The following is a 274,617-nucleotide window of genomic DNA, read 5'->3' on the forward strand; positions in this document are numbered from 1 at the left end:
GGTTGCATGCATTTATGGTGAAAGATTGCAAAAAAATAAAAATAAAATTGTCATGTTGAATGGTCAATGTGAAAATAGAAATACATCAATCATTCTAAGTTTATATACTGACAGCATGCACCTATGGTGAAAGATTTGCAAAAGAGTAGTAGTATAGGAGGCAATCCTAAGGGTGATTTAGGAAACTAATATTTTACAGGATGTGGCCACAGTCGTATTGCAGGTGGAAATAGTAAGTTCTGGAAAACATACGGTTAATTGTAATCATTCACTAATCAGGAGGAAAAAGAGCAATTAAGAATTAATAGAAATTATTTATTTTATTATTATTTTTTTTTTTTAAAAAGGGAGGTCTGCAAGTGCAAGTGAAGGTGGTGGGCGGGTTGAAGAGAATATGCGATGGCTATGTTCGAGTCAGACATTCTAAGATGCCAAGTCGGTTTAAGCAATCTCTCCATTAAATTAGCTTTTACACATATCCAAATTCTTTTCCTATTTCTCTTTCTCTCCTCGCGCCTCTGCTTTTTATCTCTATCTGGTATGTATCTATCCATTTCCCTCTCTTTTTTCATAAATCTATGACACAAGATGAATTCACTGGAGATGCTCTGTTCCTTCAATTTTATAGCAGCTATCTTTTTCTTTTTCTTTTTTCTTTTACTTTTGCTTGTGGTTTCTTTTTTTGTTTGAGGTGAACCCTAAATGCTCTGTTTTCATGCTGATAAAAGTTTAGCAAATCAGAAATTTTCGGTCAAAAGGTCACGCTTTACTTCATTATCCAAACATAATTTATATTCTTTGTTTGTCTTGTGAAGTTTCCTTCCCAGTGTCTAGCATTTATATTCACCAGAAAACATGAATCATTTCTCGATTCAATTTCCTTTTTTTTTTTTTTTTTTTTTTTTTCAAGTTATTTGCATTTTACTTACTGTTAAGATTTTTAGCACTTCTTTAACACTTCTATTATTTTAAATTGGTTTGAACAGGATCCTGGAGCTGGTCTTTGTGTTGGTTTTGGTTATTGCTAAATTCTGGTCTTGATTAGCTAAACTCTGAATTCATTGATTATCATTATTATAAGATTCAACTAATTTTGGTTCATGGGTTCTGATAGGCTATTAGACAATCTCAGAATGGAGAGGGTGAGGACTATTTTGACACATACTTATCCTTACCCGCATGAACATTCTCGTCATGCCATCATTGCTGTGGTTGTGGGTTGTCTGTTCTTTATATCTTCAGATAATATGCATACTCTAGTAGAAAAGCTCGACAACAATGTTAAGTGGTGGTCAATGTATGCCTGCCTACTTGGTTTCTTTTATTTCTTTTCTTCACCGTTTCTAGAGAAGACTATCAAACCCAGCTATTCAAATTTCAGCCGGTGGTAAGTTCTCTACGTTATGCATTTCTTCATGTGGTATATAGTACTACTGAGGAGCTATTTTGTACTAATAATTTTTGAAAATTTATTCATGCAGGTACATAGCTTGGATTTTAATTGCAGCTCTGTATCATCTCCCCAGTTTTCAGTCAATGGGACTTGATTTAAGGATGAATTTATCCTTATTTTTGACTATATATGTCTCTTCCATTCTGTTTCTTCTTGTCTTCCACATTATTTTTGTCGGCCTCTGGTATGTTGGTCTTGTTTCTCGTGTTGCTGCAAAGAAGCCAGAGATTTTGACCATTTTACAAAATTGTGCAGTAAGTGCTTGAACCACGTTCTTCTGCTCCTATAAACATTTTTGTTGCCTTCAATGAGCCCATCATTGTTTTTATGACCTTATCTTTGAACAGGTTCTTAGCGTAGCTTGCTGTGTATTTTATAGTCACTGCGGTAATCGTGCTATCTTGAGAGATAGACCACTTGCAAGGAAGAATTCTAGTTGGTTTACATTTTGGAAAAAGGAAGAGAGAAACACATGGCTCGCAAACCTCATTCGCATGAATGAATTAAAAGATCAATTCTGTTCATCTTGGTTTGCTCCTGTTGGGTCAGCCAGTGATTATCCACTTTTATCCAAGTGGGTTATTTATGGGGAGGTAAGTCTATATGGCACCACCAGTAAACTTTGTTTCACTTGATCTCTTCCTGTGAGTAATTTTGAGCACATTGTGTTCTCTGGTCCTTATCCTTTTAGGTTTTGTGTTGTAATATGATGAAAATTGCAGTTAGGTTGCAACGGCAGTGGATGTGCAGGTTCATCTGATGAGATCTCTCCTATATACTCATTATGGGCCACTTTTATTGGACTCTACATCGCCAATTATGTCGTAGAAAGATCGACGGGGTGAGTAGCTTTGTGACTTAAGATGCATTGAATACCATATATTGTTCCTTGGCATGGAGGATTATTTGAAAAATTTGTTTGACTGCACTTTTTTGGTTAGAATAGTTGGACTTACTCTTTTGATTTAGCTTTGCGTTGATTTGCTTGGATTTATTATTGGCGTCTTTTTAATTTTCCATTGATGCTGTTTGAGGGTTGATGTTTCATTCCAATTATGTTTTCTCTTTTATTGTATTGACTTCTTTCTTGGCTGGTTTATTGATGTCCTACATTTATGAGTAATTATTAAGACCCTTTGGTTCCTTGTTTTTCTACTTTCTCCAGTGTTCTTGTTCCATAAGTTTTGCCGTTTGATTTTCTTATATATTGGAAAAAAGAAGGGGATACAAGGGTGGTTTGATTGTTCAATTATTTCTCTCATTATCTTTTTATATGCTTTCTTATCTTTTGATTACTATTTGATTTTGGCAACTATTTTTATGCTTCTACTCATTCATGTCTGGCAATCAACAGGTGGGCTCTTTCTCACCCATTGTCGGTGCAGGAGTATGAGAAGTTGAAGGCCAAGCAGATGAAGCCTGATTTTCTGGATATGGTTCCTTGGTACTCAGGGTAAGCTTTTGTTAATTCTTTGCTTGCTCCTTTTCTCTTTTTCTAATTATCTGTTTGGGTGTGGTAATTGGGAATTGGCTGAGACTCTGTAATGCATTCTTACTTTGCTAGTGGCTACATGTTGCAGAACTTCGGCTGATTTATTCAAGACAGTCTTTGACCTCTTGGTATCAGTAACAGTATTTGTAGGTCGCTTTGACATGCGAATGATGCAGGTGTAGTTCATGTTGCAGCCTTTATTCATTACCATTATTGCTCTCTGGTATATCCTTCCATAACTTACTATATTAGCTCTAATTCAGTTGCTTATGATACTTCCACAAAAAGACAAATGGTATTTCTCTAGGACTTGAGATTTTTTGAGGAATGTCGCCCATCTATAGTTTCCTTAAAGCAGAAAAAGTGTAATGCTTGTACAGTATGTCTAGAATATTTTGAGAAAGATTGCTCTTCTTTTTTTATATTTTTTTTTGTTTTATTTTTCAAAATATTGTATAAGCATATTTGAAATTTTCCTTTAACATCAATCCTTCTGTTGATTTTCTTGTAATTTAATTCCAGTTTTATTAATCTCTAACATTATTTTTATATTGATTTTTCTTTCTGTGGATTTCTGATGTTATATATTATTTATCCACCTTCTAATGACTTTTGGTTCATTATAACAGAATATTTTGTTCCTTTGTTCTTTATTCAGGCCAATTTCCATTTTATTTTACATATTATTCGTTCTTATAATGATGTTAACTCTGTCCCTTTTTTCGTCATCAGGCAGCAATGACCAAAGTTGAAGATGGAGCAGAGCAAAGAGATCTTTTGTACGATCATTTTAGTGAGAAGGAAGATCTATGGTTTGACTTCATGGCTGATACTGGTGATGGTGGGAACTCATCTTATACGGTAGCACGACTACTTGCTCAACCTTCTATTCTCACTAGAGGTGAATCTGTGCGTTCCCTACCACGTGGAAAATTACTTCTTATAGGAGGGGATCTTGCGTAAGTTTGATAATTTTTCTTGTCTATGCTACTTATTTTTCTTGTATTATGACATGATTATTTGTTTTTCAATCTGATTTATATCTGTTTGATAGAAGGCGGATAAATAATATATAACAGTATATTATTTATACTAGTTGTCGATTATATGTTTGGACTAACTTTATGCCGATTGTATGTGTAGCAGTATTTACATCAGTGTCAAACTTTTGATAGTCAAACTGATAATTAATAGCTTCATGTTGGCCGACTGTCCTGTGTGAAATACTAGTTGCAAGTTTAATATGGTTTTTGCTCCTTTAAGAAAGCTTTTATTTGGTTCAAATCTTGCTCTTTTGTGGTAAGGGCTCTTTTAGATTGAGTGTACCATGGAGCTTTTTTTTTTTCTTCTGAGGTGGGCATTTGAGCGGTGAAGCAATGTTATTTGCTGATCTGCTCTTGGGAGTTAGTTTGTAATAGTAGAATCCAGCTTTAGAAGCAAAACTTCCACAAATTAAGGAATCCAATTTATTATTAAGATGATAAATTTTGTTTCAGACTTCATTTATAGTATTTTGGCCTTCCTAGTAAAACAGGGATGTAACGGGTGCCTTTATCATAACCCTTTGTTTTGCATTAAAACCATCTTTTTCCTACTTGATTAACTTCCACTTACTGTACTGGCTCCAATGTGGACATTAATAAGCTTGTTTTAATTTGTCGCAGCTTTTGTAAGTAGACTTCCACTCTCTAGCGAGTAATTCCTTTCTAAGCTCTTCGTCAGGATGAAGCATGAAATTTTGTTTTAGGTACTGTAGGTCATTAATAAGAATGTTCCCTGTTTAATCTCTACTTCTAATATTTTAAATTTCAGTCTGTTTTTCCTTGAAACATGTTTCATATATGTATATGTTCCATGTTTTGGCTGGATTGTTTCCTTCAAGACTATACCAATCTTTATGATTTAAGATTTCTGGTTTACAGTTGACATTATAAAAAAGCATTTTCCAAATCATTTGTCTGCAATGAATGCTTACATGCATACCTCTCTGTGTGAGATTAAGTTATTTATTTGCTTTTTGTGCGTTCTTCTATGTTAGCTTAATTATAAATTTCTGGTTTTGCTGTAGATATCCGAATCCGTCAGCATTTACATATGAGAAGCGCCTCTTTTGCCCTTTTGAGTATGCTCTTCAGCCTCCACCATGGTATAAACAAGAGCATATAGCTACAAACAAGCCTGAATTACCTGTTGGGGTGTCTGAATTGAAGCAATATGATGGACCTCAGTGCTTTATCATTCCTGGAAACCATGGTTGGTTCACATTGTTAGCATGAACCTCCCAAATGTACTTGTTCCCTGTATAGAAAAGGCTCTTGGTCCTGCAGATTGTTTTCAGTTTTGCATTGAATTGTCACATTTACTGAATCAGCATTATGTATTTTCTCTTGATATACTCTACTTTCTTGCCATCAGAAGGCTTTGAAAGCTTGTTGGTTTAATAACATTTTGTTTCAAATTTTACAGATTGGTTTGATGGACTTCATACTTTCATGAGGTACATATGTCACAAGAGCTGGTTGGGCGGGTGGTTTATGCCTCAGAAGAAGAGTTATTTTGCCTTGCAACTACCTAACCGATGGTGGGTTTTCGGTCTTGATCTAGCACTCCATAATGATATTGATGTGTACCAGTTCAAATTCTTTTCAGAACTAATAAAGGAGAAGGTACTTTCTTCTTTTTTTTTTTTTTTTTTCTCACCGTGCTGATATGTTTGCAGCTAAAATAACAGGAGCAGATACAATTGGTGGTATACTGCTTTCAGTCTTATGTTGTTATATATTAAACTTTTGGTGTATTACTGTCAATGATTAAGCAGAGAGCACTGTTTAAAAGATCATGTCGTTGCTGTTATTTATTTTATCTTAGTCTAAAATGCTATTCTCAGTATGAATAAACAGATTCTGGCCACCAAAAACTTGTCATACACTATAGATGGTTGATTGTCAGATAATCACTCCACCTTTGCTCATTTGTCATGGTTTGAATGAGCCTTGTTAATTTCATATTTGAAACAGCCATATCTTGTGTGCATTAGGGACATTTAGGCTACTTCTCGTAGCCTATCTGTCCTTTCATTTCTGTTGATTGATGACATCATTTTCTTGTTACATCCAATGTAGGTTGGAGAAAATGACTCAGTGATCATCATGACTCATGAACCAAATTGGTTGCTCGATTGGTACTGGGATGGTGTTTCAGGAAAGAATGTCTCACACCTGATATGCACTTATTTAAAAGGAAGGTGTAAACTTCGTATAGCTGGGGACTTGCATCATTATATGCGTCATTCATATGTTCCATCGGATGGGCCTGTTCATGTGCAACATTTACTTGTAAATGGCTGCGGCGGTGCATTTTTACATCCTACTCATGTCTTTAGTAATTTCAAAGAACTATATGGAACTAAGTATGAGACCAAGGCTGCGTATCCTTCTTTAGAAGATTCAAGCAGGGTAAATTTTTTTTTTTGTTCTTTTTGTTCTTTATGATTTCTTTATATGCATTTATTTGTTAATGCTATGCCTTTCGATCATATATTGCAGATAGCATTGGGAAATATTTTGAAGTTTAGAAAGAAGAACTGGCAATTTGACTTCATTGGGGGCATTATATACTTTATATTGAGCTTTTCTATGTTTCCACAGGTGAGCATCTCTTCTGTCCTATTTCTTAGATCTGTGCTACTCATCCAACCTCAGGCTTGTTTAGACCTCAATGCCCTTTCATTTTTCACACCTTGCTGTCTGTATTGAGCTCACCATTAGGATGCTTTTCATTTCTCTTCCCTTTGGCTATGAATTAGCATCCACCTCTAGAAGACCATAACTAGTTGCTCCCATTGCCTTACTGTTCTGCCATAGTTAACCAAAGGGTTATGCTATTATCTTACATGATAAGACTTATATTTTATGTAGTCGATGGTTGACTGAGATTTCCCCCTTCATTTCTAGTGTAAGCTCAACCACATCTTGCAAGCTGATACATTTTCTGGCCAGTTGAGGAGTTTCTTTGGCACAGCGTGGAATTCGTTTATGTATGTGCTGGAACACTCTTATGTATCCTTGGCAGGTGTTGTGGTATTGCTCATTGTGGCAATTGCATTTGTCCCACCTAAAGTATCTCGGAAGAAACAGGCTATTATTGGGATTCTTCATGTTTCTGCACACCTGGCATCAGCTTTAATTCTTATGTTGCTCTTAGAACTGGGTGTTGAGATGTGTATTAGGCATAATCTACTAGCAACTTCAGGTAAGCTGCATCTTTTTGCTCTCAACTAGTGCTTTCTTATTAATATGGTTTTGTAGGACAGCTTATGCATATCTTGTTTTTGTTACTTCTGTCAATAATTGCAGAGAGTGATAGGAAAAAGTGTGCTGATCAAGTAGGCTGATCGATTCATATTTTTCAAACTTTCAATTATTATTGCAATACTCCCAGCTTGATTTACTTATGATTATGGTGGTCATTTTACAACCATATAAGAATTTTGCCTGCTTCAAATTTTCGAAAAATGATTATTTCTTTCTTGATTAGTGATTCTGTAGTGCTTAAATGTCTTTTTTTTTTCAGGATATCACACTTTATATCAGTGGTACCGATCAGTGGAAAGTGAGCACTTTCCAGATCCTACTGGCCTTCGATCTCGCATAGAACAGTGGACGTTTGGCCTTTATCCAGCATGCATAAAATATCTCATGTCTGCATTTGATGTCCCTGAGGTAATAAAGTCGTAATTGTTACAGAACTACGATATTTCCTCTTTCTAGTGTTACAGTATTCATGGGAGAACTTATCAGGTCATGGCTGTCACACGGAGTAATATTTGCAAGAAAGGGATTGAGTCGCTTTCTAGAGGGGGTGCTGTCATCTATTATGCTTCTGTCTTCCTCTACTTCTGGGTCTTTTCAACGCCTGTTGTTTCTTTGGTTTTTGGAAGTTACTTGTACATCTGCATTAACTGGTTTCACTTACACTTTGATGAAGCCTTTTCTTCACTCCGAATTGCTAATTACAAATCTTTCACACGGTTCCACATTAATAAGGATGGTGATCTTGAAGTTTTCACCCTTGCAGTTGATAAGGTAAGAGATCAACCTATATTGACCTCTATTGGCAATTCAAGGGAAACGCAATATATTGGTCTGATGGCTTTTCATTATTTACTTGTGATTTGTTCAAAGTTAAAATAAAGGCCAATTTCACTAATGTGCTATTGTGTGGATTGATTGTCAACGCGTCAACTTTCTTTTCTGTTCAATTTTTTTGATTTACATTTAATGGTAACAAACGCTGTGTGCTTGTTCAATACCAAGGTTTAGATGAGTGCTGATATCTCTCTTAGAAGATAACAAGATTACGGATCTTGTGAGACTTCATTCTTTTCATCAGGGCCAATCTTTACTTCTGCTTCATTTCCTTCAATGGATAATAATATATGAAAAGGAGCAATATTTTCTGTTAAATGACATAAATTCTTGCTTTTGATAAGAGAGGGGAAAAAAGAATAGAATGCCTTTTGCTGTTAGATATTGGGGTTTTCAAAATTTTTATTGTTTTTTCTAGTGAATCAGTTACTTATTTTACATTTCATGCAAATAAGAGACGTTATATCATTTTCAACCAGTGTGCTTCGATAGTAGCCAATATTCAATATTTTATGAATGTGCAGATACCGAAGGACTGGAAATTGGATTCAAAATGGGATGGGGAAGAGAAGCAGCCGCAGCAGTTGAGCCACCAGCGACGTTATCCTAGTAAATGGCGGGCAGCTACTTCTCAGCAGGACCCACTAAATACTGTTAAAATAGTTGATAGCTTTGTTATTAGACGGACAGAGAATCCGAACACTGGAGCAAGTAATGGTTCAGTCATTCACTGATCCGGTCGCACATTTTTGTAACATAGTTATAGTTTGTTAATTTAGGAAGCAATAATGGGAGAAAAAGATGAAAAAAGAGAAGGAAAGAAAGAAAAGAAAATTAGTGCTGAAAATGATACTTGTTTTCAATTTCATTTCCTCATAAAATAGTGGGCTCTAATAACAAGTAGTCTAGTCTCAAAGATTTGGCTCTTTGATTGGGGAGTCCGATGAACCTGTGTCTACCGTGGGAGGAGCTCAATATCCCTTTAGATTGTCTGCATAACAAAATGGGGTCTGGTTTGTGATTTTAGAAAAGTGGCCATATTGGCCTTCTATAAAGTGCAATTATGCCTTGGGAATGGCTGAAGAAAGCACTGTACTCTACTGATGTATCTTTGTTTTCATATTAGCCTACTACTCCTTCACGTGTCACCTTGGCATTATATTCTTGGGGACAGATTGAGTGAAGAATCATATTTAAACAAAAGTGACGAACATGGGATGGATGGTGTATGACTTGCCGTCTAACATATTCTGTTAAACAAATAAATTTGCTATTTTATCAGCATTGTTCTCTGCAAGTCGTGGGTGTGTTTCCAATGATGAAATTTTAGACATCCCGAACAATTAACTATAAGGTTTTTTGATATGTTGGAATCAAAGAATCACTCTTTTCTAGGTTTTTAATGTCTGCAGTTCCAATCATAAGAAGTTGTATCCTTTGTCCAGGAGGTTAATGAAGATAACAAAAAGGAAAAAAAAAAATGGAAGAGAAAGAGAAAGGCAGACCCATGTCCTGCTGCAGCCAAAATTGTTGAAAGCTTCTTTGTGGCAAAGATTGACGTAAAAAGGAGGAAAAATGGAAAAACTTGTTTAAATAAATTTTCTATGTACTGCTGAAATACTACATTTGATAGTCTGATTGAAGAAAACTCTCATAAGATGTTCCTTTGAGTACTTGCTGGACCTCACCCGAGTTCTGAATTTGATCCAACAAGTTGCCGCTATGTATCTTAACTTGACGGCTGGTTAGCTCTCTATAAGGCAACCTCATAAACTCCTGAACTTCTTTTAGTTTCTGCACAATACGTTCCACTAAGCTTGTCTCTGATACCAGACCCAAAAAACATAATTAATAGAAGAGACGAACTAGAATATAGAAAGCCTTACCGTGCTGTTACCTACGACATCTTCATAGTAAACCACAATATGGCGAGTGCTCTTGAAGTATCCTATTGCCCTCGCAGCTCTGTCGTCTACATGCTTCAGGTCAGCTATTAATGTGGTCGTATTTATTTTTGGCTTGTACTTTGCAAGTACCTTGGCCTGCAAATATCAATGTTCTTAGTTCATTGGTTATAGGCAAGGAAGATCCAATGATGGTGAACTGCAATAAAGAAAGAAAGAAAGAGAGACAGAGGGCACCTCTGCTGCTGAGTGAACATGGGATTTGTGGGTTCCATTGAGTGGTTTATTACTTTTGTCATAGGAATTTGCAATCACAGATACCATTCTCCTGAGCAAATTCCTTCTGAATAGAAATATTGCATGAACTCCTTTCTCATTGAAGTATTCCACTATACCTTTGTGATGTTCCAACACGCCCTATAGTAATATATCATACATCAATGAAAAGCAAGGACAAATTGCAATTTAGCAGTTAAATTATCTTGCAGAATTTATTGCAAAAGCTTGCCTGATTAAGCATCCATTTGAACCCAACAGCAGCATTGCACTCGTTCTTCGCAGCACTACTAAACCAGTCAAGATTATATACTTTATCCAATGTTTTCACAATTGCAGAAACATTAGCTCTCCTTTCTTTTTTCCCAAAGATTTCTCCATTAGAGCTAACATTCATGTGACTGTTCAACAATGTCTCGAACCATCCACTTCCGGATCTCTGCATCGTCAATATGGCAAAGTATCTTACAGGATTGCAAGCACATTCTTCCCTGTACATTTAATACATACGCATCAGAGTCGTGAACTTCAAGAAACAGAAACATTATTTTCCATCAGATAGGAAATTTATCCAGGTACCTGCTAAATGTATTGGGTTTTGGGTAATGCACATAAGGAAGTTCCCATGGCTCTATGTCTGATTTATTGCATTGCTGATCGAATATCTCGAAGTTTAAGATTTTGGCTGTTGTGTGTGGCCCTATTTGCTTTAAACATATGGAACAAATGTAAACTCCGCAGATCATAGCAAAGGCTAACACCACCAATCTCAAAACTAATGGAGATTTCTTAGGAGCCTTTATCACCAATGAATCCTGAAAAATTAAGAGTCAACCAATTGTAATGGGAAGACAACATTGAAAGCACCCGTTAGAAAATAAAAGAAAAAGACAACAAAACGGAAAAACTAGAAAGTAAAGATGAAATCATACTGTGGATTCCATGTATAATTCTCCATGAAAATAGACAGACAGACAGAACAAAAAAGAAGAAACTAGAAAGTAGGGAAGGACTTGGGTTTTTTATTCTGTTAAATCATATTGAGAAAAATAAGGCAGTAGAAATGGTCAAGCGTCTATAGGATCACTTGGAAAGATTAGATCAAATCATGCATTTCATAAGCCATAACTCTTGAGAAAACATAAAAGAGAAAAAAGAAGTAGCACTATTCTTGCACTGACTCCCACGTTATATAAAACTTGTTGGTCATAAAAATTAAACTTTATTTTGTAAATGAAATGAAAATATATATGTTAGCTTCAGCATACCTTTTTGTAGAAGAAACATAAATCTTCAGCCATCTCAGAAGAAATAAAAGAAACAAAGACATTTACAGCTTCTTCTTCTTTCTCATCCTCTTCCTATTCATAAGTCCAAAATCCTCTTTATTCTTGAGGATCTTTCCAAGAAAGTTGTTTTTTCTAACATTATTTTAAAACTCCATGCTCTCTTGGCCAAGTCTTTTATTTTATACGTTGTCTTTAACGCGTTTCTCATGCCTTTTTTCTTTTAGGGACATTTGCCAGCAATATCTTCAAACAAGAGACTTTTGTTTATTTTCAACCAATAATGGTGTCTTTATCTTCTAAATGGACTCTCACTTTCTAATGGCAAAACTGCCTTTTCTAAGCAAAAAAATAAAAATAAAAAATTTTATATATATATAGTCACTACCCTATATCAAATAAACTAGCTGTTGCCATTTTGCATTGCGTGGAATTTCTTGCTGTTGTCTCAATCATTTTGAGAAAACAGAGATTAAGCTTTAATTTGAAGGGATATTTATTTTTGTGTGCCTAACCTACTTGGAGAATTCTATGGACCAAGCATGTCAAATACATTATAACATTTTTGATGATCCAAACAAGGTATGCTATTTATACTCTTTGGACGAGCAACTGAAAAATGTTAAATATTCTCACCTACCACCACAGTAGCAGAAAGATCTAAAGATAAACCTACTTTTAACAGAGACGTGCTTCCCACTAGTCCATGCCCATGAATAAAATGATCCGCCAGAATTACCATCCAGTTCCTTTCCTGGACATCATTATTTAACTAGGCATTGGGTTTATTTCAATTTATTTGTTTTATTATGGCTATCATTATTTAACTGGACATCATTACTTTTAACGAGGCATGTTGCCAAGGCTGTTCTTCATGGAACCTGAGTGTTATGTGTTAAACGCATGGGTGCAGTGAAGATTCACAGTCATCAACGCAGCTCAAATTCCACTTGGCTGAGCTGGTCAGGGGGGTGATACATGTAGCTAGGGTGAGCAAAATTTCAAAAAAACTAAAAATTGAACCGAATCGATCGGTTATTTTTTTATAAATCCAATTTATTCGATTTGATTTTTTAAAAACCGAAATAATATCGGTTCAGTTTAATTTTATATTAAGTAATTCGAAATAACTAATTTTTTTTTAATTATTTATTAAATTTTATTTTTGTTTTTAATATAAAATTTAATTTTTAAGATGATTTTAGGTTCAGTTCAAATATTATAATTTATACTCAATTTGATTCATATTTATATATAATTCAGTTATTTCGGCTAAGTAATTTCAGTTTATTTAAAAAGCCAGTTTCAATTTGGTTTTATTTTCGAACTAATTCAGTTTATTTGGTAGACCTGGTTCGGTTCGGTTTTGAACTGACCCCTACATGTGACGATGGTGAATGTAATTGAAAAGATACAAGTCATGCTGCCGTAACGTAAATATATACATATAACATAGTTATTTTACAAACTACTTTTAAAAGTTCAACATTGTTCCGTTAAGCATGTCGTGTACCCTGTCACCTCCCTTGGAGGAACAGAACAAATCAACCCCAACATATTGAGCATTGTAAACAATACTTAGGATCTGAAGGGGTGTTATCCGCCAGTACAACATGGTCACTTGTACTGGACAAATCAGTCACCATAAACTAGAAACAAAAGTTCTCTCCTTGATAATCTGCCATTCCGTTTGTTTCAAAGTTGACCGCCTAGAGACAGGCAGGTGTTAAGTTGGCCACAACTGGAAGAATGAAACCTGGTAAATATAACATAACCCAATCATTAACAATCCTTGAAAAATAAGATGAATGTAAGTGATGGTAAATCGGGTGAAAAAAATTTGTTACCAATGAACTATGAATTATCACAAAGCTACAAGTTACTGGCCTCGTTGACACAACAATACTATTAGGGACTCAATATCGTAGGCATCAAAAGTTTCTGAACCCATGACTATACTGTGATGCTTTTTTTTATTGTAATAGCATCTTTAAAGTGATCAAGAAGGTACCTAATGTTTTCCATTCTGTGTCAGCTGTTTGATGGCTATTCAACTTCTAAAGCATATTTAAATAGATAAAAAATTTTTAAAAAAAAAAAAAAAGCCTTGAGAGAATGTTAAAATCTCTCCAAACATATTAAGCCAAGTGGATGGACTCATAGGCAGTAACGCCACAATGTTAATACTTATGGTTAAAGAGAAGACAAGGGTAACCGAAATGTGTTTTAGTGAAAGAGCAAACTCACCACTTTCAAAACTGTTGAATCTGAAAAGAAAAAAAAAAGATGACTTTGCTTCATGAGATGATCAACCGGACTATCTGCCCCAAATATCTGAATGACTTTGTTGCCTCTTTCAGACATTTGTTTTTAACGTCTCGAGACCAATGCTGCATTGGTTAAAAAAGATCCAGTTAAAAGCCCCAATAAAAGTTAATGCAAATCGAACCATATATACTAGTCTCAAGCAATGGACCTCTCCAAGCATATTGAGGTTGTCACGTACACCCTTCAGCAATTCTTGGGCATCCCCCTCCCATCGATAGAATTCCAGTTCTCTCCCTTCTAAGAGCTCCTCAGAGACCTTAAATCAATGAAAACTAAATCAACTGCATCAAAGGAATTTAAGACTGTACAGAAGATACTGACTTTTCAAGAAATGTTTTCTAAAGCAGTTATAAGGTCCCAAAGATTAACATAAATTCCTCAAGGCCTATAAGCTCAAATATAGAGAATTTATAGTTATTTTGAAATCAAAAGCATGAGAAACAGCCCAGACATATGTATAGACGACATGAACATACCTGTCTTCCAATCACTTGACCACCTGCTAAATGTGAGAAATATATATTATAAAAATGGCAGAGGAACAAGGGAGCATTCTTCTCAGCAAGCTCTTCCAAATACTTGGCGTAAGAGACTCCCGGAGTACTAGGTTCAGGGATCATAATATCCTGTTGACTAAGCCACTCAAGGTCTTGCGCAAGACCCGCTGATCGTTCCATCCCAGTTCTTCTGAAATAGGTATCTGAAGGGGGGAAAGCGAAAGTCATTTAATTCTTGCAAATTTAGCAAACAGCTTTGCAACAGAAACATAAAACTATTAGCCAAAATAATCTCCTGTGCTCAAATTTGAGTATCGCAATATACCACAATTAGTGATGTTGGTCAATTAAAAAGAAATTTAAGAAAGCTCCCCAATATAAGATGAATTTACATGAGTTCGATGCTAGAAGCCTATGGTATAAGATGAAATCAAAGCCAAACAAAAGAAAAGAAATTTAACGTATAGAAAGCAAGACAGGAGATCATGAAAAAGAAAAACTCACAAGAAACATCGTCGGATTTATCAACAATACGTTCCACAGTGTCGAAAACGAGTTTACTGTTAACTAGGTACTTAACAAACCCTTCCATATTGGCTACCCATCTCTCACCTTCACCCTCACCCTCACCCTCACCCTCACTCTCTTCTTTTTCTTCTTTATTCGAAACGACATCGTTTTCGTCATCGCTACTGATGGACTTGTGAGTGTATTTGCCTTTAACATTACGAAGCCTCATGGCAACGAATCTCATCTCTTCAGTGATACCCTTTTTCTCTCCTGGGTATGGCTTCCTGTACCTCTTTCTCTTCTTAATGACCGGAGGACCCATGTTCGTTGCTGCTGCTGTTGAAATTGAAGAACTGGAATTTGAGCAGCACACAATTCCTCTTCTTCTTGAAAGCTTGCTGGGAAGCTGTAATTGAGACAATGGGAGTTTTAATAATAAAGGATTCCGCACAAGAGGCTCCATGAAGCCCCATTTACACGGTGCCGATGCCGATGCCGATGCCGATGAAGGTATCCAAGAGAACGACCACATTGCTCGCTTTATCTGTTGCACTAGTTGTTTAAAAGTTCTTCCAATCTATTCTGCTCTTCCTGATATATGCTGATAATAAGAGGGAAAGAGTATTTTCTGATGTAATTAAGGGAAAGAAATGGCAGACTAATTGAACTCTGGCCTTTTAGGCCTTGGTGGGATGGGGTCAGAGGAAGGGGTAATCTAAGGAAGGTAAAAAGAATAATTCAGTCCTATGCTATCACTCTCATCTCCTTCTTTACACCCTTATGAATTTATTTTAATAATTTATAAACTTTTGAATAAAACTTATAAATCTCAAATATATATATGTGATAAATTTATAATTTAATAGTGACAAATCTTTAGTTTATGAATGATTAAGAACTTAAATAAATACTGATAGTGTTTGAAATAAATATAATATATATTAAGAAAAATAATATACATTAAGGATATAAAATTGAAAAAAACAGTATAATAATTACATATTGCAGCAAAGAAATGGGACATAGTAAACAATAAAAGTATTGTTATTAGCATCTAAATTTTTCTTTTTTAGAAAAAAAAAAAAAAGAACTTGCACGAGGAGTGATCGACAATCAGAACAATGATATAACAGTTCATATGAGCACAGAAACTGCTGTGTAACATTTCCGAGTATATATTTATATTTGATTTTCTTCCATGTAATAGTATGTACAACAACACCTTGGAATCAAATTCTGAACTGTACGCTTATTTACAGATGTGACTATACAGGAATCAATTGATACAGAGAAGTAATGTACACAAAACAGAATATTCTTGTATGATAATTGATAAAGAATGGGTTTGTCCCCATGCTTCCTTTCATGAGGTTGGTAATCCAATTTTACAGGCTGCCCAAGTCGCACATGGATGCAGACTCTACGTGATGCCTAAATTTGTCTCAGTTTCCACTCAAATCTAAGCATCACCAACCAAAAGCTTCATCCAAAATATTTCCATGATTATCACCAACTGTGTTCACGCATAATGATCATGATGAAGCAGAGTCTCTTTTTGAATTATGAGCTTTTAGCTTTCGCAGAAATTCTAACGTCTCCGTATAGGAAGGATCATTGCGGTTGATCGGCTTGCAAGAATTTATATGATCTGTTGACTCTAACACCTGTTTCAAACCAATGGAAAAGAAGTGAGGAACTGGAAACCTAATATATGTTCACACTTTTGACTGCATCTTGGTCTCAAAAAGACTATAGAGCCAATCCAATATCTAGAAGGGGCTTGTATCATAACTGGAAAATAAAAAGAAAAATAAAATTCAACTGAGGATAAAAAAGCTTTAATCTCGAAAGCGCAGTGTATGCATTATGTCATAAATCTTGTCATGACAAGCACACTTACAACAAGTTCACCAAATCCAGGGTATGCTGATTCAATTGGTACAATTTCCATTCTGAAGGCCCATCCCCCGTACCCTTCAACAATTGGAGTTACCTTGGTCTGAAAAGCAATAACAGCTAGCTCTCAGACTCATAAGACAAAAAACACAGAAACACAATTATTGTGAGAGAGATTTCAAAGGCATCTAATTTCAGGTTCACATATATTACCTCACAAAAACTGAGGACTTCAACCAGTCTTTTCTTGTGAAGGTGGCGGATGTAGTCATTGAGCTCAACTAATCTAGGAGCCCCGCTTCTTAGCTCCCCTATCTGTGGAATAACAAAATACTAACTGCTATCAGCATGAATCAGTTCGTATTTACTATCTTACCTTTATAAGACTCTGAAACCAACAATTATATTTTCAGTTGTAGACTAACAGTTGGAGCAGGGCGAAACACGAGCCCCATTCGCCAAGGCATGTCTGCTAGTTTACTTCCGAAGTGTGGGCAGCTGTAAAACACCTGAATTCAGAGTACAGACTAATATTAAACAACCTGACAGTAAAAACCAACAAATTTAGTGACTTAATAAACTGAAATATTGCAATTTAAGTTAAGAATCTTCAAGTGAAGCTTACAATTCCAACAGTGTTGTTCACTAGGTTTTTGATATTTTCTGTCTTTGCTTTATACAGCATCTGCTTCACAACCAAGCCCCCCATGCTGCAGACAACAGGAAAACATTACTATCAAAAGCAGGATGCTATCATGCACACCCCAGAAGGACTATATTAACCAAGAAACATGGATGAGCCAACAAAAAGAACTTGAAAATCTTGTTTTTTTTTTTTTTAATCATAGCGTTATAGCATTTATCAATGCAGAAACTGGCTATAATTTTCGCAGAACTGTACCATACATGTTAAGTTTCCAGTTCTTGGTGTCTATTATCCATAAACTGAATAATTCTTGATCAAACTTCAACACTTAAAAAGTTTTGTTATAATGATAATATGCTATGTAAATATCATAGACTAGGAAAATTAATACCCAATAATACTTCAGTACCATGCCAACATTATTGATCTTTAGTTCCCAAGAAACATGAATAATTGCTCACCTGTGAGTCACAAACACAACAGGTCGATTTCCAATGCCTGCAGCAACAAGCTTCTCTAACATCATGGAGCTAACTTCCTGCACATTTCAATGACAAGAATAATGATGCTGCAGCAGAAAGAAACTGACATCTATAAGAAACAAAGGGATCCTCTTTTTTCTTTTTCTTTTTTTGTGTGGGTGTGGGTGTGGGTTTGTGGGGAGTGGATGGGACAGTTTGCACCAAATGGGACACTTAATTAAAGCATAAGGATCAGAAAATGTCGATTTTATGTTATCATATTTTCGTGGCACATAGCTTTGGTAAGACCATACCGGAACATATTCTTAGGAAAATGAATTAAGTTGACAAGCATTTCAAGCTCTTAATCCTGGGTAATAAGCTCACAAATAGTAAGGTGTGAGTGACATGATGGAGAGTGATAAGCTAAAAAGTTGGAACCCAATAATTGCTGCATCTATTTTTAAGTCAGAAGCCTCTGATACAGAGCTTAAGTTAGGCACTTGCTGATCATGTTGAACCTGAAATCTAGATATTTAATAATTGAATTTTTAGCATGGAGACATAGCACAGCCAAACCAAATAAATTAAATTGGGCAATCTCGCCACTATATTGTCAAAGGAGAAGTACCTGAAGAGGTAGTGTAGCCCCAGACCATTGTGTAAGATTTGTCTACATCAAACATTCAATAAGGAGTTAGACAGGGACAAAGGGACCGAACCAAGAGATAGCCAAAAAAAATACATAAATATCATTTTTGCTCCAAAACTTATTGGTATCAAATTTCATGAGGTAACCAATGCTAGGAACAAGTTGCTAGCAAATCAGGATTTCCTTACACAACCATCAAGATAGAGACAAACCTTGTATTTGAGGGTAAACATGCGCACTTGAGGCAAGTCGGTTGATAGCCATTCAGCGGGCCAAAACGTTCCTAGTTTTCCAGCTTCCTCATCAATCTTCTCAACCAATCCAGATTTAGTTGATACTTTGTCTTCGGATAAACGCCAAGTCTTATAAGGCCCACCACGCAATCCATGAATAAAGACTACATCTAACTGAGGAGCTTCTGATTCAGAGCTATGAAGGGATTCATTGGCAGAGATAGAATATTCACTAACATTTGAAGCTCTGGTTACAGATGAATTGTCGCCTTTGATAAAATCAGTCTTAAGCAAAGACAGCTTGTTCCATTCAACTGTCTTATCATCCATATTTTCACAACGCTTCCAGTGAGGCAACTCAGGATTAATTAAAAATATCATGTCATCATAATGAGGACAACCACCTTTGCTGTTAACACCTTCACCCTCTGAAATATTACTGTTCAGAGATTCTCTACCACTGGATTGACAGCAGAAGACATTTAACAGTGTTGCCCTTGAGTAACTCTGTATTTTGCAATCACTGCAACCTGGGATCTTATTATTAGCACAATCTTCAAGCCATTTACACAAAGTTGTATCTTCTAGAATGGCCTTCTGGACTTTAGGTAGGTGTGAAAGGACAGTTAAAAGCCTAGCTGCATGCCTTCGGATATGCGCCGTAGGTGGAACTCGAACACTAGAAGGATAATTTGCAGCTGCATTAGGTGTCTCGCCAGTGACCTTTGGGACCCGCTCCTGGGCCTCAAGGGATCTTGACGCATCATAAGCTTCCATTGCAGATAGTCTCTCGTAATCATCACATAACAAAAAGCGCCTCAATAAACAGAAGACCCCAAGTTCAGTTATTTTGTTTTGACATACAGAGTCCTCGGAACAAAGTTCAGTCAGTGCTTTGATCCCCTTAAGGGTTGCCACCGCAGAATCTGCCACATTAAATTTAGATGTAGCATCTTTCTTGAAATTCTGGAACGGTCCAGCAAAGGGTTCCAGGGAAAGAAGATCTGCCAGTGGGAATGTGTCAACAGAATTAGCAGCTGCTCCCAGCTGATTCCCTGCTAGATTTACAACAGCGCCTGCCAACTGATTAGCAGTCTGTGCAGCAAACAGAGTGTTGGACTTATCAATTTGTGTCTGCAAAGAAACCAATTACCCTTATAAATACATGTATATATCTTCAGAGAATAAGTACATTCTGGTTAAACTTTGAAAAGAACATCACCTTAGTATTAAGTGAAAAAAGCAAAATATGTACGAACCTTCACTTTATCACTTCTAGGCTGAGTACCTCCCTTACTAAATGAAGCCTTGCTGGAAGCAAGAACTTCATTTAACAAAATGGTTAACCATCCTTGAGAAATTGGTACAGAAGATGGTCCATGATCTTCGAGAATGCATGAGAGGATTTTTGTGGCTGAAGATCGTAAAGTGTCTGAAGCAACTTTTCCAAAAACCCATGGAAGCAGAATTCCAGACCACTTTTGGCTCTCTTGAAGAGATAAATGCATATCCCCAGCATAAAGTAACTCCAAAACCCTTGCTAATGCTTCTTGCACTTGCCTGTATTTTGTTGTCTGCTTAGCTGTGTTTCTCATCAGTTCAAGACCTTTATCCATCACTATCTTCCTTGCCCCTGGGCATCTCTCAACAGAAAGCAAAAAAGCAGATAAAGCCACCTGAGCCAAAGGGATATCATCATTTTTACTTGCCTGAGAAACAGTTGTAAGAAGGCTAGAACTCCAATCAGAAACAGAATCGTTTAGAGGCAGATTACGATCCTCTAACAGCAAGCGGGCTACCAAGCTTCCATGCCATTTCACAGATCTCTCAGGTGCCATCAGTGCAGTCATGACAGCTTGCCCATCTTGATCCAGTTCCTGAATATGAGATCTATTGACATCAGATGCCATTGCCCAATTGGCTAACGCCCATGCTGCAAAAGGTACAGCAACATGTTGACAGTGCAGATCATCCCAAAGTCCAGGAACAACAGCGGATGACAAATTTTGTGCTAGCCCACCATCTTGCTTCAGTAGCATGCTAAGGGTTTTAGGAGTCTGACTAAATGATTCTACATTAGAATTCTCAAACTCTGCAAGCTCACTATTTCTTGCAAGCCCTAAAACTGTTGTACCTTCAAGGATCTTGATTCCAATACCCTTCATTCCACTTCCACCATTATCATCAGTGTCTTTATCCTGTGGCTCATCAATATGCAAGCCGCCTTCCTCAATAACTTCAATGGCTGCAGCAATATCCCTTGTTTCAGCATTCCCTGGCAAGGTTGACTTGAAAGAAACCTTTTCTAAAATAGTATCAGAGTGGGATGTGACAATATCCATGATGGCAGCCACGAGCATGCTCCTACCTTTCAAAGAATCAGAAATATCGAATGAACTACGTCCTGAATGCTGTTCCCACAGAAATGCAATATATCAATGTAAAAAGAAACAGACAGAAGTCATTTTCGTCAATAGGAGCATAATTCCAAATGATCTAGTGCATTACCAAATAAAACGATAGAAGTGATCAAGCTTCAGAATTACAAATTCTGTAACAAGTTTGACCTTATTCATCCATTTTAAGCTTAGTTTTCAGCCCTAATATTTACCAGCAACACTGTATTAATTTACTCACATCAATATGCATACAGTTAACTTATAAATTATACTCTGTCAAGCCTCATTTACAAGTAGAGTAAATGCAAATTGTTCTAACAAACTAGCAAATTAGAACTGACCTTCTTTTTTGGCTGGCAAGTAAAGATAAAACGCAACAAATAGGGAACAGCGTGAGGTCTCCCGAGCACATCACCACAAACATTGGGGTCAGCAATTAAGTAAGCAAGAGCCCTCGCAGCCTCAGCCTGAGTCCCGCCACCAACAGCCACAGTTTCCAACAACCAATCGACAACCTTCCCGCCGCCAGCCCCAACCAGTGCAGCTCTGCGGGCCCCATTAGCAGCTGCAATGTCAGCCAACAAGGCCGCCACGCGAAGCTCAAATCCGACCCTAACTTCATGATTTGCCGAAGATAGTACGGACCTCAATGACTGCCATAAAACCGATGCCGCAACGCCCGTTTGCCTCACGTGATAACAGAGTCTTCTAAATGACTCGTTTGATTTTGAAATTGTGCGTTCAATTGCAGAGTGAAGAGGATTGGAGGAGTGGCTAGGGTTAGTTTGGTCATTTGAGGAATAGAGAGCGACGGAAGCGATTATAGCAGATACGAGGGAGATGCCGAGTACGGAGTAACGAGAAGAAGTATTGGCGGTAGTTGTGACGACAGAATTGTTGTGGTGGTGGTGGGGGACGATTGGGGGCTGAGGAAGGGTAATATGGGAATTTATGACATTATGTGGAGGTTCGGCGGGATTTTCAGAAGAGGAGGAAGAGAAAGAGCGAGGGACAGGGAGGTGACGGTAGCGACGGGGTCTGAAACATAGACGAAGCATTATGTTCACAAGAAGGAAAATGCGAAATTGAATTTCCTGGTCATTTCTTTTCTTGGTCTTGTGTTGTCTTAAATGGAGGACGACTAAAGCGGCAGATGGAGAAGATGGCGGGAGGCCGCGTTTCCAGAAATGGTATTGTATTGGCAGAGAATTTTCTCCGACAAGATGCCGCATCTTTTTCTCTTTTTCGGCAGGTCGTGGGCCTAAAACCAACAACGCAATCCGAGCCAAGGCCCAATTTATTTCTAATGGACAATATATTGTATGAACCTCAAAAGAAGCACAAGATTATATATGAAGAAATTTCACGGCGAACCACTTGTTTTAAATGCTTTTTCTATTTTTACGACTTTGTTTTTATTTTTTTATGATTTTTTTTATTTCTTTATTTATACGATTTTCATTTTAGAATTTTATCAAAGAATATTCAAAGTAGGTTCTGAAATAATATTATTTTAATTTATATTATTATATAAAATTAATTTTTATTTTATATTTTTTCAAATTATGTGAAAAAAAATCAGAAATTTAAAAGATATTAAAAGAATATTATTTTAATTTATGTTATTGTAAAATCAGCCAAATGAAATAGATTTATCATTTTTATTTTGTATTTTTATGTTTCATGAATTGAATGATACTATATTTTTTATAATAATTATATTTTGACGATATAAAAATAGGTGTTTTAAAAAATACATCATATGAATAAAAGATAATATTAAAATAAAATTAAAAATATATAAAAAATATAATTAAAATAAAACTAAAGAAAGTCATTTAAGAATACTAAAAATATATTAATAAAATATTAAAATGATATTGTAGTCTCAAAAAGAAATTGTATAAATAAAATTCTATCAAATCTTAAACTATAAAAAGAAAAAGAAAATTTAAACCGTTACATCTCATTTTCAGTATATTTGTGAGAAACCCATTATATATATGAAAAATTGATAATAGTTTGAGAGGACAAGGACTAAAATGCGAGATAGGTACAAAATTGCAATAATCTTGTAATTTTAAGCGGTCCATGGAATTGTATACTGAGGTTAGGCAAAATGTAGAAGATAAAGCTTATTACGTCCTATTAGGATTTCCAGCCCAACCTTTTCGGCGATCTAAGTTCCCTCCCACGTCTCTTTTTTTTGGTTTTTGAGGATGATAGTAATATATAATATCATTTTAATTGTTCAAAAAGAAGATAGGGGCAGCCCTCTTACATTCTGCAGAGACGAAAAGAGAGAAAAATGTCAGAAAATTTGGGGACAAAAGGGCATGTAAATCATCCTCCCAGATTGCAAATTCACTTGATAGAGTTACAGTCATTTTGTCCCAACATATTAGTAAGATTTTTTATTATATTCTTTTGGCGATGATTTACGGTTCTTTCTTAGAATTGAGGAGCTTTTAGCTATACTAATTAACAACTAAACACCACGATTAACACTTAGAATATGAATTTATCTTAATTTGGTAGCAGGCGCTGTGCAAAAGTCCCACAAGCAAGAAACTTTAGATCTGAAACGACCATCTAAAGGATAAGATTTGAAAAAACTCCGTACAATATTTCCAGGAAGAACACTTTGAACTTGGGGGCAAGAAATGGTCATCTAAAGATAAGATTTTTAAGACTGCATATGCAAGTTGCCGGAGAACACTCTCTACATAACATATCTTTTTTTTTTTTTTTTTTTATTACCATTAAATTTTAAAATTATTAAAATTAAATGGCAATATTAAGTACTTAGTAAAGTAAAATATAGCTAAATATAATTATTTTTTTATAACAATAATATATTTATAAATAAAATAAGATATTTTAAATTAAGAATTTAAATCATAAGATTCTCAATAATTATACATTCGAACAAGTAAATAAAATTATATCAATATTTATTAAAGTAAAAGAGTAATTAAATATAATAAAAAATTAGTGATTACATAATGACAATAATTTACTATATACCTATTATGAGTTTTTTAATTATTTATATAAGTAAAATGATAATATTAAATGCTATTAAAATAAAATAACAACTAATAAGATTATGTTTTCTATTGTAATATTTTTTATTAAAATAAGATATTTCAAATTAAAAATTTATATGATAAATTTAACAATAATTTTGCATTAACCCATATTGCGAGTTATATAAAATCTGCTGTAGTTAATGAATAAAAGTGGTTGGTGGAGCCTCCACCTCCTGTTCTTCAAATGTTGCTGTCAGATGCCATTGGTGTCTCTTGGCCATGAATGGTCCCTGGCTAGTTTTTCCTTTTTTTTTTTTCTTTTGTTTGTCGTTGAGTTTTTCCCTCCTCTTGTATAAAAAAAAAAAGTGGTTTGATTGGTATTTTGTTACTGTAAAAATTGCAGAATTTTACCATGCATTAATGTTGGTAAAAAAATGTAATATTTACAGTGCTATTTAATTCAATAATTATGCATAAATTGATGTGATCTTATTCTATTTATTATTATTTTGAAAAAAATGACTTGACTATGAAAAATAATTATATAACATCAACAAACGTTAAAATGAATTAATAAGCATGTTGGATTATATAATATTAAACCTACTTTATTTGAATAAAATTAAAATAATGGAAATCTTGTTTGTGTCGTTGAACGAACTGTGAGTATATGAAGCATAATGCTGGCATCTTTTTGTTTCGTTATTTTCCATTACGGAATCCTGAAATATTAATTTTCTATTCAGGTATTTGAATTAATAAATAATCAACGCCGATTCATATTTAAATAGGTAGATTAGTTATTATCATTATCGTAATCATCGTCAATGATCTTGACGACTGACGTGCATCTTCTCAAAATGATCATCGATTATATATATATATATATATGTACGTGTAAATGGCTTGCGCCTCAAAATAATATTAATGCATATCCCTGTTTTATGAAGACCTGGTCCAAGGCCAACGCCATCAGAGAAATCAGAAGACATCTAAGAATATTTAGCATTTTCTTTATAGAAAATCTAAGGTTACATTTGATAATAGAATTGGACTGGTGAAATTTCAAGTCAACAAACTGTAAACATATATGAACTGTGTTTGTAAAATTGGATAAGGTGTATCGTAATCATATTTTGGCTGCTTGTCGCTGCAATTAAATCACAACAAGTTTTTAATTCTCTTGGCTTTCTTTTATTTTTTTTCTATCAATTTTTCGATATTATTTACATTTATAAATACAAATTCAAACATTAATTTTGAGAATATTTAAATTATATCTTCATTAATGTTTTTCATCTACATAAAATATCACGAGATTATTAATTTAAAAGGAATTCTAGAGTGCCGTAATTTATAACGACGCAATCTTTATTTATTGTCTTTATATATTTATTTAATAAAAAATTATAAAATTTTGATAAAAAAACTTTCATGTAAAATTTGCGTACTCAAAATATTTTTTTATGTAATTTTTTTAAAGAAAAAATAACTTATATAAATTTAATCTAAATTTTATAAATTTTTATTAATAAACACATAAAAATATTAAAATAATTAAAATGAATAAATTAGGAATTCACCTTTCTTAAAGTTAAATTTAAAGAATATCATCTTTTCTTTTTATACATGGGATGCTAAAATGTGAAGTACACAATAAAACTAGACATACCATAAAGACAGAAATTAGTTAATGCAGGAGTGAAAAATGAAAAATATCATCCTTTTGGGGGGATTAATATGAAGCTAATATGCAGGCTCATTAACTCCATCCATAAAAAGAATAAGCTAATAGTTCACTTGCATGCAACCTTACGTGCTTGTATGTGCTATTGTTTGATGTGAAAATGTTCAACTTTTCAACTTTTCCTTGAGTAACAAATGCAAGAAAGCACAAGTCTGGTCAAACTTGAGAGGATTTAATATAATCGGCCACTGGCATAGCTTTGGAATTTAAAATGAAAATCATATATGATGAAGGCTCTATAAATAACCATCTCCAAAACAACGTCAAATCACAAATTAAGCCATATTCAAATATATCTTTATATTATTATCCGTTTTTATTTCATATTGAATATATCTTATATTATTACCCGTCATAAACATCAAAATTTCATAGATTTTACTGTTTCAAGTACTCTTTATTTATTTGTGGTATATTAAATCGATTGTATATTCATGATGGAAGGAACAAATGGAACCCTTCAAGCACCAACTTATGGAAACCTGGTCACCATCCTCAGCATTGATGGGGGTGGAATAAGAGGCATTATCCCTGGGATCATCCTTAGTTTCCTGGAATCTGAACTTCAGGTACAATAATTTGCCTGTATAATGTGTCATGTTCAAACGTACCCAATTACTTGTTATGCCTCCCTGTAGTCTATTGCATTACTTAACCATGCAAGCATGCACATATATAAAGTGTCAAGTCCCTTGTGCAATTTACGTATGCAGGGCTGTAAATTTACATCGATCCTTAGTTTTTATTTATTTTGATTATATTAATCGTTAACCTTATGTTTGTTCTGTCGATGGTCTAGAAACTGGATGGCGAGGATGCGAGAATTGCAGACTATTTTGACGTGATTGCAGGAACAAGCACAGGTGGTCTAGTTACTGCCATGCTTGCTTGCCCAAATGAGAAGAATCGTCCAGTATTTGCTGCAAAGGATATCAAGGACTTCTATCTTAATGAATGCCCTAAGATCTTCCCGCAGCATAGTTGGAAATTATTTCCACATGTATCAAGGGTGATTAGAGCTCTATCAGGACCAAAATACAATGGGAAATATTTACATAACCTCGTTAAGGAAAAACTAGGAAATACCAAATTGAACCAGACATTAACTAATGTTGTCATCCCAACATTTGATATCAAAAGACTCCAACCTACTGTCTTTTCCAGCTTTCAGGTATATTTATTACCTTCTTCTCTTTATTTAGATAGCACAAAAACAGAAATAAAAAGCAAAAAATAGAGATATGAAATTTTAAAATTAAAATAATAATAATAATAATAATAATATTATATATTTTTGTATTTATAGATATAAAATATAGCACAAGTATTATTTTTAAAAATTCTTTTATTGATATCATAACGCAATTGATAAGTTAATTATTTTAAATCGGTAATAATATAGTTTAATAAAACTAAAATAAAAAATGATCATTTATTGGAAACTAAAATATAAAATTATATAAAAAAAATACTTTCTGTATCTATATAAAAACTAGAAAGTACTTATATATGCTCTTCTGTATCTTAAATAAATTTTAAGGTTTTATAAAAATCACTTAAAAGTTAAAAGAACAAACCAATAAATAATCGAAAGTACTTTCTATAAAGTATTTGAAACATTCGTAAGAGCTTCTAAGGAGATTCAGCATTCGATATGTATCCAACATCAATATATTGCTCTTCTAGAGATTTTTGTGCAACCTAAAATCTTAAACTTAAGTATTTAAATTAAATACTATGATGAGATAAATATATATTATTCGAAAAATTGACTTTTCATGCGTTTTTACTGGCTAGGTTAAGAAAGATTCATCCTTAAATGCTCTACTCTCGGACGTATGCATTTCAACCTCAGCTGCACCAACTTATCTTCCAGCTCATTATTTTGAAACCAACGAAGACGAGACTGGAAAAGTGAGAGAATTCAACCTTATAGATGGTGGTGTTGCTGCAAATAATCCGGTATATATTAATTCTCTATAACTCCAATGTTATATAGCGAAATCAATTTGGTTAATCTTTATAATATTTTTTTTATCAGACTCTGGTTGCTATAGGAGAGGTGACAAAGGAAATCATCAAAGGAAGCCGAGACTTCTTCCCAATAAAGCCGATGGACTATGGTAGATTCTTAGTTATATCCTTAGGAACTGGAGCATCAAAAGCCGAAAAGAAATGCAGAGCTGACGAGGCTGCAAAATGGGGTGTATTGGGCTGGTTAACAGCCAATGGTGCCACACCTTTAGTCGATGTATTTACTCATGCAAGTGCTGACATGGTGGATTTGCATATTTCTGAGGTTTTTCAAGCCCTTCGATCTGAAAGTAACTACCTCAGGATTCAGGTATGCGTTTTGCTCAAGGGGAAAAACTTATTTAGAAGAAATTAACTAATAAACACAAGGCTTACTATTTGTTTTACGTAAATATGTGCAGGACGAAACATTAAGTAAGATAGTTTCTTCTGTAGACGTGGCCACAAAAAAGAATTTGAATGATCTTGTGAAAGTTGGTGAAGGGCTATTAAAAAAACCAGTTTCAAGGGTGAACTTGGAAGGTGGAATCTTTGCGCCTTGTAACAAGGAGACAAATGAAGAAGCTCTTATAAGGTTCGCCAAGTTGCTCTCCGAGGAAAGGCGGCTTCGCCATATAAACTCGCCATACGAAGAATCAAACTGATGATACTAATTAATATAAGGATTTGGATTCCTTAGATGGTGAATAATGTGCAGGGAGTTGAAAGTTAAACATGTTTCATTCTTTAATATTCAGATTGTGCTTGAATAAGTTCCCAAAAGTGGGACAGGTGTAAGATTTCTTCCTTTCTTAATTGTAACATTTAAATTCTTTTGGGTTTGTAAATCAATCAATGTATGTAAATACTGTATGAATAATTTAATTTCTATTTAACAATATTTATTTGTGTCCTTTGAACTTTAAGTTCTAAAGTTTGTTTCTAATTTAAACCGGCGGCCTATTGATTGATGACCTAGAAAAAGAAAAAGAGAAATGTTTGGTTAGTTTCTAGGAATAAAGTAAAAGAAAAAGAAAAAAAGAAAAGAAAAAGTTTTTAGGAATGTGGTTTAACTTGTCCTCTAAATTTATCACATAAGTTTAATGTGACTTTTTTAAATCAATTTAATCCAGAATTTTACTTTTTATAATTCAAATTACCCTTTGAATGGGATCGTGTCGGTTATTGCCCCTGAGGGAATAAAATATAATCTCTTTTTCAAAATAAAATAAGAGATAATTTAGTAATTCTTAAAACACTTTTTGCGTAAAATTAAGTATTTTATTATAATATTATTAATATTTAATTATGTTGCAGACATATTATAAGAAATATTTAATTTCATTAATGGAAAAATGGATAAGTATATAAAAATATTATGAGGTTTCATCAATTGACAATTTTCAGTATGTATTTTTTATGAGACAAAAATAGACATGTGGTTATAAATCATAATAAAAAAAACTATCTCGCCATAAAGAAATTTTAATTAGCAAGGATTATAATTAGCCACGATCAACCCTCATTATCATACTTCTCGTGTTTGATAATATGAATTTAGAACTTAACAATTTGAAAACGTTATTGTTTGACCGTTGAATTAATACCATCGAATAATCACTTCTTAAATCTCAATTTAACATGATAATAATGGCTAGTCGGCATAGAAGTGATTGGATTCTTACAAATCTAGTTCTTTCCTGATGCAGCATGTGCCCATTTTCTTATCACGATTATAACCATATGCCTCATTTTATTGGAAAACAATCATGTACTAAAAATTGTTAAAAGATTAAATCATACGGTACTTTTATCTACTTATTTCTACAAAAAACATATAAACTTTTATTGAAAAAGATACCTTAAAACTAAAATGGGAAAACGCAAGATGTGTTTTTTTTTTTTTCTTTTTCTATTGATACACAAATCTTTGATGCATAACATGTAACTAGGATCTACGTTTAGCCCATTGATATTTCAGTCAGAATAACTCATTGGTAGAATGATTATTTTATAAAAACATAAATGTGTCTGCTATCGGCTTCCTTTAACTCAGATAGTTCGATCCAGTCAACATATTGAAATCATTAACACGTACGTATATACCACTTTTCATGGCTGCAAATTATCAGCTTTCCTTGCCTAATTTAACCGAACAGTGTATATATATTAAGAATAAAAGCTTCCATGTTTATGTCATTTACAAATTTGAGTGTTCGGCGGGTCAATGCTTCAACTATCAAAAGTGCATTGTTTTTGCATGTTTATGTCATTTTACAAATATGTCGTCACATACTATTATGCTCTTTTCACTTTTGCTTTCCGTGCTTAGAATGTCTTAATACAGTTTAAGCATCGATTTAATCATATAATAATACAGCAACCTAAATGGCTTTATTATCCGTATCCCTGTTTAATTATAAACTCCAAAGCCAATGGGCACATGCTGCATCAGGAAAGCCAATAAAGTTTTACATTTTATACCTAGAATTTAAAAATTATTTGAAACTAAATAAGGAGCTCTAAACCAAATAAAATTTAAAATAACAAAATCCTTGATTTAATTCATTAAAATTTGAGAATGCAAAATCCCCTATCTCTTGTAATTATGTAACTAAAGAAGAGATTAATTCATCATGAATAAATGCATTAAGTTTTATCTTACTTTATTTCTTCTACTCAACGTTCATGTACATGTGTGAAGAAAAATCGTTTGTGAGCATTACTCGGAATAATTTTTATATATTTTATTACTTGATTTAATTTCTACGAAATGTTATAATTTTGCCGCCGGTATGAATATAAAAATTTATGATTGGGACATTTTATATTTTGATAATTTAAATATGTCTTTGTCTTTATCCATACAAAAAATGGTGAATTATCTAAATTGAAAAGAAAAACCCTGGATGCGGATTCTTATGGAATCAACAGACTTTGTCAATTAATTCCATTAACATGATAAGGTTATTGGTTTCATTCCCATATTTGTATTCCATCTAATTATATTCTAACCTACAATTCAAGCGCACGGATGCAGTCATACCTACTAGTATTAGTATTCTTTGACATGAAAGGTAAAGCCACACGGTTCAAACGTTTATGTTTTCAACTTTTTTGCAAGTAATGAACTTTCATGCAATCCAAATTTGAAACAAACCTAAGGACGTACAAGTTTGGTCAAATTTGATAATATTCAGATCATTAACTCACATTGCTAGAACATGGAATTAAGATGAGAAGTACTTACGATGAATGGTCTATAAATACCCATATCTAAATGGATACCAAACCATCACAAATTAAGCTATTTCCAAAGGCTCTAATTCAAGTTTCTCTCTGAAAACCAAACACTTAGTACATTTCTGCCATTGTCTCAAAAACCTCAAGGTCTTACAAGTTTAAAATTCTCGCCCCAGGACTGTCAATCATTTCCTCATTTATATATCAAACCACATATATACCTCATGGAAGGAACGTATGCCCCACTTCAAGCTCCAACTTATGGAAATCTGGTTACTATCCTCAGCATTGACGGGGGTGGAATAAGAGGCATTATCCCCGGAACCATCCTTAGCTTTCTTGAATCTGAACTTCAGGTATAATAGATTGTAAAATGTCTAGTTCAATATATCGTTCTTCTTGACACAACTTGCCAACGTTATGTGTATTTACATCTAATTTAATAATAAATGAATGCAACATCAAGTTTATTACATTCATATAACATCTAAAATGCCACACCAGTATTAGATGTACTACGCTTCTGTATATATAATACAGGTATATAATGCATGAAAGTCTTATGTATATATATAAGGTCTTCGTGGTTTAATTTTAACTATATTATCTTACAGGAAATAAATATATGCTTTCTTCTTTTAAACTTTCATGTTTATGGTTTAGAAACTGGACGGTGAGGATGCAAGAATCGCAGACTATTTCGACGTGATCACAGGGACAAGCACAGGTGGTCTAGTGACCGCCATGCTTGCTAGCCCAAATGAGAAGAATCGTCCGGTTTTTGCTGCAAAGGATATCAAGGACTTTTACCTTAATGAGTGCCCTAAGATCTTCCCTCAACACTGTTGGCAACCTCAAGTGTCAAAAGTGATAAAAGCTATAGCAGGACCAAAATACGATGGGAAATATCTGCATAACCTTGTTAAGGAAAAACTAGGAAATACAAGATTGAACCAGACATTGACTAATATTGTCATCCCAACTTTTGATGTCAAAAAACTCCAACCTACTATCTTTTCCAGCTTTCAGGTTTTATTACCTTCTTCCTTAAATAAATTATTATCAAGGTTAATGATTGCGATTTTATACTATATTGTTCAAGTCTAATTGTTTTGCCCTTTTATTTGTCAGGTTAAGAATAATCCATCTATAAATGCTCTGCTTTCGGATATATGCATTTCAACTTCAGCTGCACCAACTTATCTTCCAGCTCATTATTTTGAAATCAAAGAAGAGAAGACAGAAAAAGTGAGAAAGTTCAACCTTATTGATGGTGGTGTTGCTGCAAATAATCCGGTATACAATTAACTTCAAACCGATTCTTAAATATACTAACTCTCTTTTACCTCCTTCGATAATTCAAATTAATAAAAACCAATAAATTTGTCATCAGACTTTGGTTGCTATGGGAGAAGTGACAAAGGAAATAATCAAGGGAAGCCAAGACTTCTTTCCTATAAAGCCGATGGACTATGGTAGATTTCTAGTCATATCCTTAGGTACTGGGGCACCAAAAGCTGAAGAAAAATATAGTGCTGACGATGCTGCAAAATGGGGTGTATTGGGTTGGTTAACAGCCAGCGGTTCCACACCTTTAGTCGATGTATTTACTCATGCTAGTGCTGACATGGTAGATTTGCACATTTCTGTACTTTTTCAAGCCCTTCACTCTGAAAGAAACTATCTCAGAATTCAGGTATACATTTAATTTGTTAAATTATTACTGTTTTGAAATAGTACTCTTTGTTATTTCCTTCTTTCATTTCTTTGGTCAAAGCAAATATATTTTAATGCAAATCAATGTACATGCAGGATGATACATTAAGTGAGACAGTTGCCTCTGTGGATGTAGCTACAAAAAAGAACTTAAATGATCTTGCGAAAATTGGTGAAGGGCTATTAAAGAAACCAGTTTCAAGGGTAAATCTAGAGACTGGAATATTTGAGCTTGTGAATGAGGAGACAAATGAAGAAGCTCTTATAAGGTTTGCCAAACAGCTCTCTGAAGAAAGGCGACTTCGCCATGCTAAGTCACCTCATGGACAAGCTCCAAAACCAAAATGATGATAATGATACAAGGGATTTGGATTCTTTAAAGTGGAATAATATTGTATTTCGCAAGTTAAAGAACCTTAAATTATATGATTCTGTATTGTTCATGCTGTGCTTGAATAAGTGTCTAAAGGGATACAAGTTGTAATGTTTTCTCCTTAATTTTATTTTAATTTTTTTTATTTAAGTTCTTTGGATTTGTAAGTGTGAATCCGTTTATGCAATAAAATTTATTTAAGACAGGTTAATTTTTATTTTCCTCTTTTAATTTCTTTTTTCCTCTCAAAGGCTAAACATTAGAGAGAGTAACCTTTTCTATATATCCTTATAAATCCCTTCTTACATAAAAGCTAATTTTTGGACGTATATTTTATGTTTTAGCGGTGAATGAGAATGCTAAATTAATGATTATCAGTTGTAGAAATTTATGTAATGGGAAGAGCCAAATATGCATTTACAAATATATACGCCAAATTAGGTATATAAATAACTTGGATAAAATAATTCACTAGCAAACACGATTTGAAAGAGGGTGGCTTGACTGTTTCAGCTTTTGGAGACTTGAAGGAGTTTATTCATTCAAACAAGTCAACTTGGACTGTGATGGGCACCAACCAGAATTTGTACATGTACGATATATAGATTAATTGCATGCATATAGTTTCTTTTTCTCTTTATAAGATAAGATAAGATATATGTATGTCATGTATTTGACCTTTCATTTATAGCAAATTCCAAGTTTCAAATGCATCTTGTTGCTTCGTCAGTCCCGTCACCATGCATTTTGCAGCAGCCATATTTCTTGTTTCTCGTTGTAAAGTTTCTTTCATTTAATACTAATTTCTTATTTTACATCAGATTAAATACTTAGCTACACACTTTAGTTTGTATGTACAGTCTCGTGTTGGGATGGCCTCTACCATGAAATATAGAGAAACCACTTTTATATGTATAAGTGATGATCCATCCATGTATATTAACTACAGAAAAAGCAATTTCCTGCAGTCCGCAGTAAATAGAAAAGCTTGTGCATGCAAGTACGCATTGATCAAATTAAGATGCTAAATATATTAGGGAATTCAAACTCATTTCTTCTAATGTTGTGCAGAGAGATAACATCACATAATTAAAATTATTTTTTTAAAACCAGTTTTTCAGTTTATTTAAGTGGAGAATAGAAATTTGTCTATATATCAGAAGTGGAAAGGATTTATACTTCAAAATATTTTTTTTATGCTACAGGAGTTTACGATAAGTGGAAAAGGTTTACCAAAATATAATTCAAAATTCGATGGGCCTCTAATTTTTTTCTTTTTGAAAACAAAGGTGGGGATATCTGCACTTCAGAATATATTAATAATTTCTGTACATATATTCATGGTAATGAGCAAACAAGATGGAAAATCACATATACAAAAGAAGCAGACATCTGTTCACTTAATTTAGAAGCGTAGTTTCTTTCTTTTGTCCGTACATATCTCGAGTTAATTTGAATGTGTCTGACGGAATCTTTACAAATAGTAAAATATTATTTCAATAATTTTAGTACAGTTGTATATTTAAGATTTGAACTCAAAATCTTAATTAAACTAAAAAAAAAAAATTTATCATCTCATCCATATATTCTTAGATAGAAAAATAATTAAAAGTAATATGTTTGAACTTTTACTAGGTCAATACAATTTTCATTGGTATAAACTCACTTTTTAATAGCTTCTAAAAGAGAAAGAACCGAACACTTTCCTTTCCTGAAGGAAAAAAAATAATGGAAGGAAATGATAAAAAGATATATGAAGTAATTGAGATTGATATTATAATTTTTTTTTTTGGATATAACGACATTAATATGCACTATTAGTAAAAAAAAATATTTTATATATTATTTTAGATATAAACATTACATATTTTAAATTTCCATCATTTGATATAACATGTTAGTTAAAGTTAATTCTCATTGATATTATTAAATTTATCCACCATAATAAATAAAAAGATGATACATATATACATAAGTATTTTATATTTTAAATGATTGATACATATTTAATTATTAAAAATTAATAAATATTTTTTAATTATTGATCAATTTGATATATATATGAGAACAATACATCTAAATTAAATTAAAAAAACTTCTTACTTAATAAAATATTTACGTTGTTCCATAATGATAATCATGATATCAACCTTTATATATATATATATATAGTTGACATCATTGATCGTACATCTTTTTCTAAAAGAGGATACAATCGTACATCGTATAAATTTTTATTTTAGAAAATTTAATGATATTTCAACGCGTTTTAAAATTATAGTTATTATAATTAATATTAATATTTTGACGAGCCACCTTTTGCGAATTAAAATTAATCTCAAAATGCCTTTTTCTTTTCCACGTAGCATCTAGTCTCAATACGCAGAAAAAAACATTCGCATCTTGTGTACAACAATCAATGGGAGACTAACTTAGTTCTCAAATTATATGGCTAGGTTGGCCTGTCTCCTCGTTCTCAACTACATTTCAGGATACTCAAGTCTCAACTACAATTCTTCATAGAGTTGAATTACGCGTTCTACATTTTAAAATATAATAGATTTATAAGTTTGATTGGTAAACCTGCAGTCTGCAGCCAATGTGAAACGTATCCAATCAAAACTTCAATGTATATAGTCAAAATTCATGTCCAATTCTCATGCTTTTTTTTATAAAAAAATATTAAATGTTATTACTCTTGTTGAAGCTAAAAATATGCGTTTTTCTGTATCACATTAGCCTTACATGGCAAGTATGAAAAGAAAAGGAGAGGAGTATATATATATACCCCCATATGCATGTTCCATTTGAAATATTGCACTGAAGACAAGATCATAAAACTCTCTCAAGCACCTCCAAAAGCCTCAACAAAAAACTACAACGTATCTCTTTCCATCTTCTTTCCTCTTAGATAATTTCTCATATGGAAGGAACACAACAAATTCTCCCACCCTTGCAACCTCCAACTTATGGAAACGTAGTCACCATTCTCAGCATTGATGGAGGCGGAATAAGAGGTCTTATCCCTACAACGATCTTAAGTTTTTTAGAATCTGAACTTCAGGTAGGTTATACGCATAACTAATATTAACTTGAATCTTCAAAGTAAGTCTTCAATTTTCAATATAAAAAAGTGGATAAAAGAGAGTTCTGTAATGAAAATTTGGAGTTTTTGTTTATCTTCTAAATGAACACGACTATCTATTATATGCAGTCATTACTTCTCTCTTTTTTCTTTTTTATTTACTCTTTTTTTTTTTTTTTTTTTTTTTTTTGCGAAGAGGTTGCCTAAACTTGAATTTTGTGATCCGTTTGGTCACAAATGAGGCGTTCTTATATACAAAGTCCTTCTCATTCTATAAAAAAGGTGGTGTTTAAATATAGAAAATGTCCTTTAATGTACTAACTTTTGATATGGGTTGCAACAATGCAGAAGCTAGATGGTGAGGAAGCAAGAATTGCGGATTACTTTGATGTGATTGCAGGAACAAGTACAGGCGGTCTTGTGACTGCCATGCTAACTGCCCCCGATGAAAATAATCGACCCCTTTTTGCTGCCAAGGATATCAAAGACTTCTACTTAAATCACTGCCCTAAAATATTCCCACAACCCAAGTAATTCAAGTGCACATGCACAAGTAATTTGTTAGTTAATTAACTTAAGTGTTTGTTTGGTTTGAAGCTGATCATTTTTATACAATTCCTTTTTCTGGAACAGATGGCCATTATTTAGTCAAGTTAAAAAGGTGGTGAAAGGAATATCAGGACCAAAATACAACGGTAAGTATCTGCATGGTCTTGTTAGGGAAAAACTAGGAAAGAGAAGATTACATGAGACACTGACAAACATTGTCATTCCGACATTCGACATCAAGCAACTCCAGCCAACTATCTTTTCTAGCTACGAGGTTCAGATTCCATCCAGTTAACTCATTTTCCCATTGTCAATGGTATATACACACCTGAATAAGTTAAACCTAATAATCACTTTTTAAAAAAAAATCTCTTGATGGTTACAGGTTAAGAAACAGCCTAGCTTAGATGCTCTACTCTCCGATATATGCATTTCAACATCGGCAGCGCCAACTTATCTCCCAGCCCATTATTTTGAAACCAAAGAAAAGCAAACAGGGAAAGTTAGAGAATTCAATCTTATAGACGGTGGTGTTGCTGCAAATAATCCGGTATCATATATATGTTTTGATATTGTTGTCAATTGTTTTCCTATTCTTTTTTATTGAAATTCTAGCTAATTAATCTTTAAATTTGTGAATTACCGCAGGCTTTAGTTGCTATAGGTGAAGTGACAAAGGAAATACTTGGAGGAAATTCCGACTTCTTTCCTATAAAGCCAATGGATTATGGGCGGTTTCTGGTTATATCGATAGGAACTGGCTCACCAAAAGCTGCTAGGAAATATAATGCAATTAAAGCATCAAAATGGGGTGTTCTTGGTTGGCTAAACAGTGGTGGTTCTACACCATTGGTTGACGTGTTCACTCAAGCAAGTTCAGATATGGTTGACTATCACCTGTCTGCAGTTTTTCAAGCCCTGCACTCTGAACAGCACTACCTTCGCATTCAGGTATTTTTATCCTTCTTATACAGTCTTCGTTGATAATAATTTGATCGTACCTGAAATCACCTGACTGTAATAAAAACTTTATTGAGAAAGAATAAATAACACTGACATTTGTAATTGGAACATATATATGCAGGATGATACATTAAATGGAAAAGAATCTTCTGTTGATATTGCGACGAAGTCAAATTTGAAAAATCTTGTGAAGATTGGCGAAAGACTATTAAAAAAGCCCGTTTCCAGAGTTAACTTGGAGACCGGCAGGTTCGAGCCAATTGATCAAGGGACTAATGAAGAAGCTCTTGAAAGGTAAGAAAAATTAATTATTTCTATTTCTTTGAAGGTGAGATTTACAACTATCACTTAGCAATAAAAAAAAATTTATCTTGTAGGTTTGCAAGAATACTTTCTGAAGAAAAGCGGCTTCGCCATGTTAGATCACCCCATGGACGACTTTTCGTAAATTCCAAATAATGATGCCATTAAATTGGAGAACTGGTTATTATTCTTTGTTGGTTTAGGATTTAGCTCGATACCCAGAAAAGGGTGTCCAATTGTAAATTTCTTTATTCGTTCACAAACTGTAATTAAAAAATCAATCTTTGCTATGAGATTATTTAAATAAAATTTCATTACCACTTGTGTCTTCTATTTTGCAGTAGATTTTGATTATATCTAATTTGAAAAGCAAAATACTAAGAAAAATAATGACTTGGTTAAAGAAAAAAAAAATTATACATACCTATGCCATACAGAAAAAGTATCTTAAAATATAAATATGTCAAAAAAAAGAAATAGTTAAACTACTTATTAATGGTTCAGTCTAGCCTTATAATATTTAATTCTTATTAAATTAAATTTTTATTAATAAATTATATATAAGATAGGCTATATACTCTTTCCATTTATCTAAAAAAAATCTTTCCAAAGTAATATTTTTAATCTAAAAATCAGTTTTTATTTATATTTCATTTTCATGAAACATTTTATTTTCAAGGCATACTATACGAATGCAATGCCTCGTGTGAAAAGGGATGATTAATTGGTTATCCTTGAGTACAGTGTGGTGTGGGGCAGACATCTTTATCTCCTCCCAAGGTTCATCAAACACCTAACTTTCATCTTCTCGTCTTCCTAGCTAGGGTTAACAAGACCGTTAGATATTGATATAATTTGTCCTTATGAAGTGTGGAGGCTTGTCCTTTTGAATATCATCTCTCTCTGGTTCATTCATCCACCTGTTTGAATCCTATCTTATCTAAATCAAGAGACCGGCTCACGAGTCTTTTTCTTAAATTGTTATTTTTTTAGATTAGCTAAGGGAATTACAATCTTGAGCAGATGAATGCAGATAAAAAGAATGGAAAAACTAAAAGGAGGAATAGTTAATGTTCATCCTTGGTAATGGACCGTTGCTATTGGTATTCATGGCACTGTTAGCGGCGGTATTTGAGGTACCGATAAATATTCGCAACTAATTATTTATGCTAAACGAGAAGCGAGGTTTCCCTAATTTTAACAAAATGCTTAATGATCGTTTAGCATGGTCAAAAATTATATTAAGCTAATGTTATAATTTTTCATATTTCTAGTACTGTATAATGAGTTTTTAATTGATGGGTGATAATCTAAATCTAAATCTAAATCAACTTGAAATATATATGAACCCCAAATAGTATTTGAATTAGAATCATCAAAAGATTAAAAGTCTCAATAAAAAGTATTTTCTAAATAATTTGTCAAAATATTTTTATTGAAAACTTAGACGATATTATTTCACGAATTCCATCCACTATGTATCCAATTATATTACAAGGACAAGGTCATAAGTTATAATTAATTTTTATTGAAAACGTAGGAAAACTCAAAGATTACGCAACACCAGAGCGGAGTATGACACTCCGCTTACATCATGAATCAACCATTATAAAATAAAATCTATTGCCTCCTGAACCTGAGACAGTCTAAAGGAAACCTGTTAGCGTTGAGAGCTTGTCTGTTATAAACATAGTTGATACAAATACATTCCAGTCCTTGCTCAATACATGCTTCGTGCAATCCACAACGTCACCATTAGGAGCAGTGAAACCTTCTTCTTTTATTACTAGTTAAATTTTTTTCAGAGTAACTACTTTTCCATGTGGTGACCTAGTTTCACGGAGTTGCTTCTCCCTTGACAGTAATTTTGCCAACCTACGCAGATCAAATTAGCAAAATCCCATTAGGAAAACAATGTCAAAAATGAAGTTTAAAATGTAGACAAATAATATTATTTTTATCCCTGTTTTTAAACTTACTTTACGAGCGCCTCTTCATTCGTAGCCTTATAAGCAGGCTCAAAGACACCACTGTCCAAATTGACCCGTGCTACTCGTTTCTTAAGCAATTCTTGGCCCACTTTCACAAGATTATTCAAGTTGTCTTCTGTGGCAATATCCACAGAAGACAGATTTCCAGTTAGTGTATCCTCTTGAATTCGGATATAATTTTCTTCAGAGTGAAGAGCTTGGAAAGCAGTGGAGATGTGATAATCAACCATGTCGCTGCTTGCTTGCATAAACACATCCACTAATGGAGTGGAGTGTTCACTAGTTAACCATCCCAACAGACCCCATTTTGCTGCTTCAGTAGCATGATACTTTTCTTCGGATTTTGCTGAACCAGTCCCCAAGGATAACACCAAAAATCGGCTATAGTCTGTTGGCTTTATGGGGAAGAAGTCAAGATTATCCCGGTTAATTTCTTTCATTACAGCATTCATAGCTACCAACGCCTGAAAATAGCAAAGGGTCGAAAAATAAGAATTTTACTGCAGGAGGTCAGGAGTTCGGTTATATCTATTCGATTTGAAAAACTTTTAAAGGTCGAAAGAGAAATATGTTAATTCACACTTGATCTTATAATATTACCGGATTATTAGCAGCTACGCCACCATCAATAAGATCGAATTTTCTCACTTTGCCTGTGGAATCTGTGGTTTCGAAAGTATGAGCAGGAAGATAAGTTGGGGCGGCTGAAGTTGCAATACATATATCCGATAAAAGGGCATTCATGCTTGGATTCTTCTTCACCTGAAATGTAAGGACACAATTACAATCAGAAATCTTGGATTGACAAGAATGGAAGAACCAAATTAGAAAAACTGCTAATTAGTTATACATATGTATATGAACTAGAACCTCGTAGCTGGAGAAGACAGTGGGCTGGAGGCGCTTGATATCAAACGTTGGAATAATAACATGTGCCAATGTCTGATCTAATCGTGTTTCTCCTAATTTTTCCCTGACGACTTCATGTAAATATGCTCCATCATACTTTGGTCCTCTCAGAGACCTGACGAGATTCGTGGCAGGAGCAAAAGCAGACCTGTTTTAACAGAGACCTAACATTAGAAATTCAAAACTAACAAAATTTATAGTGATGTAATGAAACTAACGATAATTAATTATTACGTGTCCTGGGGGAATATTTTAGGACAGTGCTCAAGGTAGAAATCATTGATATCTTTGGCAGCGAATAATGGGCGATTTTGCTCATTTGGTGTTGTTAGCATAGCAGTCACCAGGCCGCCAGTGCTAGTTCCTGCAATAACATCGAAATAATCTGCCAATCTTGCATCCTCTCCATCCAGTTTCTGCACAAGTCGCATAAAAAAAATAACGTACTATAATAAAGTTCTGAGGAACGCAAAAAATTCCATTATCTATAAGTGGTGCTTATCAAATCTGCAGAGAGGTTTGTTTGTACCTGAAGCTCAGACTCTAAAAAGGCAAGCATAGTTCCAGGTATAAGTCCTCTAATTCCACCGCCATCGATGCTAAGAATGGTGACTAAGTTTCCAAAAGTTGGAGGCTGTAGTGGTGACCTTGGAGTGGGTAGGGGCGATGTTGGAGGATCCATAAAAATTAGCTAGATATTATTATTTGAGAAAGAGGTGCTAAAGGTTATATGATGTAACAAAAGAGACGAGATGGGTCCTAATTAAAGTAAGAGACGCAGATAAATCAATTATAATGCTCTGAGAAACTGAGAGCCTTAATTAGGAGAGATGTGAAACGAAAAGAAAGTGTCGAAAACCTTGAAATGTCCAAGGAACTATGGAGCTATATTTATAGACTTCTTGTTTTTTCTTCACTGTAAGTCTTTTGAATTTTTAGCAGTCAATATTGAACTTCTTCAAAGTTGGACCCTTTTGAAATTTAGCACTCGTGCTGCAGCCTACTTCTGGGAATTGCGATTATTATTATTTCTGGTACGTCTTCAAAGTGGATTAGTCGGTAGTTATGTTCTTAGCATGATTCCAATTCACATCTTCTCAGCAACTACAGAGCATGTTGACAAGATCAACGTAATTTCAGAAAAATATTTCTCCGAATTGAAGTTCATGAACAAAAACCACAGTTTTATTAAAAGGGCTATTATTATTTTCAGGCTTTTCCTCACACAATCCAAATAATTATTAGGAGAATTAGAAAGCAATTGTTATCTTCATTAGTTAGTTCATTCCTGTGCCATTTGCATATCTTTCAAAGTTCATATTTAATGTCACGAATTTATTATTGATTCTAATCATACCTATAAATTGATGGAATTAATGATTCCATTATTTTTCTGAGGAAAAAGAAGAAGCTATTACTCCTATTGATAACTCGTAATGGATTGTCAATTGTTTGTTGCTTCCATTCAATTAATCGCTCTTGTTGATGTTATCCAGTTTTATTAACGACATGCAAATACTAAAATGGTCAAAGTTCTACTTTTACAAGTAATCTAACTTTCAACCCGGGTCTTGTTTTAGATATTTTTTATAATTTATTCATGCCAGATACCCACAAAAGTTCATAAATTGTTTAATAATTTTGCTCGATCGTATGTATATTTTTCTTCTTATCTAGAAAGCTTTTCATTTATTTAAAAATTGTTTTTGGTGAATGTAGAAAAGGTTAAATGTATTGCGACGGATACCTGCCAACCTATTCTGTATTTATTCATGCACGTACTTATCATTGCGCAATTTCTTTTTAATCACATACCTTCTAGATAACTCAGATTCGAAACATAATTCTTTCAAACAATTAAACTCTTAAATTAATCAACAATTTAGTAATTCCAAGCCGCCTCTCCTTTCACTTAAATATTGTTTTCCCAGTCCTTGGTTTTTATCTTTTTAAGCTAATAAGAAAAGCATAAATCCCTAAATATAACTATATTTAGAAAATATAAAAGAAAACCTGCTAAATTAAATAAGAAGAAATCGATTCACTACCTTTTAATCATATTACAAATATTTATAATCTATATTCTCTATACTATAAAAGGCCTAAAATACCTTGCTTATGTATCATTGGAAAGTGATTTAATATAAATACGATAATAAGAAAAAATAATATAAAAGTGTGTAAACTATAAAAATAAATCAAAGTGAATTGTCCTACTCTAGTGCTTCTTCATACTACCTCTGCCAAAAGCGATCCTATTATAGGAATAGCTTCCGGCACCCTTATTACAATTTTTAAAGCCCAGTAACCAATTTAATCTCAAAATAAGAAATAATTAAAAGATGTGGTCAATGTAGCAAAAATCACACACTAAATACAGAATGATCATTAAAGACTATCATACTTGCCAACCATCGATGAACTGATCAAATTAACCAACCAAAGTAAGCATGAAAAATGACTCTATTTCGTTATTGTTTGATAATTATCAGTAATTTTTTTATCAAAATCTTATTACAGAATATTAATAAAATAATATTCTTCTTTAATTAGGACGAAAAGCATTTTTATAAGGAAAGAGTACTATATTTCTACCTAAAATAACTATTAAGCAGATACTAAATATAAAAAATGAAATAGATCAACAGAAAACTAAAGTTGATGATCTCTATATCCTGTAGTTCATGTTCTCATGCTTATTTCTGAGGCTATACTTGGTTCAAGTTTATTATTCCCAGATGTATTACTAGCTCATGATGGCTGTTTATTTTTCCAAGAAAAGTCAGCAGGAAAAGAATGTTTCTTATCTCCTTGCTGCTCATTTTAATGATGAAGAACCGGGGCCTCTTATTACATGCTGCGGGTATAATATGTTCAATTTTCTGAATTCTGAGATAGTTTTTTTCACCCATTTATCTTTTTACTTGTTTAATTCTTTTCCTTTTTCTGTAATTTAAAGTTCTGGGACTTTTTCACAGAGTTGTAAATTGCTTAGAAATCTTATTATGGGTGTATAAAGGTTAGGTAGGTCATCTGGCTTGGATAGTTACTAATATGGTAAAATTTGAGAAAAAAGCTGAAGAAAAAGAAAAACTCGAAAACGAGTTTTTATTATGGGTGTAACAGTTATCTCATTGTTCTTTTCCATTTGAAACGCCATGGGGGTGCCAATGAGAATTGACACCAAAATGCTTCCGGATGGAATAATAATTTCTCGGCTTTGGATATGTTCTTTTCAAAGCTTGTTCATAGCATTAATAATATCAACTTGGAGTTCACGGCCTAACCTACTTTATCAGGTCCATTATTGGTTCCGTACTGTGGATCTCATTTATTCATCACCTAACATCTCATGGAAAAATCAGTTAACTACAATTCTCGGTGGACTGTATCCACATCCCTGCCTTGATACAAGCCTCTCCAATAATATTATTTTAACATTGTAAGTTGCCAAATGCTGTTGGGACTCGGGAGCTGTATATCACTCCAGGACAATGAAAAGTCATTGCTTTAAGTAACCTGTTCGTAGTGATATATATTACCATAGATGACGATTTTGGTGGTCGAAGGATGTATGAAATTAACGGTGTCATCAGTTCTGAGTGGCATTTCTACCAGTCAACTCATGTACTTGCAGAGCGTAGAATAAAGATAAAGAATGTGAATATTGGCTTTAGTGCCCATCTCATGATTACTAATTTCCAATTATCAACCAATTAAATCTTTTTATATGACCACTTGATGATTTAGATATTCAGGTATCAACAAATGTAGGTTCACATTATGACAAAACTAATTAAATCTGATACACTTATAATTAAGTTATCAACCAACTTATGACAAAATCTTCATCCACTTGTGTTTAAGCTGTTAAGTAAGCAGCCACCGAGCCGGGAGGATGAGTTGCTAACTTTTCAAAATTTTAGTTGTACTTTTATAATTTTGTTAAAATTATTAATTTAGTTTTTTTTATTTAATTTTATCTTTAGAATTTCTAATTTATTTTTTTAAATTCAATTTAACCCTTTTTAAATTTCGTTTTGATTTTGTCACTATAATTAAGTGCAGTTTTCAAGTATCATAGAGAAGGTTGAATCTTAGTTATTGATTATCGAAACTTATATACCAGTCATGTAGATATGTAATTTGAAACATATCCGTCAATTAAATAAATTTTAACTTACATACTGAATTGATTTAAAAAAAATGGTAATCTAATCAAATACTGCTATAGAGTCTTTCATATTTTTTGTTAAATAATTATATTATATGGTATCTCAAACTTTTAATTTCTGTTATTTTGGTGTTCAAATATTTTTTATAAGTTAAATATTTAAATTTGAAAACGTATTTCATTTTTTTCTCTCTCTTTCTCCATATTTATTTTTTTATATATCTACAAGTGCAACTCTTCTTCAAATGTAATAGTTTTAATAACTATATTATTAAATAGTTAATTTTAAAATTTTAAATCACTAGTTCCTCAACACCCAATATCAACCCATCAAAAATACATTCACCATGTTCTTTTTTTATTTAAATTAATCTTGAACTTGGAGATGGCTTGTATATGAAGTGAGATTATATAATGTGGCTAGTTTATTTAATAAATGTGGGTCCAAATCTTTCTCAATCAGTACTTCAATGACCTTAGATCAGCTAAAAAAGCTCTCAAATGTCTTAAAATTTAACTACTTAATTAAATAAAAATAATATCAAATATTAAAGTAGCAAAAATTAAAACACTCGAAACGCTACTTACGTAATGTTTCTTTTCCTTATAGCTTAAAAAAAATAGCAGCGTATTTAAAGAAAGGAAAAAGAAATCTTTTAAATTTTAACTAAACTTTAATTATATAACTTAATATATGTGATTAGCTTGCCTAATTGATTATTGAACGAATTCTTAATACAAGTTCTCATGGACCGCCTGTGCATGAAACAAGTTATAAGTAATTACAAGTCATTGGGAAAATGACTGTTGATCGGACCGAGTTAAGGCCTAAGCCCGAGTTTCATGATTAATCCACTTTAAAGCCTTTGAATTTAGCACAGTAACAACCGATTTAACCAAGGCAAATTTTCAAAGACACTCTAAGATTAATAAAAAAAAATCGGTAAGTAAATATTTCCTTTTTAAAAAAATATTAAATTTTATAGTGTAATTATTTTTTAATTATTTTTGTTGTTTTTTAAGAATTAAAAAAAAATACTCAAAACTGTTGTCTAAAAAAACTATATTTTTTATATTTTAATATAATAAAAATAAAAAAATAATTTAAATTTGAGAAAATAGTAAAAAGAATTAATATTTCTATGATATTTTCCCTTTAATCAAATACTCTTAAATAAATCCTTTATCTAAATACTCAATTCTTATTTATCAGAGAAAAACGTGTTGAATCAATGTTATCAAAGATTACTTGGATATGCGGTGCCATTTTTAATTAGGCTTAATTTATCCAAAACTATCGAGTCAATATATTGAATCATTGCTATATACGTCACTTTAATTGCTGCAAATTCTCTGCTTCCTTCCCTAATTTAACCGAGCAGTATATGTTAGGCCTTCTGGTAGAAAAATCTAAACTTTATCACGTTTTAATTATTATGTTCATTTTCTTTTATTTTAGTAAATAAATTAAAAATATAAATATTTTGACAATTTTAACTAAATACAAAGCTCATCAAAATGTGACGTGATAACACATTAATCTTTAAAATACAAAGAGTTTATATAATACCTCATTTACCATCTTGAAAACTAAAGTTATAATCTTTAATAATAGTAAAATAAAAATTTAAATTTATACGTCGGATATTAGTAAAATTAAAGTTTATCCATGCATAATCTATTTGTAAAATATTATTTTTCAATTGGGAAAGGTGCATTGTTGCTCCTATCATCTAGTGTGAGGAGCGGATTAGACCCTAAATTATTTTTCAGCATCAATAAGTCCTTAAACTCTGTAATTTATGCCCCTCCCTTGACAGAAGGTTGAATTGCCGTTAAATTCAAGTGACATGGCAATCCTCTTTATCAAAAAAAAAAACAAAAACTCACCGTAAATAATGTGCCAATATACTATAATTGATGTGTCAATATATAACTGGTTAGAAATGTCCATCCGCGGATTAAAAAAATAAAATTAATAATGTTTATTAAAAATTAAAAGAAAGCATAGTTACATATTTTCAACCTTCACCTTCGCCACTACACTACCACCACCACCATCATCATAGTCTTTCCAACATCCACAACAAGCACAACTTTCCTTCACTTCACCACCTTCAATGGCAAACCAAAACTCAATCTTCCCAATAAAACCAAAACCGATATCCAAAATCCCCACAATGCAAATAATGATATTCCTTCAAATCCCTAAATTGATCTCTTCAAATCTCTAACTTGATCTTTTGAACTCCCTCTTCTCTTACTCCATCTCCAACATTGTTTTCTCAAGTGCCACTAAAGCTTTCATTTTGGCTATACTAGTTGCAGCAATAGGACCTATGCCATTACCTTTCCAAAGAGTGTTTGTGGTTTGCAATTTTACTGACTCCATAAAAGGGCTTCGTGCTCTCTTTTTTAAAATCAGAGAGGTTTGGAACTGAGTGTGCAAGAGGATTCTCTGATTGCATTCTCCTCGCAGAACTGGGGTTCTTCTCTTCTTGTTCTTCGTGTTCTTCGCAGAAGTGATTCTGTAGTTCATTTCTTGTTTTTCTTTAATGGATCGAATTCAAGACCTGAGCTTTGACTGTTTTTAGTTGGAAGAACGTAAGTTTTATGACTGGGGATCTGCTGAGTTTGGAATTTGAAGATGGCTGGGTTTAGGATCCTTTAATGGATCAGATTCAAGACCTGTACAAATTACAGAGTTTGCGGGTTTGGGATTTTCATTTTTGTATAGTTGGGGACGACGCTGACAAAGTGGTGTGAAATGGGATAGGAATGGGAAGGTTAGGTGTTTTAGAGAAAGCTTGTTATTGATATGGCGGTAGTGGTGGTTGTTGTGGATGGTATATAAACGATGAAGGTGGTGGTGGAGTCAGTAGCAGCAGTGATAGTCAATAGTCAATAAGGGTGAAAATAATTATTGTAATTTCTTTTATTCTAATGAAAATTATTTAATGTTATATTCCACATCATTATTTTTTTATATTTTTTTATATTTAATTTTTAACGGACTTAGTCTCTATTAGATTTTAAGATGGAAGAGGCCCATAGATTACATGATTTTGATAGTTTAAGGGCTTATTTGCAATGAAAAATAGTTTAAGGGCTAATTCGCTCTTCGCATCAAATGTTAGGTGAAAAAATGCACCTCATCCTTTTCCAATTTAGTTATTTATTGTATCAATACAATTATTTAATTTTGACTAAAAAATAACTAATTTAATTTGGTTAGATCTTATTAAATAGTGAATGAAGTGTCATATGGGTTCATGTATTTTAACAACGAAAACTAACAAGTGTTTTAATTTGTATAATATAGATATATCAGTAATTTTTAACTGACTTAATAAGTCAGTCATGATTACTAAAATGTTTATACTTTTAAATAAATTTACCAAAGTTAGAAAAATTGGATATAATCATTAAAACTCTATAAGACTTATATTTTTTTTTTTATATACACAATAATTCAGTTATGAATATATTGATAATTGTATGTGTTTGATTTGGAAATCTCCTAGATATCTGCAATGAAACAAATTAAAAATTCAGGTATTGTATATGGAAAACTACTATGATACTTGGGTTAGCATAAGAGCGAAGGCTGAGGTAAAATGTATAAAATGTGATAATTGCATTATCTGGCAAATGAGACTAGAATGAATATTTAAAGTGTGGGTGTAAGTAAAACCAGACAGGAATAGCAGTCTCCGAAATAGGCGGAATGGAGCACGTTAGTCCTATTTCTTCAAGTGTCGTGGGTGTACGCTTATTGACCGAGAACGCAATCTTTTTAGGGATGGTATCGAGATGAATAGGCTATCCGATGATATAATAGACGAACTAGTATGCGGCTTTAGAAAATCCCCTTGGTGTATTGTATATGGAAAACTACTATGATACTTGGGTTAGCATAAGAGCGAAGGCCGAGGTAAAATGTATAAAATGTGATAATTGCATTATCCGGCAAATGAGACTAGAATGAATATTTAAAGTGTGGGTGTAAGTAAAACCAAACAGGGAATAGCAGTCCTCCGAAATAGGCGGAATGGAGCACGTTAGTCCTATTTCTTCAAGTGTCGTGGGTGTACGCTTATTGACCGAGAACGCAATCTTTTTAGGGATGGTATCGAGATGAATAGGCTATCCGATGATATAATAGACGAACTACCGTATACGGCTTTAGAAAATCCCCGCCAGGTATTGTATATGGAAAACTACTATGATACTTGGGTTAGCATAAGAGCGAAGATTGAGGTAAAATGTATAAAATGTGATAATTGCATTATCTGGCAAATAAGACTAGAATGAATATTTAAAGTGTGGGTGTAAGTAAAACCAGACAGGAATAGCAGTCTCCGAAATAGGCGGAATGGAGCACGTTAGTCCTATTTCTTCAAGTGTCGTGGGTGTACGCTTATTGACCGAGAACGCAATCTTTTTAGGGATGGTATCGAGATGAATAGGCTATCCGATGATATAATAGACGAACTAGTCGTATCCGGCTTTAGAAAATCCCCTTGGTGTATTGTATATGGAAAACTACTATGATACTTGGGTTAGCATAAGAGCGAAGGCTGAGGTAAAATGTATAAAATGTGATAATTGCATTATCTGGCAAATGAGACTAGAATGAATATTTAAAGTGTGGGTGTAAGTAAAACCAGACAGGAATAGCAGTCTCCGAAATAGGCGGAATGGAGCACGTTAGTCCTATTTCTTCAAGTGTCGTGGGTGTACGCTTATTGACCGAGAACGCAATCTTTTTAGGGATGGTATCGAGATGAATAGGCTATCCGATGATATAATAGACGAACTAGCTGTGTCTGGCTTTAGAAAATCCCCTTGGTGTATTGTATATGGAAAACTACTATGATACTTGGGTTAGCATAAGAGCGAAGATTGAGGTAAAATGTATAAAATGTGATAATTGCATTATCTGGCAAATGAGACTAGAATGAATATTTAAAGTGTGGGTGTAAGTAAAACCAGACAGGAATAGCAGTCTCCGAAATAGGCGGAATGGAGCACGTTAGTCCTATTTCTTCAAGTGTCGTGGGTGTACGCTTATTGACCGAGAACGCAATCTTTTTAGGGATAGTATCGAGATGAATAGGCTATCCGATGATATAATAGACGAACTAGCTGTGTCTGGCTTTAGAAAATCCCCGCCAGGTATTGTATATGGAAAACTACTATGATACTTGGGTTAGCATAAGAGCGAAGATTGAGGTAAAATGTATAAAATGTGATAATTGCATTATCTGGCAAATGAGACTAGAATGAATATTTAAAGTGTGGGTGTAAGTAAAACCAGACAGGAATAGCAGTCTCGGAGCACGTTAGTCCTATTTCTTCAAGTGTCGTGGGGTGTACGCTTATTGATATAATAGACGAACTCGCTGTGTCTGGCTTTAGAAAATCCCTGCCTGGTATGTATCAAATAGATTTATATATTAAAATAAATGGTTGCACGTTTCTGAGTGTTTTGGCCAATGCTCCAACTCCAAGTTTAAATAATGCATTGTTTTCTTCATCCGAGAGATGTCCTGTGGTCACATCACGTACAATGCTTTTCCACTTCTGCTTTCCGTGACTGGAATGTCTTATACATTTAAAGCATTAATCTTGAATAACTAAATCATCAACTCAGCATCGGATTGGCGTACGATAATTCGATGTTATCATCAATTCTAATAATATAATAGTATAGTAACCAAATGGCTCTGTTCTAAATATTGATATACATATACGTACGTACCCTTTTATAATAATGTCCAACACCAATGAGCACATACTGAGGCAGGAAAGTTTTACATTGCACACAACAAAGTCTCTAAATACTAGAATTTGTAATCTAGGGAATTAAATTGAAACTAATTAATTAATTAATTTTAGTATCCATCAAAACAATAACCTAATTTTGGTATCATTCCCATCTTAATTCTTCTTTTTTGTCTTTTTCTTTTTTGGGTTCACTTTTTTTCTTTAATCTTTTCTTTTAGTTTTAGTTTTTTGGTTTACTTTATTCCCATCTTAATGCTTCTCGGATCATCCAATCACATTCTAACCTACAATTCATGTGCATGCATGGGTTGCAGTCGTACCTACTAGTATTAGTATTCTTTGATGTCAAAGATGAAAGCCACACGGTTCAAAACGTTTACATTTTCAATTCATTGTTTAAGTTATAAACTTTCATGAAATCCAAATTTGAACCACATCCAAGAACATAAACTTCTGGTCAAATTCGATGACGATTCATATCATTAACTCACATTGCTAGGACATGGAATTAAAATGAAAGTACAAGGTCTATAAATACCCATCTTCAGAAGAATCTCAATTCATCACGAATTAAGCTATTTTCCAAGGCTCTAGCTCAAGTTTCTCTCCGGAATCAAACACGTTTTATATTTCTGCCTCCATCTCAAGACTTTAAAATCTTACAAGTCTAGAATTTTCACCCCAAGACTATTCCATTTCTTTCTTAGACATACTTCCTATCCTTATTTAGTACATCAAACCTATTAATATTCCTCATGGAAGGAACAAATGCCCACCTTCAAGCTCCAACTTATGGAAATCTGGTTACCATCCTCAGCATTGACGGGGGTGGAATAAGAGGCATAATTCCTGGAACCATCCTTAGCTTTCTCGAATCTGAATTTCAGGTATAATAAATTGCAAAGTTTCTTGTTCAGTACTATGTACATGTGTCTCAGCTTTCCTCTTGGCAAAACTTGCCTACAATATATGTATTACATTTCATTAATAAATGAAAGCTACATGTATTAGTATTATATCCATCCGACACAAAAAATGCCACCTGTGCTAGATGTATTGACCCTCCTATATATAGGGGTTGGTATAATACAATAAATATAATGAGTACGTATGGCCTCTAGCCAAAGTCAAATGCATGAAAGTGTTATGCATACACAAAGGGCTTTACGTAGTTTAATTCTGATTACTTTATCTGACGAGAACTAAAAGATATGTTTTCCTTTTTCAAATTTTAATGTGTATGATTTAGAAATTGGATGGTGAGGATGCAAGAATTGCAGACTATTTCGACGTGATCACGGGAACGAGTACAGGTGGTCTAGTGACTGCAATGCTTGCTAGCCCAAATGAGAAGAATCGCCCCATTTTTGCTGCAAAGGATATCAACGAATTCTACCTCAATGAGTGTCCTAAGATCTTCCCACAACACCGTTTCCAATTATTTGCTCAGGTATCCAAGGTGATAAAAGCTATAGCAGGACCGAAATATGATGGGAAATATCTGCATAACCTTGTGAAGGAGAAACTAGGAAATACAAGATTGAACCAGACATTGACCAATGTCATCATCCCAACATTTGATATAAAAAAACTTCAGCCTACCATCTTCTCCAGCTTTCAGGTTTACTGTGTTCTTCACTTAATTAAATTACCATCAGGTTTATTGTGGTTCTACCCTATAATTATGTTCAAGCCTAATTTTATCGACTTGTCTTGCCATTTATTTTTGACTAGGTTAAGAATAATTCATCCTTAAATGCTCGACTCTCAGACATATGCATTTCAACTTCCGCTGCACCAACTTATCTTCCAGCTCATTATTTTAAAACCAAAGAAGAGAAGACAGGAAAAGTGAGAGATTTCAACCTTATTGATGGTGGTGTTGCTGCAAATAATCCGGTATACAAAACATCAAACCCATTCTTAATTATACTAACTCTCTCTTTTCCTTTGATGGCAATTCAACTTAATTAATACTAATAATCTTGTCATCAGACTTTGGTTGCTTTGGGAGAAGTGACAAAGGAAATAATCAAGGGAAGCCAAGATTTCTTTCCTATAAAGCCGATGGACTATGGTAGATTTCTAGTCATATCCTTAGGTACTGGGGCACCAAAAGCTGAAGAAAAATATACTGCTGATAAGGCTGCTAAATGGGGCGTATTGGGTTGGTTAACAGCCAACGGTTCCACACCTTTAGTCGATGTGTTTACTCATGCCAGTGCTGACATGGTAGATTTGCACATTTCTGAACTTTTTCAAGCCCTTCACTGCGAAAAAAACTATCTCAGAATTCAGGTATACATTTAAATCATTTGATACTTTGGATTGCTCTTTTTTTTTTCGCTTCTTTCACTTTTTGGTCAAAGCAAATATATATCAATGCAAATCAATGTACGTGCAGGACGATACATTAAACAAGACAGTTTCTTCTGTAGATATCGCCACAAAATCGAACCTGGATGAACTTGTGAAAACTGGTGAAAGGCTGTTGAAGAAACCAGTTTCAAGAATAAACTTAGAGAATGGAATATTTGAGCCTTGTAGTAAGGAGACTAACGAAGAAGCTCTTATAAGATTTGCTAAACTGCTATCTGAAGAGAGGCGACTTCGCCATGCTAAGTCACCTCATGGACAAGCTGCAAATTTTAAATAATGATACCAGGATTTGGATTCTCCAATTTGGGGAATCATGTACAGGACGTTACAAGCTAAACAACCTTAAAATATATGATTCTGTATTGGTCACACTATGCTAGAATAAGTGTCTAAAGGGATACAAGTTGTATAATGTTTCCTCTCTTTTCTTTTAATTTTCTTTTATTTAAATTCTTTGGATTTGTAAGTCAAATAATCAATCCATTTATACAAATGTGGTTCTAATAAAATTCTTTTACTACAGGATTAGGGTTTCTCTCTCTCTCTCTCTCTCTCTCTCTCTCTCTGAGCTAGTATTAGATCATTATTTAGGTTTAGATGATCACTAATCCTGGAGTTCATATATTATATCTCTTTATTTCTCGGATGGACAAAATGTTGCTATTCGATATCCTTAAACATCAAAAGGTTTGTAATGTAAGTCTTCCTACAAAATAAAGTGTAGACAATTGCACTCCATGTGTTATTGTTTTTATGTATAAATTCATGATAATGGCAAAAGAAAAAAAGAAAAAAGAAATCGAATTACAAAGGTGAATGCGTGATAGACGTGGAAAATTACTCATATAAAAAGAATAACTTCATTTGTTTGTTTGATTTTGTCTCAGAATCCAGAAAGCCAATCCAAAGATGTGTAATTAGGCTGGTGATATTTTGATTTATTACTTTTACTTCGTAATAGCTTTCATAACACTTCCCCTTTCCTAACACTACGTACGGATAAGGGAAATGGAGGGGAAGGAAGGAGAAATTACTAGTTCTTGTTTGACATTTATTTTTATTTTTTTTTGAAAATGAAAAAGCAAGGAGAGGAATAAAGCAATTCACTCACATTCTCTTTTTCATATGAATTGAAATAAATTACATTTTAAATTCGAGTGTAAATGATGAAAAAGGAAGAAGAAATCAAGATTGAAATGGTTGAACCACACCATATTTTCATCTACTCAACCGTTTCTTATAGTATAGCTAGAGTCCAAGAATGATATGTAACGGGTCGACTTGGTTCAACTGATCCATGCAGCTTGTAGCTGGTGGTTGATAGTTGATAGCTGGTGGCTGATAAATTAAACCGTTTGGTAGAATTTTATTAGCGGTTGCTATTAATATTGTTAAATGATAATTGAATGTATAATTTATCGTTAAATATATTTTAGTTGTTCAGTAAGAAACAGCTATCACTTGTATTAAACCTCTGAACTAAACACCCTCAACATGTAACTTTCTTTTCATGAAATTGAAAAAGTAAAATAAAAGGGCTGGGAGAAGTGTTACATACCTAAACGTATATAATTAAATGATTTTATATCTTTGGTTAATCCATTATCTGGGTATATTTTTATCATTCAATCCGTTTATATTACCATTGTTATATTTATTATCATTTACAGTACTTCGTTTTTATTTGAAGGGCAGCTATGTTTGATAAATATGCATTTAGTTCAATCGAATGGCAATCACATATTAACTCTACATGTATAAGTTGACATACTTTATTTTTATTTTTTTGTCTTTTAAATTACTGTACATTTTTTATAATTCTTAATCTCAAAAAATTTTAACACACTTCAAGACGATTGTAAATTATAATGACTTTAATTAAATATTATTTCGCCGCCTTTTCTGAAATAAAATTAATCTCAAATGCCACTGAATTTCGATGCAACATCTGAGAATGTAATATAAGACCATTCGAATATTGAGCACATCATTATATACTGGACTAACTCGGTGCTCAAATAAAAGGGTAGGATTGGTCAGTAGTCTCATTCGGGGGGCCTTCGTTCTCAACTATAATTCAGAACACTCAAGTCTCAACTGCAATTCTTCATTGCCTAATTTTATCGCTTGATTGGTGAACCTGCAGGCTGCAGCCAATCTGAAACGTATCCAAGCAAAACTTCAATATATATAGTCAAGATTTCTGTCGAACATCTCATGCTATATATATAACAGACTAACTAAAGTTTATTAATCTTATTTAAGCTTAAAGGAGTTAGAGATCTCATGTTAGTATATCCAATTTGGTCTTTCTATTTTGGGAAGCAGCATGTTATCTGTATTTGATATAATTAATGCACTGAAGACAAGATCAGAGAATTCTCTGTAGCAGCTTTATCTCCTAGATTATTTCCTAAACCGGTTATGCCTCAGTACAGTATGGGTCAGGCATCTCTGTCCCCTTCCAAGTTCCATCAAACACCTAAGGCCTAATTTTCTTTCCCTCTCCTTGTTAGGTTTAAAGAGGACCATTAGCTAGCTACAGGATTGGATAGACATTTTCATCTTAAAAGCAGGAGGGGAAAGGCGAGTTACAGATATAATAAAATTTGTCGTTTTGAAAATGATCTCTCTCTCTCCTTTAAAAAAAGAAAAAAGAAAATAATCTATATAAATAAGTAAGGAAATGATTCATTCTCAATATGTAGTTTTTTTTTTCTTTCTAATAATTGTTTTAGATTGGGTGAGGAGATAGAATCTTGAGTAAATGAATGCAGAAAAAAAAGGACAAAATAATTATAAAAAAATATTTAAATTTGGTATACATATTTTTACCTATACACTAAATAATAGATGATTAATATATATTTACATATCAATCATTTTTAATATCAAAATGTAAAACTTTCTTACATACGTGTAACTTTTCTATTAATTATATTATATATACCAAATTTAGGTAAATTTTTTTTATAATTATAAGAGGAGGAATATGAGATATTTTAAAATCTCTTATTAAAATTTTAAATTTATATTTTAAAAATTGTATCTTTTTTTTTTAAAATTATATTTAGGATAATAGCTCTATATAAAACTGAAAATACTTTTTAGTTTTGGTATATGGAAATAACTTTAAATATCAGAATTTTTATCCTCATTAAACCTATTTTAAATTGTTATCAATTTCTACATGATTTTCATAGTATTATTTTATACGGGTGAATATTTCAATAGAGAACTTAAATTTAATTTTTTTAAATTAAGAGAATATTTATTATAGTTATTGTAGTAACAATAACCGCACAACATATTGATAATGGACTAACTAATATTAGAGACATTGTAAATACTGAAATAAAACTTCATCATTATGTTTATGTATCAAAATTATTGACATATGTAATCTATTTTTTAAAGTTCAGTTATCGATTTCAAAATTAATAAAACGTACAAATATAACCTACCAGATAAAAAACAACATGAAGGCATCTCTATCCTTATTAAAGTATCAGCAAATCCAACTTAATAATTAAGTATATCAATTATATCTTTCTAAGAGCAATAAATTTTCCATGTGGTGACCTAGCTTCACGAAGCTCCTTCTCCCTTGCCAGTACTTATCAAATTACCAAAATCTGATTAGGAAAAGAACGTCAACAATGAACATAATTAAAGAATTAAGCATTCGTTTGAGAGATGGAGAACAAATGGAGGCATAACCATTTAGTCCTTTTATAAACTTACTTCACGAGTGCCTCTTCATTCGTAGCCTTATAAGCAGGCTCAAAGACACCACTGTCCAAATTAACCCTTGCAACTCGTTTCTTAAGCAATTCTTCCCCTACTTTTATAAGATTATTCAAATTTTCTTCTGTGGCAATATCCACTGAAGCCAGATTTCCAGTTGGTGTATCATCTTCAATCCGAATATTATTTTCTTGAGAGTGAAGAGCCTGAAAAGCAGTGGAGATGTGATAATCAACCATGTCGCTGCTTGCTTGCATAAACACATCCACTAATGGAGTAGAGTGTTCACTGGTTAACCATCCCAACGGACCCCATTTTGCCGCTTCAGTAGCATGATACTTTTCTTCAGATTTTGCTGAACCAGTCCCCAAGGACAGGACCAAAAATCGGTTATACTTTTCTTCAGATTTTGCCGGCTCTCTCTATTCTTATCTCAGTTTTTAGTTTTTTTTTTTTCTTTTTAAAGAATAAGAAGATGCTTTAGGAAATAATATAGACATGCAATATAAATATTTATAAGCTTTTCTATCGTAACGTTGATTGTACGTTGAAATAATAGAAAGGCTTCAAGCATAATTAAATTCAAGAAACTAAAAAGGGATTGCTCCTTCTATTTTCTTGATCATGCTCCTGACAAGTTGTCTTCTATTCTTTCAGCTCTTTTTGTGTACCAAAAAAATATAATAAAGAAACAAATGCATCTGTTATTCTCCCATCATGGATAGAGCAGAGCACTTAAAAATTTGCAGTTCGAGTCTATTTAAAACTAGCAGATCCCAACAAAAATATCGGATTATTACTTTGGATCAACATGTTCTTTTCTCAGCATCTCTTCTTCATGTGTACAACAGAATTTAAATAAAGATCAACTTGGAGACCACGGCACTCCTCAACCTACTTGATCAGGTTCCTTCATTATTGCCCAGGCACGTACTGTACTTCTATCTGAAAAAACAAATAATAAGTAAGCAAACTGGCGGCAAAACCATAATATATTACGTAGTCATATGCATAGTTTTTATCATATATATTTAGATACAGAATATGACAATCTCATAGGTGCAATCTAGTCTGATTCTCATTGCAATGTAATAATAGTAATACCACATCATCGTGAAATGTAAAACCCGTTTAGACTCTTGATTGGGGCCTAATCCGCATATGCTTATGGACTTTAAATTGTTGGACTTCCAATTCAATCGGTTCCAGCCGAAGCTACAAGGCCCACAATTGCTTTTGTTGTGGCACTTTAGGCTCAAAATAAAATTTTAGTGAGCTTCTTACAGAAATTTAAGAAGGCCCCAGTTTTTAATGATTTGTCCAGTTTAGAACCTTTAAGTTTAGGAGAGAACAACCCAATCTGGATATGCTCATTTTTTATTTAGTAGACGAAAACATATTTAAAATTTATCCTTTCAAGGTTGTCATTTTTAAATTTCAAAGAAACAACAAACTCATTGTTACTAAATTATAAGCAAATTAAATGTGATAATTATAGATATGACAATTAAAACTTTAAAATAATTATTTGTTTATCATATTTAAAATTTAATCATGATAATATTCATAGATCTTTTTCTTAATATTAAATATTGGAATTGCTCTTGGATTCTAATAATTATAACAATACTGCAGAATTAGTAATTAATTTAGTTACTTAAATCATACAAGAAAAAAGAATAAATTGGAAAAAACTAATTGCTTTAAGGGGAAAAAGGAAGAAAAGATTTGTGGGCCGTTTTGTAACTTTGTTAACGATAATAAAAGCTAACTGTCAATAAAATTAAATTTCTAAGGGCAGGAAAGGAAAATATTGGAAAAAGTATCTGCAACTCGTATAAATACCAGAAAAGCAGAACTCTTTATTTCAAGTCTTGTCTTGTTACCAAAGAAAAACCCCTCCCCAAATAAATCTTGTGTGTTTGTTAACCGAGAAAGTACGAGAAAGTGAAAGAGAAATGTCAGGCATGGAGCGATTGCAAAGAATGTTTGCAGGTGCAGGAGGCGCTTTAGGTCACCCACCTCCCGATTCTCCCACTCTTGATTCATCGGAGCAAGTATATATATCCTCTCTCGCCCTCCTCAAAATGCTCAAGCACGGTACCATTATCAGCTTTTTTTATCTATTTGCTTCATTAATTGTTAGGGTCTTGTTGAAAGATTTGTGTTATTTGCAACTGTAGCTAAAGTTGCGGTTTGTTTTTATGGATTTGATGTAATTTAGGGTTTGCTTTTATAGATTTGATATGATTTAGGGTCTTTGTAATTGTAGATTTCTATTTTGTGAAATTGTGCGTTTTATCGAATAAACAGGAAGAGCTGGGGTTCCTATGGAAGTGATGGGATTGATGCTTGGAGAGTTTGTGGATGAATATACTGTTCGTGTTGTTGATGTTTTTGCAATGCCACAAAGTGGTACTGGTGTTAGTGTTGAAGCTGTTGATCATGTTTTCCAGACTAATATGCTTGATATGCTCAAACAGACTGGAAGGTATTCTTCAACGATGTCGCCCTGATTGTCAGATAATTTTGTTATAGTTTGGCTGTCCTTTGTCACTTGGTCAAACCAGCATTTTATTTGCTTTCTTGCATGGTATTGTTTTGGAAGGGGATTATGGTTCCATATACAGTGGTCTAAAAGTGTTTCTGTTACTGATTGGGGCTTAAACACAGAAGAGATGTCAATTGAGAATATGTTAATGATAAATCTCTTACTTGGATAAGTATCAGAGGTGTAAAAGGTGAGAAATCTGATGGATGTGAGGGTCGAAGGCTTGTTCTTCCGATTGAGATTTGTTCAAGCATAATTATTGGTACTCTTAGATGCTTTATACAATTAGAACAGATGGGATTGATTATTGATGCCGTAATACTCTGCAATACATTGTGTATTGGTTTGTAGCTGCTGTTTTGTAGCTCTGAGAATTTTGATGTGACATGTTGATGTTAAAAGGAGCACCATTTAAAATTTTCTATAATTGTATGCGTTCACTTAATGAAATTTTTTGGCTACTTACTAAAGCATTTGAGGTTTATACATCTTCTGGAAAATATGTTGATAGTCAATCTTTCTTTCTCTTGAGTTCTTTTCCTCGCTATGTTTGCAAGCTCCCTTGGAAAGTAGCTTATTTCATTTCTTTGGTTTTGCAGGCCAGAGATGGTTGTTGGATGGTACCACTCTCATCCTGGATTTGGCTGTTGGCTCTCTGGTGTTGATATAAACACCCAACAGGTATTGTATAGTATTTACTTAGTTCTGATGATTTTAATTTACATTGACCTTGATTTATATACTATCGCACCCTTTTATTACTTTTGAGGTTGCTGTCATTTGCTGGAATTTTTTTTCTAAATATATATAGAAGGTTGAAAAATAACATTATGACATTTCATACATCATCTCCTCTCCCAATTACACAGATGAAATAAAGTACTTAGGTGTAAGTTGCATCAGAAGAAATTCCTAGCTCACTTTCAGGATATAGGTACAGCTGCTGATCTAAACTGGTACTGAAGTGGGGTTGTAAATTGAATGTTTTCTACTTTCTAGGAGTTCTGCAAATGACCTGGAATTGATTAGCTTAGATTAGGTCTATTCTTCAGCATGACAACTTCCCTTTGTGTTGCTCTTTTCGAGATTATTACCTCTTTGGTTCTTTTGATCTGGCACCACCTTTATGATGTTAATATTGTGTTCAGAGTTTTGAAGCTCTAAATCAACGAGCTGTGGCAGTTGTGGTGGATCCAATTCAGAGTGTTAAAGGGAAAGTGGTGATTGATGCTTTTCGTTTGATTAACCCGCAAACAATGATGCTTGGCCAAGAACCGCGGCAGACAACTTCTAACCTTGGGCATCTGAATAAACCATCCATTCAGGTGAATGCATGACCAATAAGTACCTTGTTTTTCGTTCCTTTTCTTTTGATGGCTATTACCCTGTTCCATTATAACCTTTCCTCGACAATTTCAGGCGTTGATCCATGGACTGAACAGGCACTATTATTCGATAGCTATTAATTACAGAAAGAATGAACTTGAGGAAAAAATGCTTCTTAACCTGCACAAAAAGAAGTGGACAGATGGATTGACACTAAAGCGGTTTGATACTCATTCTAAAACCAATGAGCAGACTGTTCAGGTGAGTGATTAATACAAAATTAGACATGACTGTTTCTTTGGTGTGTTTTCATTATGTAATTGAAAACCCAAGGCAAAGGTGCTGAAATTTTGAACTGGTTAATAATTTGATTTCTTAGGTAGTCACAAGATGGTTTTGCACCATCCGACATTTATGAGCCCAAGCCTTATAGTTGTATGGGTTATTATTATGGTGGACCTAGCGAACATCCCTAATGTCTTTTGGATTATTCAGGACATCAGCCAGTTTAATTTCATTATTCATGCATGGTTATTTGTAGGCAAACATGGTTATGCTTTTCGGTATTTTAACTGATGTGACCTTGGTGCATTTTGCAATGAGCAGGAGATGCTGAACTTGGCTATTAAATACAATAAGGCAGTGCAAGAGGAAGATGAGCTACCACCTGAGAAGCTAGCAATTGCAAATGTGGGAAGGCAAGATGCGAAGAAGCATCTTGAAGAGCATGTTTCTAATCTGATGTCTTCCAACATAGTTCAAACTTTGGGTACCATGCTCGACACAGTTGTTTTCTAGTGTCATGTCTGTATTCTCTCTAGAGTCCTCACCTTTCTTCATTGATTCAGGTAGAATCCTTTTCCTTTCCTGAACTCGAAGTAGAACATTGAATATGTACTTTATATTGGATTTATTTAGTTGTTTCTGGTCGTGTTGCATTGGACTTGTATGTCGTGACTTCGTGATTGCATATCGGTAGTTGGGTTGTTGGAATGACAAGAATGTCTCATCTCTTCCTCAATGTGAGCTGCCCGTAACATAGATGTTTAATTTAGGAATAAGGTTCAATTTAGCCTGCGAATTTTACAGTCAGGTTCAATTTGACCTTTTTTCACTTTTATGTTCAATTTAACTCCCTGAACTTTTCGAATAGGTCCAATGTAGCCATTTTCTAAAGGAGCTTGTTACACGTTATAACAAGAGTGAAAAAACGGCCAAATTGAGTTTGGCTGAAAAGTTTGAGGACCAAATTGAACTCTCGTGATAAGCCAAAGAGCCAAATTAAATTTTATTTTTTTCTAAGTTAAAATTAAAAATAAATATTATTTTTTATTAAATTACCACAAATCAATAAAACATTGAAATCAACTCACCATCCACAAATCAATAAAGAATTTAGCACTTTATTAGTTTTTATATGAATTTTATCAATTAATTTAAAATTTAAAATATATGAAAAAAAACTAATATATAAATTTAATTATATAATTAAATCAATTACAATATAAGTTATTTTTAAGGGTCAAATTAAGCTGCATAAAAAGTTAAGTGGCTAAATTGAGTTATATTAAAAGTAATTAGATTTCTATAGCATTTTCTGAAATTCTAGATTTTGTTTTATTAAGTGAAATACCAGTTTTTTTGTTTGATTCATCATTTATAATATTTTAAACTAGTCTTAGTCTGTATAAGAAGTTGAATATCTCTGGAAGTCCTTCAGTTACGACCTAATAGCCATCATCCTATAGGCGGCCTGGAAGTTTCAGCGAATCAGTAGAATATGGTGATCGATTTTATGGCTTCATTATTTTGACAAAACTCAATTCTACATGGACCACTCATATGCTCAATAATGTGTGGAAAGAGGGTTGGTTTTCTTTTTCAATTTCCTCCTATCCTCGTGCGCTTATCCGCTTGTGAATTTTTATCTTTTATTTGAACTGTATCATTAAGAAGATTTGTTTGAAAATAATGATAACTAAAATAAACTAAATGCCTCAAAAGCAAAAGCTAGCAATGGAAATCAACCTCATAAACCACCACTTGCAGATTAGCTTTCTTTTTATTTGCCCCCATAAAATGACACTTCAAAGGAACTTAATCAAACTCAAAATCCTCACATGGATCAGTATCTCACAATAGAAATAAGGCACTGTTTATGAAGGTCATGCTTGGCTGAAGAAAGAATCCAGACGCTTGAACAAGCTCTTAGCATTGTCACAATTTGGATCAAATATATGGAAGACATGATCCACTCCTTTTATTTCCATAATCTCTGCAGTCCCTTGCCATCTACTGCTCACTAACTTTCCATAGTAAAGCCTTCCTCTATCACTCAGTATGTCTTTTTCTGCAACAACAACCAGCACTTTGTTGCAAGCCAAGCCTTCAAGACTAGGGGATCCTTCTGTAAATGGGTTAATGAGTGGATCATCACACCCTTTCGCAGATGGACAGGTGAACGTCCACCAGTTGTCCACCATTGATTTCCTGAACTGGTCCGTTATTTCTATTCCAATCGGATCTTTTCCCCAAAAGTAAGGAAAGATCATGGCAATCCCTTGAATCTTCAGTTCTCTACCCAATTCTGATCCCTTAAGCTTCAACGCCAAATGATGCGCCATATTAGCACCGCAACTATCACCTGCCAAGAATACTTTCCCGATGTCAGCGTAATCCTTGAGCCATGCATCAGTTTTTGCATGAGTAGCCACCCACTTCAGTGCAGCCCAAGAGTCTTCATATCCTGCTGGGAGAGGGTTCTCGGGGGCTAACCTATAGTCAATCGAGACAAGAATGATTTTAGCCTCAGCTACTATCTTGTTAAGACACTGATGGTACTTGGGATCGGCAGTAGATGATATGAAAAAGCCTCCACCGTGATATTATATTGCAAGAGGAAGCTTTTGGCCAACTTTTGTTGATCTGGGTCTGTAGAATCTAGCTGAAACGCCAGTTTCTTGTATGATAACAGTGTCTACAGACAAAACATCAGATTCAGGATCCAATCCTGCAGGAGCAACTTCTGTTCCCGCAAGTCTTTCAATACTTCCATCATTGTACTGTCGAAGGTAAGGAAAAACATCATGAGATACTTCTGCTTTGATGGAATCCATCTGGAAGCAAAGAGAGAGAGAATGAAAAGATTCTGAATTCTATGAGCAGTGAATGATGTGTTTCTATGTTATAGACACATATATATACGACAAAAGGATGGACCATTCTTGCCTCCATGATGAGCAGATCTGTATCAGAACATAATTTCTTTTCTTCAGAGTAACAATATTGTTTTTGTTTCTTCTGTTTACTTCTATCCTGGATAAAATCGTCACTTCGATTCATTTGAATTGTGTAGTTCCGTTGACTAAATTGGTTGCCTGTTTTCTTGGTGGAATTCCATATTTAGACACTTTAATTTTGATTGTTTAATCTCTTCTCAATTATATTTTTATAATTTATTAAATATTTCTATATTTATATAAATTATATATGTATGCGTAATATAAATAAATATGTTAAATAAAAATATATATTTAAAATTATTTAACTAATATGGAAAATAAATAAATTATTTTAAATTATATAAAAAACTAAAATATTAATGTAGTGAAATAATTAAAATTCAAGTATCTAACTATATATATTTTTAAAAGATATGTGGATTTTGCAGCTCACACTTTTGTAATAGCTGTAATTTCTCAGACTTTGAAGAATGATTTATTACTTTTCATATTATTGATGTAATTGTTTTTTATAATCGTTAATATGAGTTTTCATTTTTCAGAAAAGAAAAGTGTCTGAGTATTCATTTAGCTTTTTGTTTAGTGCTGTTTTTTATGGTCAATTTTTTGTAGTCCATTTATTTCAAAGTATTTTATAGATCACAGGATTTTAACATTAAGTTGCTATAATTAAAAATGCAGGATATGAAAAAGTGATCACATTTGTGAGGTGGATGAAAACTTTCTGGCACTTTTAGATAAATTCAAAAACTTCATCCTGGAATGTAAGATTTTCTACATATTACGAGAAAAGGACAATGTGTGTATGCCACTGTATATATGAACAATTATCCATGAATTTACACATGAACAACAGTCCACGCATAGACATAATCCTGTTTCAGTGGAGGAGTTGTTCCTCTAACGAACAAACTTGTCATATCAATGGGATTTTAGCCCCGTTTTCCCCGGACCAAAATCTTCGATCTCAAAGTCTTTTTGAATTATTAGTTTTAGAATTATTCTGTTTTATTTTTTTTTAATTTAATAAAATTAAAATTTATATTTAAGAAGACATTAACTTATTTGAGTTTGATTTACTTTTTAGAAAAATAATAATTTAGAAGACTATATATCTCAAATGGGTTTTTAGGAAACTTTTATTGAGGTCTTGAAATCCTAATTAATTGATAAAGATGGCGATGGCAATGGCAATAAATAATAGACATAGCTTATTAAAATATAGTGAAGGTTTACTTGGACAGAACAGAAGCATGGAGCTTGAGTTGTGACCAGCGAAATAGATTTGTTTTTGTTTCTTTCATATTACGAAAAGAATTTGTTTGGTTTATATCATCATTTGGTTTTATTCGGATACTTTATTTATGCAAGTCAATTTGAAGCTTCCTCTAATATATATATATATATATTTGGTATTTAGTTAATTGTTTTTTTTTCTTTTTCTATTTTGCTTATTACATCACCGTTCTAAGTTGAAATGATTAACAAGTTACAATGGAAATTCATGCTTATAGTTAATTAATTTATTAGGTGCCATTAATACTGAAATGTTATCTTTTGAAGGAGAGAAGGGTTATCTGTTGAAGTTCTTGCGGAGGGAAGTTAAAGAAGTCATAGCCATTCATTCAGATATTAGCCGAGTTATGAAGGTTGGTGGAAGTTTAACTGTTAGTTTCTCTAATTTCTTTGCTATAAAATGAGTTAGGTTTTGCTTTGAATTGAATTCATTAATTGAAAGCGTCAGCAATACCTTTACATATCAAATCAATGGTTAAACAGATCAACACGACCCTCCCACATCCATTATTATCTATACTTTAGTGCTCAAATTATATTTTGGAATTTTCTTTTTCCTACATCAAAATTGGAGTCCGTATTATCAGAAAAGTCAAGAGTTTTGATTTGTCTGCCATTTCATATTATTACTCAAATAATTAAATATAATACTATTCATATTAGTGACGCATTACTCTAATAATTACTTATTTGCGTGTAAATTATCGTAACCTTAATCCTCTTATAGATAATGTATTTACACGTTGTAACAGGAAAAGAAAAAAAAAATTGTCCAATGTACTAAAAGTGATTCCAATTATACACTTCTCGCAAGGGGGCTGAACATACAGCATTATTGAAGAAATCGGTAATTTTCATTTGAATTGCCATTGCCACCATTGAACCATCTAAAGGAACTCCATAATGTGGTGTGGGTCTACTGGATATATATATATTCTGTTTCTTTTCTGATAATGACTCAGTCATGAACATCTTTAATATAATAGTGGTAAAAAAGTGTAATAAGACTGTAAAGAAAAGAAGAAAAGAATAAATAATCGTTGAGTGGATGTCCCGCGTGAAATTAGAATCTTACTGAAAAAGACGGTTACAATAGAGAAGGTAATAGATTTTAATCTTTTCATGTAAAAACAAATGTCGATAGTATTGGCATTGGAAAATCTACTTGTAAAGAAAAGAAACACTTAAACTTTTACTTCCCCACATAAACTGATACAAAGCCAACTGCAAATATATATATATATGATTAACAAGACCCTATAGCTATGCTTGGTTGATGTAAGAAGCCCAGCGCTTGATCAAGACACGAGCATTGTCACAGTCAGGATTAAAGATATGAAAGACATGATCTTCGCCTTTTGTCTCCACAATCTCTGCCTTTCCTTTCCACCCACTTTTTACCAAATTTTCATAATAAAACTGCCCTCTTTCGCACAGTATATCTTTCTCAGCAGTAAAAACAAGAACACTTTCACAGCCCAAACCTTTAACACTCGGAGCTCCATCAGCAAAAGGATTAATCAACGGATCATCACACCCTTTATCAGAGGGACAGACAAACATCCACCAAGTATCGACCATTGATTTTCTAAGACTATCGTTCACCTCTTTCCCGATAGGATCTTTTCCCCAAAAGTAAGGATGAATCATAACAATCCCTTTAATCTTCATATTCGGATTAACCCGCAAGCCTAAATGGTGTACAATGTTAGCACCAGCACTATCACCAGCTAAAAACAACCGTCCAAAATCTGCATAATCCTCGAGCCACGGCTCGCCGCGTCCGCCACTTCCTACCCACTGAAGGGCAGTCCCGGAGTCCCCATAAGCAGCAGGAAGCGGATTTTCTGGGGCTAACCTGTAGTCAACAGAGACAACAATGACGTTAGCTTGTGAAACTAGCTGGTTCATGCAGTGATGGTACTTGGGTTCTGCCGCTGATGCTATGCAAAAGGCTCCACCATGAAAATATATTAACACGGGAAGCTTTTGACTAATTTTAACGGAATCTGGACGGTAGAGTCTTGCAGAGAGAGTGGCTTGTTGTGAGATAGTGATAAAAATGTCTTTGGATAAAACACGTGTTTGAGAATCGAAACCTGCAGGTGCAACTTCTGTTCCTGCATATCTCTGGATGGTTCCGTCAGCGTATACACGAAGATAAGGGAAAACATCCTTGGATACTTCCTTGCTCGGAGACATTTTGGGGGATAAGAAGAGAGAGAGAGAAAGAGAAAGAAAGAGTTATTAGGGAAGACTCAAAGAAGATACATATTAGCTAACGGATGGGATTGAAAAGAGACGAAAAAGTTGGGCCTCTTATGGACAGAAAAGAAGCTAAGAAGAAGAAAAAAGAAAGGGTGTAGCTTTCACTTCCGTAGTAACGAGGGTGGACGGTGAAGGTAAAATCAAAGAGTGTAGTTTTGTTGGGAGGTATTAGGTGTACAATAATGTGAGAAACTAACTTGGAGGTTTAACACTTAGGGTACGGACTATTCTGGACATTTTTTATATAAATATTCTGAAAGATACTTAATTATTTTAAGCATATTATTACATATACACATCATAATATTAATAAATAAGTAGTACTTAATTTATGCAAGTTTTGCTTGTAGGAGTCCAACTATTTAGGTCGAAATTTATTGCAAAGCCATCCAATGGGAAGAGATGTGTTGCAGTTGGCATTCTTTTGTACTTCTTGTAAGCGAAGGAAGATATACACACGCGTGTCTTGTCAGATGATTGCTGCTTAGAAGTCATTTCAAACTTTTAAACAAAAACAAATAGAGCCATGCTTGAAGAAATCTTTCATTATTAGCTTGTACCGTATCTTGTAATAAGACCGTACTCTAACTTTTAGGTTCCTGTATTATTTTCTTGAAAGCAAAGCAATAGAGTTTGTCTTGGGGAAGAACCTTTCTTTTGTTATTGAAATTTTGTTTTACTATTTTATGGGGTTAATGTTAAATTTCTTTGGTTTTAGCAGATAAAATTGCGTTTTTCTTTTATTCCAAGACGACATGCCCTGATATTTAACTATAACTTTTTTGACATATTCCAGATTTATAAGAAACTGATTTGAAATACGAAATCTTAGATAAAAGACAAAGAATAGTGCATACATTATCCTATCAAAGGAAAGGCATATCTCTGTTGAAGAAAGCAGCCAAGCCTTTGATCAAATCCTTCGCTTTGTCACATTCCAGATCATACAGATGGAAGCCATGGCCCTCTCCTTCTGTCTCATCAATCTCAACCACACCCATCCATCCACTCCTACTCAGTGCCTGGTAATACAGCCACCCTCTCTCTTTCAACACATCTTTCTCAGCCACACTCACTAATACCCTCTTACACCCTAGACCAACTAGGCTCGGCCCATCATTCGCCACTGGATTGACCCGCGGGTCATCATTATCTGGGTTGGACGGACAAATAAAAGGCCATAATCTGTCCACTGATGCTTTACTTTCCGGATCAATTCCCTCCGACCCAATCGGATCGGAACCCCAAAAATATGGGTGGACCAAAGCAATCCCAAGAAGCCCAATACCAAGGCCAGACTCAGAATCCCCAGCAGCTATGGCCATGTTATGAGCAATGTTGGCGCCGGCGCTTTCCCCAGCCAAAAACATTCTTCCAAAATCTGCATGGTCATTTAACCAAGGCTCAGGTCCATTACTATCACAATGAGAAACTATCCAATTAAGTGCAGCCCATGAATCTTCATAAGCAACAGGAATGGGATGCTCAGGAGCTTTCCTATAGTTAAACAGAAACAGCGACAACATTAGCCTCAGCTACTAGTTTGGTCAGATAGCTATGGTACTTGACAGTGAATGGGGAAGAGATGCAGAAGGCACCGCCGTGGAAGAAGACAAGGAGAGGGAACTTCTGTTTAGGGTGATTGAGTTTAGGGAGGTAAAGGCGAGCAGAGATGTTAATGTCGGGTCCAAGAGTTGTAGCAACATCTTTGGAAGAGAGACCAGGCAAAAGATTGGATGATGGAGGGACGTAGTCTGTGTCGCGGAGTCTTTCGACATGGCCGTCTTTGTAGAGTCGGACAATGCCTGGGAGCTCACGGGCTACATCTTGGTTGCTCGAGTCCATTGTGGAAGATGGAGATGGATATATTGGGGCTTTTCTCATCCTTTCATTTATATTTATACAAGCCAGTGGATGATTGAATGGGTCGTGTTTATCCATATTGATCACTGCAGAGCTACGGGTTTTGATAGACGTGGCTGCTCCATGTTCTTGAATTGCACGGGATTAATCAAATTGTAACAGAACAATTTGTAATTTTCACTCATCTTCCTTTATTTATATTTTTCTTTTGGCGACATTTCTCAGCATGAAAGATTTGACTTCATAATTAAAAAAAGGTGATTTCTGATTCTAATTAATCGGGATTGGTATTGCGCTGTTTATCATAAAACGTCAAAAGGAGATCCGCGTTTCAATTATTTTCACCTCCTAAATTAATTTGTCAGTTTTACATATTTTTCTTGCACATGAATTCATGAAGCACACAGGAGACATCTTCTTGAATGGAAGCAGATTTCGGCGCGTCTCTTGAAATCCCACAGTAGTCAATTGACCCTCGCGATGCATAAATACTGCTCTATAAATCAAACTACATTCAATAATATTTTATAGTTTTGACAAATACATTATTATATTGTTTAGATTTTATTTTACCAAAAGAGAAAAAGAAAAAAGAAACCACTTCTCTTAAGAATTAAGGAATATTCCTATATTTTTTTTGAAGAATATCAAGAGAAATCTTTCAAAATTAACCTTAAAATTTGATATTATTTTCTCACATGTATAATATTAATATAACTAATAAGTCCCTGTAATTCTAAACTTAAAACTAAATTTTTTAAATACTTTTATCACTAAATAAATTAGTCAAATATTTATACAAGATTAATAACAAATAAATAAATTTAACAAAACTTTCTATGTAAAATTGTTTAGAAATAATATATGATAAAAATAAAATGACATGATTTTTTTTTTTTAAGGAAAAATGGTAGAGCTTTGTAGTTTATAAATAAGCAATTAATATTTTAAAAAAATTTATATACAAATAAAATTTAAAATGTAAATAAAATCATAAGGGAATTTTATAATTTGTATAGATAAAATTAAGGCAAAGCTAAACAACGGAAAGAAATATAGTAATCTATAAAAAAAATAAAAATAAATAAATAACATTTTATTTTACTATACTGATTGATATTATTTCCTTGCATATAAGAGCACTTGTAACTATGGCATAAAATTCCTTTTTCAAAAAAGAAAAAGACTGTGACATAAAATTCAAAACGGCCAGAAACCCAAAACAAAAAGGCTCTTCAAGATCCATTGGTCTCAATTCAGCCCACAATTTACCATTCTGGGCCGCCGAAACATAAAATGATTTGTCTTTAGAGTCTGCATGTGACGTGCCGATCCTACGTCACTTTTCTCAAACATGCGTCCTCTTTGCTGAATTCTTTGATAATCACCACCACCGTCATTTTTTAACCAAATTTGCTTTCTGCTCAGTCGTGACTGCTTTCTGTTCACCTATCAGACAACGAATACAGACACACAATGGAAAAGAAGATGGTCTTACTTAGATCCATATGCCGCGCTGCCTGTTTCCGGTCTTCACGTATCGCCGATGCTTTTACCCAGCACCACCTCCTCCCCCACCACTTGTCTTCTTCTCGATCTATCTTCTCTCTCGCCTCCTCTTCCAATCGCGTCTCTTCTGGTACTCTTTCTCTTTTTCACCTCTGTTTTTAAATATCCTTCTGTATCTTTCTTTTCTCGCCTCTATGCTGTCCTTTCCTAATTCAATCAAGACTTTACAAGAGTATATAGGCCTTGTCTTTTAATACACTTATATTATTTCCCATTCTTCTATCATAAAATTAGGGTTTTTCTTCGATTAAGAATCTCTCTTTATGATTAAAGAAATGTTAATTTCACACGGGCTTCTTAATTATGTATGTTCCAATCGAAGTCGATTATTAAGTTGAGCAACAGTCCTAAATAACTTGCGATGAATGATAGATAGCTCTCATGTCTTATACAGATTTCGGATATCGTTTTTCAATGGGGGTTGGAAATAGACGATGTTTTAGTGAGGATGTAACTCGCTTGCCTGCTATACAAGATCCTCAAGTTAAAAAGGCGTTCAAGAACTTGATGGCTGCAAGTTGGGATGAGCTCCCCGACCCACTACTTTATGATGTGAAGATCGCCTTGTCTAAAAATACTGATGATAAATCTGGCCAAGATATCTTGAAGAATGTGTTCCGTGCAGCTGAAGCTGTTGAGGAATTCGGTGGCATTCTTATGTCTCTTAAAATGGAACTTGATGATAACATTGGATTGAGTGGCGAGGTATTAGATTTCAGTTACTGTTTGTTTATTTGTCTGTATTCTGTTTAGGAATTCTTATACTTTGATGGTTGTAACTTCTTTTTCCCTTTTTCTTTTTCTTGTAGAATGTAAAACCTTTATCAGATGAGTATGCAAATGCGCTTCACACAGCGTTTCAACGATATTCTGCTTATCTGGATGCATTTGGACCTGATGAGGGTTTTCTGCGAAAGAAAGTAGAGATGGAATTAGGATCAAAGATGATATACTTGAAGATGAGGTGCAGTGGGCTTGATTCAGCATGGGGGAAGGTACTAAAATTTGAACGACTCTTTTTAATTGCAGTCTACTGCTTGATTTTAGCTAGACCACATGTGTAGCACTTATGTCAAAACTTCATAGCTCTTGTTTTGTATCGAGAAGCATCATGATTAGGACCTTCTAGTAGTACAGCCTATATGTGGAGAAATCAATATTAAGCAAATTATGTTTTGTTAAGTCACAAGTTAACAGACTGTTCTTGTAGTGGACAAATAGAACAGAGATTCTGTTAGGATAGACCTGCGTGAAATGTTTGATGACTGCTTGTGGAATGTCCTTCAGCCTCAAGCTTTTCTTTGATTTTTTCACTTGCAGTATCCTACTAGCAAACGGAAAGGTAATTATTCAACTGCTAAGATAGTTTGATCTTTCTATTGCAGGTTACCGTCCTTGGAACTTCTGGACTTGCTGGCTCTTATATTGAACAAAGAGCATAAAGCCTATGATGTAATCATGAGCTTTCTGTGTTTGGAATCGTGTTTTTGAATAGTTGGAGGCAAGGTCATTGTATTTTCCTGCCCTCATAGTTGGAATTGATGGCTGTTTAATAAGAGGTTATCTATGCCAGCAGTTTAATATAACTTCTTCATCATCCCTGTTGAAAATTTCTTTCATCCTGCCATTTATAATGAATGACAATTTTTTTGCGCATGTGTTCTTGTACCCCATAGCTGATGAAATAAGGTATGACTATAATGATATGGTCAATGTCTTTGGGAATTTTTTTCTCTCGAGGATTAAAGCGGTCTATTTATGTCTTCTGGGAAGCGGTTTCTTTTGCTATTTGTTAATTTTGTATGAAGCTTAGAAGTGTAAGTTAGTTACTAGATCGTTTCTCCAGTTGCTACTAAATAAATGTTACTGATGGGTTGAGAGCTTGGAAGTGATTGGATGAATAATCTATTGTAGTTTTGATGTGTTACTAGGTGAACTAATGCGTGCTAATTCTCAGATGATCATTTGAATGGATCATGTACAGAGGTGTCTGCAATTTCAGTTGTCTTCGTGAAGAATGTTGAATATGGTTCCAAATTGGTTAAATTGATACATTCGGTTTCTAATGCAGTTCTTTTTCCGACATTGGCTTGGCAAGTTCTTATTTTACAAAGGCTGCAATCACATCTCTTCTAAATATTCAGAAATCCTACGCTTTCATGGACGATAGCCACTACTAGATTTGCTTCTGTGGTTACGGGGTGTACATGGTTTGATTTGAGGGTATATAATATATATCGACCAATTAAATATGGTAGTTTAAAAACAAGTCAAACTGAAAAGTAACTAATAACTGTCCTAGTACACGGTTTGAGCTTTCTTCTTACGCCTAAAATTTTAAAGCTTGTTGCCACTGTCCTATCAAAGAATGAGAGAGAGAGTTCAGTTCCCAGGTAACCTTCTTCAGTTCCAACTTCCGACCTCACACACTTGGTTGGAAGGATATGAGCAAGTGTCAAATTTAATTTTATGTGGTTTTCTATAGTGACCTTGTGGTTTAAACTCTATAAGAATTGTCAAATCACAAATAATTATTTAAAAATTTTTGATATAACAATTTCTTTTTGTAAATTATCTATTTTTGAAAAGATCAATTATACCACAAATTCCAACAGAGATTCTATATAAATAAAGATTAATCGTACTTTAACATCAAATAAATAAGTTATTTTTCGTGAAACAAGCGGAGCTTTAGTTTGACGCTTTTAAAGGCAAAGTCATAAAACCAGCTGAATATTCAATTTAAAGATATATATTAAAACTGAACCAAACTGCCACAAGCATTAGTTATGGTTGAGTTGGACTTAATTAGGTTCCTCAGGGCAGTTCTACCTGTTGTCTAACATTGCGAAAAATCAAGAAATGGTGGAGAGAAAATATCCTTTTCTTGTTTCATGGCATATGGCATAGGGTTTCATGAAATAGGGAAAAATCATAACAATCCGGAGAGAGGGAGAGATCAATTTTTCTAATAACATAGTCTTTTAGTCTCTATTCTTTATTTTGTGATTGCCAAGGCCAGTAGGAAAGGTACTAACTCGAGCCATCTTAACTATTTTACTGCCTTTACTCCAAGACCAAGATTCAGAAGGAGATTTAGGCAAAGGTGGAAGCAGCACAGCCTTCCTGCAGAGACCAAATGGCCATCCCTCACAGTGACAGAACTCCTCAAGTATGGAACGCCTTGGAAAATCTTTTATCTCAAGAACATCACTTAAACTTGAGCAGCGGGAGAAGTTCGTCTTCATAGAAACAAAGGCTTCCTTGCTTAAAGCACTCGAACAACAGGAAAAACAACTTCCGACGGACAGAAATTCCTCTCTTTCATCGTCTTCATCATCGTTGTTTTCATCATCGCCATCATCATCCTTCTGTTGAAAAATCTTTGGAGCCAAGTACAATTCCCCAGTCCTCGGAGAAAACACCCAGGAAAAGCTATCTGTCAGAACAAAAGATCTGTTCCTAGACTTTTCCATTGCACGGCTTCGGATCGCTGAAACAATCAACTGAAGAAACAATCAAACAAAGCAACGCACCCAGAAAACACTCATAGACTGACAAGGAAAGAATGAAAGTAGAACATTAGATAGATGAAGAAGAGTGAGTACTTCCTGCTCATCATCTATGTCACTTGTTGGGTGCTCCTCCTCAGGGCTTGAAATCGAAAGCCGCCTACAGGTACTGCAATTAGAAAAGGCATCCTTGAGAGCTGCAGCAAGGAACTTGCATTTCTTAGGCGGAGTTGGTGGATCTTCATGATGAAAGACACCCATACTGGAGAAGAACAAAATTCGATGGAATTTGCAAATTTAACTGGCTTGATGCACAAATAAATACAGAACCAACATATACAAGTCATACTTTGAGTTGATGTCCAAGTTGACCTGCCTTTGTGATAGTGGCCTTGCAGCTTATTGAATATACAGGCATTTCTCCTTTGGGGTAAAGACAAAGTATTTAAGGAAAAAGAAAGGGGAAGTCGGAGAAGCAATAATAATTGGGTTCTCAAATTCCACCACGGCTTTTCAGTGCTGTCTGATGCTAATTTGCTGGTGAAATTCCCCTTAAATTTGCACATCTGATTCAAATTATAGATTTCGTCGGTTTCACGTATCACTTCAAGCTGAAGTTACGGAGTATTTGGACGTGATACCAAACTGTGAATGCTATTTATCTGAAAAGAAACAACAACAGTGCACCGTCCTAGAAATTTATTACAGGGTAAAAGAATCCTCTTGAAAGTTAATTTAGATTAAAAGAAACAAACAACAAGATCAGGATAGTTCCCTTTTTTTTTTTTACACAGGATGTATATACTAATTGGTCCATCACTCTTTAGCTCTTTCAGATAGTCCTGAAACTCCGAATGCAGATAATAAAGTAGGTATTGGTGCTCTCTCGGACTCGGAGGGAATTAACCTTAAAAACGCAAGATTGGTTGGGATGATTATCCACCTCAATCTGAGTTTTTATATTTTTTTCTAATTTCCTTTTCATTATATTGTGTGGATTATTCAGAGCATGTAACCAAGATATGATGGCAACATTAACTCCTGAACCGTTCCGAAATTAATTGAAAGAGTTCGAAACAGGAAACTATAAAGCTGCAATAAATGTGAGCGAAGGCATTAGATACCAGCTTTAGGTACATCATTTAATGTTCTGTTGTAATTTCCAAACCACAACCATAATTCCTGTCTGCACCCAAAAAGCCCAAAATTCACATTTTTTAGACGATAAATTCAGTGTCGTCCTGAAGAAAGAAAAATAGGGGTTAATATAAGAGCAAAGCAGTTGCGTTACAGCAATGATCCAGAGATTATCAACATAATTCATCCTCTCAAGCTTTACCCTTTTAGGAAAACATAAACTCCGTTTTAAGAAACATAAGCTTCCTTTTAGAGAATATACTTTTGCCAACAGGTTTCACCAATCAGTAAGGAATAGACATTGTCAATGCTGAGAGTCTACAACATCATATTAGCTACATCTGAAAGCTCTGTCATTCATCAAATTGCTCTTTTTAAAGGAAAACTGCCAAATAAAATCCTAGAAAATAGACAATGAAAATGAACATTTGTGGAAAATGAAGGTGCAAGTTCATTATCATTGGTGATAACCATTACTTGACAACCATCAAGTTGAAAGCAATCCTTAATAATATAATTTGACCATGACAAGAAACAAGAAAAGAAAAACATATTGCACAGATAATCCTAAACCAAAAGCAAAAGAGAAGTATGTAAAAACTTTACAACAGACAGCTATAGGAATTAGTCTGTGACAGCAAACATCAGAAAATGTAAAATGTATTTTCATAACCATCGTGTTAATGTTACAAATTTATACACCTTTATGATTCTATACTTCATTCAATTGCTTCCTATAATTGGAACAGTAACTCAGCCTTCAGTGTCTGATCCTGATGCCTAAACCACCAAGCAAAAAGTAAGTGAGCAAACCATGTCACAGGCCGCACCACCAATAACTTCTGAAAAGATTGCTGCACCATCCACTTTCCCTTTTGACTCCTACACAGTACTTTCTTTTTTCTTCTTTTTCTTTTTCTGTCAAAATCCGTCCTACTATTATTACACTCACCCCTCTTACCGAACACCAACCCAGCCATTAAGAGACAAAAACAGGTAGGACAAAAATGTTTGCACCATCATTTGTACGACAGAACATCTGATATTAATTACAAAATGCAGGATGCTTTATACCAAATGATTAAGCAATGCTAGGATAGTCGGTTCTTTAGAGATTATTTGAAACTAGAGTGAAAGCCGACCTCAATCTAAACTAGAAGCATTGATGTTCTCAGAGAACTCTTTTGCAACAACTTTGGCTCACTCATACCTCAGGAAAATGCCATGTTAACTCAGCATTTTGACATATAAACCACAGAAAAATCCAGCATTACAAAATGAAAAAATAATGCCTTAAGCACAAAATCTTAATCTGAGTTTTGTATCAACGACAAAGACAAAATTTTGAATGCAAATAAACCATCTAAAGAAAGATTAACAGGAAAAATGTCACCAAGATGTAGTTGTGAAGCAGCAGATGTAGGCATTTCTATTCTCCTTTTATTCTCTCTTGCCAATATACCATTTGCATCAAAGCATCCCCGATTTTTCTCTTTTTATTCTATCTTGCCAAGATACCATTTGTATCAAAGCATCCCCGATCTTTTTTTTTATGCTCCGAACCTTTCAACTTAGGAACCAGATAAAAGAACAATCATAAGAGTCTACCAATTACAATTTGCATCACTTTGAGAAGTTTACAGCAGCAATTAATTAATCTTGGATTCCACAAAGGTCCGGGATCTAATTTGACAAAAGTGCAAGAACCAGTTGATAACAGCAACAAACCTCTTAATTGAAGAGACATGTATAACCTGAATTTCCTTGTTATACAAATTCGCATGCAACAGTCTATGCATGGTGCAATTTCAATATAAATGAACAAATACTGGTGAAGAGACAATCATGTGGTTGTCCTACTCTTTACAGAGGAAATCCCTTCCTCGACCAGAGCAAGAAGCAGGCATACCAAAATATTTTTGAATCAAGGACATGAGAATCAGCATTATAAATTAAATTAGAGACTAAAGAGTTAAAAAAACAAAGGCTATTAATTACGTACAGTATTTACAGTTTAAAGAAACATGTTTACTGCATTAAGTAATCATCAATTAAAGCTAAGATGTGCAAGTACACCACAAAAAGGATTAAACATACCACTTCCACTACCAAGTCAACCGGGCAATTTCTGGAGTTGCTGTGCTGTTAGAGAAATAAGAGACTGAAGCTTGGCAACAGCAGAGGTCTTATCAGGAGGACATTTCGAAAGTGAAATATTCAAAGACTGAAAAGCCTCATCAAGCTTCCCTGCAGCTAACGCTGCACATCCTGCTCTGTAAGCCTCATCTGCCATCCGCGCATCATATCGAGAAGCTGAACTCCCATTGAGACTTTTAGTCCTTGAGTGGGTTGGAGATTGAGATTGAGGGTCAAGGAGCGCAGTGGCACGGGCGTATTCCAAATTAGTAATGGCTGTGTCAATCTCTGCCATGAGAGCTTCCGGAGTTGGTGGGATTTTCTTGATTCCATCAAATACACTCCACGCGGTTTTCCCTTCCTCGGAGCTCATCTTCCCCACAAGCTACAGACCGCCAGTGTGCCCTAAAAGTAAAGTCTGTGGCAAAGATAAATTGAGAACTATACTATCAGTCAACTACAAGCTTAAAGTACGATCGGTAATAACTGCCTACTTTAGATCCATTCAGATTCAATTATCTGATTACAGTTAAACCTTCTTCTATTAATTACTTGTCATTGCAAATAAATATAATTTTTCAAGGAGCATAACTATCCCACTAAATTAGGACTAAACCAAAATTAATCTTAGCTTTTTAATTAGCATTTATTAGGTTTATATGAGTGATAAGGTCTCGACTGACTTCGTTTCTCCTTTCCCATGCTTGATCAAGAATTATTTAAAAATAAAATTAAAACTAAATCTTTTTCTAAAAAAGAGCTTACCTTAAATTGCGTTTCTTGATTTCGTAGCCTAAGCTTTTGCAATTAGAAAAATCTTTAGCAGCTCAGTGATTAAATACGAATCAACCACAAATGCACCCAAGATAATAAACGCTGTATAGGATAAAAAATTGATCAAAGCTGCAAGCTTTCCCGGATTTTATGCTTCCATCTGTTTTTTCACTTTGAGTAGTTTTGTAATTATTGCTAGCAGTCAAGACGAAAGGGCCTTTCGCTTGTCCTAGTAAAGCCCAGCCCGTCAAATGAATATTTATCAGTCTGCTTAAATTACAGAGTTCATAGTGATTGTTCGGCTGCTATATACTTTGATTTGTCATGAATTAAGAAGGTTGCCAAGGTCAAAATCAAATTGTAATCTTGTAGCAGTTATGCGAAAGCAATATCATTAGCCCAAATTGCCAAAACATAATGAAAATGAAAAAATTACAGATTGTCATCAATTTGAAGCTTCATATCAGCATTAATTAACAGACGAACTTGTAAAGAACAAGAACCGCAAGGAAGAAGAACTGAAGCTGGGGAAACATCTGTTGTTTCAAATGATATCTTATTTTCATCCCTCAACAATATATACCCCATTTTCCCCAACTCTAAAGAATCAACAGAGAAATAGTCGCCACAGCGACACTGGTAAAAGAGCTCCAATGCTTCTCCTCCATCTTCAATCATCATATCCTCTAAGCTGACATCTTCAGCAACTCCTGAATCTTTTCTCAAAGCTCGCAGCTCGTTATCATAAATTGCGCGTGATCTTGCATCGCCAAGGACTTTCCAAGCTTTCTGCACTTTCAAAAATCTATCTCCTAACTCATCTTGAGGATCAGATGTCCGATGCGCGCTCTGCAGTTTATCAGGATGATGATTAAGAAGGGATAATCTGTAGCTTGTACGGATTTCTTCATAGCTCGCATCTTCTTTTACAGATAGAATGTCATAGTGAGTTTCTTGGACGGAGATCTTGCAATGAAGCATAATTTGGATACTGCTTTTTATTAGAAAAGATTCTCTGCAAAATGCACGAATTAGATCTTATTAAATATTATTCATTTAAATTGCAAAGATTATATTCAATTGAATTCTATTGGGTAAATTCCAATGTTCGGAAATATCATAATTTCTAGAATTCAATTATTTCAATTTATAAAAATTTAAAAAGAAAAAAAGGGAAGTATTTTGAAAGAAATGAAATCAAACCACCAATGACATGAATTTGCAAAAATTCAATTTAATTGCAAGAATTCTTGCAAATCCTAATAAGAAAGCTTTGGTTTTTAACGCTCTAATCAGTCTTAGATGACGATAATGATAATAAGAGCAAGAAAATTGCAGCTGCCGCACTATCATCTCCGTGACAAATACTTAAATACTGCAGAAGTTAAAACTGATACGTAAGGGTTCTGTGCCAAGATGAAATTCTGCCCAAGTAATTTACTAATTGTGCAAGTAAACGAAAGACTGGAAGCAAAAGAACAAAATGAAAATATAATTCATATAACTTTAATTCAAAACCCTAATATATACACAACCAAGTAAAAAAAGAGTAAAATGGGAATAAAAACTGCACCAGTTCTTTTGCTTGAGCTTGCTGCCGACTTTGAAAGAACAGTGCTTCTTCTTAATTGCCTATTTTGATACCAGGCTACCGAATGATGCCGTTTTTTTCTTTTTTCCAAAGGCAGAGAGATATTAGAAAGAGCCAAAAGAGGCTAAGGAACATTTTAAAGCCTTCCCAACAATACTCATGTTCCGAACGATGTCGTTGAATAATAGAATGGTAAGACTCATGTTCTGACGTTGCCGTGCTGGTGGTGGCCGGGGGATTTCACTATTCTTCGTTAGACTGAGAGTGGACCAACAACTAGGGTCGAGGCCCAAATCTTTAACATACTGGACCCTGCTTTTATTTATTTATATATATATATATATATATATATATATATATATATTCTTCTGTATATATGGCATTCATGTGAATTACACTTCATGAATACTGAAATTTTCAAACTGAAAAATTCAAATTTAAACTGACCTCACTGCATTATAGAGACAACTTCACTATCACAACCAAAACTTGTCATTTGAGGCAATTTACCCTCCAATTCTCAAGAGAGAGGGAGGAAGAGGATTAATTGCAATGGGAGAGAATGAATTTGCAACGTGCAGTTCTTAATTGTTCATAAATTTTCAATTCATTACAAGAAATCAATTATCTCATCCCTCGCATGACCAATAGATCTTCTCATGCTAATACGTAATGAAAGTCCTTCATGTTAACTGTAAAAGTGATGACCTTGCCAAGGCACCGGGTTTTTCCCAACTCTAGGATCACCAGTGCCAAGACTGCCACACCAATTGTTACAAAAATGCTTCTGAAAAATCCTCAACTATTCTCTTTCCCCAGAACCCTAATGAGAAAAGGAAAAGAAATGGCGAATGGATTTCAAAATCCGCCATATCCAGATGTAAGCAATGCCTAATCAGAGATATCAGTACAGCCAGCTTCACATCTTTGTAAAACCTCCAGATGGTGGACCTTGCAGCTCAAGTTACTTCAACATTAACCATCATTTGGGTTGGTAAAATCCAATCATGCGCTAACAACCCCAGAGACCCAGGGAACAACCAGTGGTGCATTTGGGTGGGAGTTTCTATATGATTCAGAATACTTGTCCTTGAAATTCAATCTTGGTGTTTCAGCCTGCACTTCGAAAAATTAAAAATCAATGTAGGTTTGGTTTAAATTTAAATGACAATTAGGTTACTTGGAGAGAGTCATTTCTCACATATTTTAGCCAGCATTCCTGGTTTTTATGTTGATAGATATCTGGTGAATAGCATCCTGTCTCAGATGGGCAAAAGACCCATATATTGCATTTCTTTTCACCTGGCTTTGCATGTTTTGCCTGGTCTAAGCAAGCTTGACAACAGTCAGCTGCACTTTCTTTATGGTGGGTAAGCCCCCATCTGACAGCAGCACCATCATAATCAGTATGAAGCTCAGCATGGCATTCAGGTGGAACTGGCCTGCCAGGTAGAATTTCTTCCTCTGCAAAGTAGTACATGCAATTGATTATTTTGTATTTCGCAAATAAATGGAAGTGGTGATCAGGCCATAGACGTGCAGAGAAAGTTAAAAGTGCAAGATCCTCTAAACTTGCTCCTAACTTAGGCATAAGAGGCACACAGACTATACAAACGAGACATTAACCAACAAAAAGGTAGAATATTTACCAGTCTCTTCTTCACCCTCAGGCTTATCATCATGCTCCTCGTTAATGATTTCAGTAGGTATCCATAGGCCCATGTTCTCTGACAGCACAGCCCAGTCAGACTCCAAGGCTCTTACTAGCATTGCTACATAATAGTCATTCACATTAGTGAGGACCAAAAATTTTACGAAACAAATATCCAAACATCCAAATGCTCACCATAAGGATTAGGGATCAAAAGTAATCTGTTTAAGGTTTCGTATAGAGAACAAACAAACTAAAGTGCCACAAAACCACAGGCTTTGAAAGAAAAAGAAAAAGGTTTTATACCAGCTTCATCTTGAAGAATAGTTGAATTCAGTCCCCCGGCTCCGTAGGTTAATTGTTTGACTTCTTGCAGTTTTTCTTTGCGCCAACTTTCAACAGCTTCTGTTATTAGAAACAAGAACCAAAAGAATAAGATAAAGAAAATGCTAACATTATGCCAACACCTAACATTATCCAAAAGCGTGGAGAAAACAATGACACTACACTCCTGAAATAGATAGCTTTAACCTGGTACATAATCTAAAGCTGAATAGAGAAAATATGAATTCCTAGTGATTCACAGTGCTTCTGGGGATACTATAGCAGACATGTAAATAAGCACTTCTTGATGGCAGTAGTTCTGCAGTTAGTTAATGATAATTAGAAGCTACAGGAACCAAATAGACCGGTGACATTATTAGTACATAATCATCCCGGTCATGCCCTTAGACTCCATGAAGCATCGGTCCATCACTTGAGATGTTCATAGGATTGCATTAGCATATTTGCAGTACCATTTGATCACATTGTAGAAATTTTACCAATGTTTGGGATGTTTGAAAATGCAAGCTTTCAATTCCAATAAATTCTATTTAGTCAATTCTCGCGTTTGGAAAAATTATGGTTGCTAGAATTCAACTCTTTCAGCTTAAATAAAAAAGACACCTACAAGGCATTTTGAAGAAATGAAATCCTGCCATAAAAGACATGATTTTACATGAATTTAATTAAACAAGGCCTATCAGAATCCACGCACACTTAAAAATGGAGACAGAGAGAGAGGGAGGATAAGGGCTGTTAAGGAGTTCCAAAAATGACCAACTGGTTTTTACATGCACGCAAATGGCAACATAGGGATAAAAATGCAGCCTGCTACTAATTTCTAACTCAGAGCAGAGAATAATTCAGAGACCAACAGGTACTGCCAACTTAAGCATCTATTAGGAAAAGGGAAGGTCATTGAAATCTAGGTTTCTGCAAAAGATCATAAAAAGAACACAATCAACAATGTTATTACCATGCACTTATTATACAGCCAACTAGCTGAGGTTTGAGGTTAGTTAAGTTGAATAGATGTACTATGTATAAGATTTTGCATATTCTAACAACGCGACAATCTTTTTCTAGCATGATAAATAAGAAATTGGTTAGGTAAAGTGGTGAAAGGCCTCAAATTAACGATATATGCTCCTCGTCATAATCTTTTCATAAGAACATGCAGACTTACAACTAGATATGGTAGTGAAATAGTACAATAACATGTCATTTTCATGGAAATCAGTAGCAGAAATACTAATAAACCTATTGTGAAAACAAGCATGCTAATTTGATATCTAATATGAACTCAACTGTTGGCTTCTCGCCCCAATGTTTTAAGTGCTAGATGAAAAAACATGCAACGGAAATGAACATGTTGCCTGCTGGAAAATAATTATATTGAATTTGACATTATAATGGTAAAGCTATATCACCTGGCAACTGAGGCTCTACCAAAGCTTAGTTCTATTGAGTCCTATGATTTCCCATGCTCAATTATTACAGTCAGCTAAACATAATCGTTTAATAAATTGCTTTACATTGCAAATTAAGTAACACATGAAACAACAAGATCAAAAACACAGATGAATAGAAAATGAATCAACCAACCTCGCTGCTCCTTAATATTCGCATTAGCATCTAAACTCCTCAACCGCAGCAAAAGTTCATCAGTTATTCTCTGTTTAACATCCACTGGCAATTCAACTACCTTCTCATCTCTCTTGAGCTCCTCCTTTAGCTCCTTTACCTTTAATAAAACAAAAGCCTAATTGTTAAAAAAATAAAAAAAATAAAAAACTAATAGCTCGAACACAAAATAAGACGCGGATAAATATATATATATATATATATATATATATATATATATATATATATATCATTACCAATTGAACAAGCTGTAGAGGTTCTTTAGTTTTTCGAATCCGAATTGATTCCTCCATCTTACTAATCTGATCTAGTGTGTACTTTGCAACTGAAACAACAATCAAAAACAAAATAACATTTCCCAAAATCAAATTCGAAACGACTAAATTAAATTAACTTAAAATTAGAGAGTCGGGTAGGAGTGTTACCGTTATTAAACTCATGATTAGAGTATATGTAGAGTGAGGCATAAAGAGAGCGAAGAACGTAAAGAGCAACGACAATGTTAATAGAACAAACCATTAGAGTTGTTCTTTTGTACGAGCATCCCCATTTTACCCCTCTCGCCATCTCCAACTCCACCTCATCCCTCCATTTCTCCTTTTCTCTCAATTGAATCCAAACTAATAAATTCAATTAAAAACAAAAACTTCCTTTACTTTAGCAGATAAAAAACCTAGATCCCGGGAATGAAGAAATGGTACAGGTTGCGTTGTTGTTCTTCAGTTTTTTTTTCATCGAAACCTTTTGTAATTGTAATCATGTGAAACGAACAGTAAAGTGTCTTTCCTGCCTTTTTTTTTTTTTGTTCTTGGGTTAATGTGGTTTAATTAATTATATATGACATAACTATCACTATTTTCTGTTGCTAATGTGAACTGAATCATTATAAATATATTGTTCTTAAAATTCGGTCCGTGCTATTTTACGCCTTTTGGTTTTTAGCTGTAGTGAATTAGGTGTGGTTAGTTTGGATTATCATATGAGCTCTTTTCGAAACGTGTGATTAGTGATTTCGGCAGGTTTCGTTGTTGTGGTTAAAGGGCGTGATTTATATGTTGTCTTATTTAGTTAAAGAGTTCATTCTAACGTGCGCCTGAGGGGGTTAGCCTGGGCAAGTGCGGCAAACTAACGCTGCGTTTATAGATTTTAGCGGAGTCACAAATTGAGAAAGAAAATCGGGTTTCTGTTTAATGGCAGAGCAGTTAAAAGATTAAAAGAAAAAAACAGGGGGTGAAATGGTAAAAAATTGTTATTAAAATCTTTTTTTTTTTTTTTTTTTATGTATTTGTTAGAAAGGGTTTAAAATGATTACAGATGAGGTGTTACATAATTGTACTCTTTAAATAAATATGTTTATATCATACCACTGATGTTTTGCTTTTTTGTACACATGAATGACAATGAAATAATTAGGTTGCTAACAAGTGTGATTTAGACGATTAGTTTTATTTTGATAATGTTTCCCTATTTTTATTAATAGTTAGGGAAATTGTCTGGTAACAATAGGACTCTTTTATCATGAGGTTGAGATTAAATGGAATATAATCTATTTATTGTACATACGAGTGTAAAATCATATGGATTTGTATAATGCACAACCCCACCACCATTTTCTTATCTTTTAAAAATAAATTCATCTCAAATAAATATTGAATAATAAAATATAAAACGGGTATTTAAAATTTGAATTGTTATATTTTAAGTTTCAAAAACATATACTAATTGAAAAAACCCTATTGAGCACTTGTACTTGGGAGACTATTGCAGAATAAAAGAAATCTTCGTTTAATATTTAATAAAATAAAAGTAATATCAATCATATATTAGTATGTGATGCAACTAAACACAAATTGGTAATTAGAACCAACAATACACTAACTTTTTTTTTCTCTAAAAAAACTATACACGAAATAAAAATAAAAAACTATTAATTTAGAAAAATTATACAAATATTAGTCATAGCTACACTTTAGAATATTTTTTTCGGATGTATTCATCAATGATGCTGCAGTATGCAAAGAATAGACTGTAATAGTAGATATTAGTGATTGTTTTCATAGCCGCTGATAAACTCGTAATCTGATTTAAATGTAGTAAAAAATATACATTCCGCTATTAGTGATAAGATAGGAATAATTTTAAATCAATTCGCTATCTAAAATATTTATATACTTATAAATATAAATAAATGAATATATTTGTTAAAAAAATATTAAAGAATTATTTAAATTTATACTTTATTTCTTCAATTATATTAATTAAAGATATGTTAAATATTATTTAAATGCGACCCAATACGTGCTCCAATTTAAACCGGTGGGAATGGGAAAGCGAAACCTGCCCCAATTTACCCTATTACGATTCCTACTCCTATGTAACAACCATCGTTAGCCTTATCGCTTTGTTCTCTTTGCAAGCAAAGCAGGAGTGGGTCTTATTATCAGACTGTTTTCATTTAGAGCTCCATTTTCCACGAAATTCCCAAATTACGCTTCTTATAAAATGTTTATTAGCAGAATTTACAAAATCTTTGGCCTGAAATCCCTAGAGTCAAACATGGCTCGAATCCGTAGGCACGACGTCACATACAACCGTCCAAATTGAAATTTCTCCTACCAATCAGTCTTCATGCCTTATCTTATCTCTCCCCAAAAATTAAAATAGCTACATATTATATTCATGCCGTTTATATGAACCAGTTGTTTCTGCTACTTTTATGTAACAAACCATGTTTTATAATTTCATTTATTTGGGAGTCCATCAAAATTCTTATATAATAGCGTAAGACTGGCATTTTGGGCATTAAATTAATAACGTTGCCCTCATCTGATAGTCCGAACAATCCAACTTCAAATCTCTGACATTATTTTATAAATACAGGATTGTATTTTTAATTAGAAATAAGAAAAGCTGAATACGGAAATTAAAGTGAAAAAGAGGAAAACCCTACAATAAAAATGCGGCCACAACTAACCCAGAGGCTGCGTCACAACATATAACGGTTGAAATTGAAATTTCTAGAAAGTTTGTTGCATCGTCAAGTAATGGCTAGTTTAAAGTTGTCCATTGAAAAGCAAAACGGAGTAAAACTTTCTACGGAAGTCTCATGTGTTTCCTTACGTGATCAGGTTGCAATTGCATTACCCTTAGGTGTCTAGTTCCTCTCTATCTTTATCTTGGTTTCATTACCTCGTGTTTTGTTTCTATTCTAGGCCTACTTCTCTTTTATCAGTTTATGAACAAGGATAATTAGTCTAACCTACCATTTGTCAGTGTTAGAGATAATTAATTTTTTTTTTTAATTTTTTATCCTATGGATATTTAACTCTACAAAAAGTACAAAATTATTTCTAACTCGAGATTTCTACCGCCAAAAGCAAAAATCTTTACCAATCTAACTAGATTTGGATTCATAATATTCTAATTCAATTACCATAATTTTTCAATTATTTTTTCTTTTAAGTTTTTTACTTTTTGATATATATATATATTGATTTAATTTAAAACATATCAGCAAAATTATTATAAATAGCAACGCATTTTTTCAAAATTTAATTTTTTTTTTTTAAAAATTGTATTACTTTTATGGAAGCTGATTAACTAATAAACTACTGGAAATTAAATTTATGAGCTACTAGAATAATTTATCCAACTGAATTTTAGCTCTTCATTACTTTATGAGAATCGACTTTTGCATTTTAGTTAAATTGAGCTTGAATTAGACATTACTAGAAATTATAGAATAAGTATTTATGAACAAACGTTATTACATTTTTCTTTTTCCATTTATCGGCTGAGTGGTCCGGGGAGGGGTTCGTGCTTACCATATGCCCAACTAAATGACAATTAAGATATGCTTTCGAAACGTCAACTAATAGGCAAACACCCCATTCCCAAAACCCCACTTCCTGGACATTTACACTCCACAGCTCCCTTATTTCTTCTACATTACGACAGCGTTTACCAAATAATAATCTTCCTCTACCATCACAATACTTGAAGCTTCAAAAATTCTTTGAAAAAGAAATGCACACTGGAGAATTATCGGACGCCCAGCCGCTTCACATTGCGTGTGCGGTTCGAACGGTTCAGGAGTGTTCGGTCACAGGAGAAACCAAACATGTCTCAACCAACCATAAACTGACACCACATAATAATCGGTAAGTTTATAAGATTACCAATGGTGATGACCCACGTGGAGAAACACGAACTAGCCAGTCTGGCAACTGCAGAGAAAAAACATTAGAGATAATTGCAGATAATCGAAAGCCCTAAAGTATTTGCATTCCAATCTCTGCTCCAACATAAAAAGTTAGAATAGAAAATTAAAAAGAAAAAAATCAGTGGAGAGACAAAAAGCAGAACCATATGATTACATCTCTGAAATCTGTTAAATAAATAGGCTTCCAAATTCCGATTCCTTATAAATTCTTCTACCCTAGAAGTGGATAATTCATCAAATTGAGTTTGCAGTGAATTTGGCAGCTGTCTGTTTTTGGAATTGAAAAGAAACAAAATAAAAATGTGGGGTTTTGGAGGAAGATGTTATTGGGGAAGAAAAGAAAGGAAAAGGGAAGGGATAGTAGTGGTATTTGCGTGGATGTCTAGTCAAGAAAGACATGTTAAGCCCTATGTAGAGCTCTACTCTTCGTTGGGTTGGAATTCCCTTGTTTGTCACTCCCAATTTCTCAACATGTAAGCCTTCTTTCTGTTCAATTCTCTGATTATTTTTCTCTTTTTGGCTGATTCTCTGAAGTTTTTCGGTTATAGATTTGGCTTAGTTTGCAAGATTGATTATTGGTGTATAAAAAGTGGAGGTGTTTGGATTTTCTTTTGCTTGATTACTTATTTTGAGGATGGATGAATTGGAGCTCTGTGGAATCTTAGTGATAGATTAGTGTGCTAAGTATAGGTATTAGCTTAGGTAGATGTTTTTATTTGGAGATTTGAGAGGTCAACGCCATCTTTTTCTTCAATTTTGGCCCTGATGCTTCTTCAATGTGCAATAGTTTCAAGTCAAAACACTATATTTTGGATCTGTTGATCAAGATTACTGCTTGTTGGAGATGAACTCGTTTTAAGTTATTGAATTTTCCCTCATGTTTAAGTTATTAAACTTCCCTCATGTTTAAGTTATTAGGAATGCTCCACATCTCAATCAGTAAAATCATTGCATACATGATGGTTTCTACATTTGTGAGTTTAGTTTTTCCATTATTCATTGGCAAATTTGCAGTTTTTAATTAGACAAACGTTGTGGAGTATAATGTTACTGGAGTGTTTACAGTAGCTCTCTTTTATTGTACATACCTGCAGTCACTCTTTAATCTTGACCTTGGAGTATAATGTCTGTAATCTGCACAGGTTTTTTTCCGAGAAGGCTGAAACTTTAGCACTTGATATCCTCAATGAAATTATTGAGGTTAGTTCCGTTATACATGGTTAAATGTTTCTGTGGCTATGATCTGTTGCAGTTCCATTACGTGTTCATTGCCGTTTCCCTTGATAAATATTTCCACACTCCTTATGTGGCACATGCCATAGCCTAATTAATCAACTTTTATATCTGAAATGAATGTTATATGGCTATGAGCTGGGGACTACTATCCTGTGGTCCATTACTTTTTTCTCGCCAAAAATTTCACTCTGGATTTTATACGGCACACTATATTATCTAAACTCTTGTTGCTCCTTCCACATGGTATTTCTTAAAGCTCGGAACTTAGTTATCTTATATTTTGCTTGCTTCATTTTCTATTGTTCAGGAGCTAAAGATGAGGCCATGCCCTCTAGTCTTTGCATCTTTTTCTGGAGGTCCAAAAGCCTGCATGTACAAGGTTATTCAGGTAGGCTACCTCATATTACTGTGGAGATTTCAACTGTGGAATTTCTATTGGTATCATAGTGAATTTATTTTCCCCTTGCAGATTGTCGATGGGAAATGTGAATTACAATTGAATTTGGTAAGTCTTTTGCAATGAAATAGCCAGAGTTTTTATTTTATTTCCTTTTCTTTTAATCACTTGAAATGTGCCATGTCTAGCTGTAATGATTTCTGTGATTATAATGCCTGTTAAGTTGATATTTAAAAAAATAATAATAGTAATTTTAAGCACTTAAAATACTCTCTTTTTCCCCTGCACACAGGATGACTGTCGATTGGTTAGAGACTGTATTGCGGGTCATATCTTTGATTCTAGTCCAGTGGATTTTACAAGTGATCTAGGGAGACGATTTGCTGTTCATCCATCTGTTCTTAAAATGTCTCATCCACCAAGAATACTATCATGGATGGCAAATGGCATCAGTAATGGTCTAGATGCTCTCTTCCTCAATAGGTTTGAATCACAGCGTGCTGAGTATTGGCAGACTCTGTATTCTTCTGTTGTGAGTATATGATGGTTTATTGCCATTCAATGTATTTTTACCTCTTTCTTTTTTCCTTACTTTTACATATTTTCAATCTATTGCAGAGCTTGGGAGCCCCATATCTCATTTTGTGTTCAGAAAATGATGAACTTGCTTCATATCAAGTTATTTTTAATTTTGCTCAAAGACTTCGGGAACTTGGGAGTGATGTAAAGCTTGTGACTATGAATGGCTCTCCTCATGTAGGTCTGTTTCCAACCTATCCTTTCTTAGGTCTCATGAATGCATTTTTGTCTGACTTTATATTTATCTTTCACTAAACTTATCATTGATAGCATGAACTTCCATATGTGGCAGCCTTGCAGTAAAATCATTAGAACTTGATTTCTTTCCTGCGAGGTCACTGTTATCAGAATCCTATGTGGATGTTAGGCCAGTTTTGATGTGCTGATCAAATAAGAAAGTCCTGTACCAATAGATTCTCAAAGCTTCCATAGCTTTGTGAGCCCTTTCTGCGTGCCCTAAAAAGCCTACGAATAGGAAGAACCCTGGCATGTTTTTAATGATAGAATTGCAATACAAAAATTTTGCTTGGTCATTAAGTTGAAATTTTGTTTGGGACACTACCAAAATCTACAAACAGTGACCTTATTGAAACGAAATTAAAGTGAGTGATTTTGGTCATACAAAATTGCAGTGTCATTACAATGCTAAATCATTGATAAATGCAATGGCTGGAAGAAATTTTTTCCATTTTTGTCATATCGTTGCAGAAAGTATCTCAGTTCGGCTTTCAATGACAGTTATGAGAAACCTAATTGATTTCATGCTTTCTGCTGTTACCTGTCCGTTACTGATGATTCAAGAAAATCATTTATGTCAAGCATTTGTGCTTTTGTATATTGTGGTAGAGGCTGTGAAATAACTTTGTTTCTTATAGGAAAGAATGTTGCCAGGGATTGTAAATGATCAATTTATTCAAGATAACTATGCCGGATGTCTCTTTGTCCTTGGAAGGAACAGAATTATGAAGCAGAAGTGCAATTGAATGAGTTAAATTTTAATTTCCATTTTTAAAATTGTAAATGAGTGCTTCTTGATCCTTCATATTGACATTCATACTCCCTCCATTTGGTTAATTGTTGTTTTAGGTCATTTTCGGCAATATCCAGTTGACTACAAGGCTGCTGTGACTGAGCTTCTTGGTAAGGCATCAACAGTTTACTCACAAAGAATACGACGACTTGAAGGAGAAGGAATGAGTGTAGAGGGGGGACATGATGAGATCTCGGAACCAATGTCTGACCTTAGGAAAGCAGCTGCGAGTCCAAGCCAGAGCTTCCGTGGGGTTACTATCCAACCAAGTGACCATTTCTACATGCCAAGCTCAGTGGGGTATTATGAGGGTAGAGATGGGGGTTCCTTGCAAGACGAACAGAAGGAAGGCTTGATTCATTTGCCTAGCCCTCCAAAAATTAATGCTCACGGAGTACTTGGTCAAATCCTTTTTGATGTCTGCGTTCCAAAGAATGTTGAAGATTGGGATATAAGGTCGTCGACATCCTTGAGTAGACAACCATATACATCCATGCGGAGACATGCTCCATTTAACCCCATCAAATGTATACGTCGTTCAAGATTGTAAAATCTGCCCGCCACTGACATATGAAAGGCTGATGATAAGCATGTGAATACGCTGTATTTGTATTTGGTGGTCTGAAGAATTATTCCGGTGGATCTCAGAGCAAAGAAGGCAACGCTTTGTCGAAAACTGACAAGAATTCCCTAGGAGAATGAACAAAGAAACTTGAGATGTGAAATTGCAATAATTTGATGTTTCTTCATAACCAATAAGGCTATTGCTGCCATTACTTGATCTGGCGGTGTCTATTCTAACGAAATGTACAGTGACTTTAGTGGCAAAGTTTTTGTAGTTCATTTCTGAAAAATTCTTGCAATTGAGTTTTCGATTTACTATTCTTCAAAAAGAAGAAAAATTAAAAATTCATTGCAACCAGCAATTAGAAATGTCGATTAACTTTTTGCTATTCCAACTTTATAAAGTTTTTCATTCAGAGAATTGTCAACACGATATCCAAGTGACTCGTAACTCCTAATTCTTATTCAAAATGATTACACTAAATCAAATTGAATTATTTATTGCCTTACTATCAAAATTCTCCTCAGGGACTTGAAAGAGGACTTTTAGAAACAGTAGATCATCATCATCTCTGCTTCACAAATTTAGCGGAAACCTGGCTGTTGGCGACTATGAAAGTAGTGGTCACCGGCGCTTCCGGTTACTTAGGTGGAAGACTGTGCCACGCTCTTATAGAAGAAGGTCACTCCATCCGCGCCTTGGTCCGTCGAACTAGCGACCTCTCTGCCCTTCCCACAGCGGATTCCTTAGAGCTTGCCTACGGCGATATTACCGACTACCGGTCCCTCCTCGCTGCCTTCTCTGGCTGCCACGTCATCTTTCACACTGCTGCCCTCGTCGAGCCCTGGCTACCAGATCCTTCTAAATTCTTCTCAGTAAGTATAAATTCGATTTACAATTCAATCAAAAGCACTGAATTTTTATATATTAATTTAAAATATCTCTGTTGTGTGTAATTTTGTTCAGGTCAATGTAGGGGGATTGAAGAATGTGTTGGAGGCAGCTAGAGAAACTAAGACAATCGAGAAGATTATCTACACGTCGTCGTTTTTCGCTCTTGGACCAACTGATGGATTCGTTGCCGATGAGAGCCAAGTATTAAACATGATATAATTCGGTTTTGTTTTTCCTTTTTTTTCCCCCAAAAAAATTCTAAACTGCGACATTACTTACAGGTGCATCCTGAGAAAGTATTCTGTACGGAGTACGAGAGATCCAAGGCAACCGCTGATAAAATTGCATTACAAGCTGCAGCGGACGGCGTCCCAATTGTGATGGTTTATCCAGGTGTGATCTATGGTCCAGGCAAGCTTACTACCGGCAATGTCGTGGCTCAATTGGTAAGATTGGTTGCTTGTTAGCCTGAGTAGGTTTTCTATCTAATGTTCAATGAATTGTGGTTGCAGCTGATCGAACGATTTCAAGGGCGTTTACCAGGATACATGGGGTATGGCAATGACAAATTTTCCTTTAGCCATGTCGATGATGTGGTGCAAGGGCACATTGCAGCAATGGCCAAAAGTCGATTAGGTGAAAGGTATTTACTTACAGGTGAAAATGCATCTTTCATGTATGTTTTTGATGTAGCTGCTATCATCACCAGCACTAAAAAGCCCAGTTTTAGTATTCCTTTATGGGTAACTGAGGCGTATGGATGGGTGTTGGTTCTGTTATTCTACCTTACGGGAAAGCTTCCTCTCGTCAGTCCACCGGTATATATGCCCCTCCCTTTCAACATCCATTATTTGATTGCTAATTATACTGTCAGAAAGGCGTTATCTCTTTTATTTTCTTCTATTTGAGCAGACAGTGAATGTTCTAAGACGTCAATGGGCATATTCTTGCGAGAAGGCGAAAGCGAATTTGGATTATCATCCTCGAAGCTTGCAGGACGGACTGAAGGAGGTTCTACCCTGGTTGAAAAGCTTAGGGGAGATCAAGTATTGACTAGAAACCGCTTTCTCATAGATTTCTTCTCTAGAAGCAATTACCTCTACTAGCTCACCTGTTGTTGTAGGAGTATCTCTTGATATTGTATATCACTTCTGCTTTCTAAACACGTTTTTTCTAGTTGTTCATTACGTACTTATCCTACTCTTAAATACAGACTTTGATATTTCATCTACTTTCGTCTCTTGGTATAGTTTCGTGAAAGTCGTTTACCAGAATGAGTATAGAGAGCATGGACGTCTTAATTCATTCTGCCATTTTAGTTTCCGAGGTATGTGCCATTATGAGCTAAATTATTTGTTACTCTATACATGACAGGAAATATACCAAAAAATTTCTTCAAGGAAGAATAGAAAGTAGAAATATAACAATAAAAATGTTAGCAACAGAGAGAATAGAAATTGGTCGATTAAATATGAATGTAGAGATTGAATCTTGATATAACTCATCGTAAATTACGAGTTGCAAAACGAAATTTGGAGAATGGGTACTCTTAACTATATAAATTATTTGAAAATAATATTATATTTGGTTGAATTCTATTGAGCAGTTTATTTCATTTGAAAAAAAGATATGAGAAAGAAAATAAAATGGAAATAATAAAGTTGAAAGAGATATTTTAGTGCTATGGAATACATTAAAGAATAATTACATTTTTAGTGTTTGAATTTGTCAAGAAATGACAATTAAGTGGTTGGATTTATAAAACTAACAATTGAGTGTGTCAACCGGTAAAAGAATAACAAAATAGTATTTTTACCTTGTGACTTTCGGGTTTCTTTTAAATTTTTAAAGATATTAACAAGAGAGCAAAAATTGTTACACATTTCAAAAATTAAAATGAATTCATTAGTGATATTGTTTTAGGGTAAATTTTATCTTATATAACTATATTTCTCTAGTTTTTATTAATTTTCAATTTAGTAGTCCTAATTTTTAATCTCTAATTCATAAAATTCTAATATTTATTGTGCTATGAAATTCGAATGACTTGGTAAAAATATTTATATATGATAAATAACTTTATTATTTTATTATTTTTACAATATATCTTTACCACATGTCTTTTATTTTTCATCTCATTTAATATAATAAAAATTCTAATCAATATTTATAATGCGTAAAAAGAATATAATTTTGTTATTATTTTACAGATTACCACACTTAATTATTAGTTTTAAAAGTTCAATTACTTGATTGTCATTTTTTGACAAGTTTAGATACCAAAAATAGAATTATTCCATACATTAACAAACTAATATGGAATTCATTTGAAAATTCTATTTATTTTGTTAAAATTTAATTTAGCTATAACTAATTCTACATAAATTTTATTGTGAAATTCTATATTAACTTTCACTTTCATATTTTATAAAATACAATGTGAATATATTCATTGACGTTTATGATAGAATTTGTCACAAAGTCTTTAGGATAATAAGCTTCAAACCTTAATCACCTTGGAAGAAAAAGACTTTTGACTATAATTTAATTTATATTTACTTTTTTTTGAAGTAAAAGAACCATTCCGAGTAGCAATTAAAATTTCAGAAATTGATTTGGTATGCGAGATGGATTAGCTATCAATTAAACACGAAATAATAAAATTCATTAGAGGGTAATTCTGCTCGTTTCATTTGAGATTTATTTCCTTAAGGAGACCCGACCCTATTCCAATCAAGAATTGTTCCATGTGATGGCAACTAGCAGACCCAGCAAAAACCTGGGGACGCCGGCCCCTCCTCCACATTTGCTTAACTCGAAAGACAAATAGCCTTATAGGCGTTTTACTTTGCTTTCCTTATCATTAGATGAGTGGACATAAACATTTGTCCTAGATACGTCTATTGTGGTGTGGAGAGTCCTTGATATACTTACCGTGAAGGACATGCTGGTTATGGACGACTTGTTTCGGAGTCAACTAAATTTGATGTTGTTTTCATGCTCTTGATATGATCCCACCATAGCCAATGAATTGTGAGAAGAATTGGTCTAATTAATTTCAAGTCAATTTAATTACTATGCCAGTTTTGCATTAGTTTCAGGCATTTGCAATTAGAAAAGTTAAATCTTTTTTTATATATATAATTAAGATTTTGGTTAGAGTAGCGGCAGATTGAGAATGATCTAAGTTTTGTGGTTTAATTAGTCAAAGGTTTGCGCTGCACGAATTTACTTGTAGATGAACCATAAACACATCCAACTTGTCTTTCACTCCATTGACATCGTAGCTGGCACATGCTCCACATCCAATTGAGACCACGACAATAACAACAATAACAAAAAGGTGATTGATCTCATAACTTTAATGATGCCTTTTCGAAAATATACATAAATCTCATATATCTGATATCACAAGTCTTATACAAGTCTATAGTTTTGATCCAACAGTAAAATCACTGCAGTGATGTATCAGCTCAAGAGATTAATTATAAGTATGATCAGTTAATCTTCTTTTGCACATAAAAGCGTATTAAAACCAAATACAGAAAAAGAAAGGTGTAGATTAGTCGATGGAACATTCCTGGAAGCCAGAGGCGAGGGGGGGGGGGGGGGGGGGGGGGGGGGGGGGGCAAAACTAGTAATGCCCATGTGTATTTGCAAGCTTAAGAATAAGAATAATAATTGTTAAATAATTGCCATAAAGTTTTCATCCAATCGCATCCACCTTATTAAAAGGGAATGGCAGTGGCACAGCCAAATTATATACAGAAACAAAAGTCCATGTAAATGATTTGATAATATTTAAATAATTTTTATTACGTGTAATGTGGGGTGCAATGCAATGAGTCTCCACTAGGCTGCTTGGTGAGCTGGTGATGTGTAAGAGAGTAAGGAAAGGGTTTGTAGCTGTCGATAGCAACACTTTGCTTGGCAAGCTGGACCCCTTCTCCAGCTTGCATTCTTCCAATCCAAATTAATACAACATGCTCTGGAGCAGCTTGTCAACCCACAAAATAAGGGGAGACCCAAGCAAAGACTTTGACACGGTCAGATTTTGTCCGGGGAGAGCAAAACCCAACTTCGACTGAAAAAGCCACGGTTATTTATTAGTGAGCTATTAAGCAATTTATGTGAGCTCATGTATATATGAACAAAGATATCACCTCGGACCATATCCCATGAAATCTTATCTATATATAACATAAACTCACTGATAACTAGCTTAATGCAAAAGATTAACGATTAAATTAAACCTTTGATGCGCAAGTGCAATTGATTGGATTCCATTAATATGAAGTCCTTAACTCTAAGTCCTCATGCGTTACTCTACCTGTCTTAAATATCTCATGCTTCCGCTTATCATTTTCTGACGGGCTAACCATCTATTAGTTTAGACAAACTGTGTTCTCTGTATTTCAAATCACCATCGCCATCATCTGAATGTATTTTATTTATATATTTGTTCGCTACGGTTAATGGAGATAACTGGCGCCGAGAATTTCGGGTGCTCCAAGTGGAAGTCAAGGAATTAGGTTGTAAAGACAGAGGAAAAAGCGGTTGCTCATAACAGTGGACCCACCCCCTCATACGTGTGACATTAACAACAACGTCAATTCTTTGTCCCCTTTCTTTTCTTTTTTACTACTTCTTAACTAATTACGAGCTATTATCATTGTAATGATCGGCTTAAGCTCTTTTTAGGCAACTTTTTCTTTAATTTATTGAGATTACAAATCTGAACGACAATTTTCTTTTAATTCTATCAATATAAAAAAAAATCAGCTATGATATATTATCTGATTTGACATAAAACTTTTTATTAAATTATTTCTTTTATCCAAATTTCTGCATGGTTTCCCGTGCGGTGAGGGTTTTATGTCGATATAGCATGACTAGGTCTTCCATTTACGCGTTACTTCCCTCAGCCGGCGCACCACCAGTTTTAGAGACATTTATTTTAAAAAATCAATTATAAAAAAGAAAAATTAGATCGGCTCCGTTCTTTTCAGATTAATTGCTCTTATAGGGCCACTTTTAAATTGATGTGCGATTGATTAATCCAATGGTGATAGATAGACTGGCGTGTGTGTATCGGTAAAAAGATTAGCGTCGTTCGTTGACCACAGACGCAGTGTGGCTTCGATTATAAAACGGCTCTCAGCTTAGCTTGCTTGCGCGCCGAATTGATAGAACGGTGCGTATTTGCCACGTCAGTATTAACGAAATGAAAAAAAAAAAAGGGAGAACAGAACAGCTCAATTTTCGCGTATATTTTTAAAGAAAACGCACTTTCTCTTTCTCCTTGTGTTTATGATGATGATGATGATGATGATGATGATGATTGTGTGTTAGTTTCAACGATGGAATTTTGGCAGGACGCTGGGATCTGCATTTCTCGATCGCAGCGACAACAACCAATTCTTTCTTCTTCTCGTTTCATCTTCATCTTCTTTGCGTGTAATCTCCATCGCTGCCAACATTATTAAAAGAAGAATATATGTAGATATATACACATATATATTCTCCGTTTTTCCTTTCACCGTAAATTCTCTCTCTCTCTTTATCTGTTTGTATCTGTTTTTCTTTTCTTTCTTTCTTTTAAAATGGTCTCGATTTTAACAAAACTTGTCTCACTAGAGTAATTACTCGGATTTTACGGATGGGATACTTTCTACATTGATCTGGGTCTCTCTATTTCCTTTTTTGCTTTATTGATCAATCTGATGCGAATTTAATTGTATGAACCGTTGTCGTTTTGTTTTATTAAAGATCTCCTCGACTTCGTCTGTTAAAAATTTAATTTGCCTCATATATTTGATCATTTCGTTTCAGGATTGTATGTAATCTGGGAATTTTGAAGAATAAAACGCGTAGTGTTGCTGTGTTTGTGATTTTGGGAATTCTGAAACAATGATGGCCGCGAGGGAGCACCAAACGGTGCCGCTTTCCGTGTTGCTAAAGAGAGAATTGGCAAATGAGAGAGTAGAGAAGCCTGAAATTTTGCATGGACAAGCAAGTCAAAGTAAAAAAGGAGAGGACTTTACATTGCTCAAGACCGAATGCCAAAGGGTTCTTGGTGATGGTGTTAGCACATATTCTGTTTTTGGGGTAAAATTTCGGTTCTCTAAATTATTCTTTATCTTAAAGAATTACTTGTTTGATCAATGATAATTACTCTGTTTTGATTGCAGTTATTTGATGGACATAACGGGTCTGCGGCTGCAATTTATACAAAGGAGAATCTCTTAAATAATGTTATAGCTGCTATGCCTCCAGATCTTAATAGAGATGAATGGGTGGCTGCATTGCCTAGGGCTTTGGTTGCTGGCTTTGTTAAAACAGATAAAGATTTTCAAATGAGAGGTATTCACTCGCTTACAAATATCTTGTATTTTCTTGCGCAACTCGTGGTCAATTTGATGAATATTTGTCTGCCCTTGGAGAAAAATTTCACAACTTCTCATTACTTGATGTTGCCTAGCAGATATTCTGGAAAATCTTCTTTCTGGCTAATATATATATATTGTCAACATCTATTTTAGCCTTGCCATTTGTCTAGCGGCAAAAGGTATACCTGTCAACCAATGATTGTCTGTGCTCTAGGAAATGACATCTTTGCTGAGTGCGTGAGATTTTGCCTTGTTCTTATTTTGAAAATTTTCCATCTTGTTTCTTTTTCTGGTTTGTAAAAAATAAGCAGTAAATTGCCTGGTGAAGACTCGTAGATTGCATTTTAATATAAAAAAATAAGATCCAGAATTTGAAGAGATTTTTATTTCAAATTACACAAATGCATTATTGAATTGGAAGAATTCTTGAGAGTTCTATAATTGCATTTTTTTTTGAGAAAAACTATAATTGTCTTGTTGGAACTTAAAAGTTCTGGTAATTTCAATTTCATAAAGTTCAAAATGGTTTACAGCCAATTCTAGAAATTTTGATAGAATGTGCAAATAAGTTTCATGTGGTTAAACTACGTAATGGCATGAACCTAAATGCACTTCTCTTTTGACTATAACAGCAACTCAGTCTTTCTTTCTTCCCCTGTTCCCTCTTTTTGTTAATGCACGCAGGGCATTTTAGGCAATGAAGGTGCACATTGATTTGATCATTAATTGGTTACATAATTGAATTATGGGTGTTTCTTTTAACATGCCAAACACATTTTCACTACAGAAATTGTATGCAAGCGGGATGAGTTTCTTCTACTCTTCCAAACAGAGTGTCACACTTGTAAAAATACGAATAAAAAGAAAATCTTTACCAAATCGTTTTAAGTGTAGTTGAGGTTACACCTAACTTTGTAGATGCTTTAAATTTGTTTTTGGTTAGGTTTTTATCCCTATTCATGAATCTGATATCCGTTGATGAATTTCAAAATTTTATATGTTTCACAACCCACTGAATTATTTTAAACTGAACTCATATTAACTCAACTAAGTCTTAATCCAATTAATTGGTGTCGCATTATGGACTTTCGTTCTCCATTCCAGACGATTTATTGATTTATTTTGATCTATTAGACAAAAATGAAATCTAAATTCCTCAATTTTCAACTCCTTTGTCTAAATGCGGCATTCTAGAAATATCCAGATTTTGAAGCATATTTGAACCACTTTGATTCGAAAGAAGGAATCTGTCTGTGAGGAAACAAGAAAATATTCACCTATTTATCTTTTCAGTGCATGATATGTGGAAACTTGCATCGTTGATTCTTTTTGCTAATTTCTCATCAGAATATGAATGCAGTATTCTTCAGTAACTATGAACTGGAGAATGTAATGAGTTCTCTGACACTTGGTGTATTGTCAATGAGACACTCATCCCTTTTTGTGATACCAATACTAGTTATATTTGATCACTTTATTCTGGAGTTTGTGCATATTTTCCACTTCCTCTTCTTTTATTATTTATTTATTTCTTGTCATAGATTGCTGGACCTAGTAATTCAATCTGAAGTTAATCCATTATTTTAAGTTAATTTAGCTCAATAGTTTACTATATGGACCAATTGTTAAGCACTTTTTGAAATACCATCATTATGATAATCCCATATTTTGTGCAAGCATTTCATCTCTGTGTTATGGATATTTTACTTTCATCACCTTTTGGATAATTTTTCATTGGTTGAATTTGTATATTCAGTGAAAGATTCTTTTACTTGGTCTTAGGAGTTTCTCATGCATGTTGCTTATAATTCTATGATTTTTTGCCTTTTCAGCACAAACATCAGGTACAACTGTCACCTTTGTAATAATAGAAGGATGGGTTATAACTGTCGCATCTGTTGGGGATTCCCGCTGCATTCTTGAATCTGCTGAAGGTGATGTCTATTACTTGTCAGCAGATCACAGGCTTGAATGCAATGTAGAGGAGTAAGTCAGTTGAATGATGTGTTCTATAACTCACTTAGCTCTTGCGCTTCTTACTAAGCCCTTGAATTTTGCATTATATTAGGAGGGAGCGTATTACTGCTAGTGGGGGTGAAGTGGGACGACTGAATACTGGCGGTGGTGCAGAGGTGTCTTTTCTACTCATTCCAACTATGTGTTTGTTATTCTCGAATAGCTGTATATCCAGGCTTTTGCTTTTCTATTTGCTTAGTTTCTTTTCCTAATAAGTTGCAACTGACTACATCCAGTGAACAGCAATAGTTTTAAAGTTCAGAAGAGTATATTAATGCAAACACCTTATGTTTTTAAATATGATAACAATAAGTTGCAAATAGGTTAATATATGTCCATTCTAGGATGATTCTAAGAATTTGACCTTTTGTAAAATAGATTTCAAAACTAATGGTATCAATCTCCCTATGGCAATAAAGTTGTGATAAGAAACTTGGTTGCATTCATTTAAAATTGTATACGATATGTCAGTTTATAGATTGAAGGAGGTTGTCTAACTACTGCAGTAATTCTATTGTAGATTGGCCCTTTGAGATGCTGGCCCGGTGGCTTATGTCTTTCACGATCTATTGGAGATGTGGATGTAGGTGAATATATTGTCCCTGTTCCTTATGTGAAGCAAGTAAAGGTTTGTTCTTTCTCCTTCTGTCACATGAGCACTATATTTGATACATGCCAGTAGTCCTTTTCCATAATTTGCATCCCACTATGGGCTAGAGCACTATATGCAACATGGTTCTATTCAAGTTAAGATCCTCTCTAATAATTTTAAACTCTGGTTATCCTGTTAACTTCTTTTCTTTCTAAATTAACTTTATTGAGCATTTTTGGAGGAAAGGAGATTGATCAGAAAATTGGTGGTGTTTTAAACTGACTGGTGGTCCTTAATGCCACTGAATTCGTTCATGTGAAAAGCCACACTTGATTTTAGTGTTTTAAATAGTATGTTTTGGATTTATCAGACTTTTATCTCAACATAGTTTCATATTTGGATCAGCATAGCTTCTTCACTAGACCTTGGCCGTTTTAACTTAAAGCTTAATTTCCAAATAAATCCTATTCTTTATACTTGTTCTCAAATCTAGTATGTAGTTTTCATTTTTTTCAATATTAGTGATGTACTTTGCCTTTGGTGAAATTATCAGCCAAGAGTTGCTTACTTGGCTACAATTTCAGTGATAGAAGGAATATAATGGACTCAGCATTAAAGTTGCTAACTCATTCTTAGACATTTCAGAGACATTTTCTCTTACCATTTCTGTTTGAAACTCTAGAAATCTAAGGCTTGAAACGTTTTTGACTACTGCAACAGTTAGATTGTTAAATAAGTAAAATATCTGAGAAAGAATATTCTTTGTTAGATCAACTATTTACTTGCTTAATTTTTACTTAAACAATTTCATTTTTGGTTATGGGATGAGTCAACAACTTTAATGCTGACTCAACTCTTTTTTTTATTCTTGCCGTAACTATAGCCACGTCAATAAATTTTGATTAATAATTTTGTCATAGGATAAAATTAAAATTAATATCAAAGTACGTGCTAAAATTGAAAAATTGAAACCTATGTGCTAAATTTGAAAACAAGTGCAAAGTGCAGGATTTATTTGGCAATCAAACCTTAACTTAAGCAACAAAACTGAAAATTGCATCACTGTATACTGTCTGCACATAGATTCTTTTGATTCAACCTGAACCCATACTATGTATACTTCTTATTCTCATGAATTCTTGTAATTTACAGTTATCTACAGCGGGTGGCAGGCTTATCATCTCAAGTGACGGTGTCTGGGATGCTTTATCTGCGGAAATGGCTCTTGACTGTTGTCGTGGGATGCCAGCTGAAGCTGCAGCTGCACAAATTGTCAGAGTATGCTACTAATGGCAGTGTATAAAATGCATGTTTTTGTAAAGAATAATTGTATAATATAATGAGGAAGCAATTATTATCCAGCATACTATTGTTCACTGCTATATTTGGCATGACGGCTTTGCTGATGTTTATGCTTACCTATGTCTTGATTTTCTCTCTATTTCTTTGGCAGGAAGCGGTGCAGTTTAAGGGACTTAGGGATGACACAACCTGCATTGTGATTGATATATCACCACCAGAAAAGCCAGCTGCTCCTTTGCCAGCACCAAAGAAGCAGGTAAAAGGAGTTTTCAAGTCTATGTTTCGCAGAAAATCCTCTGAATCATCCTCTCAAGTTGATAAAGAATATACTGAGCCAGATGTAGTAGAGGAATTATTTGAAGAAGGATCAGCCATGCTTGCAGAAAGGTTTGCATTGTGAAAATATTTGGGATTTGCTAAAATTGATTGTTTTATTGTCAGATTGGACTGTGGCAAACGCATGCCTTACATGATTGATTCTGGATGGTTTTTTCCTGCCAATTATGCTTAGTTCTTGTTTCAGGTTTTGACTCTAGGAATGTTCTTGTGAATGCAGGTTAGATACGAAGTACCCGTTATGCAACATGTTTAAGTTGTTCATGTGTGCAGTCTGTCAAGTAGAGATGAAACCTGAAGAGGGTATTTCAATACATGTTGGCGCAGCTAATTCAAGAAAGTTGCGACCCTGGGATGGCCCTTTCCTTTGCTCAAGTTGCCAGGAGAAAAGAGAAGCCATGGAAGGGAAAATACCATCAGGAGGTGGAAAAGCTCTCTGACTCTTTTTTTTTATGCATTTTCTTTAGAAATTATTGATTAAGATTCTTAAAATTGTATTTGCTGTGTTCTTACAGATAGACATAGTAGTGAAAGTGACTAGCTAGTTATCCTATCACGTTTGCGTTCCTCAAGCACTAACTATTGTTTGAAGTTTAACATAAATGAGAAGTTGGAATTTTCTCACGTTATTGGCCCCCTTCAATTCTTATTGGGGTTGGGGTTTGAGCCATTTGTGTTGGAAGGGTCCATTTGGATTTCTCCCCTTTGCTTCCTTGCTTCAAGTCAGAAGATTTCAGAGTTAGACCCATCTGCGAGTTTGAAGATTTGTTTCTGACTTGAGATGTGACAAAACTTGTGGTTGCCACCTTAAATGATTCGTGGAAGACTTTGATAAGCTCAACAGTGCATAGTGACCCGTCACAAGTTATTTGTTTTTCAATTTGAGTCGATTCTTCTCGAACTCATAGAGCTAACAACTTGTAACAGCCTTCATGTGTAATATTGTTATATAGGGAGATTATTGAGTACTAGTACGATACAGAGTTATTTAAAATCAGGCAGAAACTTTTGTGATGAGCCTGCTGTATGAATTTGTTAATGTAGTATTATTGAATCTTACTTTGTCAAGTAGAATTGTGAGCTCTAGAAATAGAACAATTGGCTTTGTTAATCAGTGTCACCTTCGTTTTGGTGCCATGTCAGTAGCTTTTTCGAGTCAAGGCACTTGAGCAGTTGGGGCATTAAATCAGGTATTTGTATCCGGAATTCTTTGTATAAACTGGTTTTAATACAAAGGTCCTGAAACTAACGAGATTACAATCTACTAGCTTTTTTGTTGTCAAAAATAGTTGGGGCCGGCTATATATATATATATATATATATATATATGATCATTTTTATGCCGCTTATCTGGGTGTTATTGAAGTGTTATTATTCCTTTTGTTTGAAGTCAGCTTAGCCTGATCCTAGACTGGTGTTTGTGGCATCACATGTTTGGGACCATGCTGTGCTGGACAACGTGCTGCGTTTCAGGGAAAGGCAAAAAAAAGGTGTGGACACTGGACACTGATTGGGTGGAAGCTTTTCTGGAGGAGTCAAATTACACGTGAAATCCCAGCTTACTAATTGTGACCTCTCTGTATGTTTCTATTTGATTCATCTGCTATCTGCTTTCTTTTTGAGATGAAAGCGTCCCATGAATTTTCAGCTCAGGAACCCAACAAAACCTCCGCTTCTTTACTGTAGGAAGAAAAATTTCTTGTTTTAATGCTTTCAAGTCCGGGGTAACATTGACCAAGTGGGGGAAGGAGGAGGTGTTGGATATTTTTGAAGCAAAATTATCAAGCAAAAAAGCTTGTTGTCACGAACATCCCCTATTGTCTTGCTATTCTCGTTCGTGGGTCCATTGTGCGGAAAAAGCAGTGATTGTGGACATGGGCTGGCACGAATACACCGCCCAAAAAAATGAAAGAAACCTATGCAAAGAAGATAAATATCCAATGTCCAAACTCTTTTGTGCATCATTGAAAGTCCTTTATAACATTCAACAAAACTTTTCACGTGTGTGCATGCTTTTGAGAGAGAGAGAGAGAGATAGGGTATTTGTTTTGTCTGATAGCATGTTCACTTGTTGCCTTTTTATTGTTATTATTATTATTATTATTATTATTATTTCTGTCCTTCCTATATATTTTGTGCAGTGAGGAAAGAATTAAAGAATAAGATATTGATGAGTGGCCAGAGGCAAAAGCAGAAAAGGGAAAGGATCTTGTGGAGGTTGAGTGCGAAATCTTTGTTTTATGTTATGTTTTCTTCCTCTGCAATTTCCTTTCTCTTCTTATCTTTAAGAAAAACCATATATAATATAAATATTTGATTTTCGAGTGGCTTTTAAGTGGTGAAGATGAGTCAGTCCTTCAAAATAATGCCTTCATGATTGAGATGTTGACCTTAACTATACGAACAAAATTCCCCTACTGGAAAAATTGAATTAAAATTAATAAAAAAATTGGACCACTTTTGTTGTACACGTGTGTGTGGGTCTACCATCTTACCTAACTGTGAAACTTTGGTTTTGTCTGTTGAATTTTTATACCATCACCAGTCCTATCTCAATTTCCTTGCTTTCAGCTCAGGTAAGTCATAGGATCATGTCTACCTTTATACTCCTACACTCCACCCTATCTTCTTCTTCTTCTTCTTCTTCTTCTTCTTCCACTGATACCGATTGACAACAAATACACATTAGCATTGGGATGCAGCTTGACAGGGTCCAAGTCATGCTAGTTGGACATGGTGGGGTTGTTCGAAAATATTTATATGTTCTGAACTTGGAATTGCATACAAAAATATTCATTACATCATTTTGTAAATCCTATGTAAAGTAACAGAAGCCAAACTTTATAAGAGCATGTTAGAATCTTAAAACTATAAATTTCTCTCCACAGTATTTACAACGAACTATAAAATCTTAAGCGAACTGATGGTAATTATATTAATAATAATTTCTTTTGTCCTACAATAAAATTGAAAAACACAGGCAAGACAGAAATCTTCCATGTTGGATGGTGCCAATCCTGACTTGGTTACTCATGTTTTATACCTTAATGAATCACTATACATTTCCAGAAGAAACTTTTGCCCCACATTTATATACAATTGTAAAAAGCAACAAAACATTGCTACTTACTCTTTTATTTATTTATATAGTTTTCCGAAAATCACTTAAAATTATTTCAATAGAGAAAATACAAGAGAATAATTAGGCTCATACAACTTTCAATTAACCAGCGCACATGGTGCAGAGTTGCTTTTTGGCAATCTAGTCCATATCCGACATCTAAATCTTTATAATTATAAATAGAATTAATTCTTCATTGTAATATTTTTTCTATAAATTTTATTTGATCTTTAACTACAGAAAAACTTATCAGTTTAAGAAATCTTGCTGATCACATTGCGGCTCGCATTTATATTAATCCCATTACAGAATAAACGAAAAAATAACAAAAAAAGAAAAAAGAAAAAGGTGTCCAATATAATTGCCTGGGATAAGATAGTAACACATACTATGGAGATAGATAGTAGTTGCGACAGTAGGCATTAATGGATTAGTTATATAAAGATAACTAAAGATTCCTCTTGAAATAGGTGCAGAATTTATAGGTGTGCACAAGAACATGACTTCTTCTCTCGACATTCACATTTAGCCTAAAAAGAGAGAAAAGAAAAAACTTGAATGCTAAGACACTTGGCCATAACTAATATTATGTCCTTGCCAATCTAATCTACCTTGTGCAGGCAAGTTTGGAGGTTTGTGATTTTTCATTCCCTAAATCAGCAATTTGTAATAGCTGTTAGATTTTGACAAGGACCCACCAATCTTCAACACATAATGCTAAAAATGCTAAATGTATCATCTCATCTTTTAGTGCCATGGCCATAGGTCACCACACCCTTTTTCTCTATACCAAGCAAGCAAGAATAATGCAAAAAAGATAAGCAAGTTATGGGTTGCAACTTTTATACTAAATCCATTTTAAACCCAACTCTAGATTGACAAGCTCTCTCTCTCTCTCTCTCTAACTTTTCTTTCTTTTCTCTCTCCACAGCTTCTTGATACCCTTATCCTCCCTATTTTCTTAAGGTTTGGCAAAATCTGTAGGCCCAAAACAATTAAAGAAGAAAAGGTGAAAGAAAGAGTTGCAGATACAGAAACAGATCCTATTATTAGTCTTTCTAGTATAATTCCTGCGAATTATGGAGACCAAACAACACAGTAATATCAAAGAGAAAGTTGTATATAAACATGAAGAAGAGAAGTTAAAAAAAGAAGGAAAAGAAGACATTATTCCAGCAGCAACAAAGCAGCAGCAGCAGGTACCCTATACATCATCCCCTGTTGCCACAACTTCACCACCTTCAGCTTCTTCTTCTCCTTCTCATGAATTCTCATTCACTATCTCTCTCCATTCTTCTTCTGCACCAGTTCCTGATGGTAGTAATAATAACAAAGCAGCCAAGAATACCCCTCCTTCTTTTGCTATTGATTTGTCTCCTGCCGATGACATTTTCTTTCATGGCCATTTGCTTCCTCTCCATCTCCTCTCTCACCTTCCTGTCTCTCCGCGCACTTCTACGAATTCCTTGGATAGCTTTACCCTCCCCATCAGGGAATTATTGGACGATCACAAACCCATCAAGAGCAACAACAACTCAACCTGTAGCCGTGGCAATAGCAGCAGCGACGTCAAAGATAATATTAGCAATAGCAATATTAGAACCAATAACAATGGTGATGACAGGAAGGCCAGAAGCAGCAGCAGCAGCAAACCAAAGTCTTTCTCTTTATTCGGGTGGCGAAAAGGGTGTGAAGTTAGAGACAAAGAAGACAAAGACAAGCAAAAGAAAAAGCTGAGATTTGAAGTAAGTCAAGTACTAAAAAGATATGTCAGGATGGTTAGGCCATTATTGTTCTTCAAAGGAAGGAGAGAAAAGCTCCAATTCCATAGGCAACCCTATTCATTTTCAGGCAATTTAAGCTGGAAAAATAAGCAAGAATTGCGAGGAAGAAGAGGAGAATACTCTGCACCAGCTTCCATGAGAACATCTCCAACTAACAGTGGCCTTCTTGTAGCAACTGCATCCATACCTTCTTCTACTAGCGATAGTACTATGGAGGAATTGCAGGCTGCAATTCAAGCAGCAATTGCTCACTGCAAGAATTCTATTGCCGCTGAAGAGAAGATCAAATGCTAATACGTAATGGTTAGATTTGAATTTTCCAAAATTTTCATCTTCAAAATCCTTCTATTATTATTTGCTGTACACTTGTGTATAAAGTGGTATATATATCCTCAAAAATGTATGAAATGAGTTTGAGATTCTTATAAACTAAGGTGGCTTTTTGAGAATTGTTTTAGTAGCTTCATCCAGAATGCCTTCTTAGGAATTACTGTGGTTTTGACATTTAAATTCTTAAATCAGAATTAAAAATTCCTGCAAGTATGTGACTTTCTCCATTGTCTTCTATAGAAGTCATTGCAATGAGCCTATTTTGTTTCCTTCCACACTCATGTATACAAGAGGCCATCATATCATTTTCGACCAGCTGATTGTACGATTTCCAGTTTTGTTTCTCCGTATAATCCTGTCTCTCGAATACATCAATAATGAATTTGAATTGCTCTGCATTTCGAAATGTCACAAGCATTCAAAAGAATGTCTAATTCAAATTGCCGTACGAAGTCCATACTATATACAACAGAGAAAAACTATTCCATTTTTAAGCATTATTTAGTACTCCAAGAGATTGAAATAACATGAAAATGTTTATAGATTAAGGCCCAAATAAAATTTTTCTTTTTTTATTGAACGAGCTATCCATCCTTTAACGAATGAACTGTGATATTTTTCTTTTTTACCAAGTACATTATTAAGCTAATCCTTTTTCTTCTTTTTCTTTTTCTCTATATATCTATTACATATATATATATAGTTTTGAACTTAAATTTCATGAGAAGTGCCTCTTTTTGGAGGCATCTCCTAACGCATGCTTATGATCATATCATTATGCCTAACCATATTATAAGAAAAGCCTAACCCGTTGAGCTAGGATCACAAAACATTACTACTGTTGCAGGAATCAAGTAGGTCCATTGCTCAATTAGTTGCTACAATGGCCAAACTCTTTAGGCCAAAATCTAATAAAATCTACGTTGTTTACTTTCCTTAATTAAGAACATACATATTAATTCACGAGACCATTTTAAAAATAGAGTTAGATTAGGCATCACCGTTGTTTAAAATTAATTTAGGTAAACGTTGAGAAGAGAAAAAGAGAATTGAGGAAAAAAAATAATAAAAAAGGCGTACCAGTATGGAGTCCCACAGTCCCACTAGAAAAAGGCAAAGCAAAAAGAAAAAAATGCAGGATCAATTTTGGTCGTAAATCAAAGAGGTAGGTGCAATGACAAGAAATTGTATTCATTGGGTCTCGAAGGTTTGTGGGTCTAATAAGTTTGATGGGGTTTGAAGAATTCAGAGAAACCTAAAAGAAGTACCAAGTACAACAAATTATATTAATAATGTGGAAGAAGAGAGTTTGGAATAATTATAAAGACTTTGATTGAACATAAAAATCAAAGATGATCCCCTTATTTAACTATAAAAGGCACCATTATTACACGTTAGAATGATGTATGCATGTGACTAATGAGTGCCTCCCTATCTTTCCTATCATATGACTAACACCATCTTCTCTTATGATTCTTGTTCAAATCAAACCTATCCAACCCAAGATCGAACCCCACTCACATGCAATTGCTATTACACTTTCTTTTCTTAAGAAAAAACATAAACTATAGTATAAAAACTAACAATATGATGGCATATATGTCAATTTCTTCATGTTCATGTTCATTTCAATCAATTCCTTTTCTTCACCATATTTAAGAAGACATCATCTGCATTAACTACTCACAAGTGTGTGCTGACTGCTGACTATGAAAAGCATTACTATTATCCTCTGATTCAACCTTTTGGCTGCTATTGCTACAAACACAGGGGTAAAGATAGAAAAATGCATTAAAAGGAGATTCACTTGCTGATTATGATCATGAGCATGAAAGTTTGAGCACCAAGAGTTTCCCTTTTTAGCCCACCAAGAGAACACCCCACAAAAGAACAATGGCTTCTGGGCTCAACGAGAAAGAGAAACTTTCATCATTATAGCTAATAATAAACAATCATGCCAACCACATTACTTTATATATAAATATATATGTTCATACACCTCCATTGTGTCTGCAACAGGAAAAAGAAAAAAGAAAGGAAAAAAAGAAAAGAAAGGATAGCTTCTTTTTGCTTGAGAGGACTCCAAATGATTCATTTTGCATTCGACATCCCCCTTTGCGACATTCGTCTCTGTATCCTGTAACTTCAAAATGTCAAAGTAAATGAATAATATAAGAATTAAAATTTATAAATCCACTTGGCTTAAATGAAAACAAAGAAGGGTCTTATAGGTTTAGTAGAAACTCTTAAATTTCAAATTAATAAAATAACAAAAATTATGTTATATTTTATTTAACAATGTTTTAATTTTAAATAAAATCAAATCACGGGCACAATTAGCAATAAATTAAATTGATTAGATCTTTTGAAAATCAAGTCTTTTGACATCTGACCATAAAAATAAAAACTCAATTGAAAAATGTAGGATAATATATTTAGGTCAGCATATGGTCGTTAGGACACATCGCAGGGACAAGTCACTTTGGAGCCTGGCATGTTTTCAAATACGAGCTGGCGCTATTGGAAAATATAATACTCCCTCTAATTCTCCTTCCTTTAATGAATTAAAGAGAAATGATAGATAATTGGTTCATTGTTCATTGCATTACGTCATTTCTACATTATGAATTTCTGGTTTTAAAGTAAAGACAATACACTAAAGTCATCCTCAATTAAAGTTGTTTTTCTAATACGTCTTAAAATAATGAATTGTATTTTAATGTGTTAGATAGTATTTAATTGCCATTCATAAAATTTATAAGATTTATTTTCGGATTTAAAATTTTTATGTTAAATGGAGTGAAAAATAATTTAGTATTTTATATAATTAAATTTGTGCTGAATTGAATATAACTAAACTAAATTCTAATAATAAGATAGAAAGAATTTCTAAATGAATTCCACATTAGTAAATCAATATATTTCATAACATTAATATATATTTTTTTAATTTTATTATTTATTCTTTTTATATTTTTTTAAAAATAATTTTTTTTTATAAATTTCACTAAATATACCATTAAACTTTATGACTAGCATATGTTATATGGATCCATGTGATAATAATCTTGAAGAAATTTTATGCAATGCGTTTTATGTACTATTTATATGATTTTTTATTTTAAAATTTTGTTAAATGAAAATATCAAAAATATACATAAATGATATTATTTAATTTCTATTATTATAAAAACTAGTCAAATGAGATAGATCTTTATTATTTTTATTTTATATTGATATTTATAAATTAAATGATATTACATATTTTTTTATGGCACGTATTATAATTAATTTATGAAAATATGTGTTTCAAAAAAATATTGTAAAAAATTCAATAGTTTAAAGTCTCTCTAACCTGGCCGAAAATACGGCCACTCGTATGAGCATCGGCAGGCCCATTAGTATGCAGTCATTGGGCCTAGAAGTTTGTCCTTAACCATAGCTGTAGAAAGTCCACATCTGACGCATACAGATATCTGGAATATGCCCCCTCAGGCTCTAGAAGCTAGGTTCATTTATACCTCTTGGTTAAACGACACGTCGGCTTAAGAAAGACTAATGACCTCTAGAAATTTGACCGGTCAACTTCAGATGTTCCTTTCTATTCGACCAACAGTTCTGTAGAAACCGACCCATCAGTATCGGACTAAATTTTGTTGATTCCTTGAACGGGTCGCTTACTCTGATTTAACTCCACCCAACCCATCCAAAATTAAATATGAAGAATTTATGATATAAAAAGTTTTATAATATTATTATTATATTTTACTAATATTTTTTGTACTTTTTTCTACCTCTTTTCTAGAGGTATTTTCTCTTTCTATTTATTTTTATTATTTTATTAATAATATATTAGTTAAAAATAAATAAAAATATTATTAAAACACAATATATATATTTTCAAATAAATTTAATAATCTCTTATTTATTTATAGTTCAATAGAAATATATAAAAAATATTTTTAAAATATTTTAATAAAATTTTATATTGTCTAAAAGTGAAAAGAATTATACGTTTATAAATATAAATAAAATATCTTTTTAGTGAGATGGAGTTTGAAAGTAAAATTATACAAATTTAGTTTAAAAAAAAGATAAAATTTTGTAGATAATATAATTAAATATTGTATTATTTTTATTAGTATATGTACCGAGATGAATAATTTTTATATTAATTTTAAATAATCAGTATTTAAAAGTTTCAATTATTCTGTGTTATTTAGCTATTTTTGTTTCCCAAGTGTGCAAAGATGGAAAAGTAGACACGGATACCATGAGGACTATTCTAAGCTAGTCACATTGAAATTGTGGCAGCGGTAGCTCCATAAGTTTTCAAGGATTACGTGTAAATGTAATGCTTATTAATTCCAGTTATGAATCTCATTTAAATTTCTGTTAGTTTTCTCTTTATTAATGACTATTTATTATTCTATAAAAAAAATCTAGAGATAAGAGACACTTTAACGTTTCTTTTCAAATTTAAATTTCATTGATTTTTCTTTAACATTTTTTAATTAAGAAAATTCCTTTATAATAAATACTTAATGCAGGAAAATAATTTGCTTTGAAATAAGAAAATTGATGTCAGTTCAAAAAGAAACAAGAAAATTGATTTTCCGAAAGAAATCGCTGACTTTTCCTTTTAATTTGCTGAGCTGGCAATTAGCAAAGCCATCGTGTGATTATCCATAAAAAGGAAAAAAGAAAAAAGACATGGATTTGTTGTTCTTTTTTTCTTTCTAAAATTTTCATGAATAAATGCAGGCGGTGGTGATATTCGAATACTTCATGTAATTTGTTGTACAATACAAAATACTGTCCATCATCGCAACTGCTGTTCCTGTTCCCAACGACAGCTTCGATCTTTCCAAGGCTCATTTAATATCAATTCTTTTATCCTTTTAATTAATAATAACGAATTACTATCTGTCCCCCCCGGCGTTCCCGTTTCCGTCAATCCTTCATTGACGACGTCGTTTTTCAGGCATTGTCTTCTTCATATCGGTTGTTGTAGAAGTAGACAAGATTTGGAAGGTAATGCCTTTCTTTATTTATTTCTAATTTTCATCGAGTTATGATTTTATTAATTGGTTTACTTGACTTGAGTTATGATTATTCATTTTTCTTTATTAATTTGATCCAAGATTTATTCTTTTTTGATCTTAAGTTTGGTTTAATATGATCTGAGGAACAAATTGGGAAGAGATCATATCATATGTATTGTAATTGTAACTATAAAATTAATTTATTACAAAATGCTGTGTCATTAAGAGGAGATGTGTTGAGAAAGCGGATAAACAATCTATTGCCTCAAGATTGGATGCTTTACATTTTTAGGAATTAAAACTAGGATGTCTGCTTCCTCTTCTTTGTAGTTTAGTGATAATATCAATTTGATTGCTCACTGCAAGTTTTTATATTAGTGAGGAATTAAATGCAATAACTATTTAAAGATGGTGAATTTTTTGTTTTCATGACTTGTTCCAAATGGGTTGAAACTTGTGTGTAATATTTCATTATAAAATGTTGTTGCTAACATTACATAAATACTTTCAAGATATTCATGAAATGTTGAACTGCTCGTATTTGAGTTGTCAACTGGATTATTAAATTGTTGTATCTGGTGGTTGTATCAGAATTGAACTTTTGTAGATATTGGAAGATCTAGGAGGTTTTCCCAATTCTTTTCATACTAATAGGGCCTCGCAAACTTGTGGGGTTCTCAATTTTGGTTCTTAAGTTATGATTAAATTTTGAGATTGGGGTAATAACCTGAGAAATTCAAGTGTAATAAGATGTATGCTGTAGAGAGGCTAGGAAGCTACATCACCCGGGGTGTGTACACTGTCTCTGGCCCCTTTCACCCTTTTGGTGGAGCTGTGGATATTATTGTGGTGGAACAACCAGATGGGAGCTTCAAGTCCTCTCCTTGGTATGTTCGGTTTGGGAAATTTCAAGGTGTTCTGAAGGCAAGAGAGAAGGTAGTTACCATTTCTGTTAATGGAATTGAGACAAACTTTGACATGATTCTTGACCCAAGAGGAGAAGCTTACTTTCTCAGGGAGTTAGAAGGAGAAGAAGGGGACTCATTATCCTATTCATCATCTTCAGGTGATGAGATGGATGAGCAGTCCCAGAAAAGTAGCAGACCAATGAAGTCCAAAAGTTGCGATTATGATGTTAGTAAAAGTTCAGGTGATCAGCTTGATGCAAGTAATGGGAAGATTGTGGCTAGGAATAATTCCCGTCGGTCAAGGATATCTGGACTTATTTTTGGACGGAGGTCAGTGGAGGGGGATGGTCATCTAAAGGCAGGTGATGGTACTGACATAGCGAGGATAAGTTCATTGGAGCGTGCAGAGATTGCAGCTGACCTTGTCGAAACTTTCATGTTAGATGGGAATGGTTTGGAAGAAAAACTGGTAGAGATATCTGAAATTTCAACAAACGTTGATGAAGCTAGTATACAGGTTGCTCACCAAGATGATGGCACCAAGGTCACTTGTTCTGATTCACAAATTAAAGACACGTTTGAAAGATGTCCTGGGAAGAACTTGGATGAAAAAGAGACTTCTGATGAGATGGATGTTGTATTGCCAGGTTGTAGTGCTTCTGAGGAGGAGAATAGATCCCATAGGGTTGAATCTTCCTTAATTTGCGAGACATCCAAGAGATTGTACATAGCTAGTGGAGGATCTGAGGAAGTCCATTTATGTGCTCAAACATTTCATGCAACAGCTGAACCAGTAGTTGAGGTAAATGTTCTGCACTATTTTTATTAATGATAGGCTATAAATGCTGTCCTGCTAGTTCATTGTTTTATGAGTGACTCAGCTGGAGGTTTCAACCAGTTTTTACATGTAAACATGCAAGCTTGAGATCATTTGATGAGCTAATAAAGAAGATGATCCGAATTTAAGATATGTGAGGTTCATTTTGTGGACTAGTGAGGCCATCTTGCACTTGGTGCATTATCTGGCAGTCTTCTGCTAGATGATCTTTATAACGTTCTTCTGATTGTTGAACGACTTCTATGTTGTGTTAATGAGGATTCAATGAATCAAAGCACTGAGATATAAAGTCTTTCTTCTTTTATGTGAGAGTTCTCTCGCTTGGAAAGAAAACAAAGAGCCCGAGCTTCTATCCTTTCAAATAAGAATCCTTCTGAAAGGTTAGGCCTGTGGGATGTGTAACTAATGGCTTTTTCCAGGTTCTATGTTGCCAAACAGGTTCATGAGTTATATTTGCCTTGCCAATTTCTTTTAATATTTGTTCCTTGTCTTTAGCAAGAAAAATATAAAAAAGTTTTGAGGTTCTACCTATGGAGCTAAATCCTGTATCCCTGATACAGTGCCAATCTTGGCTTGACAGCTTGCTGAATACTCGAAGCGCCCAATCTGACCTTAGGTACACATGGCCATGCTTGTATGCTAGCCTAGCCCATGCTCCTGAATTTCTTTGCTGAGCTCTACAAGTGTTCAGCTTGGCTTGGATAAACTATAGATTATTTAAGTTCTTTAACTGATAAATATTTGATAATTTCTGATTTTGTTGCACTGAAGTGGTAGAGGTTTCGTTCAGGACACAGTTAACAAGCAAGCTGAGAATATTGGGCTGAAGAGAAGATACATTGAATCTCATGATATTTATCCTCAGCAAACATTTCCATCCTCTTCTTCCTTAAATGGCCATGATGAAGCAAACATTGAAGTGCCAGTAACAATATCACCCTTTACTGAAATGATCTGTGTTAACCCTGCACTTGATTCAGTTGAAATAGAGCCAAAGGCCATTAGCTCCATGTCCAGTTCTAGCAACTCAGTTGATCAGATTCAAGATGAGGTGAACATTGGGAATGAAATTACCAGAGACGATTCAGAACAACTTAATGGAGATTGTGGCCTTACAAAAACTAGTCGTAGTCCAGAATCGGAGAGTTCGGAGGAAGAACAATTCTTCTTCAGTGATATAGATGACTTTGAACCCAGAGAAGCTCAGGGTGAATCAGATTTTCCAGATGCTGATGATAACAACAATCATCCTTCATCATGTGCAGAAGGGACTAGCATAATTATTGAGCCAGTCCATATGAATGATGAATCTTATTCCCCTTCACATAAATGTGTTCAAAAGAATGGATTGAGTGATTTTGGAAACGTGACAGAAAATCCCAAGTTAATATCGAGTCCCATCCGAATTCCTAAACATCAAAGTGTTGCTAGTGCAGAAGTTGAGCGGCTGGTAGAATCATTGCCCAATTTATGGTCTAACTTTGATAATCTGGATGAAGATGATCTCAGTTGTTCTCTGAGCCATTCATTAGACTTGAATTCTAAATCCTTGGAGTGGAATATGCAACAAAAGAATGAGCCACAGTCTACAAATGCAGATACAGGAAATGATACTCCATTGCAGGCTTATTCCAAAGACGGAGATACTCTTCATTCAGAAGATAACAAAGATGGTATCAGCAATCCTGCTGTTGGTAAGAGTACTTAGATTTTTCTTCTGTAATTTTGTTTTTGGATCTTCATTCATTCAGGTTGGTAAGCATATATGTTGTCTATTCCGAATTTCAACTTAAACGAGTCATTGGTTCTCAAAGTAAGCATATAGTCTTGCTTCATCCATAAAAGTTATTTTTTATCACACAACATTATTCTTGACATTTTCTGTTGTAGGAAGTATAAAATGTATGTATCTTTTTCCAGTTTAAAAATGATTGTATTTTTATATAGTTGGTTATTCTCTTGAATGCAATTAAAAACATAAGGGAGCAATGCTTAAATTTATCAATTGTCATGGTTGTTTAAGTGCTTTTCATGCAGCAACCAATAGAAAGTCACATGCATTATGCTGTACGCAGAGATATCTCTTTGCAAACACTTATTATATGAAGGAATGGGAGCTGAAGCTGCTTCTCAAGCATTTGCTGCTCAAAAGCTGGATATAGATAAATTTACATCGATAGGCCCTGCAGTTGTGAAGAGTGATAAGCTTGTTGTTAGAATTGGCGGCCGTTACTTCCCGTGGGATACAGCTGCTCCTATTGTTTTAGGAATGGTAGCATTTGCAAGTGAAAACATATTTGAACCCAAAGGCATGATACCTGTTGATCAAGTTGAGAAATCTCTTGTAGGGGATCCATCGGAAACCATTGTTACCACTGGTGGAAGCTGGAGACTTTGGCCTTTCCCCTTTAGAAGATCAAGATCCAGGAAGACCACACCTGCCCTAAATGATACTAGAAGTTCTGATGCTGAGAATGTTTCAGAGAGCAATGCTGGGGTGGATAATAGTAGAAAAGTGCTTGATGGAAGGGTTTCCAAAAAGATGATAAAGGCAGTTACTCCAACATCTGAACAGCTGGCATCCTTGAATCTGAGGGAAGGGAGCAATGAGGTTACGTTCACATTCTCCACGTCAGTGCTAGGGAGGCAGAAGGTTATTTGTGATCTGTCATTAAATTGATAACCTGTCATTAAATTTATTACTCATGAATATACTTTTTTTCCCTGTAAATGAGATTCCTGTGTGTCCTTTACTTATCAATTCTTCCTGCGTTTCATTTACTTATCATTTCTTCCTGTGTTTCCTTCACTTATCATTTCTTCCCCCACACCCCCCTCCTCTCTTCTTTCCACCACCTTTCTAATTCTGTTACTTAACAGGTTGATGCTAGAATTTTTTTGTGGAAATGGAACACTCGGATTGTGATCTCAGATGTTGATGGGACAATAACAAAGTAAGAGTTTTTGAAGCTTTCTAATGCAAGGGAGTAATTCGGCTTTTGAAGTTTTAAATGATTACAAGTTAAAGCTTTTACATTCTTTCTTATTGAAGTCATATGAAATGGAAACTGGAGTGCTCCATCCTAAATATTTAATATGTGTCATAAAAATGATATTTGGTATTCTTGCGGATATATGGCAGAAAGTACTAGTCGAATAAAATTTCAACGTTTCCACTAAATATGTAGTTTGCAGTAAGAAATAGCATTACATTTATTCTTGTAGAACTTGTGGGTGCGAACTGGTTTTCATGGTAATAATCTCATGGCTTTTTAAGAAAGGCCTGGTTTTATTTGAAAATAAACTGGGAAATACTCTTGCCTACTGTATTAGATCAAATAAAATAATGAATAGAGGAGTTTCTGTTGGACTGCACAAGAATTTTGGTCTCTTATTTCCTACAGTTGTGGGTGTTGAAATTTAAAGATGTAAAATATTGAGGTGGTGAAATTTATTTTACTTCTTTTCTTTGGCATTGGCATTGCAGATCAGATGTTCTTGGCCAGTTCATGCCTTTGGTTGGGATAGATTGGTCACAAACTGGAGTTGCACATTTGTTTTCAGCTATTAAGGTCTGTCATACCTCATTTAATGTGTTTGGATTGGATCATTTGATTTAACTTTAAAGCTTATGTTTTGGTTGATGTGTCATATTTTTACTTGTTACTGCAAAGAAGCATACTTCTGGAGGCAGGTTCTATACAGTCTAAATTGAAATCTTCTTTGATACTCATGCCCTTTTTTTTGTTTCCATATGGAATATCCTTCTGCAGAGATTTTATTGTTATGATGGACGATGTTTAAGTTCTTTTACTAGGAGTGAGGGCATATGTTTTCCATATGTTGTGTAACTTGACTTGTGACCAGTGAAAGTGCCATTGTATCTTGTACGGATCATATCAGTTTTTATTTGTTACAGGATAATGGGTATCAATTCCTTTATCTAAGTGCTCGTGCAATTGCTCAAGCCTATATTACTAGACAGTTCCTAGTTAACTTTAAGCAGGTGATGAAGGCTTAACACTTAATTTGGAGTTTTATATATCAGGATTGATATAGTCCAGAATTTATGTTTTACCTCCTTATTTCTTTCTCAGAAAAAAGTTATGTTCTCTCCTTTGTAGGATGGGAAGGCTTTACCAGATGGTCCTGTTGTTATTTCCCCTGATGGACTTTTTCCTTCTCTATTTCGTGAAGGTAACTGGTTTGTATTGCATTGCTTTCTAGTATCTGTTCAATATTACTTCTTCTTGTCATGCATGCATCTTGTTAGTTCTGTTGGTCTCCTATGCTGTGCTAATACCAATAATAATGGTTGCATGAAGACTGAGCATGTAATATATTTTCTGCTAACATTTGTTTCTCAATTATATGTCTAGACTAAATATTCTTTCCCTTTTGTCAGTCATTAGAAGGGCTCCTCATGAATTCAAGATTGCCTGCCTGGAGGTTAGTTTTCCTCTCTTGCTCTCTGATTAAATTTGCAAGGCTAGAAAGACAGGGAGTGCAACATGGAGGAAAAGTTGTACTAAAAACCTGAAAACACTATCATAATGATAGAGCAAAAGACAGAGTAACTCCCTACGATCATTCTTATTAACATCTAAAGACACTTTGAATGCTTTGTCACACAGTCCACATTTCTGTCAAGAACTCCTTAATAAAAGAAAATTAATGGATGACCTTTGGTTCTTAAGGATATGAAGATTTCTTACAACCAATTACTCCAAATGACTGCAGAAATAGTAGCAAATCTTTTAAACTTTGGTTTCCTTTCTATTATCATTCACACTTCAGACCAACAAAATCTCTAACAAGGTTCCAGACATTCCCATTGTGTCTCAGACACACTAAAAAGTCAATTTCAAATAGTGCAAGTCACCCCATGGTGTAAACCTATGTGTTATGTTTCCATTTTAGATACTTATGCATAGAGTACACCTGTTTAAACACTAACCTGGCCTGTGTTTAAAAGATTATATTTACTTGTATTTTATGATATGGGCAGGCCAGGATGGGCCTTAACATAACTTCATTCCCAAGTCCACCTAAAGAATAATCTGGATTTCCTTAAATTCAGCAGGCCTGGGCTGAGGCTAGGAGAAAAATCTCATGCCCAGGCCTGGTTATATATGCAAGTGTCTTGAACAAGTCTAGTGTAGAGGTTGTGTTTTTTTTCCTCATAGATTAAACTTAGATGTTTTGATGTCTCAATATTATTTTCCAAGTGTGCGCTTTGAATAATTTTTTTTGGAAATATAGTACAGTTGAAGCTTTAATATGCTGCTGAATGTTTTTAATTCTTTGAATACCAGGATATCAGGGCATTGTTTCCTTCTGATTGCAACCCCTTCTATGCTGGATTTGGTAATAGAGATACCGATGAGATTAGCTACCTCAAGGTTGGAATTCCAAAGGGAAAGATTTTCATTATTAATCCCAAGGTAAAGACCCGCATGCTTGAAGCAAAGCATTCTACATCCATCATTAATAGAATTATGTCAATGTTCTCTTTTGGTGATTTAAACTTGCAGGGTGAGGTTGCCGTAAACCGCCTGGTTGACACGAGATCATACACTTCACTTCATGCTCTTGTGCATGGCATGTTTCCTGCCATGACATCATCTGAGCAGGTAAAGCTCTAGTCTCCTTTTTCACTTTATGTATGTAGTAAGTCTGGCACAATTATGTACAGCCTTAACAATAATTTAAACATAGAGCTCTATTATTTATTTGACCTGATCAAGTTTCAGGGATGTCAATTCTTGGTAGTGTTTGTATCCAGATGAAGATAATCTAACAACCTGAGTTGAAAGCCTATGCAACCTTTGCATGTTCCAATCTTTCCTTGCACATATTGTTGATGAAATTTAAATGTACATTATTTAAAGTGATTAACTTTTTAGTTCTCTTTTTCTTTTGTCAACTTTAATTGGCAACAGGAGGACTATAATTCATGGAATTTCTGGAAATTGCCACCTCCTGATATTAATATGTGAAGATGTCTACAGGAAGATTTTGCTCAACCCACTGAATCAGATCGAGACCAATGGGTTTCGACCAAGATTGTTTTGGACCTAGTCAGGTATTTTCTTATTTTTTTTACTTAAGGTTGATTTTTTATACCAAGTAAATAGGCAGCAATAAAAAAAGCTGCTTGACAACTTGACATACAAGTAAAATGCAATTTTGAACAAGACAGGACAAGAAATTGCATATTCTTTCCATGTATAGTTTGTCCAGAGGAATATGGCTCATCTTAACATATTCCTTAAAATAATGAATTAAAATATTCCTCAACTGTCTTGACAGTGGAAGAAGTTGCTTCCTAGTAATTGCATTACAGTGGAGTGTATAAATCTCTTGTTTTAAACCTGTGACATGAGTGAGAGAGAGGTTAAACTGCTTTCAGAGATCGCCTTTTCTCTTGGTCAGCATTTTCAGATTCTGGCTATGTGTTCATTATTAAGTCATAATTGTGCTGGTGAATTCCAGGTAGTGTATGACAAAGACCTGATGGCAGAAAATCCACAGCTGTTTTTTTATTGGCTGGCTAATCTATTGGTGGCCCAAATGGAATTCATAGAGATCTGCACACAGTTGAATTCATTATAAGCAGTTTAGTGTACAATATTGTATAGAGCGATACGTTTAGTCCCATAAGCATCAAGTGTTTCCCATAGGAAGTGGGCATGCCTCTAGAACATTAATGTATAATCTTCATTTTTGAAAAGCATTATTGTTCTTCAACATTGGTCCAGAGCTTTTACCTGAGGAGTCTTGTGTTTGTTTGATCTGGTCTTCGCTGTGCGTTTGGTCTGCCATAAACTTCTGTAGAAACTTGCAGATGGCCATTTTTCGCCCTCCAAGTTCTTGTGCTGCTCTTTTCAGTAAATTGATCAGTGTGCAGGGCGACTTAGTATGACCCCATTTAATATCAAAAGGAGAAAGCATTCCAATAACTTAAACCTAGGATGGACTCGAGTTAATCAAGCACAATGTTTTTTCTTTTTTCTGAACTGCAGAGAGCGGAAGTTAAGTTGGCTGTCATAATCTGTAGCGATGCCTAAGATTTGGGGAAATGTTATGTGATCCAACGTTTTTCTGCCAACTTATTGTACTGTTCAGTTGTAGGAAAAGAATATCTACAGTACCATATGTTTGTTATAAAAAAGGATGCAGATGTACCAGACAAATTTAGATTGCAAGAATGGCGATGGTGTTCGTTAAATGGATACTCGTATTTTCAGCACATAGTTGGCATTCATCCTATTGTTAATAATAGCCAACTCGTGTTATCTTATCTTATCCTATCCTTGGGCATACATTCAGTTGCTCAACTCTGATGTGAACATGAAAATGGTTCTCATTCGTTGTTTAAAAATCAAAAGAAATAAAATTATAATGTGAATAAAGTACTTAATCTGCATGTGCTGCAGAATGTTTTATTTGAAACCATTATCCTGCTTTACTCCAAAAATATATCCACATTGTGAATACGAATACAAGTATCTTTCTTGAAATTAAAGTAGAGATTAGAGGTTGACTTGCAGGTAGTGGAATTTCACTAATTTCACATGGTTATCACCACGTGTAGTGTACAGACCAGTACAAAACATAGTCATCAGGAAGCAAGAGTCAAGTGTAACGATGGCCTCGTAGCAATTGCTTGTTTGACGTTTTCACGATTACTGGAAGAAACTCTTGAAATGTTCTTCGTGGCAAACATTTGTAACTTTGAGAAAACCTACGTTTTATTCAACTCTGAAATGATTTTGTATTTACATCAATGTTTTACATCGATGATTTTGTAATCTCAGATATTATTTTCATCCCAGTGGTTACGATAGTAAGCATTTTGAAGAAGTGTTAAGATTTTTATTTGTTAATCTCTAGTAGATTAAGCGACAAAATTTTCCATATTTTTACCTCAATATCTGGTTTTTACTTCAACATGCATGAAAACTAAAAAAAAGAAAAAGAAAAATCCAATCATGCAGTTACAAGCAGAGAGTAACGGGACAAACAGATGTAGCAAGTTGAGGTTAGTGTCATCGAAACATGGGATCTGTCGTCTTCTTCTACGCTGCCCGTAAAAGAAACTGTAACACAACAGAACAAAAATCAAACTCAACAGAATGCAACTTCTGTCAAAAACTCCAAACTTGAACCTCAAAATCCATTTGCGTTTTGCCATGCCAGCTGAACTGAAAATATTAAAAAGAACAAAGTCCATTAAAAAATATTGATAATACAGTCGATATATATATATATCTAAGTGGGCCCCACCTAAAATAAAAACAGCGCCACCTAACTCCCTCTCTTTCTCTCTTAAAACCCATCAGGAAAACGTTCTATGCTTACGTGTCAACAACGACCACAATCTCCCTCTCTCGACATTTCCAAGGAAACAATAAAAATTCTATCTTGATCATTTCTTTTTTTAGTTTAGTCTCTTCTTATTAAATTTGTAGATGAAGATCGGGATAGCCGTTGCTCTCCATTACCCTTCGCCATTATCTTTACCAGGTCAGATTCTATTGCCTTTGCTTTGCCTGTATGTTGAATAGTAGAATTCAAAAATAACATTTTAAAAAAAAAGACCTTATTTTTGTCTCTTTTAATATGCTGGTGATGGTAATTAATGATTCTTACAGTTGGGCACATTCGAATAATTAAAAAAGAATATGCTTTTATTGCACCAACTACTCATTCTTTTCTTATTGCTTTGATTTCGATATTTAGGAGTCCAACTCTTTCAGGGTTTTTCCTATCTCGGTTTGTCTTTATAAATGTGCATCTATTTTGCGGTAAATGAGTTTTTTTTTTTAATTTTTTTATAGCTGGCTTTGGTTTCTTATTTGTTGTCTTCTCGTTTTGTATCTTAACTTGAGCTGTTAGGTATTAGCAACTAATGAGTTCGTTTTGGATTTCTGTTTTAATTCCTCAGGAGGTGTTTCTCTTCTTGTAATCTGATTCTTGTTCTATGTTACTGTGCAAGAAGAGCATTTGTTACCACTGGATTATCGAATTTGCAATTTGATTTTGAATTTTTTTTTTCTTTAATCTGGTTTTTATCAGAATTGAAATTTTGGAGCTGCTAGAAAGGCTAGGGGAGTGTCGAATTTGTGGCTTCAAGATTTATGCTAATGGAGCCTCACAATTTTGTGGGGTTCATAGCTCAGGTTCTCAAGTTATGATTGGATTTTGAGAATTTGTGATTCGGGTATCTGAGAATTCCAAGTTATCCTAAAATGTATGCTGTAGGGAGGCTAGGCAGCTACATAACCAGAGGTGTATACACTGTCTCTGGCCCTTTTCACCCATTTGGTGGTGCTGTGGATATCATTGTTGTGGAACAGCCAGATGGGAGCTTTAAATCCTCACCTTGGTATGTTCGGTTTGGGAAATTTCAAGGGGTTCTGAAGGCAAGAGAGAAGGTGGTTAACATTAGTGTTAATGGAGTTGATGCTGATTTCCACATGTATCTTGATCAGAGAGGCCAAGCTTACTTTCTTAGGGAGGTAGAAGGAGAAGAGAGGGAATCTGTCTCATCATCTTCTGGTGACGATACAGATGAGCAATCCCAAAAAAGCATAAGGCCAGTGAAGTCCAAAAGTTGCAATTATGATGACAGTCAGCTCAATGCAGGTGACCAGTTTGATGAAAGTAATAGGAAGATTGTGTCTAGGAGTAACTCCCGCAGGTCTAGGATATTTGGTCTTGTTTTTGGACGGAGGTCAATGAAAGAAGATGGTTATCAAGATGAAGGTGATGGTTCAGTAAGTTCATTAGAGCGTGCAGAGATTGCAGCAAATCTCTTGGATGTGAAGTGGTCTACTAATCTTGACACTAGTAATCCTAGGAAAGATAATGTTTCAAGGTTTTCTACTTCAGATGCATTTGTTACTAAATTGGACAAGGATAGGTCAACTAATCATGGACAAAGCCAGTTGGGCTTATCATTACAGGATACCATTGAAACCAGTGTGGACCAATACACATTGGCTGAGGCAACTGGTTCCTGCAATGTGCAAATGGACAATGATTTTCAGTCTGGCTTTGAGAACCAAGAATTTCCTACGGAGGAACCTAATGTAGAACTCTCGAGTTTACGTACCACTAAACAAATTGTTAAGACTTCCATAATGGATGAAAGTGCTTTGGAAGAGAAACTGGAGATATCTGAAATGTCAGGAAACATTGCTGAAGATAATCTACAGGATACTGATCAAGATGAAAATGTTGGGGCTATAATCTCCAAGATTATTTATCCTGACAAGAAGTTTAATGATGAATGGGTAACTGATGAAAGAAATGTTGCATTAACAGAGTTTGACATTTCTGAGGAGAAATCTCAAAACTCTATAGTTGGGCTGGATGTATCAAAAGAACAATTTGAAGAAACAAAAAACCTCACTAGTGGAGGACCTGAAGAATTTCATTTCGATGCTAAAGCATTGCACGTGACTACTGAGTTAATACCTGAGGTAACTCTTTTCTCAAATGGTTACTTGTAAAAAACTTCTGACTAATTTGGGCCTTTTAAAATATGTTCGTTTAACTTTTTAGAAAAGAAATAATGAATTACGACTTCTTCTCTGAATAAATATAACTGGAGGTGGGCTGCTGTAGACACAATTAGACATTACACCTATGGCTTTTGAATGGATTGACTTCTTTGTCAGTGGCGCATGAGCATCTTGGCGAAAAGTTCAATTTGATAGTAATCGTTCCAAGGCCAATAGCATTAAGAAGAAACCAAGTTGACAAAGTTTGACCTTTGGGCTTGGATACCTAGCTCATAACTAGTGCATTTGTTAATCCTGTATGAGATTATACCCAATAAGGGCAGTAATGTTCTTGAACATATTCAGTACAATGGCTTTTTTAGGACAATCTGATGGAGCCAAAGCATTTTGATATCATTTTTTCCTAATGAGTATAAGACAAGCAACAGCCCAAACTCCTCTTCTCTATCTACCAAGTTAGGCCCTGTGGCTGTGGGAGATATAGCCTTGTGCAAGCTATTGAATTGCCATATGTTCAAATATTAATTCGTACCTTTGCAGTCTTATTTTAGTTCCTGTTCTTTTCCTGTAAATTTTGTTTTCTAATGTTATGCTCAATGCTATTTAGTCAGAGAAAAATTAGAAAGACTTTGAATTTTATGATGAAGATTGGGCGGTTATTATCTCCACTTGGCAGTCTTGAGCTTGGCTTGTTGTCTAGTTGAATAACCTTTAAGTTCAGTTCAAGTATAAGTACTGTGCTTGTATTAGCTTGAGCCCAATTTGATGCTCACAGATTTCTTTGCTAAGCAGAGCTTTAACTTTAGTAGGTTTTTAGTTTGCCTGGGCTTGTGATTACTGTAATTGATCTTTTTCATTAATTATGTACACTGGTAACTTCTGATTCTTTTGACGCTGAGCTGGTCAAAGTTTCATGCAGGATAGAGTTACTCAGCAAGCAGAGAAAGTGGAGCTGGACATGTTACACATTGACTGTTTCAATAATAACCATCAGGAAACCAATCCATCTCCTTCCAGATATGGCCATGATGAACTGAACTTTGAGGTGCCATTGGCAGTGTCAGATTCCTATACCAAAACCGTAACTGTGGATCCTATACTTGGTTTCGTTGAAGTAGAGTCAAATAGCATTAGCACCATTTCTGGTTTTAGTAACTCGGTGAATCAAATTCAAAATGAGATAAATGTTAGTGATAAGATTGGTAGGAAGGATCTCCAACCTTCTTTGAATTCAGTTGGTGCTGAACAACTTAATGGCGATGGTGACCTAACAAAAGCAGTTAGTGTTCCAGTATCGGAGAGTTCAGAAGATGAACAATTCCTCTTCAGTGATCTTGATGACTTGAAATACAGAGAAACTGGGTATGTGTCAACTTGTCCAGTTTCAAATAAAGAAGCTTGTCCCTCATCTTGTCCAGCAGGCACTAATGAAGTGAATGGGCCTTTCAGTACGAATGATGAATGTAATTCATCTCAAGAGAGCTTCCACCAAACAAATCAATTGGCTGATATCATAAGCATAGGCAATTCAAAGGTAGCATCAAGTCCCATTTCTATTTCTAAACTTAATAGCACTGCTGATACAGAAATTAGACGGCGGGCAGAATCATTACCTGATATATGGTCACGCATTGATAATCTGGGTACAGAGGATGTTAAACATCCTTTAAGTCATTCACTGGACACAAACTCCAAGTCCTTGGACTGGAATTTGCATTACAAAGATGAGTCACGCTTTATAAGTTCAGATACAGATAATGAAAACCAATCATCACTGGAGCACTCCAATAAGGAAGAATCTCATCGTTCAGAAGATATTAGAAGTGCTGTTGTGAATCCTGCTGTTGGTAAGAATACATGGATAATTGTTTTGTGCCATTTTTATTTTCCGAGTTCGCAATAATTTCAGGTTGAGTGTTTAATTTACAGAAACAAAAACTTGTCTAGTTCGTATTTGCTCATTTGTTTTCATAAGAAGAATGGAATGTGATGTTACTGCATTTAAAAGATTATGCTCCCTCTAAATTACTGGATTGTTCCTTTTAATTGTGCGATTAAGTGGAGGAATGGTTTTCGTCATTTATTTTAGGCATCTAATTTCCCCTTATGTAGCAAACAACTAGAAAATCACATGCATTGTGCTCTATGCAGAGATATCTCTTTGCAAACACCTGTTATATGAAGGAATGGGAGCTGAAGCTGCTTCTCAAGCATTTGATGCTGAAAAGCTGGACATAGATAAATTTAATTCTATAGGTCCTACAGTGGTGAAGAATGATAGGCTTATTGTTAGAATTGGTGGCCATTACTTTCCATGGGATGCAGCTGCTCCTATTGTTTTAGGAATGGTTACATTTGGAAGTGAAATCATGTTTGAACCAAAAGGCATGATCTCTGTTGACCAAGTTCAGAAATCTCTTGTAGGGGATCCATCAAGTGCCATTGTTACCACTGGTGAAGGCTGGAGAATTTGGCCTTTCTCTTTTAGAAGATCAAGATCTAGGAAGGCTGGACAGCCAACACTAACTGAGACTGGGAGCTCTGATGCTGACAATGTTTCAGATAACAAACTTCTTATGGATAATGAGAAAACTCTGGTTAAGCCTAAGGCCTTGAAGAAGATTGTGAGGGCGAATACTCCAACATCTGAAGAGCTTGCATCTTTGAATCTAAAGGAAGGTAGTAATGTGATAACATTCACATTCTCCACTGCAATGCTGGGAAGGCAGAAGGTCATTTTGCATTGCATTTATTACTTGACAATTACCCTTTTTCCCTTGTATAAAATTTTCTTTGTTTTATTTTCTCTTTTGTAATTTGAAGTTTTCTCTTTCACTTAGTATTTTCAGTTGAATTCTCTGGATATTACCTAACAATTATGTTGCTGAACAGGTTGATGCTAGAATTTATTTGTGGAAATGGAACACTCGCATAGTAATCTCAGATGTGGATGGGACCATAACAAGGTAAGAGTTCTTTAAGATAATATAATGTGACAGAGAATTCTAAATCCTATGCTATTTTAAAACGATTATATGTTGAAACTCTGACAGTTCTCAGAATTTTATGCATCACTATATATGAGGTGGCAAAAATGCACGAGTGACCTTCATCATAAGTGTTGTACTTCCTTCTGTAACGGATTGTAGATTTGTTAACTTTGTGGGCATATCTGAACTGGATGGTTAATATGTGATGTATAATCACATGGTCCCGCATCAAAAAGTAGATACATTTATTATCTGTAGACTAGTAAACAATCCAAAGTATTATCAGTGCCACCCAAATTTGGTGGAAAGGATCTGCTGACTGCCACTAGATTAAGACCTGGTTTTTAAATATGACCATTTAAAGGATTGGGAAGTACTCCAGCATACTTGATTGAGATAAAATAATATTTAAACTGTGGCTGTGGTTTTTGGTCTCTTTAAGAGATGTGGCTTCTCTTTTCCTACTGTCTCTGGATATAAGGAATATAAAGATTTTGCACAGAAGGGAGCAGCGTAGTATCAGATGTATGTTAGCTTTTAATGATTCTAAGGATTTTTAAATTCATCAATGATGTGATGGATTAACTTATCAGTCTGATCAACTGTCTGTCCTTAAAATGATGCTCCTTTGTTTCATGCAAATATGCACTAATATCTAACTTTTAAGATTTCGGCTCATTTACATATTAATACATCTTTTTACCTCTTTTATGGGGTTCATTTGTTTCTCTGTTATGCATCGTGCGTTCACACCAGGCAAGTAAATGTTTTTCTGTTTGAGTTATATGATCACCTATCGTGCATCTCTGTTTTCACTTGCGCACTTACATTAGAGTCAGTTTGCATATATTAATACTTCCTTGATGTAGTAAAATTTACATTTCTATGGTTGGTTAGCTTTTGGTTTCCTGGAGCGGGTTTCTCCTGAAAATGTCTGACTCCTTTGTTTGACGTTGCTACTACAGATCAGATGTTCTTGGTCAGTTCATGCCTTTGGTTGGGGTAGATTGGTCACAAACAGGGGTTGCACATTTATTTTCAGCTATTAAGGTCTGTGGCATCTCATTTGATGTGTTTGAATGTATCTGAGAGTTCATAATTTAGTTGACACAATCCTTTACATTTTTTCACTCATGAATTTGTATCAGAAAATTTCTTGTGGCTTGTTCCACGCTATCCAAATTGGGTTTCAACTTTTGATCCATATGTCTATTTCTTCATGTGGAATCATTATTCTTGTGCTTGGAAATGTATAATATCTTTCAATAGGACTGTTAAAATGCAATAGTATTTATATGCTGCGTGCAACTGGACTCGCGACCACTGAAAATATTGTTGAGTCTTGCATGGATTGAAATAGTTACTCATTTGTTACAGGAAAATGGGTATCAATTGCTTTTTCTAAGTGCACGGGCAATATCTCAAGCCTACATTACTAGACAATTCCTAGTCAACCTTAAGCAGGTGAATTAATTATCAACACGCTATTTTATGTGGAGAATTCAGAATCTTATGTTTCTTTTTGTTACCTTTATTTCTCTCAAATTGAGGTTTGCTTTCACCTTTTACAGGATGGAAAGGCTTTGCCCGATGGTCCTGTTGTTATATCCCCTGACGGACTTTTTCCTTCTCTATTTCGTGAAGGTAAGACGCATCTACCAAATTGTTTCATGCATAGGTGCTTCTTTGCCTGTGCCATGCATGTATATGGCTTCAGTCTGTGCATTTAGTCCTAACAATAAAACGTTGAGAAGGCTGTGAGCATTTTTTTAATTTAGTGTTGATATATGTTTCTTAATTAAAATGTATGGACTAAAGACTTTTCCTGTTTTCTCAGTCATTAGGAGGGCTCCTCATGAATTCAAGATTGCATGCTTAGAGGTTAGTTTTCCTCGTTTCATCTTTTTCTCAATGTATGTCATGCTTCTCTAAACTGATATCCTTGCAAGTTATACAAGTCAATCACAGTGCTTAATAGTCTTTCTCTCTGTTGATAACAATTTAATTTTGTATACTTTTCTACTCCTTATAATGTCAATTGCAGTGCTTTGATAGCCTATCTCTCCTGATAAAATTGCTTTAAGAACTCTCTCTCTCTCTCTCTATTCTTTGTTGAGAGAGAGGGAGATGAGTCTGATGATTAACATCCTTGTGAGTCCTCAAATATTTCTGAGGATTATTTGTACTGTTACGCTTGCATATTTCTGAAGACAGGTGTATTCTTATACTTTTTAATTCTCCTAAATACCAGGATATCAAAGCATTGTTTCCTCCGGATTGCAGCCCTTTCTATGCTGGTTTTGGTAATAGAGATACTGATGAGATAAGTTATCTTAAGGTTGGAATCCCGAAGGGAAAAATCTTCATCATTAATCCCAAGGTACATCAATGCTTCATGCTTCATGGAAAGCAAAATAAGTCCCTTATTACTTTCTGTCAAAATTTCATTCTGATGGTTTACATTTGCAGGGTGAGGTTGCTGTGAACCGCCGGGTTGACACAAAATCTTATACTTCGCTTCATGATCTGGTGCATGGGATGTTTCCTGTCATGACATCATCTGAGCAGGTATTGTCTGCTTTCCATTTTGCACTGTTTGCTTGTAAAACTTTTGAAGCTTGTGTATAGCCATGGCTATAAGATATACTAAGAGCTCTATCATCACACCCAATTCATAATCCTCTTAGAAACCAAGAGTCCCCCATTGGTGGGAAAGCAAAAATATTGTAATGCATGCAAGTCCAACCCCTTTGTTGTAACACCAAGCTCTTGGTCATTACGAGTTTGAACCTTCACAAAATTAAATCTTCTCTCTGATAAATTATCTCTGAATTTTCAGATTTATTTAAGTCTTCTATGGAGTGACTAATTGCCTATCCCTTATATTACTATTTGGAACAGGAGGATTTCAATTCGTGGAATTTCTGGAAATTGCCTCCTCCTGATATTGACTTTTAAGGTGGCAACTGAAGATGATTGCTTAACCCTCTGAATACTGAGAAGAATGGGTTTTAGCCATGCTTGTTTGAAACTACGGAGGTATTCCTGATTTTAGCTTTAGATATATTGTTTTGCAAGAACTCAGGATTAAACTTTTTATTTCATTTGGTTACTGTTTTCTGTTATTCCTCATACATAGCAGACATTTGATACAGGATTCATTTTAAAGATTGCAGGAAACTGAATCATGCAAATTTGGTAAAAGATATTTCATCAAACAGGGAATGAAATAATTAGTTAACAGTCTTGACACTATTAGGGGGTTTCTTTTGGTTGAATTTTAAATTAACCTAGTCACAATACTAACTAACATGGCTTGTTTAGGAACTAAATTTAGAGGGAGCTTAAATTAAACTATGTTTTCTGAGATTTTATAGATGCACAGTGTTGATAAATTACAGGTAGCATGTGGCTAAGACCTGCGGCAGAAGTCTCCCCATATACTATCTCAGTGCAGGGTTGGCTGATGGACCGAAAGGAATTTATAGAAGTAGTGGAGTTGGATTCCTTATACCTTTTTCTTGCTTCAGAAAGAGTTAAATGTACAATATTGTATAGTGCATACGTTTATTTCTTGAATGTAAGCATGTCTCATAGGTAGGCATGCTTGAGAAACATTAATGTATAATCCTTTTTAATTGAAATGAATTATCATTCATTGTCGTTGATACTTAGATTACACTTGTTTTGGCTGGATAATCATGATTATCTGGTCTTATATTCATTGTGCTTATGTGGTGCACAGGCAATATGCTCCATCCCTGTAAATGCTTAAAACCACATTTTGGGTGCATATATCTGTGCAGTGCTCATATTTTCTGCGTACTATACAATCTGATAGTAAATTCTCCGGGTAATCAAAAGCCATGGTCTATATTTTGTGCTCCTGCCCCTGAGTCTCAAGTTTAATCGGTGAATTATAATGCGCTCGTCGCAATGTGTGTGTTGGCGTTGGTCTGTAGACTCTTTCGCCTTCACACATTAAGGAATTAGGAATACAAATTGGTTGGTACATATATATGGGGAGACTTCTGCCGGTATTATATATATATATATATATATATATATATATATATATATATATATATTATGCTGTGAACAAAATATCTTGTAGTAATTACGTTGAGAAGGCATAGAATTTCTTGAACTTTGTTTCCTAGTGGAAATTATATCCATTAAAACATGTTATGTTAACACCTTAGAACATCAATAATACCCAAAATAGAAAATAATAATAATAATAATAATAATAATAATAATAATAACGATTATAAGAAGAACAAAAAAAATGGCACAGGTGCATTTTATTTATTTATTTACTCTTTTTTTTTAAAGTTAAGTAGCAACCTTATTTAATGAACAAAAGGTTTGAGACAGCGAGCAAACCAAATGCTAACTAGCTTACGATCTTGACGCCCAAGTGCTTCTTTGCGAACTCCACAAGATTACTGATTTCATTGGCATCAACAAATCCGTTGCCATTGGAATCTGCAGACTTCACCCCTCTCTTTCCTTTCCATCTGGCAAACCAGCCTCCATTTTCCCGGATAGCTTCCGCTAGCTCTTCTTTGCTTATCCTGCCGTCTCTATCAGTATCAAATGACCTTAACCACCGCTTGAGCTCCTCAACAGTCATTTCAGGTTTCCTATGTTCAGGAATGGTGCGAGTTAACATGATTGCCATTTATTAATACTAATAGCAATGACAGCAGCAGTTGCAAGCGCTTTCTTTAAGGATAGTTTTACTCACTGCACATTTCCTCATAAGGAACGGCCCTATTTATACAGATACGATTCTTGCGGTCACGTTGCCAGGACGTCAATTTTGATTTGGTTTTTATTTTTCCGAGGAAAATTGAGGACGTAAATTCAATAACAAGCAGACGTTATATTCTAATGAATATGGAAACAGGGCTAACTTAGATGCTTCCAATTGCTATTCAATGTATAAGGTCCTTTAGCAGACAGTCGGCACAGGATTAATAACAAATACTACAAAAGAGAGAATCTGGTTGAAGTCATCTGATTAAAATATTTCCGAGGTTAGGCTGCCAATCAGTTGGATTAATTATCATTACAGAATAAATCACATTCCCGTTCTTTATTCTAACTTGGTTTACAACTGGATTAATTAATATTTTATTATTATCACTTCTACTGCTGCTGCTACTTTATGGCCGGCATCTTTAGCATAAATTAATCATCTCTACATTGCACTTTTTTGAGCCGCATATACAATATCCTATTAATCACCCAGTTTTTCCTATAGCTTGTAAGATTTGAACCTAGGGCTCATTCTTAAATTCTGACCTCCATTATTTTGGTTATTACTAGTCTAAAACAACAGATTTTTCTTCTTTTAGTCCTCCCTATACCATAGTATTAGTAACTTTCCATCATAACAATACAAAGCTAAATGGCATTTCAAAATTTGACCCAACCACTTAAATCTATGGGTTGCCTTTTTTTATAGAAAAAAGAAGTTGATTTCAAAGAAGTTCTATTGAAAAAAAGAAAAAAAGGAGGCGCAATAAGTTGTTGAATGAATCCACTTATCCGAGGCTATATTTGACAAGCAATTTTCATTATCAGAATAATTGCTTCTTTTTTCTTTCATGGAGGAAACATGCTTTTCCTTTTTTTCTTTTCTTTCTTTTCGGTGAAAGTTAAAAGAAATAAAAAAAAAAGAAAAAGTGTGTAGTTTAATTTTAATCGATCACCTATCCTCTTTAATAACTTGTCTAGTCTCAGATCAGATGTATGTTAGCTTTTAATGATTCTAATGTCTTCAGGATTTTAAAAAATTGACCGTGTAATGAAAAGATTACTTAGTGTTTATACGTTAGTATATTATTTTAGGAATCACGGAGGTAGAAATCGAATTCAACACCTCAAACTTTCATCTATTGTTTCTGGGTTTTTTTTTCTTCAACAGACCACTGCCTCGGTGGTTTCGGGGTCCATTTCTTTCTCTCTTTTGCCTCTTGCATTAACACACATGTAATGTGGATGTTATGTCGAGGATGATGTGATGTGGATGTTAAGGATTTTTTTTTTCTGTACATGCAAAGGACATGTCATTAGGAAGGAAATTTGGTGAGTGGATTTTTGGCAGGATCAGAGTTGGCCCTTCTTGTGTGGAAACCCTTGGTTTTGTCGGCAGGTTGGTGAGGTGGCATGTAAGTTAGACTTGACGCCAAGTATTAGTAATGTTCTCTGAGGTCAAATCCAGTTGTTCGTAGGTCTGAGTTGAGGAAGTATATTTTCGATCCTTTGCTCGTGTTGGATCCTCAGTGTGGATGTAAGTAAAGATTTGGTTTACGACGAGCCGTAAGTCAGGATCGCCAGTTTTGCTAAAGGGTTTTGTTGATGAGTCTTGTGGTTGAACATTAGAAGGGGGAGAGGTCTGGACTTCAACTCTTCTTTTACCGGGTGAATTCTCGCTCTTATAATAAGCGAAAAATATGGTTATATCCTATATATAGCTCAAGCTCATTTGTTTTTCTGAAATTAAGGCATGCTTTCTCCTTTACAGGACGGAAGGCTTTACCCGATAGTCCTTACTGACTTTTTCTTCTCTATTTTGTGAAGGTAAGTAGCATATGTTGAATTGTTTCATGCAGAGAACGTCTTCTTTGCCTGCGCCATGCATGTATATGGCTTCCACTGCTGTAATGATCCTAACAGTAAAACTTTGAGAAGGCTGTGAGCACGACATATGTTTCTTAATTAAAATGTGTGGACTGTAAGAGAAGATAATCTTTTCTTAGAGTTCTTGCAATTCTATATGCGGCTTTAGTTGTCAATTCTGAGAGATAGAGCCAAAAGTACTGGCCACAGAATCCCTTAATATTCTGTTTGAAAGAAATTCAACGGAATAATATAAGGAAAGACAAATTCGGTTAGAGAGGAGAGATTCCAATATAGGAGCATTTGATCTTCTGGAAACCAAGTTTGATAGTCACGATTGGGAATAATTAATAGTGTTTTGGGCTGACGTTTGTGGACGTGGAGAAATGTGCCATCAACAAAGCTCATAAGGTTTTAGTGAGGAGATAAATGAGTTTTCCGTCTTAGGTAATTTCCTTTGTTTAGCTTAACAGAAAAAGAGTGTGTTGCCGCACGCCAGGAAGAAGAAGGAAGAAATAGGTGCTGCCATTAAAATTTTACTTTTAAAAGAATAAGAAGTTGAAGGAGAGGGATACTCATTAGCTCTGATAGCATGATGAAGTACAGAAATGAATGAGATAGTTCTTGAATAATTGAGTGAAAGTATGTAAATAAGAATTAAGGTGGCTATCTTAAGGTAACTTAAAATTCAAATTTAACTTAAACTATTGCTAATCGATATCCCTGTAAATGCATAAAACCACAATGATCAACATTTTGTGCTCTTGCCTCCTGACGTTCAGGTTTAATCAGTGAATTAGAATGAGATCGTTACACCTTGTAAATTGCGTTGATTTAAAGACTCTTAAGCCTTCTACACATTAGGGAACCTTCCTTTTGATAATCAGAATTCTGAAGAAACGAGAAAAGACCATCTTCACCAAGAAACACAGGATGATGAAAAACCCCACCTAAAACGCGAACATAGGTCCTTGACTAACAAGAGACAAACGAATAACTGAGATACAATAGAACAAAATACAACTGAAAAAAGATCTATCCAGATAACTGAGTAACAATAGAACAGAACACAACTATCTTAGTACTGAGTGTAAAAACTAAGAACTAATAATGACAGAACAAAGGGTTGCACAAAAGAAACAGAAGTCATGAGAAGTGGCGGAATTTTCATCTGGGACTAGTTCGTATTACGGTGAGGAGCGAGGGTTGCGCAAATCAAACCGACCATCATTAAAGGCAGCCTCAAAAGAAATTGCGGTAACTACAACACATATAGCTCGCAACAGCAGCAGAGATCAACACAATAACCACGACACAATACCCAAAGACAGCAGCAGAGTACGAGGAAAAATAGTTACAGCAGTGCAAAATTCCAGTCAAGAAACATTTTAGCAGTATGAGACCAAGAAACATCAGCAGTGAACATACAACAGCGAAGTGGTGAACATTCCATAAAAACGATACAGTCCATGGACAAAGCAGGTCCCATAAGTCTAGTCTTTAGCTTCTAGACATTGACGTGTGTCAGACAACCGCAAACGATATTGCACTCAAAACATTAATCTTAACGTTGAACTTCAAATGCACCACAGCAAGGATAAGGGACTCAAGAACAGCAACAGCGTATGTCCCAAAAAAATCGACAGCAGTCCATGATCGAAACACGTCTCCGACATTAGCGTCCAAACAATAACAACGTACACGAGTCAACCAAAATTAGCAACCCGTACAAAATATTAATCCTCAAATTAACACACCAAGCGGTAACATCAACTGCTATAGGTTTTAGAAAACATATAGTCATCTGAAAGCAGAAACTGAGCTGGTGAAGATTCTGCAATATTCGCAACAGCAAGTAGAATCATTAATAGATACGAAGAGAGTTAGAACTAAGCTAAGTCTAATTCTCTACTGTTGCTTGTTTTGCCATATTAACTTTGCCCCCCTGAGTATGTGATTAACACTTGGCAAGGGGCATTGAGACGCTCCCGCTAACCCATCTATTTTTGGAGTTAACTATTGGGTAACCCGCTATGATTCTGAAACTCTTTTTTACTTATAAGGAATTGTAGGTTTAATTTTTTAATAATAGTCTTAGCTAATAGCAACTTTCATCACATTCAAATAAGTAATTATAGGTTTAATATTTTTTTCTTTCTTTATATTATTATTTTATGCAGTGAACAAAAACCTTGAAGTTAAGCTGAGAAGGGATAGAATTTTCTTGAACTTTCTTTCCAGTGGAAACCGTGTCCATACAAACACGTAATGTTATCACCTTATAACACTAATAATACAATACCAACGAGAAGGAGCAAAGAAAAGGCTTATGATGCAAATTATATAATATTTATTAGGAACCCACATTAAAAGGTTTAAAACAAGGAAAGTGGCTGGATAATGAACAAACTAAAAGCTAGCTTATGATCTTGACGCCTAAGTGCTTCTGTACAAACCCCATAAGATTATCGATTTCACTTGCGTCAACGAATCCATTGCCATTGGAATCTGCAGACTTTATCCCTCTCCTTCCTTTCCATCTCGCGAACCATCCGCCATTTTCTCGGATAGCATCTGCAAGCTCTTCTTTGCTTATCCGGCCGTCTTTATCAGTATCAAATGATATTAACCACCGTTTGAGCTCCTCAATTGTCATTTCATTTTGTCCCTCTGAAGAAATGCCACGATATACCATGAATGCCATTAAGTTCTTGTGAGGATAATAAGGTTTTTGTCACTGCACATGTTCTTACAGGGAAGTTCCCAATATATAGATATTCTTAGAATCACGTTTTAAGAATGTCTTAATGAAATTGGAAACACGGCTAACTAGATGCTTTGTCTTAATGAACATTAAGAATATTTCTAGTTGCCATGTAGAATAAAAAATAAATAAATAAAAACAGCATATGGTTAAGGTGATCTATAAAAATATTACCACATAAATCACATTACCATTCTTTAATGTGACTATTGACAAGTGGAATAACTATCCTTTTGTTTGTTTTGAATGATAATAGATATAATCACTCATTGTCTAAATGTTTGAGTTATAATTAATTAAATAATTATCTTTTACACGTTATGCCATTATGTTAGTCTCTTTTATTTTCATTTTATGAATGTTTTAATAATTATTTTAATATTATTTATTCAGTCGCTAGTTAATGTAATGAGTTATTGTATCAAGAGTATTATAACGATTAATTAAACATTTATAACATAAATATAAAATTATAATTATAATATAATCTATAAAAGTTAATTATTATATTAATCATTACATAACTATTGGTATGATATCTATGTTGGTTCGTTAATTCCATATCGCATATTTTGTGCCACATATATAACAAACATCCCTATTAATCGTCCATCACATACTTTGGTTATGTCGTTTTCCATCAAATAGAGGATTAGATGGCATCCTCGATATTTCTGAAAAAAGGTGCATTCTTATACTTTTTATTTACTTATTTTTAAAGTCCCCAAGATATCAGGGTATCAAATCATTGTTTCCTCCGGATTACAACTCTTTCTATGCCGGAATTGATGGATAGTGATATAAATAATCAATTATTCTTCTTAATTTTACTTTAATATTTTAATTTATTTTATATCATCTTTTAATTTTAATCATATTTTAAATTTTATTAATTGACATGTTATAAAAAATTTTTAAAAAAAAGACGTATTAATCATTTAATGATAAAGTAACTAAACTGTAACTAAAATTAAAAATAAATGACAGAAATAAAAAAAAAAATTTAGTATCTAAAACTAGACTAATCGTAAAATTGTATTAGCCCGCGGTATTTTTTGTTAAAGTGTATTGAATTCTTTTTTGTAAAGGTGTAAGTGTTAAGGGAAAATGATTGCTCATTACTTTGAATACTAGAAAGAACGACTGTAGTATTCCTAATTTTAGCTTTATGTATGTTGTTTTGCAAGAATCCAGGATATAACTTTTTAATTCATTTGGTTTATTATTTTCCTTCATGTTTTTTCCCATTATAGCCGATGCCATTCGATTCATTATTTATTTTAAAGCTCGCAGGAAAGTGGATAATGAAATTTGGTTAAAGATATTAATCAAACAGGGAATGAAATTTGCTGGGTGGCTTAGTCAGGTATAAAGTGGTGGAAGAGGTTTGAGAATTTATCAATTGGTGTTTTACTATTATTGCTTTATAATTTCCGGTCTTATTTAAATAATTTCATCTTCTTATATTAATCATTTGAGTTTTTGAGTTGTAATACATGTGGAGCATAAATGATGTTATAATTATGTTATTATATCCATTTGATACTTTAATTTAATAATTATAAAAATAGTATTCTAATTAACCAATAATGAATTAAGTTATATTTTTTTACTATTGTATAATGATGTGGTAGTCAGATTCTCTCGCTAACTATCATTATCATCTCTTATTTGGTTACAAATAATCCTATTGAGATGTTGAACGTTCTTTCAGTTTCTCTACTTTGAACACATACTCTGCAATTAGATCTGAAAATTTAGATTTTTAAGCTTATTAAAATTACTTATGTAAAGGTCATTAGAGAAGTGAAATCTAAAAAAGAAAATCCACCTGTCATATCAAAACAAAATAATCGAAAAATATAAAGGTACTCTTATATGATTCTTTAATAATAATGTAGGATACCATTTTTTGTAATTATTGAATTGAAATATAAAATGGATATATTTTAGCCATACATGTGATTTCTTTTTATTCTTAATATTATTTTTAAAGGGATCCATACTATGTAATTTTATCAAAATAGATATTGAACTTCAACTTATGTCTCCATTCCATATTTTGATAAATTTTTATTAAGAAAATATTTAGAAAATATCATATCAACCCGCCACTCCAAAATTCATATTTCTTGAAAAATTGATTCTAAGTTCATAAAATTATTAATTATTTATTCATTTATAGTCTTTAATTAAAATATCTACAATCGCGAACTCAACAAAACTTTTATTATAACTATAATGTAAACAAAATATCGGATACAAATAAAATTTTATTTTATTTTTAATGAGAAAAGGAAAAAGGAAAACTGATGGACAAAAGTTTGGAAATAGAAAAAGTGAGTGGAGAGTGAGCAAAGTGAAAAGCTAGCGAGTGATCTTGACGCCCAAATGCTTCTGTGCGGAACCCAACAAGATTATGGATTTCATTGGCATCGACATACCCATTGCCGTTGGGATCTGCAGACTTTATTCCTCTCTTTGTTTTCAATTTGGCAAACCAGCCTCCTTTTGCTCGGATAGCATGCGCAAGCGCTTCTTTGCTTATCCTGACGTCTTTATCAGCACCAAATGATCTCAATCACCGTTTCAGCTCCTCAACCGTCATTTCCCTTTTCTCATCTGCAGGAATGCTACGAGTTACAATGATTGCCATTTAGCAACAGTAATTGCAGTAAGTGCAGCTGCAAGTGCTTTCTTTGAGGATAATATATGGTTTTAAGTTTCGTTACAAGGAACTGCTCTATTTATACTGCAGCAATGGTGTTTCTAGAAGGTAAATTTAGTTATAACCATTGAAGATGGAAACACCACTAACTAGATGCTTTCTTTAACAACTATTATGCACTGTATAAGGACCTGGCTAATTGCCATAGAATGAATTTAAAATTTAATGAATTACCGCATTGCCATTTCTTAATTCTAACTTGATTAACAAGTGGAATATTTAACATTCTTTATTAGTAATTTTAATCAAGGCAAGCATCTGAAGCATGGATGTCAATTTATTCCACATTGCACACTTTATGCCACATATATAACATCCTACCTATTCCATGTTTTTTTATTCTCTCCGTACAATAAGATTTGGCCATTTTCATTAAGACAATAGACGGCTAGATGGCATTTCAAATTTTATTTTTTTCTTTTTTTTTTTAGAGAATAATTTGTTAGACATATGACATCTTCTTTTACTGTTTAATTTAAATTTTTAATTGAGTTATGTCTTTTTATTTAATGTGAGAACGTTTATGATTACAATATATAAAATTTGAATATTATTTAAGAGCATGTAGATGAGATGGTAAAAGTTTATTCTAATCTAATTGAGATTTAGAATTCGAATCTTAAATATGAAGCTGCATTCATGTCCGTCACGCTCTAAATTATATCTAAATAATATGTAAATTAAAAAAAAAAAAAGCTTAAGAATTGATTATTTTCATTCTATTAATTCAGTATTAATTATTGAAGTTGTTAGCAATCTTTATGTTTTTATCTTTCTTATTTTCTTCGTTTTTTTGGCTGCTTAAATCAAAGATGGGTAATCGATTAAAAGAGTTTATATATCTTAGAGTTTATAGCAATCTTGAAATCCCTTTTTGCCTTTTGATGATTCTCCTTCTATGCCTCAATTAATAATACAATTGAATGAAAAAATAAAAAAGCGAGGGATCTAGGAAACAAGTTATTATTCTTTTGAAGAGATGAAACAAGTAATCATTAATGTGATTTAATTAGTAGAAGGCATGCAATATAAATTATAACCACTTTCAGAATAAATCGCTTTTGTGCTTGTAAAATTATACTTCTAGTGACTAAAATGGTAATGCATATTATGAGTAATACACATATGGTATCTATCACTCTGAAAGTACATATAAATTTTTCTTTTTTTTAATGATTTATAAAAAAAAAAAGGTTCAAATGGTGCTATTAATTATTCATTAGTTTTTTGGCTCATAAAAGAAATAATTTTATATTAATCGAAATGATGTTGTTTGAGTCATATTTTTTTGGATTCATATAGAATAATAGAAATTATACACCAACTCATTTTACCACATCAATTTCCCTTGAAACACTTTGTTAAGTTAATTAGATTTAATAATAAAAATTGAGATATGCTGTTACGGGTGCTGCATGTTTCCTTTGTTATCTAAATTTACGGTAATAATATTGGCTTATTTAGTTTGACAATATTGTTCCATCGGTGTTCCCATCAGTCTTTTAACTCCATGTACAATTGAAATTCCACTATCTGTTTCCTTAGAAGCAGAAGCATAAATGGGCAGAAGTTAAAAGCTAAATTATAAGATTACTAAACCGAATCAGACGGTTCTATTGTTTTCAATCATATGTAGATGTTACTAGGTGCATGGCTCGCAGAGGCCACCATAGTGCGAATGATCTGGCGCCTGAAGTATGTGTATAGAGAGTCCAATTTTGCTGCTGATTGGCTGGCATCTTAGTTTGCGCTTCCATTTTCCTGCTGCTTCTCCAGTGGTTAGTTATCATCGTCTGGTTCCTTAATTAGTCTTTGAGGCTGTTGCCTTTCTTTTTGTTAGCATTCCTTCACGCTTCTTCAAGCACAATAAACATTCAAATTTAAGATGAATTCGCAAACGAGGTGCAACAACAGCTTAACAAAAAAATAAAAAATAAAACAACGAACAGGTGAAGGTCAGAAACGGGGTTATAAATGCATATATTTAATTCTCTAAGTAATAATCTCTTGACGATTGCATGGTCCCAAGGATTTGCTTCAATAATGCTCCAGCTAAAGTGAATTAATTTGATTTGATTTAGCATGCTAAACTGTTTGCCTCTTCATGACCTCATTTTCTATCTTGGCATTTGTCATATCACCGCTAATAGTTGCCCACTTGCAATAGTTTCGATAAGAAGTCTTCCTCTTTGTTATTTCGTTGCTCTTTTTATGCCATAGAAGTGTTGGTGCTAATGGAGCTTAATCTCCAACGAAAACTTTGAAGGGCCTTATTCTTTGCTATTATTTGAACCACGAGGCTTCATCGCAATGAGATTGGTTTCAGTGGAATTGCTAAATCTGAGATACACTGTCAAAAATTGTTTTTCTTATGTGCATCTTGCTGGGTTAGTGCTGCATTCCCAGCCTTCCCTTTATGATTGTTCTTCACTTGTTTCAGGTACAAACAATAGCAAAAATAACAGAACAGGTCATGTTAATATAATCAATAAATTACTGTCCACTACATAATATTAGGTCTTGTTTTTTTAATAAATCTCAACCATTTAATTGGAATTTAAGAGATTATAAAATATAATAGATAATATTCAACATTCATTAATACGCAACAGTGCCTACAAAAAGCACTATAAGTTTATTATCTTGCTTTTGCCTTCAATTCCATGCAAAGTGTCACGGGCTTGGTGTTTGCTACCAACGAACCGTGCGGCACTAGCTACTTTCTCGCGGAAACAAGTCAGCTAGTCAGCCTACTCCTCCTTATGCTAGGCAAAATGCTAGCGAGAATGGCAAGAAGAACAAAAGGAAGCTTAAGAAAGCTTAGAGAGAGAATTTCTAGAGAGAGAAACTACTTGCTCTTCTATTAAGCTTGAATAGCTTGATTACAACTTGATGCTTGATACTTACAAATGAAATCTCTAAGCTATATATAGGCCTCCACCTCCTCCATGGACGGTGAGGATACATTTCATCTAATGGCTAAGATTAAGTATCTAGAATGTTCTACACACTTCCATACTTATCTACACATTATACATGCATTCTAGATTATTCTAAAATGTTCCAGATGTTTCCAGATGATTCTAGAATGTTCTAGAATCCTCCCTTGCTTTGTAGCGAACTCTAGAGGCTTATTGGGCCATTGAACCTTCGTGCGAGAAGGGGAAATCTTCGGGCTGTGACATTCTCCCCCACTCATCCTGGCGACGCCCTCGTCGCGTCTCCGCTGTATGCCTCGATTATGCCCTTTAAGTTTCTTGGCAAATCTTCGGCCTTGATGGGGAAGGAGCTTTACCATCATTAAGCCTCCCTCCTCAAACTCTGAATGACTCTTCTTTCCATCCGCCCACTTCTTCATTCTCTTGGCGGCCTTGGTTAGAGGAACACATGCCCTGTCGGCTTTCTCATGCCATCCCTTGTACTTCGGTAATGGCTTTGACAATTCGGTGGGCTTGTTTTGTTCCACCTTGCCTTGGTCCAATGAAGGAAAGTTAGCATTAGTGGTGGAAGCTAACTTTGCTACTTAGCGACGGCCACTAAGTTTGCCTTTCCGGCTTGTACTCCTTCGCAAAATCGGACTCACAAGGGATGCTTGCCATCTTCGCCGAGTTGGCTTCTTTGCTTGAGTACCGGTGGTTCATGGAGCCTTGGATGGCCTAGTGGCTAGCATCCAACAACTCTTGGTTGCCTCAACTCTTCTAGTTCGTGAGGCGCCATGCGACACGGACCGCAGGGCTTGCACCTTCTACTAGCTCAATCTTATGATCCACCTCTCTCGTGGGAGCTTTTCGGTAACTCGCAGCATTACATTCCCAAACTCATCTAGGACCCTGTTATCTCCTTTGGCACTTTATCTTGTGGCGATCGCCACTTCTTCCTTTAGTCAAGGAATGACGAGCCTTCACCGCTCGACAATTGCATGGCCGAGATCTTCATGGCTTTACCTTGGCTTCGTTTCAATGGTACCATACAAGTATTCCTCGCTCCAAGATACATGGTGTCAAGGAAGTGGGAATGCATTCACTTTATCCAAGAATTCTATGCCAAGCACCATTTCATAGTCATCCATTGTAATAATGGAAAGTCTAAGAGGCCGGACCACTCACCGAGGCTTACTTTGACATCTCGCGAAACCCACATGTTGCGTTCGGCCGAGTTCACGACCTGAGCCACCCTTGCTCCTTTGCATATTTGATGCCAAGTCTTTCCTCCTTTACCTCGAGGAAGTTGTTGTTAGCCCCGATTCATCAATGCTTCTACCGACGGCCCAACCTTCGCCCACGAATAATCGGCCCTTCTTTTGGACTCGCATCTCAAATTTGGTTTGATGGCACCGAAGTTGTAGTGAACCCATCTTAGACTCTCTGCACTCGTTGGTGTTCTTCCTACCAACGCAGAGCTTGTTCTTCGTAGGGCACTCTCTCGCCTTATGTGGTCCGTCGGAAGAAACACTTAATACGAGGCTTTTCCACCTTTGTCATCCTTGTTGCCGTGGTTACCTCCCTCTCGGGCTTGTCAAACCAGAGCCTTCCTTTGTGGTGGCGATCTCCCCATTCTTCCGCTACTGCCTTTCTTGGTCGCTTGTGCTTATCTTGCCTCGATCTCTATCAAGGATTCGGCCACGACAATGTGATCTTGGACACCACGGCCCAACTCCAACCTTGCCCAAATCAACCCATCCGTGAATGCAAACAAGGCTTCTTCATCGATAGTTGGAATTTCAAGTGTGTTGAATTCTTTAACATACTCCTTGATACTTCCAGATGCGAGTCGCCAACTTGGCCCTTGCATCTCGAATAGCATTCTCGGTAGAATTGCTTCTCAAATCTTCCTTGAATTCTCCCAGAGCTAATGGTATGTACTTTCCATGTCGCCACTCCTCCTTCTCCACCACAACATTGCGATCTTCTAAGAAGAGTGCGGCGTCAACTTTCTTGGCTTCTTCTACTAAGCCAAGTGCCTCAAGTATTGCCCAAGCCCAGGAAGTTATCAATTTCCTTCGCATTCTCAGCCTTTATAAGCTTTAGGCCGAACATCTAACTCGATGAAGTGGAGACTATCATCCACACTTCCACCTCCTCGATACCGCCTTCTTACAAGCCACCAACCTAGCAACCATTCCATCAAGCATCTCCTCAACGTCACAACCCCAAGGAGAGTTTTCTCCATGGTCTTGGCTTGTTCTCGACACTTGGACATCCCCGCTCAAGGCAGCTTGCATCCTCAAGCCTCTTCCATTCGAAGCTCTACCTTGGCTAGCCCGGCTTCCATGTCGGACAACATCCCTCGACCTTCCTTTCCTTCCTTGGTGGCTTGACGCCCTACCGTCCTTCACAACTTCACTATGGAGTTGCCTTACCTCTTCCGAACTCTAGCAGCCTCACTTGCCCGATGTCTTTGCCATTTCAACGATTGTCTAACCTTGCTCGATACCAATCACGGGCTTGGTGTTTGCTACCAACGAACTGCGGCACTAGCTACTTTCTCGGAAACAAGTCACTAGTCACCTTACTCCTCCTTATGCTAGGCAAATGCTAGCGAATGGCGAAGAACAAAGGAAGCTTAAGAAAGCAGAGAGAATTTCAGAGAGAAACTACTTGCTCTTCTATTAAGCTTGAATAGCTTGATTACAACTTGATGCTTGATACTTACAAATGAAATCTCTAAGCTATATATAGGCCTCCACCTCCTCCATGGACGGTGAGGATACATTTCATCTAATGGCTAAGATTAAGTATCTAGAATGTTCTACACACTTCCATACTTATCTACACATTATACATGCATTCTAGATTATTCTAAAATGTTCCAGATGTTTCCAGATGATTCTAGAATGTTCTAGAATCCTCCCTTGCTTTGTAGCGAACTCTAGAGGCTTATTGGGCCATTGAACCTTCGTGCGAGAAGGGGAAATCTTCGGGCTGTGACAAAAGTAATAGGCATTGTCAGAATAACTGCTCCTTTTCTTTTTAAAAAGAAGCTTGCGCTCTTTATTCCGTGAAAAAGGAAAAAAGAATATATCTAATTCATTGTTAATTAATCATTCATTAACTTCTTTAAAAACCTGTGTAATCTATAGTTGCTCCACTATTTTACCTCCTTCCAGCAAAAAAGAAGGAACAACAAACTAGAGGAATCAGCATTTAAAAGGAAGAGAAAAAAATTATTTAAACCTTGTGTATAAACCACAAAAAAAAAAAAAGATATATATATATATATGAATATTTTATATTTTGATATTGAATAATTAATAAATAATTTATTATTTAAAATTAATAAATATATATCAATTATCTATTAATTTAATATATAGGTGTCCAGAACTAGATAATAATTTTCCTAAAAGATTACAATCTTCACATCTTGAAAGTAGCATTCAAAATATATGCATTGTTGGTATTTATTTTTATTTGGTGCAATAGAAATTAGAAGTCGATATTTATAAAAAGAATCACATGATAAAAACAACTATATAATACTTTCTCCATATTTTTAATCCTTTTACATGTTATATTATTATTAAATTTATGTATGAAGTAAATGAATTATAGTAATAACAGGAAAAAAACATCAATTTTTAAAATTTCAACATACAAAAGGTATTTTGTAAATCTCTAATTCAAGTCATACTTTAATTTATTATCTTAACATTGTCCCAATAAAAAATAATGCTTTCTCGATATGATAATTCTTGCCAAAAAAACTCTTTTCAGCATTTGTGTCGAGCAAGATCATTTATATATATGAATACAATTGAAATGAAAGGAAAATTATCTTTTCAGCTAATTAAATCTTAAAATGTGATTAACATATAATGAATACACAATACATAATATAATTTTAATTCTCAAGATTTTTAATTTTAATAATTTACTCCTATTAAAATATTTTCTATATGATAACATCTTTTAATATATAAAATTGAAGTTCATCTCAATGGTGAATTTTATAGTTGTATAAAAAGAATACACACAAATAGAAAAAAGAAATTATTACGAATAAATTTTTATAAATATTTATAGTAATTCATGATAGGATATATGTGAATAAAATATCAACATGAAATGAATAAAATATGATGCAGTTAACTTGTTTTTGACGGCAAGGTTTTTAACGATTGCCGTCGTTCATCTTGGAACAAGAAATTGGTGATTTGTCATCCAACAGAAGCTTTTGAGCATCACATGAAGCCGAAAAGAATTGCTTAGTGTTTATTGATCTCTTTTTTTTTTTTAAGAGTGAATGATATCGGCTTTTATTTTAAAAACAGAAATTAATAATGTAGAAGCATAGGTTTAATTATAGTATAAGTATCCATCTATAAAGCAGTTTTACAAACTATATATTCAACAAGTTAGAAAGAATAACAGAACCCAATTGAATTATCCATTTCAGCACTTGGATTTAGTATAAATCATCATGATTAGTAGTATACTCTTATTTGTTTTGTTACAACCAGGGGAAGACAACAGAAAGGTAAAAAGAAAGAAAAGAAAAGAAAAGATTAACTGACTGGTCGGTCATACAACACAGCATGTAAAATAAACATCACCGAGTAGCATACGAATTAACTGACTCTTAATTGTACCTAGGATTAATAGTGCACCACTAAAACTAGAGAAAGAGAAACAGCAGAATTGAATAATCTGAAGGATGCAGTTGCATCTGTTACTAATATTACATCTGGAATTAAGAAGGTAGTTAGCGGCTACGCATATTAATGAAGTGAAACTCTTATACCAAAGTAGTTTTGTGCAAAGTCGACAAGGTTGTCGACTTCATGCTCGTCAATGTAGCCACTGCCATCGGAATCAGCAGCCCGCACATTCCACCAAGCACGCACCCCTTGGAACCATCCTCCAAAGGTTCGAATCGCAGACACCAACTCTACTCTGCTTATTTTGCCGTCTTGGTCTGTATCAAATCCTTTCAACCAATTCTTGAACTCTTCCCTTGTCATTGCTGGCCTACCATCACCGTTTCCGCCCTTGTTTTCCATTTCTCTCCCCTTTGTCCTTGCCGATGAAGGAAATCCCTTATAAATAGGCAGACGTATAAGAGAGGAGATATGTGAGATAGAGACCTTTATCGTGTGAGAACTAACGAGAGTGCTTTTGAGCGAGTCCTTGTAATCTTATCCGTCCAAAAATTACAATAACTAGGATTTTTCTCCGTCCATAATTATCTTTATTATAGTTAAGCCAAATAGATGTAGCTGAATTATTGGGTATGGTGTGAAGATGGTTTACAAATAAAAATTGTATGACAGTGAATCATTTTTACGAATTTGTTGGTAATTTCGTTTTAAGCAAACTATGATTATTTTGCCGAGTTTCCATAATATTAACAGTTTTATTATGGAATTGGAAATTGCTGACTAGTCTAATTCAGTTAAATGTAAAATCGAAAACGTAGTCAAACCCACATTTGTCTGGTTTTGACCCATTAAACCACTTGGTTCGACTGATTTGTTCGGATTTAGTAGTGAACCGGCCTCTATCATAAATATATTAAAATTAGAACAAGAAAATCAAAAGTTCTTAGATTTATAGGACTAGCAGTCCAAATGGCTGACTAATTAAATTGGTGATCATACCTTTAATCAATTCGATCACTGGTTAATTTTGAAATACTGGTTAACACTTTCAACTTGTCATTCGATATTGTAGTCTAACAGTAGACATATTTAGCATAACTCAATTATAAATCCACCTACTATTTAGCCTAACGGTAGACATATCTCGATTTTAATAAGATTTTTAAGTTTAAGTCTTTCTCTTCATTTCTAAATTAAAAATGAAAAAATCATCAAATCTAAAGATGGTAAACTATTTATAAAGATTTTTTAATCGATTTAAGCTCTTAACTCCTGCAAAAAGCATGAGTAAAATATTGAACGATATTGTCCAGCCATTTATTTCAATGATTAAGTCACAAAAAGGTCTTAAAAATATAAGAGAATTGAGATGTGACGGTCATGTGATCGTGTTTTTATATAGTCTTCAAAATCGGAGTTGTTTCATATGGATTAGGACATTCTATGTGCCAGAAAGGAAGAAAAGAATACAAAAGAAAAAGCTTTCATGGAGCCGAAAGTTTCTTTATTTGTTCTGTTTTCTATCTTTCGGCTCAAAATAATTGAACCTTGCATGTTGAGTTCTATCTAATTGTTCTTATTCTTTTACATCTCCACATCAGGTGATGGAATAATTTTATCTCTCTTTAAATGCACGTTAACCTCACATCCGGAGTCTTCGACATTAATGGATTTACGAAATACTTCTATTACGCACTAGATTGTGGGTTAACACTCAGTTGAGTCTTTACTTTGTAAATTGCTATTTTGCTAGAGATATAAGGTTGATCGTACTAATATATGAATCACGGGAGTCAAGTACTCGGGGCATTTCTAAGGTATTTTTTGATATTATGGATTATTATTATTTTTTTAAAATATAGATATTTTATTAATAAAAATTAATAAATACGTATTAATATAAAAAATAAAAATAAATATTAAACATTAAATAATAAAAGACCTCATAGTATTTTTCACGTTAAAAACTATACGATATTTGAAAAAATAAAAAAGGTGGAAAGAATATTTATGTCTTACCAAAAATGTTAACGTTTGCGAGTCTACAACCACATCTTTAGAAGCATATAAAAAGCATCAAGTGAGAATAAAATAGGGAAGCAAATTTGAGTCCACAGGTCTCCTTTGCGTGGTTCAATAATTTTGTACTCTCACGTTTCGGAAGAGGCACATTTGACTCATATTACTGTCGATCACAATGTTAGAACGGTTTCTTAAAATTGTTTATCTGCTTAGAGAAAAGAACTCTATGTTTTAAAACGTTTGATTAGACTCTTTAACTGTTCTTTTTATAAGTGCTCAATACACCATTACGAACTGAATGATCCGAACAACTATATTTATATGTATGCACAATTGGGTCTAATAGTCAAAGACAAGTAAAAGTATGGATTTCTTATATAAATGAAAAGGAAAAGGCAGTTGCGACATGGATTTAATTCTATTTTTCTTTTTTTAATAAGGAAAGATGGAGTTTTGCTTCAGATGAAGAATATTAAAAGGAAAAGAAATTTCGAGAAGAAATATTGCCTAATATTTGTGTTTATCTGCCATATACTTGCATGCGACAATATACAAAGGGTGTAAATGATAGATTCTTTTCCACAGTTGAAGCTTCCTGGAAGGGACGTTTATGGTAGATCTTTGTCAAGCGGATTCTAAATAGGGAATTGATTAGCAGCACGAGCGTTAAAATCAGGAGATAATTGCATCGAACTCCTCTTCTCTCATGCGGCCATATACCCCACTAAACTTCTTCTTCTTTTTTTTCTACGTTAGATTAATTTTATATTTTTGCTTACAGGTATAGCAATCCAAAAATATAAAAAATTAATAATAATTCAAAGAAAAGAAAAGAAATATTGAATGCAGCAGGTTTCCTCATGTTAAAAAAGAAAAAAAAAAGATATTAGTACGTGTAAATTGCTTTTAATCCATAGATCGAGGAAAGTTTACAATATTAAAACCTGGAAAATACCGAGAGCTAAGGCATGAGTGAGATGGTTAAAAGTAGGAGAAAGATACTGAAAACTAGAGAAGGCAAAGAAAGATTGAAAGCCAGGCACATCCATGAAATTGTTTTTTATGCAACGAGAGGAACGGCTGTTGGAGAAAGGGTCAAATACCCCCTCCAAACTTGTATCAAATGGTCAAATAAGTCATATTTCAACTTCTCTAACAAATAGGTTCACAACTTCTATTTTGGGGCCAATTAGATCCAAATATTGAATAAGTCAACAAATTTGGAAGACACGTTCGTGAAAGGAAAGTGAGTGTATGTTTTATTAATAAAATGATTTGAGACTTTATTTTTAATCTTTAAATTCAATTAATAAACCTAAATATGAATCTAATCCAATCCCTAATCTGTTAAAATAAAAAGAATAAAGAATCCAATCCCTAATCTGTTAAAAAAAAAAAAAAGAATCCAATCCCTAATCATAAACCAGTTTTTTTCATCTTGCTACTGCCACTCAACACTACCTTCTAGCACTACCACCGCCATCACCACCATAACATCCTCCATTTCAACGAGTCACTATTATTTTGCTCTTTCTTTCTTTTTATCCTTTTGAAAACATTATAACTTCCTTTCCCTTCCTTTTTTTTTTTAAAGATCATGAGGATAATAAAATTATTTTATGAAGAAATAAGTGTTGCTTATGTTTTAGATTGTGATAAGATTTATTTTGCTTGTGATATATAGTAAAATTGGACTGCAAAAAGAGATGCTGAGGGATTGTAGGCAATGATGATGATTGATGATGGGTTTGCTGGCAGTGGAGCAACGATGGTGGATATGATTTTGCTGTGGTGGCGGCGGTAGGTGGCAGTAGGATGGTGTTGGCGCGGTGTCTAAGGTGATATTAGTGGATGGCTTACATTGGCGTGGTGGCAGAGATGAGGGAGGTGATGTTAGCCGATGGTGATAGTGAGTGGCTTGCGGTGGTATAGTAGGGAAGAGTTCTTTTATTTGCCATTTTCTTATTAAAATTTTAAATATTATTTACTGTTTTAAGAGAGTCAAAATTTTATACTGTTGAAATAAATATTGTCGAATTTTAATTAATTTAAAAGGGTGATTGTGTTACAGGTGCTGATTTAGTGAAATTGGAGAATTAGATGTCCTAAAATAGAAGTTGTGAGCTTATTTGTTACAAAAGTTGAAATTGGATTTACTTGACTCTTTGATACAAATTTAGGGGGGTATTTGATCCTTTCTCCAACGTCTGTTTGGCTGGTGCATGGCTCATTGAATGACTTGAAGCGCGTATTACTGGAGTCCAACCTTGGGCATCATTCCTGTCCTTTTGTCCTTGAAAGCTTAGCCTTGGGCGACTGTTTGCATTGGGAAAGAGCCACTCAACTAGAAAAAGGAAGCATGCCCGTCACAATCTATCAATTTGTCCAAGAATCTTAGACCCTGGCTACTATACACTGGCTTTTAACTATCCAATTGGGCCACTTCTCCAGTTTTCTATATTTTAATTTGATGATATTCGGATTCTAATTTGGATTTTATATTTAACTATTAATTGTTTCGTAAGACATCCCGAATGAGTTTAGGCACATATATATACAGTGAAACATGAGGATCCAATCTCCTATGATAAACTATACATTTATTAATATTAATCGTTTGTCGATCTTTTGCTATTACTTTAATTATAATGAGTTAAATACATATAATTATAATTTATAATTATGATATTAGAATTAAATCTAATAATTTTAGATTTTTTTAAAAATACTGTTACTTAATGTATTAATTATATTTATATAAGTTAATATAAAATACAATAAATTTATATATTACTTATTAGTACTATGCCTATGTGTTGAATAATGCCTCTATATATATAGCCCTGGTTTTGTTGACATTTACTTCTATTTTTTTCCTCGAATATTGTTTACTATACTATTCAATTGAGTCCTTAATTAGATGTAGAAATGCAAGTTAGCAACTAATTATATTGTTCTATTCTAAAGAGTTCAAATTCACTTCATATGTGATGCCCAGATGTGCCCTATGAGTCTTTTGTCCAGTTGTTTATTAAAAAAAATAAAATTCACTCCATATGTTGACTAAAATTTAAGCAGTTAGATTTTATTACTTTAAGTACAAAGTTTTGAAATTCTGGTGGTCAGTCATCTGCCTCAGTAGTCTTAGATTCAATTTTAATTAATCCTAATTTTGTGTCACTTTGAAATAACTCGAATAATTAGAATTCTTTAAACTATTTAAGCAATTGAACTTTTATCTCTTGAAATATGAAGTTTCGAAAATCTGACGCAGTGGTATGCTCACTCGTGTACCTCACTAGCCTTAGATTCAAAATACAAAAAATTTAATTGACATCAATTGTGTTACTTTGAAATAGCTCAATTTGTTGGAATCTTTTGAATAATTATATGGGTTATAAAATACATGCATATCAACAAGATGATAAACTTCTCTTTTGAAAAGGAAATTGCATAACTTACATTGCAATATTCTATAGTTTTTTCCATACAGTTTGCTTTTTAATATATGGGAGCCCGACAAGATATGGACAGAGGATAGTCATCATCTTTTACTCGTTATAGTGGCAAAAATTCACCTAATATAGAAAAAAAGATTCAAATTAAAACCTCTTACTCTCAAAAATAAATATTGCTGCCAATTTGATTGAAGTGTAGTTATGAAATCTTAGCAATTAATATCAATATAATTCTCCCACCTTAGGAATAAATAAAAGGTAAAAGATTTAGGCTTGATTGACTAGGAAAAAGAAAAGAAGAAGAAGTAGGTTCACAAGATTAATAAGGATTTTATATGCACATATCCACGATGATGAATTTGTCAAACAATCATTTCACTAACAAAAATTTAAATTGTTAAACGAGATTTTAAGGATAATTTAATATTTTAAATATATTTTTTTTATAAGAATGGTTATGAGACTTGATGCATGAATAAAGTCTAGATTAATATCTTATATTATTTTTTAAAAAAATTAAGTTATTAGGCAATGTTTGATTCATAAAATTATTATTAGATGATTTTATTCCGTTATTTATTCTATGAATTTGGATTAACTATTTCTACATAAAATTATAATTATATATATATAATGTGATAGTGATGGTAATAGTGGTAGTGAGCGGAGCGACAGCGGCTAAAGCAGTGGTAGCGATGAGTGGTGGATAAAAATCACAATACTGGTGGATGATAAAGAATTATGGTAAATGGATTTAAGCTATAGATAATTAGAGACATTTTTTTAAAATTCTGAAATAATTATATTTAAATTCACTGTGAAATAGGTGTTTTACAAAATTAAAGAATAATCATGGGATGAAATAGCTATTTATTTATTTAAATTTAAACAAATTTTAAAATAGACAATTGATCTATTTCTTAGCTATCTTTTAAACTAAATATATTGTTGGCGAAGTGCTACATATAGTTTTATATGGCCATGAGATAAACGTTCATTTGCTGCTGCCTAATATGTTATCTCTATCATCTTAAGAGTTATTATTGAGATAAATTACATGCAGATTTGAACTGGCTAGTGTCTTGTTCTATGATTATTATCTCACCCTGATCAAGAACCTCATAAAATATCAACAACTTGACATATCATCTTGAATTCCTGTTCATTATTCTTTCTTTTTCTTTATCCCTGAAAAAAATTAATAACGTATTTGATTCCGTGTACGGGGGAGAGGGAGGGAAGAATACATATAAAGCCAACGATTTCGGCAAAAGAACAAAGAATACATAATCAAGCTGTGTTTGTAAATATCATGTCCGGCTACTGTTGCTTGATTTGTTTTCTGTTTAAGTCTTTGTTAACGAGACGCCTTTTCTTGCTTAGTTTAGGAAGGGTTTTTCTTATCAATCTTGAGTGAAATTGCTCAAGATTAGGTTTTCCCCTTTAAATAAATAAATAAGAAAAGAAGATGATGAGTAATTGTTGTTATTATCATAAAATCATTAAGGATCGAACAGCGAATACAAAATAGAAGCTTGAAGATGAAAAGCAAACAAGCCCAGACACACGCATGCATAAACTTACATATAAGAACAATTATTTGCAAGAGCACAAGATTTCTAACCAAAACAGTATCCCAATTTACCAGCATACTTGATAAGCTCGCCCAGCTCATCACTGCTGATTTTACCATCACCATCAGCATCGGCACGGCGAAGCGCTCGTCGAACTCTGAAACCGGGAAGGCGAGAACCAAGCTGTTGGAAGGCTCTCTTTACCTCTTCTTTGCTGAGTTGACCATCTCCGTTGGCATCGTTTTCCTTGAAGATAGCCGTCAGCTGTCCTTCAGTTAGAGAGAAGCTTCCTTTGGCAGACTTGGGCACGGAAAGTGGCATGTTGCAGAAGCTTTTGTGATATTTGCTATATGAACAAAAGTGGGGAATGGGAGATGTGTTTCCCAATTGCAGCTTTATATAGAGTTGTTTTACCACGGATACTGTATATTTCTTTGATTTTCAAATCATATATATTATTCCTCCACATGGAGGCTTATTTGGCAAGGAAATTAACTCTACATTCAATTATCCCAAAATTGATTATGAAATCCCTAGAATTAGTGCATTATACAGTTGCTTTGTCTTTTTGTTACTTTATTCTCACTTTGTACTCTTCACCATAATAAGATGGAGCTGTCATCTAAAGGTAGTTAATAACAGGGGATTAAGACAGACTTGGGATTAAATGAAAAATATTTATGTGGGCTTCATGTTATGGGCTTAGCAAGGGTTATCTAAACTAGTAGTTTAGTTTCTGAGAAAAAGTAGAAGGCCAAGAATTGAACTGAAGGATCTCTTAATCTCTTCCAGTTGCAGTTTTGCTGAAGACAAACGTATATGCAACTTTCTTATTTTCTACTTCTCACATAAATTTCTTGTGGCTGTGGCAAATGTTTTCTAATTCTTCCTGCGAAGACGGAACTTATTTTATCCTAATGGATGATTAAGACATAACCTAAAAATCGGTGACTAAATAACAAAGCTATTTGTTCACGATAAACCTCTTCGCATTTGAAAATCAATTTTAAATCTATCTTTCCTCTTTTGGACATCTTCAAATACATTTTCTTCCCATCAACGCCAACAATCCTCGTCTTGGGCATGATCACGGCTGCCGTTGTTGGTTGTGCCACCCACCCTCGTCTTTCTTATTTCTTTATTTTTTTCCCTGTCTTTCTTGTTGCTACTTTATTCTGGAAGAACAAGTCTTAACATTTAATAGGGAGTAATAATATAAAAGGTGACCTAACTTTTGCACTTATTTTGATTATATTATGAATTTACAAATTATTTCATTACGATAATATATTTTTAAACCATTTTGGAATAATATCTCTGTCGTCTCCGCTATTATAATTGAGTTTTCTTCTCGCCTTTTAGTTAGATGCCGTATTATAAAACATTAACTCTCGTTGAAATTATTATTATAACAACCTATATATCCTGTCATCCAAAACCCTTAAGTGGCATTTAAAAAATCTTTAAAGAATTTGCTTCATTATCAGATATATTTTATTGCCCACATACCACAATATTTTAAATATTCTCATGTTCCATGCGGGCAAAACCCATAAAATTCTTTTTTAAATTTAGTGTATATTTTTATTTATATACCAAACCGGTAAATAATTAATATATATTTATTAATTTTAAATTATGAAATATATATTAATTATATAATTAAACTTTCTTCTCGCCTTTTAGTAATACCTTAAACATTAACTCTTGTTGAAATTATATTATAACGGCATATATATGTCTTGTCATCCAAAATCCTCAAATATTTAAAAAGTCTTAAGAAATCTGCCCTATTGTCAAATATATTTTATTGGTCACATACCACAACATTTTAAATATCCTCATGTTGCATGCATCTACAGTACGCTACGAGTGGGCAAAACCCATGTCACCCACATGCGATCTTAATTAGCAAATTCTATCCAAAAATTCTTTGTGATTATAAGTTTACTTGGTACATGCCAACTTCCAAGTCATTATAAGTCGTGATGTGGCATTAGTACGTCATCATTTTGAGATGTGTAATGTCAAACTCGCGTTTGCCCGTCTGGTGTGGTGCGGCATCACACGTGGCTTATGCCATTTGGCAGGTTTTCTTATCACTGGGACAATTAGTACTCGTGGTCTTCTTCTTCCGTAGCCCATCTCGAGACAAGTATTTAAGGCCGAAGCCCAATCTGCAATAGAAGCGGTCGCGCGCAAAAAAGGTAGGGGTATCGAAACAGCTTGGTGGTAATATTTGTGTCTTGTAATTCTCCTCGTGTGATATGATTAGATGATTAGACTCAACACCAACTCAGATATTTATTATTAGTGTCAAATATATTTCGATTCTAATTTAATGTAAAATTTAACAGATTATATGAATGCGACACGGATGATGCGTTTATTTAATTAGTTATATAATAATACAATTCAATATTATATAACACAACACGATATATAATAATATATTTATTTAAATAGTAATTAAATTAATTATTTGTATACTACAATAAATATATAATATGATACGGTTTATATAACATGTTTATTTAAATAGTAATTAAACGAGTTATAACGGATTCTCGTGTTAATTCGCTATACGACACGCTTCAAGCAGTATTATAAAATGAGTCGACCTGTTTTAAATGGACTCGCTAAAATTCAACTCTAATACATTAATTTCACATATTAAGCGAAATAATTGTGTGTCAATACTCATTTTGATTACTATAAAAAATGGACTAAACGCTAATATAGAGATGGCAATTTATCCCGTATCCGTGAGCAAATTCGTAATCCGATCTAAACGAGATGGGAAATACCTATCACTAGTGGCGGGAACGAATTTATACGTATATTCTATATATTTTATTTATAAAATGTAAATGAATAAATATAATACCTTAAAAAATATAAAAAATATTATTTAAATCTAAATTTTATTAATTGAATACCTAATAATAATTAAAATATTAAATAAATATATTTATAAAATTAATAAAAATATATTATTAATATAAAAATATATAAAATAGATATAGTAGTTATTATTCAAATCCGATCCAATTCCACTTTAAAATTATTTTTTTATCCCATACCCGTCTCGGTCCTCGACGGTGCGGGAAAGACCAACCGTATCTCAACCCGCATGAGATACAATTTTGGCACAGCAGTTTTTCAAGTGACCTTTTCAGTTTTGGTAAGTATTTTCTGAAAATAAATAAATGCAATCCAATAACTAACAGAATATATGCACTCCCCTTTTTAGCTTGAGACCTTTTCATGTTCCCATCTTTTTATGTTCAGGAACATTATTATGTTTGAAATTTCCATTCTTATCTTAAATTGAATGATTAAGATTTTACTATAAATTTAGATTTAAATTTAATGAAAATGGTTAATTATTTCTCAACTATTAATTGTAAATTCAATAATCAAGATTATATATAAACATAACCTATCATGTTAACAAAATAAAAAAAATTTAATTTCCCATTTTTTCCCATATCATGTATGGACCTTAGTAATAATAATAGCCACCTAAAATATATTATCCACTAAATATATTATGAAACCTTTCTCTATAAATTTGAGTTTGACTATAAAAATACAAAAAATAATATAATCAAGGAATACAAAAGCTGAAATGCAATATTTTTGTAAATAAAAGAATAATAAATGGGTTAGACATTGTTAGATCGTAATTAAGTTGAAATTTTACAATACGACCAGTGCTGTAAACTCTACTTAATTATAAAGAGGGAAATTACTGTTGAGTAAAAACAATTCACATTCCTAAATCAGAACAAACCAAAAAAGAAAAATATAATCAAGCCCCAATGCACCTGTATTATTCTACGTATACATAACTGCGTACCCAAGTTTAGAAGCACATTAGAGGAGATCGTCCATTTCCATTGGTTTGGGCATGGTTGATCCCAAGCCAGGCTCTAGAAAAGCAAGGAGCCATGCATCAACATATTTGAAAGCTTTCCTTTTAAGCGTCCCAGCTCAATTCGTTGTTGTGAATTGTATGAAAATTTCCTTTATTTGTTTGTCATTCAAGGAAACAGAAGCCTCTCTCTCTATTCTAAATATTTATCAAACACAGTCATAGTTCTGAAGTAGCTAGGACAAAAGTATACTCTCCAAAAGACAACCTTTTGCTATAAATAATGCAGAAGCAATTAAGGAGTTTATATGGACATCCTCCTTTGTCTTTATCGATATTATTCTGAGTTATCTTTAGGAGGAGTATATCTTGTGCTTCTCTATAACTTGATTTCTGTTGGGTTTATCTGCTTCATCTTTATGTACATTTTCATCAATTAGGTAGGTTCCATTTTAATTCAAGAATAGCTACTTATACATATGTAGTTATGAAACATGGACCTGGTTTAATGAAGCCCTAAACTTTTTGTTATTATATTTGCTTTCAAGCAGTAAGCAAAGAATTTTAAAAAATGAATACCCTTCACTCTTCAGGAAAATGAAAAGAAGAAAAAAAGAAAAGTCTGTAAGGTTATAGCAAATGAACCAAATAGAGTCCTTATCAGAACAAACAAGTATGAAAACCCAATTTCACTGCTAAATTCTTTCTTTTTGAAAAAAATAAAATAAAAACATATATGATATAAATGTCACCGTCCATTGGATCAAGTGGAATATTTTTAGAGGACTACCTTCCAATAAAGGTGGGGGACATAGTATTTCATTTTATCTCAAGATCGATGCTCATCTTTTTCTTTTTTTTCAAAAGAAAAAATTCTAATCGGAGAACACACAAGATTCCTCTTGTATTATTTCTTTGGCAATCTAAATGTTCTCTTGCCTAATTATTAGAGTAGGATGGTCCGATGCGTAGAAAAGGTATGATATGGTTCTCTTTATTAAATCAGAAGGAATATATAACTGTCGCATAATGCAAGCATAATACCATCATCCAATCCATAGAAAATTACATCCATTAACATTTTTACCCAGGAATCAGGGATCATGTACCCAAGAGTTATTTTTAATATTTAACCGTAAATCACTTTTAATTTTTATTAATTCTCAATATATAACTGAATAAATAAATATAATTTTATTAGTGAAATTAATCTGTCAATAGTTTTTTTAAATTTTTTTAAAATATTTGATATAAATGTACAAATTTTAGAAAAATTTATTTGCCAAATTTGAAAAAAATTTCATAAAATATATTGTAGAAATCATTAAAAGAATCCTCAATCTTTCTCCTTACTTTCTTTTAGCTTCTAATTTTCTCTTTGTAAATTTTATTTTTACATTTATTATGTCACGATTTAATCCGTGGGCCTGTGAACGGCGTTAGGAAATATGTAGTATTAAAGCTATTGAAATCCATAGCAAGCCTAATTATCAAAAATCCAGATAAATGCAATATATAATTATATACTATTAAAACAAACCAACATTTCACTCACAAATCTATACGTAATTAAATTAATCCTCCGGCTATATTACTAGCAAATATCCCATATTTTTTTTATAGACCAAATTCAATTATAAGATATCAGATAAACTACTGTAGAGAGTCTAACATTTTAAATAATTTAAAATACAAAAGTAAAATTTAATTACAATAAGTCAAAAAGAAAAAGGGAAGTCGTACTGCAAAAGATGTCAGCGGAGAACCTAGCTGTCACCTGAAAAATTTAGAATTGAGACTGTCAGTCTCGGGAGTAAATTAAAATCATATGTCAAAAGTAAAACAACCATAAATATCCATGTACCATGATTGATAAAATAATGTGGTGGATCGCAAACTAATAAGTAAATATCATAGCATAATTTAAAATAATTAGATTTTAACTCTTAAGAGATGAGCATTTCAGCAGAACCCTAATCCCAATATTAGCAGCCTTTCAGCTCTCTTATTCCAATAGGACTGGCGCCCAGAAAACGAAGCTCAACTGTGGTCCTTAAATCCAGCCTGATCACTTGATTCCTAATAAAGTCGGTGCCTAAAGAGCACCGCTCGGCCAGAGTCCTTTCCTCCGGCAATCAAATTTCCACAGCCCAGAAAGTTATACTAGACTAGGGTAAATTCCAAAAATATTTTTTTTACTATCTGTCTCTAATTAATACTATTGCACACGCGGTCCTGATGCAACCCATCAGGTAGCATGTTCTACTGCCGCCTCATCCTGAAGTTACAATCATAGTATAAATAATAATTATAAATAGCATAAATCACAAATAAATATAATTGTTCAATAACATGTTAAGAATTAAAGTTGAATAGCCTCAAATATAACAAACATGAGAATTATGTGTAATAATAATAATAATGATGCTAATAATATTCGTAATAATTATTAATCAAATAAAATTACTAATAATAATTTTCATAATAATCATAATAATTATTAATCAATTAACATTGCATTTAATTTAGACATGACATAAGAGCAATTGATTTTATAACTTTAACTCACAGTTCTGTCGCGCTCTGCAGTCTGCTCCAATGCCTCAGGTGGAGCTGCCTGGACGGACGGATTATCTATTTACAAAAATAACTCAATTAATAAGATATCCTTAATTTCTTCTAGGTCTAGATTCTTAGATTAGACTCCATAAAAAAATTTCGACTCAGAAATTCTGCCGAAAATTTGGCAAAACCTTCCCTAGAATATGGATGTTTACCCCTCGTATAACGGGTCCAAACCTGCTAGAAATACTTCAAATATTTCACATTTATCTAACAAGAGTCGGGCTATCAAAACTGCATTATTTTTTCAACTCTGTAATACAACCCAATTCACAATACAAAAGTTAACAGTCTAGAAAAATAATATTATACGTGATACATCACATAAATATTTTTTCTTACATTTAATTCAATTAATCACAACCTCAATTTATATGACAGGATATTAACTCCTTCTGCATTTAATCTATAGTAAATCTAAAATCAGGCTACTAATTAATTAAATAATTTAATTAATTAATTATAACGAATAATTTATATACCAATTATTTTCTAATAATTTTAAAATATTTTTTAAAGTCTAGATAAATTTATAACGAGCTGAAACCCGAACTTTTGGGTGTTCGGAAAACACTGGAGTCCGAAAACTGGTACCGCCAACGGTGTCGGATTTCGAATCCCGAAGCGCCTGTGCAAAGCTTGAGTTGCGGGAAGTCCGAATATGCAGATGTTTCTACCAGAAACTCATGCGGAAGCCATCAGATAGAGGCTGGAAAGTCTCGGCTTCGGTGAGGCTATAGAGAAGCTGTCGGCGAAGGAAAACGGTGGGGGAGCTCGTTTTCGGCATCGGATTCACGAGGTCAGGGCGGCAGAAGGCTGCACTTGTAGCGGCAGCAAGGAGGAGGATTTCCTTCCTCCAAAACAATGTCAGCAGCAAGAAGGAAGAAGAAGGAGGCGACACCGGCGAGGGAAGGGGAACAAGGAGTTTGCGGTAGCGGCAGAGAGAGGGGGCAGACGACGGAATGTGAAGGAAAAGGAAGAAGAGGGTGACGGGGAGGGAGGAGAAGGAAGAAGAGGGAAAAAAGAATTGTTATGTGTTTTTTTTAATAATAAAAGATGAAAAAACACAAATGAGTCCCCCCTCCAAGAAGTTGCTACAATGACACCCTTGATCTCATTATTTATATATATATATATTATTTATTTTATACATATAAAATATTGACTCATCAATAATTAATGTAATATAAATTTAAAAAAATTACTAAATTACTCTGATAAAATTTAAAACAATTAAAATTTAAATTCACGAGTATTAGATATTATTTTATTTTTTTCTTTCTTTCTTTTTTTATTTTTTATTTTCTTTTCCATCACTTATTAGGTATGATATACTTTTTATTTTCTTTTTTACTTTTTAAATTCCTCTAAGCCCTTCAACAGAAAAAAGAATATATATTAAAGTTATTTAAAAAATTTTAGATTTAAATTTTCTTTAGTTTCAGTAGCTTTTATACTTTGTGATTCATATACCTTTAGCTTGCATTAATGCGGATCGGTGCTAAAGTTTTATTTTGAATTTAATTAATCTTATTCTTGTTTTAAGTACTTTTTATACTCATTAAATGTTTAATTTATCGACAGTGTTAATTCTTGAACTTATAAAGAAAAAATTCCATCATATGTTTGTCTCCTTATCCGATATTGAGTTAGGATCATAGGTTGACAGTCCAAAGATTTATCTTAAACTATATATGATTACTCATATCTAGCAAAAAGGGTTTCGGGGGCCTAAGCTTTTGAAATTGTTAACTAATTATGCAAGAATAAGACAAAGGGTTTAAATAGTGCTCCTTATATTATTCCTGATGTGAACCATCATGCACTTGCAAATCCACCGTTCTTCAATAAAACCACTATTCCACTTTAGTTGGGTTCTATTTATACTAAGGCTTTATTTATACTGATGTTTGAAGAGGGTTAGATAATAATTAGACAATATTAATGGGTCAAGTAGCCGCTCTGAGCTAATTAACCTATAAATATCCAAACTTGAATATTAATTTTTAAACGTATAGCCTGATCATCTCAACTGGAAAAGAAAACCTTATGAAAATCTGAAGTGAGGTTGGACTAAATCAATCTAAATAAAAAAGCTATTATTTTCATTTTGAATCAAACTTGATCAAATAAATTTAGATTCTTGGATGATACACTTTCTAATTTAAGAGTGAATCCTCCAAACACCATCAAATTGAATTTGAATCCAACCTGATTTAAAATATTATTAGATCTATTTAAATAGTAATAGAAGAATTTAAATGGAGGAAAAGGTTATTTCTATTTTTATTGTTATTATTCTCTTACTACAAAATGAAAAGTATTTGAAATAAAAGATTTTTACTGGTTGATTTGAAGTTTCTCTTTAGTTTCAAAGAAAATTCTTTCAATAATAGAGGATCAAAAATTGTTTTTCTCGGATTTTTATTATTATTATTATTTAGCAAATGAATTGACTACTCGTATTCTTTCCATCCAAAAAGTTATATTAGAAATGACTACGCGTAATACACTTTGTGCAAAGTCATGGTGTTCCAGTCCCCAGCTCGGCCTTGGTTTCGCCTCTCATCAATTGTACGTCCTGCTCCTCCTGCTCCTCCTGCTCCTCCTGTTAGGACTACCTTGCATATATCTTTGTCCCGGCCTCAGTTGCCAAAGGAAAATGAATCCTGGGAAAAATCGCCACCAAACGTTGAACGGGTACATGGCCTTGAAACTCTTTGCTCTTTATTATTCTAATTTTCTTTGTTTCATAATGAAAATAATTCTCATATGTGATCTTCAGGTAAATGGGATTGAAACTAGAGACTAGCTAAAATATGTAGTTTTTTAAATGATTATATCCATATTTCTATTTTAATGATTAAAAGAATAATCAAAATGACTTTTTGATGTAGGTTTGGTTAAGAATAATTTGGACAATCTACTGAAACGGGCACTTATAAACAGCGTATTGCATTTTGTTTTTTGTCAAGAAATTCTATTAAAAACTTCTTAAATTTTTAGGAATGAAAAGGGGTCTAAATATATGTTCTAAATCCAGCATATCAGATCATTTAGGTGCACTAAAGCACAGAAGGGTTCATTTTTGACAGATATTGAGTTCGAAGTTGAATTCTATAGGAGTCATTTTATACCCTAATGGACAATTTGTCTTGTGCTTGTGGAATAACTGTAGGCGAGCCCGGAGGACAGTAGTACAAACGCTAAAACCAAAGAAAGAGATCAACAGAACACTAAAAAAGAAGAGGACATTGCTACTGCTAAACCTGTAGAACTCGTTAATACAGTTAAGAAAGAACAAGTGAAGATGGTCCTAACTGAGGAGCAGATAAAGGCAATTTTCAAGAAATTTGAGGCCAAGGGAGAAAAACTCCTGCGCAAGAAAGACCTGAAAAAAGCCTTCTATCATTTCGGCTTTTTCTTCCCTCAATATGGGCCCATCGATATCTTGGATGCTAATAAAGATGGATTCGTCAAGTTGAAGGACCTGGATGCTCTCGTAGGTTATGCTGTTAAACATGGATATACGGTTAAATGAGATAAAATTGTATGTCCACTGCAGCTTATTTAAATGTCCAAAATTATACTGTAGGACTACTATTTCTGGTGAAAATAGTAAACTTAAATATTTACTTTAAGAGTCATTAGTTGTTGAAGAGTACCCAAAGAGTTTATGGCTGTGTTAAAAATCTAAATATATGAAAAATTAAATTATTAAGTGTCACGAATATAAATAATTAAGTTTGTAAGTGTACACTCATATAGATGCTATTATAAATAGCTTATAATGTTAATCGTTTGGTAGAGGTGAGAAGCTATTTCTTGTAAGAGATAGAGTGTGTCTTGTGTGCTTAGATTGTAGAAATATATATTTGTAATATATCTCATTCTTTTTAATAATTTTTTCTTGTGCTGTATTTACTGTGTTTATCTCCTTTCTCTTTTGACCAAAGTCGTCCAACAATTTTCCCTGTTATGATCACTGGTTGCGGATCCAAACCTTCTTAAACTCTATGACCTCTGATAACCTAAGAAAGAAGCAATATTATGAACTAACTTTAACGAATGAAACAAGGCCTTTTCTACAGTGATTCTATTCCTGATGTGAAGACTGCTACTACTACCAGGGCCTCATTTATGTTTTCTGATATCTGACACTCCTATCATAGATGGAAGAACTACTATTATTCCATTAAGCATGTTTCAGTTGTTGTATACAGCCCATTACATACATTCCCGATGACATTGTACTAAAGAGAAGGTTCGACTGGACTGCCTTGGCTAAGCAACTCTAACTCTCCTCATCCCATAGCTCAACCTCAAATTCTTCATCCATAGAAACCCATCTAAAAGGTAGTTGTGCTCTGGCTTAGCTCAGGCAAGCACTTCACATGAATAGCAAAATCACAATCTTCACACTGATAAAACAATTGGCCCAAGTCTCCTTCCCTGTCGCAAATATCACAATAATACTCACCAGAATCATCTTGAGAAGTAAGGGACAAACGGTGTTGGTCGTTTTGTAGCTGGATAGTGCCTGGTAAAAAGCATTTGACATGAACATCAAAATTGCAGTCAAAACATTTATAGCTAACTGAGTTACCAAGTTTACCACAGGCACAACACAGGTACTGATAATTATACTTCAGTGGCATAATTACGAAATTAAGCAGGTGCTGGTGTTGACTATGATAAAGAACTGTTGGCAAGAACCCATGGTTGAGGTGAGTCTGGAGAAGGCAATCACAACAATCGTACGAGAATTCTTCACAATTACTACATTTATGCTTCTCTTTGAAATCATAATGAGGTTTCATTGATTTCAAGAAAGGAGGGCGATTTTGTGAAAGAACCTTTACATTTGCGGCAGACTCTGCACAGGATTTATGAAGAATGAACTCATCACACACTACACATTGATAGCAGGAGCTAGAAATAACTTCTTTGCAACTCTTACACACGAGTTTATCCTTTCGGGGTTTCTCGAATAAGGTTAAAGAATGCACGTGGTCGTTTGTTGGTTGTTTCATTTTCCGATAGCTCTCATTCTCTTCTACGACAACGTCATCCTGCAATGATGGTTTGAATGACGTAGTACTTGCTAAATTGTCTTTAGGTACCTGATAATTTTCCGTGTCAGAAAGCTTGCTGGATATATCAGAGACGACTTTGTTTGCGTCGAATGAATCCATGTCCACATAAAGCTTCAGGACATCTTGAATATCATAATCATCATACTGTTGATCGCCAGTTTTGCGGTCGATGATGATCAGACGGGCGCCAAAAGATCTTGCCAGCTCATCTAATCTGACGATGCGCGCAGGGGAAGAGAGCAGTGTTTTCATGATAACTTTGATCTTCAAGCTGAGTTGGGTTGACACTAATTGACAGATAGCTTCGAAAGGTAAATTTTGTGCTAGTTCATCAGGGAAATTGGTGGCTCTGGAGTTTGAGGTTGTTAGAGAGACTTCTCTAAGGGCTTGGGAGATATCATTTTCATCAATGAGAGGGCATTTTATGAACATGGCTAGTTCATGGGCTATTTTGCTGTTACTACTGGACCCTGAACCATTTTCTATTGCTATGATCAGTGGCAATTGCAATTCTTCTACTTTTTGCACTTCATCATTCTGTGGTTCCATTTTCACTATCAAATGCCTCACCACTAGGAAAGAAGATTATCCACCTGAACGAGATAAAAAACTATTTCTGCTAAAATTCCAACCTTGGTACCAAGAAGGAAGAATATCCTAGTAGTGTATGGGAGGGTAAGCATCATTATATCATCTGGTGATCAAAGGAATCGTCTTTGCTTTACTCCTAAAAAAGAAAAAGATGAAAAGAACATAAAACCCTAAACCCTAGGAATATTGATTTGTTATAGATTGAATCTTTAAGAAATTAAACAAAGTCATGATAAAGATAGTTACTTGATACAATTAAAGCACAGTTCTCTCCATTTAGGTTGGGGTATTATAAACTTACTGGAAGAAGTAAAGGAACCAGAAATTTAAATTATATTATAGGGAATATCGATCAGTTTTAGGTTTTCCAATTCTAGTTATTTCGTGATTTTGGGACCAATATGTAAAGCCGTAAGCCCTAAATTAGATATGAAGAGAAGTTATTTTCTTTCTTTTTTATTCAATCTCTTCTACTGCTTGTTGTGATAAAAATACATTTATATACTAGAGATATACTTTCTGTTAGCTACAAATACTATAACAAACAAACTACTTCTTAACCTATTCAAACTCATATCTTATTCAAACCTCTATCTACACATATCTCTAACTACTACTTGACCAAATCTAATCTTACATTCCTACACTCCCTCTCAAGTTGGAGCACAAGATTCAGACATGCCCAACTTGCCTATATGATTGCGAAATACTTTACCAGTGACTGCCTTAGTTAGGACATCAGCAAGCTGGTTTTCCAATTTTAGAAACAATAGGTTTATCATTTGTTGATCAACTTTCTCTTTGATGAAGTGCCTGTCAATGTCCACATGTTTAGTACGACCATGCTTAACCAGATTATGCGCAATATCGATGGCTGCTCTACTGTCACAGAACAGGTCCATTGGTCTCTTCCATTCGATCTTCAAATCATCCAAAACACGTGAAATCCAAATCAGCTCATATATTTCGTTCGCTACACCACGAAATTCAGCTTCAGTGCTTGACCTTGACACTACCTTTTGTTTCTTACTTCTCCAGGTTACCAGGTTTCCTTCGACAAATGTAAGATATGCTGAGGTGGATCTTCGTGTAGTTTGATCCCCAGCCCAATCAGAGTCAGTGTATCCTATCACATCCGAGCAATTGTTCTTGGAGAAGTATAACCCCTTTCCAGGAGATCCCTTTAGATATCGTAGAATTCAAAAAATAGCTTCCATGTGTGCAATACTTGGTTGATGCATAAATTGGCTCACCACACTAACCGCATAGGCAATATCGGGTCTTGTGTGTGACAAACAAATCAGTCTTCCAACCAGTCTTTGATATCTTCCTTTATCAGTAGCTACTTGGTCAGGATAAATTCCAAGTTTGTGGTTGAACTCCATTAGTGTTTCTGCTGGTTTGCACACAAGCATTCCTGTTTCTGTCAACAGGTCGATCACATACTTTCTTTGAGAAAGAGACACACCTTCTCTTGTTCGCATCAATTCTATGCCCAAAAAATACTTTAGAGATCCAAGGTCTTTCATAACAAACTCAGTAGACAGCTTTTCTTGAAGTAGCTTGATTTCTTCATCATCATCTCCAGTGACAACCATGTCATCTACGTACACAATTAGAATAGCAATTTTACCATTCTTGTGTTTAATGAACAAAGTATGATCATCATTACTTTGTTTGTACCCAAATGCCTTCATAGAAACTGTGAGCCTTCCAAACTAAGCCCTCGGAGACTGTTTAAGTCCATACAGTGCCTTCTTCAGCTTACAAACCCCATTCTTACTCGTCATTTCAAGATCAACTCCTGGTGGAACATCCATGTAAACTTCTTCTTCCAGATCGCCGTTAAGAAATGCATTCTTGACATCAAATTGTTTCAGACACCAGCCCCTATTCACTGCTAAAGAAATCAGAATTCGAATTGTATCTAGCTTTGCCATCGGTGCAAATGTTTCTTGATAATTTACACTGTATCTCTGAGAATAACCTTTCGCTACCAATCTCGCTTTATATCTATCAATACTCCCATCCATTTTAAACTTGACGGTGAACACCCATTTGCATCCAACTGTTCGTCTATCATCGGGTAACGAAACCAGTTCCCAAGTATTATTCTTTTGTAAGGCTTTCAACTCCTCATTCATTGCTACTTTCCACCTAGGATCTTTCAAAGCTTCATGTACATCACTCAGAACAGAGATGCTGGATAACTGATTAATAACAAGTGCACATGGTTCTGTTAAAGACTTAGTTGAAAAGGAAACATAGTTACTGATGGGATATTTTACATTAGAATTCAAATCAGGTTCATATTGTCTCCTACTAATACCCTTATTTGATCATTGAGATTGTCTTACAACAGGATTAGTAGGAACATTTTCAATAGATAAAGGAACAAGTACCTGATTATTGATTTCAGATTGGATAGACTGCCCCGGAGCTTCAGTATATGGTGTTATAGAAGCCTGTCCAAGCTCACCCGAATCATTGCCTATACCAATCGGATCATTTGCTACAAACCTTAATTCTTCATCAATTACATCAGGTAAATAATCATCCCCTACACTACGATTAAACTGCTTGGAAAGAGTCATATCCTCTACGCCTTTCTCCCCCTTACAAGAAGAATCAAGATCTGAATTAAGGTAATATGGTTCAGTTTTTTTGAAAGACACATCCATACTCGCCACTAATTTCTTCTCACTAGGATCATAGCACCTATATCCTTTCTGAGAGTCAGCATACCCTACAAAAACACATTTCTTTGCACATGGATCAAGCTTAGTACGTAACACTTTAGGGACATGGACAAATACAACACAACCAAACATACGCGGCTCTAGATTAGGCAAATGATGAGTCTGACATACAGAGTTCAGTTTCTGTAGTGGAGTCTAGAACCCTAAAACACATGAGGGCGTCCTGTTCATTAAATACACAGCTGACTTGACTGCTTCTCCCCAATAAAATCTCGGCATATTCATTCCAAACAACGAAGCGCGAACAATCTCCATAATTTGTCGATTTCTCCTCTCAGCCAAGCCATTTTGTTGAGAAGTGTACGTGCATGATGTTTGATGTCTAATGCCATGCTGAGTCAAAAATTTCCCAAGGTTCGTATCCAAAAATCAAGTGCATTGTCCGTTTACCACACAAGAATTTGCCTTTGATACTGCGTTGTCACCATTCGATAGAAATCATAAAAAGCTGTACAAACATTACTTTTGTTACGTAGTAAAGCAATCCAAGTCATACGTGTACATTCATCGATAAAAGTAATAAAAAAATTTGCATTCGAGAGAGTAGGAACCCTAGAGGGTCCCCAAACATCAGAGTGAAGAACAAAAAATGGTTCATTACTCTTATTCATACTAGGAACATAAGGGACACGATGACTCTTAGCAAGCTCACAAATATCACAGCGAAATTCAGATACATCCACATTCAAAAACAACTCAGGTTTTAACTTCCTAAGATAAGTAAAAGATAAATGGCCAAGTCTACAATGCCATAACCAAATATCCTCTCGCTTCTTAGATTCATTATTCATTAAACATATTTGCCCTACACGCTGTCCTTCAGTTTCATCTAACTCCAAATAATATAGCTTGCCTCGTCTAACACCATAACCAAGCGTCCTTCGAGTCAGAATATCCTGAAATATACAAGAAGAAGATGAGAAGGTTACGGTACAATTCAAGGAGGAGGTTATTTGGCTGACAAATAATAGATTACATTTTAAGGAAGGAACAACAAGGGCAGAATCAAGAGTAAGATTTTCAGACAACCGAATAGAACGTTCACCAATAACTTGGCATTCACTGCCATTAGCTGTGGAAACAAAACTTTGAGACGGAGGGTGAAGTGATTGAATTTTATTGGAATTTCCAACCATGTGATCAGACACACCTGTGTCTATTATCCAAGCATTATTCCGAGGGAAAATTGATAGAGCTGTACCTTTACTACCTCCTAAATGAGCTACGTGGGCAGTAGGAACATTAGGTGCAAAGTCTGAGCTTGAGGTATCAAGTGTTTCGGAACTCATTTTTAGATGAGAAATACGTAATCTGACTTAGGAATTTTTCCAGGTGGCTCTGATACCATGTAAAGCCGTAAACCCTAAATCAGATATGAAGAGAAGTTATTTTCTTTCTTTTTTATTCAAACTCTTCTACTGCTTGTTGTGATACAAATACATTTATATACTAGAGATATACTTTCTGTTAGCTACAAATACTATAACAAACTAACTACTTCTTAACCTATTCAAACTCATATCTTATTCAAAGTCGTATCTACACATATCTCTAACTACTACTTAACCAAATCTAATCTTACATACCTACACATATCTCTAACTACTACTTAACCAAATCTAATCTTACATACCTACACAATATAAAAGTGATGTTATTAATATAGTAGAAGAGTTGGATGCATTATGATTTTCATAAACTTTGAAAATATTTTGGCTGTTTATGAATGGAAATTAATTCTTTTGCTCATTAAAAAAAAAAAAACAATTCGCACCTGCACTTCTAAAATAATAAATTTGAGCAGTTTCCAAATCCAAAGTTAAATTTCTGTCCATCCTTTCAAACTATAAATTCTAAGCTGTTCATAAAAGGAAAAAGAAAACTGTTTTACTCAAAATGGAACTAATATATATTCACGACAATTGATCTTGCTTGCACATACATAAAAGAATTTCTTTTTGTAAAGAAAATCCATGGCAGCTGGAGATACTAATTTCCTCACAGAAAATATAAAGGCCGAAGTTCCAAACTTGGAAACAAGAAGAAAGTACATATATACCTTAAACTTGACAAAGGTTAAGCATCTTGTACCGCATAAGAATCCAGAGCAAACCCTTCTAGTTGCTTTATTCTGGAAGCAAAAGAAACAAAAGAACAGAAAATTTTTATACAGAGATCAAATGGCTGGTGAATAATAAGCAAAGTGCAAGATTGTACCTGATAAAAATTAAAAACCAGAAACCAAGGACTTGAATTGTTATTCGCAATTCTGACACTTTCTAAAAATAATCCCAATTACTCCCAAAATCATGGCATTGGCGGCAGCTGTATCCATTTTGATAAAAAATCTACTAACTATCCTCGATGATAAAGAACTAAACAGTCCAAGGTTGAAGAAAGAAGTTAGCAGTGCCAAGGCTAAGTTAGAACATGTCCGAACACTCTTAACAGAGGCAGAGGCAAAGCAAAACACTAAACAAACAGTCAGTGTTGATAAATTGGAGACTAGGCTTCTAAAACGTGTTTACTCCTCAGATGACATGATTGAGTCCTTCTGTATAAGAACAGAACTGCAGAGAAGGAAGTTTTTATGTAAAGTGCGTCCTTTCACCCAATTACTGTTGCTGCAGAGCCAATCTCTTACTCGAAATATGAAGGAATTTGTGCGAGAGATTGATGTTGCATGCACTGAATGTGAAGATCAGCGAGAAGGAACTCTGGAGAATAAATTTGCCACTCAATCAAGCTTTTCAAAAGTAGATGGTGGGGATCAAGATACCACTAAATCAAGCATTACAAAGGAAGAAGCTGAGCAAATTGCTTCAAATGAAGATCATGTGCATCCCGATGGAGAAAGCAGTCCAAATGAACAACCTGCAAAAGCATATCAAGCGGATATTCAGCCTGCTAGTCGTGTTGAGCCAAGCAGCGCAGAAGTTAGACGAAGTGTTTCAGATCAAAAACTAGCGCGAAGTCCTGAGCCAAACTCACAGCAAACTGCAGCTGAACTAAGCTCACAACAGCCCGCAGCTGACCCAAGCTCACAACAGCCTGCAGCTAAACCAACCGGTGCAGAAGCTGAAGCGACAATTTCTGATGAAAAAGACAACGTCCAATACGTGAAACCAAACATTCCAAGTGAACCTGGAGCAGAAATCAATGAAACAACCATATCAGAAGAAAAGAGACCGCAGCAGTTGCCATTAATTCCAGGCTTAGATGACGATTCAGACTTTATTGGCCGAAAGGTTCAAGCAGATGAGTTAACTGAAGTAATCCGTAACCACCACAAGTTGCGTTTTCTTATTTCAGTGGTGGGTGCTGCTGGCTCTGGGAAGACAACTTTTCTGAGGAACATTTATAACAAAGCAGATATTGTGCAGAACTTTCAATTACGTGCTTGGGTTAATGTTTCTGAAGAGTTTCCAGAGACAGTCATCCCCGATGATGTTGAGCACAAGAAAAAAAATCTCTTGATTGATATACTGAGACAAGTTGCAGCAATCAAAGAGGAGGAGAAGCTGCCTCTTGACAAACTGGAGGAGAAGGTTCGTGATTTTTTTATCCGCAAGAGGTTTCTAATAGTTTTGGATGATGTCAAGACTTCTGTTATGTGGGAAAGCGTCAAGCGCACCTTTCCAAACTCATTAAATGGCAGCAGGATGATTCTCATTACTCGTGATGACAAGATAGCAGCAGAGATGAATGATCAGGGGTTCCCTCCAGTTAAGTTGCTCAATTTAGACATTGATGAAAGTTGGGCTTTGTTTTTGAAGAAAGTAGGCCAAAAAGAAGAAGGAATAACTGATGAATCCTTGAAACAGTTAATTTTCGATAAATGCAAGGGTCTACCTCTTGCAATTGTTGTGCTAGGAGGTCTCTTATCCACTAAAGATCCAGGCAGTTGGTCAAAAATGGTTGACCGCTTAAGTTTTGGTGATGATCCTTCCAAAGCTATCTTGGCGTTAGCTTATCAAGATCTTGCATCTGAGTTAAAGCCTTGTCTTCTATATTTAGGCCTTTTTCCTAAAGATCATGAGATTTCTGTTCGGAGGTTGTTCCGGTTGTGGGCTGCTGAAGGATTCGCCACTCCAACAAAAGAAGGAGAAACCCCTGAATTTCTGGTTGAGAAATATTTACAGGATTTGATCCAAAGAAACATGATAGATGTTTCAAAGTGGAGATCAGATGAAAGCCCCAAAAGGTGTCGAGTTCCTGGTATTCTCTACGATAATGTCTTTCCAAGTGCTGCAGAGATTGGATTTTTTCATGTGCTTCGTAGCCTAAACTATGATCAACAGTGCAACATCAGGAGGGTTGCTGCATATCTTGATATCAGTAATCCTGTTCTGGATCGTTGGGTTTATAATTTACGGTCTTATATATCTTTCAACACCCGAAAAGGAGATACACCTGCAGATGAAATTGACAGGTTTATCAACAAGATTATAGTGAAAAGAGGCTTTGGATTGCTCACTGTACTTGACCTAGAAAATGTCTATAAACCAGTTTTAACTGAGACAATAGGAAAACTGATCCATCTAAGTTACCTAGGCTTGAGATGGACATTTCTTGATTCCATCCCAAATTCTGTAGGTGACTTGCCTAGCTTAGAAACTCTTGATGTGAAGCACACTAATGTCACTTCCTTGCCAATTTCCATCTGGAACTCAAAGAAGCTAAGGCATCTTTACATGAATGAGATTTATTTGGATGTGTCCCTCCAAAAGCCATTCGCTAGTCGATCTTTGGGCAGTCTTTTGACATTGTGGGGACTAATAATAGGGAAAAAGAGCCTTGGAGAAGATTGGTTCAACAGGCTGAAACGCCTGACGAAACTTGGACTCACATGCCATTTTGAATCACTTGGGCAGGTGACTAACTGGATTTCTAAGTCGACTCAACTTCGAGCCCTCAAGTTAAGGTCCATCGATGAATTTAGTCGACCTGCAGACCTGGAGTTAGGTACCATGAACCAGCACAAACTTCTTTCCGAATTGTATCTGCTTGGAAAGTTATCACAGGCAATTGATGACTATCTGCTTCCACAAAGTCTCAGGATGCTTACTTTATCAGTATCACAACTAAAGAATGATCCCATGCAGTACTTAGGACAGCTACCTCATCTGAAAGTTCTGAGACTTTTTGCTCGCTCTTACTTAGGGAGTGAGATGACTTGTCATGCCAAAGGGTTTCCGGAACTTCGAGTCTTGAAATTGTGGATGCTTGAGAAACTGGAGAAATGGACCGTTGAGGAAGGCTCCATGCCTTTGCTTAAGGAATTGGAGATTAGACGCTGTGAAGCACTGAAGGAAACTAGCGGTTTGCAAAACCTGACAACTCTGAAGGAACTGACCCTCACAAATATGCCCAACGACTTTGTAGCAAAGATTGAAAGCAGCATGGAGGGAATTTCAGGAAGGAAAGTGGCAGTTACTGTCAATAAATTCCATTTCGCTCCTGTGCCAGTGAGTTTTTTCATATCTTTTAATGTTAACTTGCCAGTTCTTCTTTCTTTTAGAAATGATTTTGCTTTTTGACGTTGTCTCAGAACTTCTTCTGTGACATTCTTTTGCTTTTATTTCATCAAAAGGAAAATGCATCACTTATTTGCAATTTTGTTTTTGGTTCTTATGCATCTTTAATGCAGAAGTAACAATTGAGGCAGCTGGATGCATCCCAAAATGGATAGAAAGACTGCTCTGATGAAAATTGGTTTACAGTTACGCGAAATGGTGTCATCAGTACTGAAATATAAAGCATGATTCTGCCACTTCCTATTGAGATGATTGCTGCTGCATCGTTTATTTATTTTATTTTTTAAATTCTCCTGCCTTCTGATTGTATTTTCCTGATTTCTATAATTTATGTTGTAATAGAAACATAATTGTATCGTAATAAAGTGTGTTTGAATTTTTAGAATTTCCCAAACTATTGAGCCCTCCAACTTATCTATTTAGTGATACTGAGTTCAATTCATAACCTCTATTATAAGTATCAAGGCACTTGTCACTCAAAGCAAAGTGCACAGCCAGCTAAGCTGTAATTCACCATTAAAAGTTTTCCCTACTCAAATACTGTGTCATTCTGATGCAGCTACTTTTTGTGATTGAAATTCTTAAATCATCGGTTCAAATAGAAAAGAAAAGAGGAATTTCAACTCAACCTTTTATATTATCTGTTCAATGAGTTCACTCATCTCTTAGTTTTTTTAATAAAGGCATCCCTTGGAATTCTTAGGGGTTCAATTTGTTGCCCGGTAAATGACAGGACAGGACCAAATGGGGCATGTTAATGTTGGCTCTTTTTTCCGGTGGAAATCGGATTAGTTTTTCCTGCAATAGAATAAATTATACAAAAAATTATAACTAAAAAATAAATTTAAAAATTAATTTTTACATAATTTTAGATATAATATATCACATGTAAAATTACCTGATAAATAAGCTATTAAATAAATAATAAGAATAAGGTTCTTTAAAAATTATGCTTATTTTCTCAACTACTACCAAAATAATATTTCTTTAATTCAATAAATTACAAAAAAATATTATTAAAAAGAGAAAGAAAAGAATACAATTTAGCCCATAGAAATATAAGGCACATTGTTTTTCTTGACACCTAGAAAAGGAGAGAACGCCCACTATTTATAGATTTGGGACCACTTCTTCCTTTTCTTATCTTTCAATGTGGGATAGAAAAGAAGTCAAAAATAATAAATTTCTACCTTGGCAACTTCCTAAGCCCAATCAAACATTCTCTATTTTCTCTTGTCACAAATTTAGCAATGCCTCCAAATGCGCTTGAAGCGCCAATCTTCAAATTTTCAAAACATTTATTAAGTCCAAACAATATTGGAACTTGACTTTAGTTACCACTTACGTAATCATATCTACAGAATTTTTAGCAGTTGGGATCTTCTGAAGAAGTATCTCACCTTCTTCAAGAATTTCTCTCACGAAATGATGACGAACATCGATATGCTTTATCCTTGAATGATAGACTTGGTTTTTTTGCTAAACAGATAGCACTCTGACTATCACAATGCACTTTGACGTGCTTCTGATCAATTCCCGAATCTTTCACCAACTCCTGAAGCCAAATTGCCTCCTTTACAAGTTCTGTAACTGTCATATACTCTGCTTCTGTTGTAGACAAAGCAACTGTTGACTGCAAAGTAGACTTCCAACTAACTGGTGCTTTTGCAAGTGTAAGCACATAACCAGTAGTTGACAGACGTTTATCCAATTCACCCGCGAAGTCAGAATCACAATATCCAACCACACTCAGACCAAACTTCTCATCCTGCTTAAACATTAATCCAACATCCACAGTATTCTGAATATACCTTAGGATCCATTTCACAGCTTGCCAATGTCCTTTTCCAGGATCATGCATATATCTACTCACAATTCCGACTGCTTGTGAAATGTCAAGCCTTGTGCACACCATAGCATACATCAAGCTACCAATTGCATTTGCATATGGAACCTTCAACATATATTCTCGGTCTTCATCATTCTTTGAAGATTGAGAAGCATTGAGTTTAAAATGAGGAGCAAGTGGTGTACTGACAGGCTTTGTCATTTCATCAATTCCAAACCGCTTCAATACCTTTCTCAAATATTCCTTCTGAGTTAAAGAAAGTCTCCCTAATTTTCTGTCTCCATTTATCTCCATACCAAGAATCTTTCTAGCTTCACCTAAATTCTTCATTTCAAACTCTTGATTTAGTTAAGCCTTTAAATGTTCAATTTCTCTTATATTCTTCGATGCAATTAGCATATCATCAACATAAAGGAAAATATAGATAAAGGATCCATCCTGTAGCTTTTTCAAGAATACACAATGATCATATTTGCTTCTTGTGCACATTTGCCTCATCATAAACTTATCAAATCGTTTATACCACTGCCTTAGTGACTGTTTCAAACCATACAACGATTTTTTCAATTTGCACACCAAATTTTCTTTTCCAGCAACCCTAAATCCTTCAGACTGATCCATGTAGATTTCCTCTTCCAAATGACCATGCAAGAATGCAATTTTTACATTCATTTGAACTAGTTCCAAATTCAATTGTGCTACCAAGGCCAACATTATTCTAATGGAGGAATGCTTCATCATTGAAGAAAAAACTTCATTGTAGTCAATTCCTTCCTTATGAGCATAGCCCTTAGCTACCAATCTTGCCTTGTAGCAAACATCATTCTTGTTAGGAAATCCATCATTCTTTGCAAATACCCATTTGCAACCAATTGCCTTCTTTCCCTTAAACAGACTAGCTAGCTTCCACGTCTGGTTTTTCTCAATGGATTGCATTTCTTCATCCATAGCCATTTTCCACTTATCTGCCTCAGAGCTTTGTACAGCTTCAATATAAGTGGTCGGAACATCAACATTTAAAGATACAAAGTTTATAAAATCTTCAAAATGAGCAGGTATTCTAGTTTCCTCTTTGGCTTACTCAATGCAATTGACTCATGTTGTCGTGGAGGTTCTTGTGCTGGAACCTCTATTTCATCATCTGATTCATCCTCTAACTTTCCTTCTTCTATAGGAACAAATTTATCAGACTGATATACTGTTGGTTCAGTACTTCTACTATAATCAAACTGCACATGTTTGGGAGAATGCTCCACTTGTTGTGAAGCTCCATTTGTCTCCTGCTCTTCTACATTTTTCATCATAGTAGATTCTTTAAAGGTAACATCTCTACTGAAGATTATCTTCTTTAAATCTGGACACCATAGGCGATATCCTTTTACACCTGATGATATCCCCATGAAAATTATTTTTCTTGCCCTCGGATCCAACTTTGATTCCTTAATATGATAAAATGCAGTGGAACTAAAAACATTTAAGGAATTATAATTTATAGCAGGTTTTCCATACCATACCTCTAAAGGTGTTTTACTGTTGATAGCAGTTGATGGTAAACGATTAATGAGATGACACTTGGCCTAACCCAAAGATTGGACAACATACACCAAACTTTCTCCAGTAGAGTCTGGTTCATCCTTTCTGCCACCCCATTATGTTGTGGTGTATTTCTGACAGTAAAGTGTCTCATAATACCTTCATCTTGGTAGACTTTTATAAAAGGATCACTTGTATACTCTTCTCCATTATCTGTTCGGAGACGTTTGATCTTTCTGCCCATTTGAGTTTCTACCATCTTTTTCCAGGTGAGAAAAACTCCTAACACTTTATCCTTTATTTTCATAGTGTACACCCACACTCCCTGGAAAAAATCATCTACGAATGAAATATAATAATGTTTGCCTCCCATTGAAATTGTCTTGGAGGGTCTCCATACATCTGAGTGAACGTAATCTAGAATACCCTTGCAGTACCAAACTTCACTCTTGTTTGTTTTCCCTTGACATAATGTTCACAGAAATTCAATTTGCAAACTTTCACTCCCTGCAATAATCCTTGATTTGCCAGAAGTTTCAAGGATTTTTCGCTTGCATGTCCCAAGCGCATATGCCACAAACTGGTTGCTTCTAGTTCCTGATTATAGCTAGAAACTGCTGCTATTTTACCAATAACTGGATTACCAAGATAGTAATACAAGTTATTATTTTACTGAACACCTTTCATCACAACAAGTGTCCCAGAGATAACCTTCAAAGTTTTATTTTTAATGACAATAGTGGAGCCCTTTCTTGCCAGAACTCCTAAAGAAATAAGGTTTCTTATCAAACTCGGCACATATCTGACATCAGTCAGAATTCTAATTAATCCATCATGATTCCTTAACCGAACTGAACCAATTCCAGCAATTTTGCAAGTGTTGTCATTTGCTGTGTAGACAACTCCACCATCTGTTTCTTTGAAATCAGAAAACCACTCCTAGTTGGGACACATATAGTAGCTACAACCCGAATCAAGAATCCAAGCTCCCAAATTGCTGGTTGATGGCATCATACTAATGAAAGATCAGAATCACATTCAACTACATTTGTATCTGCAACAGCTTTCTCTTTGGCTTTTTCTTTCAGCTTCGGACAGTCTTTCTTCCAGTGCCCCTTTTTTCAGCAAAAGGCACATTAGTTTTTGCTAACTCTGAACTTCGATCTTCCTTTCTTTCCTTTACTTCTTTTTTCCGAACGGCCTCTCACTACTAAAGCTTCCGTTGCACTACTGGAGCTACCTTTTTTATCTTTTCTTCGTAATTCATAACTGTATAAAGCAGCACAAACCTCATTGAGAGACACCTCAGCCTTCCCATGGAGTAAAGTAGTCTCAAGAAATTCAAATTCTTCTGGAAGATATCCCAACAACATCAAGGCTAAATCTTCATCTTCAAATGTCACATCTAAATTCATCAAGTCACCAATAAGCTGATTGAAGTTTGTATGTGATCATTCATTGTGGTACCAGGAATATATGTGAATCTGAACAATCTTTTCTTAATATAGAGTTTATTTTGACTGCTCTTTTTCAGAAATTTTTCCTTCAGTGCTTTCCATAATTTACTAGCAGAAGTTTCTTTACAGAATGCATATTTCTGCTCTCTGGACAAGCACGATCGAATTGTACCACATGCTAATCGATTAATTATTTTCCACTCCTTTTCCTCCACATAATCTAGTTTCTCATATTCAATGGCAACATCTAGACCTTGTTGGAATAAGGCATCTAGAACTTCATCTTGCCACATACCGAAATGACTGGTACCATCAAATATCTCCACCACAATTCTGGAATTCGCCACTGCATTTCTCACTGAAATTGATGAATTTGGTACTACTATTATGGTTGGTGTAGAGGTACTTTCACTATCAGACATTTCTGCTTCGATCTATATTTAATAGCTTTCAAATACAATGCATAAGGACCCAGATTCTTTTCTGATATGGAAGATCAATTTAAACTGCAGCCACTCAGCAATCTAGCTCTGATACCAATTGTTATGGAAATCGGATTAGTTTCCACTGTAATCGGATAAATTATACGAAAAATTACAACTAAGAAATAAATTCTTAGATAATTTTAGGTATAATATATCACCTATAAAATTACCCGACAAGTAAGCTATTAAATAAACAATAAGAAAAGAGACACCAGATTTTAACGAGGTTCGACAAAAATTTTGCTTACTTCATCGGGCACTACCAAAATAATATTTTTTTTAATTCAATAAAATTACAAAGAAATATTACTAAGAAGAGAAAGAAAAGAAATATAATTTAGCTTATAGAAATATAAGGCGCATTATTTTTCTTGATACCTAGAAAATGAGAGAATGCCGACTATTTATAGACTCGAAACCACTTGTTTATTTTCTTAGATTTTAACGTGGAATAGGAAAAGAGCCAAAAATAACACTTTTTATGTACTTCTTTGAAAATAAATTTGGTTTACTCTTGCACTTTTCAGGACTGTTGCTTCTCACAAGAGTTTTCAATATTCCATTTGTGATACACGTGAATAAGTCTATGCTGAAAACTTAAACATGGCTTCAATCGAAGTACATGTTTTAGCTTCAAGCAAAATTTTGAATTCCTTGCTTGATTTTACATTGTAGTAGTAGTAGTAGTAGTAGTAGTAGTTGTCGTCATCGCCATGACTCCCGCAGGTATGAAGTTAACTTCCACTTCTCTGTTTCTTCTTGTACCTCCCTCTTTAGTCTGTGGGCTTCAATTGTGTGATGCACTCCATTTTCATTTTCATTCAGATTTTCTTTAAATTGTTCTTTTTAAAGCTTAGTTTCATGGAATCCTAAATGCAATCTCATTACATTTATATTAGTTTCACGGAATCCTAAATGCAATCTCATTACATTTATATTTCTGTTACTTGTGTGTCAATTTCAGTTGTTACCAGCTTGATTTATATCAAGGCGAGGAAAGCCATTGAAATTTTTTCTCCAACAATAAGGAAACTTTGGAAGGACTGGGAGCTACGTATTCTGGTTCTACTCAGCCTCTCCTTGCAGATTATACTAATCTTTTTTGGAAAGCGCAGGAAATATATGAGCAAGGTTTGGATTCGATTTCTTTTATGGTCTGCTTATTTGATGGCCGATTGGGTAGCAACCGTTGCCCTCGGTGTTCTCTTAAACAACATGGGAGATGTCTACGAGGAGGGCCGTAAAGCTGCCAATCTTGATGCTGACACTCAGCTTACTGCGTTTTGGGCACCATTTCTTCTATTGCACTTGGGCGGCCCCGATGCAATTACTGCATATGCTCTAGAGGACAATGAATTGTGGTTAAGACACTTTCTTGGGCTCGGAGTTCAAACCGGAGTTGCTGTCTGCATTTTCCTTTTGGCTTGGACAGCTTCCCGCTTCTCCATTCTCACTATGCCAATGCTTTTGGCTGGAATTATTAAATATGGAGAGAGAACATGGGCCCTCAGATCAGCAAGCAATGAGGAATTGAGGGATTCCATGCTCACTGCTCCTGATCCTGGCCCGAATTATTCCAAGTTCATGGAGGAATTCACTTTGAAGCAGTACGAAGGATTTTATGCAATGGCAGAAGAAGTGCTGGAGTCACAAGCCCAAGTGGATGTTTCTGCCAGGGAAGATGACCACACTATAAAAGATGCACCTGAATTGCGTAAAGCTCATTTCTTATTTAAAACTTTCAAGCGTCTATTTGTTGATCTCATCCTCAGCTTTCAAGATCGAGACAATAGCCAATCTTTGTTCAAAGATATAACCTCTGAAAATGCTTTCAGGGTGATTGCGATTGAACTTGGGTTCATGTACGATATGCTCTATACCAAGGGAAAAGTAATTTACTCGCGCAATGGCTGTTATCTCCGCTTCATCAGTCTCACTAGCACATGCATTGTATTAGTCTTCTTTTCTTTATACAAAACGCATGGCTGTGCAAAGATTGATATAGCCATAACCTTTTTATTGCTGATTATAGCCATAATTCTGGAGCTCTATGCATTGCTCTTAGTGCTCTCCTCGGATTGGACAGATCTTTATCTGTCAAAGCATGAAGGAGTTCTCCGCCAGGTTATTACTCGTTTACGACTGCCTAAACGTCCAAGATGGTCAAAATCCTTGGCGCAGTATAGCTTATTGAGCTATAGCCTCAAAAGTAAGCCAGTGGTCAACAGCAAAATCCAGAAGCTATTTAGTATAGATAACATATTAGAACACCTGCACATGACTACTGAGAGAGTTGGAGATGATCTAGAGACGTTCATTTTCAACCATCTCAAAAAGAAGTTTCAAGATCTCAAGGCTCAATCAGATGACGGCTATGCGAAGAAGCTTAAAGATCTCTGCATGTGCAGGGGGGCTCGCGCCCTTAAAGGATTTACTTTTGACGAAGAATTACGTTGGAGTGTGGAAGTAGAATTCGACCAGGGCATTCTTATCTGGCACATTGCTACAGATCTCTGCTACCACTCTGATCATGAAGCGCAAAATGATACAAACAGAAAAATAAGCAACTCATTGTCAAAATACATGCTGTATCTCTTGGTTATGCGTTCTACCATGTTGCCGATGGGAATTGGAAAGATCAGATATCAAGACACCTGTGCTGAGGCCACGAGATTTTTCGAGAAACATGAGTCCATATTAGGTACTATCCGGAGATCACAAAATCTTTGCAATTGGGTATTCAATCTATTCAGAAAGGGGAACCCTGAGCTAAAAGAGAATCAAGAAGCCTGTGAGGTGTTGCTTAAAGTGAACACTGTAGTTCCACCAGCTAAAGTAAAAGGGGATAGAAGCAAGTCTGTGTTATTCGACGCTTGCAGGCTAGCATCACAATTACAAAATATTCCAAACAAGTGGGAAGTGATGGGTAATGTTTGGGTGGAAATGCTAGCTTATGCTGCTAGCCATTGCAGAGGAACTTATCATGCTCAACAGTTGGGACGGGGTGGAGAGCTACTGACGCATGTTTGGCTCCTGATGGCTCATTTTGGTTTAACAGAGCAGTTCCAGATATCCCATGGTCATGCAAGAGCCAAGCTTACTGTTCGATAATAAGCTAACACGGGCAATGCTATACTACTAGTACGTCAGAATAATAATTGCTTGAACTTTGTTCCTTCGTATTCCTTGTGTTTTCCCACCAATAATTTGAGTTTTGATTTGCCACTTAAGTGGTCAGAATTTGATTAATGATGTATTTTATAGTTACTTTTCATGGTTTGCTTATGGAAATGCATTCATTTTCCCTTCTTTTTTCTTTTGGCGTTGGCCAATTCTACCTTTTTGAACTAATTCGATATGAATTCAAGGGTCAGATATTATTTAGATTATGTTAATGGCTTGAAACTTTACCCAATAATGTAAAAATAAATCTATGCAACTATCTTCGTTGTTCTTTGTTTTGCCTCCAAACGAATTAGGATTTTCCAAACAGAAAGGAGCAGCCTGACAGGAAACACAAATTGCTATCACCTTAAATCAAAACAATTTGCTTTTGCTTAATTATCAGAAGACAATCTTGTTGCTGATAAAGGGAACTTGTTTATTTATCCTTCACTTTATTCTCTACGCATTTCTTTATGGGGTTTGTTAAAATCAGCAACTAATAATAACCGATTTAGATCCCTTTCTCCTTATCCTCACCCTTCCTTTTATTTTGTTTTACCAGTTCCAAAAAGAATATCCTTAAAAGACACATCTAATCCCAGATAGGCTATTACTACATAGCTGCTAGGAACGAGGACCACAGTACAGCTCTCAGCTCTGAAACAGGCTAATCGCTCCATGAGAGTAACAGTAACATGAGGCGCACAATATTCCTTTATGGGTTTCCTTTCTCCCATTGTAATCATGATTAATATTATGGTGTTCATGTGGATCCTTTCCCAATGTTGGATGCCCGGCAGTACGTTCTACAGGTATTTGTTATCAGTGAACTTTTGGACTAAACAACAGCTTTACGAAAAGAATAAGTATCTAAATAATTGAGCCGACAAAAGAGAAAAAGAAAAATGGTTCTTTTTCTCTTTTTAACCAGAATAAGTATCGAACTTTATTTATGTAGTTTAAACTAATTTGGGCCCCATATTTTGAATTTACGAAAGGGTCGGGAAAGATTTTATATTGTGGAATAAAAAGCCAATTGATTCCATAAATTATCCTTAAACTGTAATTTTCCTTTTGGGAGTGGAGTTGCATGAGATCCGAAGATATGCTAGCAGTAGTACTAGGTTGGTTTGAATTTAACGAGCTCCTTAAAACAAATTTCAGAAGACAAACTCTCTGCAAGAAGTATGCTTGCTAGGTCTCTTAATAAACATGCTAACCCACCATGAAGGCAATTGATCAAATACGATGGCTATAGCTCTGTTTCGTCTTGGAGATATGCAAAGCTCATTTAAACACCGGTTTACCTTTATAATTTACTACTTATTTTATAAGTTTGTCCACTCCAACCGCATAATATCTACATCCCAACATTTAATCATTTAGAACTAATCTGCGCTGTAAAATAACCAAACATTTCGAATTTCAATTTGATAAATTGTTAGTTAATTTAATTGAACAGATTTCAGCTCAGTTTTAAACTTAGATAATTTTATCGAGTTAAATTCAAACTTGACAGAATTTAATTCGTTAATTTGTGAGTCTATTTGTTTAATGGCTTTCGATTAGATTGATTATAAAAGATGAGAATTCAGCCACATTAAAATTACCATAATGAGATATACATTTAATATTTAAAAACTACTCAGCAATAGTCGGACAAGTAGGAAATACCGGAGTCTATCAGCATATAAACTCGAGCTAAAAGTTGACCAAGCAATTCCTCAAGACTTGACAAATAAAAAGAAATTTCAGCAAAAAAGGTTGACCAAGCAAGCCGTCTTTGATGAGTTTTTATGCTTAAATTTTGCAGCTCAGTTTATGTGGCTGCAAAACTCTGGTTTTTGTATCTGATTCTATTGATCTATGGAATCTGATTATCTTTGTTAAGAAGAAATTCCTCAAGGCTACATATAATTACATAAGAAGCAAAAGACTTTTGGTTAAAAAGGATTATTTTTCACAGATTTAATTACAGAAAGCAGCTGCATATATATATATATATATATCTAAAGGCAAACCGATTATATATAGAAAACAAAGATGAAAGAGTTAAGTAGAAAAAAAAAACAAACTAAAATAGCCATCCACTCTGCCATGGAACAAAAGAACATGGGTAGCTGGCTGGCTAGAAATCTTGCTCACGCCTTCGACACATGTACAATCAAGTCCAGGCCTACTTAATCTTATAATCACATTTACTCAGAATGTACCAAACAAGATCAGAAAACTCTTTCTCGCTTATGTACCCGTCTCCATTTATATCTGCAAAATGAAGTGCTCGAAAAACTCGCCACCACGAAAAATGAGAGCCAAGCTTGTTGAAAATGTTCTTGAGCTCTTTCTTGCAAAGACGGCCGTCTTTGTTTGTATCAAAGCTCCTGAACATGGCAACTAGTTGCTCTTTTGTGTAAGGAACTCCAAAACCTTTGGGATTTTGTGTAATAGGCGTCCTGGGGCAATGTTTACTTACTCCTCTATGGGGTAAGAGATCCATGTTTCTCTTTTCTTGGATTGAGAGTAAGAGAATTTGCAGTGTTTGTAATTGTATGCTGTGTGTGGTATAAGAGAAGCAAAGCTTTTTATAGACCATCCTAATCTCTCTAGCCCAACTTCTTTTGCCACCCGCACCTGGACCCTTACCTAACCGTGACACCCAGCCTGAGCCTATACAGATTCTAGCTTATCCAGCTGCCTAATCCTGAAGGTTCAAATTTTGATCGTTATGAAAAACGCTTCTCCCTTTCAAGTGGCATATAACAAGTCTTGGAAGTATTCTGGACCCATTTACAAACTTCTTGGAAATAAAATATTAGTAAGAAAGAGTATTTAGGAATTATATGATCATGTTCAAGAGCTGGATTACCACGCAAAATTATAATCTACTTAATACTTAAAAGACCCATTCAAGACACTACAGTGTTTGTTAGCCTTTGTAATGGAGAACCTTGAAATCAATAGATTAGATGTCACCCAAAAGGAAAAGAAAGGAAAAAAAGAACAGAATCAATGAGATTAGATTAGACACTAATAAGTTGTTTATCATTTTTTTTTTTTATTCATAAGAGCCTAATAAGTTACAGACTATAAAATAGAGGTAGTCATCAAACTTACATTCGTTATAAAAAATAAAAATTCACATAATACAAAAAAAAATATAATACAAATATAATTCAAATAATATTTATTTAATTGATTGTATATGCATATATATATATATAGTTTATAAGATGCAATTTATTACTAATTAATTTTAAAAGATATATGATTTTAATTGTACTACAAATTATTTATATGCATTTGTGTGTTTGCGTTGATTCTTCTCATGATTAACTTAAAAAAGACTAAACCTGTTATTTAGTTTTTTTAATGGTTTGAATGAATGAACCTATTATATACAGAATTTTTTTGATGCGTCATAAATCAATGCATTTATATCTCAAAATGTGTTTATGTCAAATTTTATCTTATTTGATATTATTTAAAGGAAAAATATTAAAAATACTTATGTTTTTTTTATTTTAATCAAAATTATGATATTTTTTATTTTGTATTTCTATTATGTTAAAATATTAAAAATATAATTTTTTAAGTTTCTTAAATTATAATTTTAGTTATTCTTTTTTTGTTTTTTACTAAAACAATAAAAAAAACTAAAGAATAACTACAAAATGATAAAAAGACAACTGAAATTTAAAAAAATATATATTTTTGAAAAAATAAATTCACACAGTAAAAACAATATCTTTTGTTAATTTTAAGATATTTTTGAAAAACTTCTTTTCTAAATAAGTATTGTCAAAAATTATTACCTTAAATTTTATTTTTGATATTAAGAAAACAATATCTCCTTACTTTATTTATGTTTATCCTGTTAAGACTTAATAATTAGGTTTTATAAACTTTACATTTTTCTTAAAAGAAATATGGATATTTCATTAATGAAAATTAATAAATATATTTTGATATAAAAATAAATATTAAATATCAAGAAATGCAAGTAAATAAATCTATTCAAAATAATCATCAATCGTGTTGACGGAGCAGTAAATTACAATTCTACGGGGAAAACGCTTCATTCGGTGGCACTAAGTTATATATCGACTTTATAGATATCTTTTAACGAATCCGATTATTTAGATGTCGAATTTAATTTTTTTTCTTTATCATCCCCATAGAGAAAGATCTCCACATCCTTGTAATGGAGGACCATAAAACTCCTATAGAAAAAGAACTCAGAATCCCTAAAATGGAGGAACATAAAACTCCTAAAAAAAGCATTGCAATTTATTTATTAAATTAATTCATAATAAAAAAAAGAAATAAAGACCACTACCACTCTAAAAAAATGATCGACAGTGGGCCAAAAGATAAGACGTTGATGAAAAATAAGAAAAAGAGAAGAAAAAAAAAGGAGTGACCGCTAGGGTTTTTTTTAAGCCATTTAATTGTCATAATGTTACATATTTTTTGAGGTGGTATAAACTTTATTATCTTTATTTTATTGAAATAAAAGCATTTTTAATGCATTCTTTATATATTTCAAACTCTTTATTTTAAAGAGTTATATTATAAAGTAACACTCTAATATATTCTTTATTTTTTAAATATAAAGTAAAAAATCAATTTGGCTCTCTACATATTAAGACTCAAACGTCATTCTCTATTTTATATTTCTATATTTGACTTAATTGATATTTATAATTTTTATTTTTCTATTGGTAAAAATTAAAAAAAATATATAAAAATAAAGTAAGATAAAAAATTAAAGATAAAGACTCTATTAAATTTAAATAAAATATTTTATTTTTTATATATAATTTTTTAAAAATATTCTTTATAATAAAAATTATACTTTTAAAAATAAAAAGCAACATTAAGGTACTCTGCCTAGTTACAATTACAACTACCACTAACTTCCTAACAACTTTCCAACTAACCAACTCAATTAATTGTAAAAGAAGTACACTTGTTAATCATCTTTTGATTTTCTTTTAAACAAAAGTGAATCAAATATTCTTGAAGAACAAATATCGGGACGCTAAAAGGACGCAAGGCCCCAGCAAAGATTAAAGTCCGGATACGCTTAAATGCCAGTGAATAGACCGGAGACAAGACAATACTAACTTTTAACCGCTACTAATTTCCTTAAACTTTTCAACTTTCGCATCGAATATCTTCTACCTTTTTCTTTTCCTCATTTTAGGATTTCAGAAATATATTTTGAAATCACAATTCATTAAAATTATTATAGTCGGACGTCGTGTTAATTCTTTTTTGTGTTATTCTATTAAGATTTCATAAATATATACATTTTTCTTATAAAAATTTCGTAAATATATATGTAAAAATAAAATTTGTGAATACTCATGAATATTTAATTAATTTCTTCTTTTTTGTATTTTGTTTTTAGTAAGCTCTCTGGCTAATAATTAAACTAAATCTTAAAGTTTAAGTGTCTATATTTGAGTAACTCAAAGAGATTTTATACTCTCTATCTAAATAATGTGTTTGATTAGTAAACAGGCATAATTATAGATGTCTAACGTGTAGGAATTTTCCTCTGTTTTTATTTTTACAAAAACAGTTAACAACAAAGAAAAATTATATTATATTATGATATGCTTTAATTTTATTTTATCTGATTGTATTAATAAATTGCAGTTGGATTCTACAAGTGTAAATTGAAAAAAATATAAACACTAATCATAAGGAGCTTGTTTAGAACATGTAATCTAAGAAAAATTAAAAATTAAAATACTGATTACTTCTTAATTTAAAATCAATAGTTCAAAGAGTATCGTAGATAAAAACCATTTGATTTTTTTATTGGAAAAGTAAGTTTCGGTGCCATTCCAGCGTTGGTGAAATGTAACCATACTTAAAACCCGTATTAGCAAGATAATCAGCACTCCTATTCCATTCACGATGGACATGATTGAAAGTTACAGCAACATTCTAATCCTCCTTAACCTCGGCATATTTATAACCACCCAAATTTTTATTTCTTACTCACTTCATATGTTTAAATTTATTTTATTTATAAATAATTCATACATATTTATTTATTTTAAATAATAAAATATGTAATAATTATTTAGCGTAAAATTATAAAAAAATTTACTTTGCTTGCTCAAACTATCAGCCACACTTCTATTTTCAACCTCAACTGTAAGTTTTCGGAAGCTTTTATCCCAAGCCAGCTGCAAGCTATAAGCGACACCCCATAGCTCAGCCATCATAACGCTTCAAACACCCACATAGCCACAAAAATCCAGCCACTAGCCTTCAGAATTACGAATTAAGCCCCCAGCACTTGCGCGACCGATAGTAGTGCAAAGAGCCCCGTCAGTGTTAACTTTGCCCATGGATGGTCTGGAACATCCAATGATCCAATCAGCCGTTTCACACGATTGGCAGCAAGCCCATCCTTACTTAGCGTGTCACTACTAGTTGCTAGCATCAACAAAAGACTTAGATCTAACAGTGATGCCACGCTAGGATTGGAAGGCATTTGATGCCTAAGCATGCCTTTGATTAATGCCTAAGCATCAGAAAAATAGACTACTCATATATTCCAACTTTCGTTGCATTCATGAAGGGCCAACAAAAGCTAAAAGTGTTCCTAATCAAACGGATGTGCATATATTCCATCTCTCCTTGAATTCTTTTGGGAAAATTGAGACCACAGAAGTAGAAAGAGCGAAAGTGATCTACAACCAATGAGTTTAAGGGTGCCATTTTATTGTTTACAAACTGTCTAAACTAAGACAATATTCACTATAGTCTATAGGAACAGTGAATCTTCTCTAGTAAGCATATGAGTATCAACTAAAATAAACTGAAAACGAGTAATATGTAGAAGGAAGTGACAAATTATTAGATGAAATGTACAGCAAAGGACGACTCCCCTCTATTTCTCATTTTATTTTCTTTTCTGAAGTAAAGAAAGAAACTAACAGTGAAGTACACAACTCAGAGCCACTCTAACTAAGCTGCCTTTGAGCAACAACTCTAACTCTCGTTGTTAATATTATAATTAACCTATAGCTTGTTATTTATGAGCAGCTTTCAGTAGCTTCTGAAACTCTTTCTCGCTGATGTACCCATCTCTATTTTCATCTGCAACGTAGACTGCTCGCCAAGCTCGACATGTGGGAAAAGACATACCTAAGGTGCTGTATGCATTTTTAAGCTCTTCGACACTGAGGTATCCATCTCCGTTTGTGTCAAAACGCCTGAACGCATCTTTCAATCGCGCATCAATCGGCATAGGCTTTACACACTTTACATTCTTAAGGTTAGTGGATGCAAACATGTTTAAATGCTGTTGTTTAGTTCTTTCCTGGTTGTTGGTTTTATTGAGAAGCTACTTGTGTATCTTTGGAAGTTAAGGTACAAAGGATTTTATATAGGCCTAGAAAAGGGAAAATAGAAAATAATCTTGTCATACTTATCTTCATTTCTTGTTTTTGTGTTTTCTTTTTCAAAACCTTTTTATTAAGACTAGTCATGCATGATAGATAACTGAATTCAGATTCATCACTACACAATATTAAAGTATTCCATGCAGTTAGACTAAAGAAAGAATTTTAAAATATAGTCATGTAGCACATATATATATATATATATATATATATATATATATATAGATTAACAGATAAGAAAGGAATTGATATTAAGATCGTGGGAGAAATCTTAGAAACAATCCGTTCCTATTGAGAAAGGTCTTACAGTTTGTTCCTAATAGAGTAATTCGTTTCAAGGCTATATAAGGGATGGATCGTCACTTCAATAAGCTAAATAAATACTAAGCTCAACTCTTTATACAGGTTCATTTAAGACTAACTCGATCATGGTGTAGCTATTGAACTGCGTATCCAGCGTCCAACCTCCATGGAATGGCTTGGACATGCATTTTAGTAGAATCCATCAGTACTTATCTTGTCTTTTGCTTTTTTTTTTTTTTTTAAATTAAGGTGGCAGCAGAAGAAAATCCACTGCAGCAGCCCCTTCGATTTTTCCTTTTCTTTTGTTAGATCTTGCTGCGGATTACCGAATTTAATTCTTGGCTTATAACTGCTTCCAGGATTATTTCTGTCCTTGGAAAATTTATTTTGCTTTTTTCTGTCCTAAGTTTGTGAGATATAAATAGATAATTTTTATGCATTATTGGGGTTTGAATCTGTTGTCTAATAATTTATAATCATTAAAAATGATAATATCAGAAAATAGCATATATAGAAAAAGGGTAGCTCTATATGAAGAAATTTTTAAATAAATTTAATCTATCACTTATGTCGACTTCTGGAAAAATACTCATTTTGCAAGAACAAGAAAAGTACAAGTACTAACTATATTTTTTTACCATCTGAACCCCCCCAACCTAAAAATTATGATTCAAACTTGCCCATGATCCGAGCACATTCGGAAATAACCCCACCCTAATGACCTGGAAATATTAGAATTGGGTCTGGTAACGGGTGATCCCAAATGAGCTAAACTTAAATGACGGTGTCTACTATTGCATATATATATTCTATTTTTTAATACCATAAGAATGAGTAAATAACTCAATCCAAAGCTCAAAGATGATCTGAATTTTCTTTTTAATGCCTGAAAACTTAAAAATAGCGACTTGAATCAAACAAAACCTGATTCAAATCCAAATCCACCCAAAAGAATGAGAAACATAAAATAACCCTAGGTGGAATTAACCCAGACCTAAAAGATATTCTAACCTAAAACCAGCCCAACTTGACTTAATTGCCACCTCTGTACTGTATACTAGATTCAAAGAAGGGAGTCGAGTGGTTAAAAAATAAGAATGCTAAGCATAGCATCTCTAAAGTAATTTGGATTTGTTCTATTGCGGATAGCACTGATGCGAATTTTGACCCAGAGAATAATATTTGGTGCGTGTACAGTTGTTCCCTTTAAATGATTTGTGTAACAATGCCACCTGGTCCCATCAGTCAAATTAAGCCACAATTGTTGATAGATTCTTTCTTGGCCTTCCAACTTGTACGATACAGGCCTTTACTCCTCCACTTTTAGTTTAATACAATTAAACCCTCCAAATAGGAATTATTTTGCTAATCCACGTATCTAAGTAACTGCTGAATTCCCTTATCTTTTCGGAAAATTATTTATTTTTTAGTAAATCAAAAGTATTTTTAAGAAATAACTTGTTTTCTTATAGACTAATATTTTTAAGAAATTGAACCAGTGATCAAACTAGTGAAAACTTGCACCTATTCAATCTGTTGAGCTAGTTTGTCTTAAAATCATCTGGCTTAATAAAAATATCTCAAATCATGAGGTCTTACCAAACGGTGAAATATAAAACCCCCAAACTACATGGGTTAAATTAGTATGGTATGTTTTGTTGATTTGCTATATAAAAAGAAAAAAAGGGCTCCTCTTACAAATTCTAAGCAGCTGACATTATATAACCTTGTCTAAAAGCATACTTGATAACCTCTTGTAACTTCTTTTCGTTGATATATCCATCTCCATTTCTGTCAGCGTGACTCAGTGCATGCTTTGCTCGCCAACCAGGCTATCCAGAACCTATGTACTCGAAAGCATTGATAAGCTCTTGCCTGCTTAGAAGGCCATCTCCGTCCCCGTCAAAGTGCTTAAATATGTCTTTCAGTTGAGGTTCAGTAAGTGGCGGAGGACAACATTTACACCTGCAGAGTAAGGGAGCCATGAATATTGAGGTCTTTAAATGTTTTGGCATTTAATTACTTTTGTGCGGTACATCAAAATCTAGCTATTATAGTTTATATGGATCTGGCAAATGTTCTTGAATAATATTTCATATCTCAAGATTCTAACTTATCTGGCTTCTTTATTGGGGAACCAGATTGGTGTTAGAAGATGATATATTGTTAAAAAAGTGCTTATGCATCTGGAAGGCAGTCAAACATATTCTTGATTAGGATGGACGGTTTTGGTTTATCATGAAAAGAATGGACAAAAAGCCAAATACCCCCCAAACTTGTGTTAAGAGACCAAATAAGTTCAATTTTGACTTTTCTAATAAATAGGCCTACCGACTTTTATTTAAGGATCAAATTAACCCAAATTTTAACTTAGTCATTGAAATAGAGAGTGACTTACTTTCTTTAATAATAAAAAAAGCACATAGAGAGAAAAATGAGAAATTAAAACAAGGAAAAAATATTAAATGAAACCAAACCTTCTCCATATTGGTTTTCTTCACAAAATAAAACTAAACCCATATGTTGACTTTTTCCCTTTGAATTTACTCTCCTTCTAAATCTCTTTTATTTTTTGAAAAAATTCTAAAAGTAGTAAAATTAATAATTCACCCCATTTGCTATAGAGATATTTGACCTTTTATCGTGAAAAGAATTCTTGGAGAAGACATTAATTTAACCAAAAACTCCTATTATGTATATATGCTGATGCAAGAGGCTTCTATTCCTCAATTAAAGCTGGAAAAATATGTGAACATTTTTATTAACTGGTCCACCAGATTATGACTGGGTTAGCCTCTTAATACTCTCTCCTCACTTAATAGGCAAAGAAAAAAAAAAAAAGAGAAGTCACCTTAAATTTCTGAATTTCTCGACATGGGAAAACAACTTCAAATATGCGTATACAATCATATATTTTGAAATTTAACTTTCTATTAATTAACTGAGACTATTATTGCTTACCATAATATATAAATATATATATATATATATATATAGACAACAAATACGTAAATATAAATATATTTTATTTTATTATAAAATAATTATTATATATTTAATTATTTAAAATTAATAAATATATATAATTGATATACGAATTTAAAAGCCACTCAGATTGAAAGATTTTAAATAAAATATTTCAATAAAATTTATGATTTAAATTATTTTTAGAAAAAATAATTGAAGAGTCTTTTAGAATCATGATTCTTTAATATATGCTCTATATTTAAAAAAAATAAAATTTTTCAATAAATTACCATATGATTTAACGTATTCTCATTTTAGGGTCTGTAATTTTTCTTTTCACTTTGATATTTTGTGAATATGATCGTCAGCAAATAATTGTCAAATTGCATAATACCATTAGCAAGTGTTGACGTGGCAATTGGAAGAACAATAGTTATTGCGTGCCGCGTTAAAATCTCTTAAAGATATTATATAATCTGATCATTATTTGCTAACGGTCATATTCACAGAGTACTAAAATGAAAAAAAAATCACAAATTCTAAAATAAAAATACGTTCACAAAATTTTCTAAAATATGTATATATATTATAAGTTTAGAACTTATTGGTATTGGAGTAAGTGCAAATGTAAATTTAAATTTTCCTAAATTGACATGTTAACAAAGACTGGTACTGTACCAGTTCTTAAAAAACAGTGAGAAGGATTCGATAGTTATTACAAAAGTCAAAATATTGTCGCTAAAGTTTCAGAATGAATGAAAGCATAGTGAGATTCGTAAGTGTGCGGGGCTAACGGTTTACCGCCGAACTTAATCTCCAACAATATTTTGAAGGATCTTTTCTTCTCCTTCAATCAGATATTTTTCTGGTCATTCTTTTTAGGATTAGTTTAAAAATGATGTTGGAAAAGTACTCTTTTAATTTTAAATTTTATATTATTTTATTTTTAAAATTTTAGAAACTACTAATAAAGAAATAAATAAAAAGAGTTCTAAAAAATAATTTATAAATCAATATATTAAATAAACCTGTTCTTTTAACACTCCATAGTAATAGTTCTTACAATAATTTTGTATTATTTTATGCCTCATAAGATTTCTGTTAGGAATGTTTAATTAAAAAATAATAATTTATAAACATTTAAATCATAAAAAAATAACTTATCTTACGAGCTGTGACATAAGTGTTGTGCAGAAGTCTGTTATAACATACGCTTTTAATGTTTCTTTTTATGTATTGTGGGCTTTTATATTCCATCAGTTATAGAAGAATCCTAGTTGGACTATAAATTGCGGTAGCTTTTTGGTTCTGAATATGTTGTTATTATTATTAAATGAGAAGGAAGGTCCATTCTAAAATGTATGTGCATTGGAACACATTTGTTTAATATTTTTCTTTTTTTATTGAATAAATTCAATATTTCAAAATTTTTTTATTGAAATATATATCTATATATATATATATATATATATATATGAGTAAAAGAAGTTTAAAATAAAAAATAGAAAATATTTTTTAGTGTGTTATCTATTGGTTTGAGAAAGAATCCTTTGTAGTTGGACATAAAAGAAGAACGCTCATGTGTAAGGTCTATTTTAATGGAGAAAAAGGAAAGAAATATGAGCAGGATTGGCATTTTCATTGGATTATTCTAAACATTACTAAACTACCAATTATTTATATTATCTTTATGTTAGGAGACTCTCTAATCTAAATCCATTCCAGTAAATATATGAAAAGATATTTCAGTGTACTTTATTTGTTCTGAAAAAAGAAACATTTATTGGAATGAAATTTTTTTATTTATATTCTTCAATTCTTTTCTTTTTTACTGTCTTATTCTCATTAAATTATACTTCCATTTTCTTAAAAAAAATAAAAGAAAAGAATTCAGAGATCAAACAGAAAACACCAAAATTAGACTGTAACCCAATAAATAATCCAAGCTGATCAAACAAATAGAGCATCCTTCAACAATCTATAGTTGTAGAAGCATACACTCCATTCCTTGCTGTGAATGTTGAGTAGATAAGACATGTATTTGAAACATGTTCTTATTGAGAAATTATATATGGATTATAACCTCAAAATCGTCCATAAATGTTTGATCAAATGTTATAGCAGTAAACAAATCAAATAAAAATTGGAATTATTGAACTATAAAGAAATCACCGGAATCTATATATATATATAAATATATATTAATTTATAAAGTTTAAGATTTTTTTGACATGTGTGCTTAATTTTTGACACATAGAATTGTTGTCTTGATATGCGTACTTATTTTTTTGACATGTGTACTTATTTTTTATATATGAGATTCAAGTTTATACGTAATTTTGTAATTTTTTATTAATTTATTGATTAATAAATTATACTCCTATTAAAAACTCATTTTAATATTAATAAATAACTTATTAATAATAAATTAGTTTTTAATTAGATAATAATTATTCTAAAAATAGCATATATTAATTATATTTTAATATTATATTAATTAATAAATTAATTTTCTAATTAGATAATGATTCTAATTATAAAAAATAATATTTTAAATATATATTATTAATAAATTAATTTTCAATTATATAATAATTTCTAATCTTAAAAAATAGTTATATCAATTATATTGATAGTATTAATTTATATAATATTAGAATTAATAAATAAATACTTTAAAAATAATTGCATTAATAAAATTGTAAAAAAAGATCAAAAATATTTAGTTTGTTACTATTTTTTAAGATATTATAAATCAATAGTAGATATTAAAAAATTTATCAAATTGTATCTATCAGCTGGTTTTATAATCGAAATAATAATAACAGCCGTGTAACACACGAATAAACGACTAATATAAAATAAATTTTAGGTATGGAAATCCGCTTTCTCACACGTACGAATGGTTAAGAAAGTTTTTGAAAGTTAATATGATATTAATTGCTTTTTATTATTTTATTTGTAAAAATAGATAATTAAGATTATTGCGTCTCAAAATACACTTCTTTTTTCATTAAAACAAACTAAAAAGCTATATTTGACAATATTATTTAGCTTATAGGTCAAATCTTAATATTATTGTACAAGTAAAGGTAAATTAGAATGTAAGAGAATGCTAAAAATTTATTTTATTGTTTTTCTTTTCTTAATAACGCAATATTAACTCAGCCTGTATAGTTATGATAACCAGGCTTCATTAACTAACAGCTTTTATTTATGTATTAGGTATACATAAAGTGACTACAGTGATTACAATTGGATATTGTAACCAATTGGCACAACTTTACGCAGAAATTACAGGAGAATTCAGATATATAGATTACTGAGACTGATTGCAGATAGTTGCTAAGAGAGCCAAGCCGCAAATCACCATTCCTGCTAACAGCTTTCTTTGCTATGAAGTGTCCGCCACCACCAAGATAATTAGTAACAATTTTACTTGTTACGGATTGTATATAGCAACTGGATTTAACGTGCTCTAGGAAATGGTAGAGCCCCATTTCATAACATATTTGACAAGCTCGTCCAACTCATCTTCCAGGCTAACACTACTACCTTTGTTGCGATCTGCATGTTGGATTGCCCTACAAGCTCTCAAGCCACAAAATTGCGAACCTAGGTTTTTGAAGACAACCTTCAGGTCTTTCCTGCTTAGCTTGCCATCTCCATTGCTGTCGTATCTTTTAAGAAGGCCCTTCATTTGCTCTTCTAAAAGAGGAAGATTTACCTGTCGAGTTCTACCTGGCTGAATTGGCATCTTATTGCTACTTGTTGGAGATTATATACTTGAATAAGTACTGTACAGGTGATAATAGATCAAGCAAGTGTTTCTTAGAATAAAGTAGTAATATGAAGAAGCAAGATGGACTCGAGCTATGGTTTGGAACTTTGGATGCATGCTTTCTGAGCCTAGCACCTCCTTTATATATACATTCCAATTGCTCTTGGTAGAAGTGGTAGTGGAACTAATCAAGACAAAAATGTAATTTTGTAATTAAATTAGGGTACGTAAAGAAGAATATAATCTTATATGAAGATTTGCTTTAGGTAATTATTCAGTAACAACAGTGAAGATTGACATGTTGCTAAGCAAGAAAGGTTTCTATACAAGTTGGAAGCTATGTAGCACGTTGAAGAAATTTTTGTTGCCTTGTTCATCGAATCACGGAAGTTGATCTTTACCCGACTCTTCTTTCTGAGTAAGTGTACTTGATTTCTCGGCATTTTTTGTTACCACTTTAGGCCTTAGAATTATATTAAACATTTGCTTGAACTGCATATATTCAAAGCTCTTCATGCTCACTAATATTCAACAAGTAAATATTCTTCCCATCATCTTTTAACCGCACTTCCATGCAAGCTTACTCCTAAATATACAGTTTCAATTCTAAGACTTTTTTATCATAAATTACATTTTGTCTTTAAATTTTAAAAAAATTATATAAATATCTATATTCAGTAATTTAATTGTACGTGCAGTGCACATGCGATAATTCAATAATATAAATTAAATTTTTTATTCATAATACATCATAAGTAATAAGCAAAGACACGGATAGACCCTTGTAATTATCACCATGAACACCTACACTAAAACTCCACACTACTAGAATCATCAAATTCAACTTCCTTACTGGTTCAAGTGAGCATAAATTCTTGCTAATCAGATGAAAGATCGTCCAGTACCAGCATCAGCATCACTATTTTTTGTTTTTTGGGCCTCTAACTGGACTAAAGCCCAGCCCAATATATACCTAGATGTATGCATATATTATAAACCGAACTCAGTGCCCATTTCGTTTCTCTTTTCCTTTTTAGTTCTCTAAAATGGAACACTCTAAACTCTCAAACCCTCTCTTATCTCTCTCCACGTTCATTCACCAGCACTGTCTCCGGCTCGGCGCCGAGCTCTCGACTCGGCTCGGCGACACTACTTGGGCCGTATCTAACAACCTACTGCCCGGGCTAAATAACAGGAAGCATCGTCCGGCGCCGTTGTTCGCATCTGTCTCACAGCAGCCGAAGCAAGCCTCAGGTCTGAGCTCAGAACACGTGGCAAAAACACTTGCTGGCACGGCTGTTTATACAGTGAGCAATTCGAATAATGAGTTCGTGCTTGTCTCTGATCCTGATGGAGCTAAATCAATTAGCTTGCTCTGCTTTCGACAAGAAGATGCTGAAGCTTTTCTCGCTCAAGTTAGTAATACTTACTATTCAGAGAGTAAATTTGTGATGGTTTCTTTTGTAGCATTATTTTGTTTTTACTGTTTTGGGGAATTGATAATAGGTTCGGTTGCGAAGAAGAGAATTAAGGAGTCAGGCAAGAATTGTTCCTATTACTCTTGATCAGGTAACCTTTTTAGGTTAAGTTGTTCTTTTTTTATTCCTCTTTGTGTATTTTTATGGTAGGTAATTGCGTTCCCAATCTTAATTTGGCTCTTAAATGAATCATTTGAAGATACTATATAATTTATGTTTTCTTTTTTATATTATAAATTTCGGTTCAGTTGTTATGTTCTAATGAAGTATTTTGTTTATCATTGTATTTTGACTATGCTTTTAATTTTACTAGGTGTACATGTTGAAGGTGGAGGGAATTGCATTTCGGTTTTTACCTGATCCAGTTCAAATAAAGAATGCTTTAGAGGTTAGTTATCGTGCATTAGTTATAAAGTGCACGGTTCTCAGTTTGGTTGGGAAGCATTCATTATCTTATATCTGATTATATAAGATGATTATAGTACTTGTACAAGCTTTCATTTTAGTTTCCTGCTTGCTTGCTACTTCTTACTTTTTCCTGTGTGATATTGATATCGCTCTTCTAGACCTTGTTTGAAATAAATCAAGTGCAAAAATTCCTTGCAAAATCATGTCAATTTTTGGCGTAGTTTCATTTCTTTCAAAATGCCTTCTTTATTGTTAGTTAAAAGAATTTAATTCTAGCAACTAAGAGCTTTCCAAGCATGAGAATTCTCTCAATGCAAGCATTCAATTCAATTGAATTCTTGCATTTTTAGACTTTCCAGACAAGAGGCTAGTTTTTGTTGTCCTTTGGTATCTCATATAACTTTTGATGGATCCCTGGACATTGACTTCCCTAAGAAGCCTTGTCTTGGTTATATATCTCAATCTATAGAGAGAAGTATGAGTCTTTCTTATGTGGAACAAGATAATATTCATAATGTTTATATGTCATTTACATTGTAGGCGAAAAAACTTTAACCCGAAGATGTCTTTGCTTTCATCTAGGACTTATAAAATCGTGTTATGATAGCAATTCATATGTGTTGCATTTATACATGAAACATTGACATTAATATGATTCTACCCATGAACTGAATTTGAGTAATTCTACAATGGCCTTTCATGTTTGTCAGCTGAAAGCCTCTGATACCAAGCGTGGGTTTGATGGAGTTCCCATTTTTCAGGTATGCTATTAAATTTATTGCAAAATGGACCATTTAAGAAAGTAAAGCATTTCAATGGGCTGATTTTAAGATCCATGGATCAAATGCTTCTAACTCTATATGCTCGTGCACACACATTTGTGTAAGAACATTCATAGTATGGTTTGACTTGGCTATTTATGTTCCCAAAATGTTTGTGCCATGCCATCATAAACACTGTTGTTGCAACCTCATTTAGTGATAACAGTTTGACTTTATCAATTTCAACACCCTTTTCTAAGATAATTTGGAGTTCTCCCTAGCCTACGCGTGTCATCACATCACCAAATTAAATGTGATACTGCTGACTTAAATCAAAGAAAAATCTTTGTAGACTTAGCTTTCTTTATTATGTTCTGTTAGTTGCTACCATCATCCAGGACAATTCAAGTATAGGGACCATCTAGCTTACCTGTGTACCATGTATGAATATTGCACCTTATGTAGGTGTAAAAATGTAATGTCGTGCCACATTAATGTTGCTTCATGAACTCTGTGTCTGCAGTCAGAACTTCTAGTTGTGAAGAAGAAAAACAAGCGTTACTGCCCGATATATTTCCAGAAGGTATGTTCCACTCATTGAGCTCCCTACTGACACAACTGAATTTTCTCAGCACACATCATCTGTAAGATATTATGATGACTGCATTGATTGCTAGCTATGTGCTTCTTGCTATGCAGGAAGATATAGAAAAAGAACTTTCAAAGGTTTCAAGGGCATCAAGAGGGCCTGGTCTTTCCCAACATATTATGGTATCATACATGGCCTTACAGACACATTGATAGACTATGCCTGCACACTTTCATGAACACTCACACCCTCATGTCAGCATGTAATATGTTTTTATTTTTCATGCACGAGGCACTATGTCAGCTTGGATAGAGACGAAATTTCCAACATGTGTTCTTGGAAAGTGATGGAGAAAGGAAGTAGAAATAAATTGCAATTCTGGTACTGATGAACTTAAAGGACTTAGGCCAGTAAGATAGATGCAAAGACAGACTGTTCTTTATTGAGCTGAACTCTTTCCCCTGAAAGTCAAAGTGTGTTTTATCTACTTAGCTGTCTAATAGGTGATTGCCTCTAACTACTTGCCCATTCATTTCTTGCATTTCTGAAGACAGCGATTTGACAAAACTGGAGATATCCGAGCTCGATGTAAAGCCCACTATGTTGCTATCCCATTCATTCAACCAAAACATTTCTCATTAGTAACTAATATCTGATTCTATTTGTTTGAACAGGTAGGAAGTTTAGAGGATGTTTTGAGAAAAATGGAGGTAAATGGATCTGATTAGATATTTTACTTATCCATCTGATAAAAAGAAACAAAAGTTTGAAGTTTTGTTTCTCTTTTTTCTGATGCAGATGAGTGAGAAGAACTCGGGCTGGGAGGATCTTATCTTCATTCCACCTGGTAAAAGCCACTCGCAGCACATTCAGGAGGTGGCAAAGGTATGACCCATTGCATGTGTTACTCCAGGAGACCATATAAAAGGATAAAGAGCAGCGAATATATTACATGCTTCCAGGCTCTCAATGAAAATGAAGCAGGTTCGGCATTATTACTGAGCTAATTGCTCCTCTTTCTCTTCCTTACCTGTGCACAATATATACATACTAGGTGTTAAGACGATTGAAAATTCTTTCAGGAATTGGTCCGGAGTAGCCTTGGGATACAAGAAGAGATACAATGTCAATTTGGAAAAGGAATAAAATAAGAGAATGGACTAACATTCAAGTCAGTTAAAGAGGTCATTGAATTGCAAACGTTAAATGCTCGACTTATAGGAACTTCTACATTGTCTGCACAGTATCTGAATTTGGTGCTCAGAAATTGTTAACAGACCATGATGGTTTAGACACTTTATGAAATGGCAATTGTTTCCAAATGTTTGTGCCATCTTCACATTTGTAGTTTACCTGATACATTTTCGAGTGTAGAAGTTGTATTAACATGTCTGCTGAGGTTTAATGCGTCGTAACGTTTCATGTTGTACATTTAAAAATAAAAAAGGGTGTTTCACTTAATATGGTTAAATGCGAATGCAACATTACTAAAATGGAATGAATTTGATGGGCTCAGAGATTCGACACATGCCATTGTTGGAAGGGCTTCTTACTAAAATGGAGATGTTAGTTTAGTTCTTAAATGTTGTTTGTTTCCTTTTTCTTTTTTACACCTGCAGCTAACACGGCGTTAAAATGCACATCTCAAACATAAGTAGGGTCTCTTATTTGTAATAATAAAATTATAATGCAATGATAAGGGCATAAACATCAGTTTCTTTTTCTTGGTGAATCAATATTGTCTTGTCGATGCCTAACAGAAAAATCATTTCCACCTCATTCTTTCTTCATGAAATCTTAATATTTTCTTTTTAAATTCCTAATAAAAAGGTTATTTCCGCCTTCTTTCTCCTTGAAAAGTCAACATTATGTTTAAAATTTCTAATACAAAAATCACTTCCACTAAGCTCATACACTGAAAATTCGATTTTGCTAGATGTCAAGCTATCATTCAACCGTAAGCTTTTGTATATCCAATTCCAATTCCTCATATTTAATAACGTCAGATGTAAAAAGAAATTAAGGATAAAATATTGTTTTATTTAAAGTTAGAGAAACTGAAGTGCAATTAAACGACTGTAGCGTTGTAAATTTAGATATTAAAAGACAAAAGTAATTTATTATGTAGAAAGGCAACACTTGCACAAGAATGTAGAAGGTAATCATAATCAGTTCAACCAATTAGCATGGATGATTGATCAAATGATGAATGAGCCTATCCACGTGTTTGCTCTGCCTTAGGTAGGATTGACTACTCATTCTTATAAGCACGAAATGCAAATAGTAAAACTAATAGCCCATCCCTCTAATTAGTAAATTAGCAAATAGGTTTGACATGGTTTCAAAATTTTGATAGTCTACCATACTTTAGGGTTTTGAGTCGTGTAAAACATGATTCCAAATCATTTTTCTATGAGTTGTGAAATACTGATATCTGACCTAAACCCATCTTTTAATGTCATCGATTGATTTTAGAATAAATAATAAAAGTAAATTTTTTTTAAAAAAATAGAAATAGAATTAAAAATTAGAAAAATACCCTAACGGACAAAAGCGACATTTCAATGCATGTAGGAAGTTGACGGGCCAACCAAATAGTTGTTGGCGGGCCTGCTTGGCTGCTAATTCTGAAGATTCTTAGCGTACATACCTAAGCTTGCTTCAGCAAATTCCGTAATTACATCCCTATCCCTACTTACTACTCTCAATTCTTTCTTCTTCTTTTATTTTTTTTTTTTTAAAAAAAAACAATCTTCCTCCTGCTCTCAGGATCTTTTCGTAACTATTTAAAATATATTACATTTTATTATTTATTGAGTGATATAAAAAATGCAATTATAAAATTTGAAATATATGTTACTCTCTTTTTACTCAAGTGTATTCATTAAATGAATGTAAGTTAGAACAATTGATAATCTCCCTCAAAAATCTAGTTTGCTATTTACTTGCATGTCCCAACTTCCAAATGGGTATTAATAGTAACAGAGGAAAATGGAAATTAGTAGGTTAAAATGCTGATGAGACATCAATCCATGTTTTTATTATTTTTATCTATAGACAGCAACCCTTTTTAGGTTAAAAGTTGAGAAGTCAGAAGCTAGGAACCACATTTTTATAGGTGGAACATATTTCGAGCTCAACCGTAATTGAACTATATTAGTGGTCCAAATTAAAATTTAAGCCCCAAAGGAAGGGCTTAATGAGGGGTAGACTAGGAATTTTGAAGAGATAATCTAGAATTATTTGGCACCAACAGGATGGGAAAGAAGTAAAGCTTTACTTCCTCCTGCCTTTTTGTCTTGAAGGCAAGTAAATCAAAAGCACTATATAAATGCCACATGGTGCTCTCTAAATGGTCTCACATGATCATTTGAGTTTTACTCTAAACTTTGCTCTCTTAATCCTCCAACCACTATACTCTAAATCCCTTCAAAGATTATGCTAATCATCATGATTAATTACTATAAATAAATTGAAAACCGAAGGAAGTAGTTGATATATATTTGCAAAGCAAAGTCCCCTTTTGAGGTATTGCATTTTTTGCTACGCTTAAAGATGGCTCATGGATTCTCCCTTCAAAAGATAGTGAAGACCACACCTTCAAAGGCATTAGTTATTAGAATCAACTTGGTTTTCCTAGCTTTCTTTCTTGTTATCTATGCCTCTCTTCTTCTCCGGCCATCATCTTCGGTATATTTTGATAATGCAGCTTCTCTCGTTAGGTGCTCACTTCGCGAGTGCCATCACAAGGTAAGGTGAGCCTAATCACCTTATTCTTTTGTAAGAAGTAATGGTTTGGACATTAATTAATTGATTAATCCAATGTGTGTTTTGATTACCCATTTGGTTAATCTTGAGTTTTGCAGATGGAAAATGGTGTTAAGATGAAAGCAGTACTGGAAGAGTCTCAACCCGATACAAGAAAGCCAAGAGGAAACATGACCAAGATTGAGATGCTAAGCTTCATGAAAGAAATAGGCAAAGGAATGAAGATTGCCATGGTGAATATGGAAGAGAATGATGTCAGTGATTGGAAAATACATGGAGAGACAATACCAATACATTTTGAAAGGGTATCTGAGTATTTCAAATGGGAAGATTTATTTCCTGAATGGATTGATGAGGAGGAAGAATTTGAAGGTACATCCTGTCCAGAAATACCAATGCCAGATTTTAAAGCTTATGATGATATGGACGTAATAGTAGCCAAATTGCCTTGCAAGTATCCTCAAGAACTATGGAATAGAGAGGTGCTTAGGCTTCAAGTTCATCTTGTAGCAGCAAATTTGGCAATGAAGAAAGGTAGGAGGGATTGGAGTTGGAAGACTAAAGTAGTGTTTTGGAGCAAATGCAGGCCAATGCTTGAGCTGTTTAGATGTGATGACTTGGTAAAACAGGAAGGTGATTGGTGGTTCTACGAGCCGGAGATGTCAATCCTTGGACAAAAGCTTTCACTGCCTGTTGGTTCTTGCAAGCTTTCTCTGCCCTTGTGGGCACAAGGTATGGCTCAAAGAAAACTACATAAACTATTGTTTGAAGTGATTGTCCTTTTCTTCCACTGCCTTGCCTGATTTTATAGTGTTAAGAAGTATCAAAAAAAAAAAAAAAAGAAACTGTTGCCATTCCGTAAAATGAAAACGCGCCAGGTAGGGGTCGAACCTACGACTTTCTGCTTAGGAAACAGACGCTCTATCCACTGAGCTACAGGCGCATTTGTTTATAGCTCTTGCTTATCCATACTTGTATCAAAACGGAAAAACTCAAGCCCAAGAAATGAAATAATAGTGTGTAGGGAAAGAGAAAGATAGAGCAACTACTTGAGACAGTAAATGAATTAGCAATGTGGACTTATCAACAACTTGGAAGAAATCTTGCTTCCTTAATGATGAAGCTAATTATTAATCAAGGATGTGGTAGTTGTGCTTTTGATGTATCTTTTGCTGTCTTTCTAGAATTTTGTGGATACTTTTATATATATATTGCTATCAATAGGAATCATGATGCCTTAATTATCTGTAGTTAGCAATTGGTGGAATCAATTAACTAGACAATGGTAGATGGCTGACCCCATAATAATCACAGATCATTGAAAGCTGAAGAACTGTTTTTCACCAAGAGTAGGGTACTTAGTTGTCCAGCAAATTCAGTGTCATGTTTCAATTATGACAGGTAAATTTATATGTGAGTTTACTTAATATTCAACAAACTCGTGCGCAACTCACACAAAAATAAAGAGAAATGCAAACATATATAAGTTCTTTTTAGTGAATTATTCTTAATTGTATCTTGTAAGTTAGTTTCTACTGCTATATATGTATTAAAATGAATAACAAGATGAATATATTGATTTACAGGTATTAACAATATTTTTGATCTCTCAAAGATTGAAAGCACCACAAAGACAAGCAAAAGAGAAGCCTATGCCACAGTCTTGCATTCATCAGAATCCTATGTTTGTGGAGCCATAGCACTTGCTCAAAGTCTTCGCCAATCAGGCACTAAACGTGATCTTATCATTCTCTTAGACAAATCTATCTCTGAATCCAAACGGGAAGCTCTCGCTGCAGCCGGATGGAAGATCCGACTGATTAAGAGAATTCGGAACCCTCGAGCCGAAAAAGACTCATACAACGAGTACAACTATAGCAAGTTCAGGCTGTGGCAGCTTACTGATTATGACAAAATTATATTTATTGATTCAGACATAATAGTTTTACGTAATCTTGACATCCTCTTTCACTTTCCTCAAATGTCCGCCACGGGAAATGATATATGGATCTTTAATTCAGGTATTATGGTAATAGAGCCATCAAATTGCACGTTCAAATTCTTAATGGATCGACGAAAGGATATTATCTCCTATAATGGAGGCGATCAAGGTTTCCTTAATGAAGTATTTGTGTGGTGGCATAGGTTACCAAGAAGGGTGAATTTTTTAAAGAATTTTTGGGCTAATACTACACTTGAGGCAGGTGTCAAAAACGAGCTATTTGGAGCCGACCCACCAAAAGTATATTCAATACATTATTTGGGACTAAAGCCTTGGAACTGTTATAGAGACTATGATTGTAATTGGAATATTGGGGATCAAAGGGTTTATGCAAGTGATGTTGCACATAAAAGATGGTGGAAATTTCATGATGGGATGGATGAGAAATTGCAGAAATTTTGTGGGTTAACAAAGCAGAGAAAGATAGAATTGGATTGGGAAAGAAGGGTGGCTAGACAGACAGGTTTTCTTGATGAGCATTGGAAGATTAATATTACAGATCCTAGACGTAAACATTTGATTTAGAGATAAGTTGTATCAGAGTTTTGATTTGGTTTCCTTTTCCCTTTTGTTTTTCCTCCTTTTTCTTTCTATTTTCTTTTCTTTCTATCTAATTTTGTATTTTGTAGAAAATTATATGGAATGTTTCTCCATATAAGTTATATGTGAATAGTTAAATATTCTAGACAAACACCTCTTCAGGTTTCACCTCAGGGTCACTTCAGTTCCTACTCTTTCAGGATTAGGACAGTTAAATATTCTTAAAAGATAGTAAGGAACCAAAATCTGTATACCTAAAAAAACTTAGGAATTTATATGTAGTATAAATTCCAAATTCTTATAATTAAAAGACTAAAGCATATGGTTGGGGACTAATTTTGGTAATCCTGAAATGACAAGGTGTATGGAAAGAGGCAGGTAAGGAAAATGATGGCTTGCAAAGCAATGATTTTGGACTAGAGAAAGACATAGTGGAGGGTAAAGTTTGGTTGGACAAATCTATTTAGGTGTACCTACTTTGAGCATATATGAATTATATTCATATGGAATTCCAATACCGATTGCACATACTAACTAGTCTAAACGTTTAGCATTGCTATTGGGTGTTTAAAGAAAAAAATAAGTAAATTCTTAATTTAATAAAAAATATTAATTAATCTATTTTTTTTTAAAAGAAAAAACACAGTTTGTAAAACTAAATAATTAAATTAAATTCTTTATCTCTAATATAAAAGTCGAAATGGAGTCTACTCAATTCAACTAACATTAGGTTTACTCATCTTTAATTAGCTAAAGAAAACAAGATGATCTTCTTCGAGTGGGTAGAAATTAAAGTTTAATGTTCTAATATCGTGTCATGGATGATTTAAATTCGATATCTAATAATTGCTCATTTATGCCTGCCTGTACTTTTCTAATTGAAAAATCATTATGTCATTGCACAAACTTGAAAAGCCAGTGGTTAATGATTATATGTTATTCTAATTTTCCATCATGTTAACATCTTATTAAGCAGCACAGATCCTAATTAACTCACAATTACAAAGTATATTACGTATAAGTAGTTGAAAATGTTAGAATTGGGGTTAAGTGATAATTAGCATTCCAACTTCAGGATTACATTTGCAGCAAGAAAATATATGAACTATTTAACATTATTGTTGGAAAGTTCACATGAATGCCATTTCTTTGGTATCTTAAAATATTATTTAATGACAGCGGCTCATATTTTGAATTTATAATGTTTTTATTAAGCTGATTCTTTTTGCATTAAATTCAATTTTTTGCCAAATTAACCATGAGACTTGAGTTCTGGTCACTGAAATATGAATTTAGAGCATAGTCCTAAGTTATATTATTTATAGAAAAAAGCATACAATACTAAACTGATAAAAGAAATACCGTCTCAAAATGTTAAATTAATAAACCATTAGGGATGAATTTTATCTTTTTTTGGGAGAAAAAAATGAATTGACGTTTTAGTATCACAAGTTTTGCGAGTATAGGAACTTGTGTTGTGAGCTTGCAATAGTGACCCAATTCTGTGCATTGTTATTGGGCTCATCGGCGTTTGTTTCTTAACAGGGCCGCCTGTATCTGACACTGTACGCTACTTGGGCTTTTCTTTATGTGGACATAATTGAAGAAGAGAGATAATAAGGTATGAGTAGAATGAACGAATTCTACTCACTGTTTCCCCCCTTCCCTAGATTTGGGCTAATAGAATTCACTTATTCCAATTTTAATTAAAAATAGACATTTTCACAATTCCCAAGCTTCCACTTCTGCAATTAGATTCTCTCTTTTATTCATCGAGCAGCCCACTTAGTCCAAGGTTCCCATAACATTGCCTCTCCTCTTTTCTTTTTGTTTCCCTTTCTTTCTGTAATCGTGCTAATTTTAAAACACGTAGGTGGCCCCCAACAACATGTCGGCTCCAATGATGTCATATCCAGGCAGGACCCACTTTTAACGGCACTGCAAACGTGTCGGAGGGTACTTCTGTCATTACATTCATTCTGGTTGTCTTCTTTTTGCGGTCTTGACCTGGCTGTTCTGTTTGTCCGATTACCCGGTTTCTGGTAGCTCGTTGGTACGAAATTAAATTACTCGCTATTTCTATAATCTATGCGGTGGTGGGTCATTCTGGGCGGCGATCTGTTTTATTTTCTTATATATAATACAATTTAGTGGAGCCGCTTTTGCGTTGGGCTGTAACTTTTTCTTTTGGAAAAAAGAAGCATCTTTTTACAGTTTTTAAGTATTATATTTATGTAATTACCATAAATCGCTTTCTTATTAAGAAACAAAAGCAGTTATGGTTATTCATTACAACCACTCACGAGACATATTTTAATTAGTATGCTACCTTTATTTTAATAATTTGGAAGGGAAGAAAATAAATCTTACTCCTCTGTCATTATTGAGCATTCATAGGGTGGAAAATAATAAGTAACCATGTTTCTTCAGTAATATGATGAGTTAATTTTTTAATATAACAATTATTTTTTAAATATATAGAATTAATCTGATAATAAATATATATATATATATATATTATTAGTTTCAATAAAATTATGAAAATACGAAATATAACTATTGAGACCTGCATAAGAATTTTGGTCACAGTCTTTATCCAAAAATTGGAAAAGAAAAGAAAAGCAAAGAAGAAGAAAATAAAATAAAATTAGAAAAAGAAACGGGCAGCGAAAGTACAGGAAAGGAAAAAAGTTGAGCTGACCAACGTTGTCCGGGCACAAAACACATTGGTGGTCAAAAATTAGTTTTTCTTTTCTGTATGGTAACAAAACTCAGCAATGAGTTTTCTTTCTCCTTTTTCCTTTTTTTCGCCATGAAAAACCACTGCCAGTAATCCTTTTTAGCCTATTATCATATACTACTGCAATATTTGCATCTTTGTTTCTCAGCCTCACCCATTAAAACAAAAAAAAAAAAGAAAAATCTAATCTTGAAGGAGAGAAAGAGAGAGCGTACAGATGGATATCTAAATTATGTGAGAGACGAGGGAAGGCAGGCTCCAGTCCTCGCACGTGTTTTCTCTCCGTATTCTTCTCTTTCTAATTTTAGCTCCCTTACTAATTTTTAATTTTTTTCTCTCCTTTTTCTTATTTATTTATAATTTTGTTCTTCATTCAATAATTTCGACAGAGATCTTTTATTAATTGAGTCCCTTTCCATTCCCTTCTCCCCTCTCTGGATAATCCTCTGGTATGTTTCTCTCGCTTTCCTTCTCTTTTTGCTTTTTCTTTTTTTTCCCTTCTTTTCTTTTCATGGTTTTATGATGTTTTTATTGAGCTTTAATTCATATATATATTCAGCTTAGATTTCTAAATTCAGCGACGTGAATTTGATTCTTAAAGCTCAGTTTGGACGTAAATTATAGGATTTTGAAAAATCTCTACGTTGACTTTCATTAGTCAGTTCTGTGCGTGTCTTTCTATTTCTTTGAAGATAAAGAGTGGGAATTCTTAAATGAAGCTTAGTTCGATAATTTGTAAGTTTCTGGTTTTGTTAGGTTATAAGTGATTTCACATAAAAATCCTTTGTACGTCTGATTTGTGGGAACTGTTTTTCTTTTTTCTTTTTTCCCTTCTCTGACCAACTTTTCTTTTAGCTATGAGTTTAGGATTAGCAGAATTCTGGATCTTAATTTTGTTTACTTATAATTTGCAGCTAATTTAAACAACCAAAAATCTTTTCCTTATGTTTTTTATATGGGTAATCTTGTAACAAGAAAAATAAATAAAACATGCTTTAAAATTAAGGTGAACGAGGAAAAGATGCCAATGTGGAATGTGTTTAAAGTTGCTTCTGGTATTACTTATTTCTGATTTTAATTAGGAGGCTTATTTATTTCTTCTTGTAATTGGATTTTCAAATATGTAAATAAGAGTGTGGAGAAAGCACAAGTTTATTTTCTAGTTCAAACTAGATTCATACATTCTATTTCAGGCATTTTGTTTTCTCGGTGTAATCTAATCAGCTTCGGTATAGGATTTGATTATTCTTTCTGTTGAATGCAAGATTTGATTCCTTGATTCATTGTTAAAACATCTGATATAATTCATGCATTTGGCTCTGAGTCTTTCTTTTTAATTATCACTTTGATCTAAGGAGATCAACAGAAACTTGATAGAATATATAAGGATATCTAAATAACTCTAATCTTGCGTTTACATAGTTTTTCCATCATGTTCACATTTATGTTAATTAAATGTTTGTTTTTCCAATGGATTTCAGACAGCCTAGAGGGACTCCTTACTTTATATTTTTCTGATGGAGGATGTAGAGGTTGTAGAAGTTAAACCTCCCTCAGAGTCGTCTTCGTCTGCTCAAATTAGCAATCACTCGAATGGGGTAGATTCAATAAGCAAGGTTGCTAATGGAAAATTAGAATCTGACAGAAAGTTACCAACAATGGAGAATTCTAATTCTGCAACTATTGAAGATGTATTCAATAACCCTGTTCTGGGCCAAGGTCAATCTCTCCTGGCAGAAAATTCAGCCCAAAGTCAACTTCTTCCAACTGACAATTCAGTGCCAACTTCGACAGTGGATTTATTAGAGCTAAATAGTGAACGTAAAGCCAAAGAAGGCTCAAAAAATGAAGCAATAGAAGATCACTCTAATGGACAACAACCTCAAGAAAAAATTGAAACCACTGATATTCCATCAAATAGACAAAATTCCTCAGACGTACTGCAGTCTCAAGATACTTATTCTATTGACAGGCCCCGCATTCGTATTGATGACATTATACCTGTTGTTTCCTCTCCTAAGGTAAGCTTGCAATCCAGTGAGCTTGATCTGCCCCAGGTAAAGGTCAGAGTGCAATCAGACAAACCTGCCTCAGCCTCACCACAGACACCAGTTGCAAAGCTTTCCAGTCCTGATGGCGGAACGCCATTGTCTTTCAACTCCGCCAAAGATTCTAAGCAGGTTGATGTAAGCAGAGGTCTTATTGATACAACTGCACCTTTTGAATCTGTTAAAGAAGCTGTTTCCAAGTTTGGAGGAATTGTAGATTGGAAAGCCCACAAAATCCAAACTGTTGAGGTACATATGATCCGCTATTCTTGTTAACACCTCTATCACATTGGATTTTTTTTTCACGACAATACCTTTTAGGCACCATTTTACCAAACACTTGTGACACTTTGATAATAATCAGGAAAGCCATATTTTCTTGTCCATGCCTTTCAGTTGCGGATGCAAAGTTGGAATTTTTGCGTACTGAATAGATTGATGATATATTGCGGATGGTGTTGATGGCTATGCCTATACTTGTAGTAATGATGATTAGGGAAAAAAATATTTGATGTTGGTTCATAGGTGCCATTATATGGAGAATCACAAAGATATTTGTTCATTGGTCAATTGTAGTAACGATGCTTAGGGAAAAAAATATTTGATGTTGGTTCATAGGTGCCATTATATGGAGCATCGCAAAGAAATTTGTTTATCGGTCAATATTTTGCTGAATTTCCATCTTTCCCACTAATGAGGTGGAAAATAAAAAAGAGAAGAAGAAAAGAAGAATACTAAGATCAATAGAATTGAGCAATACCTGAACGTGATAAACTTTGTGAAAAATCTATTCCTGGACAAGATCTTTAAATTGAGAAACACGACTGATGTTTATTATCTTAAATAAAGGGTTGTAAAATAAACTGCCAACTGCACTTTTGTTTATTATAGATAATGATGTTAGGCTTGATTGAGGGGGCGGAAGTATGGGGCATCTGATGTATCACTATGATACAGCAATAGAACAAATGCAAAAGCATGTGGTTTTAGTCTTTAATGTTATGCTTGTATAGATTCTTATATTAGTGGCATGTGCTAAAATCATATTTCGGAGAAGCTGCCAGTTGTTTGGGTAGTGGCTGCAATGTTGTAAATTATCTATTGGGTTAACTTAGTGCACTAGTGATGGTGCTGGTATTTATAGGGAAAGCCAAGGCATGTACTTCTGAAAGAACATAACGTACAACTATTATGCCTTCTGCTTCCGAAACTAATATTGATGTTACTAGTGTGGACTATTCCTTTGCTCATTTGATTTCAGGATTATGTCTCCCTCTCCTTTTCTCCATTTTAGAAATAAAAAGATATGAAAAAAGACTTGTATTCAGTTTTTTTGCTTAGAAGGTTTCTTCTTCAATTATTGTTTGTATGATATTTGTGGCGAAGCTTTCTTTCCTCAGAATCATGCAGAACCAACGATTCAGTTTTTCCTTTCGTTCTTGCAATTAGTTCATCTATTTTGACATTTTGTTCCATAAAATTACTCTATTCATCTATTGGATCTCTAACTATTGTCAGTTCTGCCAACTCTGCAGAGACGCAAGCTTGTGGAACATGAACTAGAGAAGGTACAGGAGGAGATGCCTGAGTATAGGAGACAGTCAGAGGATGCTGAACATGCAAAAGTACAAATTCTTAAGGAGCTAGATAGCACTAAAAGACTAATTGAAGAGCTAAAGCTCAATCTGGAGAGAGCGCAGACAGAAGAGCATCAAGCAAAACAAGATTCTGAACTTGCAAGGCTTAGGGTCGAAGAACTGGAACAGGGGATTGCTGATGAGGCTAGTGTCGCAGCAAAGGCCCAGCTTGAGGTTGCTAAAGCCAGACATACAGCTGCAATTTCAGAACTAAAATCTGTTAGTGATGAGTTGCAAACACTGCGAAAAGAATATGCTTCCTTGATTGCTGAGAAAGATGAAGCTTCGAAGAAAGCTGAAGAGGCTGTTTCTGCATCCAGGGAAGTTGAGAAGACAGTGGAGGAACTAACTATTGAATTGATTGCTACAAAGGAATCCTTAGAGTCTGCACATGCTGCCCATCTGGAGGCAGAGGAGCAAAGAATTGGAGCAGCCATGGCCAGGGAGCAAGATTCTCTCTACTGGGAAAAGGAGTTGAAGCAGGCAGAAGAGGAGCTCCAAAGACTCAACCAACAAATTCTTTCAGCGAAGGATCTTAAATTAAAACTAGAAACAGCCTCAAATTTGCTACTCGATCTGAAAGCTGAATTAGCAGCTTACATGGAATCTAAATTGAAGGATATTAGTGAAGGAAACACAAACGGTGAGCAACAGGAAATGGAGAGGAAAAGTCACACTGAAATACAAGTAGCAGTGGCTTCAGCAAAGAAGGAGCTTGAAGAAGTGAAGCTTAACATACAGAAAGCAACTGATGAAGTGAATTGCTTGAAGGTGGCTGCCACATCATTGCAATTGGAGCTTGAAAAGGAAAAATCATCTCTTGCCACAGTGAGGCAGAGAGAAGGAATGGCATCAGTAGCAGTTGGGTCTCTTGAAGCTGAGCTGGATAATACTAGGTCAGAAATAGCTCTAGTCCAGATGAAAGAGAAAGAAGCAAAGGAGAAGATGGTTGAGCTACCCAAGAAACTACAGCAAGCAGCACAGGCAGCTGATGAGGCCAAGCAACTGGCTCAAGTAGCCCGTGAAGAGCTGCGCAAGGCAAAGGAAGAAGCAGAACAAGCAAGGGCTGCTGCTAGTACAATGGAGAGCAGATTACTTGCAGCTCAAAAAGAGATAGAGGCTGCCAAGGCTTCTGAAAAATTGGCTTTAGCAGCAATTAAGGCATTGCAGGAGAGTGAATCGGCTCAAAGCACCACGGACATAGATTCACTTGCTGGTATAACACTTTCTTTAGAGGAGTACTATGAGCTGAGTAAACGTGCTCATGATGCAGAGGAACAGGCCAACATGAGGGTGGCAGCTGCTATTTCTCAAATTGAGTTAGCTAAGGAGTCTGAGTTGAGAACTGCGGAGAAGTTGGAGGATGTGAACCGAGAGATGGCTGCAAGAAGGGAAGCGCTCAAAATTGCAATGGACAAGGCTGAGAAGGCCAAGGAAGGGAAGTTGGGTGTGGAACAGGAGTTGAGGAGGTGGAGGGCTGAACACGAGCAAAGACGAAAGGCTGGTGAATCTGCTCAAGGAGCTGCAGTTCCCACTAGGACAAGCTTCGAGGGTCAGGATGAATCTAAAAACTTTGAACAGGTACCAGATGCATCAGCACAAAACATTGCAAGTCCAAAAGCTTATGCACATGGAACGAGCACTGAAACTGAATCATCCCCTGATATGAAGGTCCACAAGAAGAAAAAGAAATCATTTTTCCCGCGGTTTTTAATGTTCTTAGCAAGGAAAAGGACACATGCATCCAGGCAAGGGTAACGATTTCGTGAAGCCGGAACAGAGGGCATCTTCTTAGTTCTTGTGGATTTACATATGTTTACTGGGCATTTGACCTCATATTGACCAGAAATAATGGATATATTCATACAGAGTTTGTACTCCAGAATGTAAATGATGGTGAAAAGTTTGTGTAAGATAAAGTGGGTTGCTTTATATTTTTCCTCACAAATAGAAAATGCTGATCAGTTTTGGTGGAGAGATAATTTGATATTCTAGCCTTTTGGCTAGGTAAGGATATAATAAGTTGTTTCTGTAATGTATAGGTTTGCGAAACTTGGAACATTTGTAAAGGTGTGAGATTGATTTAATAAAAGAATTTTGGTTATTTGACGTATGATACTTTCTTCCCACTGTGTTGGTCGTTATAAGTATCTGGTGTTAATGGCTGAAGATGAATAATTTTATGTTCCTCTACTGTTTTGGGTACCTTTTATATGGCTGCTTAGAATAATGGAGCACTTACATTCTAGTTAAAAAAAAAAAAAAAATGTCATATTACAAAAGTTAAATTACCGAATAAATTTTGTATTTTATATTTAATTTTAAATTTAGTAGATATTATTTTTTAAATTCTAACAGAACATATTTAAATATTGATAAATAAAATTATCTATCAAGAATTTAGTAATATAAACTATATACTAGGAATATAAAAATACTAGAATTATTGACTTTCCTTAAACACTTTACATAAAAAATATTTTCATACTATTTCTATTTTAATTGATGGTTGTTATAATGACAAAAAAGAGTAAATAAAAAAATTTAAATTATTAAATTCATTTTTAATAAAAATCAGTAAATTATTAAAGAAGAGAATATATTTTGGATCATCTATTTATTCATTTTAATAGTATCGTAATTAAGAAAAACTTAAAATGATAATTTTACTCTAATACATGTAAAAATTAAAAATTAAAAATTAGTTAATAGATTTGAGCACGAATGTTTTGAAATATGGTCCGAGCTAACCAACAAACCGACCTTAGCTCAGATGGTAGAGCGGAAGACTGTAGTGTGCGCTGTAATCCTTAGGTCGCTGGCATGAATCTTGCCCGAGTGCTTTTAAATGGCATTCCATGGCACTACAAGCTTGTTTGCTTAATTGGATATGGTGTGACTCATAATTTTAACAGGACAGGAAATATACAGTTTTCTAATAATAGAAATATTCGATGTAGCTGTTAGTTAGAGGGTTAATCAGGTATAGTAAATTAATGCATAAACATGACTTAAACGGAGAATTAGATTCTTAATTTTATGCACTATAACATAATCACTCAACCAGCTGCATGCTTATACGCAAGTGATCATACGGAATATGCCAAATTGGCAATCGTGGCTTAAAGAATTTAAATCAAAGGAAGAAATCAAGTGGATTCGTAATAGCTTTTATATTTCACCGTCTTACAGTTGAGATTAGCTGCAATTTACTTCAAATTCATGATTAAGAAGTAGAGTGAGACAAGGTCTGGATGATGGTTTTATGCCATGGGTCAGAAAGGTGCTCCAAGAGATTATCAATGGGACCAGTATGAGTCACAGCAGCTTGCACAAAAATGCCCAGCATTGCTACCATTGCCAACCGTCCTGCATAGTAGAAGGAAGGCTTCCAGTTAAAATCAACTGCAAAAGTTGCCAGTCATTGGCAAGAATTCAACAGATGAAGAAGGAACTAAGCAAAACGTACCATTTTTAATCTCTTTCAGCTTCCAGTCACGAGCACTTCTTATATCTTTCGCTAAGCCAAATGGGTTTAGTAAAGGACCACCAGGGTAGCTGTTCATTATATATGGTTCCAAATTGCAAATTGTTAATACAGAGTCAGATTCAATATCAAAATGCAAGCCTTTTCTTTTTTCTTTCTTAAGCCAGAAAATTACCCAGGCTCCAGGCCTTCTAGTGCAGCTTCCATTCCAAAGAAGGATCCTTCTTTGTTCTGAGATCCAGGGCTAACATAATCCATGTACCTTCTTGTCTCAGCATATCTGCATCAAGAACAAGAGGGCCAAAAGTTGTGCTTAAAAGTTGAAACCTTGGACGGAAATGCAGAACATCGTGCACTATGTATTGACAATGAAAAAAAATATATTTTTACCCCATCCAAAGGAGTTGAACAACCAGCAAAGTTCTTGTGCTTGCAAATTCATATTTTACTGCACCAGCTTCATACCAAACTGGCAATTTCCGAATTCCCGTCACACGGAGTAACTGCAACAGTGTACTTAACAGTCACTAATGGCATATAATGGTCTGGAGGCTAAATGTTGAGGTGATAAATGAATGCGATGTTCTTTTTCAGCAGTTTAGACGCGAAAGGCAGGCAAGGAAAACCAAATGCAGGTTCTATGTGGGCATAACAATTGAATAGAGGAAGTCCCTCACATCTGTGAAAAGAATTCCAGCAATTCCAAGCATGGCAAAGCGAGCATGAACCAGCTCTGCCTGCACATACCACTTCAGGCTTTCTGGGTCCTCTCCAAGCCCAAGTGGGTCAAACCCATAGTCTCCAGCCAAACTTATTTGCAGAAATCAAAGAAAGAAGACAAAGTTAGGCAATCGTAAACACACAACAAAGAGACTAATAGCCACTCCTTATAGGATAATATATAGAGGGCAACGAGGCTCACGTTCCATCAAGATATGGAGGACTGTCGAGCCCAGGAAGCCATGTGGGTCGCTGCTGGGCACGAACCACAGCTCGTGTATAACATCGACTGCTAGTGCTTACTGATTTAGAAGACCAAAAAGTGTCCACCACAACTGATGAGGACTTGTTTATGTTCTTAGATGTGAAGCACAAAGAAGAGGAAGACCACGGCTGGAAAACCAAGGCTCTTACCATTGCAACAGCCATTTTTTCTTCCTTTTTCTCAATCTATCAACAACTCCTAACTGCTGGCCTATATAAAAACCACGTATACAACTACCTTCCAACATAAGAACTTATCTCCACATACATCAGAAAGCATGATAACATGGCCCCACCAGATCCCAATTGGCTTTAGATAAATTTTCACTAAACATTCAAGGGCAAATATGAAATTGAGAGGTACATGAAATGAAACATATATGGAAGAGAAACAATAATAAGGAAAGAACAAACCACATGGTACCTCTTAACATACCATGGGTAGCAGCAGTTGAGAAGTAATACAACAATAATATTGCAGTCGCCAAATAACCAGCAATGGGCATAAAAAAAAAAACTAATACAACTGTATTACACATCATTCTTCTCTAAAGAGAATTCAAGCTTCTCTTAGTCAGACAACAATCTAAAATACAGTTCAGAAGTATTAAGACACATCATTTGAAGCCCCACTCTACTGACACTGAGAAGTGGTCAAGTAAAGGGCATCTTTGCAGCTTGTCATCGCTTGCTGGATATGCTAAAGGAGCTGACTTTCATAGGGGTTGCAATTACCAGTGGAGCCTCAGGAGAATCAGTGACTGCAAACTTGTCATGCATGAAACGACTATCAACAATTGAGTCATCCTTAGGAACAATCTTATAGCAGTAACAACTCTTCAGACCCTCTTGATTCCGGTAGCACTCGTGCGAGCCATTTTTCACCTGCTGGAAATTCCATATCACACTGAACTTGCCCACTGTTGCAACCAAATGGCGCTCCTGCTTTCCATTCTCTGTTACCTATGTAATTTTAGAACAACCTAGATGTTAATTTAAAACTGCACATAGTATAACTAATATGGAAGCACATAAACAACCAAATTTCCAGAGAAAAACAACACTATTTAGCTCCACTATTTGGTTTGACTGAAGAGAAACAATAATATTTAAAATGAAATCTTACTCGAGTATAATTCTTGCAATTTTGGAGGACAGAAGTTAACTGAACAAGTTTCAGATTAAAGATAGACACAGGAAAAGACCCAGGCATGCATAATTAAACAACTGCTGAGACTCAGTACTGTATATCACCATTTCATTAAGCGTAGGAATATGACCACGGTCTTTCACTAGCTGAGGTCTAATGAGAATTTGCAAACGGAAACAGCATGTTTCCACTTCATTTTCCTTGGCATTCTAAATTAACCCTTCAACATAGTCAGAGAGAACATCCAAAAGCAAATGTACAGGATTTGCAAAAAATGAAAAGAAAGGCAAGAATGCTAGATTGACAGCTTTAGCACATGCTTTTCAAATAAACTTGCTAGTACTAAACCATCAATATGAGATACACCTATCTGTAAACTGGATGTAGCTAGAAAATATAATTTCTCAGTCTAATAATGCTCAATGAGCAATCAGGAGCTATCAAAAGAAAATAATAATAATAGAGTAGAAAGTCTTTGGTTGGTGAAAACATAAATCAAGCAGAGCATTTCCAGAAGAATTTAGGCAATGCTGAGAAGACACAACAGCATCTCATAACAATCAGGATTAACATGTCTATCCCTTAATTAAAATCTCTATTCACTAAAACAGTCCACTGCAGAAAGCAGTTTTGATCACTAGAACAAACGCAAGACCACAGGATTTCAGCAACATGCCATGCAAGTATAACTTTCCAACCTACAGGCATGAACCCTACAACAAATAAACACAATCAAACTGTATATAGCAGTTTTCTATAGAAGCGCTACATAAAACAAACCAATTCTGAACGCCTCTACATTAGTAGTAACCATTATGCAATATTTTCACAAGGATATGTAATTTGTAAATCAAAAAGACTTCCTTGTGGATCCTTATATTTAATTATGAGGAACATCTTTTCTAAGTTCTATAATTGAAGCTACTCATTACCTCTACAACCTGCCAACTAAAGCCACTCTTTTTTTCTTAAAAGCGCTGAAACATCTCAAATATGTCTTATTTGAGCATTACAAATAAGGAAGACATTCAGTAAAAAGGAGCGAGGACAGAATAATAAAAGCAAGCACGAAAAGTAAGCACGAAACTTTGTTCGCATCTACCCATAAAATTGCAGTTTAAGCAGTTCTAAAGCTAATAAATTGCACACAGGTCTAAGCATGGATGAAAATGCAAGCAAGGGGAAAAATTCAACAATATTTACTATCATTTGTAACAAAAGCTTTCAGACTTAATGATTATGATATGCAATATGTACACATCCAAACATAAGAATAGCAGCTAAACAATTTAGCACAAGCAAAAGACAGCTAGAAAGGAAATGAAATCACTTACCCATGAGAATTGAGCATTACGGAACTTATTATTAACACCTGCTGCATATGAATCCAAGGGATTCAGCTTCAATAATCTGGGCGCCGCAATCTTATTTCCCATACGACCACTAAAACCTGTCTTTGTCTTACCATCCTTGTCAGTAAACAGAGTACAGATGAGGATCAAGTAAGTATCAGTAGTGCCTAATATCCACTTTCCATCAAAGGTAACATCAACATGAGTAATAGGTGATCCCAGGCCAGGAAACGCTGTTTTTGCCTGCCTCATAGAGTTGCTTGAATACAATCTAATCTTCCCATCAAGAGACCCAACAACAATTGATCCATCTCCAGTACTTGCAAAACATTGAAAATTCGTTCCTCTCGAGAACTGATGCCCTTGCGTCCAATTCAAAACAGGAGCACTTGCAGTAGAAAGATCCTGAACAATCCCATTCCGATCTCGCATATCCCACCTACAAAGTCTATTATCATCCAATCCCAAAAATGTCGACCCTGATGGATCCAACTGGGCTCCCTTACTATCATTAACAATATCTCTCATAGTAATATCAGTTCCATCCTTCTCAAACTTCCATTGCGTAACAATCTTTCCAGTTTCAATATCAAGCTGATGCAACCCAGTAGAATGTGGTTTTGCCTCATTAATTGGACTCATAAGTAACATATTAGTCTCGGCACGCATAAGCAGTGCCTTCTTAGGAGTCGAATGAACCAAACTTGAACCACTCCTTCGATCCTCACTGTCGCCAAAATTGACGTAAACGCCTTTTCCATGAATACCATGGCTAAAATTCTTAACCACTTGAATACCTGAATCACCGACCAAAAAACTATAATCCAATGCACCCAATGCTAAACTCTGTATTCCCCCATTGGCGGCCTCCTCAAACTCCTCTCTTAAATCTTGATTACCCCTAACTGGAGTAACCGATCCGGGACTTTTCAAGAAACTATCTTCAGCATCTTCCCACATAGAGTCATCAGCCTTTTTAGGATTAGCCCATCCAATAAAATCTTTCCCATAAACTTTAACCTTATTAGCTTCATTATTCTCAAACCCATGGGTATTCTCAAACGAATAATCTTCATACTTAGTAACAAAAGTACCATAGTCCTCATCATTGAAGAATTTCATAGCCCAAACACCGTTGGCAACAAAATCAACACGACGCTGGTCTTTAAAAGTCTTTAGTTGCATTTCAACACTTACTTTGACCCTAATTTTATTACTAACCTTCAAAACCCAAAGACCTTCCTCTTCAGATTCAGATTCAGAACCAGAATCTTGATCGTGGCAGTTGATTTTGGAGGTTTTAATGAAGGAATAAGAAGTGAGTTTCTCTGAAAGGACCCATTTGGCTTTTGGAGTGTTGCCTCCAATATGGAGGTAGAGTTTGACTGCATTTTTCAAATTGGGGTTCTGGGTTTGCGGACTTTCTGTAGACGACGGGTATTTCAACTTGAGGGCTTTAAGCTTCGCCTCCACTTCGTCGAAAGACGACGGCGTTTTGGTTCTGCGTTCAGAGGAGGATTTCTCTGGAGTTTCGTAGCTTTCTTCTTCTTCGGTTTCTTCTTCTTGGTATTCTGTTTCACAATCTGAGAGGAGATCTTCGTGGCTGTGATTGGCTCCCATGTTTTTGTTTGTGCAGAGAGGAAATGGTGAGAGGTTGGAGAGGGAAAGGAATCGGCGACGTGGTAAAATGAAGAGAGCGCCAAGTTCAAATTTTGAAATTGGATCGTTGGAATTTTTCTTTTTTTTGGCATGTTATGGTCTCTAGGGTTATTGAGTAACTGAACAACTGGCTGAACCGGTTATCGGTTGGGTTCGACTTTTAGATGGGCATGGATCTTTGTCCAGATCTAAACCCGATGCCACCGGATACTGGGTCTTGCGAGTTGCGAGTCCCGTACTCCCCACAAACGAGGTCGTCCCAAAATTAACCAGAATTAAAGTAGGATCATACTTTTTAATTACTTTTTTTTCACAAAATGTCATTTTAGTCATTTTTTATCGAGGCAAAATGGTTTTTCACGATCATCTAATGTAGTCTTTGTACTTTCCCTGTAAACAAGAAGATATGTGGATATGAATATACAATTCACGCTTCTCAGAGTTTGGCTGCTCTTTTCAGTTCAGTTCAAGTGAAGACTGCTCTTTCATTTACTCCAATCCAATTAACTTGCTGTTGAAACCGTGAGACCTGACTACTGAAGAAGAATCATGTCCAGCCAGGCAATCCTCTTCCGCTTAATTAATTTTGGCAGAAAAGTCATCGTCAAGGTCATTATCACAAAGCCTTCTGTAAGCATAAAGCTTTTTACAGAATTTAGGCAATCTGCACATTCATTTAGAGGCAAGACTTGTAACAAAATGCTGTGATCTTCAACACTGCTTGAATTGTGAGGAAATTTAATTTTCTCCGCATCATTTTGTTGCCACCAAAAAATGCTCCTCTGAAGAAGCTGAAATACCATCAAAGAAATTGACTTGGTTGTTCGGAAGGAGGAAAACACAAAATTTCTTGCAATGTGGTGTTAGGTGAAGGCGAGTACGTGAAGCTTGAAATTCACAGCACTAGTTCTTACTTGCCAAATTTCTTGCAATCAAATGCGAAACCAAATGACCTCACTTTTTTTTCCTCTGCTTCTTAAACCCGCTACTTGCTTGCCATCATGTTCGAATCCACTGAGTCCAAATACAGAGTCCATTCAAATCTAAGCCCACCTTGAACAAATTGGATTTTGACCGATTTCTCTAGGTAAGTAGTGCTCTTTTTTATTTATACAAGAAACTGGGACAGGTCAGCTATGGGCATAAACTGTTTGATTTTATGCGTCATAGAGATTTTTTTTCTTGAATGCCTGGATTTGTAGGTATTCCCGAAAAAGAATATATGATATCAATGCCTTAGGATAGATACGGATTCATAATCCGGAGTTCCAGACTAGCACTCAAAGTATAAAAGAAGAAGAATAAAAAAATACATATATGAATTGGATGCAATGATCTTGACCTATGGATTTGTTTTAGAACCAAATTCTTTGTTTGACAACATATAAGCTCGTGCGGATTTGTGTAAATAGAAATCCATAAGGAATTGAAGACTTAATTAATGAGTATTTTGAGATAACAAACAAACTTATTTGCAAACTTTCATTAAAAGTTTACTATTTGATTCAAATACATAAATCCAAACACATGGTTATCTTACTGCTTATATGTAATTTTTCTTTATGTTTCTTTAATGCAATGGTTTTCTCTAATTATTATTCATGCCTTAAACTTGTAGATAAATTGGCCGACTTGCTAAAGATTCAACAGCAAGAAAGATGAACAGAAGAAAAAGTATAGAAATTCTCTTTTGGCTCTTCTTACTCTCAATCTTTCCTTTGAGCACATCTTCAGCATTATTATTTCAGGTATGTAATGCACTCACTAACTGTGATGTCTCTCAATGAGGGAAAGGGATATATATGTAGGCTTTATGCATGTAAATTAAAAGGATTAAATTATTTTAAAGTTTGATGATGATAGGGGTTCAACTGGGAATCATGTAACAAGGGAGGAGGATGGTACAACTTACTGAAAAATTCAATTCTAGATATTGCTAATGCAGGAATTACACATGTCTGGCTTCCTCCACCTTCCCAGTCAGTTTCACCTCAAGGTACTTATACTTCAAATTCTGTGATTTATCTACAACTGTAATTGGCATGGCTATTGGATTCAAGGGAACATACGCTCGCCATTAATGATCAAGATTGATAAATTTTTAGAAAGAATTAAAGCAAATAAATTCACAAAAGAGATTCTTTTATATTTTGATTTAATCTGAGTTTGTTTTCATAAGATAAAGCACCTGACTTGCCTTCTATTAAATGTTATATTAGGTTACATGCCAGGAAGACTATATGATCTCAATGCATCAAGATATGGAACCCAAGATGAATTGAAATCACTAATTCGGGCTTTCCATCACAAAGGAATTAAATGCCTGGCTGACATTGTGATCAATCATAGAACTGCTGAGAAAAAAGATGAGAGAGGAATTTGGTGCATCTTCGAGGGTGGAACTGATGATGATCGCCTTGACTGGGGGCCCTCCTTCATTTGTTGTGATGACACCGTCTTTTCTGATGGGACAGGAAATCCTGATACAGGAGAGGACTATCCACCTGCCCCTGATATTGATCATCTCAATCCACGAGTTCAGAAAGAGCTATCAGATTGGATGAACTGGTTAAAATTAGAGATTGGGTTTGGCGGATGGCGATTTGATTTTGCAAAGGGATATTCTCCAACTATTATGAAAATTTACATGGAACAAATTCCACCAGGTTTTGCTGTTGGTGAGAAATGGGATTCTCTTTCTTATGGGCAAGACTGGAAACCTGACTATAACCAGGATGCACACCGTAATGCACTAAAAGATTGGATTCAAGCTTCTGGTGGTGTTATCACAGCATTTGATTTTACAACAAAAGGGATTCTTCAAGCTGCTGTGCAAGGTGAGCTGTGGAGGTTGATAGATTCAAATGGAAATCCACCAGGGTTGATTGGCATAATGCCTCAAAATGCAGTGACTTTTATTGACAATCATGATACAGGTTCTACCCAACAACTATGGCCATTCCCATCAGATAAAGTCATGCAAGGATATGCTTACATTCTTACCCATCCTGGGATCCCGACAATAGTAACTTCTGCTCAATCGTATCATTTTATATATTATGTATGTAAAATTACCATTTCAGCCAATCTCTAATCTAGTGAAGGTTTCTGTGTTTGTTATTCTGGCAGTTTTATGATCACTTCTTTGATTGGGGACTAAAGGAACAAATAAGTAAATTGGCTTCAATCAGGAAAAACTATGGAATCGACTCGAGAAGTGGGATGAAAATTTTGGCTGCGGAATCTGATCTATATATGGCAGCAATTAATGATAATGTCATAATGAAGATTGGGCCAAGGATGGATCTCGGGAACCTACTTCCCTCCAAGGAATTCCAGGTTGCTACATCTGGAGAAAGCTATGCCGTGTGGGTTAAAAATGGATGGATGAATTTCCTAGAAGAAAGGTTTCTTGAAAAATGATTATCCGTTTTTGGGTACTCATGGCGCATGACACCTTTGAAAGACATCAAAGGCAATTCCGCTTAAGATGGAAAATAGAATGTAATAAAATCTGAACAGCATGCACAGAAGTTGAAGTCATCTTGTTTTGTTCTTCTTCTTCTTCTTTCTTTAATAGATTCGAATAAATGTCCTCGCTTATTGATCTAGTTGCAAATACAGCCTATTCATATATCATTAATTGACAATTACTACCTGGGAACTAATATAAACTATAAAAATATATGTTAATTATTTATAGGCCAATATTGGTCAATTTGGTACCTCAAAAAAGTATGATTTCTTTTTTCTTGGCATGGAGTAACAATCTAATGAAGCCATGGAGTGACAATTTAACGAGAGACTAACATATGAAAAAAGTGAATAATATTTGACTATCGATAGGAAAATAAATCTTTTTGTTAGTGGGTAATCTTTGGCAGTTTTGTTTATTCCTATTTCTCTTATTTTCTTTTTCATATCTTTGTATCTTATTAGGTTGTCAGCAAACGATGCCGCATCTCCTTCCTCTGATTTTTGAGGCCGTTTAACAGATCCTATAGCATGAAGTCTCAACGGCCAAATCTCGCGCCAAAAGGTCCTTTAGCATGAACTTGGCCTACTCTATATCTCCGCCTTCAAAACCCAACATCTCTTTCTTTCATTTTCTACTCAAATCTCACATTGAAGCTAGAAAACCCAAATCAGCACTAGCTCTTTTTCGCCATTTACTGCAATCCAGCTTGAAACCAAATGACTTCACTTTCTCTCTACTTCTTAAATCCTCTACTTTGTCGTTATTAGGTTCAAATTCATTAGATGCCAATACAGAAGCCATTCAAATCCAAAACCACTTGATAAAACGGGGTATTGATCAGTTTGTCTATGTAAGTACAGCTCTTCTTGACTTGTACATGAAATTGGGGCGAGTAAGCTATGCGCATAACGCGTTTGATTATATGCCTATTAGAGATGTTGTTTCTTGGAATGCCTTGATTTGTGGGTATTCACGAAATGGTTATGATTTCAGTGCTCTGGAGCTTTTTGTTCAGATGCTTAAATTGGGATTCTGCCCTCGTCAAACTACATTGGTTGGTTTGCTTCCATCTTGTGGGCAGCTTGAATTGGTTTTTCAAGGGAAGTCTATTCATGGGTTTGGGATCAAGTCTGGCCTCCATCTGGATCCTCAAGTGAAAAATGCACTTACATCAATGTATGCTAAATGTGGGGATTTGGAAGCTGCAGAATATCTGTTTGAAGAAATGATGGATAAAAGTGTGGTTTCTTGGAATACCATGATAGGTGCCTATGGACAAAATGGTTTCTTTGATGAGGCAATGTTTGTCTTCAAACGAATGATAGGGGCAGGAGTGGAAGTTAGTCAGGTCACCATAATGAGTCTGCCGTCTGCAAATGCTAATCCCGAATCCATACATTGTTATACAATCAAAGTGGGTCTTGCCGATGATGCATCAGTTGTTACTTCATTGATTTGTATGTATGCAAGGTATGGGAGCACCGATCATGCAGAATTGCTTTACTGGTCCTTGCCGCAGAAGAACTTGGTTTCATTGACTGCTATTATTACAAGCTATGCTGAGGCAGGAAATCTGGGATTGGTGATGGAAAGTTTTTCTCAAATGCATCAATTAAACATGAAGCCAGATTCAGTTGCTATGCTAAGTATCCTTCATGGGATTGCTGACCCTGTTCACATAAGCATTGGGCATGTTTTTCATGGTTATGCAATTAAGAGTGGATTGGACACCTTCAATTTGGTTACAAATGGACTAATAAGTATGTACTCAAAGTTCAACAATGTAGAAGCTCTCTTCGGTTTGTTTTCTGGAATGCACGAAAAACCGTTGATTAGTTGGAATTCGGTGATATCTGGCTGTGTACAGGCTGGAAGGGCAAGTCATGCCATAGAGTTATTCTGTCAAATGAAGATGCATGGATGTAATCCAGATGCCATTACCATTGCTAGTTTACTGTCTGGTTGTTCCCAACTTGGATACTTGCAGTTTGGGGAGAGACTTCACAGTTACATTCTCAGGAACAAACTAGAAATGGAAGATTTTGTTGGAACTGCCCTTATACATATGTATACCAAGTGTGGGAGCATAGTTCACGCAGAAAGGGTATTCAAGAGCATTGGTAAACCATGTCTAGCAACATGGAACGCGATGATATCGGGCTATAGTTGCTATGGCTTTGAACATAAGGCTCTAACTTGTTACTCTGAAATGCAAGAGCAAGGGGTAGAACCTGATAAAATCACGTTTTTAGGAGTTTTAGCTGCTTGCACCCATGGGGGTCTTATTCATGAAGGGAGAAGGTACTTCCAGATAATGACCAAAGTGTACGATATGGTGCCAACTTTGCAACACTGTGCATGCATGGTTGGTCTCTTGGCTCGGGTAGGTTTATTTGAGGAGGCACTTTTATTTATCAAGAATATGGAGAAGGAACCCGATTCTGCTGTGTGGGGTGCTTTTCTCAGTGCTTGTTGCATCCACCAAGAGGTCAAACTTGGGGAGTATTTGGCCAAGAAATTATATTTATTGGATTGTAGAAATGGGGGCCTTTACGTGTTGATGTCCAATCTTTATGCAGTTACGGGGAGGTGGGACGATGTAGCAAGGGTGAGGGAGATGATGAAAGATGCTGGAGGAGATGGAAATTCTGGAGTCAGCCAAATTGAGGTGACTTCATGGGAAGATATAAATACTAACTTGTACAATAATTTATTTATTGATGATAGAAGTTCGACGCAGCTTTTGGTTTCACGTTGACTCCTTGGTACTCAGCCCCGATGCTTATCTCATTATTAAACCTAATTTCAGGTCATGCTTATATTTTAGAATTACATTGACAGGAATCTTATAGCTTCAAAATTAGAACCGGAGGAAAATTTTAATCTGTTCGTGCATTAGTTTTCAAACTTACAAAATCCCTTCAAAGTTTTCATTTCTTATCAATGCACAATTTCATTACTCCCTTTGTGAAATCCTAGTTAGTACCAATGACTAAACTTTTTTTACCCTTTCATTTTCTTTTTGGTAGATTTTGTTTTTGGCATCTCTTGGTTTTTGATTCTAACTTCAAATCTTCTGTTCAAAATTAGTGGAAGCTACTGATGTCCAATGACGAAATTAGAGGTCATAATAACTGGGTTCTCATTAATTTTTCCACCAAGACAGAGATTAGAGAGTCCAAGTTCACGTTCTAAGATTTCTTTAGCGCGCAAAGATAGGGGCAGAGCTTCTGTCATGTTACGACGTGGTTTACTGCTAATACGTCCTAATAGTAGCATAAAAAGAATTTAGTTTATGCATTTTATGTAGTTCTTTTATCACATTTTTATGGTACTCTGTTTTGGAAGCAGATTAATAACCGTACGAACATTATGACTTCATGATGTTCAGATTTTGTCCCATCTTTTTGCCCTCAAACTCTTTATTAGAGAGGAATTGCCTTCTTTTAGTATTTCAAGGGTGAAATAAATATAAGTCATAACAAAATTACAGTGATCCGATAATTAGTTGAGCTACAAAAGGATTTGCTCATCGTTTTATCATCCATTATTTAGTTGCTGCTACTGCCACATAAAAAGTGATTCCTGAATGTATAAAAGCTTTGAATCCTCTAGTGAGAATGAGCTAATTGTGGCGCTTGTGCCCTTGACATCTCTTCATCTTTGACTTAAGAGAAAATAATAAAATAAAAATAAAAATTTAGAGATACATGATGACGATGATGATGAGTAAGCTATAATTGGCGTTCACTCCTTATTACTCCTTATTCAAGAAACTATTCTTCTAGGCATTTTATACCTTTTTCACCCACACAGCATAGCTCTCTCCAGATGTAGCAACCTGGAATTCCTTGGAAGGAAGTAGGTTCCCGAGATCCATCTTTGGCCCAATCTTCATTATCACATTATCATTAATTGCTGCCATGTACAGATCAGATTCAGCGGCCACAATTTTCACCCTACTTTTCGAGTCGATCCCATAGCTCTTCCGGATTGAGGCCAATCTACTAATTGGTTCCTTCAGCCCCCAATCAAAGAAATGATCATAAAACTGCAATAATACATAGAAAGCTCCATTACATTAGGAAGAATGCTCACTAGTACTATAACACAAACACATAAATACAGAAGATTGAAAGGAAGTTACTATGGATGGAATTCCAGGATGAGTAAGAATATAAGCATATCCCTGCATGACTTTATCTGACGGGAATGGCCAAAGTTGTTGAGTAGAACCTGTATCATGATTGTCAATAAAAGTCACTGCATTTTGAGGCATTGTGCCAATCAACCCTGGTGGATTTCCATTTGAATCTTTCAACCTCCACAACTCTCCTTGCACAGCAGCTTGAAGAATCCCTTTTGTTGTAAAATCAAATGCTGTGATAACACCACCAGCAGCTTGAATCCAATCTTTTAGTGCATTACGGTGTCCATCCTGGTTATAATCAGGTTTTCTATCCTGCCCATAAGAAAGGGAATCCCATTTCTCGCCAACAGCAAAATCTGGTGTAGTTTTTCCCATATAAATTTTAGTAATACTTGGAGCATAGCCTTTTACATAATCGAATCGCCATCCATCAAATCCAATTTCAGACTTAAGCCAGTTCATCCAATCTGAGAGTTCTTGCTGAACTCTTGGATTGAGATGGTCAATGTCGGGTGCAGGTTCAAAGTCACCTCCTGTATCAGGATTTCCTTTGCCATCAGAATAGGCAGTGTCATCTCTACAAATGAAGGATGGTCCCCAGTCAAGGCGATCATCAGCAGTTCCGCCTTCAAAGATGCACCATATTCCTCTCTCATCTTGTTTCTCAGCAGTTCTATGATTTATCACTATGTCGGCCAGGCATTTGATTCCTTTCTGATGGAGAGCCTGAATTAGTGATTTCAATTCATCTTGGTTACCGTATTTTGATACACTCAGATCATACAGTCTTCCTGGCATATATCCTGATAAAGTATTTAATTGAAGGCAAATCAGGTGCTTTATTTTGTCAAAAGAAACTCAGGAATTAAAAAAAAATACAACATGATCTCTTTCTATTAAATTTTATTGGCTTCAAATATTCTCAAAATTAATCAGTTACATGTTCCTCTGAAAAATATATACAAATACTAATTGTTTTCTTTGGGAAAACCACAGGATTTGGAAGTGATAAAAGAATTGTCAGACAGATACCTTGAGGTGCAACTGACTGAGAAGACGGAGGAAGCCAGACATGAGTAATTCCTGCACTAGCAATATCAGGAACGAAATTCTTGAGTGAGTTGTACCATCCCCCTTCCTTGTTGCATGATTCCCAATTGAACCCCTATCATATCATCATCAAACTGTAAGACTATGTAATCCTTTAGATTGATATGCATATATTTTACACATATATGACTTTGTGCCATTGATAGATGTCGCAGCAGGTGAGTGAATTCCATACCTGAAATAATACTGCTGCAGATGTGTACAGAGGGAAGATTGAGAGTAAGTAGAACCAAGATAGAAATGTCATTCTGTTTCCTTTGTTTATCTATCTTGGGTTAATGTCAGAGGTAGACCATTTTATAGGGCGTCTTTGGCAATTTTGTGTTGATTTGTAAACGCGTTTAAGGCATGAATGATTGGAGAAACTATTGCACTAAAGAAATATTGCATATAAGCAATAAGTTGCTTGTTGCCGTAGCTTTTTGGACTTTGGGATATTAGTCTAAATGATAAGTCAGTCTTTATAATTGACTTCCTTTTTCTGTCCCATGTTAGGGTGTTCAGGCCATCTTCCATAGCACTATTATTCTATCATTACCACTGTCAAAGCCACGATGTGTGGCAGTCCTTTACATAAAACAGAGAAAGGGGTCAAACTTTCAGATTTGCGCCTTCATATCGATCCTTCTCCCTTCACACTGTAGACCCCGTTCGCAAACCCGCAAATTGCAAGAATTCTACTGGAAGATATGAGCTGCTAGTGCACTTTTTTTATTACATTTTCCAATGGTGGCATAATAAAGTATCTATTACAAGTTTAGGGTAATTGGACACAGATTTTGGATAGGTGATGCCAGGCCAGCACCATGATTTGCAGCTTGAAAAAGAAAAAGCTCAAAAATGCTAGGAAAAAAAAAGTTTAGGAAGATGGAGCCGGAAATATGAGAAGAAGGAATAGCTAGGAAGGCACATCCTTCTCATTTGTTTCTTTTCCATTTTGTTGGTTTAGTTTCGTGCTTCAGTCATATATCAAGAACTAAGAGATCATAAACGAAACTGACAAGCACTTTACCTGTTATAAAGCCCAAGTCTTAATGATAGGCAACCTTCATTGTCTACTGTTCGTCCCACTAAATATTATAAGGTTTTACGTTTGTCAAAATGGAAAAAGAAAAAAAAACAAATCAAGTATTCCGCCTTACCCAGACAGCTTGGCCTTTGGGTTTTCGGCCAGTTCAAATTACAGAATCCCACTGATTACTACTGAAATATGGATGCGAGCAAATCAATTACCATAGTGGCTTATCCATGATAAAGAGATTGGTGAAAATTTGAAAGGATAGGTACATAATAAAGAGCATTGCCCCCCTCAGCCATAATCAATTTGTGGAGTTTGGTACGCCGGTTAAATGTTTAAATGCAGTTGTCAGATTGTTTGTGTACATTAATTAGACTGGATACCTGGACCACCAGGCACAGCTGTCCATTAAAAGCTGATCGAACAGACGCATCCTGCCAAACAATCTGTAAAACACGGAGCCATCCCATGAATCTCAGTAGATCATGAACAGCAAACAAACTTCATCTAGCTTTAATATACTCTACAATTCATGCCACAAACCTGGAATCTGCAGATAATTTTGGAGCGGAATTACACAACCAACCAGACTTGCTGCAGAATAACAAAATCGAAGCAGCAGCAATTCATGCTGTAGCCTTTCAAATATAGGGGAGCACACAAGGCCAAGACCAAGAAAACGCCCAACAAGGAGAGCACTGAGGCAGAAATATCAATTGCACTAAAAAAGATTTGTCTTGCTTATTTAAAAAGAGAATTAGGCAATTTTGTAATTCATGAATATCATTCATGAACAGAGAAAATCGTCAATTCAGTTCTATATTACACAAAAAGAAAAAGAAAAAACTTATGCACCTATTTGAACAGGTGTTGATAAACAGCTAGCAATTGTTCCTATTAACTTAATATAAATTCGAAATTTGATAAACCCCCATCCGAATAAAGCAGAGCTGTTGAACAAAGCTCACAGCTTTGATGGCTTTGGAAAGATGTCAGGGGTGAATTTTTGTGCTGCACTCAGACTGCCCTTAATCTTCAAAGCGCCCCTATATCGTCAAATATTAGAGATCATCAGCATAAGCAGATAAACGGAACTGAGTAGAAAAAAAGAAAAAGAGCGATTCGAGCATGGCCAAATATTGCACCTCATGAAAGCAATCTGGGGATTCAATTTTCCCTCAGCAAGCTTGACAAAGTCTTCATCCTTTAGGGAAAAGGTAGCATCGGGCTTACCACCCTCATACGGACCTGTCTTTCCAAAATTTTCAACACTCAGTTGCATGTCTACCATAAAAAATAATGATATCAATGATAATAACATACCATCTAACGTATTCTAAACTGTTTCTCACCAATAAATCATCAGTATAGCAGAAATAATGCAAGTCTTATGGTCTTAATTTTCATAAAAGAAAACAATGCAGCAATGCTTGTTGACAAAGTGAAACAGGCTAGAATATTTCAATGAAATAAAGACCATGTAATATTGAACCAACAAAATGATGAAATGCTAGATTTGTTTGGTATGTGCCATTTTAACCCCAACTGTATAGATATGATGAGCCTAACCCCTTTATTTCTGATTTAAAACCCCATTTGGATATTTTCCCCAATATTTGGGACCATGGCCAAAATATTAGAACATTAGTCTTGAAGTCAAAGCATACTAACCCAGAACGTCCTTTGCCAGAAAAGGAGCAAAAGTGGGGCCAAAATAGTACGTTAAGTAAAGTAAAGAATCAATCTTGAGTTTCTGTGAAATCCAGTGTACCAGCTAATCGTACTGTTGATGTTGGATTTTGCCTAAGCCCAACACAACGTATAATTGGCAATCACATTTCAAAACCAAAATAAATATAACAAACACAATTACCCACAAATATACAACTTTAAGAACAAAAAAAGATAGAACAAACCTTTAGTGACCTCTCCTTTCTTCAGATTAACAGTAATAATCACTTCATCTACCCCAATTTTCTGCAATTTATCGACACAAAAAAAAAAAAATCAAAGAATTCAAGAAAATAATTCAGAACGCATAAGCAAAAAGACTACATACAAAATGAAAGGACAGGATACCTTGGGGGCGAGATGGAACTGATAAACGAGGTTGATCTTCTTTTGAAGTTGCTTACCCTCGTCAGTTTCGAGATATCCACTCAAGAGATCAAGAATTGACTGGGACTTTAGCTCAGTAGCCATTGCCAAAGCAAGTGTAATAGAGAAATTGGAGTGTTTGAATAATGATGGAGTAAGAGTATTGGGGTTTATAAAGTAGGAAGATGAGGAGGAATGGGATCGGAGGTTGCGGCGACGAAATTAATAGCAGGGAGCGACGGATAGGTGTTTGGTGGCAGTTGACACGCACCCCTATGCTATTACCTGTTTTTTAGCCTTTCCATCATTTAGACTGACGTTTTTGCAGTTACGGGGCAATTTTATTGTTTCGTACCAAAATTGCACGTTGCATAATAATCTTTTAATCTTTTTTAGTAAAATAATTATATTTAATTTTAAATCGAAGTATTTTAATCGACACTGAAGAAGAATTAATTTGAAAATAAATATAACCGGTACAATAATTAGATAATTTAATTAATTTTGATTTAAGTCAACATATAATATATGTTTTTATTTCGGTTAACAAGCTATTTAAAATTAACCAAATTTTATAGGTAACTTAATTTGAAATAAAAATAAAAATTTAATAATTAAATATAATTAGAACTAAATGGAAAAATTTATTATAAATATTTAATACCAGATGTTATAATTATTAATAATTACGTGTGCGCTTTTTATTTTTCTGTGATATATTTAATCTTATCATCGATCATTACAAATTTAGAATGAATCATAACAAATTACTAGTGGTAAATTATAATTAAATTTGTGTATATATATTTCTAGCTTTACTAAATTTTAAATATCACGATCTCATTTATACTTTTAATAAGCTCTAATCATATTTAGATATTTTTTTTAAATATTAAAATTTTATCAAATTTAATACCTTACTATATGTAATAAGTGGTCTAATAATTTTAATTATTAAATTATATCATATGACTCTATAATAGTCCAAGTAATATTGGATTCACAATGTTTACATAACTGACTAATTTTTTTATATTACTATCATACAGTATAATAATATTATGAGAATTTCTCATATAATAATATTCTCTGTTTACTGAGGATATAGAATTCAAGATTTAGTTCTTAATTCTTACAGCCGCTTCATAAATTAAAATTCATTTTATCTTCGCTTACAGAATTATTATTGTAAAAATTTGATTGGCCTGATTCTTGATTTAGGTTTTGTAAATCCCATCCAAATATTTCAAATGCAAGTTTATTAATGAATTTGAGTTAAAATGTAGAGCGACCAACAGAAGAAAGTTCACTATATCTACTGTTAAATTGTGGAGAAAGGAATCTACTCCTAAATTACCGTATGATGGAGTTATCTGAATTAATTTACTATCGAATAATATATGCTTGTAAAAGTAATTAACTTGTTAAGTTATTTAATTTTTATGAAAGACTTCTTCGTCTGTTCATATTATCAAGTTTTATTTTTATACAAAAAATAGATAATTTAAAGAGTAGTAATAATAGCCTTTTTTTTTTTAAATAAAAAGTAGTGAATACAGTCTACCTTATTTCAATCTCCCTTTATCTTAATCTTAAAAAAGATTGTTTACTAAAATAAAATACTATACTACTGGCTACTATTTAAACGGCCTAGTGCTAGTGATGTGACCAACTACTGCCAATCCAATATAGTTGGAGATCGACTTTCCTTTTCTTCCTAATAAAGCTGCCCTCAAAGTTTATATTTTATTTTATATTATTTGTCATCATTTTCTTATTTTAACTTAATTTAGCTTTTTCTTTTTTATTATTTTTTAAAATTTACTTAAAATCTATTTATAACAAATTTGAAAATATTATTTTCCATTAGTGAAGGAAAAATTATTTTATGTAAATTTAATTAATATAATAAAAGACCACTAAAAGTAACCCTAACTTATAATAACAATTGATTCAACACATAAGTTCACTTCAATACTTTTAAAGATTAACCTCTAACATACTCATCCTTTTATTGTATGACCACTTTCACCTCTAATAGCAATAACCAAAGCGCCTATTGTTAATAGCAATTTATATTGGTTGTTAAGAGTTTGGATTGTTTATTTATGACTATTTCTAATTTAAAATATAATGATATATAGACAATATGTACGGATAAAAAAAGTTTAGTACTATAAGATCTGAGTTTTTGGTCTTTTAGTTATATTAGTCCTTGTAATTGTTGAAGGACTTCTCAATGTTACTGCATAAAATAATTTGTACTGTAATATAATTGAGATAAAGTATAACTGTAAGAACTGACACCATTTAAATAATTAGGCACATGTCCTGCCTGTGTGTTTCTTCAATGAGAGAAAGTAATGCTGGATTGGTTAGGCAAGTAATTATGTATAGTATCAATGCAGAAAGGATGTATCCAAGTGTGAGTTATTCGTAGATAAAACTGCACTAGCTGGCCAATAATACACGCAATATGGGTTATGGTCTGTGTGAAAACAGCAAAGTTCTTTTTGGAAATGGAGAACCCTTGACTTAGCTACTGGATTTTAATTTGGGGCGGTTTCTTGCTTTTTTCTGATCCAATCTCTTGTTTTTATAGTTTTGTTGTTTTAGTCTTCTTTGTTTGTTTGCAGGCTTAGCTTTGTGGGACTTTTCTCTTGTTGTTGTTGGGCTGTTCAGAATTGATCTTTTAATTCAACAAAGCAAGCTTGGTTTATTGAAAAAAACAAGAGAAAAAAAAAAACATCATTTATACTAAATTTGTGGATTGGGTATAAAATTAGCAAACAGAGAATTCAACTCTTTTTTCTTTTTCTTTGGTGGAAAAACAACTGGGCAAAAGCCGAAACAAAGAAACTACAATCTTAAGAAACTAACACCAACAGTATCCCCGTAGAGGAGGGAAGAAAGATCAGCAGGAGGCTCAAGGGGGACCTCAACCTCCAAAGAATCCATGCACGCTTGATTAGCTAACCAATCAGCACAATGATTGGCTTCACGCAGAACGTGTTTCAATTGGATACACCAGTCCTTAGCCATAAGAAAAATTCAACTATTGTCAGCAGAATCCTGACATGCATTTACTATTGAAAGACTAAAGACCTGAGAAATTTAGATAGAGCTATTTTGTCAGCCTATAATGAATTTTCAAGATCTGCCATCCTGTTCCTCTGCATCCATAGCAGGAAATCATAAGAACTTGGCGAGCTCACCTTTCCATTTTCTTAAGCTTAATTGTGTTGCACCTTTCAATTTGAATGCTAATGTTGCTGGCATAGTTTGTAAAGATCATAATGGAAGTTAAGAAAAAAAAAAAAAACACTACCAAATTCTGTAAATTTGTACATCAATCAGCTGGGAGAAAAAGTGTTTTCTTAAAGAAATATGGGCGATGGAAATAAAACCAGCATTAGAGATGTCAGTTCTACTGTGAGATTCCGTTACATCACATTCGATATCCTCCAAATGCGGATTAATATTTAATTTCTGAGCAGGTGGGTTAATGTTTCTTTTTCCTCTCCAACGACAGAGTGTATATATGGTAAATGTTACCGTTATACATAAATCGAGGCTCTATTCAACAATTTTGTAAGTATGAATTGGGCTTCGTCTTCTCTATACTCAGGACGAAACCTGATTTGCAATGGTCCAGAATTTTACCTACGCAAAAGATGCATTGTTGGGCCATGAGCCCCAACCTCAAACTAGCCCAAGAAAGAAATAGCTGGCTCACTCAAACAGGAAAAATGAAGGAAAAAGGAAGAAAGAAAAAAAAGTTTGGATAGAAAATAAACGGGCAAGACCAAGTGGATATGGAGTTATCGTGTCATATTCTCATTCGAAGTTTCGAAGCTTCCTTCGGATATGGCAAAAGCGCGAATGTCTCTTCCTCAACTTCCACAGGTATTTTCTAAGTCCACGCATCAGAGTTTCTTTTATCATTCTCCTGTTTGCAACCTCAGCTCATCTTATACAAATCTAATAAAATATGTTATAATACCGTCGATGCAAGAACCTGATCGCAGATGTTAATTCCTTTTCTTTTCTTTGCTTTTTTGCGCTAAGAACGCAGATTTTAGTTTCTAAATGGTAATATGCGAGACAGTGAAACTGAACGCTAAAACCTGAATACAAATTGAATAGATTTTTCAGACAACTGTCTTCCACCTTCTGTGGCTGGCGATATCTGTTGTCTATATATTGTTTTAGGAATATGGAAATCCAGACTTTTATTACATTGCAATTATATACTCTAAGTACTCTGAGTTTGTTGGCTTTGTCTGCAAACAAATTATATAATCTTTGGAATTGGTAATGATTCTCAAATTTTTCTGGTTTTCATTGGTTGTAGTGATGATGAGGATTGCATTGGATAATATCACCCAGTTGATGGAATGAGATAGAAGAACAAAGCATCTATTTTCTAAATTTTTTTGGGGCCGCCGACGCCATAATCTTTTCACTTTTAAGCAGAATCTATATATAGAGAGATTGTGCTATTTTTTGGAGGGTCGTTGAATGTTGTCATGCAAAAGCAGAATATTCTACATTCCAATGCCTCTTTCGGTTTTGGAAAGAGCCCCGAAGAACAACTTGGGTCAAGAATTCCTCACGTAATTCCAAGGATGTGTCTTTATAGATATGCCAAATCGTGTCTTATACGGGCCAAAGCTGTACCTATCACTAAAACTATAAGCTTGGACTTTCTGAAAAACAGTGATGCTTTCTTGTTGCAACCTGCAAGAATCAAATTAGGTGTGACTGATGGAAATCTTGGTGAGCTATCTGATGAAGATGACGAGGACCTTTGCCCTGTAGATTGCGTTAAAGAATTTAAAACTGATGAGGAATTCTTCAAAATTCTTGAAAAAGCCAAAGAGACCGATTCTTTAGTGGTGGTAGATTTTTATCGCCCTTCTTGTGGAAGCTGCAAGTATATTGAGCAGGGTTTTGCAAAATTATGCAGGGGTGCCGGTGATAATGAGGCTTCGGTGATTTTCTTAAAGCATAATGTGAGTATTTTGGTAACCTCATATTTTTCTAGATTGCACAAGATACTTTATACATAACACTTGTATTTTCAAGGAACATCGTCGTATGGAATGTCTATCTCATGCAGGAGGTAGGTTCAATGCTTGGCGTTTACCAATAAGGGAATAAAAGGAAAGAAATATGGAAATCAAGGATCATCTAAATTATACTAAATCTACTGCCTAATATGATTTTCGTGTAGAAAGTAATCGTCCAACAAAGCAGGACAGTGATAATCAACATTATATGCTTGAATTCTGCTGTCAAATAATTTAATTGAATACAGGCAGACAATAGACAAACACAATTTGTATCAGATAATATCTATCTGAAACCATTGGTCATGCTTTTATAAGTCTTTCAGGTGATCCACCCACCTGTCAGTCTTACTATCGAAGGCAATATCAGGCCTGTGTTAATTTGTTGTTTCATCAATTAGCTATGAACTAAAAGAATTAGTTTTTCAGAATGATCATGTTAACTGAAGTACTGATGCTATTCACTGCAGGTAATTGATGAGTATGATGAGCAATCTGAGGTTGCAGAACGGCTTAGAATCAAGGTATTTCATGGTGTTTTCATTTCTATTAATGCTCATGAGTCATGAGCTTTTTCTTTCCCCGAGAGGAATCAGGCTTGAGTATTACTATCTTTATCCTAGTCCTTGCTACATCTAGCTAAATTTGCCATGATTCTAATAAGTTTGGACTGATATGGTTTTGAGGTTTCTCCACTTGTTAGTTGTTACTAGTAGTATAACTCAGATTAACCTGAACTGATGCAGACAGTGCCCCTGTTCCACTTCTATAAAGGTGGAGTCCTGTTGGAAGCATTCCCTACTAGAGACAAAGAGAGGATAACTGCCTCAATTCTCAAATATTCGTCTCCTGCATCTCAAGCCACATGAACTATATTCTGGTTATCTTTTTAGACTTTATTCCTATATAACAAATTATGTAACACTTGGACTTGAGGTAAATTTGATCAAGTCATATAGAATATTTATATGTAATAATACCAGGGTGCACCAAAAATATATTGTTTTTCATGAGAAGTAAAAGCTTCTATATATCTGTTTAATTTATATTGGATTAATACCATATTACCTGCTAATTTAAAAAAAAATTCCCGTACATGGATTGTATGTTGATATCAAGATGATCCATGCAAGATGCGGATTGTTTGAAGCATGATTAGATATTGCTTCAGCCATAATGGTAGAGATTTTATCTGTTCCAGAAAGTTGGAGGCTAGTAATTTGATTCTGTCAATCAAGATGCCAGTCAGGGAAGTCTGTTATATCTCCTATCTTAACCGTATTATGTTTGTTTTTAAGTAAATCCCTACCGCATACAGAAGACAAGGCTGTGTTGTTTTCCGGTGACAATCGTAAGTTGACTAGGAGTGTAGGACTGGAATGAGAAATAAGAGTTACTATGAAAAACCAGGAGCTTCAACACAGGGAATGGCATCCACTTGTTAAACCCTCAAACGAACACTGAAAAATTGTTCAAACATATTTTGTAATATGGCTATGATGAATATCAGACTATTCATGAATAAGAAAAATAAAACAAATACTAGAATTCAGGGGCCTTCTGTGGGATTTTAGCAGTAGAGGAAGTGAATAAGTTGCTTTGTTCCTTTAATCAAACCTGCTGTGGTCGGAGTGTAATGGGGACACCACTTTAAACATGGAAATTTGATATGTGTTAAGAAGTAACACGTTCTCCCAGAAGAAACAAACTGATGACGTTCATTATCCTGCAATGAAGATCATTCCCTGTATCTGATAAGGGTATAGATGGACAGGTTGAAGCGAAGGAACTAGAAATGATCTAATTTCACATCCTAGACGTCGTTAAGGAAATGGATTGCTCAATTACCAGGGAATATCCTTGCTTAAAAACTGTCAAGTATTCATTAATCACTAAGCCCTGGAGTTGTTCGGATTCTGATTTCTGATAAACATATAAAATCGAATAAGTGAACTGTACAAAAGTGATAAAATAAGAAAATCTTAACATATGGAATTATGTGCTTAAGCTTCGAGCATGACAAAATAGTCGGAATCAGCAGGGGAAAAAAGACGTTGCTAAACCGGAGAGAGTGGACCAGCAGATGGTCCCTCAGGTTTTTCAAAAAATATCATCACAGCACAATTATGGCATGGGGCATCGATCATTGGAGACAGAGTTCAATGCTATGAACACTATCAACCTCTAGTAGCCACATCTTTAGTAGGGTCCATATGAATAGCACCATAAAACTATAGTTAACAGCCAGCAATAGTTTGTGTCTTTGGCGGGTGCCCTCCAGCCAAAGGAGACAATCCCTTTTCTAACTTGCCCTATCAAAATGCAACAACTGGCTCTCTTGCAGCCTCTCCACTAGAAGGGTGGGCATGCAAGGTCGCTCTCCTCAGACAGACACGTGTACTCATATTAAAAAGAAAAAGTGATGCTACTTAACCGTTAACCATCTATCTCTCTTGGGGTGTACTCGCCATTCTAAAAATAGGAAAAGAGAGAAAAAGAAAAGAAATAAAATAATGATGGGTAATGCACTAATTACTTGGTACAGATATTCTTGCTCCATTCCAAACCTTTTGAAAGTAATACATACTAAGATCAATGTAAAGAAAAGATACATAATATTTATATATAAAGAGAGTTGAATAATAATTCGGATAAAATAAAAATGGAGGGGGGAAAATCTTGATTTCCCCAGATAAAGTCTTAATTGGGAATGGCTAGATCCTAAGGAAGAAATATGAGAAATGAAAATGCAAATACAATTATATTTGTTAAAAGAAGTTGATAATGATGATGGCATCTCAGCTTTATTGTCCTGAGCATCCATGCTAGCAGGAGGTGGATTCTCTCCAAAATCTGGCTGGAAGTCCATGCACAGGCACTGGAAATGGGCCATACTGAATCCCATTTTGAGATCCTACCACTTCCCATCTGCAACCAAAATACAAAAGAGCCTTTGTCATTTTTTGTAGATTTAGCAATCACAAAAATCCTCTCCAACTGCACCAGTTTTCTGCTACATCTTCTGAAGTAGGGCCCTTCAGGCCATTTATTCGTTTTACTAATTAAAACCCGTTAAAAAGAAAAAAGCTTAATTTAGTCAGGAATCTTCACGTCAAATTCATACTAATACTGTGAGGATTTTTAACAATACCTGAACTTGGTCACCAAATGATGGGTAATAATAAGCATTTCCAGCTTGGCAAGCTCATTTCCTGGGCAAGCATGGACTCCATTTCCGAATGGCATAAATGTATTAGGTTTTGGTGCAACCTGTTCAAGTCAGATGAAAGGAAAATGAGTATTCTATATAAAGCCCATAAGCAAAAGTTGCTTGATTTAGTTGACATGGATTTAGATATCTGTACCTCAAATCTCGAGGGATCAAATTTTTGAGAATCACTAAAATATTCTGGATTGTGATGAATGTTCCTGAATAAAGGCATCACCTTCCAACCTTTGGGAATCAGGTACCCTGTAATAAATTTCATTGTCAATCACTTTCCTTAAATGTCAATTTAAATGAAAAATTGTTAAAAGAATTATGGGGACTAAGGTCCTATACAATTCAATTTGACCACAATCTCATAAGATACTTCACACGATCAATCCTTTATTTTCGTCAATAAAAATTGAATACTCAACTTTTTTTTTCCTTTTTCTATTTGTTAAAGAATTATTTAATCATTTGTTTAAAAGATTTATGAAGAAATTGACTAATTTTTTAGAAAAGAAAGATAGTATGAACTGCTATTATATAAATTATAAATGTTTTATACTTAAGATATGGATTGATTTTCAGTAAAATAAGCCAAGTAAATATAATAAAAATTTACTAAAGAACAAAATTGACAGCATCAAAATACATGTTAAAGTATAGAGTGTATGATGAGCAGTGTGATAATTTAAAGAAAAAAAAAAAAGGAAGCACTTAACATTAGAGGTATTCCTCTTACCCTTATATTCCACATCAGCCACAGCTTCTCTAAAGGTAAAAGATATAATGCTTGCAATTCTTAGGCTCTCCAACACAACCTGAAAATCCACAGTGTCCCAATATTTACTTACTCATGCAGCAAAATCCAAGATGGGAAAATGAATTAAATTTACTTAAAATCTACCAAAACTACAGTCTGCATACCTTGTGACTCAGAGGCATGTTTCTGGTTTGACCCCAACTCAACGGCTGACTACCTTCATCATTCAGTTCGTATATTGTCTTCTGTTCAGCCTGTACAAAGAAAGCATCACCAATAATTAATAACAGTTATTAGTACATCATTGTGTCCTTATATTTTACCATACAACTCAAAGGAGTTAATTTTATGCATAGTCACATCCAAAATTACTCCAATTTCAACTTAGAAATAGTAAACTCAATTAATTATTGAAACCAACAAAATTGAAATCTAATGAATAAGTTCAATGTCGACATTTATGAAGGATAGGCTGGCTTTGTCTAGATCATACCTTCACAGCCTCTAGAAGTTTCGGGTTGTCATGAAGGTGCTTGACAATCCAAGTCATGGCACTGGCCGTGGTGTCTTGAGCAGCAAAGAGAACTCCGATAATGTTATCGGCGATTTGATCGTCGGTTAAGACATTTCCTTGTTCATCTTTGGAGTTCAAAAGACAACCCAAAAGATCATTGTCAAGTAATTTCTTCTCCTTTCTTTGACTTATGATGTCACTCAGAATCTTGCTTAGCCTCTTTCTTGCCTGCATGTCATAAAAAGCATCTTATAATAGTCGATCACAAAATCCAATAATTGAAGAGACTCTTAACATTCAGCTCACCAACTAATTTGCTATTTAGCTTACCATCAGTGCCTTTCTGTAAGGAGTTCCAGGCAGGCTTGTTGGGAAGGAATTATAGCCCTTATCTACTATTCTATAATTCTTTTTCAGGTCTTCTCTATAATGAGACTCCAAATTCCCAAAAATTGCTAGTATACCAACCTCAAAAGAAAACTGCAACCAATGATAAGACACTGAATTATAAAACTCCAAGAACAGTTTATTGTATGTATTATATAAGCATAGTATAAACAAGAAATATAAAACAACAATATCAAATTCATTACACTTTAGGTAACATACATACAGAATCTGTATAAATAGTACAATAACCAACCTTTTTTAGTTCTTGAAAGGTATTAATGACATGCCCCCCATCCCAAGAATCCAGAGTGGAAGCTGCTATGGAAGAAATGTCAGCAACTAAGTTTCGAAGTGCAAAGAGAGACAAGGAGCCCTGAACCAGCTTTCTTAAACGCAAATGGTAATCTCCTTGGTGAAAAAATAGGGCTGATGGGCCTATTAGATGTTCTTTGCTTTTGGGATACGTCGGTCTGAACAAGTGAGCTTGGGTCACCAGCACAAACCGAGCTGCCTCAGGGCTAGCAAGCATGACACAAGGACAACCGAGAATATGGGTCTTGAAAATTTCTCCATATCTGTATATCATCATAGACACTACATTCAGTGTTCACAGCATAAAAGAAAAAAGGGGGAAAAGAAAAGGAAGCTTTGATCGAATAAGGATTCGAACCTTTTCTGTTTGTCTGCAAAGAATACATTTGGGTCTTGAGAGTAGAGTTGAAGTGTCTCTCCAATGTATGGCCAACCCATTGAACCTGGAGGAAGCTTAACCCCTTTACTGAGTTCTTTCTTGTTTCTTCTTTTAGTGATATACCATAGTAAACTAAAGAGAAAAAATAGAATATACACAAGAATTCCACCCATTAATCTCTCTCTCTCTATCTCTTTCTTTGTTGTTGTATTGTGTCTGAGAATGTGTTAGTATATAGTCTTTGCAGTAAAAGCCAGGAATTTGCTCTGCTGATCCTTGTCATTGAGAAAGAGGCAAAGTCAGTCCATTTATAGGTGCAAAAAAGGCTTAAGGACAAAATAAGCTAAAAATTAATTTACGAAAAAGAAAAAAGAAAAAGGCAAAAAATAGCCGCTTGGCTTAACACTTATGTATGGTAACTAATATTCGAACAACTTCAACCACAATATGAGATTTTCTTTTTATTAATTATTTTTTATTTTACAGATACTTTTCACCTTCATTATCTATACCTTATTATAATTCAATTATTTCATACTTATCCAAAATCTCCTATACACACATGCATTTTATTATAGTCACACTTGTTTTAGATTTAGTTTTTACATTCTGGATTCATTACTTAAAAGTTAATTAATGATCGCCTTCAAAAAGGAAATATAATACTAATAATAATAAATTGGTGACCCTATTTTCACGAGTAATTGTACTAGAGCAAAAAATGCCTAAAATGTCCTTAAATAAAATCTAATAGATTTAGAACCAAATCTATGAAATACTATCTCCTTCATCTTATAGTTTTTCCTCTTAATAAATTCGAGAATTTTCTATAAACTCATTTATTTTGAAATTTTTTTAACCAATCTAGAACCATATTATATAGATGTTGTCCATTTTAGTCTTTATTGATCTCACAAGTTCGTGCTCTTGGTATATTCGAAAACTTTTCAAAAAGTCATTTTCTTATATTTTTCGAACTCAACATGTTTAATTTTAGAATTCTAACAATTTTGCAGTTAAATAATCAAAAAAGTCTCATGGGATATATTTCAACTCCTTACATATATATTATCAACCATTTTCTATCCTATTTTGATGTATAATTCGATCAATTCATATATTTTAATATTTTAAAATATTATCATTTTAGAAAAAATTAGAAACTGCTTCGTTTTCAGACATATTCTCAATGCCTTGGAGTCTACTTTCCATTATTGTCCGACTTGGCGAGAGTGCCACATAAAATTATTTATTAAACCATAAGAGTATGATGCATCCTAAAATTATTTTCCTTTTTCATTAATAATTTTATTTTCGCGTGATGAATTTATCATCTAAGGGTAGTTGGTGACGCTTAATTTCTTATTTTTGTCAGAATATTAGTAAGAAAAATATAACTACAACTCAAATTAAAATCTCGTTCATACTTCATTAGATATAAGTCTTCGACGACCACTTATGCTCATGCTGTATCCCTATATAATAAACAAAGGGGAGAAAATCCAGGTTCTAATATGCACTTATGTATTTTCCATGAATATCGAAGACTAAACAAGTCAAGAAAAATAAAAATACTATAATACGATGCAGCATAAATAGTCCAACTTAGCAGACTTCCATAAATATTTTTAGGTTCATCGGAGATTTTATATATTTTTGATAAGTTTAAAGGTGAATAATGCATAATAAACAGACTGTCGTATTAAGTTTCACTCGCATAATTAATTACTGAACAACCGAACAAGATTACAAATATTAGGTACAATAAGAAATGGAAAAGAGAAAAGACGTTATAATAAACTACAATATGTAATAATGATTATTCTTATTAGAAATGTCAATACGGTCCGACTTGAATAAAGGAACTTAATAAAGTTTACGTAAAGGCATGAGGCAGAACTCTAAAAGTACATCCTTCCTTCCTTCCTTCCAATTTTCTATTATCTCAGCCAATCATTACAGACCTAGTTATCAAAATGACCAGCCAGACCAAACATTCTATACTTTGTAATTTTTCTGTCGGTATATAGGTACCGTAATCTTTGCGCGACTTATCATTAATTAATTTAGATTCAATATATACATAATAATAAATAAAATAATAACAGGTATTATAAATATTTTATATTTTATTATTTTAAACTAATAAATATGTATTAATTATTTATTGATTTAGTTTTATAAAATGAAATAATATATAAAGTCTAAATAAAATAAATTTTACAAAAGATTTTTAAAAAATAAATTCTATTTATCTCATTTTAAAATTAGTAAAATATTAAATCACTCAGTTTGCAATTTTCTTTTACAATGTCGACCCTGTTATGATCAATCATATGTCATTTCATATCATGTCAATACATGCACTTTAACAGTTTACTGCCTCTCTTTCTTTTTTTTCTATCAAAATGCATTTCTTTTATTATTTGCTTTCATAACACGTTCTCTTGATTTTACTAGAAAATGAGAAGACAGACAAAATCAAATATATTTTGTTCAATATCAAGCACAGGAAGATATATATTTATACAGGTAACAATGGAGCTTTCTAGCTAGATATATTAGACCAATAAAAGAAATGATTTGGTGATCACGACCGCATTTTGATTGGTAGTTTGGGCAGGTAATCATATACTGCCACCGCCCCATTCCTAAGAAATAACTAGCATTTTCTTCTTGACTTTGACAATTTTTATATAAAGTAATATATCCAATCTTTGATTGATATTTCTAACTACACCTGTTTCTTCTCATCCAGCGGCAACGCTAACAGAAATTATTCAACCACTTTTGCGCATGTCGAGTTGTCATATATCAATTTGTGAACAGAAGGTTAAGTTTATTATTTTTTGACTTTGAACCATATAAGTTGAATATATATCCCTCCTCTGAATTAATAGTTGCAAACTTCAACAAGACTTATAAATGCCCATCTGTTCAGGTGGAACTGGATTGGTGATATTGAAAAAGAAAAAGCATATATATATATATATATATATATATATTAGTAAATATGGAAGAAGAGACATGCAGATGAGTTATACTGCGGTTGCTAAGAAAGGCATCCACTTAAGGCCAAGATTTTAGATTTGGACCCTTTAGTCATGTGCTTGAATTGCTTCCCAGCTTACCTGTCACTTACTACAGCATTTCTTTTTTTTTTCTTTTCTAAAGCCTTTCTTTCTACCTCAGTCATAATCTAGCTAGGAACTAACTAGCATCAGCTTACCTTATTACATTTATATAATTTTAAATTATTTCAGATCATTGATTGCTAATTTAAGGAAGAAGGTCTATTTTGTCGCAAGAAAGTAACTTCAAAAATTAGTGGTAAAATCTTATAAGAAAAAAAGAAAAATGGTAGTAAAGTTTCTTGTAAGCCCCTCTTAAAAGTTAATGGCCCTTCCTTCCAATAAAATATAGAGCTTGTCCGACTGTAATGGAAAGGAAGCATATGGCTCTGTCCGATTCCTACATGATATTAAATTATGATCACGTATGCAAGCTGAAACAAGAAATCAGAATGGGGCCGATTCTGGTGGACAGGCCATTTCGTTCCCAGTAATCATTAACTTAATAACATTCTTTTCTTTTGCTGTGTCATTAGGGTTTTATTTAGGGGTAACAAAAAAAATCGAATTGAAATATTAGCTAACCAAACCATCCATTTGATTTGATTTCAAAACTTTACTTTTAAAGATTTCATTGTTCAATTTGGTTTAATTTTCACCAAGAATTAATTAAATGGCTTCTTAGCTTTTTTATTTTATTTTTAGATGTTTTATTAACCAATTTTGTTGATTTTCTTATAATTAGCTTAAAATCAAATGATTGTTTTATTAACTAAATCGGTAAAACTCTTTTATTTATCGAAACCAATGAGTTGATATTCTTTAGGACTCATATGCCTGTAATTGCCCCTAATTTTACTCCATAAATTTATCAAAGAAGGCAATGTATTCTCTATTCAACTAATTACTTGACGAGTTTCACTTTCAGATCAATTTGAGATATTATATATATATTTTTTTTAGAATGTGCTCTTTCCATATTGTCATAAATTGTTCAAATTTATAAGTGAATTTCTGTGAAATTTTGGGAATGAAAAAATTCAAAAGAAATTAATAGGGGTCAGGAAAGAATGAGCAACGAAATTTGGTTATTATGGCATTATTATTAGCATTAATTCAATGGTGAAACATTAAGTGAAAAGAGTTATTACAATCAGATCCCACGAAGAGAAGTGGCATCCAGCTCTAGCGCCCGAAATTCTTTAAGATCTCCGACCTTCCAGACAAGATTCATTCCTCAGTGGTCCCGACCTTATTGTACGGAGAGACCTATAGTCGACGTGGAAGGCTCTGGAGTATGGGGCCCAATCTCTTGCTGTGCACCCAATCTCACACACTCATTGCTACTTCCTTCCTTCTCACGGTCACGTCACAGTGTTAGCTGGATTTCGACACTTGTCGCAATCCAGGTGGTCCATTTTCGAGAAACTTCCTATACCGTATGACCCACGTTGCTACTTCATCTTCCTGGCACGTGTGTGCGTAGAGATGTGATTTTGCATACGTGTGTTTTTCTTAGAAATCGTATTTTGCTTCCACTTGTTATATTTTGCATTTCTAATTATACAACTTTCTAATAGAGTCTGGTTTATTTTATGATAGTGAATGATCAGTTGAACTGTTTGTGAAGTCGATCATTTGTAGAGTTATAGGATTTTCTTTCTTATTTAAAATTGCCAAATATAAAAAATAGTAAATAAATAATTTCATTCTAATAACTTAGGATTGAGCGTTAGCAGGATCTTGCAGAAAGAAAAACATGGATATCCTTTGCTCTATGCAATTAAACCTGCCCAATTTTGATAAAACTTGTTGACCTGAGAGGCACTTGTCGTGCCATTCTTCCCTATCTTGTGAAGATGGAATCTGAGGAAGCAAGAGAAGAGCAAAGAGTAGATTTGACATCACATGATATTATCCAATAAAGTTGGAGGTTGTATATAGAGCATGTGCAACTTCAATATTGCCTTTTGAAAACAATTTCTCGTGCTTTTCTCAATCTTCTCAAGCAATCCGCCTAATCTTAAAATATTATATTGTTTAGTAAAGCAGAAATTCCCTGCAAGTTCTTGAAGGTTTTTGTCAGTTGGTATAGTCATAGAGAATTTAGATTTTCAAATCAAATAATTTTTACTTTATTAAAATTTAATATAAAAGTTATAATACGAGTAGTTGCTTATAGTATAGCAAATCTCCATCATTAATTTGGAATCCAATGATCAAAATAATGCAAACATAATCTATCACATTAATAACAATATGAGAAGCCCTTAATTCCTTACAAAAAATATAAATGTAAAAATTTCATTTTATTTATAAATAAATTTATATATATATTTGTCATGTGTTAAATAATAAGTGTGAAATTTATTTTAAAATAAATTAAATATTATATGTTAAAATTAATAAAAAATCTATAAATAGAAAATACATGATAGAGAATAAAATGAAATATTCCAGTTGTTTAATTATAACCAATTTTATAAATCTTCAAACTTAATTTTGGGTGAATTTCATTTTAACCAAATACATTCATATTAAATTTGCCTTTCTTTCTTTTCCCTCTTGAAACGAAAAACAGGGAAGAAAATCACATTACTAGCTTTAGGATCAATAAGAGCATTAATTGGTTGGGAACTCTGTTTCATGAGAGAAATGCAACGTGCATGAGAAAACCATCGTATATTAACTTATGGTGAGATTGAAACGAATCTTTGGATATATAATAGACAATTACTGGCACTGGCACTGGCACTAGGATAACAATACAAACGAGAAGCATGTGTATATGTCATATCAAAACTGAAATATATGACCTAAACAAGAAGAGGGAAAACTCTTTTAGGAGCATATAAGGCGGAAAAAAACTGCATAGAAACAAAATGCCACCTAAAGACTTTGTTTTTTACCATATTCGTTGCAAATTTTACATTCCCATTTGACAAGTAAACTTGGAAGAATAGGAAGGAAAAAGCAACACTGTAGTTTTAATTTGTAAAAAGAGAAAGCAAGAAGATAAAAATGCTATGAAGCAGTGTGCCCATATAATCTTATATTAAAAGATGAAGTACTCCTTATAATTTATCTCTCATTACGTCGTCACGCCAGGACGAGCACTAGTTAAAGGACAGAGTACATATTATTCACCATCGCACTAAAGGAGACTGTATTCCTTAAGGGGTCTTAAATGCACTTGAAACCACAATGTCACCTCTATGCTGTCGAGAATCCAATACATGATGATTGTTCTCTGTCTACAAATTTTTGGCATTCCAATTTCCAACTCTCGGAAGACTAACCAATACTCAAGATTTTGTTGGGCCTTTTAGGGACTATTGGCGATGGCTTCAACGTGGATAATAATGCTTTGGCTGAAAAATAAAAGTTTTCTTACGTGTCGACTTCAAATGCCAATTTATGTTCAAGACGTTGGACGAGTACTTGGTACCCATTTCGATTTTCACCTTCTCTAAATGACAAGGGAAATCTATCCCATTACCCAAAAAAAAGAAAAGAAAAATCTATCCAAGATTCACGGTTCATCAATTACAAGATAGGTGTCGGGGCAGGTGTCCTACTTTTACATGCCCTAAAAATGTACGAAAAATTCTTCATGCAGCTACACATTTTCCATTCTAGTGTTCTAGAGTTGATAGTGGTCAAATCTTATGTACAGTTTCTCAATCAATGCATGTTATACATTGCATGCAGAGGTTATTAATTTGAGGTGGGTTTCGATTGGATAGTATAAACTAGCTGGCCAACGGTGTTTCGACACGTACGACAGATTTACCTTCCACTACTTTTTATCGATTTTGTACCTAAAAGCCAAGTCGTATTTGTCCAAGTGTTCAGATCAACTGGTGGTGAGTGCGTTTTCCTGAAACGCATCATCATCGAGTATAAGCACGTTTCATTCTGACAGTTGAATCTGCCTTTCTGCAACCGGAATTATATTTAAGCTTTCAAGAGCTTTATTTACTTTTTAGAGTGTTCTACTGTATATCAATTATATCTATTTGGTGGGCAAGTAGAGACATGTAACTGCACTGGCAAAAAAAATTTCATAGTTTTACGGTTTTCTTCCTGTTACAATAATAACAAAGCAATTATCACTTTTAAGTGAAATTTGTATTAATGTTTTTTCTTTTATCAAAATTCACTATTATAACGAATGAAAGATTGTGGAAACTTAATTGAAAAATGGAGCATAACCAGATCATTGACCATGTATTAAATAGCAGCAAATTCTTCATTCCAAGTTATGAATGTAGATCTTTTATATACGAAATGTGCTTTGTGGTTCGTGTGCATGCGAATTGAGATGCAAAATCGATGTCCCAAATAATTTTAATAGAGTCCTAATAGCAAATGATTTCTTTATTGTTATTATTATCATTATTATTAGTATGCTTTCTATTGAATTTTAAAAGTATACGTTTTGTATTATATTTCACATTCTTGTGAAGGACAAGTCATTCATATCACTGCAAAAATATTTAGTGAAAAAGGAAAAGCACTTACCAAGTCATTCATAAGTTAAGTTGAAGAATAAATTTGCAAGAACAGTGGATACTGAGGTGTTAATAGAGGCCTTGCAGGGAAAGCAAAACATCAGGTGGGTGGGTGTTAATGGCTTTGGCCATGCAAAACGTGAGGCAAACCATTAGTAGAGTGATGCACTAATGAAAGCAAAGTTGCTGGCAATTCCATATCATCTCAAGATTTGGTTTGCATCAGAGGGTGGGCCATAAACCCTAGAAGATAGAGAAATGATTTAAAAGGGATCTTAGGCTAGGGCAAAAATTCATTACATGCATTAAGGTATATCTGCAAAAGTTAAAGGCTAGCTAGGGGACATGATATAATTTTGAGAAACAGGATGGAGATCTTAATGGTACCTCTTGACGTTGTTTTGCATGAATCCATGTGTATATGGTGCTCTCATTATCAGTCGTTGCACCAGGTCGACTGAAACCCATGCTCATGCTGCAATCTTACATGTATATAATCAACAGCTAGATGCAATGCAAAATTGACGTCTCCGACACAAGGAAATTACTGTCTGATACCTAATTAAATACCACACTTAAATATTTTCGATACATTAAAGAAAATGCAAACTCACATCTTGTACTATTTTCTCTGTTACAGTTTTTGTTTTTGGTTACAGCTTGTAAAATTAGTATGTGGATACATTGAATTCCTTTCTTTTTCTTTGGGTACAAACGTGATTAAAGATCAGCTGAAGAGTCAGTAGATATTGAAATGAACCTAAATTGTTCGACGAACTGTATGATACTTGATAATGAATCCAAAATCTAAACCTAGGAGAGCAAATAGGGGGGGTCATTGGCTAGTTAGTATTTACATAAAAGGAAAAGGATAAGAAAGTACTATCCTCCTATTCAGATACGTTTGGATGTTTCCTAATATGGTTTTATTGGAACACATTGTGTGTAGATTCTATTTGTCTCGTTAAGAGGGCCAAAATCTCTTGAACAAAAGCAAGCAAACGTGTTGAGTGAACAATATTCCTTTGTCCATCTTAATATATCTTAATTTAAAACACTCACTGTTGAGACTACAATTATGTTGTACGTCTTTCTTTCTTTCTTTCTTTTTTCTTTTGCAAGAGATGATAAATAAGTAATGCATATAAAGAATAAATGTTCCATTGAATTTCAAAATTGAATTTTTAATTATATGATCCATTCATTGAATTATGATGTGTTTAGATAAGTACATTAAACTTAATATTTGGAAACATTATTTGTCATCTCCCAAAATCTCAAAAACCTTAACTAAGAAAAATAAAGCATCAAAACGAAAATTGAGCTTCAATCTAATCATTTTCATTTATAAACTGAACATAATAATATATAAATTGAAAAGAGAAGTGATGCCAGAATTTGGACAATAATGCCATTTTTGTGCCTTGTGAAAGTAAAAGAGAATATATCCATAACAGGTAAACTATTCTTTAAAAAAAAAAAAAAAAAAAAAAGAAATTGCAAATTAGATATGGGAGAGGCAGGATGGCCCTCTGTGGGCAACCATACTACAATTACAACTTTAACTGGTGCAGATCGGCCATTGTTTATTGGATTTTGATAGTTTTCTTCATTCTGCTTCAAGCTTGGCAACTTGAAATAGTACAAATTGGAACCAAGTTTTTTCTTTTTCTTTTTTTTAAGAAAAAAAAAGGAAAGACAAAATATTTATTATTCAATTATTCCTTTTGACTATTGCCAAACCAAACTTGTATTCTTCTGCCTTTTCTTTAGAACAATAAATAAATAAAAGAGTTTCCAATATCCTTATCTTCTTTTATCCAAAATCAAGTCGGCAACTCTTTCTCCAATGTATATCCTCCTTACCACCCAGTTGCATATGCCTATCTAAGCTATGGCTGGCTATTTCATCAAAGTTGATAAATAGCAAATTGTTTTTTTTTTTTTCTCCTTTTTGATCTTTTGGGTACTCAACATTATAACAATTAATTGATGTGATTCCAGCTGGTAGATATAAATCATTCTCATGTATATTCTTTTGGAGTAATTCATCATTCATATTAATCATTGATAGAAGTTTAAACAATGGCCTGAACATGTGTTTTTTATTCTTTGTTTTATGTGCTTAATTACATCCACTTGAATGAATGAAAAGTGAAAAGAGAATGAGAAAGAAACAAAAAATAAAAATAAAAAAACAAAAAGATAAGGGGAGAAAGAAAGAAATAAAAGGTGTGATATTGGTCACTTTAATATTGAAACATACGGCAGAATATGACTAAAAGGAGATATTCTATAGCTGTTCTTCCTATGAATAGTCGAAAATTATCTCTTTTATGGTTGAGGTCGAATCTTGATTAATATCAGTATCTAATCATCTCAATTGTACCCCAATAATAAAACGAACTAAAAAGGACCTACAATTGCTGCATTTATATAATAATAAGAATAATAATAATAAAGAGAAAAAGAAGAAGAAAAGAAAAAAAAATATCCAGCTGTAGAGGATCACTAAAGTGAATGAATTATTGGGTTATAGTGTCGATAGGTAAATGGGAATCTAAAAACATTATTCATCATTCCATCACACTGGGCATGTTCAAGATCATGACAGCTCTTACTGTTTCCACTAAGTTCACACCCGCCATCAAATTCTTCAGTACATTCATTCATGGTCAATGTGGGCTCGCTCATCATCAAATGTTAGCACTATTTCTCGGTTACCTTTCTAGATAATGATCTTTCATAATCTTATGGGATCTTGTTATGCAATCTTTGGATTTGAGCCTCTAATTTGGTGCGTAGTATTATCAGGATAGTTTCGATAAAAGAATACACAAGCATTCAGAGATTATATGGGTTTTTTTTTTTATAAAAAGAATTAAGAAATAATATTATTATAAGCTCTATATAATGTTCTTGATTAGTGTTAGGATAAGATATTGAGGCTGCAGTAGACCGTCACTGGTGACGATTTAAAAAGAAAAAAAGAAAAGGGGGATGTCTGAAAGAGTGATGGAAACATTTTGGGGGTGAGTATTAAGGTTTGAGTTTGGAAGGCTGTCAAAACATTTGGACACCCACTGACCCTTTTTCAATGTACTCTGCTCTGTTTGATTTGTCATTTTCGTGTTTTTATGGCCTGTCATCCATTAACGCAAACTCTCTTTCAAGCCACCTTCACCTTCCTCTTCATGTCTTTTAACGTAAGCCTGATTAAAGATGCAATTTGTTAAAAGATTCTTTTTGTTATGCCAGTGATTAGCTTCACGTCCCCTAAGATTTATACCTTTGAAATATAATTATATAAAAGAACACAAACGATCATGTCACGCATAAAATATCTCCTCCCTTACTTTACAGCCATATGAATTGACTGAGGAGATCATTCCCACAATTTTATCTCTTAGTGCTCCATCATAACTCACTGCAACTGCAGAAGTAAATCCTAATCTTAATATAGGCATATTACTGAATTAAATTTCTTTTTTTCTTTTCAAAAGAACAAATTTGAGTGTTATATGGGCCCGTCTTTTGGGATGTTTGGACTTAATATGTAAGATTGGAAGGTTTTCTGGGTCCAAATTGATACTCTCTCAATAGTTTTAGGTCTCAACCGAAAAAATCATTCATTCAGGTCTTTTGGGAGAATTTAGACCTCTTCAAAGTTTAGACCGGGTCTAATTTGGGCTTCAGCTTTTAAATTCTACAGAAGCTTAAGATTTTAACAAAGTTGGTCATAAAAAATATAAAATGTTTTATCTTATAATTTCAGGCTGGACCAGCCTCGTCAAGTGCACCTCAACAAATTAATATTTTTAAGTCCACTCAAAAAATAATCCAACTTTTCCGGGCAAGCCTAAAGTAAAAGTACGTGGCTAAATCCAAAAGTCTTCGAATAAGTTGAGCAAGCCGGGGAAGTACCAAGCCCATGAAAACAAGTATAGGGAGAACTCGAGAAACCAGAAACTAATTATACAAATGCACAGCCACCCACAAACTTAAATGATAGCCATCACAGTTAATCGTTCCTTCCCGGCTAGAGTTGTTCAATCTTATCTTACTGCAAATTTTTGTTTTATAAGCTAGGCAAGACTCTAACAGGAGCTGTCAATCTGTGAATGTTCAATTACACAGACTTCAGTGTCCGCCCCCGACATGACTTATCTACGAAGTTGCCCGCATCTAGTAGAGCCCGAGTTCCCATAAGTTATTGCTTAGCATAAAAAAATTGCTGAAATGGGAGTCGTAGTTCTGCAGCATTTCTAATCTTTCATCTAGAGAGCACAGTAAACAATAATCCAATCATAAACAGTGTATGCACTTGTAATCAAATTAACTAGAATGCTCAACTAATGGACTTCACCAATATGAAAAGAATGCCTATCGTGCAATGTGCCTTCCTTCTTAGCAAGCAAGGAAACATTAAAGCCTTGAATTATAATCAGTATAAACATCGACGAGCTGAGAAACAAAAGCCTTGAATTATGAGACTCTTCATTTGATCCGCTGTGGTTTTCAAGGTACACTCTGTTTCATTATGCACTTGTGTAATATCAAGAATCTAAGCCTTATGTCAGTACGAGTTCTCAAGGACTGAGACTCCCGGTCCATATACCAGTCGGCAGCGTTCACTGAATGAACCAACCAATCGTGAGACCACTTCCTTGAAAAACACGGATGCCACCTGTCACGTAGCCACAACCAGAATCAGAATGCTTATTACGTAATATTGATTCTGAAATTTCAAATCCTACCGCATCCTTTTATAGGTCACCAATATTCACAATTTCAAATTACAAAATTTTGATAAGAGCCCACATATTCAGTACAGTAATGAATACAAACCAAGTAATGTGACTAGCTCTTATGTATATTTGTGCCGACAATGCATGTTTATATGAATGTGGTGTGTAACGAGTTATATATGCCAGCATTATACAAAGATGAAAGTCCAACGTTCGATGTCATCTTTTAGCTTCATCAAGACAAAATTCAACCATTCCAACTGATGAAATGATTGTTTCGCACATAGCAAATATATATCCAACCAAAGGGGTGCCTGATACATCTGCTTATTTAGGCAATTATCATCCATAAGGGCTAAGCAAAGAGTTTATAAAGAGTACAAAAGGTATTATCACTTTTTCTGCTGGAAAGCAAACTCTCAAAATATTGATACTTTTAGGAGTCCACCTACAAGTGGCACGCCTATGTATATGCGCATGACATGCCTACTTAATATGATGATCTGACCTCAATCCATGTTATAAGTGAACATATTAAAGTTTAGAATTAGTCATATAATTCTTTGCTTATTTATCAGGTGAGTATTTTGGACAGACTTTTGAGATCTTGAGGTTAGCTTTCACTTCTTCCATCATATTCTAGCGCCTTGTTGAAAGCCCTAGCATAGCATTTGCTCAAAATACATTAGCCACTTCTGTCATTTATACATCTTCACAGGTAATGCACATCTGAGCACAATGCTTCATTCATTTATAACCTTATCCCAGAAAGTCATACTGTCAAAGTTTCTCAGAAATATCATTGTATATCAATTATTTTATAAAACTAGAATCCATTATGAAACATGTAACAGTTAAATAAAGCGGCAATAACTCACAGTATAGAAGTAGGGGAGAAAAGGATGCGACTGTTTACCTGTCTGTAAAGTGGTGACTGGAACTTAAAATCTACCAAAAAATAAAGGTCACAAGTTCCTGGAACTGGTCCCGGGTTGAATTCCCAAATGTTTATCAAATGGTCAAAGAGGGTGCTATCCGACACTGTTGTCTGGAATGAAGCACATAACTGAATAAGATTAATCAACCGATGATGCATGCAATAAGTTTTAACGAACTTCACTTAACAGTAGTATGCTAATAACATGTTTGCTTTAACGAAAATGAAAAGAAATCCATATCAGCAATCACGGATGTCAAGACTAATATAGATGTAAGCCACTAGAGTTTCACATAGCATAAGCTGCAGAAAGCATTATCAAGCCCAATGTAGCTCCCTTCTAAAATGAGCTAACTCTTCAAATTCGAGTGTCCTAGAAACAAGCAGGCCGTCATACATATATTAAAGCTGCTATTCGTGCACATTCATTTGAATACTATATTGATGCACAGCTACGAGCTTCAAGTACATGCGCACCTCAAATATGATGTGTGGCATATATATTTGAACTGTTGGCCAGTTCCACTGCAGATGTCATGAGGCTCGTACAAAGGGCAGAGTTCTAATGTTTCAATCTAATCTATAATATCCCAAAGGCTTTCATTGCCAAGCAAGACCCAAGTCAGTGATTACCCCAATCACATATAAATATGCTTCTTAATTCTTAAAGCAAATACTTATTACAAGACATTGAACATATAAATGCATCATAATATAACAAGATATATCAGGTAATGCCGAATCATTACCTTAATTGATTTAGGTCTTTTCAATTCTACATGAGAAATATAACTCTCAACAAGAAATTTGAAACCAATCTCCAACTCAGCATCAAATGATCCATCAGGATGGTGTCTGATTATATCAGATCGTTGACACCAAGGTACAAATCCATGATACAAATCAACAGCTGCAACCACATCAAATAACTGCTCTGGCGAATACCTAATTCCAGAAATTCACATCAGCTCCAATACTGAGTTAATAAAAAAAAAAAAAAAAATCATAAAGTACCAGAAAGAGATCATAAAATAAAGAATATTACCCTAAAACACGTCTCTCTTCATAAACTTTGGATAAAACACCACCTTCTTCTCCATCTCCGCAACCAAGAAACTGTCTCTTTTGACTGTTATTATTGTACAACCTTCCTATTGTACAGCTATTATTATCATTATTATTATTATAATTATCAATCAATTCACGGACCGTTGGGGTTGACATGCCCATAATGCTATCATAACATCGAATCTGATGATTATACTTAGAAGTAGGGTTTTTCGGCGACCTAATTAAGCCTTTGGCAACATTTTTATTGGTAGTTAAAAACCGGAGGGCCTTCGTGGTAGACATGAATGGCGGCATTGTGAATTTGAATTCAAGAATCAAAAGCACTGTAACAAAAGAGAAAAAAGAAGAAATTGAAATGAAACCTTAAAAAAGATGAAGAGGAATTAATTATTATTATCATAATATCTTACCTTAATAAATAGAAAAGGAAGAGCAAGTCGTTTTTTGACGGTAAGGCGCGAATTTGGAGAAAACGGAGGAGGAAGTTAGATTACGAGCCGTAGATGATTCTGGGTTTCTTTTTCTTTTCTTTTCTTTTCCGAGTAACAGTAGGAAAACAAGAAAAGGAAATAGAAGAAAGAAAAGCGTACGAATATATACCGTTAGTTTAAGCCAGCGGACACGTAGCTTTTGCTATTGTAATTGTTTGTTCACTTGCTTGACGGGTTGCAGCTGTAGGCCTGTTCGGTTAACTTGGTGTTGGTAGTAATTAACAGCTGATAGCTTTTCAAGTACGCTCAGTATCCAACAACAACAATGATTAACAATTTTTTTTGAACAATTATCATAATATCAGCTCCAATTTGAAAGTTTTTTGCATTTCAATTTATTTACTTTGAAAACAATATATATATAGGATATTATCTCTAATATTTATATTTTATAAGTAAAAAACTAAAATTATTATGCATATACATTTATGTTTCAAAAAATATATTGAATCTTCCAATTGCTTTGGACATTTGAATTTGATTTTTTTCTTTTTTTCGCTTAATTTCAAAATAGATGGCTGCAACTAACATTAGAAAATGGACTGCCAAATGCGTCATTGACAAGTAAAGGGGGAAAAAGAAAAAGAAATAAATACAATTCTAGAAAAGGATTTGGCGCAAATTATGAAAGAACCTTACTACATACATATGTGGGCGCGCGTAAGGATGAAATCTTGGATTTCCTTCGATTGGAGCTAATGCATTGGAGAGTAAAAGAGGGGAGGGTTATGTTATGCAACTAAACTAGCACTGCTTCCACAAGGGGTTGTTGGATAAAGTTTAGGAATTCCTAAATCGGATCACGCAGTGTGAACCATAATACTCCCCATTGCTAAGCTCACCGCCAACAGTCTTCGTTGTCAATCTGGTGCCATGACCATCACCAATCAAAATCAGCTCAACAAATTAAAAAATATTTATAGTTTGCAGCACACATATTTACATAAAGGAAAAGATCTAATAGACGACGTGATAAAATATTCCTCGCACCAGCAAATTAGTGCCAATTATCCAATTTCCCTCTTGAATTTAGGTGAGCAAAGAAAGTTAATTATTTTGATTCTTCAGTATCTTCATAGGTTAACAGAACAGCTACACAAACCAGCCAGGTTTGGTTAATGGCTGGTCACGGGTGCGACTCATCTCTTCTAGCAGCAGCAGAAATATAACCTTCCACGGAAGGCGTATCACATAGAACCATCTATTGCAAGAGCATAAAAGAAAAACACTATGAGACATCGATAAACTTAAAGAAGGACTGATCATAAGACTCTTTTTTTTTTTTCAAATGTAAATTTAGGTGATAGTTTATAATTTTAGCCAATCCTTTTAATTTGGACAAAAATGGTCTTATTAGTAAATTCATTTTTAATTTTAGCCAACCCCCAGTGAATTCAAAAGTGACAGATTTTATTTATATTATGCCACTTCATATAACATGTCACTTAATTTTGACCAAACCAAAATTGAAAATTGCTGATAATTTTGCAATGCAAATTATAGTTACCAAAATTTAAAAAAAAAAATTGGTTAAAATTGTCAAAAAAATCACATAGGTTTGATTTTTTATTTACTTTCACTATTAGGCAAAACTGAAACTGCAACATTGACAATATATGGACTGCTCTTATGCAGAGTAAATTACCTGGTCATTAATTGCAGCACCTGTTTTAGGCTTTTTCATCCTTTCTGAGCTGCATGCACTGGTTTTCTTGCCACTTCTAATATTTTCATCCACGAAATTCTGATCTGAAACCTCTACAAGAATAATATTAATGCAGTCAGTGTCACATCGAAATAATGTTGCATGAAACCTGCATTTACACACTTTTTTGTAATTAATTGTGAACTACAACATCAGTTCTTGGAACATTTAGTAGAGCACCAAAGCATGGAATAGTCACATGGGCCAATGACCATGTTTACACCATTGAAGAAACCTTCAATACTAATTATGAAATTAACCACTCACAATTTTTCCATATTTAGATTCTCGAAACTCACTGTTTTATATCGCAATACAGATTGTGTTTTCTTCTCATTGCCCCAAAATAACATTTTTTTGGCTCATTTCGACATGAATAGAAGCGACGTGGACAATTCAATGTGATCAAATGCAGATTTGTAAAAAATAACCATTGCAAATACAACCGAAAGAGAATTTTCATACACAATATAATGTCTGAGATTACCTGTGTTGCTGTCAACGGGGCCATTTCGACATGAATAGAAGCGACGTGGATAAGATCGTTTGAAACAAGTTGCTGTACAACCAGACACTACCTTTTTCCCGCTTGAGTTAATCGCTTGATTTTGCAATGCAATCCTCTCTTGGACAATGTCTTGGGGTTTTCTAGCAGATCTAAAGTGCCGAATCCATGGACTTATCAGAACGCCACTGGGTTCATTTGCTATATTTACTTGTGACGCAGGCCTTTGAAAATTGATTTTCTCCCAGCAACCACCTCGAAGAATTTTAAACTGAAGCAAGATCAAAATAAAATAAGACACATAGGAAGGAATATTCAATGCACCATGAGGACGTCAATTTTAAGCAAACACGAAAGAATAGTCTCCAACCTGGCCAGATGGGGTACTTTTATTAGAATGTACTTGCTTTGACAAATTTGGATCTGACATCTCCTTCTTTAATTGCAAATCAAGATCATCCATGGAATTATATAATTGCTTAACAAATGATGCCTCCATAGATTTAAGGTACAGCCTGTGCTTCTCATCTGTCCATTCTGTAGAAATAGGTTCTGTCATCTGCAATTCCTGGTATATATATATATATTATCACAATCATGGTCAGAATCCTCTAAAAGGCCTCTTCTTTTCTTCGAGAAATGTCAAAGGAGGTTTATATAATATATCATGGCCAAAGGAAAACAGATAGAAAGTAAATATGATATGGCTCAAGGACCAACAGCCACAATCAGTCCAGCGTCCCAAACTTTTTCCTTTCATGTATAAGCTCATACTACACTACTAATATTGCATTAAGCAAAATTCTTGCAATCTGCCTTTAGTCTGCAGATTATTACTTGCACTAATCAATCAACTTCTTCTTGTGTAAGAATAGAAAAAAATAAAAAAATAAAAAAAAATAAAAAAAAATAATAATAATAATATGAGAATAAGAGCAAAAAGAAGCTAGGAGCAGAAATCTAATGTATATGATCTTGAAAACTACTTCTTTTTCATTTTCATTATATAGCAGGTCTCAATTTAGACACACAAATGATATTGCAATTTCTAATTTAATTACGTAATTGAATTCAAGTAATTGGCAGAGTAATTAGGCGGTCCTAATTCCTAGGCCAGTGAAAGAAAAAAAAGGTCGCATTATATTATTACCAGGCGGTCCTAGGGGAGCAAAACGACGGCGTTGGATGAGACAAAACAGAAAAGGAGGACAAACAAATTAACGCCATATATCAGCAAGCAAAACAAAATCAATTCAAGCACCTACTATGTATATATTCAAAAGGAAAAAAAGGAAATTCAACTAAAAATCAATTAGAATTTCTTAAATGAAAGTTTCATGTTATAATTATAAGCAATCTCTCATATCATGATAAAACAAAAAACAAAAATTCATTCAAAAATATCTAGAATTCATATACCAGCATATATAATCAATATCTATATCATACCTGTTGTGCAGACTCGGCCGATGACTCGCCACTACTTGAACTCGTCCGAGTTTCACTTCTGCAACCATTCATTATTTCTATATCTTAACTAAGTTCAGAGAACTAGAAAATACCAGATTTAAAACCAGAGAAAAAAAAAAGAAAACAAAAACAACAGACAGAGAGAGCAATGATATGATTTGAAGAAATGGAGGTGGCGTTGGGGACAAAAGAACGTTACAGTTGTCGCCGCTTTTACACGTGTCAGTTGCCACGTCACTAAAGAAGGGCGCTAATTTTTCTCAAAGGAGAGAGAAGCCAGATATTTTAGTGGGCGTCGAAAATATCTCTTGTCTTTACTTGAGTTTTAAGATTACGTGGCTGTAAACTTTTATCATCAACCCATGTTATGTGTGTGCGCGCTATCCTTTTAACTCGGCTTCCCGCGCTTCTTTTAACTGTTGTTATTTTTTATTACCTTTTCTTTTTCCTTTTTCACTTTCTCTTTTTATCGGTTTTCAATTCTCATATCAACAGCAGATAATTCATGCCGGATTTTTCTTTGTCAATGTCTTCTCATTTTCCCAAACAGCTAGACGTTGAAATGCACCAAAGAAAATCCAATTTTTTAATTTCGATATTAGCATATTATTCTTAATTGCTATATTTAGTAGTAATCATTCGATACATTAAGTTACTGATAAATTATTTAACAAAAAAATATCATTTTAAAATACTGTTCTGAATGGGCCTGCCACCATCGAAATGGACACCAGTGCAAATCATCCTTAGATCTAAAATACTAAATATGAAACTGACCCTTCATGAGATATTATCTGCCTTAACAAATTGAAGCCGACGAGCCTGGAGAATAATAATGAAGCATAAATTCTGTGGCCACACTGCATTGAGTGCTACGGAGATTTCTTATAAGAAAAAGAAAAAACTAACATTTCCGTTCCTTTTGGCTGGAACAAATTCTATATTATTTTATGAAATTTATATTATTTAGCTGAGATAATTTAAACAAAAATTATTTATATAACTTTATAGAATTAGCTCTAACCAAACTAAGTTTAGTAAAATATATAAAATCTTTAAAAAATAAATTTCATATTAATAAACTAATATTTGTTTTAAAAGAAAAGTATAAAAAATATAAATGTGGTTGTGCGTGGGTATTCTTTTAATAAATAACAGCATAGGGTTTCAAATCGTTAACTATTTTCAGTATACATATTAAATTTATGGTCGTGGCACTCTAATCTAATGACGACAAGTACATTCACCTCGCTACAGTCTAAACTTGCATCATTGTTGCCTGATTTAGTTGGAAATGAGGGTAGCAGAGAAGAACGAAAACATTAAATTCTCTTTGATTTTAACTAGATCCGATGAACCTTATTCACGATAAGGCTATACTAAGTCACCTCTTTGCCAGCTTTTTCAACAAAATTAATTTTACAATGATGAAATTCAGTTTTAAAATCTTACAACTAAAATTCTTAGCTGTCTGTGCAAATATAAAAACTCACTACTTATATTAGTTTATAAGATACATAAATAAATAAAAAATAGTATGAAATTTCTGTTTTGTAAGATTAGAACACATCTTTCAACATTACTATTTTATTCTATAATTTCCCTTTTTCTATATGAAAGTATAATTTATTTCAAAGGCAATATTTATTTATTTATTTATTTATAGTGAATTTTATAAATTAAATATAAGAATTCAAATTTTCCTTTTGCAATGATAAGTTTTAAAATGAATTTTATCCAAAAGAAAGAGAGAGAAAATAGCTCATTTGGGAAGAAAAATTTCAAATCCCAACTTTCATTAAATCAGTCGCAGTACAGCAGAAAGCACAAAAGTATCTGTATTGCAATGTACAAAATTGTATAAACAATGCCCGACCACGAATTATAAAAAGATTTAAAAACAATAAGCTCTCCAAAAAAATCGCATTCCAATTTGAGTTGAACTATTTACTGGATTTACAGTGTCAAATCGTTTTTGGTGAAAATAAAAATGAATAGAACCCGACGATCAGATCACATAATTATTATTCATGTCTGAACAAGCAACTCTACAACCAAAGCAAAACACGATGGTTGGAAATTAACTTTGCAGTGTATGTTCGCCTTCTAATTCGGCAGTTTCTTGCAGGTCAATCCGACCTGCAGATTGTATGAAAGAAACAAGATCAATTTAAATCCACCAACATCAGCTTATGCGTGTGTGAATCAAAGGACTAGCTACAAATGTTTAACTCCTATGTGTTTGTGACTCATTCTGAAATGGCAGTCGCCCCTACCCAACTGAAAGGTTCACGGTATCATACCTAACAAGGAAATTAAAGATGGGGCCTTTGAAGATGCATTTGATTTCGCATATGTACCTGAATCAGAATGGAGAATCAATCAGACTAGCTTAATTAGCAATCAATGGGAAAAAGATTAGTACATGATTCATGAACTTGCTGTTTGAGCAGCGGTCAGACCAATAAGGTGACCAAACTTTTGAATAACAATGCAAATGGCCAAGTAAACTGTAGTGATATTAATTACACTATGATATTATGATGCAATGACAATAGAGTAAAGGAAAACTTCCATGATTTTAGTCATGACCACTACAGAAAATTTCATTGAGAACTCATCATATGCCAAAGACAAGTTGTCAAGGTTCAAAGCGGTTACCTGAACTTTCCATTGAGTTGATGACATCTGATTTCTTGAAAGTGAATCCAATGAAATTGGTATCTTTTGATGTCAACATCTGTATCATGGATCAAACAAAAAATACTGAAAATGTTAGCATTGCGCTCATATAAGACAACTGTGGCAAAATCTGATGAGAAAAATGATTCACTTCTATAGGAAAATTTAAACCATACAAATTGCAATGCAGATAATTCAGCAGGGTTGTTAATTTTAGACCTCCAAACATGAAAAGAAAGAAAAAAAATGAAACACATAGAAATCCAGTTTCAATAAATTTACAGTCATAAATTGATAAATCCTCATTATTAGTAGAATATCTCCTTCCCAAATGAAAAGAAACTATTGAAACTGACCAAATTAAAACAGAGTCTTTTAAAAGACAGCAGGCTCAAAGCTACATATAGACAAGACAGAAGCCAAAACTTTAAATATATGTAATCACAGAAAAATAGAAAAGAAAAGAAAGAGATATAAGAACGTTTGAGGCCAAACAACATTAATAAAGAGAGATATGACTGTCAAATGAATGGTATAATTAAACAATGGATATAAAGCATTTTTAGGCCAGGAAATTTATCACACAGTTAGCAGCCAGATTAACAACCAAATGCGAAACATATCTTTACAAATAAAAGCAACAGTATGGACAAGGGGCAATCATTAGTTGATTGATTGTCAGTTAGTAGCTCTTTTAGTTTCCCTCTATTTAACAATAGTTATAGAAACAGATAAGAACCGAGTTTTCTTGGAAACTTTCTGCCAAAATAAATAAACTAGAGTTCACACAATGTGTTACCTTCCTCCATGGTCCCACTCTTGGTATTGCAGATGGTGGGCCTTCCAACTGCCAAAGAACAAAGGCTTGGTCAGGATCCCTTTTACATACAGCAGAAAAGGACGATAGAAAGAAAGAATGAAAAGGATGAATGAAAAAATGAAACAAAAAGAAGAGTTGAAATGAAAATAAGAACTCACATCAGGGAACTTCTCAAAATTTTGGGTATCCAAATCTCCATTCACTACAGGCTTATATGCAGCTTCCATTTCGTACAGCATATCCCACTGAGTGCATCTGAACCATGGATGTGCCTGAAATAGTGGAGAACTTTCATTAGAGTACCAACCAGCTAAAACCAGTCAACAAAAAGTTAATGATCAGAATATTGCACAGTTCCACATAACTATGAAGCAAATGGCGTGCAACAATTTGCATTATTAAGAAAAAATTCTTTGCCCTGTAATACCTTTTAGATATTTTTTCCTTTTGTGAAATAGTACCACCTTTTAGAGGTTAGAAAGTTATAACATGCACAAATACTTATCAAGTTTCATGTGACGCTGGCAAGTAAAAATGATATTGTTCTTTGAAAAGCGGTTACCTTTAATTCATCCACTCCTCTGGTTCCCAGCCTTGTCTCAACATCACATAGCAAGTGGCAAATAAGATCTTTGGCCTCGTTTGAAATCTTTGGTTCATCAGGGAATTTGAGGCATGTTTTCCAGTTGATTATCTGATAGAAGACATAAATGTTGTCTATTTAGCAAATATGAGGAAATGTTTACTTAGAGCATTAACCTTAGGCACTAGCTGCACTACCTTTCGGCATGTAATCCTGGGATCATCTGAACAGAAGGGAGGATAGCCTAAAAGCATCTCATACAAGATTGCACCCAGGGACCACCAATCACACTCCATTCCATATCCCTTCTTTAGCAACACTTCAGGTGCCATGTAATCAAGAGTTCCAACAGTTGAATAAGCCTAGGAAACGTTAAGTAAATTGGGAATTTAGAAAGTCATTGCACAAGAAGAAGAATGACTGGAAAATATGGAAACTACAGAATCATTGAAAATAGGAAAGCGTCAGCTGCATATGCTGGCACAATCCACTCTGGATAAATTAAAAAAAAAAAACTCAATCTATAAGGAAAATCGAAAAAGAAGCTTAAGTAGAAGAAATATATAAACATAATACCAGTGCACGGCGATTACGTTTCCATTGCTGTAATACTTCTTTTGGCATTGACCAAGGAGCTTCACTGCCAGAATGTCCCCCAGCTTCATTTGTACCTTCTTGAGAAATATCTTCATTTTCAAGTAAAATTGATGAATACTTATCATCCAGGGGCTTGCACAAGCCAAAATCTGAAAGCTTCAAATGGCCATTCTTGTCCAGTATCAGGTTATCTGGTTTTATGTCCCTGAACACAGAATATTCTCAATGTAAAGACAAGGTAGCTGAGAATTATAGTTTGTTCCTGCCAATGAATCTGAATGTTAGAAAATAATATTGATATTTAGCTATGTTATATTCTTCTAAGATTGTGTGGACATTCACAGCTTCAGAAAGACTCCTGTGGCCTTTCAACGTCATTAGGATTATGATCTCAAAGGCACAGATACAGACACCTTCCCATTGATGTCTTTCTCTTGTCCTTATAAGAGGAGAACCATTTTGGTCCCACAGGATTAAAAAAAGTGTGGAAAGAAATAAGAACTTAGGCCTGGCATGAACTAAAGAAATGAAGGTTGACCAAAATAGTGCTAGTTCAATAAAACCATGCAGCCACGGCATTGCCATTCTAATGTGCACATTTATGGGGATAAAATCACTTGATGTCCTAACACTTTTGCTGGTCATAGCTACATGGACAGCGATATACGATAAACTTGTAAAACATAGTACTAAATCTTCAAAATTAACATACCTATGAACATAGCTGTGCTGATGAATTGACTGTATAGCTAGAATGCTCTCTGCTATGTAAAAGCGTGCAACATCTTCAGAAAGAATATCTTCTCTCATCAATAATGTCATTATGTCCCCACCAGGCAAATATTCCATGATAAGGTATAAGAAATCAGAGTCTTGAAAAGAATAGAATAGTTTTACGATGCATCGACTGTCAACCTCCGCGAGTAAGTTCCTCTCAGATCGGACGTGCTCAACCTAAAACAGACAGAGAAAAGGAGAAAGGAGAAGACTTAAACTTATTATGGCACCTAAAAGAAAGCGTACAAGTTAATTTGAAAACTCAGACAGATTAAAAATGTTCTACTATTTACATAGAATTCCTCTTAAATTGGGTTCTAATTTTTGTTGAGATGAATATATGATCATCTTCTGGTAGTCATCTACAAATGCATCATATTATTCATTCATTCATGATAAAACCTCTTCGCTTTCAGTTATTTTATCATAACTTTTCTATAAAGGAAGATGTATATGATGGCTAGATGTAGCAATCCTTTGCCTATCTAATTATGTATTGGTCAAACAACTAAAGCGCTATTTTCTGCAGAGCACCAGTTATTCTCTACTGCAATGGCAGAAAGACAGGCAAAAAGAACGTCTGTGAGAACATTAGACACTGTTAAATGATTAGGCATTGAGGTTTGAGTGTTTTGATTTAAGTCAGCATTGCTTAAATGGTTCATCAAACAGGTGCATTCAGCTGAATCAAGCCAAATTCATTATATGATCATACATTCCAACAGAATATGGTATCTAGTTATGAACACTAGTGAAACTTTAAAGTTATTATCTCGCCTGTCCACGGCTAAGCATCTCAGACTTCTTCAGTTTCTTCATGGCAAATATCTCTCCAGTACTTTTAGCTCGGCATAACCTGACCTGGAATTATTGAACATTTTTAGTACATAGTCACACTCTTTAAAGGACAAGCATAACGTTCTTTCTAGCATAATTATGATTTCTTTTAAAAAGAATAAAATAAAAGATAATATAGAGAACCAAAAGTACAATAGAGAAATATCCCAAAATTCTATTTGATACAAAGTCATGGAAAATAGAAGCAAATGACGGTATAGCTATTATTATAATTAGATTGTGATCTTTGTTTTATTTTACCTCACCAAATGCACCTTTACCAATGACAGTTAACTGTTCAAAATCATCGATTCCGATTTTACGTCGTTGGAGTCTCATATATTCAGTTTCTCTCCGTTCCAAATTCCTCATCATCTCCTCTTGTTCCTCGTTTGATATCCTTGCTTCTTGTGCTCTTCTTTGCAGTGCTTGTCGTCTAAAAACAGAAGTAACAACTCATCACATTAAGAGAAAAATAATAAAAAATAAATAAACTAAAGCGTCGCTATATCTAAATGTGTCACTAATTCATGTTTTGATTTTAGATTAACATAAAAAAGGAAAAATATACATAAAAAAGGAAAATTGAATCAGTTATCTCCAATCTACCTAAAATGCAAGTCAAAGAAATAAAAAGTAGTAAAATGCGCGCATATAGAGTTATAGGACCACATGCATTAAACTGTTTGACCTACTATTGACTTGAATTAAAAGAACAATAATTTTAGCAGAATTGAAGCTAAAATCCTAAAATATAAAGAATTTAAAAAATAAAATAAAAAGAAGATCAAAATTACACACCTATCTTTACGATCTTGCAATCCTTGTAAGTAGTTCTTATAATGATTCTCTATGAACTGTTTGGCAGCAGCAGCTTTTTGTCTCGTCACTGGAGATGATACAGAGACATCAGGTCCTGAATCAAAGCCACTCCGATCCGGCCTCAAGTTTAGAGCCCCTAGCCTCACCGTACCATCGCCGCCGTCCATTTTTTTTTTATCAAAGACACAGATCAAACTCTGAAGGATATAAGTAAAAGAAAAAGAGAAGTAAATCAGAGAAGAAGCTTCAGTGTTACAGTTTCGAGGAGAGATCTACGGAAGGTGGAGGAGATGTGTCAGTTTATGAGAGAGAGAGAGAGAGAGAGAGAGATTAGAGTTCTGAAGAGAAATGGAATGAACTGGCATGTGTTGTGGGCGCATATATATATGGCTTGAAAAGGCTGTCTTATCTACGATTTTCTTTTGTTTGTTTCGTTGCGTTTTCTGTTATTTGATTAGATCTTTAATTTTTTTATTTGCAAAAGAAAAAAGGAAAATTGAAAATATCTTTCTTTCTTTCTTTATTTTTATTCTATTTTTTTGGTTTTGGGGTTTATAGGGAATGGAGTGTGATCAACGCCATCGTTTTGGTCGCATGAACTGGAATCTTTGAAGCATTTTTAATCATTTCTGACTTTTTAAACAGCGCAAAAAGAAAAAAAGAAAGGAAAGGAAAGAAACGTGTAGTATGTAGAGAGATAGAGGGACAGAGAGGCTTCTGGGCCTGCCTTTTGGCGACTCTCTACAGTGTCGGCGGAGATCTATGGGGATATTAAATAAGTTGGAGTGTGTCATACACGGAGGTCGATGATTGGAGGATTGATCGAGTGGAAGTGGAAGGTTGATTGGAAAGTGAAAGCTACGTAGTGAGAAGAAGAGTGGGTGTATAGTGAAACACAAGGGTGGAATGATGCGAGTGTTATGGTGGTGCGTGCTGGTCTGAACTCGACTGTCGCTCAAAGTACGGGTTGTCTCGTGGGAATCGCGTGGTAAAGACTTGGTTTGATGAGAAATGTCAAACGTAAGATTTACGACTGCAAGTGCAAAGGGTCCATTTCAAGTCAATCCTACTCTTATTGGCTTGGCCTGTGTCAGGGTCAGGGTCTCTTCTATTCTGTGTTTCTAACTCAAACCATGGTACTACACATACGGCACGTTATCAGGGCTTTTTAGTTGTTGATTGGATTGGCTAAGACGCCACATACATTTCTGATTAGCTTGTCGTCTTTTAGGAAATTATATTTGTTTTGTCGTTTTAAGCTGCTGCGTCCTTGGCATTTTATCGCTTGGTTTTCATGTGTAGAGGGGCTTGTAACGTTTTGTTGCTATAGCGCATCTGTGAGTATTTATGATTTTTTAAGCATCACAATTTGTTGCTATACATTTCGAATTTTTCTTTTTATCAACCTCGCGTAGCAGCCTGTTATCATCTCAACTATTGCTTGCACTATTCTACTATCATATCAATGATCTCAGTTGCAGCATTTAATGTCATAAAATCACTCCCCATGTTAGTGCTAGAGCTTTAAGATGCCATTTGAGAATACTGGAATATAGTTAACCTTTCATATCCAAAATATACGCTAATTTAATTTGTTCATCCTTACCGCCTAAATTCATTAAATAGCCTTGTTTAACTATAACATAGCTTAATGGATTCACATTAATATTTTATGAGCTTAATAAGTGAAAGAAAGTTGTTGAGAAACACAATGACATAGCACGATATGTCAAGTTTGATAAAATAATGTAGTATTATATCTGTTTTTTTGACATATTTATCAAATATTAATACTAAGCATGAAATCTATTTATTTTAAATAACATGATTCATACCTGACTCTCGAAACTGTAAATTTAGTTGCTTATGAGTCCAATTTAAATGGAAAAAATTTCTAAGAGCTATTTCTATAGTTGCTCTCAATCTTTTTCCCTACACTAGAATTACAATCAACAATTCCGCCTGTCTTTCCCATTAATTTTTGGGTCAATGGTTCCATCTTCATTTGCTTCAGATTCTAACTCCACCATCAATACAGCAAAAATAATAACAAAAGTATAGGACATATTTTTGCTCGTGAAAGAACTTTCTCAATTGACAGGGAACAAGTTGGCTAATTGAGAGAGACATTAGCATTTTATGACTTGAGTTGCTTAATAGACTAGAAAAATTCAAATTTCTGGAGAGATCAGAATTCTTCAACGCAACCTATCTTATTATGACAAGAGAGAGTATTGCTGCTCTTTCTTAATAAGGTTTCATTGTTTTATGAAATACTTTAAGAATCTAGTTTAAAATACATCATATTGATATAGAAGATTACACTCTTAAAATCATTTAAAAAAGAATAATTAGATGCTAAAATCACAAAAATAATATATAAAGTCAAGTCCTGCCTGTATATCTTTATTGAATAAATAAAAAAAATATAAAGAAAATATCGCTATCTAACTAATAAATGCATAAAATAATATGCAACCAATA

General features: G+C 34.2%; 43 protein-coding genes and 1 non-coding gene across 70 annotated transcripts; 22 read left to right on the plus strand and 22 right to left on the minus strand.

The window, feature by feature from the left end:
• The first annotated feature begins 245 nt into the window (after positions 1–245).
• LOC8260863 lies at positions 246–9,373 on the plus strand. 3 transcript variants are annotated; one of them, XM_048370796.1, is made up of 17 exons: positions 246–538; positions 987–1,034; positions 1,115–1,387; positions 1,482–1,707; positions 1,801–2,046; positions 2,176–2,294; positions 2,808–2,906; positions 3,034–3,121; positions 3,678–3,904; positions 5,014–5,198; positions 5,412–5,611; positions 6,068–6,400; positions 6,491–6,592; positions 6,899–7,196; positions 7,518–7,666; positions 7,745–8,029; positions 8,617–9,373. In XM_048370796.1, exons 3-17 carry the CDS (start codon positions 1,134–1,136, stop codon positions 8,824–8,826), a joined length of 3,021 nt encoding a protein of 1,006 aa, XP_048226753.1. In that variant the 5' UTR covers positions 246–538; positions 987–1,034; positions 1,115–1,133; the 3' UTR covers positions 8,827–9,373. The 3 variants fall into 3 exon arrangements, with proteins under 3 accessions (XP_048226753.1, XP_015575624.1, XP_002510264.1); XM_015720138.3 differs by having other exon boundaries at positions 987–1,387; XM_002510218.4 differs by lacking the exon at positions 987–1,034.
• Positions 9,374–9,668: 295 nt separating this feature from the next.
• On the minus strand, positions 9,669–11,748 carry LOC8278916. 2 transcript variants are annotated; one of them, XM_048370797.1, is made up of 6 exons: positions 11,541–11,748; positions 10,852–11,087; positions 10,505–10,763; positions 10,234–10,413; positions 9,979–10,134; positions 9,669–9,886 (listed from the first exon to the last, which is right to left on the minus strand). In XM_048370797.1, the coding sequence occupies exons 1-6, from the start codon at positions 11,571–11,573 to the stop codon at positions 9,713–9,715; spliced, it is 1,038 nt and encodes a 345-aa protein (XP_048226754.1). In that variant the 5' UTR covers positions 11,574–11,748; the 3' UTR covers positions 9,669–9,712. The 2 variants fall into 2 exon arrangements, with proteins under 2 accessions (XP_048226754.1, XP_048226755.1); XM_048370798.1 differs by lacking the exon at positions 11,541–11,748 and adding an exon at positions 11,205–11,487.
• A 1,234-nt stretch (positions 11,749–12,982) lies between these two features.
• Positions 12,983–15,666, minus strand: LOC8278915 (probable inactive heme oxygenase 2, chloroplastic). The gene is made up of 5 exons (XM_002510216.4): positions 14,888–15,666; positions 14,363–14,586; positions 14,035–14,142; positions 13,806–13,948; positions 12,983–13,314 (listed from the first exon to the last, which is right to left on the minus strand). Exons 1-4 carry the CDS (start codon positions 15,423–15,425, stop codon positions 13,856–13,858), a joined length of 963 nt encoding a protein of 320 aa, XP_002510262.2. The 5' UTR covers positions 15,426–15,666; the 3' UTR covers positions 12,983–13,314; positions 13,806–13,855.
• Positions 15,667–16,045: 379 nt separating this feature from the next.
• Positions 16,046–22,643, minus strand: LOC8278914. Of its 3 annotated transcripts, none has more exons than XM_002510215.4 (10): positions 21,522–22,643; positions 20,041–21,192; positions 18,761–19,915; positions 18,528–18,569; positions 17,897–17,973; positions 17,415–17,499; positions 17,215–17,298; positions 17,003–17,104; positions 16,794–16,892; positions 16,046–16,557 (listed from the first exon to the last, which is right to left on the minus strand). In XM_002510215.4, the coding sequence occupies exons 1-10, from the start codon at positions 22,410–22,412 to the stop codon at positions 16,426–16,428; spliced, it is 3,819 nt and encodes a 1,272-aa protein (XP_002510261.3). In that variant the 5' UTR covers positions 22,413–22,643; the 3' UTR covers positions 16,046–16,425. The 3 variants fall into 3 exon arrangements, with proteins under 3 accessions (XP_002510261.3, XP_048226757.1, XP_025012782.2); XM_048370800.1 differs by having other exon boundaries at positions 20,041–21,145; positions 21,522–21,792; XM_025157014.2 differs by having other exon boundaries at positions 20,041–21,149; positions 21,522–21,663.
• A 3,610-nt stretch (positions 22,644–26,253) lies between these two features.
• On the plus strand, positions 26,254–28,823 carry LOC8278913 (patatin-like protein 2). Its single transcript, XM_002510214.4, has 5 exons — positions 26,254–26,528; positions 26,759–27,130; positions 27,757–27,921; positions 28,001–28,303; positions 28,395–28,823. The coding sequence occupies exons 1-5, from the start codon at positions 26,394–26,396 to the stop codon at positions 28,635–28,637; spliced, it is 1,218 nt and encodes a 405-aa protein (XP_002510260.3). The 5' UTR covers positions 26,254–26,393; the 3' UTR covers positions 28,638–28,823.
• A 2,430-nt stretch (positions 28,824–31,253) lies between these two features.
• Positions 31,254–33,521, plus strand: LOC8278912 (patatin-like protein 2). Its single transcript, XM_002510213.4, has 5 exons — positions 31,254–31,571; positions 31,879–32,244; positions 32,347–32,511; positions 32,609–32,911; positions 33,028–33,521. Exons 1-5 carry the CDS (start codon positions 31,440–31,442, stop codon positions 33,277–33,279), a joined length of 1,218 nt encoding a protein of 405 aa, XP_002510259.1. The 5' UTR covers positions 31,254–31,439; the 3' UTR covers positions 33,280–33,521.
• A 2,497-nt stretch (positions 33,522–36,018) lies between these two features.
• On the plus strand, positions 36,019–38,532 carry LOC8278911 (patatin-like protein 2). Its single transcript, XM_015718774.3, has 7 exons — positions 36,019–36,368; positions 36,738–36,919; positions 37,023–37,212; positions 37,324–37,488; positions 37,587–37,889; positions 38,023–38,195; positions 38,279–38,532. Exons 1-7 carry the CDS (start codon positions 36,228–36,230, stop codon positions 38,358–38,360), a joined length of 1,236 nt encoding a protein of 411 aa, XP_015574260.2. The 5' UTR covers positions 36,019–36,227; the 3' UTR covers positions 38,361–38,532.
• Positions 38,533–39,712: 1,180 nt separating this feature from the next.
• Positions 39,713–41,976, minus strand: LOC8278910 (patatin-like protein 2). The gene is made up of 6 exons (XM_048371452.1): positions 41,634–41,976; positions 41,339–41,520; positions 41,066–41,252; positions 40,796–40,957; positions 40,184–40,659; positions 39,713–40,079 (listed from the first exon to the last, which is right to left on the minus strand). The coding sequence occupies exons 1-6, from the start codon at positions 41,784–41,786 to the stop codon at positions 39,995–39,997; spliced, it is 1,245 nt and encodes a 414-aa protein (XP_048227409.1). The 5' UTR covers positions 41,787–41,976; the 3' UTR covers positions 39,713–39,994.
• A 9,086-nt stretch (positions 41,977–51,062) lies between these two features.
• On the plus strand, positions 51,063–53,982 carry LOC8278908 (patatin-like protein 2). Its single transcript, XM_002510209.4, has 5 exons — positions 51,063–51,955; positions 52,318–52,689; positions 52,803–52,967; positions 53,064–53,366; positions 53,473–53,982. Exons 1-5 carry the CDS (start codon positions 51,824–51,826, stop codon positions 53,722–53,724), a joined length of 1,224 nt encoding a protein of 407 aa, XP_002510255.1. The 5' UTR covers positions 51,063–51,823; the 3' UTR covers positions 53,725–53,982.
• A 5,062-nt stretch (positions 53,983–59,044) lies between these two features.
• LOC8278906 (26S proteasome non-ATPase regulatory subunit 14 homolog) lies at positions 59,045–62,092 on the plus strand. Its single transcript, XM_002510207.4, has 6 exons — positions 59,045–59,294; positions 59,508–59,685; positions 60,345–60,426; positions 60,894–61,070; positions 61,165–61,332; positions 61,678–62,092. The coding sequence occupies exons 1-6, from the start codon at positions 59,153–59,155 to the stop codon at positions 61,867–61,869; spliced, it is 939 nt and encodes a 312-aa protein (XP_002510253.2). The 5' UTR covers positions 59,045–59,152; the 3' UTR covers positions 61,870–62,092.
• Positions 62,093–62,836: 744 nt separating this feature from the next.
• LOC8278905 (probable carboxylesterase 2) lies at positions 62,837–64,321 on the minus strand. Its single transcript, XM_048370653.1, has one exon. The coding sequence runs from the start codon at positions 63,693–63,695 to the stop codon at positions 63,237–63,239; it is 459 nt and encodes a 152-aa protein (XP_048226610.1). The 5' UTR covers positions 63,696–64,321; the 3' UTR covers positions 62,837–63,236.
• Positions 64,322–66,643: 2,322 nt separating this feature from the next.
• LOC8278904 (probable carboxylesterase 2) lies at positions 66,644–68,143 on the minus strand. Its single transcript, XM_002510205.4, has one exon. It carries the CDS (start codon positions 67,809–67,811, stop codon positions 66,873–66,875), a length of 939 nt encoding a protein of 312 aa, XP_002510251.1. The 5' UTR covers positions 67,812–68,143; the 3' UTR covers positions 66,644–66,872.
• LOC8278903 (probable carboxylesterase 2) lies at positions 67,337–69,952 on the minus strand. The gene is given in 3 exon segments (XM_025157383.2): positions 67,337–67,467; positions 68,735–69,382; positions 69,384–69,952. Coding segments are annotated over 2 exon segments (1,074 nt in total). The 5' UTR covers positions 69,819–69,952; the 3' UTR covers positions 67,337–67,467; positions 68,735–68,743.
• A 1,132-nt stretch (positions 69,953–71,084) lies between these two features.
• On the plus strand, positions 71,085–72,965 carry LOC8278902 (succinate dehydrogenase subunit 5, mitochondrial). The gene is made up of 4 exons (XM_002510203.4): positions 71,085–71,379; positions 71,704–72,014; positions 72,119–72,304; positions 72,695–72,965. The coding sequence occupies exons 1-4, from the start codon at positions 71,217–71,219 to the stop codon at positions 72,749–72,751; spliced, it is 717 nt and encodes a 238-aa protein (XP_002510249.2). The 5' UTR covers positions 71,085–71,216; the 3' UTR covers positions 72,752–72,965.
• Positions 72,966–74,026: 1,061 nt separating this feature from the next.
• LOC8278901 lies at positions 74,027–75,476 on the minus strand. Its single transcript, XM_002510202.4, has 3 exons — positions 75,171–75,476; positions 74,918–75,083; positions 74,027–74,815 (listed from the first exon to the last, which is right to left on the minus strand). Exons 2-3 carry the CDS (start codon positions 75,080–75,082, stop codon positions 74,294–74,296), a joined length of 687 nt encoding a protein of 228 aa, XP_002510248.1. The 5' UTR covers position 75,083; positions 75,171–75,476; the 3' UTR covers positions 74,027–74,293.
• Positions 75,477–77,891: 2,415 nt separating this feature from the next.
• Positions 77,892–79,049, minus strand: LOC8278900. 2 transcript variants are annotated; one of them, XM_048370677.1, is made up of 2 exons: positions 78,860–79,049; positions 77,892–78,535 (listed from the first exon to the last, which is right to left on the minus strand). In XM_048370677.1, exon 2 carries the CDS (start codon positions 78,465–78,467, stop codon positions 78,072–78,074), a length of 396 nt encoding a protein of 131 aa, XP_048226634.1. In that variant the 5' UTR covers positions 78,468–78,535; positions 78,860–79,049; the 3' UTR covers positions 77,892–78,071. The 2 variants fall into 2 exon arrangements, with proteins under 2 accessions (XP_048226634.1, XP_015573765.1); XM_015718279.3 differs by having other exon boundaries at positions 78,056–78,512; positions 78,860–79,046.
• Positions 79,050–79,243: 194 nt separating this feature from the next.
• Positions 79,244–80,767, minus strand: LOC8278899 (DPH4 homolog). The gene is made up of 2 exons (XM_002510200.4): positions 80,442–80,767; positions 79,244–79,883 (listed from the first exon to the last, which is right to left on the minus strand). Exon 2 carries the CDS (start codon positions 79,847–79,849, stop codon positions 79,301–79,303), a length of 549 nt encoding a protein of 182 aa, XP_002510246.2. The 5' UTR covers positions 79,850–79,883; positions 80,442–80,767; the 3' UTR covers positions 79,244–79,300.
• Positions 80,768–81,022: 255 nt separating this feature from the next.
• On the minus strand, positions 81,023–84,947 carry LOC8278898. Its single transcript, XM_002510199.4, has 7 exons — positions 84,504–84,947; positions 84,315–84,403; positions 84,040–84,178; positions 82,417–82,515; positions 82,109–82,231; positions 81,661–81,923; positions 81,023–81,575 (listed from the first exon to the last, which is right to left on the minus strand). The coding sequence occupies exons 1-7, from the start codon at positions 84,643–84,645 to the stop codon at positions 81,465–81,467; spliced, it is 966 nt and encodes a 321-aa protein (XP_002510245.1). The 5' UTR covers positions 84,646–84,947; the 3' UTR covers positions 81,023–81,464.
• A 3,095-nt stretch (positions 84,948–88,042) lies between these two features.
• LOC8278897 lies at positions 88,043–92,405 on the plus strand. Its single transcript, XM_048370826.1, has 7 exons — positions 88,043–88,773; positions 89,443–89,500; positions 89,844–89,924; positions 90,006–90,041; positions 90,226–90,465; positions 90,552–90,693; positions 91,599–92,405. Exons 1-7 carry the CDS (start codon positions 88,601–88,603, stop codon positions 92,090–92,092), a joined length of 1,224 nt encoding a protein of 407 aa, XP_048226783.1. The 5' UTR covers positions 88,043–88,600; the 3' UTR covers positions 92,093–92,405.
• A 167-nt stretch (positions 92,406–92,572) lies between these two features.
• On the plus strand, positions 92,573–94,232 carry LOC8278896 (putative dihydroflavonol 4-reductase). The gene is made up of 5 exons (XM_002510197.4): positions 92,573–92,982; positions 93,074–93,202; positions 93,283–93,447; positions 93,514–93,819; positions 93,914–94,232. Exons 1-5 carry the CDS (start codon positions 92,719–92,721, stop codon positions 94,052–94,054), a joined length of 1,005 nt encoding a protein of 334 aa, XP_002510243.1. The 5' UTR covers positions 92,573–92,718; the 3' UTR covers positions 94,055–94,232.
• Positions 94,233–98,252: 4,020 nt separating this feature from the next.
• Positions 98,253–104,922, plus strand: LOC8278895 (probable protein phosphatase 2C 12). 4 transcript variants are annotated; one of them, XM_015721433.3, is made up of 10 exons: positions 98,253–98,542; positions 98,834–99,109; positions 99,193–99,364; positions 101,223–101,376; positions 101,459–101,522; positions 101,927–102,034; positions 103,151–103,276; positions 103,452–103,687; positions 103,857–104,059; positions 104,152–104,922. In XM_015721433.3, the coding sequence occupies exons 2-10, from the start codon at positions 98,912–98,914 to the stop codon at positions 104,175–104,177; spliced, it is 1,287 nt and encodes a 428-aa protein (XP_015576919.1). In that variant the 5' UTR covers positions 98,253–98,542; positions 98,834–98,911; the 3' UTR covers positions 104,178–104,922. The 4 variants fall into 4 exon arrangements, with proteins under 4 accessions (XP_015576919.1, XP_048227050.1, XP_002510242.2 ...); XM_048371093.1 differs by having other exon boundaries at positions 98,253–98,458; XM_002510196.4 differs by lacking the exon at positions 98,253–98,542 and adding an exon at positions 98,565–98,686.
• A 2,602-nt stretch (positions 104,923–107,524) lies between these two features.
• On the plus strand, positions 107,525–109,001 carry LOC8278894 (BRI1 kinase inhibitor 1). Its single transcript, XM_015718436.3, has one exon. It carries the CDS (start codon positions 107,837–107,839, stop codon positions 108,833–108,835), a length of 999 nt encoding a protein of 332 aa, XP_015573922.1. The 5' UTR covers positions 107,525–107,836; the 3' UTR covers positions 108,836–109,001.
• A 4,556-nt stretch (positions 109,002–113,557) lies between these two features.
• LOC8278893 (phosphatidate phosphatase PAH2) lies at positions 113,558–123,463 on the plus strand. Of its 3 annotated transcripts, none has more exons than XM_048370923.1 (13): positions 113,558–113,905; positions 114,508–115,626; positions 116,453–117,356; positions 117,738–118,315; positions 118,543–118,616; positions 119,150–119,234; positions 119,582–119,668; positions 119,787–119,859; positions 120,068–120,111; positions 120,978–121,106; positions 121,197–121,295; positions 121,605–121,747; positions 122,688–123,463. In XM_048370923.1, the coding sequence occupies exons 2-12, from the start codon at positions 114,667–114,669 to the stop codon at positions 121,659–121,661; spliced, it is 3,090 nt and encodes a 1,029-aa protein (XP_048226880.1). In that variant the 5' UTR covers positions 113,558–113,905; positions 114,508–114,666; the 3' UTR covers positions 121,662–121,747; positions 122,688–123,463. The 3 variants fall into 3 exon arrangements, with proteins under 3 accessions (XP_048226880.1, XP_015575333.1, XP_015575335.1); XM_015719847.3 differs by lacking the exon at positions 122,688–123,463 and adding an exon at positions 122,158–122,412 and having other exon boundaries at positions 113,559–113,905; XM_015719849.3 differs by lacking the exon at positions 122,688–123,463 and adding an exon at positions 122,158–122,412 and having other exon boundaries at positions 113,559–113,905; positions 118,011–118,315.
• A 545-nt stretch (positions 123,464–124,008) lies between these two features.
• LOC8278892 (phosphatidate phosphatase PAH2) lies at positions 124,009–132,858 on the plus strand. Of its 8 annotated transcripts, none has more exons than XM_015719668.3 (13): positions 124,009–124,191; positions 124,613–126,152; positions 127,114–128,041; positions 128,346–128,926; positions 129,087–129,160; positions 130,150–130,234; positions 130,562–130,648; positions 130,756–130,828; positions 131,022–131,065; positions 131,436–131,564; positions 131,654–131,752; positions 132,086–132,223; positions 132,586–132,858. In XM_015719668.3, the coding sequence occupies exons 2-12, from the start codon at positions 124,917–124,919 to the stop codon at positions 132,140–132,142; spliced, it is 3,393 nt and encodes a 1,130-aa protein (XP_015575154.2). In that variant the 5' UTR covers positions 124,009–124,191; positions 124,613–124,916; the 3' UTR covers positions 132,143–132,223; positions 132,586–132,858. The 8 variants fall into 8 exon arrangements, with proteins under 8 accessions (XP_015575154.2, XP_002510239.2, XP_015575161.2 ...); XM_002510193.4 differs by having other exon boundaries at positions 124,744–126,152; XM_015719675.2 differs by lacking the exon at positions 124,009–124,191 and adding an exon at positions 124,402–124,472 and having other exon boundaries at positions 132,570–132,858.
• A 608-nt stretch (positions 132,859–133,466) lies between these two features.
• Positions 133,467–138,551, minus strand: LOC125369162. Its single transcript, XM_048370877.1, has 5 exons — positions 138,236–138,551; positions 137,589–137,648; positions 137,348–137,481; positions 136,684–136,789; positions 133,467–133,870 (listed from the first exon to the last, which is right to left on the minus strand). The coding sequence occupies exons 1-5, from the start codon at positions 138,516–138,518 to the stop codon at positions 133,581–133,583; spliced, it is 873 nt and encodes a 290-aa protein (XP_048226834.1). The 5' UTR covers positions 138,519–138,551; the 3' UTR covers positions 133,467–133,580.
• Positions 138,552–164,940: 26,389 nt separating this feature from the next.
• Positions 164,941–166,376, plus strand: LOC8278886. The gene is made up of 2 exons (XM_002510187.4): positions 164,941–165,156; positions 165,635–166,376. Exons 1-2 carry the CDS (start codon positions 164,983–164,985, stop codon positions 165,995–165,997), a joined length of 537 nt encoding a protein of 178 aa, XP_002510233.1. The 5' UTR covers positions 164,941–164,982; the 3' UTR covers positions 165,998–166,376.
• Positions 166,377–166,625: 249 nt separating this feature from the next.
• LOC8278885 lies at positions 166,626–168,124 on the minus strand. Its single transcript, XM_025157367.2, has 2 exons — positions 167,072–168,124; positions 166,626–166,996 (listed from the first exon to the last, which is right to left on the minus strand). The coding sequence occupies exons 1-2, from the start codon at positions 168,099–168,101 to the stop codon at positions 166,806–166,808; spliced, it is 1,221 nt and encodes a 406-aa protein (XP_025013135.1). The 5' UTR covers positions 168,102–168,124; the 3' UTR covers positions 166,626–166,805.
• Positions 168,125–173,013: 4,889 nt separating this feature from the next.
• LOC8278884 (probable disease resistance protein RF9) lies at positions 173,014–176,823 on the plus strand. The gene is made up of 2 exons (XM_025156775.2): positions 173,014–176,370; positions 176,553–176,823. Exons 1-2 carry the CDS (start codon positions 173,212–173,214, stop codon positions 176,556–176,558), a joined length of 3,165 nt encoding a protein of 1,054 aa, XP_025012543.2. The 5' UTR covers positions 173,014–173,211; the 3' UTR covers positions 176,559–176,823.
• Positions 176,824–182,223: 5,400 nt separating this feature from the next.
• Positions 182,224–185,139, plus strand: LOC8278883. Its single transcript, XM_002510184.4, has 2 exons — positions 182,224–182,489; positions 182,728–185,139. The coding sequence occupies exons 1-2, from the start codon at positions 182,477–182,479 to the stop codon at positions 184,872–184,874; spliced, it is 2,160 nt and encodes a 719-aa protein (XP_002510230.3). The 5' UTR covers positions 182,224–182,476; the 3' UTR covers positions 184,875–185,139.
• A 15,279-nt stretch (positions 185,140–200,418) lies between these two features.
• Positions 200,419–203,975, plus strand: LOC8269993 (protein TIC 22, chloroplastic). Of its 3 annotated transcripts, none has more exons than XM_048371027.1 (9): positions 200,419–200,821; positions 200,913–200,975; positions 201,198–201,272; positions 202,003–202,053; positions 202,577–202,636; positions 202,753–202,824; positions 202,934–203,145; positions 203,317–203,352; positions 203,441–203,564. In XM_048371027.1, the coding sequence occupies exons 1-7, from the start codon at positions 200,453–200,455 to the stop codon at positions 202,952–202,954; spliced, it is 711 nt and encodes a 236-aa protein (XP_048226984.1). In that variant the 5' UTR covers positions 200,419–200,452; the 3' UTR covers positions 202,955–203,145; positions 203,317–203,352; positions 203,441–203,564. The 3 variants fall into 3 exon arrangements, with proteins under 3 accessions (XP_048226984.1, XP_048226985.1, XP_002510224.1); XM_048371028.1 differs by lacking the exon at positions 202,934–203,145 and adding an exon at positions 203,193–203,230; XM_002510178.4 differs by lacking the exon at positions 202,934–203,145 and adding an exon at positions 203,725–203,975 and having other exon boundaries at positions 200,421–200,821; positions 203,441–203,626.
• Positions 203,976–205,993: 2,018 nt separating this feature from the next.
• On the plus strand, positions 205,994–209,103 carry LOC8278876 (UDP-glucuronate:xylan alpha-glucuronosyltransferase 2). 2 transcript variants are annotated; one of them, XM_002510177.4, is made up of 3 exons: positions 205,994–206,392; positions 206,509–207,142; positions 207,997–209,103. In XM_002510177.4, exons 1-3 carry the CDS (start codon positions 206,198–206,200, stop codon positions 208,935–208,937), a joined length of 1,770 nt encoding a protein of 589 aa, XP_002510223.2. In that variant the 5' UTR covers positions 205,994–206,197; the 3' UTR covers positions 208,938–209,103. The 2 variants fall into 2 exon arrangements, with proteins under 2 accessions (XP_002510223.2, XP_015572747.2); XM_015717261.2 differs by having other exon boundaries at positions 206,256–206,397.
• TRNAR-CCU lies at positions 207,281–207,353 on the minus strand. Its single transcript has one exon. It is a non-coding gene; the product is annotated as a tRNA-Arg (tRNA).
• A 2,561-nt stretch (positions 209,104–211,664) lies between the features above and the next one.
• Positions 211,665–217,490, plus strand: LOC8278875 (protein WEAK CHLOROPLAST MOVEMENT UNDER BLUE LIGHT 1). Its single transcript, XM_002510176.4, has 4 exons — positions 211,665–211,976; positions 212,082–212,141; positions 213,174–213,989; positions 215,276–217,490. Exons 3-4 carry the CDS (start codon positions 213,210–213,212, stop codon positions 217,133–217,135), a joined length of 2,640 nt encoding a protein of 879 aa, XP_002510222.1. The 5' UTR covers positions 211,665–211,976; positions 212,082–212,141; positions 213,174–213,209; the 3' UTR covers positions 217,136–217,490.
• Positions 217,491–218,513: 1,023 nt separating this feature from the next.
• Positions 218,514–220,066, minus strand: LOC8278874 (photosystem I chlorophyll a/b-binding protein 5, chloroplastic). Its single transcript, XM_002510175.4, has 6 exons — positions 219,787–220,066; positions 219,542–219,674; positions 219,255–219,367; positions 219,040–219,144; positions 218,847–218,935; positions 218,514–218,746 (listed from the first exon to the last, which is right to left on the minus strand). The coding sequence occupies exons 1-6, from the start codon at positions 220,011–220,013 to the stop codon at positions 218,604–218,606; spliced, it is 810 nt and encodes a 269-aa protein (XP_002510221.1). The 5' UTR covers positions 220,014–220,066; the 3' UTR covers positions 218,514–218,603.
• A 130-nt stretch (positions 220,067–220,196) lies between these two features.
• LOC8278873 (protein CYPRO4) lies at positions 220,197–224,117 on the minus strand. Its single transcript, XM_002510174.4, has 2 exons — positions 222,333–224,117; positions 220,197–220,811 (listed from the first exon to the last, which is right to left on the minus strand). The coding sequence occupies exons 1-2, from the start codon at positions 223,968–223,970 to the stop codon at positions 220,530–220,532; spliced, it is 1,920 nt and encodes a 639-aa protein (XP_002510220.1). The 5' UTR covers positions 223,971–224,117; the 3' UTR covers positions 220,197–220,529.
• Positions 224,118–224,296: 179 nt separating this feature from the next.
• LOC8278872 (alpha-amylase) lies at positions 224,297–227,665 on the plus strand. 4 transcript variants are annotated; one of them, XM_015718622.3, is made up of 6 exons: positions 224,297–225,096; positions 225,628–225,757; positions 225,873–226,005; positions 226,229–226,846; positions 226,946–227,034; positions 227,139–227,665. In XM_015718622.3, the coding sequence occupies exons 2-6, from the start codon at positions 225,668–225,670 to the stop codon at positions 227,430–227,432; spliced, it is 1,224 nt and encodes a 407-aa protein (XP_015574108.1). In that variant the 5' UTR covers positions 224,297–225,096; positions 225,628–225,667; the 3' UTR covers positions 227,433–227,665. The 4 variants fall into 4 exon arrangements, with proteins under 4 accessions (XP_015574108.1, XP_048226651.1, XP_015574104.1 ...); XM_048370694.1 differs by having other exon boundaries at positions 224,306–224,618; positions 226,229–227,034; XM_015718618.3 differs by having other exon boundaries at positions 224,309–225,096; positions 226,229–227,034.
• A 143-nt stretch (positions 227,666–227,808) lies between these two features.
• Positions 227,809–232,769, plus strand: LOC107261180 (pentatricopeptide repeat-containing protein At2g04860). The gene is made up of 2 exons (XM_015718608.3): positions 227,809–230,155; positions 232,634–232,769. Exons 1-2 carry the CDS (start codon positions 228,059–228,061, stop codon positions 232,715–232,717), a joined length of 2,181 nt encoding a protein of 726 aa, XP_015574094.2. The 5' UTR covers positions 227,809–228,058; the 3' UTR covers positions 232,718–232,769.
• LOC8278871 (alpha-amylase) lies at positions 230,992–234,449 on the minus strand. Its single transcript, XM_002510172.4, has 5 exons — positions 234,309–234,449; positions 232,923–234,211; positions 232,670–232,802; positions 231,635–232,440; positions 230,992–231,538 (listed from the first exon to the last, which is right to left on the minus strand). Exons 2-5 carry the CDS (start codon positions 232,992–232,994, stop codon positions 231,281–231,283), a joined length of 1,269 nt encoding a protein of 422 aa, XP_002510218.1. The 5' UTR covers positions 232,995–234,211; positions 234,309–234,449; the 3' UTR covers positions 230,992–231,280.
• Positions 234,450–234,481: 32 nt separating this feature from the next.
• LOC8278870 (sterol carrier protein 2) lies at positions 234,482–236,170 on the minus strand. Its single transcript, XM_002510171.4, has 4 exons — positions 235,845–236,170; positions 235,682–235,742; positions 234,911–235,013; positions 234,482–234,811 (listed from the first exon to the last, which is right to left on the minus strand). The coding sequence occupies exons 1-4, from the start codon at positions 235,965–235,967 to the stop codon at positions 234,730–234,732; spliced, it is 369 nt and encodes a 122-aa protein (XP_002510217.1). The 5' UTR covers positions 235,968–236,170; the 3' UTR covers positions 234,482–234,729.
• Positions 236,171–239,626: 3,456 nt separating this feature from the next.
• LOC8278868 (thioredoxin-like 4, chloroplastic) lies at positions 239,627–241,980 on the plus strand. Of its 2 annotated transcripts, none has more exons than XM_002510169.4 (4): positions 239,627–239,768; positions 240,217–240,877; positions 241,405–241,458; positions 241,681–241,980. In XM_002510169.4, exons 2-4 carry the CDS (start codon positions 240,392–240,394, stop codon positions 241,801–241,803), a joined length of 663 nt encoding a protein of 220 aa, XP_002510215.1. In that variant the 5' UTR covers positions 239,627–239,768; positions 240,217–240,391; the 3' UTR covers positions 241,804–241,980. The 2 variants fall into 2 exon arrangements, with proteins under 2 accessions (XP_002510215.1, XP_015574190.1); XM_015718704.3 differs by lacking the exon at positions 239,627–239,768 and adding an exon at positions 239,821–239,954.
• Positions 241,981–243,532: 1,552 nt separating this feature from the next.
• Positions 243,533–246,812, minus strand: LOC8278867 (abscisic acid 8'-hydroxylase CYP707A1). Its single transcript, XM_048370548.1, has 9 exons — positions 246,483–246,812; positions 246,066–246,387; positions 245,753–245,902; positions 245,402–245,650; positions 245,073–245,162; positions 244,888–244,966; positions 244,300–244,406; positions 244,086–244,204; positions 243,533–243,862 (listed from the first exon to the last, which is right to left on the minus strand). The coding sequence occupies exons 1-9, from the start codon at positions 246,674–246,676 to the stop codon at positions 243,760–243,762; spliced, it is 1,413 nt and encodes a 470-aa protein (XP_048226505.1). The 5' UTR covers positions 246,677–246,812; the 3' UTR covers positions 243,533–243,759.
• An 11,528-nt stretch (positions 246,813–258,340) lies between these two features.
• Positions 258,341–261,715, minus strand: LOC8278866 (coenzyme Q-binding protein COQ10 homolog, mitochondrial). The gene is made up of 5 exons (XM_002510167.4): positions 261,255–261,715; positions 260,819–261,167; positions 260,523–260,718; positions 259,753–259,884; positions 258,341–258,775 (listed from the first exon to the last, which is right to left on the minus strand). The coding sequence occupies exons 2-5, from the start codon at positions 261,136–261,138 to the stop codon at positions 258,665–258,667; spliced, it is 759 nt and encodes a 252-aa protein (XP_002510213.1). The 5' UTR covers positions 261,139–261,167; positions 261,255–261,715; the 3' UTR covers positions 258,341–258,664.
• A 119-nt stretch (positions 261,716–261,834) lies between these two features.
• LOC8278865 (cold-regulated protein 27) lies at positions 261,835–265,194 on the minus strand. Of its 2 annotated transcripts, none has more exons than XM_048371017.1 (5): positions 264,995–265,194; positions 263,916–264,113; positions 263,528–263,816; positions 262,981–263,093; positions 261,835–262,200 (listed from the first exon to the last, which is right to left on the minus strand). In XM_048371017.1, the coding sequence occupies exons 1-5, from the start codon at positions 265,064–265,066 to the stop codon at positions 262,174–262,176; spliced, it is 699 nt and encodes a 232-aa protein (XP_048226974.1). In that variant the 5' UTR covers positions 265,067–265,194; the 3' UTR covers positions 261,835–262,173. The 2 variants fall into 2 exon arrangements, with proteins under 2 accessions (XP_048226974.1, XP_002510212.1); XM_002510166.3 differs by lacking the exon at positions 261,835–262,200 and adding an exon at positions 262,229–262,536 and having other exon boundaries at positions 264,995–265,187.
• Positions 265,195–266,908: 1,714 nt separating this feature from the next.
• Positions 266,909–272,731, minus strand: LOC8278864 (serine/threonine-protein kinase tricornered). Its single transcript, XM_002510165.4, has 12 exons — positions 272,113–272,731; positions 271,573–271,747; positions 271,252–271,335; positions 270,410–270,651; positions 269,677–269,902; positions 269,298–269,462; positions 269,080–269,211; positions 268,676–268,789; positions 268,497–268,544; positions 267,677–267,755; positions 267,319–267,375; positions 266,909–267,154 (listed from the first exon to the last, which is right to left on the minus strand). Exons 1-12 carry the CDS (start codon positions 272,298–272,300, stop codon positions 267,096–267,098), a joined length of 1,569 nt encoding a protein of 522 aa, XP_002510211.1. The 5' UTR covers positions 272,301–272,731; the 3' UTR covers positions 266,909–267,095.
• Positions 272,732–274,617: the final 1,886 nt, after the last annotated feature.

The sequence above is a fragment of the Ricinus communis genome, chromosome 2 (assembly GCF_019578655.1).
Source record: "Ricinus communis isolate WT05 ecotype wild-type chromosome 2, ASM1957865v1, whole genome shotgun sequence".
NCBI lineage: Eukaryota > Viridiplantae > Streptophyta > Magnoliopsida > Malpighiales > Euphorbiaceae > Ricinus > Ricinus communis.

Bases quoted from the DNA above. Each gene is read 5' to 3' on its own strand.
- LOC8260863 (XM_015720138.3), top strand. From the start codon at position 1,101: ATGGGTTCTGATAGGCTATTAGACAATCTCAGAATGGAGAGGGTGAGG. The intron at 2,047-2,175 runs GTAAGTCTATAT...TGAAAATTGCAG, and splicing joins AGTGGGTTATTTATGGGGAG to TTAGGTTGCAACGGCAGTGG. The intron at 6,593-6,898 runs GTGAGCATCTCT...CTTCATTTCTAG, and splicing joins GCTTTTCTATGTTTCCACAG to TGTAAGCTCAACCACATCTT.
- LOC8278916 (XM_048370797.1), bottom strand. From the start codon at position 11,573: ATGGCTGAAGATTTATGTTTCTTCTACAAAAAG. The intron at 11,088-11,540 runs GTATGCTGAAGC...TTAATTTTTCAG, and splicing joins TATGTTTCTTCTACAAAAAG to GATTCATTGGTGATAAAGGC. The intron at 10,135-10,233 runs GTGCCCTCTGTC...TGATATTTGCAG, and splicing joins ATGTTCACTCAGCAGCAGAG to GCCAAGGTACTTGCAAAGTA.
- LOC8278915 (XM_002510216.4), bottom strand. From the start codon at position 15,425: ATGTGGTCGTTCTCTTGGATACCTTCATCGGCATCGGCATCGGCATCG. The intron at 14,587-14,887 runs GTGAGTTTTTCT...TCCCCCCTTCAG, and splicing joins TAAATCCGACGATGTTTCTT to ATACCTATTTCAGAAGAACT. The intron at 13,949-14,034 runs GTCCATTGCTTG...TAACCAATGCAG, and splicing joins ACCTCAATATGCTTGGAGAG to CATTGGTCTCGAGACGTTAA.
- LOC8278914 (XM_002510215.4), bottom strand. From the start codon at position 22,412: ATGCGGCATCTTGTCGGAGAAAATTCTCTGCCAATACAATACCATTTC. The intron at 21,193-21,521 runs GTCAGTTCTAAT...CTGTGGGAACAG, and splicing joins CTTGCCAGCCAAAAAAGAAG to CATTCAGGACGTAGTTCATT. The intron at 17,105-17,214 runs GTTAGTCTACAA...GTTATTCCACAG, and splicing joins TGTTTCGCCCTGCTCCAACT to ATAGGGGAGCTAAGAAGCGG.
- LOC8278913 (XM_002510214.4), top strand. From the start codon at position 26,394: ATGATGGAAGGAACAAATGGAACCCTTCAAGCACCAACTTATGGAAAC. The intron at 27,131-27,756 runs GTATATTTATTA...TTTACTGGCTAG, and splicing joins CTGTCTTTTCCAGCTTTCAG to GTTAAGAAAGATTCATCCTT. The intron at 28,304-28,394 runs GTATGCGTTTTG...AAATATGTGCAG, and splicing joins GTAACTACCTCAGGATTCAG to GACGAAACATTAAGTAAGAT.
- LOC8278912 (XM_002510213.4), top strand. From the start codon at position 31,440: ATGGAAGGAACGTATGCCCCACTTCAAGCTCCAACTTATGGAAATCTG. The intron at 31,572-31,878 runs GTATAATAGATT...TTTATGGTTTAG, and splicing joins TTCTTGAATCTGAACTTCAG to AAACTGGACGGTGAGGATGC. The intron at 32,912-33,027 runs GTATACATTTAA...ATGTACATGCAG, and splicing joins GAAACTATCTCAGAATTCAG to GATGATACATTAAGTGAGAC.
- LOC8278911 (XM_015718774.3), top strand. From the start codon at position 36,228: ATGGAAGGAACACAACAAATTCTCCCACCCTTGCAACCTCCAACTTAT. The intron at 36,369-36,737 runs GTAGGTTATACG...GCAACAATGCAG, and splicing joins TTTTAGAATCTGAACTTCAG to AAGCTAGATGGTGAGGAAGC. The intron at 37,489-37,586 runs GTATCATATATA...GAATTACCGCAG, and splicing joins GTGTTGCTGCAAATAATCCG to GCTTTAGTTGCTATAGGTGA.
- LOC8278910 (XM_048371452.1), bottom strand. From the start codon at position 41,786: ATGGATCCTCCAACATCGCCCCTACCCACTCCAAGGTCACCACTACAG. The intron at 40,958-41,065 runs GTTCTAGTTCAT...CTTACATTTCAG, and splicing joins CTGTCTTCTCCAGCTACGAG to GTGAAGAAGAATCCAAGCAT. The intron at 40,080-40,183 runs GTAAGTTTAAAA...TGATCTGCGTAG, and splicing joins AATGAAGAGGCGCTCGTAAA to GTTGGCAAAATTACTGTCAA.
- LOC8278908 (XM_002510209.4), top strand. From the start codon at position 51,824: ATGGAAGGAACAAATGCCCACCTTCAAGCTCCAACTTATGGAAATCTG. The intron at 52,690-52,802 runs GTTTACTGTGTT...ATTTTTGACTAG, and splicing joins CCATCTTCTCCAGCTTTCAG to GTTAAGAATAATTCATCCTT. The intron at 53,367-53,472 runs GTATACATTTAA...ATGTACGTGCAG, and splicing joins AAAACTATCTCAGAATTCAG to GACGATACATTAAACAAGAC.
- LOC8278906 (XM_002510207.4), top strand. From the start codon at position 59,153: ATGTCAGGCATGGAGCGATTGCAAAGAATGTTTGCAGGTGCAGGAGGC. The intron at 59,295-59,507 runs GTACCATTATCA...TCGAATAAACAG, and splicing joins CCTCAAAATGCTCAAGCACG to GAAGAGCTGGGGTTCCTATG. The intron at 59,686-60,344 runs GTATTCTTCAAC...TTGGTTTTGCAG, and splicing joins ATGCTCAAACAGACTGGAAG to GCCAGAGATGGTTGTTGGAT.
- LOC8278905 (XM_048370653.1), bottom strand. From the start codon at position 63,695: ATGGCGCATCATTTGGCGTTGAAGCTTAAGGGATCAGAATTGGGTAGA.
- LOC8278904 (XM_002510205.4), bottom strand. From the start codon at position 67,811: ATGTCTCCGAGCAAGGAAGTATCCAAGGATGTTTTCCCTTATCTTCGT.
- LOC8278902 (XM_002510203.4), top strand. From the start codon at position 71,217: ATGGAAAAGAAGATGGTCTTACTTAGATCCATATGCCGCGCTGCCTGT. The intron at 71,380-71,703 runs GTACTCTTTCTC...TGTCTTATACAG, and splicing joins TTCCAATCGCGTCTCTTCTG to ATTTCGGATATCGTTTTTCA. The intron at 72,305-72,694 runs GTACTAAAATTT...TTTCTATTGCAG, and splicing joins TTGATTCAGCATGGGGGAAG to GTTACCGTCCTTGGAACTTC.
- LOC8278901 (XM_002510202.4), bottom strand. From the start codon at position 75,082: ATGGGTGTCTTTCATCATGAAGATCCACCAACTCCGCCTAAGAAATGC. The intron at 74,816-74,917 runs GTACTCACTCTT...TTGTTTCTTCAG, and splicing joins ACATAGATGATGAGCAGGAA to TTGATTGTTTCAGCGATCCG.
- LOC8278900 (XM_048370677.1), bottom strand. From the start codon at position 78,467: ATGAGCTCCGAGGAAGGGAAAACCGCGTGGAGTGTATTTGATGGAATC.
- LOC8278899 (XM_002510200.4), bottom strand. From the start codon at position 79,849: ATGCTTCATTGCAAGATCTCCGTCCAAGAAACTCACTATGACATTCTA.
- LOC8278898 (XM_002510199.4), bottom strand. From the start codon at position 84,645: ATGGCGAGAGGGGTAAAATGGGGATGCTCGTACAAAAGAACAACTCTA. The intron at 82,516-84,039 runs GTTGGTTGATTC...TTCTAATAACAG, and splicing joins GAATATTAAGGAGCAGCGAG to AAGCTGTTGAAAGTTGGCGC. The intron at 81,576-81,660 runs GTGAGAAATGAC...TTCGAAGTGCAG, and splicing joins AGGAATGCTGGCTAAAATAT to GCTGAAACACCAAGATTGAA.
- LOC8278897 (XM_048370826.1), top strand. From the start codon at position 88,601: ATGTGGGGTTTTGGAGGAAGATGTTATTGGGGAAGAAAAGAAAGGAAA. The intron at 89,501-89,843 runs GTTAGTTCCGTT...TCTATTGTTCAG, and splicing joins TCCTCAATGAAATTATTGAG to GAGCTAAAGATGAGGCCATG. The intron at 89,925-90,005 runs GTAGGCTACCTC...TTCCCCTTGCAG, and splicing joins GCATGTACAAGGTTATTCAG to ATTGTCGATGGGAAATGTGA.
- LOC8278896 (XM_002510197.4), top strand. From the start codon at position 92,719: ATGAAAGTAGTGGTCACCGGCGCTTCCGGTTACTTAGGTGGAAGACTG. The intron at 93,448-93,513 runs GTAAGATTGGTT...TTGTGGTTGCAG, and splicing joins GCAATGTCGTGGCTCAATTG to CTGATCGAACGATTTCAAGG. The intron at 93,820-93,913 runs GTATATATGCCC...CTATTTGAGCAG, and splicing joins TTCCTCTCGTCAGTCCACCG to ACAGTGAATGTTCTAAGACG.
- LOC8278895 (XM_015721433.3), top strand. From the start codon at position 98,912: ATGATGGCCGCGAGGGAGCACCAAACGGTGCCGCTTTCCGTGTTGCTA. The intron at 101,377-101,458 runs GTAAGTCAGTTG...GCATTATATTAG, and splicing joins CTTGAATGCAATGTAGAGGA to GAGGGAGCGTATTACTGCTA. The intron at 102,035-103,150 runs GTTTGTTCTTTC...TGTAATTTACAG, and splicing joins CTTATGTGAAGCAAGTAAAG to TTATCTACAGCGGGTGGCAG.
- LOC8278894 (XM_015718436.3), top strand. From the start codon at position 107,837: ATGGAGACCAAACAACACAGTAATATCAAAGAGAAAGTTGTATATAAA.
- LOC8278893 (XM_048370923.1), top strand. From the start codon at position 114,667: ATGTATGCTGTAGAGAGGCTAGGAAGCTACATCACCCGGGGTGTGTAC. The intron at 119,860-120,067 runs GTAACTGGTTTG...CCCTTTTGTCAG, and splicing joins TCCTTCTCTATTTCGTGAAG to TCATTAGAAGGGCTCCTCAT. The intron at 121,107-121,196 runs GTAAAGACCCGC...TTAAACTTGCAG, and splicing joins TTTTCATTATTAATCCCAAG to GGTGAGGTTGCCGTAAACCG.
- LOC8278892 (XM_015719668.3), top strand. From the start codon at position 124,917: ATGTATGCTGTAGGGAGGCTAGGCAGCTACATAACCAGAGGTGTATAC. The intron at 128,042-128,345 runs GTAAGAATACAT...TGCTCTATGCAG, and splicing joins TGTTGTGAATCCTGCTGTTG to AGATATCTCTTTGCAAACAC. The intron at 130,649-130,755 runs GTGAATTAATTA...CACCTTTTACAG, and splicing joins TCCTAGTCAACCTTAAGCAG to GATGGAAAGGCTTTGCCCGA.
- LOC125369162 (XM_048370877.1), bottom strand. From the start codon at position 138,518: ATGGCATTCATGGTATATCGTGGCATTTCTTCAGAGGGACAAAATGAA. The intron at 137,482-137,588 runs GTTGATGTTACC...CTAATGTCGGAG, and splicing joins GTTTTCTAAAACCTATAGCA to ACGTGTTTCGATCATGGACT. The intron at 136,790-137,347 runs GTTGTCTGACAC...GTCTCTTGTTAG, and splicing joins TGAGTGCAATATCGTTTGCG to TCAAGGACCTATGTTCGCGT.
- LOC8278886 (XM_002510187.4), top strand. From the start codon at position 164,983: ATGGTGTTCCAGTCCCCAGCTCGGCCTTGGTTTCGCCTCTCATCAATT. The intron at 165,157-165,634 runs GTACATGGCCTT...GAATAACTGTAG, and splicing joins CGCCACCAAACGTTGAACGG to GCGAGCCCGGAGGACAGTAG.
- LOC8278885 (XM_025157367.2), bottom strand. From the start codon at position 168,101: ATGGAACCACAGAATGATGAAGTGCAAAAAGTAGAAGAATTGCAATTG. The intron at 166,997-167,071 runs GTAAACTTGGTA...GCTTTTTACCAG, and splicing joins GTACCTGTGTTGTGCCTGTG to GCACTATCCAGCTACAAAAC.
- LOC8278884 (XM_025156775.2), top strand. From the start codon at position 173,212: ATGGCATTGGCGGCAGCTGTATCCATTTTGATAAAAAATCTACTAACT.
- LOC8269993 (XM_002510178.4), top strand. From the start codon at position 200,453: ATGGAACACTCTAAACTCTCAAACCCTCTCTTATCTCTCTCCACGTTC. The intron at 200,976-201,197 runs GTAACCTTTTTA...TAATTTTACTAG, and splicing joins TTCCTATTACTCTTGATCAG to GTGTACATGTTGAAGGTGGA. The intron at 202,637-202,752 runs GTATGTTCCACT...CTTGCTATGCAG, and splicing joins GCCCGATATATTTCCAGAAG to GAAGATATAGAAAAAGAACT.
- LOC8278876 (XM_002510177.4), top strand. From the start codon at position 206,198: ATGGCTCATGGATTCTCCCTTCAAAAGATAGTGAAGACCACACCTTCA. The intron at 206,393-206,508 runs GTAAGGTGAGCC...TGAGTTTTGCAG, and splicing joins TTCGCGAGTGCCATCACAAG to ATGGAAAATGGTGTTAAGAT. The intron at 207,143-207,996 runs GTATGGCTCAAA...ATTGATTTACAG, and splicing joins TCTGCCCTTGTGGGCACAAG to GTATTAACAATATTTTTGAT.
- LOC8278875 (XM_002510176.4), top strand. From the start codon at position 213,210: ATGGAGGATGTAGAGGTTGTAGAAGTTAAACCTCCCTCAGAGTCGTCT. The intron at 213,990-215,275 runs GTACATATGATC...CCAACTCTGCAG, and splicing joins ACAAAATCCAAACTGTTGAG to AGACGCAAGCTTGTGGAACA.
- LOC8278874 (XM_002510175.4), bottom strand. From the start codon at position 220,013: ATGGCTGTTGCAATGGTAAGAGCCTTGGTTTTCCAGCCGTGGTCTTCC. The intron at 219,675-219,786 runs GTGAGCCTCGTT...TCTGCAAATAAG, and splicing joins CCTCCATATCTTGATGGAAC to TTTGGCTGGAGACTATGGGT. The intron at 218,747-218,846 runs GTACGTTTTGCT...TCTACTATGCAG, and splicing joins GCTGAAAGAGATTAAAAATG to GACGGTTGGCAATGGTAGCA.
- LOC8278873 (XM_002510174.4), bottom strand. From the start codon at position 223,970: ATGGGAGCCAATCACAGCCACGAAGATCTCCTCTCAGATTGTGAAACA. The intron at 220,812-222,332 runs GTAAGTGATTTC...AAAATTACATAG, and splicing joins GTAATGCTCAATTCTCATGG to GTAACAGAGAATGGAAAGCA.
- LOC8278872 (XM_048370694.1), top strand. From the start codon at position 225,668: ATGAACAGAAGAAAAAGTATAGAAATTCTCTTTTGGCTCTTCTTACTC. The intron at 225,758-225,872 runs GTATGTAATGCA...TGATGATGATAG, and splicing joins CTTCAGCATTATTATTTCAG to GGGTTCAACTGGGAATCATG. The intron at 227,035-227,138 runs GTAACTTCTGCT...TTATTCTGGCAG, and splicing joins ATCCTGGGATCCCGACAATA to TTTTATGATCACTTCTTTGA.
- LOC107261180 (XM_015718608.3), top strand. From the start codon at position 228,059: ATGAACTTGGCCTACTCTATATCTCCGCCTTCAAAACCCAACATCTCT. The intron at 230,156-232,633 runs GTGACTTCATGG...GGAAAACCACAG, and splicing joins CTGGAGTCAGCCAAATTGAG to GATTTGGAAGTGATAAAAGA.
- LOC8278871 (XM_002510172.4), bottom strand. From the start codon at position 232,994: ATGACATTTCTATCTTGGTTCTACTTACTCTCAATCTTCCCTCTGTAC. The intron at 232,803-232,922 runs GTATGGAATTCA...ATGATATGATAG, and splicing joins CTGCAGCAGTATTATTTCAG to GGGTTCAATTGGGAATCATG. The intron at 231,539-231,634 runs GTAACTTCCTTT...GTATTATTGCAG, and splicing joins ATCCTGGAATTCCATCCATA to TTTTATGATCATTTCTTTGA.
- LOC8278870 (XM_002510171.4), bottom strand. From the start codon at position 235,967: ATGGCTACTGAGCTAAAGTCCCAGTCAATTCTTGATCTCTTGAGTGGA. The intron at 235,014-235,681 runs GTTTGTTCTATC...TTGGAAAGACAG, and splicing joins GAAAGGAGAGGTCACTAAAG to GTCCGTATGAGGGTGGTAAG. The intron at 234,812-234,910 runs GTGCAATATTTG...TTGACGATATAG, and splicing joins CCCCAGATTGCTTTCATGAG to GGGCGCTTTGAAGATTAAGG.
- LOC8278868 (XM_002510169.4), top strand. From the start codon at position 240,392: ATGCAAAAGCAGAATATTCTACATTCCAATGCCTCTTTCGGTTTTGGA. The intron at 240,878-241,404 runs GTGAGTATTTTG...TATTCACTGCAG, and splicing joins TGATTTTCTTAAAGCATAAT to GTAATTGATGAGTATGATGA. The intron at 241,459-241,680 runs GTATTTCATGGT...GAACTGATGCAG, and splicing joins CAGAACGGCTTAGAATCAAG to ACAGTGCCCCTGTTCCACTT.
- LOC8278867 (XM_048370548.1), bottom strand. From the start codon at position 246,676: ATGGGTGGAATTCTTGTGTATATTCTATTTTTTCTCTTTAGTTTACTA. The intron at 245,651-245,752 runs GTAAGCTAAATA...TATGACATGCAG, and splicing joins CTTACAGAAAGGCACTGATG to GCAAGAAAGAGGCTAAGCAA. The intron at 244,205-244,299 runs GTACAGATATCT...TGACTTGAACAG, and splicing joins TTGATCCCTCGAGATTTGAG to GTTGCACCAAAACCTAATAC.
- LOC8278866 (XM_002510167.4), bottom strand. From the start codon at position 261,138: ATGCCGCCATTCATGTCTACCACGAAGGCCCTCCGGTTTTTAACTACC. The intron at 260,719-260,818 runs GTAATATTCTTT...TTCTGGAATTAG, and splicing joins GAAGAGAGACGTGTTTTAGG to GTATTCGCCAGAGCAGTTAT. The intron at 259,885-260,522 runs GTAATGATTCGG...GCTTCATTCCAG, and splicing joins AAAGACCTAAATCAATTAAG to ACAACAGTGTCGGATAGCAC.
- LOC8278865 (XM_002510166.3), bottom strand. From the start codon at position 265,066: ATGAATGGTTGCAGAAGTGAAACTCGGACGAGTTCAAGTAGTGGCGAG. The intron at 263,817-263,915 runs GTTGGAGACTAT...ATCTTGCTTCAG, and splicing joins AAAGTACCCCATCTGGCCAG to TTTAAAATTCTTCGAGGTGG. The intron at 262,537-262,980 runs GTAATTTACTCT...CTCTTGCAATAG, and splicing joins GTGCTGCAATTAATGACCAG to ATGGTTCTATGTGATACGCC.
- LOC8278864 (XM_002510165.4), bottom strand. From the start codon at position 272,300: ATGGACGGCGGCGATGGTACGGTGAGGCTAGGGGCTCTAAACTTGAGG. The intron at 269,903-270,409 runs GTATGTTAATTT...TTCTGTGTTCAG, and splicing joins CAGCACAGCTATGTTCATAG to GGACATAAAACCAGATAACC. The intron at 269,212-269,297 runs GTAGTGCAGCTA...GTCTTCTATCAG, and splicing joins CCAGGATTACATGCCGAAAG to ATAATCAACTGGAAAACATG.